The sequence below is a fragment of the Pseudophryne corroboree genome, chromosome 6 (assembly GCF_028390025.1).
Source record: "Pseudophryne corroboree isolate aPseCor3 chromosome 6, aPseCor3.hap2, whole genome shotgun sequence".
Classification (NCBI taxonomy): domain Eukaryota; kingdom Metazoa; phylum Chordata; class Amphibia; order Anura; family Myobatrachidae; genus Pseudophryne; species Pseudophryne corroboree.
The window spans coordinates 771337755-771626112 of NC_086449.1; the positions used below are offsets into that span (position 1 = coordinate 771337755).

The 288358-nt window shown below is 47.7% G+C and overlaps 1 protein-coding gene across 4 annotated transcripts; it reads right to left on the minus strand.

Annotated features, from left to right (window-relative positions):
• Window positions 1-7379: 7379 nt before the first annotated feature.
• Window positions 7380-157731, minus strand: NDST1 (N-deacetylase and N-sulfotransferase 1). Of its 4 annotated transcripts, none has more exons than XM_063928653.1 (16): window positions 157337-157731; window positions 66764-67565; window positions 55270-55752; window positions 55088-55175; window positions 54045-54199; window positions 52180-52365; window positions 49412-49540; window positions 48164-48346; window positions 34487-34583; window positions 32348-32471; window positions 30125-30299; window positions 29356-29526; window positions 27186-27295; window positions 26291-26341; window positions 25972-26074; window positions 7380-7814 (listed from the first exon to the last, which is right to left on the minus strand). In XM_063928653.1, exons 2-16 carry the CDS (start codon window positions 67274-67276, stop codon window positions 7695-7697), a joined length of 2688 nt encoding a protein of 895 aa, XP_063784723.1. In that variant the 5' UTR covers window positions 67277-67565; window positions 157337-157731; the 3' UTR covers window positions 7380-7694. The 4 variants fall into 4 exon arrangements, with proteins under 4 accessions (XP_063784723.1, XP_063784722.1, XP_063784724.1 ...); XM_063928652.1 differs by lacking the exon at window positions 157337-157731 and adding an exon at window positions 143879-144052; XM_063928654.1 differs by lacking the exon at window positions 157337-157731 and adding an exon at window positions 135956-135979.
• Window positions 157732-288358: the final 130627 nt, after the last annotated feature.

Consider the following 288358-nt stretch of genomic DNA (forward strand, 5'->3'; position numbering starts at 1 on the left):
AACCTGAGGTATTTCTAGGTGTATCCACTAACTACATAGATAAGGAGACACTGGTTCAAAGCAGCAGAAACCACACTATTGCTGAGTGTCCAATGCCGCTACAGAGTATTATAAGTTAACAGCCTTTATTTATAAACATGTATTCTTCATTTCTAAGACACTTGAGAGCAGATTTTCTAAATGGGAACATTCCCACGTGAACTAAATACACATTTGTTACCTTTGATTTGCGCAAGACAATAAATTTAGTACAACAAGCCAATACAAAATGGCCGTCCTTGCTACTCGTGTCAAAGATTTTGCAGGAGCAGACAGCTTTAGACCTCGTTTATCTTGACATGACAAACGTAATTTGGTAGAAGTGAAATGCAGAGGAAGCACATAGGAACAGGCTGTATGTAGTGACTGGTACATAAGCAATAAAAAGGTAGATTTGGTCAAAAATACTTCTACTTTACACATGGACAGTGAAATGTAGCGCGATCTGGTGCATGGAAAGGCAGCTCACGATCACAGCTTGCATAATACAGTACTATTGTCAGTCACTACACACTAATTTATAAAGTCACTCAAGGCATAGGTTTAAATTGGATATATTACGTGTTAAGCAAAGTTTCAATTTTGTCCGACACCAGCCAGGATAACTACGACCAAATCAAGCTGTTAGTACTTTTCACATCACAGACTTTAAAATGAAAAAAACTAACTAGTAACATCCTCACATTAGTAATCGGAAAAAAACTAACTAGAAACATCCTTACATTATTAAAAAGAAAAAAGCTAACTAGTAACATCCTCACGTTCGTAAAAATAAAAAAACTAAGCCTCACATTCGTAAAAAAAAACAAAAAAACACTAACAGCTTCAAAGGAAAAAACTAATAGGCCCTACACACTGGGCGATATTACTGAAAGATATGAACAATCTCATTAATGAATGAGATACCGTTCATATCTTTCAGTGTGGAGGCACCAGCGATGAACGATGCGCGGCCCCACACTCGTTCATAGTTGGTGCTCCGTTGCTTGTTCATGCAGGCCAACATGGACAATCTCGTCCATATTTGCATGCACTGCTATGGAGCCGGGTGACCGGGGGAGTGATGAAACGTCACTCCCCCCGTCACCTCCCCCCCCCCCCCCCCTTCGGGTCGCCCATCTGCCATATTGTATTAGTAAAAAGGAAAAAACTAACTTGTAACAGACTCACATTAATAAAAAGAAAAAAAAAAAGACCAACATGAAAAGAGCATGTGTGTTTGGTTTTGTGGCACAAGTAAAAAGCATTAAGAAAAAAAATAATAATAAAAACCACCAGTTGTGGAAGGCGTTAACAAGAAGTGTGTTTGCTAGAGCATATATACGTACTGTGTTATCTTAAACCAATCTCTACCTCTCTACATCCATATTCTCTTGCCATATAGATCGTTAGCTTAATGATTTAGTTTAAGAGACTTTAAAGAAACTAAAGTAAAACAAAATCACTATGCAATTTGTACTCCCTGAAATAAGAAGTTTGAGAAAATTGCGACTTGGGTAAATAATTAAGTTTCAAATTAATAGTGCTGTATGGTGTTCTATACTAACAACTAGTCGTTCCATTTCTAACCTGAATCTGGCTGGTTGCTATGGGTTATAGTTTGGGGCAATGAAAGGGGTGAGTAGTGTAGGGGTACTAATTACACGGGTCCGGCCTTTATCAGAGGGGCAAGCTGTAGAGGAGAAATGTCAGATTCTAGCTATCATTTTATAAAACGTACATGTCAAACTATTTTTAAACATGGACCGCATAGTAAAGAGACAAACACCAATGGTTCCATGTTTTGTCAAGGCACTTTTTTGGAGTGCCTTGTTGCATGCAATTTGGCCACCCATGTGTGCAGGGTGGTAGAATTGGTCATCTTAGAGCAGGCATGTGCAAACTGCGGCCCTCCAGCTGTTGAGAAACTCCACATCCCAGCATGACCTGACACAGCTTTAGCATTCTCTGAAAGCAAAACTGTGTCAGGGCATGCTGGGATATGTAGTTTCACAACAGCTGGAGGGCCACAGTTTTGGACATGCCTGTCTTAGAGGGTCGGAGAATGATATTCTGGAGAAGTTACCCAGAGCCAACCAATCAGCTTCGGTCATTTATCTAGCATAGTTTTTGAAATGCCAGTAGCTGATTGGTTGATTTGAAAGATAAAAGTTAACTGAAATGTTATAAGGCAATAAGAAAATATATATATTAGACATAGAGCACATTTTGACGCTAAAAAGCTTCATGGGTTGTGGAGACATTTTTTGGGGGGGAAGCACTGGGTATGAATTCTCTTTGTGTTGTACAGCGGAGACCTGTGGAGCTCAGCTACAGTAAATGTAGACAGCGGCACAGAAAATCTATAACACAGGTAAGACCACATAACGCATTAAAGGTTCACAAAACTGTAATAATGAGAGAGGGGAGAGGGGGATGGTTGATCAGTGGGTCTGGTTCAAAACAACCAAACCTAGATAAGGCAATATATTTTGCACATTGCTTGTACAAACAGATTTACTTTTTTTTTTTTTTTTTATATAAAAACACAAAAGGTCTATTTACTAAGCTTTGGATGGAGATAAAAGTACCAGCCAACCAGCTCCTGTTTTTCAAACTCAGCCTGTGACATGGCAGTTAGGAGCTGATATTCTGGTACTTTGGGTCAGATTTATTAAGCCTGGAGAAGTGATAAAGCAGTGATAAGTGCAAGGTCATAATGCACCAGCCAATCAGCTCCAATATGTAAATTTACAGTTAGCAGCTGATTGCCTGGTGCGATATCACCTTGCACTTATCACTGCTTTATCACTTCTCCAGGCTTAATACATCTGCCCCTTTATCTACATCCAACACTCCAATGTTTGTCAAGTCAGCCACACGCTACGCCATAACCGTGCAGACCAAACGACAGGTCTGAACAATTACACTACTCAACAGCCATTTTGCACCGGACATATATATCAATTACCACGTTCTGTAATTGTGTGTAGAATCCAAATACACCATCAGACGTTTGATATCACGTAAGGTTTTTGAGATATTTTTTTAAAATTGAATTTCTGTGTTTATGGGACAGCAGAGACACTAAAAATCACTATTGCAAAGAAGAGGCCAGAGAGAGAAACCCATGTTGCTGGAGAGAAAAACGTCAATTGCGCAGCATAAAATCATTTTACTTCCGCATCACAGTAAGTTGGGCCTTAATGAAGAATTTTGTGAAATCTCTGAATACAGAAGGCCAGGCTCTCCGTTATCTGAAGTCAAGTTTCCGAAGTTAAGCGAAGCACAGCTAAAAGCAGGCCCCAAATAAGGAAACTGTTTACAGATTAAATAGCCAACACTAAAGTGACGGAAATGGAGTCTGCTGCTTGGTCCTCCTTCATGGCTGCTGTGCGAGGATTCTAGGGAACAGAAGAGGCCAAATACGTGTCCATCAGGAATTAACTATTGGACAACTACAAGAATATGGGTTGAAGGTGGTCACTTACGATTCACATTTTATATTCCCATCTAGAATTCCCCCGACAACCTGGGTAGTGTAAGTGAGGCACAGGGGGAACATTGTCACCAAGACATACTGACAATGGGGCATCGCTGGAACCCTGCACTGATGGGGGACTACTGCTGGTTCCTTTGTAGAGAGAGTCCAATGAGACGGAATGGGTTTGTTGGGTCGACACTATTTAGGTTGACACTCATTAGGTCAACCACTATTGGTCGACAGGCACAAAGGTCAACATGGTCGGCAGGTCAACATGGAGAAGGTCAACATGAGAAAAAGTCAACATGTTTTTTTTTATAGTTTTTATAGCTTTTTTGGTGTCGCTTTCTTCGTAAAGTGACTGGGCACTCCAATTAGTGCACCGTGTCCCCTCGCATGGCTCGCCATGCTTTGGGCAAGGTTACTGTTCCCAATCGTAGTCCACGCGGATCGTAAAGTATGAAAAAGTTCAAAATAAATAAATTATTGTGAAAAACTCATGTCGACCTAATGCCCATTTTTACCTTTTCCAGGTGTCGACCAATAGTGGTCAACCTAATGACTGTCAGCCTAAGTAAGGTCGACCTAAGGACCGTATCCCCAATGAGACACTGTACAAACGCAAAGCACCAACATCCTATTTCCCTAAAGTGACTTTATATTTTATTTTTTTATTAACAATTACAGCAAATTTGGATTTTTAAGAGTTTCCGAAGGTTACGTTCTGCATTTTAAGCATTTCTGTAGTTTTATTAGTATTTTAGAAATGAATATAATGAGAATATTTCAATTCTGTAGAAATTGATTGAAATTTGCACTTATCTTACTTTTTTGGATTTGGCGGTTACCGCTTTTGTTGAGTGTATCTAATAAATGTGACAATGATAGAGAACATCTGTTTTTTTCCCCACTGAATTCAGGATCCCTGAATTAGGCGAAAATGCATATTCACACGCCAGGTGCAGAGAATGTTGTACAACGTGTTCAGTAGTGTTGTCGTTCAGTGTATAACCAGGACTGTTCACTTTGGTTTTCAAACCCATCTGATCCACCCAACCGCCCTCAGCCAACTATAAATTGGGTGCACACCTGAACGATCCAGCGATCTTGTGGCGGCCCAATACGATGTAACGACGCAATGTGCACAATACACACTGAACGATCCGCCATACGATGGCACGGTGTATCGTAACAATATCGATGTTGGCGAAATGACTCCTATATCGCATCGTCCCATCTGATGTAAATCACAATTCATCAAACGGTGAATTGGGTGGAATTGGGGGTACACAATGGTTAGTGCATCCATCACAGATCCAGGATTGGCCAATATATTGTGTTGTGTGTAGCCTGCTATATGCTGTGAGTGGAGATCGCCTCCATAGCTTGTGCAGCGTATGGAGTAACGCCCCTTTGGTGGAAGACACTGCCACCCTCTTCCCGGTCAGCTGCTCTGTAGTGCAGTGTATGGCCAGCTTATCTCTATACTTTTTTTCTTTTATATTCTAGAATTGATTTTTGTTTTCAACTTTATTCTTCAGCATCTCTTATATTAGGTAGTGACAAAGGAAAAGGTCTGATCTGGAACAAGTCACATTTCAAGATGTTCTCAAGGAGACCAACAACCACACAAGAACAGGAACTTCAGAAGATGCAAAAGACAAACAAGAGTGGGACAGGCCATGATTGTACCATCTTTTTACATTAGACAATTGTGTTCACGCAGAGGGGAGTTTGGCAAACGTTATTGCCCTCTGTCACTCTCCAAACCCTTTCACCGATGATCTCCTTGAAAATGGTTGGCCATTAATAGGAGTATTATTGCTTAAGTGCGACTAAGTAGAAGGGGGAAATGATTACAATTAGCGTTAACCAGACTTTGCCACAATGTACCAGTTTTAGCGTTCCTTCATCCCTCGTCGCCACTAGCATTACAAAACGCTGCAGCTGCAAAGTGCCGGAGGGGACGGCCTCTTCGGAATTGTGCTGGGGCTTAATCCGTTAGCAGAAATTTAGTGTTATCCTAACTTGGCCTGCCGGTCAAGATTCAGGACTTTATCTCTTGTGTTACTAAAACAAATCATTTCAGATTAAATGGTCACCTCTAGAGGAACCTGCTAGATTTAGTCTAATTGCAAGCTCCCCCAGTCCCTTTTAGCTAGAACAAAGGCAAACACAAATTCTCAAAGCTACCCATTAAAAATAAAACCCCTGAAAAATGTATATCGATAAAATGCAAAATGTTGAGTATCAATTTTGAGGTTTAATTGTTCTTAAATGGTGCAGTTCCCTTCATCATAAATTAATTATATAGCGCCTTTCTCCCCAATAGGACTCCAGGAATTTTACCTGCTTTGCAAAGGGTGAGCTGGCCCCTTTGGAGCTCTCCATTGTATTATAGAAACATAGAGTTTGACGGCAGATAAGAACCACTTGGCCCATCTAGTCTGCCCCTTTTTTATTTTATCCTTTAGGCAATCTCAACCCTTTTTTAACCTTAATTCTTTGTAAGGATATGCATATGCCTATTATGGGTCTCTTGCGTTAGTCCCTGCTCCACTGGAGCTTAGAAGTTCTCGATCAACTGGGGACAATTTTTGTCAGAGGGGAATAAACCTGCTAGTATGTTTTGGATTTTGTGGCAGGATGCCGGAGCAACAGAAGGAAACCCATGTAACTATGGGGAGAACATACAGACTTCACACACATAGGTCTGTCGCCGGGAATCGAACTCATGAGCCCAGTGCTGAGAGGTAGCAATGCTGGCCGTTGTGCTACCGTACTGCCCAATATGATAGAACACATTTATTACACTAGATTCATTTATATCTTCTTAGGACTCATCATAACCAGAATTACAAAATAAAATAAAAAATGAAAAAAAAATGGGTTAAAAAGTTGTCAAATTTAAGTTAAATGAAAAACAAAACCCATACACTGTAAAATTTCATGACAGCATCATCATCGGTTCCATAACATTCATTATTAAATGACCTACAGGATGAAACCTGAAAAGCTTATGTGACTGAGCCTGTATTCAAATTACGTCTGCACATACAGAAAACGGGGAACTGCACCTTTAAAATCGTTTGCATCTCTCGTTAGTGTTTGTCTGGCTACAGGACCGGCATAGTGATAGGACAGTCAATAGTAATGGGCTTTATAGGGAGTATAGAGCAGATTCAGGCAAACATTCAGAATCCAGCTATAACAGCAGAAAATAAAGGCATCCTAGCCATCTACTGTCAACCACCATTCTTGCCTTAAAGGCTTGCAAACTTTAATGAAAGAGTGACTTTCGTCACAGAATCCCTGATATTTATTGCTACAGTGTACACTATTCAGATTTCCATAATGGCAGTCAAAAAACGGATATCCTGGTTCTTCAGTTACTTCTACTTTCCAAGAGCAATGCTAAACGGGCAGATGGTTCTGCGTAATCTCCTTCAACCTTGGGCAGACCCTAAAAGCTTTTTTAAAAAGCTCCAGCGCCTGCATTAATAATGGTTCCACAGAAGGCATGTTAAATCGGTAAATAACTCAATACACTGGTAGCACCATACTGTACACTAAATACAAAGGTTCTGAGGCTTTGTTAACCAGTGAAACGTGTTGTCCAGTATTTAACCTCAGAACTCCAAGTACCATCTTGGAAATGGCTGCAGTCTCTCTTTGGGAAGACCAGGAAATATTCTTGAAATACATGGTATTTCTTAGCTTTGTGGCACTTCCGTCTATTGCAGACCAGGGTTTCCCCCCCCCCCGCCAGCTCACATTGTCCAGACTTGCATGAATTTGTTGTTGAGGACCTTTTTTTTTTTTTTCACACATCTCCAAAATTCACATATTGCCCATTTCATTCCAAACCATCGGGGGCTTATTTCATAATACTTTATAAGTGGTTTAGTCCAAGTACAACAGTCAGACAAATGCACAAGACCCTGCAGCGAATCCTACGCAAAATAAACCAGGCCTCTAAAACAGGCCATTCTGGATGCACATAAATGACTGTGAGATGCCTTCAGGAGTAAAGGGGCCTTTAGATGTATTTATCGTGGGGAGTCTTTCCATCGAAGTGACCGAACATCACTTGCCAAGTGGGTAGGCCGTAGCTCCTCGATGCCACCTCTACTTGGTCAAAACTGGAAACCTCTTAAGACCTTCTCCTCTTCCCAAAAGCAGCGACCAACAGCTACCTGGTATTCTGCAGCTCCTCTCTAAGCCAGGTGGGTAGCGTTTGGCCCATCTTGTACAGAAGCTTGGAGAGCTCGACGTTATGGTCCCTATAATAGTCTGTCAAGAAAGATCGGGACTGCGAAGATAAAGAGAAGTATACCAGAAAGTTATTTTTAGCATTTAATTAGTGTCTGAAACTTAAAAATAAAAAAATAAAATAAAAACGCAGCCACTCCATTCACTAGGAACAGTTTAAATTACCGCTATGCAATTATTTGAGTATATCAATAAAATACTAAAATAGACTAATAGTTCTTGGGATCAGTCCAGAATGTTCATCTGACTTATTAACATCAAAATGACCCTAACTCCCGATAACTTAAAAGGTAAAAAAAATAAGAATTTACTCACCGGTAATTCTATTTCTCGTAGTCCGTAGTGGATGCTGGGAACTCCGTAAGGACCATGGGGAATAGCGGGCTCTGAAGGAGGCTGGGCACTCTAGAAAGATTTAGGACTACCTGGTGTGCACTGGCTCCTCCCACTATGACCCTCCTCCAAGCCTCAGTTAGGACACCGTGCCCGGACGAGCAGACATAATAAGGAAGGATTTAGAATCCCGGGTAAGACTCTTACCAGCCACACCAATCACACCGTACAACTCGTGATACTATATCCAGTTTGACAGTATGAAAAACAACTGAGCCTCTCAACAGATGGCTCAACAATAACCCTTTAGTTAACAATAACTATTTACAAGTATTGCAGACAATCCGCACTTGGGATGGGCGCCCAGCATCCACTACGGACTACGAGAAATAGAATTACCGGTGAGTAAATTCTTATTTTCTCTAACGTACTAGTGGATGCTGGGAACTCCGTAAGGACCATGGGGATTATACCAAAGCTCCCAAACGGGCGGGAGAGTGCGGATGACTCTGTAGCACCGAATGAGAGAACTCCAGGTCCTCCTCAGCCAGGGTATCAAATTTGTAGAATTTTGCAAATGTGTTTGCCCCTGACCAAGTAGCTGCTCGGCAAAGTTGTAAAGCCGAGACGCCTCGGGCAGCCGCCCAAGATGAGCCCACCTTCCTTGTGGAATGGGCATTTACAGATTTTGGCTGTGGCATGCCTGCCACAGAATGTGCAAGCTGAATTGTACTACAAATCCAGCGAGCAATAGACTGCTTAGAAGCAGGAGCACCCAGCTTGTTGGGTGCATACAGGATAAACAGCGAGTCAGATTTTCTGACTCCAGCCGTCCTGGAAACATATTTTCAGGGCCCTGACAACGTCTAGCAACTTGGAGTCCTCCAAATCCTTAGTAGCCGCAGGCACCACAATAGGCTGGTTCAGGTGAAACGCTGACACCACCTTAGGGAGAAACTGGGGACGAGTCCTCAATTCTGCCCTATCCATATGGAAAATCAGATAAGGGCTTTTACATGATAAAGCCGCCAATTCTGACACTCGCCTGGCTGAAGCCAAGGCCAATAACATGACCACTTTCCACGTGAGATATTTCAGATCCACGGTTTTTAGTGGCTCAAACCAATGTGATTTTAAGAAACTCAACATCACGTTGAGATCCCAAGGTGCCACATGAGGCACAAATGGGGGCTGAATATGCAGCACTCCTTTCACAAATGTCTGAACTTCAGGTACTGAAGCTAGTTCTTTTTGAAAGAAAATCGACAGAGCCGAGATCTGTATTTTAATGGAGCCTAGTTTTAGGCCCATATTCACTCCTGCTTGCAGGAAATGCAGAAATCGACCTAGTTGAAATTCCTCTGTTGGGGCCTTTTTGGCCTCGCACCATGCAACATATTTCCGCCATATGCGGTGATAATGCTTTGCCGTAACATCTTTCCTGGCCTTAATAAGCGTAGGAATGACTTCTTCCGGAATACCCTTTTCCTTTAGGATCCGGTGTTCAACCGCCATGCCGTCAAACGCAGCCGCGGTAAGTCTTGGAACAGACAGGGCCCCTGTTGTAGCAGGTCCTGTCTGAGCGGTAGAGGCCACGGGTCCTCTGAGAGCATCTCTTGAAGTTCCGGGTACCACGCTCGTCTTGGCCAATCCGGAACCACGAGAATGGTGTTTACTCCTCGCTTTCTTATTATTCTCAATACCTTTGGTATGAGAGGCAGAGGGGGGAACACATAAACCGACTGGTACACCCACGGTGTCACTAGAGCGTCCACAGCTATCGCCTGAGGGTCCCTTGACCTGGCGCAATATCTTTTTAACTTTTTGTTGAGGCGGGACGCCATCATGTCCACCTGTGGTTTTTCCCAACGGTTTACCAGCATCTGGAAGACTTCTGGATGAAGTCCCCACTCTCCCGGGTGGAGGTCGTGTCTGCTGAGGAAGTCTGCTTCCCAGTTGTCCACTCCCGGAATGAACACTGCTGACAGTGCTAGTACATGATTCTCCGCCCATCGGAGAATTCTTGTGGCTTCCGCCATCGCCATCCTGCTTCTTGTGCCGCCCTGTCGATTTACATGGGCGACTGCCGTGATGTTGTCTGACTGGATCAGCACCGGCTGGTGTAGGAGCAGGGATTTTGCTTGACTTAGGGCATTGTAGATGGCCCTTAGTTCCAGAATATTTATGTGAAGGGAAGTTACCTGACTCGACCATAGTCCTTGGAAGTTTCTTCCCTGTGTGACTGCCCCCCAGCCTCGAAGGCTGGCATCCGTGGTCACCAGGACCCAGTCCTGTATGCCGAACCTGCGGCCCTCTAGAAGATGGGCACTCTGCAGCCACCACAGTAGCGACACCCTGGTTCTTGGAGACAGGGTTATCAAGCGATGCATCTGAAGATGCGATCCGGACCACTGGTCCAACAGGTCCCACTGAAAGATTCTGGCATGTAACCTGCCGAAGGGAATTGCTTCGTAAGAAGCCACCATCTTTCCCAGGACCCGCGTGCAGCGATGCACTGATACCTGTTTTGGTTTCAGGAGGTCTCTGACTAGAGATGACAACTCCCTGGCTTTCTCCTCCGGGAGAAACACTTTTTTCTGGACTGTATCCAGAATCATACCCAGGAACAGTAGTCGTGTCGTCGGAACCAGCTGTGACTTTGGGATATTCAGAATCCAGCCGTGCTGGTGCAGCACCTCCTGAGATAGTGCTACTCCCACCAACAACTGCTCCTTGGACCTCGCTTTTATTAGGAGATCGTCCAGGTACGGGATAATTAAAACTCCCTTTTTTCGAAGGAGTATCATCATTTCCGCCATCACCTTGGTAAATACCCTCGGTGTCGTGGACAGTCCAAACGACAGCGTCTGGAATTGGTAATGGCAATCCTGTACCACAAATCTGAGGTACTCCTGGTGAGGATGGTAAATGGGGACATGCAAGTAAGCATCCTTGATGTCCAGGGATACCATGTAATCCCCCTCGTCCAGGCTCGCAATAACCGCCCTGAGCGATTCCATCTTGAACTTGAATTTTTTTATGTATGTGTTCAAGGATTTCAAATTTAAAATGGGTCTCACGGAACCGTCCGGTTTCGGTACCACAAATAGTGTGGAATAGTAACCCCGGCCTTGTTGAAGTAGGGGTACCTTGATTATCACCTGCTGGGAATACAGCTTGTGAATTGCCGCTAGCACCGCCTCCCTGTCTGAGGGAGCAATCGGCAAGGCAGATTTTAGGAACCGGTGGGGTGGAGACGCCTCGAATTCCAGTTTGTACCCCTGAGATACTATTTGAAGGATCCAGGGATCCACCTGTGAGCGAGCCCACTGATCGCTGAAATTCTTGAGGCGGCCCCCCACGTACCTGGCTCCGCCTGTGGAGCCCCACCGTCATGCGGCGGACTTGGAAGAAGAAGCGGGGGAGGACTTTTGCTCCTGGGAACCTGCTGTTTGTTGCAGTCTTTTTCCCCTACCTCTGCCTCTGGACAGAAAGGACCCGCCTTTTCCACGCCTGTTTTTCTGGGTCCGAAAGGACTGAACCTGATAAAACGGCGCCTTCTTAGGCTGTGAGGGGACATGGGGTAAAAATGCTGACTTCCCAGACGTTGCTGTGGAAACTAGGTCCGAGAGACCATCCCCAAATAATTCCTCACCCTTATATGGTAACACTTCCATGTGTTTTTTTGAATCTGCATCTCCTGTCCACTGGCGAGTCCATAAGCCTCTCCTAGCAGAAATGGACAATGCACTTACTTTAGATGCCAATCGGCAGATTTCCCTTTGTGCATCTCTCATATATAAGACTGAGTCTTTTATATGGTCTATGGTTAACAGGATCGTGTCTGTCTAATGTGTCAATATTTTCTGACAGTTTATCTGACCACGCAGCGGCAGCACTGCACATCCAAGCTGACGCAATAGCTGGCCTAAGTATAATGCCTGTGTGTGTATATACAGACTTCAGGATCGCCTCCTGCTTTCTATCAGCAGGTTCCTTGAGGGCGGCCGTATCCGGAGACGGTAGTGCCACCTTTTTAGACAAACGTGTGAGCGCTTTATCCACTCTAGGGGGTGTTTCCCAACGTGACCTATCCTCTGGCGGGAAAGGGAACGCCATTAGTACCTTCTTAGGAATTACCAATTTTTTATCAGGGAAAGCCCACGCTTCTTCACACACTTCATTTAATTCATCTGATGGGGGAAAAACTACGGGTAGTTTTTTCTCTCCAAACATAATACCCTTTTTAGTGGTACCAGTAGTTATATCAGAAATGTTTAACACCTCTTTCATTGCCTCAATCATACAGTGAATGGCCTTAGTGGGCATCAGGTTTGACTCATTGTCGTCGACACTGGTGTCAGTATCCGTGTCGACATCTGGGTCTGCTTGAGGTAGCGGGCGTTTTAGAGCCCCGGACGACCCATGCGACGCCTGGGCAGGCACGAGCTGAGAAGTCGGCTGTCCCACATTTGGCATGTCGTCGATTTTCTTATATAAGGAGTCTATACGTGCACTCATTACTTTCCATAAGCCCATCCACTCAGGTGTCTGCCCCGCAGGGGGTGACATCCCTTCTAAAGGCATCTGCTCCGCCTCCACATCATTATCCTCATCAAACATGTCGACACAGCCGTACCGACACACCGCACACACACAAGGAATGCTCCGAATGAGGACAGGACCCACAAAAGCCCTTTGGGGGGACAGAGTGAGAGTATGCCAGCACACACCAGAGCGCTATATAATGCAGGCACTAACTAAGTTATGTCCCCTATAGCTGCTTTTTATATATGTATTGCGCCCAAATTTAGTGCCCCCCCTCTCTGTTTTTACCCTGTTCTGAAGTGTAGACTGCAGGGGAGAGCCAGGGAGCTTCCTTCCAGCGGATCTGTGAAGGAGAAATGGCGCCAGTGTGTCTGAGGGAGATAGCTCCGCCCCTTTTCCGCGGCCTATTCTCCCACTTTTTTCTGGATTCTGGCAGGGGAATTTACCACATATATAGCCTCTAGGGCTATATATTGTGGTATTTTTGCCAGCCAAGGTGTTTTTATTGCAGCTCAGGGCGCCCATCCCCCCCCAAGCGCCCTGCACCCTCAGTGACCGGAGTGTGAAGTGTGCATGAGGAGCAATGGCGCACAGCTGCAGTGCTGTGCGCTACCTTGATGTCTTCTGCCGCCGATTTTCCGGACCTCTTCTTGCTTCTGGCTCTGTAAGGGGGACGGCGGCGCGGCTCCGGGACCGAACACCAAGGACTGGGCCTGCGGTCGATCCCTCTGGAGCTAATGGTGTCCAGTAGCCTAAGAAGCCCAATCCGGCTGCAAGCAGGCGAGTTCGCTTCTTCTCCCCTTAGTCCCTCGCTGCAGTGAGCCTGTTGCCAGCAGGTCTCACTGAAAATAAAAAACCTAAAATTATACTTTCTTTCTAAGGGCTCAGGAGAGCCCCTAGTGTGCATCCAACCTCGGCCGGGCACGAAATCTAATTGAGGCTTGGAGGAGGGTCATAGTGGGAGGAGCCAGTGCACACCAGGTAGTCCTAAATCTTTCTAGAGTGCCCAGCCTCCTTCGGAGCCCGCTATTCCCCATGGTCCTTACGGAGTTCCCAGCATCCACTAGGACGTTAGAGAAATAAAATGTCAAACTGCATTTGACCAAATCAGAAGTCTATATGGAAAATACGTAGTAAATGCTAATGGAGCAAGTATACCCAAAACCTATATACTGTATGGTCAGTATTTTGTACTTCTACATCTCTAAAACATTAATTATTGTACTTGTGTCAATTCCAGGAACGTATAACATCAGATAGTGTAAAATATTTGTTACTTACAATAAAGGAAATACCACGGGGGGGGGGGCTCTAGATGTGTTGACAAAGATGTAGAGTGCATGATTGAAACATACCTACTGTATGCTAAATAGATATTTTCCACCTTTGTGATCAGGGATTCTGACAGAGGTTACGGGCTTGGGTACTGAGTGGGAGTGGTCAAATATTGGAACGCATAGCCACACCCCGTGAAAATATGTCAAAACTGTTTTACTGACCCAGAAGGCGCTGGTGGCCGCGCAGGGGGACGATGGGCCTAATTCCGACCTTATCGCTACTGTGCGTTTCACACAGCAGCCGATCAGGTCTGAACTGCGCCAGCGCCGCAGTGCACAAGCGCATGCCAGACAGCCGATAGTGATCTCAGCCCAGCGATCGCCTCTGCCTGATTGACAGGCAGAGGCGTGCGCTGGGCGGGAGGGGTCGGGCTGGCAGCTTTGGGCTGCCATTTTAGGGACGTGGTCCGGGCAACGCATGCGTACCTGGGCTGCGCAGGGGGTGGGCCGCGGTGGGTGCGTGACGTCACACGCAGCCGCTTTGACCCAGACAGCGACGGGTATCTCCCTGCCAGCGCGCAGGAGCTGCACTGGTAGGGAGCTACTCTTCAGGTACAAAAGCATCGCCGGCGCGGGCCTGACATGCGGGGCAGACTGGCCCTGTGCTGGGCGTCCCCCCCCGAATGTCAGGGTGGCTGATCAAGTCTGAAGTAGGCCCAAGGTCCCTCTTAGCCAGAACCACCTCCCCCCTGGTTTGGAGTCTCATCCATTAAATAATAGGATTTTAATACCTACCGGTAAATCCTTTTCTCGTAGTCCATAAGTGATATTGGGGGAAACTAGTATGATGGGGTATAGACAGGGTCCAAAGGAGCAAGTGCACTTTAAATTTTCTTTACCGGGTGCGATGGCTCCTCCCCTCTATGCCCCCTCCCATAGGCAGTTATAGGTTAAAAAAAAAGTGCCCGAAGGAGAAAGGACATATATGAGAGAAGTAATATGATAATAAAAAGTGGTGAGATTTATACACCAGCACACCACAAACATATAACAACCAGCATCGCCTGGTAATAACAACAGCAACAGCTGAACAGGTAACTAGAGAACAAGCGGAAAAGTCCACGCACTGAGGCGGGTGCCCAATATCCCTTATGGACTACGAGAAAAGGATTTACCAGTAGGTATTAAAATCCTATTTTCTCTAGCATCCATAAGGGATATAGGTGGAAACTAGTACGATGGAAACATCCCAAAGCTTCCAGAATGGGCGGGAACATGCGGAGACTGCTGCAGCACTGCCTGCCCAAACTGGGTATCCTCTTTGGCCAGGGTATCAAACTTGTAGAACTTCACAAAGGCGTTCTTCCCCAACCAGGTAGCAGCTCAGCATAGTTGCAAGGCCGAGACTCCACGGACAGCCGCCCAGGAAGAGCCCACTGATCTTGCAGAGTGGGCCTTCAGAGACTTAGGAACAGGTAAGGCTGCCGACACACAGGCCTGTTGGAGAGTAAGCCGAATCCAACGAGCAGTGGACTGCTTTGAAGCAGGGCAACCCTTTTTCTGCGCATCATCGAGCACGAACAAGGAATCCGTCTTTCTGACCCGAGCCGTGCGCTTGACATAAATCTTCAAGGCACACACAGCATCCAATGCCTCCGGAGGAGCAGAAGTGTCAGAACTGGACGGAATTACAATAGGTTGATTCAGGTGAAACGCGGAGACAACCTTCGGCAGGAACTGCTGTCTACTCTGGAGCTCCGCTCTGTCCTCATAAAAGACCAAGTACGGACTTTTACACGATAAGGTCCCCAATTCCGAGACACGTCGAGCAGAAGCCAGGGCCAGTAACATCACAGTCTTCCACGTGAGGTACTTGTCTTCTACCATCATCAGAGGTTCAAACCAGGAGGACTATAGAAATTTCAACACTACATCCAAATCCCACGGCGCCGTAGGCGGCACAAAGGGAGGCTGTATGTGGAGTACCCCTTGCAAGAAGGTCTGAACTTCCGGCAACACTGCCAATTTCTTCTGAAAGAAAATTGAGAGAGCTGAAATCTGGACCTTAATGGAACCCAGCCGTAAGCCCTTATCCACACCAGCCTGCAAGAAACATCCCATGCGAAACTCTGCAGGCAGATACGTGTGCACCAAGAGACATATCTCCTCCCGATATGATGACAGTGTTTTGACGTCACAGGTTTCCTGGCCTGAACCATGGTTACAATAACCTTCTTGGAAAGGCCCTTGTAAACTAGGATGTTCCGCTCAACCTCCATGCCGTCAACAAAGTCGCTTTAAGTCCGGGTAGACGAACTGTCCTTGTTGAAGATCGCTTCTTAGTGGTAGAGGCCAAGGGTCTTTGACGGACATGTCCAGAAGATCGGCGTACCACGCCCTCTGAGGCCAATCTGGGGGTAATCAGAATTGCCAGGACACCCTGATTCCTGATCCGCTTCAGCACCCTTGGGAGCCATGGGATTGGAGGAAACCGGTAAACCAGCCGGTATGGCCAAGGCGACGCCAGAGTGTCCACTGCCCTCGCCTGAGGGTCCCTAATCCGTGAGCAATACCAGGGAAGTTTCTTGTTGAGACGAGAAGCCATCATGTCTGTTTGTGGGCAACCCCACCGGTCGATGATCTGCTAGAACACCAGATGGTGGAGACCCCACTCCCCCGGGTGGAGATCGTGACGACTCAGGAAGTCCGCCTCCCAGTTGTCCACACCCGGAATGAAGATTGCTGACATGGCTCTTGCATTTCTTTCCGCCCAGAGGAGTATCTTTGACACCTCTTGCATGCAGGCTTTGCTTTTTGTCCCTCCTTGTCTATTGATATACGTGACCGCTGTGGCGTTGTCCCACTGTACCTGGATCACGTGAACCTTGAGCAGAGGAGACGCTTGAAGCAGAGCATTGTAGATCGCCCGAAGTTCCAGAATGTTGTTTGGAAGGAGGCTTTCGTGGGATGACCACCTGCCCTGGAACTGCGCTCCTTGGGTGACAGCTCCCCATCCTCGCATCTATCGTGAAGAGGGTTCAATTCTGAATTCTGAAACTCCTGCCCTCCAGGAGATTGGAGGACTGAAGCCACCACAGGAGGGAAATCCTGGCCTGAGGTGACAGACGAATTATCCGGTGCATCTGGAGATGTGATCCCAACCACTTGCTCAGGAGATCCAATTGAAATGTTCTGGCATGGAACCTGCCATATTGGATCGTCTCGTATGAGGCGACCATTTTTCCCAACAATCTGATGCAGAGATGAATGGAAATTTGAGGAGGTCGGAGCACCATGTGGACCATCTTCTGAAGTGTTCTTGCCTTGTCCTCTGGTAGAAACACCTTCTGTGCCACAGTATCCAGCAACATCCCCAGGAACAGGAGCCTCTGAGTTGGCTCCAGGTGGGACTTCTGTAAGTTGAGGATCCACCCATGGTCGGACAGAAGACAGATGGTGCGGTCTATATGGAGCAACAAAAGTTCCCTGGATTTTGCCTTTATCAGGAGATCGTCTAGATAAGGCACCACATTTACCGCAGTTACACCTGATGAGGAGACCAAATCGGAATGTGGAGATAGGCGTCCTTGATATCCAAGGAGACCATAAATTCCTGGTCTTCCAGGCCCGCAATTACTGCACGCAGGGATTCCATCTTGAACACCTTTAAATAAGGATTTAATGCTTTCAGATTCAGAGTGGGTCTGACCGAACCGTCTGGCTTTGGCACCACAAACAGATTTGAGTAAAACCCCTTTCCGCACTGTGGTAGCGGTACTGGAACAATGACGTGGGATCAGACCAATTTTTGGATAGCCATTTTTGGATAGCCTGTTGTAACGTAACTTGCATATCCTCCAAAGCTTTAGTGGAAGCAAAACCTGTGGATGGTTCATGAGGACTGGTACTTGCTGGTTTCCTGGACTTATGGTATCTCTAGCCGCTTTGGAGGCACCTCTGGCCTTTGATCGAAATGTGCGAGACCGAAAGGACTGGACAGACGGTCCCGGATAGGAACGTCTCGCCGGCGGGGCCCCAGAGGGGAGAAACGTGGATTTCCCGGCAGTAACCTTGGAAATCAAGGCATCTAGCTCAACCCCAAAAAGCCATTCCCCAGAGAAGGGGAGGGATTCCACATTACGTTTGGATTCTGCGTCCGCAATCCAATGATGCAACAAGGCCCTGCGCGCCGCCATGGCCGACGTCCGAGCATTGATGTTCCCCATCTCCTTGAGGGAATTACAGAGGATACGAGTAGTGTCCTGAATGTGTTTCAGGAGGGGAACATGGTAACTAAGGGCATATCCCCCGATATGGCCCCCCTGAATTTGCAAGGCCCAAGAATGAATGGCATGGGTCATCCAGCAACCCGCAATGACCGGTCTTTGGGAAACGCCGGCTGCAGTGTATATGGATTTTAAGGTAGTCTCTATCGTTCTATCACCAGGATCCTTCATAGTAAAGGAGTCCGGGGCAGGCAGCACTGCCTTCTTAGACAGGCGAGAGACTGAGACATCCACCCCAGGGGGTTTCTCCCAAAATTTTCTACCTTGAGGAGCAAATGGGAAAGTGCGCAAAAACATTTTGGACACTTGGAATTTTTTTGTCTGGATTCTTCCAGGCCTGTTTAAATAAGTCATCTAACTCTGGAGAATCAGGGAAAGTGACATTGGGCTTCTTTTGTACAAAGAAAAAAGACTGCTGTGAAGAAGCGTCCTCTAGAGGGAGTTGCAATACATCCCTTATAGCCAAAATGAGGGGTTCAATACCCTGAGTAGAATCGGGGTCCCCACTAAAACGGGATCCGGGTCATCCCCATCATCCCGGACATCATCTGTATCAGAAAGCAGAGCAGGTAAACCACACTTCTGGGGACCTGCATGAGAGAAGGGGGGCGGTGCATCAACCCTAGCAGCTAAATCCGCAACAGCTTGTTGCAGTAGCTGAGTTTTCTGCACATTAGCAGTGACCTGGGATGACATATCTGACATCATAGTTTTAAGAGACCCTAACCAGTGGGGCTCTGTACCCTGTCCCCCAGCCCCTTCACTAATTTGTGAAGATTGACTACATTGCTCACAGGAAACAGAGTCATTATATAAGGGAGAGAATCTAGTGCGACAGACACTGCACAGCTTGTGAGTATAACCAAGCGCTATGTGCAGTAGGTGTAAATGAAAATATGTAAAGAAAACAAAAACAAAAATAATGATAAATTAAATAAAAATAAAAGATAAAAATAAATATAAAAATAAGAATAAATCTAAAATTAATTTTTTTTTAAAATAGACAATTGAGTAGAGCTAAAAGTAGAAGTAAAAGTGGAAATGCAATACAGAAGTTATAAAAACAATAGTTGTAAAAATAATTGGTGTTTACAGCCCCTTTTTCAGGTGTTTGTTTGAAGCTTCCAGACATTGGGTAAGTAAAGTTCTTTTGGGCAAAAACTGTCCCTAGCTTACCCTATCTCCTGACGCGGTCCAGTTACCGCTCTCGGCGCTGAAAGATTTAGACCGGAAGTGCGGGCGTCCGCTTCCGGTGACATCAGACACTGGCGGCGGTGGGACTGTCTCCTTCTTCTGTATCTGCTCCCACGATAACCAACGCGTTTCGATTCCTATTTGGATTCTTTGTCAAGGACAAAACGCCCCTCAGGACCGTGGTCCTGCAGTGGGGAAGCGGCTCTGCACCTCGCAAGGCCAGTGACCCCCCTAACTCCTACGGCACAGTTATGCTGTTGCCCAGACAGCATACCGAAAAAAATAAAAGACTGAAATTAAATTGAAGAAAAGACTCTGCAGCTGCAGAGATGTGCATCCTCTCCTGAGGGCCCTTTTTTCTAAACTGCCTGTGGGAGGGGGCATAGAGATGAGGAGCCAGCACACCCAGTGCTTTGGACCCCGTCTATACCCCATCGTACTAGTTTCCCCCCATATCCCTTATGGATGCTAGAGAAAATAAGATTTTACTTACCGATAAATCTATTTCTCGGAGTCCGTAGTGGATGCTGGGGTTCCTGAAAGGACCATGGGGAATAGCGGCTCCGCAGGAGACAGGGCACAAAAAGTAAAGCTTTTCCAGATCAGGTGGTGTGCACTGGCTCCTCCCCCTATGACCCTCCTCCAGACTCCAGTTAGGTACTGTGCCCGGACGAGCGTACACAATAAGGGAGGATTTTGAATCCCGGGTAAGACTCATACCAGCCACACCAATCACACCGTACAACTTGTGATCTAAACCCAGTTAACAGTATGATAACAGCGGAGCCTCTGAAAGATGGCTTCCTTCAACAATAACCCGAATTAGTTAACAATAACTATGTACAATTATTGCAGATAATCCGCACTTGGGATGGGCGCCCAGCATCCACTACGGACTCCGAGAAATAGATTTATCGGTAAGTAAAATCTTATTTTCTCTATCGTCCTAGTGGATGCTGGGGTTCCTGAAAGGACCATGGGGATTATACCAAAGCTCCCAAACGGGCGGGAGAGTGCGGATGACTCTGCAGCACCGAATGAGAGAACTCCAGGTCCTCCTTAGCCAGAGTATCAAATTTGTAAAATTTTACAAACGTGTTCTCCCCTGACCACGTAGCTGCTCGGCAAAGTTGTAATGCCGAGACCCCTCGGGCAGCCGCCCAAGATGAGCCCACCTTCCTTGTGGAGTGGGCCTTTACAGATTTAGGCTGTGGCAGGCCTGCCACAGAATGTGCAAGTTGGATTGTGCTACAGATCCAACGAGCAATCGTCTGCTTAGACGCAGGAGCACCCATCTTGTTGGGTGCATACAATATAAACAACGAGTCAGATTTTCTGACTCCAGCTGTCCTTGCAATATATATTTTTAATGCTCTGACAACGTCCAGTAACTTGGAGTCCTCCAAGTCACTTGTAGCCGCGCAGGCACTACAATAGGCTGGTTCAGATGAAATGCTGACACCACCTTAGGGAGAAAATGCGGACGAGTCCGCAGTTCTGCCCTGTCCGAATGGAAAATCAGATATGGGCTTTTGTAAGATAAAGCTGCCAGTTCTGACACTCTCCTGGCCGAAGCCAGGGCTAGAAGCATGGTCACTTTCCATGTGAGATATTTCAAATCCACCTTCTTTAGTGGTTCAAACCAATGAGATTTTAGAAAGTCCAAAACCACATTGAGATCCCACGGTGCCACTGGAGGCACCACAGGAGGCTGTATATGTAGCACTCCCTTAACAAAGGTCTGGACTTCAGGGACTGAAGCCAATTCTTTTTGAAAGAAAATCGACAGGGCCGAAATTTGAACCTTAATAGATCCCAATTTGAGACCCATAGACAATCCTGATTGCAGGAAATGTAGGAATCGACCCAGTTGAAATTCCTCCGTCGGAGCACTCCGATCTTCGCACCACGCAACATATTTTCGCCAAATTCGGTGATAATGTTGCACGGTTACTTCCTTCCTTGCTTTAATCAAAGTAGGAATGACTTCTTCCGGCATGCCTTTTTCCTTTAGGATCCGGCGTTCAACCGCCATGCCGTCAAACGCAGCCGCGGTAAGTCTTGAAACAGACAGGGACCCTGCTGAAGCAAGTCCCTCCTTAGAGGTAGAGGCCACGGATCTTCCGTGATCATCTCTTGAAGTTCCGGGTACCAAGTCCTTCTTGGCCAATCCGGAACCACTAGTATCGTCCTTACGCCTCTTTGCCGTATAATTCTCAATACTTTTGGTATGAGAGGCAGAGGAGGAAACACATACACCGACTGGTACACCCAAGGCGTTACCAGCGCGTCCACAGCTATTGCCTGCGGATCTCTTGACCTGGCGCAATACCTGTCCAGTTTTTTGTTGAGGCGAGACGCCATCATGTCCACCATTGGTCTTTCCCAACGGGTTACCAGCAAGTGGAAGACTTCTGGATGAAGTCCCCACTCTCCCGGGTGAAGATCGTGTCTGCTGAGGAAGTCTGCTTCCCAGTTGTCCACTCCCGGGATGAATACTGCTGACAGTGCTATCACATGATTCTCTGCCCAGCGAAGAATCCTTGCAGCTTCTGCCATTGCACTCCTGCTTCTTGTGCCGCCCTGTCTGTTCACATGGGCGACTGCCGTGATGTTGTCCGACTGGATCAACACCGGTTTTCCCTGAAGCAGAGGTTCTGCCTGGCTTAGAGCATTGTATATTGCTCTTAGTTCCAGAATGTTTATGTGAAGAGACGTTTCCAGGCTCGTCCATACTCCCTGGAAGTTTCTTCCTTGTGTGACTGCTCCCCAGCCTCTCAGGCTGGCGTCCGTGGTCACCAGGATCCAATCCTGTATGCCGAATCTGCGGCCCTCCAATAGATGAGCACTCTGCAACCACCACAGAAGAGACACCCTTGTCCTTGGAGACAGGGTTATCCGCAGGTGCATCTGAAGATGCGACCCTGACCATTTGTCCAACAGATCCCTTTGGAAAATTCTTGCGTGGAAACTGCCGAATGGAATTGCTTCGTAAGAAGCCACCATTTTTCCCAGGACTCTTGTGCATTGATGTACAGACACCTTTCCTGGTTTTAGGAGGTTCCTGACAAGCTCGGATAACTCCTTGGCTTTTTCCTCCGGGAGAAAAACCTTTTTCTGAACCGTGTCCAGAATCATCCCTAGGAACAGCAGACGAGTTGTCGGCATTAACTGGGATTTTGGAATATTCAGAATCCACCCGTGCTGTTTTAGCACTTCTTGCGACAGTGCTAATCCCATCTCTAGCTGTTCTCTGGACCTTGCCCTTATTAGGAGATCGTCCAAGTATGGGATAATTAATATGCCTTTTCTTCGAAGAAGAATCATCATCTCGGCCATTACCTTTGTAAAGACCCGAGGTGCCGTGGACAATCCGAACGGCAGCGTCTGAAACTGATAGTGACAGTTTTGTACAACGAACCTGAGGTACCCCTGGTGTGAGGGGTAAATTGGAACGTGGAGATACGCATCCTTGATGTCCAAGGATACCATAAAGTCCCCCTCTTCCAGGTTCGCTATCACTGCTCTGAGTGACTCCATCTTGAACTTGAACTTCTTTATGTACAGGTTCAAGGACTTCAGATTTAGAATAGGCCTTACCGAGCCATCCGGCTTCGGTACCACAAAAAGAGTGGAATAATACCCCTTCCCTTGTTGTAGAAGAGGTACCTTGACTATCACCTGCTGAGAGTACAGCTTGTGAATGGCTTCCAAAACCGTCTCCCTTTCGGAGGGGGACGTTGGTAAAGCAGACTTCAGGAAACGGCGAGGTGGATCTGTCTCTAATTCCAACCTGTACCCCTGAGATATTATCTGCAGGATCCAGGGATCTACCTGCGAGTGAGCCCACTGCGCGCTGTAATTTTTGAGACGACCACCCACCGTCCCCGAGTCCGCTTGAGAAGCCCCAGCGTCATGCTGAGGCTTTTGTAGAAGCCGGGGAAGGCTTCTGTTCCTGGGAAGGAGCTGCCTGTTGCTGTCTCTTCCCTCGACCTCTGCCTCGTGGCAGATATGAATAGCCCTTTGCTCTCTTATTTTTAAAGGAACGAAAGGGCTGCGGTTGAAAAGTCGGTGCCTTTTTCTGTTGGGGAGTGACTTGAGGTAGAAAGGTGGATTTCCCGGCTGTAGCCGTGGCCACCAAATCTGATAGACCGACTCCAAATAACTCCTCCCCTTTATACGGCAAAACTTCCATATGTCGTTTTGAATCCGCATCGCCTGTCCACTGTCGCGTCCATAAAGCTCTTCTGGCCGAAATGGACATAGCACTTACCCGTGATGCCAGTGTGCAGATATCCCTCTGTGCATCACGCATATAAAGAAATGCATCCTTTATTTGTTCTAACGACAGTAAAATATTGTCCCTGTCCAGGGTATCAATATTTTCAATCAGGGACTCTGACCAAACTACCCCAGCACTGCACATCCAGGCAGTCGCTATAGCTGGTCGTAGTATAACACCTGCATGTGTGTATATACTTTTTTGGATATTTTCCATCCTCCTATCTGATGGATCTTTAAGTGCGGCCGTCTCAGGAGAGGGTAACGCCACTTGTTTAGATAAGCGTGTTAGCGCCTTGTCCACCCTAGGAGGTGTTTCCCAGCGCTCCCTAACCTCTGTCGGGAAAGGGTATAATGCCAATAATTTCTTTGAAATTATCAGCTTTTTATCAGGGGCAACCCACGCTTCATTACACACGTCATTTAATTCTTCTGATTCAGGAAAAACTATAGGTAGTTTTTTCACACCCCACATAATACCCTGTTTAGTGGTACCTGTAGTATCAGCTAAATGTAACGCCTCCTTCATTGCCAAAATCATATAATGTGTGGCCCTACTGGAAAATACGGTTGATTCGTCACCGTCACCACTGGAGTCAGTGCCTGTGTCTGGGTCTGTGTCGACCGACTGAGGCAAAGGGCGTTTCACAGCCCCTGACGGTGTTTGAGTCGCCTGGACAGGCACTAATTGATTGTCCGGCCGTCTCATGTCGTCAAACGACTGCTTTAGCGTGTTGACACTATCCCGTAGTTCCATAAATAAAGGCATCCATTCTGGTGTCGACTCCCTAGGGGGTGACATCCTCATATTTGGCAATTGCTCCGCCTCCACACCAATATCGTCCTCATATATGTCGACACACACGTACCGACACACAGCAGACACACAGGGAATGCTCCTAACGAAGACAGGACCCACTAGCCCTTTGGGGAGACAGAGGGAGAGTTTGCCAGCACACACCAAAAGCGCTATATATAACAGGGATAGCCTTATAATAAGTGCTCCCTTATAGCTGCTTTATATATATCAAAATATCGCCATAAATTTGCCCCCCCTCTCTGTTTTACCCTGTTTCTGTAGTGCAGTGCAGGGGAGAGACCTGGGAGCCGTCCTGACCAGCGGAGCTGTGAGAGGAAATGGCGCCGTGTGCTGAGGAGATAGGCCCCGCCCCTTTTCCGGCGGGCTCGTCTCCCGCTATTTAGTGAATCCAGGCAGGGGTTAAATATCTCCATATAGCCTCTGGGGGCTATATGTGAGGTATTTTTAGCCTTTATATAGGTTACATTTGCCTCCCAGGGCGCCCCCCCCCCAGCGCCCTGCACCCTCAGTGACTGCGTGTGAAGTGTGCTGAGAGGAAAATGGCGCACAGCTGCAGTGCTGTGCGCTACCTTTAGAAGACTGCAGGAGTCTTCAGCCGCCGATTCTGGACCTCTTCTGACTTCAGCATCTGCAAGGGGGCCGGCGGCGCGGCTCCGGTGACCATCCAGGCTGTACCTGTGATCGTCCCTCTGGAGCTGATGTCCAGTAGCCAAGAAGCCAATCCATCCTGCACGCAGGTGAGTTCACTTCTTCTCCCCTCAGTCCCTCGTTGCAGTGATCCTGTTGCCAGCAGGACTCACTGTAAAATAAAAAACCTAAGCTAAACTTTTTCTAAGCAGCTCTTTAGGAGAGCCACCTAGATTGCACCCTTCTCGGCCGGGCACAAAAATCTAACTGGAGTCTGGAGGAGGGTCATAGGGGGAGGAGCCAGTGCACACCACCTGATCTGGAAAAGCTTTACTTTTTGTGCCCTGTCTCCTGCGGAGCCGCTATTCCCCATGGTCCTTTCAGGAACCCCAGCATCCACTAGGACGATAGAGAAATAGTCATTTAACTTAGTAGATTACGAGTAACGCACAGTCCTGTGCAATCATTGTATAGACATTTTAGTTTTCCATATTTTTGCAAGAGATTTGTTCCAATAACAAGTTTGAGATATTACAAGAATTTAGGAACGAGAGAGGGGGGGGGGGGGGCAAAAGAAAAATGGTGTCTCCTCTCGTTGCTTGTCCCAAAACATACAATAAGAAAAAACACGTTGATTATAATTTTTTAAAAAGACTCCTGGCTAACAATATACATATATAGATAATATAAATATAAAAAATCTTTGCGTCTGGCACTTTCGAAGCTCTGATACGGCTTCCCCTCTGACTTTTAGCATATGCAGTACTGTACATTTCCTATGTCTTTATATAGAAAAATGCACCATAATATATCTTTGTGTTTTAAACTTACATCCAAATCCATGTCCGGGTATTTTCTCCCTTTGCTCTTCCCCAGGCATTTAGTCTTCCCACCATCCTGAAGTTGGCACCAAAATCCTTTCTTGGCATCGAAACTGGCAGCAGAGAAACACATAAAACAAGAATTGGCCTTTTCTGGTGTTATGGACTTGCGATAATTGCACTAATTATCTATCTATATTGCCATCTTAAAGGAAAAAAAAATTATGTGGAGGACGACAAAAAAATTGTAAAAACTATTGTATGTAGCAATTAACAGTGTGAAAAAAAAAAAAAAAAAAAAAAAGGCTTATGCCAACATAGCAACATACCAGCAGAGCCTTGGATTCTGCCAGTTTATTTGCCCAAATTCCTTCCAAACACTTATGTGTAGGCGACAGGTACAAATTAATGAGAGAAGTGGAGGAAATAAACAATAAAGAACAATTTGTCATGGATTGCTCACCAGTACAAGTATTTAAAGTAAACCTTTATGCGGTGATCTAAAGTGGGTAATTACAAACAAAATATGGTATTATAAATGTTGCTTTTATTGCCCATCTCAAAGATAAAGTTGGTAAGGTAATACATACAATTTGCCAGTGGTTTGGATGCCGGTTCACATGACCGAAAGCGGAATCTCAACATTGAAGATGCAGACATTGGAGGGGGTAAATGTTTCTAACCCCCTCCCCCCCCCCATCCATTGCCCTAACCCTTAGGGGGGTGTCGGCTATGGCTAGCCCTCCCAGCTCACTCTAGTGCCGCCTAACGCTCCCCAAAGGCCCTAACCCTAAGCTTGAACCCCAATACTCCCCTTTGCAATGTCGGCTGTCAGTGATCCGTCGCCAGTCGCTTGAGTGGTGTCGGGATTCTGGTGTCGGTCACATGACCGCGGGTATCCCGACATCCGGGATGCTGAAAACATCCCGTGGCAAGAGCCGTCCTTTTTTTAACACTGCTAGATTAGCTGCTTAATCTGTCCCCTTCTTACCAGGTGCACAGGGTAGCTGTGATAACGTAGGGTATATAAACAGACAAAGGGTTCTATTTACTAAGCCTTGGATGAAGATAAAGTAGACAGAGATAAAGTGCCAGCCAATCAGCTCCTAACTGCCATGTTACAGGCGGGGTTTAAAAAAATTACAGTTAGGAGCTGATTGGCTGGTACTTTATCTCCTTCCAAGGCTTAGTAAATAGACCCCACAGATCCATACGGATACTCACGCCAGAGTTTTATGGTAGTCCATAACATTCCCGACTCCTAAGAACTTCTGCACAGATTCCATTACGTTGGCAGGCTCAGTGCGCAATAACTTGCCATCTAAAACCAGCATCTAGAAGTAAATAACAACAAGTTAATTACACCATATGCAATGCTATTATCTATTTCTTTTCACTTCCTTAGTTAGTTTATGCGCCTAAAAATTACGGAGTCCACGATTTAATTAGTCTCTCGCGGTTAAAGGGCTTGCTAACTGTACTTGGACTCCGGAACAAAGCACTCTGTGGCAGCCATTACAGTCTGAGAAATTTAACTGAGCAAAATGAGTGGGAATCCTGGGCTGCCGTAAAGTATTCAGAAGAAAAGGAATTAACAGTAATTATAAATCACTGGTTTCCCCTTACCAAATTTTTCTGAAGTCAAAACTAGCTTCATGTTGGTACTTTTTAAGATAAGACCTTTACAAATCCATTCCGCAAACTAAACATCATTATTAAAATTTGGAATGGTGGCCTTAGTTGGGTTTATGTAAGATTGAAACCATGCAATAAGTCTTCCAAAGCCGGTAAATACTATCTTTGCTCGATAGAGTGTGTTCATTACGGACTCTAATACTTCTTTATCCCTGAGCAGTTCCTGCTCAATGTTCATGCCAGTAATAATTACACCTGGGCACCAACTTGGACATCTGGAAAACATGCACTGGATCCTGCAGTAATAGATCTGGAAGAACCGGTAGATAGAGGCCATGGTATCTCATACGGCATCTATCAAGCCACTGGGAACAATGGATGCCAGACTCAAATAAGAAAAATGACCATCAACACTACACTACGTTCTCTTTTTGGATATTTCGCTGCAAGTGAGAAAGGGGTGGGAACAGAGGGAAGGCCCAGGCCAGTTGAAGTCGCCATGGTACGGACAATGCACCTGTCTGTTTTTGGAATCTTGGTACTTTGGCATACTGGTTTGTTGCCATGATGCCCATTTGCGGAAGCCAAATCTTTCTATCAGTAGCTGAATAGTTTACAGATGTAGGGACCAATCTTCTAGAAACACTTGACTCCGGTTTAGGTAATCTGCTAATTCGTTCCCCTTTCCTGTGACATGGGACCAATTAGAAGGTAAGACCAGCCTAACTACGTTTAGACACCAAACATATATCCCATCTGGTGGGGTTTCTTTCTATACACCTCTATCTACTTAACGTAACCAGCTATAGGGGGTCATTCAGAGTTGATCGCTCGCTGACGTTTTTTGCAGCGCAGCGATCAGGTTACTACTGCGCAATGCTCAGGTGCGTCGTACAGGTACAAAGCGGATCGTTGATGGCTGATGGATTTAACGAAGAATCCATTCGCACAGCCAATCGCATGGAGATTGACAGGAAGAAGGCGTTTGTGGGTGGCAACTGACCGTTTTCAAGGAGTGTTTGGAAAAACACAGGCGTGTCCAGGCGTTTGCAGGGCGGGTGTGTGACGTCAATTCTGGGACCAAATAGACTGAAGTGATCGCAAGGGCTGAGTAAGTCCAGAGCTATTCAGAAACTGCAAAATACTTTTTCGTCCCGCTCGGCTGCTCACGCGTTCACACACTTGCAAAGCGAAAATACACTCCCCCTGTGGGCGGCGACTATGCGTTTGCATGGCTGCTAAAAGTAGCTAACGAGCGATCAACTCAGAATGACCCCCATAGTCCACTGTAAAAGCTGCCGTGGAGCAATGAAGGGGAAATCTAATTAGTGTTGTATTCACCACACGCACCTCGTTGTCATTAGCCTTTAGGCTGGCTCTTGCAGTGCTCTTATCAGGCTGTAGATGACGCACACCACGAGACGAGTAGACTAGCCAGGAGAACTCTGGGAACACTTGCCACATACTGAGGAATAGTCTATAGAACCGGAGGGATGGAAATGCAGCCTTGTCTTTAGGACAGTCCATCTTTGTACTCCATGATCTAGACCGTTATACCGCCATCTTTCTGCCACATTCATCACTGTCTGTGCTAGTAAGTAAAACGCCCCAATACTGTAGCATGTGCTTTTCATAAAGTTTTTTTTTTTGGTGCGGATTTTATTTTAGTTCTGTATTTAACTCCACTTTATAGGATGCCTTTATTGGGTAGAAATGTCACCTCCAACTGTGATTGTAGCAATACGTGAGCGACACTCACCTGGTTAGCGTGAAAGTGGTTCAGCCAGCGTTCGATGTGCGTGGAATACCATCCTGGGACAAGGCACCTGTTCTGTAGGGCTCTTAACTTTGGAGAGGTTTCAGGCCCGGCTGTTATGACTTCTTGGAAAGTGTATTTCAGAGCCACAGGATCATCATGGGCTCTCTGGTGCTAGGAACATAATGGAAACCAAAAAGGTCAGGTCACAGATTGTTAATACGTTCTTTATCCAGTGCCCAGCATAAAGGGAAAAGGAGGCCCCACCTGAAGCTTCCTGTGAAGGAAGCCCTATGGTCCACAAACAAGTTCCTCATGAGGATAAATGACAGGTTTTTGAAGCACAGAAAGCTCCAGTCTATAAATGTGCTAGGCTATGTACTGTGGAAGACTATATGAAAATCAGTCTATATTTAGTTATATCTACTGAGCAATCTGAGGATAAACAGGATCATGTATAAATAATTAAGACGTCTCTTAATATACCAGCTTCAGGTGCCCAACCGGCCTGAAGATCCTCAATAGGGTTCTAGAAATAATATACTTTGACACATTCATAGCCAAGAGTTTTCATTAGAGAAATACAACTCAAAATAGAGCAAGAATCCGTTTAATCCCATAAAAGGGGCTTCTCAGAGACCAAAATAGCTGACCATAATGGACACACAACATCAAGGTTAAAGAAAGGGGACTTTGTGCATTTATTAATGTAACAAGACGGTGCCGACATTCACCCAAAACAGAACACTTCCAAGTAAAAGGAGTCAATTACCTGGTACCAGGAGAAAGCGCGGTCGGCGGGGTTAATGAGAATGGTAATGAGTTTGGCTTTGGGCAGAAGCGCAGCCACTCGCTGGGGAACTACTTCTGAATCAAAGTAATTAGCGCTCTTCTCAAAGTAAAAGTCTGAGGTGGTGTTGGAGGGAATAGGGAAATACTCCATGTACCTAGAAAACGTGGCAGAAAGGAACATATTCAAATACAAGTACTGGTGCCACGTACAGCAATAGGCTTATCACGGACCACACCGGCCTTCCCCCTGAACATCTGACTGGCACAAACATCACCTGTTCCAGCACAAAATGAATTCCCTGGTGTATTCGTACCACTGCACACTGCTTCATACTGGGGCTAGCAATGGATATGTACACATTTTATACAGTAGAACTTGAAAACTATCTTTAGGGCAAACACATGATTTTTATGGACATCATTACACACTCTTTACAGAGGTGTCCTCTTACATATTTGCTCCGTGCGCTACAAGTCGCGTTACACATGACGCGTGAGTGCCGTATGACTCGGTAGCATCCTTTCTTTGTGGGGGGTTTTCGCAAAAATGTTCTTGAGGGGTATTCGATTGAAGTCGGAAACTGCCATCTTGTCGGAAAGACGGCAGTTTCCGACTTATTTTGGTCGGAAGGGGTTCTGACCTATTCAATGGGGCTTAATTTTTTCAGAAAAGTTTGGAATTCCTGACTTGTCGGAAAACACGTGGATTGGCGGATTAGCCGCGGATCCACGTACTTTTGTTGGTTTTGGTTCCGTTTCCGACAATGTCAATCCGACTTTTGGGGCAGTGCCGCTCCAGCTCCACGCTGTGTGTGTGTGTGTGTAGTAACCGAGGGTGGAAGTAGTAGGTGGGAGGGAGACCGGGGCGGTGGTATAGGTAGGAGGCTGACTGGTATCGGAGCAGGCCATGGCTGGTGCCGGCGGCATGGGAGGGGTGTCGGGGGAAGAGAGGGCCTCTGTCGTCACCAGAGTGACAGCTCTCCCTTAGGGAGTGGTAGAAGGCGGCAGGTACGGCCCAGGCACACTGACTGACGGCAGTTCATTGAATACTGCTTTGTTGGAAAGGATTCTACTGATTAAAATGATATGCAGCATGCCTATATTCTGTGTATGTGGCACGTCCCTGGTATGTGGCTGCGACTGTATTTGCATACAAAATGCTATGCTACAGTGTTTTCCTGGAAACGACTGTAACGTGGCATTTTGTATGCAGATAGAGCTGCTATTACACACAGAATATAGGCATGCCGCATATCATTTTAATCAGCAGAAGCTGCTTGTGTGTCCTATTACATTACTGTGTGTCTAAGACGTATTTATGCGGGAAAAAGCAAAAAAAGCTGCTCGTCGCTACAGAGTCCCGCCACTGCATGGCTCGACATCGAAGGCTGTTTAGTGTGTCTGCAGCAAGAATGTGAGAGGACATATCGGTACCTCAGTGTTTCCCAACTCCAGTTCTCAGGGACCCCTAGCAGTGCATGTTTTCCAGATCTCCAGGTTGGTGCCCATGTGATTCTTTCCTGGTTCACACATTTTAAAAGATCAAAAAGGTGGAGCTAATTATTTCACTTGTGATACTGATCTGGAAAACATGCACTGTTAGGGTCCATGAGGACTGGATTTGCACAACATTGCTTTTGCCCAATGACACATCCAATTGGTAATATATGACCTATATATATGATGCATATATGATATATGATGATTATAATAAAACACAAAAGTATTGTATAAAGGAAACCATGCGGCCCTCCAGCTGCTGTGAAACCACACATCCCAGCATGCCCAGCCAGTTTTAGCTTGCCCTATTAGCCCAACTGTGGCAGGCCATGCTAGGATGTGTAGTCCGACAACAGCTGGAGGACTGCATGTTTAATATCCCTGATAGAACGTTTCCATTAAGAGTAGAGATGAGCGGGTTCGGTTTTACTCGGATTTACTCGGTTCTCAAAACGGCATCTTATTGGCTCACGGGTGTCACGTGTTTTGGATAGCCAATAGAAAAAATCTGGATAAAACCGAACTGGCGTTAATTCTGGTGTTAAATCCGAACCCGCTCATCTCTAATTAAGAGACTATGGCACCACCTGCTGGTAACATGCAATGATGCAAATATTTGCATCTGGGAGGTTCCATGGCACCTGTAGTTCCTCTGTAAATATGCAATCTATGTTTTGTTGCATGACACTGAAACACAACATACCAGTCGATCCCTTTGTGGTAGTTTTGGCCATTGAAGAACTGGATCTCCTCGAAGGTCTCAGAGCTTGGGAAATTGCTGCTCAGGTCTGGGTGCATCCCTAGGAAGAGGTACAACGCAGTGGTTCCTGGAGGAAACAGGACAACGTCATGACATTACTCTGTGCAACGTGCATTAAAGGTCCAGCAAACCTGAAACGCAAGATACATTGCACAAAGAATCTACTTATAATAGTTGATCATATGTAAGGGTTCCCACATATTGATAGGACATGTGAAATGTGTCATAGTGTATTTCCATTGGCTGTAATGTTGAACAGAAGTGAATATTCCGTGGTCAGCCTTTTTCTACAAAGAGGGGCTACGGCTCCAGTCACTGGGTTTACAGACAGGAAGTCTGTCACGTATAGGAGACAAATACTACAAATAGCCAAAGTTCCGAAAGGCTCATAAATATATATTTTTAGTAAATGCTGAGCGGCTCTCTCATAAAACTGTACTTTTTGCTTAGCGGCCATTTAAAATGAATTGTAACAAGCATTCCGCTGGTCTTGTCACTCCAGAACCCTTACTCATCTTTAGCAAGTTCACACTCAAAAATTAACCATCTGTCGATATAAATACATATATACATATATATATAAGAGCGAAATGCTTCAGCTTTCTACTGTGTCATGAAGAATATTTATTAACAGTTACTTACAGAAGTGCACATATTACACAGCGCTTTGCAAAGATTGTAAGCTCCATTGATGTGACTGAAGCAATCTATGGGGCAGATGTATGAAGCCTGGAGAAGTGATAAACCAGTGATAAAGTGGAAGGTGATAACGCACCAGCCAATCATTACGGGTTTGAAAAATGACAGTTAGGAGCTGATTGGCTGGTGCGTTATCACCTTCCACTTATCCCTGCTTTATTACTTCTCCAGACTTAATACATCTGACCCCTATTCCCTACCACAGGAAAATACTCACAAGGGTTAATTTTTTTCTGTGTCAGATGCCAGTGAACTACCAGTCATGGATTATGGGTCTGATTCAGACCTGGGCCCAGTTCTGAAGCAGACGCAACTGACAGAGGGTATCTTTCTGCTCATGTGTGTCACCTTTGTTTTTGGGGTGTGCCGAAGCCAGCGACTACGTCAGTGGATGCAGATTCTCTAGCCCCGGTAGCTTAGCTGTGCAGGCATTCTGCGCTCAACGGCCCACCTGATGGTTGCGATGTGCTGCATCTTTGGATTCAGGCAGCGGATCTGGGAAGCCGGCAGTGCGTGCATATTTACAGAATGGTCAGATCAGCTGCTGCGTCGTCAGAATGAGGCCCTATGCTAACACGGGGTAAACGTACAAACTCCACACAGACCGGATCCATGACTCCAGTGCTGTGAGTCAGAGGTGCTGACCACTGTGCTGCCTCAATGCACAAAGAATACATGGTGCACCAGTAACGTGTACTTACATTATTGGGTGGGCTGCATAAACTATCTACTGTGCAACATATCATGAGGTGGAAAGTCCTGCTACAGATCCATGGACTGGCCCTGCCTGTGTATATAAGCAGGATACATCTACAGTAGCTGTACTTTCATGGCGGAAAGCACCAAAATCAACCTAGGTGCAGAGAATATGTACAGCTCTGCCTTAGTACACTCCTAATAGCCTGGGCCTGAAATGCTCTGCAATCCATTTCAGCGCTCACCCCTCCATCCAACCCTGAGACCGTCACATCTTGTTTACTGCAGCTGATGCTCTGTCCGCACTACCCAGCAGCTGTGCCATATGTGCGTGCCCAGGCTACCAGCTTCATATTCACCACGCTATACTAAGGCCAAGCCAGATCTCACAATTTGCTTTTCCCACACTTATTCCACCCACCTACTGACATCCTGCACTAATCCTTGGCTCCCGCTGTGCATACACCACATCCTGCTTTAATCTCAATTTATTTCCCCCCTTTTCATACTCTGTAGCAAACAGTAATCCTTCCTGCCCCTTTGCTGCACAGCACCGGCTAATAATCCCATCTCCCACGAGATACATATAACATCCTATACTGGGAGGTGTTACGTGCTCACACATAACACCACAGTGTCACCCCTGCGCATGCAAGTCGTTAGTGGCTGCTGGGGACTGGCAGATACCTGTTTTCTGAGGTCCGATTATAAGCAGCTTGGGGAATCGGTCACAGGTTTTCTCCTTAGACCAAATGTCTTTGTGACGCTTATCCTCACATGGATCCTGCAAAGCAAGTACAAATACAAGGGTAAAAAAAAAAAACTGCACAGAAACATATTGTAATGTCTGAGTAGAAGGGGATAGAGTTTGACCAGATTTAGGGAATCGCTAACTAGCAAACATGAAAATATTTTGTGATCTAATCTTTATACTGGGGGAGAGATGAATGAATTTGCTTGGCACGCAACCCCCTGCTCTTCTCACAGGGGCTGCGGTCTGCTGCGGCCTTGGCTACTATTCAATTTCCACTCGTTTGTAGCAGCCAGTCGGATGAATAAATGGAAAACCCCCAAATGGATTATTAAAACCAAACTGGAATGTACTGGGAGAATAGATTTCCAGTTCACTTCAAGTAGTAAGGAAGCTTCTAGAGCAGTGGTTCTCAAACTCGGTCCTCAGGTCCACACGGTTCACGTTTTCCATGTCACCCAGCAACTGTCATATTTTAAAAATCTACAGGTGACCTGCAAAGCATGAACCGTGTGGGGTCCTGAGGACCGAGTTTGAGAACCTGTGTTCTAGAGTATATCTGAAGGTACGTGAAGGGGAGCTTGGGTAAAATAAAAGTGAAGGAGCAAAGACCAGGACTCTTTCTGAAGACGAACAAAAATGTGAGCTGCAGCATAAAAATGGATGGGCCAATTTACTAAGCTTTGGAGAGAGATAAAGTGGACGGAGATAATTTACCAATCAGCTCCTAACTGTCAAGTTACTGTCTGGGTTTGAAAAATGACAGTTAGGAGCTGGTTAGCTGGTACTTTATCACCATGCAATTTATCACTTTTCAAGGCTTAGTACATCAGCCTGTAACATGGTAGTTAGGAGCCGATTGCCTGTTACTTTATCTCTCTCCACTTTATCACTCTCCAAGCGCTGGGGATCAGTTTAACAGGGTTGCACCTTTCTCAAAAACCACAGCAGAAGCCATCTCAATCAACAATTAATATTCTGTAGTGTGGCCTTAGGCTTACTGGATATGGCTGTAATCTTTCAGGTGGCTTACTCCCAAGCCTCTATCAGCACAAAGTATTTCAGGAGAGACATGTGCAGAGGATGCGGTCAGCAGTGAGCGCTAGCTTGTTACAGAGTAATATGTCAGCAAAGAAAGACTGTCTCTTGGTTGGCGCACCAAGAGACAATCTTTCTTTGTTTTATGTTACTGTCTACTTTATGGTCTATGGCAGCACCCCCAATGTATAATTGTAAATTTAAATACAATACATAGGAAAAGTGGGGAATCTATATGACTGGTGCAGAAGATATCCCCCTCTTTCCCTTTTTCCCTATTCATTAAGAGTAATAGGTCATAAATCTGAGGACGGGAATGGAGGTAAGTAATACCACTTTCACACTGCCCATGCCGGATCCCACCCGGGAATTGGAAATGGGTCCTTCCTGGGTGGGATCCGGCATTGGCCGCTGCTGCTGGCTTCCCCAACCCGGCAATATGCCGGGCGGGTTGCCATAGCAGCGGGGGGCGGAGCCGGCGCTGGGCAATGAGATTATCTCCGCGCCACCTCTCCCTGCTGTGGTAAACGGGTCCCATCGACCCGGGAGCCCGTTTACGCAGCCACTGACCCGGTATTCAACCCGGGTATTACACTGCTTTATTCCCGATTTGAATTGCCGGGTCAGGCGACCCGGGATTTCGGCTATGCCCCTTTCACACCGCACGCTGAGCCTGGTCGATACCGGGGTATTTGTGCGGTGTGAAAATAAGATTTTAAACCTACCGGTAAATCTATTTCTCCTAGTCCGTAGAGGATGCTGGGGACTCCGTAAGGACCATGGGGTATAGACGGGCTCCGCAGGAGATAGGGCACCTAAAAAGAACTTTGACTATGGGTGTGCACTGGCTCCTCCCTCTATGCCCCTCCTCCAGACCTCAGTTAGAGAACTGTGCCCAGAGGAGATGGACAATACAAGGCAGGATTTAGCAATCCAAGGGCAAGATTCATACCAGCCCACACCAATCATACCATGTAACCTGGAACATACATAACCAGTTAACAGTATGAACAAACGACAGTAACGGTCCAAGACCGATGTCAACTGTAACATAACCCTTATGTAAGCAACAACTATATACAAGTCTTGCAGAGTTTCCGCACTAGGACGGGCGCCCAGCATCCTCTACGGACTAGGAGAAATAGATTTACCGGTAGGTTTAAAATCTTATTTTCTCTCTTGCGTCCTAGAGAATGCTGGGGACTCCGTAAGGACCATGGGGTTTATACCAAAGCATCCAATCGGGCGGGAGAGTGCATATGACTCTGCAGCACCGACTGAGCAAACGCTAGGTCCTCATCAGCCAGGGTATCAAACTTGTAGAATTTAGCAAAAGTGTTTGACCCCGACCAAGTCGCCTCTCGGCAAAGTTGTAATGCCGAGACGCCTCGGCAGCCGCCCAAGAAGAGCCCACCTTCCTAGTGGAATGGGCCTTAACCGAATTTGTTACCGGCAATCCAGCCGAAGAGTGAGCCTGCTGAATCGTATTACAGATCCAGCGAGCAATAGTCTGCTTCGAAGCAGGAGCGCCAATCTTATTGGCCGCATACAGGACAAACAGCCTCTGTTTTCCTAATTCTAGCCGTCCTGGCTACATACATTTTTAAGGCCCTGACTACGTCCAGGGATCTGGAATCCTCCAGGTCACTTGTAGCCACAGGCACCACAATAGGTTGATTCATATGGAATGAAGAAACCACTTTAGGCAAAAATTGCAGACGTGTCCTCAATTCAGCTCGATCCACATGAAAAATCAAGTAGGGGCTCTTGTGTGACAAAGCCGCCAATTCTGACACTCGCCTTGCTGATGCTAAGGCCAACAACATGACCACCTTCCAGGTAAGAAATTTCAACTCAACCTTGTTAAGCGGTTCAAACCAGTGTGACTTTAGGAACTGCAACACCACGTTCAGGTCCCATGGTGCCACTGGAGGCACAAAAGGGGGCTGGATGTGCAGCACTCCCTTTACAAACGTCTGGACTTCTGGAAGAGAAGCCAATTCCTTCTGAAAGAAAATCGAGAGGGCCGAAATCTGTACCTTAACCGAGCCTAATTTCAGGCCCATATCCACTCCTGTCTGTAGGAAGTGGAGAAGACGACCCAGATGAAAATCTTCCGTAGGTGCATTCTTGGTCTCACACCAAGACACATACTTTTGCCAGATACGGTGATAATGTTTTACCGTCACCTCCTTCCTAGCCTTTATTAAAGTAGGGATGACCTCTTCCGGAATCCCCTTTTTCGCTAGGATTCGGCGTTCAACCGCCATGCCGTCAAACGTAACCGCGGTAAGTCTTGAAATACACAGGGCCCCTGTTGCAACAGGTCTTCCCTCAGAGGAAGAGGCCAGGGATCTCCTGTGAGCATCTCTTGTAGATCCGAGTACCAGGCCCTTTCAAGGCCAGTCTGGGACAACGAGTATCGTCTGTACTCTTCTTCGTCTTATGATCCTCAACACTTTTGTGATGAGAGGAAGAGGAGGAAACACGTAGACCGATTTGAACACCCACGGTGTTACCAGAGCGTCTACTGCTACTGCCTGAGGGTCCTGAGACCTGGTGCAATACCTCCGAAGTATTTTGTCGAGGCGTGACGCCATCATGTCTATTTAAGGAGTTCCCCAAAGACGTGTTACGTCTGCAAAGACTTCTTGATGAAGTCCCCACTCTCCTGGATGGAGATCGTGTCTGCTGAGGAAGTCTGCTTCCCAGTTGTCCACTCCCGGAATGAAGACAGCCGACAGAGCGCTTACATGATTTTCCGCCCAGCGAAGGATCCTTGTGGCTTCCGCCACCGCGACTCTGCTTCTTGTCCCGCCTTGGCAGTTCACATGAGCCACTGCTGTGATATTGTCTGATTGAATCAGAACCGGTAGGTTTCGAAGAAAACTCTCCGCTTGTCGAAGGCCGTTGTAAATGGCCCTGAGTTCCAACACATTGATGTGTAGACAGGACTCCTGGTTTGACCAAAGACCCTGAATTTTTTTTCCGTGTGACCGCTCCCCATCCTCGGAGGCTCGCGTCCGTGGTAACCAGGATCCAATCCTGAATTCCGAACCTGCGACCCTCCAGGAGGTGAGCACTTTGCAACCACCACAGGAGGGACACTCTGGTCCCTGGGGACAGAGTTATTTTCCGATGTAAGTGCAGATGGGACCCGGACCACTGGTCCCATTGAAAAGTCCTTGCATGGAACCTTCCGAAGGGAATGGCCTCGTAGGCCGCCACCATTTTCCCCAGAACTCAAGTGCATTGGTGAACTGACACCCTTTTCGGTTTTAGCAGGTCTCTGACCATGTTCTGGATGTCTTGGGCTTTCTCTATTGGGAGGAAGACCTTCATTTGTTCCGTATCCAGTATCATACCTAGGAACGGTAGTCGAGTTGTCGGAATCAACTGTGACTTCGGTAGATTTAGAATCCAACCGTGTTGCTGGAGCACTCTCAGAGAGAGCGCCACACTGCTCAGCAATTTCTCCCTTGATCTCGCTTTTATCAGGAGATCGTCCAAGTATGGGATAATTGTGACTCCATGCTTGCGCAGGACCACCATCATTTCCGCCATTATCTTGGTGAAAATCCTCGGGGCCGTGGAGAGTCCAAACGGCAACGTCTGAAATTGGTAATGACAATCCTGTACAGCGAATCTCAGGTATTCCTGATGGGGGGCATATATGGGGACATGAAGGTACGCATCCTTTATGTCCAGAGACACCATAAACTCCCCCTCCTCCATGTTGGCTATTATCGCTCTGAGAGATTCCATTTTGAATTTGAATCTTTTTATGTACAGGTTTAGGGATTTCAGATTCAAAATAGGTCTGACCGAACCGTCCGGTTTCGGGACCACAAATAGGGTTGAGTAGTAATCTCTTCCCTGCTGGTGCAGGGGAACCTTGATTATCACTTGCTGTATACACAGCGTTTGAATTGCAGCTAACACTATATCCCTTTCCGATGTGGAAGCTGGTAGGGCCGATTTGAAAAATCGGCGCGGGGGCACCTCCTCGAATTCCAATTTGTAACCCTGGGAAACTATTTCCAACACCCAGGGATTCAGGTCCGAACTGACCCAGGCCTGACTGAAAAGTCGAAGACGTGCCCCCACCGGTGCGGACTCCCTCAGGGGAGCCCCAGCGTCATGCTGTGGGTTTTGGAGCAGCCGGGGAGGACTTTTGTTCCTGGGCACCTGCCGAAGCAGGTGCTCTCTTGCCTCTGCCCTTACCTCTGGCGAGGAAAGAGGATCCCCGACCTCTTTTGGACTTGTGCGACCGAAATGACTGCATTTGATAGGGTGTTACTTTCTTTTGCTGTTGGGGAATATATGGTAAAAAAAATAAGAATTTACTTACCGATAATTCTATTTCTCATAGTCCGTAGTGGATGCTGGGACTTCCGTAAGGACCATGGGGAATAGCGGCTCCGCAGGAGACTGGGCACAAAAGAAAAAGCTTTAGACTAGCTGGTGTGCACTGGCTCCTCCCCCTATGACCCTCCTCCAAGCCTCAGTTAGGATACTGTGCCCGGACGAGCGTACACAATAAGGAAGGATTTTGAATCCCGGGTAAGACTCATACCAGCCACACCAATCACACTGTACAACCTGTGATCTGAACCCAGTTAACAGTATGATAAACGTAGGAGCCTCTGAAAAGATGGCTCACAACAACAAACAACCCGATTTTTTTGTAACAATAACTATATACAAGTATTGCAGACAATCCGCACTTGGGATGGGCGCCCAGCATCCACTACGGACTATGAGAAATAGAATTATCGGTAAGTAAATTCTTATTTTCTCTGACGTCCTAGTGGATGCTGGGACTTCCGTAAGGACCATGGGGATTATACCAAAGCTCCCAAACGGGCGGGAGAGTGCGGATGACTCTGCAGCACCGAAAGAGAACTCCAGGTCCTCCTCAGCCAGGGTATCGAATTTGTAAAATTTTGCAAACGTGTTTGCCCCTGATCAAGTAGCTGCTCGGCAAAGTTGTAAAGCCGAGACCCCTCGGGCAGCCGCCCAAGATGAGCCCACTTTTCTTGTGGAATGGGCTTTAACAGATTTTGGCTGTGGCAGTCCTGCCACAGAATGTGCAAGCTGAATTGTACTACAAATCCAACGAGCAATCGTCTGCTTAGAAGCAGGAGCACCCAGCTTGTTGGGTGCATACAGGATAAACAGCGAGTCAGATTTTCTGACTCCAGCCGTCCTGGAAACATATTTTCAGGGCCCTGACTACGTCCAACAACTTGGAGTCCTCCAAGTCCCTAGTAGCCGCAGGCACCACAATAGGTTGGTTCATGTGAAACGCTGAAACCACCTTAGGGAGAAATTGAGGACGAGTCCTCAATTCTGCCCTGTCTGAATGAAAAATTAGGTAAGGGCTTTTATATGACAAAGCCGCCATTTCTGAGACATGCCTGGCTGACGCCAGAGCTAACAGCATGACCACCTTCCATGTGAGATATTTTAATTCTACAGTGGTGAGTGGTTCAAACCAATGTGATTTTAGGAACCCTAAAACTACATTGAGATCCCAAGGTGCCACTGGTGGCACAAAAGGAGGCTGTATATGCAGTACCCCCTTGACAAACGTCTGAACTTCAGGCACTGAAGCCAGTTCTTTCTGGAAGAAGATCGACAGGGCCGAAATTTGAACCTTAATGGATCCTAATTTTAGGCCCATAGACAGTCCTGCTTGCAGGAAATGCAGGAAACGACCCAGTTGAAATTCCTCTGTGGGGGCCTTCTTGGCCTCACACCACGCAACATATTTTCGCCAAATGCGGTGATAATGTTTCGCGGTTACATCCTTCCTGGCTTTGATCAGGGTAGGGATGACTTCATCTGGAATGCCTTTTTCCATCAGGATCCGGCGTTCAACCGCCATGCCGTCAAACGCAGCCGCGGTAAGTCTTGGAACAGACAAGGTCCCTGCTGGAGCAGGTCCTTTCTTAGAGGTAGAGGCCACGGGTCCTCCGTGAGCATCTCTTGCAGTTCCGGGTACCAAGTTCTTCTTGGCCAATCCGGAGCCACGAGTATAGTTCTTACTCCTCTCCTTCTTATGATTCTCAGTACTTTGGGTATGAGAGGCAGAGGAGGGAACACATACACCGACTGGTACACCCACGGTGTTACCAGAGCGTCCACCGCTATTGCCTGAGGGTCCCTTGACCTGGCGCAATATCTGTCCAGTTTTTTGTTGAGACGGGACGCCATCATGTCCACCTTTGGTTTTTCCCAACGGTTTACAATCACTTGAAAGACTTCTGGGTGAAGTCCCCACTCCCCCGGGTGGAGGTCGTGTCTGCTGAGGAAGTCTGCTTCCCAGTTGTCCACTCCCGGAATGAACACTGCTGACAGTGCCACCACATGATTTTCCGCCCAGCGAAGAATCCTTGCAGCTTCTGCCATTGCCCTCCTGCTTCTTGTGCCGCCCTGTCTGTTGACGTGGGCGACTGCCGTGATGTTGTCCGATTGGATCAATACCGACTGACCCTGAAGCAGAGGCCTTGCTTGACTTAGGGCATTGTAAATGGCCCTTAGTTCCAGGATATTTATGTGAAGAGACGTTTCCATGCTTGACCACAAGCCCTGGAAATTTCTTCCCTGTGTGACTGCTCCCCAGCCTCTCAGGCTGGCATCGGTGGTCACCAGCATCCAATCCTGAATGCCGAATCTGCGGCCCTCTAGAAGATGAGCACTCTGTAACCACCACAGGAGAGACACTCTTTTCCTTGGAGATAGGGTTATCCGCTGATGCATCTGAAGATGCGATCCGGACCATTTGTCCAGCAGATCCCACTGAAAAGTTCTTGCATGGAATCTTCCGAATGGAATCGCTTCGTAAGAAGCCACCATTTTTCCCAGGACTCTCGTGCATTGATGCACTGACACTTGGCCTGGTTTTAGGAGTTTCCTGACTAGCTCGGATAACTCCCTGGCCGCCTCCTCCGGGAGAAACACCTTTTTCTGGACTGTGTCCAGAATCATCCCCAGGAACAGTAGACGTGTTGTTGGAATCAGCTGTGATTTTGGGATATTTAGGATCCACCCGTGCTGACGTAGCACTACCTGAGATAGTGCTACTCCGACCTCTAACTGTTCCCTGGACCTTGCCCTTATCAGGAGATCGTCCAAGTAAGGGATAATTAAGACGCCTTTTCTTCGAAGAAGAATCATCATTTCGGCCATTACCTTGGTAAAGACCCGTGGTGCCGTGGACAATCCAAACGGCAGCGTCTGAAACTGATAATGACAGTTTTGTACCACAAACCTGAGGTACCCTTGGTGAGAAGGGTAGATTGGGACATGGAGATAAGCATCTTTGATGTCTAGAGATACCATATAGTCCCCTTCTTCCAGGTTCGCTATCACTGCTCTGAGTGACTCCATCTTGAATTTGAACCTTTTTATGTAAGTGTTCAAGGATTTCAGATTTAAAATTGGTCTCACCGAGCCGTCCGGCTTCGGTACCACAAACAGCGTGGAATAATACCCCTTTCCCTGTTGTAGGAGGGGTACCTTGATTATCACCTGCTGGGAATACAGCTTGTGAATAGCTTCCACTACCGCCTCCCTGTCGGAGGGAGACGTTGGTAGAGCAGACTTCAGGAACCGGCGAGGGGGAGACGTCTCGAATTCCAATTTGTACCCCTGTGATACTACCTGCAGGATCCAGGGGTCCACTTGCGAGTGAGCCCACTGCGCGCTGAAATTCTTGAGACGGCCCCCCACCGTGCCTGAGTCCGCTTGTAGAGCCCCAGCGTCATGCTGAAGACTTGGCAGAAGCGGGGGAGGGCTTCTGATCCTGGGAAGAGGCAGCCTGGTGCAGTCTTTTTCCCCTTCCTCTGCCCCGGGGCAGAAATGAGTGGCCTTTTGCCCGCTTGCCCTTATGGGGACGAAAGGACTGAGTTTGAAAAGACTGTCTTTTTCTGCTGAGAGGTGACCTGGGGTAAAAAGGTGGATTTTCCAGCCGTTGCCGTGGCCACCAGGTCCGATAGACCGACCCCAAATAACTCCTCCCCTTTATACGGCAATATGTCGTTTGGAATCCGCATCACCTGACCACTGTCGCGTCCATAACGCTCTTCTGGCAGAAATGGACATCGCACTCACTCTAGATGCCAGGGTGCAAATATCCCTCTGTGCATCTCGCATATATAGTAATGCATCCTTTAAATGCTCTATAGTTAATAATATACTGTCCCTATCCAGGGTATCAATATTTTCAGTCAGGGAATCCGACCAAGCCACTCCAGCGCTGCACATCCAGGCTGAGGCGATTGCTGGTCGCAGTATAACACCAGTATGTGTGTATATACCTTTTAGGATATTTTCCAGCCTTCTATCAGCTGGTTCCTTGAGGGCGGCCGTATCGGGAGACGGTAACGCCACTTGTTTTGATAAGCGTGTGAGCGCCTTATCTACCCTAGGAGGTGTTTCCCAACGTGCCCTAACCTCTGGCGGGAAAGGGTATAGTGCCAATAATTTATTAGAAATCAGCAGTTTTTTATCGGGGGAAAACCACGCTTTATCACACACCTCATTTAATTCATCTGATTCAGGAAAAACTACTGGTAGTTTTTTCACACCCCACATAATACCCTTTTTTGTGGTACTTGTAGTGTCAGAAATATTCAATGCCTCCTTCATTGCCGTGATCATGTAACGTGTGGCCCTACTGGACATTACGTTGGTCTCCTCACCGTCGACACTGGATTCAGTATCCGTGTCTGGGTCTGTGTCGACCATCTGAGGTAACGGGCGTTTTAGCGCCCCTGACGGTGTCTGAGACGCCTGAACAGGCACTAATTGATTTGCCGGCTGTCTCATGTCGTCAACAGTTTTTTGCAAAGTGCTGACATTGTCACGTAATTCTTTAAATACGACCATCCAGTCAGGTGTCGACTCCCTAGGGGGTGACATCACTAACACAGGCAATTGCTCTGCTTCCACATAATTTTCCTCCTCATACATGTCGACACAATCGTACCGACACCCAGCACACACACAGGGAATGCTCTGAAAGAGGACAGGACCCCACGAGCCCTTTGGGGAGACAGAGGGAGAGTTTGCCAGCACACACCAGAGCGCTATATATATACAGGGATAACCTTATGTAAGTGTTTCTCCCTTTATAGCTGCTGTTTTATATTAGCTGCCAATAGTGCCCCCCCTCTCTTGTTTTACCCTGATTCTTGTAGCAGGACTGCAGGGGAGAGTCAGGGAGCCGTCCTTCCAGCGGAGCTGTGAAAGAAAATGGCGCTTGTGTGCTGAGGAGAAAGGCTCCGCCCCCTTCACGGCGGCCTTTTCTCCCGCTTTTTTCAGGAAAACTGGCAGGGGTTAAATGCATCCATATAGCCCAGGAGCTATATGTGATGCATTTCTTTAGCCATATAAGGTTTTTATAGTGTTTTATTGCGTCTCAGGGCGCTCCCCCCCAGCGCCCTGCACCCTCAGTGACCGGAGTGTGAAGTGTGCTGAGAGCAATGGCGCACAGCTGCAGTGCTGTGCGCTACCTTATCTGAAGACAGGAACGTCTTCTGCCGCCGATTTCTCCGGACCTCTTCGCTCTTCTGGCTCTGTAAGGGGGCCGGCGGCGCGGCTCCGGGACCCATCCAGGCTGAACCTGTGATCGTCCCTCTGGAGCTAATGTCCAGTAGCCAAGAAGCCCAATCCACTCTGCATGCAGGTGAGTTCGCTTCTTCTCCCCTTAGTCCCACGATGCAGTGAGCCTGTTGCCAGCAGGTCTCACTGAAAATAAAAAACCTATTTAAACTTTTACTCTAAGCAGCTCAGGAGAGCTACCTAGCATGCACCCTTCTCGGCCGGGCACAAAAATCTAACTGAGGCTTGGAGGAGGGTCATAGGGGGAGGAGCCAGTGCACACCAGCTAGTCTAAAGCTTTTACTTTTGTGCCCAGTCTCCTGCGGAGCCGCTATTCCCCATGGTCCTTACGGAAGTCCCAGCATCCACTAGGACGTCAGAGAAATTTGATTTACCTGCTGTAGCTGTGGAAACCAGGTCCGTCAGCCCATCCCCAAACAATACATCACCCTTATAGGGTAGTACTTCCATATGTTTTATGGAATCCGCATCACCCGTCCATTGGCGAGTCCATAAGGATCTTCTCGCTGAGATAGACATGGCATTGGCCCTAGAAGCTAGCAATCCAATGTCCCTTTCAGCATCCCTCATGAATAAGACTGCGTCTTTAATATGGTCTAGAGTTAAGAATATAGTATCCTTATCCATATTATCAAATTGATCTGTCAGCTCATCTGTCCAAGCTGCAATTGCGCTACACACCCATGCCGACGCAATTGTCGGTCTTAGCACAGCACCCGTATGAGAATAAATACACTTTAAAGGTAGTTTCTTGCCTGCGATCTGCAGGGTCCTTAAGGGCCGCTGTGTCAGGAGACGGTAGCGCCACTTTCTTGGACAAGCGCGTCAGGGCCTTGTCCACAGTGGGGGGTGATTCCCAAATCTCCCTGTCCTGCTTAGGGAAGGGGTATGCCATATAAATTCTTTTGGGGATCTGCGGTCTCTTACTCGGAGTCTCCCAAGCTTTTCCAAAGAAATCATTCAATTCATGAGATGTGGGAAAGTTAATAATCTGTTTCTTTTCCTTAAACATGTGTACCCTTGTGTCGGGGACCGAGGGTTCATCCTCAATATGCAACACATCCCTTATTGCCACAATCATACACTGAATGGTTTTAGTCACCCTAGGGTGCAATTTTACTTCGTCGTAGTCGACACTGGAATCAGAATCCGTGTCGGTTGTAGTGTCTTGTGTTAAGGGACGCTTTTGAGACCCCGACGGGCCCTGTGAGTCGGTCCAATCCGAGGATTGACCCCCTGATGTCCCCCCTAATTCAGCCTTATCAAGCCGTTTATGTAAAGATGCCACACTTGCATTCAACATATGCCACATGTCCATCCAATCCGGAGTCGGCACAACCGACGGGGACACACCACTCATTTGCTCCACCTCCTCCTTGGAGAAGCCTTCCGCCTCAGACATGTCAACACACACGTACCGACACCCCACACACACAGGGATTAACCTATAAGGGGACAAAACCCCAACTAGGCCCTAAGGAGAGACAGAGAGAGAGTATGCCAGCACACACCAGCGCTTAAAAACACTGGAAAAAATATGACCAGATAGCACTTTTCTATATATAATATGCCAATTCCCACTCACTGCGTCGCTAATGTGCCCCCCTCCTCTTTTTTCCAGCCTGTGAAGTTCAGCAGGGGAGAGACCAGGGAGCCAGCGTTTTCCTCATGCAGCTTCTGTGGAGAAAATGGCGCTGGTTAGTGCTGAGGATCAAGCCCCGCCCACCCGACGGCGGGCTTCGGTCCCAGTGATTTTTCAATAAAAATGGCGGGGGATCATAGATTTACTGCCTCTGCAGCCTAATCAATCTGCATTTGCCCAAATGTGAGGTTTATTGCTGCCCAGGGCGCCCCCCCCTGCGCCCTGCACCCTTCAGTGCTGCTCTGTGTGTGTGTGACTGGGAGCAATGGCGCGCAGCTTACCGCTGCGCGCCTTACCTCATGAAGATCTGATGTCTTCTGCCGCCTAAGATGTTTCTGCCTTCTCATCCGGCTTCTATCTTCGGCATCTGTGAGGAGGACGGCGGCACGGCTCCGGGACGAACCCCAGGTGAGACCTGTGTTCCGACTCCCTCTGGAGCTAATGGTGTCCAGTAGCCTTAGAAGCAGTGCCCAACTTGACAAGCCAGCTCTGCTTCTCTCTCCTCGGTCCCACGATGCAGGGAGCTTGTTGCCAACAGGACTCCCTGAAAATAAAAAACCTAACAAAATTCTTCTTCAACAAAAAACTCTGGAGAGCTCTCTGCAGTGCACCCATTCTCCTCTGGGCACAAGATCTAACTGAGGTCTGGAGGAGGGGCATAGAGGGAGGAGCCAGTGCACACCCATAGTCAAAGTTCTTTTTAGGTGCCCTATCTCCTGCGGAGCCCGTCTATACCCCATGGTCCTTACGGAGTCCCCAGCATCCTCTAGGACGTAAGAGAAAGGGGTATAAGAAGTCACACAGAAGGGGCAGATGTACTAAGCCTGGAGAAGTGATAAAGAAGTGATAAGTGGAAGGTGATAACGCACCAGCCAATCATTATGGGTCTGAAAAATGACAGAAGCTGATTGGCTGGTGCGTTATCACCTTCAACTTATCACTGCTTTATCACTTCTGCAGGCTTAACACATCTGCCCCAGAGTTAGATAGTAGGATCAGCCAGGCCCTAGTCAGCACAGAGCAATGATATGATGCTACGTTTACAATGATGCATACAGAAACTGGCATCGCTAATGTTTTTACTTTATTTTATTTCTGTACTTTATAACAGTGACTATTAAATAATTAGGGAGGCGATTTATCAAAGCTTGGAGAATGATTAAGTGGAGAGAGAGAGATAAACCAATCAGCTCCTAACTGCCATGTTACAGGCAGCGTTTCAAATATAAAAATGACAAGAGCTGTTTAATCACTCTCCAAGATTCCCCCTCCCCAAATCCTAGGATTCCTGGGTTTTCCGTACCTGCCACAAGGGGTCCTTCTCCTCTGGGAAGATCTGGAAATATTTGTGGGCCAGCTGCACAGGGGGCAGAGTCTGCAGCTTGAGGTTCGTCCAGGCGTTGAGAAACTGCACTAAGTGCTTGAAAGTGTACAGTCCCAGACGATCGTTGCCGTAGTTCGATAAGTGGGTCATGAAAATGCTGATCTGAAATTAAACAAACAATAAAGGATTGTAACAGCATGCCAAGAAAAGAAGCGAAACTAAATAACACACAAATAAAAAAAGAGATGTTCTAAAACCCCAAATCTGTGCACAGACATATTTGCAGAACTGTCAAACAATCCCATTCATAAAGATAGACATTTATCAGTCTTCCAATCAGCCAGAAGCATTATAACATTTTACAAGTAGCAATACTGCCCATGGAGATTATTCTGATAAACGGGCAAAAGATATATACTCAGATTGGTCAGGGGAAAAAAATTACAACAGCAGTTTTTATTATCTTTTTAGCACGTCAATTAAGGTGGAATTACGGAACATATTTCAATGTACTTTTATTTAATAAGTTGAGTGTGAGGAAAAACCCAGCAAAGATATTTATCACGGAGAGAGCCTTCTGTCAGACCATTCCGGCACCAAATTAATATCGCCCCCAAAAAGTCCTTCACCTTGAAAACACACCAGTAAACATGACACCAGTATTTTCTCAAGGTCGGCAATGAGCCAGCAAGATCATTCCTGAAGCCTTTGTCCCTAATGACTGTTAAAACAACTTCCAGGAAATCAAGAGCAGGCCTTCGTTATCCAACGGAAATAAAGCGGAGCATTTTCCAGCAGCACAAGCCATCAGCGTACTGCAACGCATTTATCCTATGAAGAAACCCTCGGAAACAATTACTGCTTCATTAAATATTGATAGTGCATTACACAGAGTTTCTTTTAGAGTGTACAACAACCTGGCAGTTTATCGATGTGATTGACTGGAACAATCTCAATAAAACCACCCGAGATCCGCAGCCTCATATAGTCCCATTATTATCTGAGGTTTTGCAGGAGGCTCAGTAAAGGAAGGAAGAGGGGGGGTGGGGGGAGAGTCAGGTCGCAGCACTCGATCACATTCTGAACACAAATAAGTGTACGGGGACAAGGTTGAACACTACAAACGATGTCACGAGGGGTTATAAATGCACGCAGAAGATATACAGCGCAGCTGGCGGCGGGATCCCATGCCCACACAGAGACACCGTTATTTTGTTTTTAACTCACTGGGTTTAGAAGTACTGTGAGAAAAAGCTCGCCGCCATTAATAATTTTGTCCAGTTCCACAGGACCCCCGGGATACTCGTTATAGAATATGGTGTGCGTGAAGAGGCCGCAGGTCTGCCGAGGAAGGACCTGTGAAAAAGAAAACAGTTTGGTAAAAGATGATGAAATAAAATTATTCCATTGGCAGCTCATCTACACATAAGCGACTTGACGGGTCTAGAAAGTTCAGGTTACTGAGGAAAATGGGCCATTTTGCAGGATCGCTTTTAAAAGGGGGTACAATTTCACCTCGAGTTCAGATGTAACATTTAGACATTTATAGCGGAAAGCTGGATGGATATAACATTGAACAAGAGGTCTCTGATTATTAGGTTTAATTGTTTCAGCTGCATTTTTGTCTTTTACTGTAATATGCTGCAAACTGTATGGACAGTACTTTGTGCTCTCATTAATTATATGATAGGACTAACTATAAACCTTGGTTTCTAGAAACAGAAAGCGGATTGGAGCTGTCTAAGGCGCCCCTGGCTGCTGAGTGATGTATGAAAACAGAGAGAACACCACTCTCTAAACAAATAACCAATGGTACAAAATAAATGTTTTTTGCTCAGTTACATATATAAATATGAACTCTTTATGGACTCATTATGAAATAAATTCTGGATGGAATACTCAGGACCAGTTGAAGGAATGATGGGCTCAAGTTTTTTGCTGTATTTATTAATTTTTCTTGAAAGCCCTATATATCATATATATGTTGAATTATTGTTTAACTAATATATAGATGAATGTATATAAATATTCTGATCCAATGTGAAGGGGTTGAAAAGCCTTTCTGAATGATCCTCTGAAATGTTAATGCGTTCCACTTCACGTTTCTGGAGTGGAACGCATGAGGGTCCGCTCACTGTGAAAGGATTGTATCACGTGAGCATTGAGTGAAACGCATATGCGTTCCAGCGGCCGGCACTTCCGCTCCCGCTAGGGAGCGTGATGGAATTGAATAGTTCCAGCGTCCGGACACTTCCGCCGGAACCTGGATGGAATTGTGCGTTCCATGGTGCGTTCCACGACGGGATACTTCCGGTTCCACCGTGGGGTTTAACGCACAATTAAGGCTATTAGCAAGCTAAAAATGTTTTTCCTTAGGATGAATTAGACTCAGAGTGGATTTATGTACACTCTGGGTTGATGTTAAAACGATTGAATCATTTTAAAGGACATAAAGAGGGCTAATTCAACCCGTGACCTCACTTCCTGTATTAGGTAGATGTTTGGTATAAATTCCAGCACATGGCTCCCAGTCTGCATGCCTTGATAAAGATCTCCTGGAGAGATCGAAACGCGTTGGTTGCAGACAGGAGCTGACCATTTTTTATGTACTGCCTGGTCTCCCCTTTTGGATTCTAGACTCTGGAAGCCTTGAACTAGTGGGACATTCCGGAATCCGACTTGTCAAGTGTTTGGATACCAGCAGCCTGTTTCCCTGTGTGAGACCATGCAACATTGCTCCTTGTAATTTTATATGTTTTATGGACATTTTTGTATTCCCTCTTTGTTAACCAGTTTGGGATACATCTTTTATGGAATAAATTCATTGGACTTTTCATCCACTGTTTGGTTTTTTCCTGGATGTTGAAAGAAACCTTTACATGCTTACGAAAATCAACTGAATTGTGAGTTGGGGTACGCTGTCATCTCTTGTCACTTCAGAAAGAAACCTTTGTGTTTTATATATCATCATCTGCTGTGAGTTGGGGTACGCCCGCTAGACAGTTTTTCTTGGGGATCTAATACATCCGTTTAAAGATACCTTTTTATGTTTGAAAAAACATCTTGCCTGTGAGTTGGGGTATGATTACCTGAATTTAACCACCTAACTGAAAGGAAAGTTTTTAAAGCTATGGTGAAGGATTTGCACTATTCCCTAACTTCAGAACCTACCACTCGGGTGCAACACCACCTATCATAGACATACTACACTATTGTATTGTTATATCCTTTTACATGTACCATCTGCATTGAGAGTGGAAACCATCAACTGGGAAGTAGAAAGAACTATCCTCTACGGGATTTTCCATACCTAAGGGAAGTTTTCCATTTGTTTTGGCGCTTGATGTTATATGTTGACATTTATTTTGTACCATTATAAACCTTGGTTGTCCGAGCCCAGCGGCTACAGGAACAAGTCCAGCCAGATACATCGCTAAGTAACCCTCTACATCCCAAACTAAATTGACAGCGAGTTGATAAATCCACGTACATTTCAGGACCATGGTCTAATTTGTCCAAACGCACCGGAACCAAGTTTAAGCAAATACGTCTCTACAGTTCCCAGGATAGAACCACTTCAGACATGATTAGGGTATTATAAACATAAACAAATAAGACATGGAGGGAATCGGGAAAAAAAAATTAAATTGATGAACAACTTTTTAAGGCTGGTTACACGCGTTCATACAGCCAACAAACGATACATCGGCAGGACCATCGGTTTGTGTTTACAGATGATAGGTGTGAGCGACGTTGGCCAAGTGTGTACCAGTCTTACACATAACAATTCCAAACACTGTTGACATCTAAGGGTAGATTTAGTTAACCACAAGCTTGCACTGTGCACATTGCAGGTAATTATAAACACGCAAGGTCACCCTGCCTGGATAAGCCACGTAAGGTGCACAAATTAACAATGGGACCTTGACACGAATTGAATCTGCCCCTAAAGTGCATTTTCTAAAGAATTCAGGCAAATAAAGTTTAGAATTTACCATAATTCCACTATGGATGAATCCTCTTCGGAAGCGTGCAGGTTTCAGGTGGGGGTACTCCTCAGTGCTTGTAATCTTTATCCCCCAAATTTGCTTCCACGCTTCGTAGAGTTGCACATGGATGGGATAAACTCCAGAGTGGTGAGGGGCCACAGCATACCCCATATCTGTAGGTATACCATGCTCCTAAATCACGACCAAGAAATTGTATTTATGTTAGAGAAAGTAACCATGACAGACTGATATAGGACTCCTTAAAGGATCATCAAGCTAATACACACGATATACAATGAAACAGAGGGGAGACCTAAAAAAAGAATAATAATAAAATAAAAATGTAAAAAATTAAATTCTATTTACCCAGGATATGGATGGAAAGTGAAATCAATATGCTAATTTCAGTGTTCTGTAAAACTCAACCAATCACCCCAAACCCACGGCAGCTCAATAGTGTAAGACGTAGCTATAAAAGAAGAGTGCAGCGGCTCTCAAAAATAGCATACTAGTCAGCCTCATTAGCATACTAGTCAGGCTCATTAGCATACTAGTCAGCCAACCTACCAGAACCTCTCCCAGCCAAAAGGGATGTTTATTCTACAAGTCACAGAAGTCTTTTAAAAAGGAACATATGTTGCTTACACATAGAATGGTGCAGACTTTATAAGCCAAAACAAGGCAATGTAGCCTATCAAATGATTAGGAACCACTAACATAACATGGGAATAGCTAGAAATACATTCCCGTTGAGATCCAACAAATGTTATTGGAGGCCAGCAATTTTCCTTTAGCACCTGCTGATGTAGCCCAAAGAATTAAATGGTAAATGCAGCACAATTGAAATCAGTGGTTCCTGACAATCTGCTGTATGTAGCTTTTATTCGCGGGCCAAAGTATTATAGGAAGGGATATAAATGGATAAACTGCATCCTTAGATTTGTAATGAGCACTGAAAACAAATACAAACTGACTGCACTGAACACCATTATTTGAAGCACCAGTTCAAAAATACATTCCGTAACTTTTTTTTTTAAATTTAAAGCAAGCAAAGGCTTCTATTCCCAGATTTCAATACACACGCTGATCCGTATCACTTTCACAGCCGACGCTGGGCAAGGTCTCTGTGATGATTCTCTAAAGGCATCCAGACGGCTCAGAGTGTGATAAAAGCTACGAAAACATGCTACTGCACAAAAGGCTAGACTCTGCCCATTAAGAAGTGTAAAGTAAGCAAAGCATACTCTGCTGTAACACATTTCAGCTATTAGAACAGCAGGTATTGCTCATGTGGGATGGACTGTAAGAGAAATGACAGCATGCGGTGAGCAACTTGCAGTTTACACTTGAGCAGAAAATAGTAAAATGCTTCTGCTGACCTACATTGCTGGAAGCATATGAAGACAATCACAAGTAAACATGATAAGCAGAGAAATACACGTAGGGGGAGATATGTCAAACAGTGAAATTAATGTAGAAGTGGACTAGTGGAGAATTTGCTCAACATTCTACCTATCATTTTATAGAATGTACTTCATAAATTCTACCTCAAAGCTGATCGGTTCCTATGGGCAACTTCTACACTTGTCTACCTCTCCACGCTTTTCATTGCTTGACACATACCCACCCCCCCCATAAAACAAAACACTATGGGGGAGCTGCATCAAACCTTAGAAAGAGGAGGAGGAGGTTGCCCATCGCAACCAATAAGCTTTTAGCTATCATTCATCTAGCAAAGTCCATACAATGACAAATAGAAGCTGATTGAATGATAGGTAACTTCTCCACTTGATCTCCAAGGTTTGATACATCTCCCCCTATATGACAGACGTTACAGTAATCATCTGCTGTAATGAAATCTATGAACTCACCATAGCAAACTTCCGATTCAGGGCCATCTGCTCGGCCAGCACGGACTGGTTGTGGAACAGGTGAGGCTGCATGTGACTCCACATATGGGGGAACCACCAGAACTGCTTGACGTAAGAAAGCAAGAGGTCATCTCCTTCGTCCTCCGCGTCCGTACCTGGCCCCACAAGTAAGAGCGAATGCAGAATGAAATCTGTGGCGTCTCATGACTGACAAGAAAACTAACACTTTTGTGCAATTCACAGAGATGAAAGCGGCATTTACTCAATTTTTCGGACAGTTTTTTTTTTTTGGCCTTCAATTTTTGGAGAAAAGGGCTTTTAGATGACTACAAAAATATTTGGCCCATTACTCTGGACAGATAAAGAGCAAAGCTGTCATGACGCATTCGAGTCACACTAAGTCATTGAACCTTCCGTATTGAGGACCGGTCAGTGCCGTAAGCGGTCAGCTGCAGCTAGTAAAACCCAAATAGCAAATGATTGGGGTTGCATTTAGAGGCGTCATCCGTGCAGTAGCTACAACTAGAACGCGTGTTATAATAGGGATCACTGCAAGAATCCGCAGCACCTGGAATGCAGTATGTACTATATTTAGTGTGTTCAACATAAGCAAGGATAGAAGACGCATTTACCATAGAGATAAAGGATTTTTACAAAAATAGACGTTCCAGCTGTGTACCGTATTATTTTAGCTACCAAGGAGGAGATTTATCAAGCGTTGGAAAGAAAGTGTAGAGAGATAAAGTGCCAACCAATTAGCTCCTACTTGTCATTTTACAGGCTGTGTTTCAAAAATGAGCTAGGAGCCGATTGGTCGGTACTGTATCGCTCTTTAAGCTTTGATAAATCTAACCTAAGTGATTTTTTTTTATTATAGAAACTAAACTGACACCCTCAGTGCCCAAAGACGTGCATTCATGTATGTGGGGACAGTTTATCTCCCCAGAATCCCGCCTCCCCCCCCCCCCCCCCCCACAATAAAAACTCAAGCAAATGTCCTCATTCCATAGAATAACAAATTTATTTATAGTCGCCTCCCTCACCTGTGTGGAAGAACTTTCCAGAAAAGCCGAGGTTAAAGGTGAAATTAGGGATGTGCGCTCTCAACTCGTTCTGGGTGTCAAACAGTGCCTGGAACAAAATGGCGGCAGTCACGTAAGGATACAAAACACACGCTACAAAATGGAGTCCCGTCATTGCACCAGCATTTATTAACCACTCTTACCTTCACATCTTCTACTTTCATGCGAGTCCCCTCCTTGCCAACAAATATATCGTCGATGTCCACGAGCACATAGCGATTGAGCGGAAGGGACAGCCGCTTCCCGGTCAGGAAGGACACAGCGTCCACAAACACTAGCTTGTGAAGCCAAAAGTTCAGGTTGTTGCCAAAAAGGACCCTCGGGATGCCATCGTGTAGGCCCAGATCCTGTACCACAGTGGTGTGCAGTGCCGCGTCCACGCTGAGGTGAGGTATAGTCTCTGCTGACTTGGTCTTGGCAAGGAGAACTGGCTCATAGGTGGAATGGTTGGACTGGAAGACCGTCCAGTCTTCACCCGGTAGATCACCCTTTTCCACCTGGTTTGGTTTGGTGATGTACAGAAGGGGGGATTTAGGACTGATGCTGCAGTCTTTGAGTCCTAGATTGGAGTGGAGGAAAAGGGGGAATCCTTTGAGCTGAGCGCTCAGCAGACTGTTCTCGTTGGCCTGTAGTGGAAAGAAACACAAGTTACAGATATTTTGCCGCAGTTATTGGCTGAAAAAGATACACTGTGGGGGAAGATGTATCAAGGCTTGGATTGGGTAAACTGAAGGAGTTACCCGAACCAATCAGATAGGTCTATTCATGAAGCAATGAGAAGAGAAGATTAGTGAGCCAGTGGAGAAGTTGCCCATAGCAACCAATCAGCATTGAAGAAACATTTAGAATTTGCATACCATAAAATTATACAGAGCAGCTGATTGGTTGCCATGGGCAACTACTCCACTGGCTCACTTCTCCACTCTTTTCACTGCTTCATGAATAGACCCCTTACTGTCATTTATCTAGCACAGTCTATAACACGGGAGTTGTTTTGGGCAACCAATCTATTTTCATCTGTCCCCAAGGCTTGACGTATCTCCCGCTCCATAACACACGGTCAGAATGCCAACAGCTAAGCATCCTGAGTGATGTGTACTTTGTAGTAGAAGCCTACATTACATACCTAGAAGGTAATTCTAAACCTATATAAAATCTTTTACGCCCCATTCCCCTGGTCTTAAGCCCAGTCCTATTCTGACTATTCCAGCATATTAGCACTGTTTACACTGGAGATCCCGCTAATGACCACATACTCAGCGCTTCACCAGAGATATTCACACCTGTTCCTAGAGGGGACAAAGCAAATTCTTGGCTCAGGGGACAAAGAGCGTTGTTACAGTATGCGGCTTACCGACACACCGAGCAATGGGGCAGATGATGGATATTTAACACTTTGGAAAACATCACACACACACACATCAAAGGATTAAGCGCACATGACGTGTACGGGACAGGATTTATAATGAGATTCTCATCAGCTTTAGCAGCGAAGATGAATAATGTTGTGCGGAGAAAGACCTTTCATCATGGGGGTAAAAAGCGAATAAAGAAAATAAATAAAGTCAGTGGTATTGGGAAGCTGGGTGACATTTCATTAAACAGGTGAGGGGGAAGAAGTATCTATTAAAGGGGCAGATGTATTAAGCCTGGAGAAGTGATAAAGCAGTGATAAGTGGAAGATAATGCACCAGCCAATCAGATCCTAACTGTAAATTTACATATAGGAGCTGATTGGCTGGTGCATTGCCACCTTGCACTTATCACTGCTTTATCATTGCTCTATTACTTCTTCAGGTTTCATACATCTGAGTTCTGTTAGCACTAGATAAATCTGCGATAGCAGAGGTGGTAAATGCTCATTGTGGCGTTCCCTCTGTCACACTGGCAAATCTTAAGTCAGGATCTGTGAGACATTAAGAACAAGGTGTAATCTAATGGACATCCAGCCGGCACTAAGTTCTTAAAATGCTGATGGCACTATTTTATAGTGTATTGATCTAAACAAGGCTGATGCGCCCTAGTGCACAGTGCAGCAAAGGGACAGAAGAGGACCAAATTAATGTACCAACGCGTTTCGTTGCTGTATGATTATGGCGTTAATTCCACTACTTTGGGACTATCACTGGTCCAATCTTTACAACGTCCTTACCTTACACTTAACATTTAATTCTTGTTTTTATAGTTTCAGTTCCCAAACAAAAGGTCAAAAGGATTATTAGGAACAGTTTTATAAGACGGCTTTAAAGGTCGTGGTATCCAAAGCTATATGGACTGAGAACACATCAAGCTTTACTTTGGAAATAGCACAAAGCTGCTCCCTTAATAGAACTGTGTCCCTTAGAACGACATAAACAGACGTAGAACCCAAATAGAAAACTTGCATGATGATATAAAGACATACCTGCAAAGCACAGAACATTACATTAAGACAAAACAATGCTTTTAGTAAATGTCACGGGATATTAAAGGAACCAAAAAATGAACGGCATCTGAAGGTGGACAGCATTGCAAGACAAACTTATAATCACATTGATTACCTCAGTTATTTACCGTTCGTTCTGATAATGGGCCGCAATATAGTAGACAAAAATGTGATTGAGATAGGACAAAAACAACAGAGACAGGAAGGCCGTTCCCCCCTCCGCCCCCGTCGCAAATAATGGTATCCAGTTTGGAGGCCACCAAGTCATGCGGAAAGACAGTAACTTACATAATATTTATGGACTTCAAACATAAAGTCTATTTATTTTTCCAGCCACAGGATCACAACGAAACGTTGAGCAAACAGGTGGCCAATGAAATGTCTGCCAGGATCAGGTTACAGGGGAAACCTGCTGACATAGGCAGTCCTCATATGTCGTGCAACATAAAATTATTATCGTTACCATAAAGTCTTACATGTGGCTACACAGACAGGAACAGCTCACATATTAACTTTACGCAGTCACGGCTGCACAGCTGTATGTGCTAAAGCAGACGTATGCCGGGAATGGAGCTCTGAGAGGGCCTGGTGTAGTTGGATGCACTAAAAATGACTTACTCGGAAAACAACATATGTTGCCGGGATTTTATAGTCCAATAAAACAATCGCTCTCCTCAGAGGCTCCTCATGCAAAAGCCCTTTTCTGCTTCATTGTTCTTATATTCTCTTATATGCAGGCTGCTACGACCAATGTACGGCTGAGATAAGATTTAATTTTACCTGGACGTAGTGCTGTACCTCATTTTGTACAGGGCACAGTGGAACCAGGCCATGTTGTGTGCTGATCCACTCTGAGAAAGTCACCTTTTAACTCACCAGAAACTACAGTATGTATATCTGAGGCACAGAGCGTATGCAGCCAATCACGAAACGGCTTCAAGTATGGGAATATACACACATACGCGCGCGCACACACACACACACACACACACACACACACACACACACACACACACACACACACACAGTGGGGTGCAGCAACATAAAAAATGCAGCCAAACCTCCGACAAGCTTAGTTTACAGAGATTTGGCCACTGTGGAAGTTCTGCACCAAGCCATACTTGCCTACCTGACCCTCTCCATGAGGGAGAAAATGCTCTGTTCCTGGACTTTCCTGGTAATGTATGACTGCCATCACCTGTGGTGAGCTAGTTAATTGATAAGAAAGGTGTTTCACCACATGTGATGGCAATCATACATTACCAGGAAAGTCCAGGAACAAAGCATTTTCTCCCTCATGGAGAGGGTCAGGTAGGCAAGTATGCACCAAGCTCTGGAATGAGATACATTCCGGTGCTGGCATGAGGTTGGCAATGGCATCTGTAGATGGTATTACCCTATAGAAGCCTATGACTTATTTCAGTCTTTCCCACCCACCCATGAGAAAGTGATCCACTCAGATCTCATCCAGTATCCCTCGCAGCACTCGAAGCATGCACAGACGGACACCCGGGTCCTAAACCCGGAAGTCCCCACACCTCAAAGGACAGCTCTCATTGAGCTGTCCTTTGCTACAGTATTCATGCATGTGGCGTTAGTAAATGCAGATATGCATGCGATACATCATGCATCCGGCCCGACTGTAGGTTATACATCGGTCAGTGCGTGCCCAGCTTATGAGCGGATATTTGAACTTTGGTGAGCAAGCAAAGAGCAGCTCCTATACAACCTAATATTTACAGCTATGCAAAATGATTCATCTCCTTTTGTCACATATGCACAGATAACCACAAACCTTCGTTATCTACAAGGCATCATTTAATGTTGCAAGTTTTTCTGCAATGACTAAATGGAAGTAAAAAAAAAAAAGTCCCAAAAAGACAATAATTCCCGTTGAAGATAAATGGTCTGAAAAGGGCCATGTGTTGCTCAGCAGACTGGGAGGGGATCTCCGTGAACAGAAAGACATCAGTTGAAATAAGATGTCCATTAAGACCCCCAGTTGTAGAACAATGCCCCATTTATGGCTCCGTCAACGGATTAAGGCCACTCAGCTGGACTAAAGTAAGATCTTAGTCGGCAGCACAGAAAGCAGAGAGAATGAATTGGCCTTAAAAGCCGGAAACCAAAGCAGCGTCTTTAGAAACTGAATTTCCACAGATTTTGGGAGACCAGGTCATCAGTCCTAATGCTACAACATTCAGGCTACCGGGCCTATTTATCAATTTGCTGGACGTGTTGCTGCACCTGTGTAAACTTAGGCCACGCATGCGCACCGCAAGAGCCGAAGGGATTTAAACGTTTACGTGCATCTACAATGGAGGGGCGCCTGCGCACGACCCATTTGGCGCATATGCAGAACAGGTCCTGGATGTTCGCATACAGCGACCACTAAGCTGTAGCCTGATTGGCAGGCTGCAGCAATTTGGGGGTGGAGAGTGGGCACAGCTGGGCAGTGTTCCGAAAATGAGGCGTCAGACCAGTTTCCTGGGAGTGGCGAGGGCAGGGTCTGCGTCTTCCAACCAAGACTTTCTGGCCACAGCTACTGAGCTGCGAGAGCCAATCTGCGCAACCTCAGTGTCGCTTTGATGGCCAATAGTCAGCCAGCAGCGATGTGATATGAATCAGGCCCAGAGAATTTTATGTTTAAGAACTTGATAACCAGCACTCCGGGGAATAGCCAGAACTTTGTGGCCCGACAGCAATGGCACCCCTTGCACCATACTTGCCTACCCTCCCAGAATGGCCAGGAGGCTCCCGAAAAGCGGGTGGCCCTCCCGCCCCCCCCGGAATGGTGGGCAAGCCTACCGCTTTCCGTGCTACCCCTCCACGACCCTCCTCGGCCTCCCGCAGCAGAGAACAAGTGGGCGGTCCGATGACGCGATTCAGCTATACAGCGCCTTTTCTCGGCACTGCATAGCGGGGGGCAGAGTCACGATGACGTGATCATGATGCCACGCCCCCGTACTGTCCACTACCCTGTTGGCCACACCCCCAGAACGCCCATCCTGCTGCCGGCCACACCCCGATTCACCTACAACGCTGCCTCCTCCCGGAGGAGGAGGCAGCAAAGTAGGTAAGTATGCCTTGCACCCACTATAGCTACGAATATGCCTGCACTTATCACAATGTGTTCTGCATTACTGAAAGTAACGAAGAAGAGGCCATGCGATGGCACCTGGGTTATAGGCGTAGTAAAAATAAGAATTTACTTACCGATAATTCTATTTCTCGTAGTCCGTAGTGGATGCTGGGAACTCCGTAAGGACCATGGGGAATAGCGGCTCCGCAGGAGACTGGGCACAAAAGTAAAGCTTTAGGACTACCTGGTGTGCACTGGCTCCTCCCCCTATGACCCTCCTCCAAGCCTCAGTTAGGATACTGTGCCCGGACGAGCGTACACAATAAGGAAGGATTTTGAATCCCGGGTAAGACTCATACCAGCCACACCAATCACACTGTACAACCTGTGATCTGAACCCAGTTAACAGCATGATAACAGAGGAGCCTCTGAAAAGATGGCTCACAACAATAATAACCCGATTTTTGTAACAATAACTATGTACAAGTATTGCAGACAATCCGCACTTGGGATGGGCGCCCAGCATCCACTACGGACTACGAGAAATAGAATTATCGGTAAGTAAATTCTTATTTTCTCTAACGTCCTAGTGGATGCTGGGAACTCCGTAAGGACCATGGGGATTATACCAAAGCTCCCAAACGGGCGGGAGAGTGCGGATGACTCTGCAGCACCGAATGAGAGAACTCCAGGTCCTCCTCAGCCAGGGTATCAAATTTGTAGAATTTAGCAAACGTGTTTGCCCCTGACCAAGTAGCTGCTCGGCAAAGTTGTAAAGCCGAGACCCCTCGGGCAGCCGCCCAAGATGAGCCCACCTTCCTTGTGGAATGGGCTTTTACAGATTTTGGCTGTGGCAGGCCTGCCACAGAATGTGCAAGCTGAATTGTACTACAAATCCAACGAGCAATAGTCTGCTTAGAAGCAGGAGCACCCAGCTTGTTGGGTGCATACAGGATAAACAGCGAGTCAGATTTTCTGACTCCAGCCGTCCTGGAAACATATTTTCAGGGCCCTGACTACGTCCAGCAACTTGGAGTCCTCCAAGTCCCTAGTAGCCGCAGGTACCACAATAGGCTGGTTCAAGTGAAACGCTGAAACCACCTTAGGGAGAAATTGAGGACGAGTCCTCAATTCTGCCCTGTCCGTATGAAAAATTAGGTAAGGGCTTTTATAGGATAAAGCCGCCAATTTAAATTTAAAGCCGAGACACGACTGGCTGAAGCCAGGGCCAACAGCATTACCACTTTCCATGTGAAATATTTTAAGTCCACAGTGGTGAGTGGTTCAAACCAATGTGATTTTAGGAACCCCAAAACTACATTGAGATCCCAAGGTGCCACTGGAGGCACAAAAGGAGGCTGTATATGCAGTACCCCCTTGACAAACGTCTGAACTTCAGGAACTGAAGCCAGTTCTTTCTGGAAGAAAATCGACAGGGCCGAAATTTGAACCTTAATGGACCCTAATTTTAGGCCCATAGACAGTCCTGTTTGCAGGAAATGACCCAGTTGAAATTCTTCTGTAGGGGCCTTCCTGGCCTCGCACCACGCAACATATTTACGCCAAATACGGTGATAATGCTGTACGGTTACATCCTTCCTGGCTTCATCCGGAATGCCTTTTTCCTTCAGGATCCGGCGTTCAACCGCCATGCCGTCAAACGCAGCCGCGGTAAGTCTTGGAACAGACAGGGTCCCTGCTGGAGCAGGTCCTTTCTTAGAGGTAGAGGCCACGGGTCCTCTGTGAGCATCTCTTGAAGTTCCGGGTACCAAGTCCTTCTTGGCCAATCCGGAGCCACGAGTATAGTCCTTACTCCTCTCCTTCTTATGATTCTCAGTACCTTGGGTATGAGAGGCAGAGGAGGGAACACATACACTGACTGGTACACCCACGGTGTTACCAGAGCGTCCACAGCTATTCCCTGAGGGTCCCTTGACCTGGCGCAATACCTGTCTAGTTTTTTGTTGAGGCGGGACGCCATCATGTCCACCTTTGCTTTTCCCCAACGGTTCACAATCATGTGGAAGACTTCTGGGTGAAGTCCCCACTCTCCCGGGTGGAGGTCGTGTTTGCTGAGGAAGTCTGCTTCCCAGTTGTCCACTCCCGGAATGAACACTGCTGACAGTGCTATCACATGATTTTCCGCCCAGCGAAGAATCCTTGCAACTTCTGCCATTGCCCTCCTGCTTCTTGTGCCGCCCTGTCTGTTTACGTGGGCGACTGCCGTGATGTTGTCTGACTGGATCAGCACCGGCTGACCTTGAAGCAGAGGTCTTGCTAGGCTTAGAGCATTGTAGATGGCCCTTAGCTCCAGGATATTTATGTGAAGTGATGTCTCCAGGCTTGACCACAAGCCCTGGAAATTTCTTCCCTGTGTGACTGCTCCCCAGCCTCTCAGGCTGGCATCCGTGGTCACCAGGACCCAGTCCTGAATGCCGAATCTGCGGCCCTCTAGAAGATGAGCACTCTGCAACCACCACAGGAGAAACACCCTTGTCCTTGGTGACAAGATTATCCACTGATGCATCTGAAGATGCGACCCGGACCATTTGTCTAGCAGATCCCACTGGAAGGTTCTTGCGTGGAATCTGCCGAATGGGATTGCTTCGTAAGAAGCCACCATCTTACCCAGGACCCTTGTGCATTGATGCACTGAGACTTGGCCTGGTTTTAGGAGATTTCTGACTAGTTCGGATAACTCCCTGGCTTTCTCCTCCGGGAGAAACACCTTTTTCTGGACTGTGTCCAGGATCATCCCTAGGAATAGAAGTCGTGTCGTCGGGATCAGCTGCGATTTTGGAATATTGAGAATCCAACCGTGCTGGCGCAGCACTATCTGAGATAGTGCTACTCCGACTTCCAACTGTTCCCTGGATCTTGCCCTTATCAGGAGATCGTCCAAGTAAGGGATAACTAAAACTCCCTTCCTTCGAAGGAGTATCATCATTTCGGCCATTACCTTGGTAAAGACCCGGGGTGCCGTGGACAATCCAAACGGCAGCGTCTGAAACTGATAGTGACAGTTCTGTACCACAAACCTGAGGTACCCTTGGTGAGAAGGGTAAATTGGGACATGTAGGTAAGCATCTTTGATGTCCAGAGACACCATATAGTCCCCTTCTTCCAGGTTTGCAATCACTGCTCTGAGTGACTCCATCTTGAATTTGAACCTTTGTATGTAAGTGTTCAAGGATTTTAGGTTTAAAATTGGTCTCACCGAGCCGTCCGGCTTCGGTACCACAAATAGTGTGGAATAGTACCCCTTTCCCTGTTGTAGGAGGGGTACCTTGATTATCACCTGCTGGGAATATAGCTTGTGAATGGCTTCCAATACTGCCTCCCTGTCTGAGGGAGACGTCGGTAAAGCAGACTTTAGAAAACGGCGAGGGGGAGACGTCTCGAATTCCAATTTGTACCCCTGAGATACCACCTGAAGGATCCAGGGGTCCACTTGCGAGTGGGCCCACTGCGCACTGAACTTCTTGAGACGGGCCCCCACCGTGCCTGAGTCCGCTTGTAAAGACCCAGCGTCATGCTGAGGACTTTGCGGAGGCGGGAGAGGGCTTTTGTTCCTGGGAACTGGCTGTTTGTTGCAGCCTTTTTCCTCTCCCTCTGCCACGGGGCAGAAATGAGGCGCCTTTTGCCCGCTTGCCCTTATGGGGCCGAAAGGACTGCACCTGATAATACGGCGTCTTCTTAGGTTGAGAAGCTACCTGGGGTAAAAATTTGGATTTTCCAGCAGTTGCCGTGGCTACCAGGTCTGATAGACCTACCCCAAATAACTCCTCCCCCTTATAAGGCAATACTTCCATGTGCCTTTTAGAATCCGCATCACCTGACCACTGCCGCGTCCATAAACCTCTTCTTGCAGAAATGGACAGCGCGCTAACTCTTGATGCCAGTCGGCAAATATCCCTCTGTGCATCACGCATATATAGAAATGCATCCTTCAAATGCTCTATAGTCAGTAATATACTGTCCCTATCTAGGGTATCAATATTTTCAGTCAGGGAATCCGACCACGCCAGGCCCGCACTGCACATCCAGGCTGAGGCGATTGCTGGTCGCAGTATAACACCCGTGTGAGAGTATATACATTTTAGGATATTCTCCAGCTTTCTATCGGCAGGTTCCTTTAGGGCGGCCGTATCAGGAGAGGGTAGTGCTACCTGTTTAGACAAGCGTGTGAGCGCTTTATCCACCCTAGGGGGTGTTTCCCAACGTGCCCTATCCTCTGGCGGGAAAGGGTACGATGCCAATAACCTTTTAGGAATTATCAGTTTTTTATCGGGGGAAACCCACGCCTCATCACACACTTCATTTAATTCCTCGGATACAGGAAAAATTACAGGCAGTTTTTTCTCACCAAACATAATACCCTTTTTAGTGGTACTTGTATTATCAGAGATATGCAATACATTTTTCATTGCTTCAATCATGTAACGTGTGGCCCTAGTGGAAGTCACGTTTGTCTCCTCATCATCGACACTGGAGTCAGTATCCGTGTCTGTGTCTTGAGGTAACGGGCGTTTTAAAGCCCTTGATGGCGTTTGAGACCCCTGGACAGGCACAAGCTGAGTAGCCGGCTGTCTCATGTCGTCAACTGTCTGTCGTAAAGAGCTGACACTGTCACGCAATTCCTTCCATAAGCTCATCCACTCAGGTGTCGACTCCCTAGGGGGTGACAACTCTATAATAGGCAATTGCTCCGCCTCCATCTCATTTTCCTCCTCAAACATGTCGACACAATCGTACCGACACACCGCACACACACAGGGAATGCTCTGATAGAGGACAGGACCCCACTAGCCCTTTGGGGAGACAGAGGGAGAGTATGCCAGCACACACCAGAGCCCTATATATAGACAGGAATACCACTATAAAATGTGCTTTTCCCTTTATAGCTGCTGTTAGTATCAAAACTGCGCCAAATTAGTGCCCCCCTCTCTTTTTTACCCTTTTCTGTAGTGCAGGACTGCAGGGGAGAGTCAGGGAGACGTCCTTCCAGCGGAGCTGTGATGGAAAATGGCGCCCGTGTGCTGAGGAGATAGGCTCCGCCCCCTTCTCGGCGGCCTTTTCTCCCGCTTTTTGGCGAGTTCTGGCAGGGGTTAAAATACATCCATATAGCCCTGGGGGTTATATGTGGTGTATTTATGCCAGCCAAGGTGTTTACATTGCTGCTCAGGGCGCCCCCCCCAGCGCCCTGCACCCTCAGTGACCGAAGTGTGCCTGAGTAACAATGGCGCACAGCTGCAGTGCTGTGCGCTACCTTGTTGAAGACTGATGTCTTCTGCCGCCGATTTTTCCGGACCTCTTCTTGCTTCTGGCTCTGTAAGGGGGCCGGCGGCGCGGCTCTGGGACCGAGCTCCGAGGCTGGGCCTGTGTTCGGTCCCTCTGGAGCTAATGGTGTCCAGTAGCCTAAGAAGCCCAATCCACTCTGCACGCAGGTGAGTTCGCTTCTTCTCCCCTTAGTCCCTCGATGCAGTGAGCCTGTTGCCAGCAGGTCTCACTGAAAATAAAAAACCTAAAACTAAACTTTCACTAAGCAGCTCAGGAGAGCCCCTAGTGTGCACCCTTCTCGGCCGGGCACAAAAATCTAACTGAGGCTTGGAGGAGGGTCATAGGGGGAGGAGCCAGTGCACACCAGGTAGTCCTAAAGCTTTACTTTTGTGCCCAGTCTCCTGCGGAGCCGCTATTCCCCATGGTCCTTACGGAGTTCCCAGCATCCACTAGGACGTCAGAGAAAAGCTGTTTCACTTAATTCAGTAATAAACATTTGGAAGCTGCTTTTCTGCATGATTAACAGGCCAAATAGGTGTGATACATAGAAACCCTAAGGGGGTATTTATCAAAGCCTGGACAGTGATAAACTGGAGAGATAAAGAACCAACCAATCAGCTCCTCATTGTCATGTTACAGGCTGTGTTTGAAAAGTGACAGTTGGGAGAAGATTGGTTGGTACTTTATCTCTCTCCATTTTTTCTCTCTCCAAGCTTTGAAAAATAGTCACCTAATAATTTATTGGAGCGACCTGTAAAATATACGGGCTGTAATGTGAAACAAGCACTCCGATGCTGCATAACAGTAGATGAAGCACACAGAACATAAAGCAATTCCATAATCGCCTTACCTTGAAGAAGCCAATGATCCCCACACCGTACTCCAAGCAGTACTTGTCCAGCAACTCTCTATTCCACGCGTCCAAGTTAACATATTTCAGAATGTTTTCATAGACAATGAGTGCAAATCTCCCTCTGTCCTTATCGGTGAGAGTAGGCATATCACCTTTGCCTGGAGCGATCTCTGTCCGGTATTTGAAACGGCTCGACTCCAATATAGCCACTATTTCCTGCCCAAGCTGGGAGTAGAGGCTCTCTACAAAGACTAGCACCAGTGGGTCAGTGCGGGAAGAGTCCACCGGTCTCATAGGCTTCAGCGGGAGCAAGCGTGAAGGACTAATCTTGGGCTCATCACAGTCCAGGGATTGCCCATCACTCCCGGAAGGCTCCAGTCCCCTTTTCAAGCCATACAGGTAATAAGCCGAGATGAAGACACTCAGAAGACAAAAGGCAAAGAGGAGCAAGAGAACCAGCTGTGGGCTTACTGGCCTCCCGAACCTGCGTGACTTCAGGGACAAGCTCATGGTCCTTGCACCTTCCTGGGAGGAGCGGTACAAGCACTCACAAACACAAGCCCACACACCTTGGTTATGTTGTAAGTACCCTTAACTCATCCTGTTCATGTCACCATGGCATGTCCATCGAAAGTCCAATCCTAGGATGAATCGGGTGCGGGAGGCTAGTCTTGGGAAACGTTCTCCGGCAGCGTTGGAGAGATGAAGTGCCGGAGGGAGGTCTAGGTGTAGGTAGCCGTCATACATCATTTGTGGAATCAGGACTGCAATGGTATGGGATATCGGGGACATTCATGTACTGTGGGGGAAAACAACAAAACGTTAATCATCAAAGATGGATAATAACTGCCCAGAGGTCAGTCACGTAACATTCACTACAAAGATAACTTCATAAGACACAATGCTATTGTAGAGCAGCCCTACTCCCCTATCTACCCACCATTCACCTAGTAACTATTCCGTATAGCTGCAATCTCATGTAGCAAGTACATAACACCCCAGCAGTGATGGATCATCAGTACACCACATCGCAGCGCAATTCCTAGGCATCCCCCCCCAACAAATTTAAGATTAGTGGCACAAATTGGAAGAAGCCAACCTTGGAAGAATTGGAAGAATGCAACCTTGAAAGGGAGTTGCAACAACCAATGACACAATTATCTTAATTTCATAAGAATGGAAAAATGAAGTTTCATAACAAAGTGACTCATATTTTCAAGTAGCGTTTCATATGCTAAAGCACCAGTATTTCATTATATGTACGTACAGTATTGCTTGCATACAATGCACATAAAATTATGGGGCGGATTCTGATTTAGGAGCAAAGTAGGAAAAACTTTGCACCTGGACACACCACACTGGAAGGGGTGCAAATACATGTATTTGTTTTACATGCAGGGTAAATACTGGCTGCTTTTGCATGTAGCCCACAAATGTTGACCAGCTTTATTTTTACACTGCCATTTAGATTTGAGCTAGGACACATCTCTCCCAAATCTCGTCACATTTTACATCTGCCCCACCTTGGTTTTGGTAGAGGTGCTAAGTTACTTGCTTTATCTTTACATTTCTCTTGAATCAGGCCCTGTGTGGAAGAGCTCTGGCTTCACTGGGGTTGTGACGGTGTTAAATGCCAGGACACTTCTGCCAAACCTATACTCCATCCTCACACTGGGCTTTGCATTCGCAGTCTGAGGTGCATGAAAATTCTAAACAGGCATTCAGGTACACTTATAAAATAATTACATAGGTCTACTTGATTTGCCAATTCTCTTCTCCCAGTTTTTTGATGCAGCTCTTAATACATTATTGTGCAATGCAACTGTTGATTTCTCAAATAAAACTATGAGAAAAACTATTAAAATTACAGTTGCAGCAAGTCCTCTGCTATATGTCCTGGGCTAGGCAGAAAGGAAGGATAATCTGTATGCTCCCTGGATACACTTTTTCTTGCTCCCTTCTAAAAGTTATCAGCAGGGCTACTGCATTGTGGGACAAGCAGTTAACTATTTTACAAACTTTAGAAAAGTATTATCACTCGCTAGAGCAGTTTTATCAAAACTAGAACCAAAGTATCTGGACTACCCTAGTCTCTCACACGTAGACCTGGTTGGTTTCTGTCAGGAGTAATGTCTTGTTATATGTTTCACAGGTCCTTTGTGGTGCCGAAGTCTAGAGCTCAAGGTGAACATACTGTATGAAACCCTTTGAGCATTGTGCTTCCAGAGCTAGACTTTAGTAGAGAGAGTTTACCATAGACAAAATGGCTAACGACAATACAAGTTGGTGGCAACTTGCCATTCATTTAATTTCTCATCAAAGGCATATACAGTAAACCGTTTGATATGCAGTCCCATCTGAATGATATTACAAACTGTTCTCTGACTAGAACAAATTAGAGATGGAAAACCCATTTTTGCACAGCTGATCAGTCATAGCTTCCGTATCAAAAATAAATACATAAAATAAAAAATAAGATTTTACTTACCGGTAAATCTATTTCTCGTAGTCCGTAGTGGATGCTGGGGACTCTGTAAGGACCATGGGGAATAGACAGGCTCCGCAGGAGACAGGGCACTTTAAGAAAGAATTTGGATACTGGTGTGCTCTGGCTCCTCCCTCTATGTCCCTCCTCCAGACCTCAGTTAAAGAAACTGCGCCCGGAAGAGCCGACAGTACAAGGAAAGGATTTTGGAATCCAGGGCAAGACTCATACCAGCCACACCAATCACACCGTATAACTTGTGATAAACTTACCAGTTAACAGTATGAACAACAACGGAGCATCAGATCAACCCTGATGCAACCAACATAACCCTTATTTAAGCAATAACTATATACAAGTATTGCAGAAGATGTCCGCACTTGGGACGGGCGCCCAGCATCCACTACGGACTACGAGAAATAGATTTACCGGTAAGTAAAATCTTATTTTCTCTTACGTCCTAGTGGATGCTGGGGACTCCGTAAGGACCATGGGGATTATACCAAAGCTCTCAAACGGGCGGGAGAGTGCGGATGACTCTGCAGCACCGAATGAGCAAACACAAGGTCCTCCTCAGCCAGGGTATCAAACTTGTAAAACTTTGCAAAAGTGTTCGAACCTGACCTAGTAGCCGCTCGGCAAAGCTGTAATGCCGAGACCCCTCGGGCAGCCGCCCAAGAAGAGCCCACCTTCCTTGTGGAGTGGGCTTTTACTGATTTTGGAAACGGCAATCCAGCTGCAGAATGAGCTTGCTGAATCGTGTTACAGATCCAGCGAGCAATAGTTTGCTTTGAAGCAGAAGCACCCAGCTTGTTGGGTGCAAACAGCGACTCCGTTTTCCTGACTCTAGCCGTTCTGGCTACATAAACCTTCAAAGCACTGACCACATCTAGTGACTCGGAATCCTCCAAGTCACGAGTAGCCACAGGCACCACAATAGGTTGGTTCATGTGAAAGGATGACACCACCTTTGGCAGAAATTGTGGACGGGTCCGCAATTCTGCCCTGTCCATATGGAAAACCAGATAGAGGCTTTTATGTGACAGAGCCGCTAATTCTGACACACGCCTAGCTGAAGCCAAGGCTAATAGCATGACCACCTTCCAGGTGAGAGATTTTAACTCCACGGTTTTGAGTGGCTCAAACCAGTGTGACTTCAGGAAACTCAGCACCACGTTAAGATCCCAAGGTGCCACTGGAGGCACAAAAGGAGGCTGAATATGCAGCACTCCCTTTACAAACGTCTGGACTTCAGGAAGAGAAGCCAGTTCCTTTTGAAAGAAAATGGATAGGGCCGAAATCTGGACCTTAATGGAACCCAATTTTAGGCCCAAAGTCACTCCCGACTGTAGGAAGTGAAGGAACCGGCCCAGCTGGAATTCCTCCGTAGGGGCCTTCCTGGCCTCACACCAAGCAACATATTTTTGCCATATACGGTGATAATGTTTAGCCGTCAATTCCTTCCTAGCCTTTATCAGCGTAGGAATAACCTCATCCGGAATGCCTTTTTCTGCTAGGATCCGGCGTTCAACCGCCATGCCGTCAAACGCAGCCGCGGTAAGTCTTGGAACAGACAGGGTCCCTGTTGCAACAAAACCAGTCTTAGAGGCAGAGGCCATGCGTCCTCTGTGAGCATTTCTTGCAGCTCTGGATACCAAGTCCTTCTTGGCCAATCCGGAACGAGTATTGTCCTCACTCCTCTTTTTCTTATGATTCTCAGCACCTTGGGTATGAGAGGAAGAGGAGGAAATACATAAACCGACTGGAACACCCACGGTGTCACTAGTGCGTCTACAGCTATCGCCTGAGGGTCTCTTGACCTGGCGCAATACCTCTGTAGCTTTTTGTTGAGGCGGGATGCCATCATGTCCACCTGTGGCAGTTCCCACCGACCTGCAATCTGCGCGAAGACTTCTTGATGAAGTCCCCTCTCTCCCGGGTGGAGGTCGTGCCTGCTGAGGAAGTCTGCTTCCCAGTTGTCCACTCCCGGAATGAACACTGCTGACAGTGCTCTTACGTGATTCTCCGCCCAGCTTAGAATTCTGGTGGCTTCCGCCATCGCCACCCTGCTCCTTGTGCCACCTTGGCGGTTTACATGAGCCACTGCGGTGATGTTGTCTGACTGGATCAGCACCGATAGGTCGCGAAGCAGGTTCTCCGCTTGACTTAGGGCGTTGTATATGGCCCTTAGTTCCAGGATATTGATGTGAAGGCAAGTCTCCAGACTTGACCACACCCCTTGGAAATTTCTTCCCTATGTGACTGCCCCCCACCCTCGGAGGCTTGCATCCGTGGTCACCAGGACCCAGTCCTGAATGCCGAATCTGCGGCCTTCGAGAAGGTGAGCACTCTGCAGCCACCACAGCAGAGACACCCTGGCCCTGGGGGATAAGGTGATCAGCCGATGCATCTGTAGATGTGATCCGGACCACTTGTCCAACAGATCCCATTGAAAGGTCCTCGCATGGAACCTGCCAAAGGGAATGGCCTCGTACGATGCCACCATCTTTCCCAAGACTCGCGTGCAGTGATGCACCGACACCTGTTTTGGTTTTAAGAGGTCTCTGACCAGTGTCATGAGTTCCTGAGCCTTCTCCGTCGGGAGAAAAACCTTCTTCTGGTCTGTGTCCAGAATCATGCCCAGGAAGGGCAGACGCGTCGTAGGAATCAGCTGCGACTTTGGAATATTCAGAATCCAGCCGTGCGGTTGTAACACTTCCCGAGAGCGTGCTACGCTGATCAGCAACTGCTCTCTGGACCTCGCCTTTATGAGGAGATCGTCCAAGTATGGGATAATTGTGACCCCTTGCTTTCGCAGGAGCACCATCATTTCCGCCATTACCTTGGTAAATATTCTCGGTGCCGTGGACAGACCAAACGGCAACGTCTGGAATTGGTAATGACAATCCTGTACCACAAATCTGAGGTACGCCTGATGAGGTGGATAAATGGGGACATGAAGGTATGCATCCTCTATGTCCAGAGACACCATAAAATCCCCCCCTTCCAGGCTTGCGATGACCGCTCTGAGCGATTCCATTTTGAACTTGAACCTTTTCAGGTATATGTTCAGGGATTTTAAATTCAATATCGGTCTGACCGAACCGAACCGTCCGGTTTCGGTACCACAAACATTTTCGAATAGTAACCCCTTCCCTGTTGAAGGAGGGGAACCTTTACCACCTGCTGAAGATACAATTTGTGAATTGCAGCTAACACTATTTCCCTCTCTAAGGGGGAAGCTGACAGGGCCGATTTGAGGTAACGGTGAGGGGGCATCTCTTCGAATTCCAGCTTGTATCCCTGAGACACAATCTCTATAGCCGAGGGATCCACCTGCGAGTGAACCCACTTGTGGCTGAAATTTCGGAGACGCGCCCCCACCGGGCCTAGCTCCGCCTGTGGAGCCCCAGCGTCATGCGGTGGATTTAGTGGAAGCCGGCAAGGACTTCTGTTGCTGGGAACTAGCTGTATTGTGCAGCTTCTTTCCTCTACCCCTGCCTCTGGCAAGAAAGGACGCTCCTCGGACTTTCTTGCCTTTTTGTGATCGAAAGGACTGCATTTGGTAATACGGTGCTTTCTTAGGTTGTGAGGGAACATATGGCAAAAAATTTGACTTTCCAGCCGTAGCTGTGGAGACCAGGTCCGAGAGACCGTCCCCAAACAATTCCTCACCCTTGTAAGGTAAAACCTCCATATGCCCTTTTGAGTCGGCATCGCCTGTCCATTGCCGAGTCCACAGGACCCTTCTGGCAGAAATCGACATTGCATTTATTCTAGAGCCCAGTAGGCTAATGTCTCTTTGAGCATCTCTCATATATAGGACAGCGTCTTTTATATGCCCCAGGGTTAGTAATATAGTATCCTTATCCAAGGTATCAAGTTCCTCAGATAAGGTATCTGTCCATGCTGCTACAGCACTACACATCCAGGCCGACGCAATCGCCGGCCTTAGTAAGGTACCTGAATGTGTATAAATGGACTTCAGGATACCCTCCTGCTTTCTATCAGCAGCATCCTTTAGGGTGGCCGTATCCTGTGACGGCAGGGCTACCTTCTTGGATAAGCGTGTTAGAGCTTTGTCCACCCTAGGGGAGGATTCCCAGCGTAGCCTGTCCGTTGGCGGGAAGGGATACGCCATAAGTATCCGTTTGGAAATCTGCAGTTTCCTATCTGGAGATTCCCAAGCCTCATGTGAAGGGGGAAAGGTCACCTCTTGCCTTTTTTCCCCATACATATAATCCCTCTTGTCAGGGACTGGGGTTTCCTCTGTGATGTGCAACACATCTTTCATTGCTATAATCATGTAACGGATGGCTTTAGCCATTTTAGGCTGTAACTTTGCCTCATCGCCATCGACACTGGAGTCAGAATCCGTGTCGATCTCTGTGTCAACAATTTGGGATAGTGGGCGCTTCTGAGACCCTGACGGCCTCTGCGACATAGGATCAGGCATGGGTTTAGACCCTGACTGTCCCAAGGCTTCAGCTTTATCCAACCTTTTATGCAAGGAATTAACATTATCATTTAAAACCTTCCACATATCCATCCAATCGGGTGTCGGCGGCGACCCCACATTCATTTGTTCCCGCTCTGTTTCCACATAGCCTTCCTCGTCAAACATGCCGACACAAGCGTACCGACACACCACACACACAGGGGATGCTCTATTTGAAGACAGTTCCCCCACAAGGCCTTTTGGAGAGACAGAGAGAGAGAGTATGCCACCACACACCCCAGCGCTATATGACCCAGGAATCACACAGTAACTTAGTGTTAACCCAGTAGCTGCTGTATATACTGTTTTTGCGCCAAATTTATGTGCCCCCCTCTCTTTTTACCCTCTTCTACCGTGATTCTGCAGGGGAGAGCCTGGGGAGCTTCCTCTCAGCGGAGCTGTGGAGAGAAAATGGCGCTGGTGAGTGCTGAGGAAGAAGCCCTGCCCCCGCAGCGGCGGGCTTCTGTCCCGCGTTTGTGTGTAAAATAATGGCGGGGGCTCATGCATAGATACAGTGCCCAACTGTATATATGCTGCTTTTTGCCAAGAGGTTCCTAATTGTTGCCCAGGGCGCCCCGCCCTGCACCCTACAGTGACCGGAGTGTGTGGGTTAGTGTGGGAGCAATGGCGCACAGCTGCAGTGCTGTGCGCTACCTCATATGAAGACTGGAGTCTTCTGCCGCCGATTTCGACGTCTTCTTGCTTCAGACACCGGCTTCTGTCTTCTGGCTCTGCGAGGGGGACGGCGGCGCGGCTCCGGGATCGGACGACCAAGGGTGCGATCCTGTGTACGATCCCTCTGGAGCTAATGGTGTCCAGTAGCCTAAGAAGCAGGACCTATCTTCGGTGAGTAGGGCTGCTTCTCTCCCCTCAGTCTCACGTAGCAGAGAGCCTGTTGCCAGCAGATCTCTCTGAAAATAAAAATAAAAAACTAACAAAATACTTTCTATTTAGCAAGCTCAGGAGAGCTCACTAAGTAGCACCCAGCTCGTCCGGGCACAGATTCAAACTGAGGTCTGGAGGAGGGACATAGAGGGAGGAGCCAGAGCACACCAGTATCCAAATTCTTTCTTAAAGTGCCCTGTCTCCTGCGGAGCCCGTCTATTCCCCATGGTCCTTACGGAGTCCCCAGCATCCACTGGGACGTTAGAGAAAATAAGAATTTACTTACCGATAATTCTATTTCTCGTAGTCCGTAGTGGATGCTGGGGACTCCGTCAGGACCATGGGGATTAGCGGCTCCGCAGGAGACAGGGCACAAAAGTAAAAGCTTTAGAACTAGGTGGTGTGCACTGGCTCCTCCCCCTATGACCCTCCTCCAAGCCTCAGTTAGGATACTGTGCCCGGACGAGCGTACACAATAAGGAAAGATTTTGAATCCCGGGTAAGACTCATACCAGCCACACCAATCACACTGTACAACTTGTGATCTGAACCCAGTTAACAGCATGATAACAGAGGAGCCTCTGAAAAGATGGCTCACAACAATAATAACCCGATTTTTGTAACAATAACTATGTACAAGTATTGCAGACAATCCGCACTTGGGATGGGCGCCCAGCATCCACTACGGACTACGAGAAATAGAATTATCGGTAAGTAAATTCTTATTTTCTCTGACGTCCTAAGTGGATGCTGGGGACTCCGTCAGGACCATGGGGATTATACCAAAGCTCCCAAACGGGCGGGAGAGTGCGGATGACTCTGCAGCACCAAATGAGAGAACTCCAGGTCCTCCTCAGCCAGGGTATCAAATTTGTAGAATTTTGCAAACGTGTTTGCCCCTGACCAAGTAGCAGCTCGGCAAAGTTGTAAAGCCGAGACCCCTCGGGCAGCCGCCCAAGATGAGCCCACCTTCCTTGTGGAATGGGCATTTACAGATTTTGGCTGTGGCAGGCCTGCCACAGAATGTGCAAGCTGAATTGTACTACAAATCCAACGAGCAATCGTCTGCTTAGAAGCAGGAGCACCCAGCTTGTTGGGTGCATACAGGATAAACAGCGAGTCAGTTTTCCTGACTCCAGCCGTCCTGGAAATATATATTTTTAGGGCCCTGACAACGTCTAGCAACTTGGAGTCCTCCAAGTCCCTAGTAGCCGCAGGCACCACAATAGGTTGGTTCAGGTGAAACGCTGACACCACCTTAGGGAGAAACTGGGGACGAGTCCGCAGTTCTGCCCTGTCCGAATGGAAAATCAGATATGGGCTTTTGTGAGACAAAGCCGCCAATTCTGACACTCGCCTGGCCGAGGCCAGGGCCAACAGCATGGTCACTTTCCATGTGAGATATTTCAAATCCACAGATTTGAGCGGTTCAAACCAATGTGATTTGAGGAATCCCAGAACTACGTTGAGATCCCACGGTGCCACTGGAGGCACAAAAGGGGGTTGTATATGCAGTACTCCCTTGACGAATGTCTGGACTTCAGGAACTGAAGCCAATTCTTTCTGGAAGAAAATCGACAGGGCCGAAATTTGAACCTTAATGGACCCCAATTTGAGGCCCATAGACACTCCTGTTTGCAGAAAATGCAGGAATCGACCGAGTTGAAATTCCTCCGCGGGGGCCTTCCAGGCCTCACACCACGCAACATATTTTCGCCAAATGCGGTGATAATGTTGTGCGGTCACCTCCTTCCTGGCTTTGACCAGGGTAGGTATGACCTCTTCCGGAATGCCTTTTTCCCTTAGGATCCGGCGTTCAACCACCATGCCGTCAAACGCAGCCGCGGTAAGTCTTGGAACAGACAGGGTCCTTGCTGAAGCAAGTCCCTTCTTAACGGCAGAGGCCATGGGTCCTCTGTGAGCATCTCTTGAAGTTCCGGGTACCAAGTCCTCCTTGGCCAATCTGGAGCCACGAGTATAGTTCTTACTCCTCTCCGTCTTATAATTCTCAGTACCTTGGGTATGAGAGGAAGAGGAGGGAACACATACACTGACTGGTACACCCACGGTGTTACCAGAGCGTCCACAGCTATTGCCTGAGGGTCCCTTGACCTGGCGCAATACCTGTCCAGTTTTTTGTTGAGGCGGGACGCCATCATGTCCACCTTTGGTTTTTCCCAATGGTTCACAATCATGTGGAAGACTTCCGGGTGGAGGTCGTGCCTGCTGAGGAAGTCTGCTTCCCAGTTGTCCACTCCCGGAATGAACACTGCTGACAGTGCTATCACATGATTTTCCGCCCAGCGAAGAATCCTTGCAGCTTCTGCCATTGCCCTCCTGCTTCTTGTGCCGCCCTGTCTGTTTACGTGGGCGACTGCCGTGATGTTGTCCGACTGGATCAGCACCGGCTGACCTTGAAGCAGAGGTCTTGCTAGGCATAGAGCATTGTAAATTGCCCTTAGCTCCAGTATATTTATGTGGAGAGAAGTCTCTAGACTTGACCACGTTCCCTGGAAATTTCTTCCCTGTGTGACTGCTCCCCAGCCTCTCAGGCTGGCATCCGTGGTCACCAGGATCCAATCCTGAATGCAGAATCTGCGGCCCTCTAGTAGATGAGCACTCTGCAGCCACCACAGAAGAGACACCCTTGTCCTCGGAGACAGGGTTATCCGCTGATGCAGCTGAAGATGCGATCCGGACCATTTGTCCAGCAGATCCCACTGAAAAGTTCTTGCGTGAAATCTGCCGAATGGAATCGCTTCGTAAGAAGCCACCATTTTTCCCAGGACCCTTGTGCAATGATGCACTGACACTTTTCCTGGTTTTAGGAGGTTCCTGACTAGCTCGGATAACTCCCTGGCTTTCTCCTCCGGGAGAAACACCTTTTTCTGGACTGTGTCCAGAATCATCCCTAGGAACAGCAGACGTGTCGTCGGGATCAGCTGCGATTTTGGAATATTTAGAATCCACCCGTGCTGTTGTAGCAGTACCCGAGATAGTGCTACTCCGACCTCTAACTGTTCCCTGGACTTTGCCCTTATCAGGAGATCGTCCAAGTAAGGGATAATTAAGACGCCTTTTCTTCGAAGAAGAATCATCATTTCGGCCATTACCTTGGTAAAGACCCGGGGTGCCGTGGACAATCCAAACGGCAGCGTCTGAAACTGATAATGACAGTTCTGTACTACGAACCTGAGGTACCCTTGGTGAGAAGGGCAAATTGGGACATGAAGGTAAGCATCCTTGATGTCCAGGGACACCATATAGTCCCCTTCTTCCAGGTTCGCTATCACTGCTCTGAGTGACTCCATCTTGAATTTGAACCTTGGTATGTAAGTGTTCAAAGATTTCAGATTTAGAATAGGTCTCACCGAGCCGTCTGGCTTCGGTACCACAAATAGTGTGGAATAATACCCCTTTCCCTGTTGTAGGAGGGGTACTTTGATTATCACCTGCTGGGAATACAGCTTGTGAATTGCTTCCAATACTGCCTCCCTGTCGGAGGGAGACGTTGGTAAAGCAGACTTCAGGAACCTGCGAGGGGGAGACGTCTCGAATTCCAATCTGTACCCCTGGGATACTACCTGTAGGATCCAGGGGTCCACTTGCGAGTGAGCCCACTGCGCGCTGAAACTCTTGAGACGACCCCCCACCGCACCTGAGTCCGCTTGTAAGGCCCCAGCGTCATGCTGAGGACTTGGCAGAAGCGGTGGAGGGCTTCTGTTCCTGGGAAGAGGCTGTCTGCTGCAGTCTTTTTCCCTTTCCTCTACCCCGGGGCAGATATGACTGGCCTTTTGCCCGCTTGCCCTTATGGGGACGAAAGGACTGAGGCTGAAAAGACTGTCTTTTTCTGCTGAGAGGTGAGTTGGGGTAAAAAGGTGGATTTTCCAGCTGTTGCCGTGGCCACCAGGTCCGAAAGACCGACCCCAAATAACTCCTCCCCTTTATACGGCAATACTTCCATGTGCCGTTTGGAATCCGCATCACCTGACCACTGTCGTGTCCATAAACATCTTCTGGCAGAAATGGACATCGCACTTACTCTTGATGCCAGGGTGCAAATATCCCTCTGTGCATCACGCATATATAGAAACGCATCTTTTAAACGCTCTATAGTCAATAAAATACTGTCCCTGTCAAGGGTATCAATATTTTCAGTCAGGGACTCCGACCACGCCACCCCAGCGCTGCACATCCAGGCTGAGGCAATCGCTGGTCGCAGTATAACACCAGTATGTGTGTATATACTTTTTAGGACATTTTCCAGCTTCCCATCAGCTGGCTCCTTGAGGGCGGCCGCATCAGGAGACGGTCCGGTAACGCCACTTGTTTTGATAAGCGTGTGAGTGTCTTATCCACCCTAGGGGGTGTTTCCCAACGCGCCCTAACTTCTGGCGGGAAAGGGTATAATGCCAATAATTTCTTAGATATCAGCAATTTTTTATCGGGGGAGACCCACGCATCATCACACACTTCATTTAATTCTTCTGATTCAGGAAAAACTACGGGTAGTTTTTTCACACCCCACATAATACCCTTTTTTGTGGTACTTGTAGTATCAGAAATATGCAAAGCCTCCTTCATTGCCGTGATCATGTAACGTGTGGCCCTACTGGAAAATACGTTTGTTTCTTCACCGTCGACACTGGAGTCAGTGTCCGTGTCTGTGTCGACCGACTGAGGTAATGGGCGCTTTAGAGCCCCTGACGGTGTTTGAGACGCCTGGACAGGCACTAACTGACTTGCCGGCTGTCTCATGTCGTCAACAGTTTTTTGTAAAGTGCTGACACTATCACGTAATTCCTTAAATAAGACCATCCAGTCAGGTGTAGACTCCCTAGGGGGTGACATCACTAATACAGGCAATTGCTCCGCCTCCACACCATTTTCCTCCTCATACATGTCGACACACGCGTACCGACACACAGCACACACACAGGGAATGCTCTGATAGAGGACAGGACCCCACTAGCCCTTTGGGGAGACAGAGGGAGAGTTTGCCAGCACACACCAGAGCGCTATATATGTATAGGGACAACCTTATAAATAAGTGTTTCTCCCTTATAGCTGCTATATATGTTTTTATATGCCAAATTAGTGCCCCCCCCTCTCTTTTTTACCCTGTTTCTGTAGTGCAGGACTGCAGGGGAGAGTCAGGGAGACGTCCTTCCAGCGGAGCTGTGAGGGAAAATGGCGCTTGTGTGCTGAGGAGATAGGCTCCGCCCCCTTCACGGCGGCCTTTCTCCCGCTTTTTATGAGGTAAAATGGCAGGGGTTAAATACATCCATATAGCCCAGCAGCTATATGTGATGTATTTTTTACCATAAATAGTGTTTTCATTGCGTCTCAGGGCGCCCCCCCCCAGCGCCCTGCACCCTCAGTGACCGGAGTGTGAAGTGTGCTGAGAGCAATGGCGCACAGCTGCAGTGCTGTGCGCTACCTTTCTTGAAGACAAGATGCCTTCTGCCGCCGATTTCTGGACCTCTTCACTCTTCTGGCTCTGTAAGGGGGCCGGCGGCGCGGCTCCGGGACCCATCCATGGCTGGGCCTGTGATCGTCCCTCTGGAGCTAATGTCCAGTAGCCAAGAAGCCCAATCCACTCTGCACGCAGGTGAGTTCGCTTCTTCTCCCCTTAGTCCCTCGATGCAGTGAGCCTGTTGCCAGCAGGACTCACTGAAAATAAAAAAACCTAAGTCTATACTTTTATTCTAAGCAGCTCAGGAGTGCTACCTAGATTGCACCCTTCTCGGCCGGGCACAAAAACCTAACTGAGGCTTGGAGGAGGGTCATAGGGGGAGGAGCCAGTGCACACCACCTAGTCCTAAAGCTTTTACTTTTGTGCCCTGTCTCCTGCGGAGCCGCTAATCCCCATGGTCCTGACGGAGTCCCCAGCATCCACTTAGGACGTCAGAGAAATTAACATTTGTCATTCAGACCAGTATTAAATGTAAAGGGCCCTACACACTGGCAGATCCACCGCCGAGCTGACCGGCGTCAGATACGGCAGACGGGCGACCCGGCGGCGGGGGGAGTGAAGTTTCTTCACTCCCCCCGTCGCCCGGCTCCATAGCAATGCATGCTAATATGGACAATCTCGTCCATATTGGCCTGCATGCATAAGCGTAGGGGCACCAATGATTAACGAGCGCGGGGCCGCGCATCGTTAATAGTTGGTGCCTACACACTGCACAATATGAACGAGTTCTCGTTCATTAATGAGCGAGAACGTTCATATCGTGCAGTGAGATCTGCCATTGTGTAGGGCCCTTAAGTGTGCAAAAAAACTTTTCAAAACCCATAAGATTCCGTGTGGAGAGTTTGCATGGCATTTTCTTTTTACTAAACCAGAATGGATTATGCATTAAAATAGATCTCCAGAGTGCTTTCCTTCCCATTTCCATACATCTATACAACAGTAGGTTACAATGTTATTGGAAAATGCTTTTATTCCAGCGTCCTGTCATGTTATTTTGCTTCTCAAACACCACCTTATATTTTACCTACTGGAACTCACCACATTTCTCCAACCATATGGAGTCTAGAGAGTGGTATACACAGACAATTTGCTAAAATCATACACCACAGGGACTTAACAGTATCTTTCATAATAGAATTGGTCTTTATTATAAACTGCTATAATAGGACAATCAAGAGAGCAGCGGCATCTACAGGCAAGATCCCTAAGGTTGAATCATGATAAAGCCCCCCTTCTTTCCAGTACATGCTTTTAATAATGGGACCTGACTCCTCCAAAGAAATGGGGAGCGATAGACAGTTTGGCTCTGACTTTCTTGCCAAAGCCAACAATTTCTCTCAATGATTTAGCGGCATTAACCGGGACAATGGTACACATTTTCTCTCTTACATGTTTTCTCTCCTATGCAGGAACTCACTAGCTCTCCTCAAGTTTTCTTAAATACCTGTCACTGCTAATCAAGCATATCTATCTTCCCATGTCGGATGGGAGATATCCAATTGGAATTCTCTGACAATTTCCAAATTACAGGCCCGCATTAGACCCTCTACTGATTTTAACGATAACATCAGATATGTCTCATCTGGGATAGGATAGAATTGTCACGGAAGAAAATAGCCTTTCTAAAAGTACCTTAGAACGTAGAGCTGGTAAATAACTGTTGAATCTCTTTAACCTCTCTAGACACACAATGCTCTAGTTCTGCTCTGGACAATATGACAGCTATGGGGTATATTCAATAACTGTCGGAAGCTGCCATCTTGTCGGAAAGACGGCAGCTTCCGACAGTTTTAGGTTGGAAGGGGTTCCGACCTATTCATTACGGCCCCGTTTTTTTCGGGCCAAACCCGACAGGTTTTAGCCCCGTTTCCGACAATCTCAATCAGACTTTAAAAAAAGTTGGATTGAGATGAGTGAGCTGAGAGCAGGAGACGGGGGAGCAGCGGGGAGAGCAGGAGCCCAGCGGCATCATCCACCCGGCTCCAGCAAGCGAGGTCCCGCTTGCTGGAGCTGAGTGGACGCTGCCATGAGCCTCCTGCTGTTACGCTGCTGCAGCCGCTGCTCCCCCATCTCCTCCTCACCTCCCCTCCGCTGCTCTCCCTCCCCCCCCCCAGCGCCGCAGACATCTCTCCTTCCCCCCAGCGCCGCAGACATCACCTCCTCCCGGCGCCGGAGACAGCTCCCTTCCCCCGGCACCCAGACAGCCCCCCCCCCCTGCTGACAGCAGCAGGACAGGACACCGGGAGCGGCCAAATCCGACAGTTGGATTTGGCAGCTCTTTTGAATAGGGGTTGTCGGGTCCATTGTGACAACTGCATGTCGGAATGGACCCGACTCTCATTGAATATACCCCATGTCCTACATAACAGAATAGAGAAAATCTTTTAATGTTCCTTTGCATGACAGATTTAGACATTTTGCAGGAGATCATAGAAAGAAACATAATTCTAAAACCAATAAACTTGCCTGGAAATATTATCTAACTTGCAGATTCCCTTTCCTCTCTTGGACTACTTTGATTTCCTTATTATCTATTATGGGGTATATGCAATTGCGGTCGAATTCCCGAAATTGTCGAATTTCGGGAATTTTTCGCCCCCCAAAAAAAAATCGTCAATGCAATTCAGTGCTTTCCGTCAAAAAAACGGACTTTCAAAATTCGACTTTTTTAAATTCGACTTTTGTCAAATTCGACTTTTCTGCAATGATACAACTGCTGCAATTCGACCAAAGTATATTCAATTCAAGTTTGGAAATTCGACAGCAGTGCTTTTAGACAGTAAATTCGTCATTTTCAATCCGCCACACTTTGGAGGGTGAAACCAATAAAAAAAATTTAAAACATGTTTTTTTTGGTGTTTTTTTTTTTGGTAATAGCATATCTATTTATATTAGAAGGGATTAGGTACTTGGTTTGTCTTTTTTGGAGGCACAAGTATTATTTTTATATTTTTAAAAATATATATATATATTTTTTTTTTTATATAGCTGGAACGGTAAAATCAAGGAAAAAAATGGCGTGGGGTCCCCCCTCCAAAGCATAACCAGCCTCGGGCTCTTCGAGCTGGTCCTGGTTCTAAAAATGCGGGGAAAAATTTGACAGGGGATCCCCCATATTTTTAAAACCAGCACCGGGCTCTGCGCCTGGTGCTGGTGCAAAAAAAACGGGGGACAAAAAGAGTAGGGGTCCCCCGTATTTTTTACACCAGCATCGGGCTCCACTAGCTGGACAGATAATGCCACAGCCGGGGGTCACTTTTATACAGTGCCCTGCGGCCATGGCATTAAATATCCAACTAGTCACCCCTGGCCGGGGTACCCTGGGGGAGTGGGGACCCCTTCAATCAAGGGCCCCCCCCCCAGCCACCCAAGGGCCAGGGGTGAAGCCCGAGGCTGTCCCCCCCCATCCAAGGGCTGCGGATGGGAGGCTGATAGCCTTGAGAAAAATGTCAGAATATTGTTTTTTCCAGTAGTACTACAAGTCCCAGCAAGCCTCCCCGCAAGCTGGTACTTGGAGAACCACAAGTACCAGCATGCGGGAGAAAAACGGGCCCGCTGGTACCTGTAGTACTACTGGAAAAAAAATACCCAAATAAAAACAGGACACACACACACCGTGAAAAGTACAACTTTATTACATACTGCCGACACACACATACTTACCTATGTTGACACGCCGACTGCCACAGTCTCCGACGATCCGAGGGTACCTGTGAAAAAATTATACTCACCTTCCAGCGTCCAGAGATAAATCCACGTCCAGAGTATAATCCAGGTACTTGGCAAAATAAAAAAACGCAAAAACCCGTGCCAGCGGACTGAAAGGGGTCCCATATTGACACGAGACCCCTTTCCCCGAATGCAGAGACCTCTCCGTGACAGCTGTCACTGAAAGGTCTCTTCAGCCAATCAGCGAGTGCAACGTCCTTGCACTCTGCTGATTGGCTCTGCGCGTCTGAGCTCAGACAGCGCATCGCAAAGCCTCTCCATTATATTCAATGGTGGGAACTTTGCGGCTAGCGGTGAGGTCACCCGCCGGTCAGCGGCTGACCGCGGGTAACCCCGCCGCTGACGGCAAAGTTCCCACCATTAAATATAATGGAGAGAGCTGTGCGATGCGCTGTCACAGCACAGACAGCGCACAGCCAATCAGGTGAGCGCCACGTAGTAGCGCTTCCTGATTGGCTGAAGGGACCTCAGTGACAGGAGTCACGTGGGGTCCCGGCACATTCGGGGAAAGGGGTCTCATGTGTCAATATGGGACCCCTTTCAGTCCGGCATGGTCGGGTATGCGGTTTGTTTTTTTTAACAAGTACGTGGATTATACTCTGGACGTGGATTTATCTCTGGACGCTGGAAGGTGAGTATAATTTTTTCACAGGTACCCTCGGATCGTCGGAGACTGTGGCAGTCGGCGTGTCAACATAGGTAAGTATGTGTGTGTCGGCAGTATGTAATAAAGATGTACTTGTCACGGTGTGTGTGTCCTGTTTTTATTTGGGTATTTTTTTTCCAGTAGTACTACAGGTACCAGCGGGCCCGTTTTTCTCCCGCATGCTGGTACTTGTGGTTCTCCAAGTACCAGCTTACGGGGGAGGCTTGCTGGGACTTGTAGTACTACTGGAAAAAACAATATTCTGACATTTTTCTCAAGGCTATCAGCCTCCCATCCGCAGCCCTTGGATGGGGGGGGGACAGCCTCGGGCTTCACCCCCTGGCCCTTGGGTGGCTGGGGACCCTTTTATTGAAGGGGTCCCCACTCCCCCAGGGTACCCCGGCCAGGGGTGACTAGTTGGATATTTAATGCCATGGCCGCAGGGCACTGTATAAAAGTGACCCCCGGCTGTGGCATTATCTGTCCAGCTAGTGGAGCCCGATGATGGTGTAAAAAATACGGGGGACCCCTACTCTTTTTGTCCCTCGTATTTTTTGCACCAGCACCAGGCGCAGAGCCCGGTGCTGGTTTTAAAAATACGGGGGATCCCCTGTCAATTTTCCCCCCCGCATTTTTAGAACCAGGACCAGCTCGAAGAGCCCGAGGCTGGCTATGCTTTGGAGGGGGGACCCCACGCCATTTTTTCCCGGGTTTTTCCCGTTTTTTTAATTCGCGGCAAAATCCGGCAAATCGGCCGTTTTTCGCCCGCGGGAATGTCGAATCCGTTTTTCATTGAATATGGTGAATTCCGGCAGCCACCTGCCGGAATTCACCTGTCGAATTGTGTCGAATAAAAAAAACGGCGATAATTTGCCGCGATTCGCCCGCAATTGCATATACCCCTATGTCTATTTCTAAGACACTGGCTTCCCTCTTAGCTTTAGCATTTGCAAATAAGGAGTTGAGCTTACCCTATTAGTTTTCTCAAAACCATTTCTCAACCCCAAAAGTGTACCAAATTATTCTCAAGGGTCATACCAAAACATCTCTTATGTAGAATTCTTAGTAGAATTAGAAAAAGTAAAGATGATAAAAGAACCAAACCATTACATTGTCTCCTGTTTATCTACTTAAGGTCTGTACAGATTAGACGATGTCGCTCTGTAAGCGACGTCGACTAATGTTTACCCTCCCGGGCTGGCTGGTCGGCGCCCGACCGTACACACTGAGCGATATGACCGCTCATATCGCTCAGTGACGTTACGCCTCCGCCAGCCCTGCATGCAGGTCGTGGACGACAGTCCAGATCCTGCATGCATGCACTGGTGACAGCGATGATCGTTGCCGATCCGCGGGGCCGCGCATCGGTCGTCGCTGGCGGCATACACACTTGCCGATAAAATGAGCGTCGTCGCTCAGGGCGGGGGGAAATGGGCAACGTCGCTCATTTTATCGGCAAGTGTGTATGGGCTATTACCCTGCTCTTACCCCACTTGTTACAATATACAGCAATTATTTATAAGTTTAGAAAACCTTTCTGTACAGCTAAACCCTTCACCCTTACAGGATATATTGTCACATGATAGTGTCTGGTATTGATATTTCTCAATTTAAAGGCCTCTCTTTACTGGGTGACACTGCTTCTGAAGCTGCTCCAAAGTCTTGCCACGTCAGGCTACCATGCACGCTGCAAGCTGGTCATCTGCACACGCATTGGCAAAATACTACGGAGACTGGTGATCAGGAGGTTTACCTCCTATACCCTCCAAATAGGGAAATTTACCTCACACACCGATATACCCTCAACGTCAATGGATATGACACTACTCGAAGGCCACTTTTGAGAGAAGTTACCAAAATGAAGGCACCTCAGAAGGTCTTCCCTTACAAATAATTATATACAAGGCTCAATTGTCATCAATGCGGTCATGTGCATAACACTATTGGAGACTTATGATGAAGAAAAGATTAAGGGGTATATGCAATTGCGGTCGAATTCCCGAAATTGTCGAAAAACGGGACTTTTTCGCCAAAAAAAAATAAAAATCGACAATGCAATTCAGTACTTTCCGTCAAAAAAATGGACTTTCAAAATTCGACTTTTTGAAATTCGACATTTGTCAAATTCGACTTTTCTGCAATGGTACAAATGCGGCAATTCGACAAAAGTATATTCAATTGAAGTTTGGAAATTCGACAACAGTGCTTTTAGACAGTAAATTCGTCATTTTCAATCCGCCACACTTTGGTGGGTGAATCTAATAAAAAAAAATTAAAACATGTTTTTTTTGTTGTTTTTTTTATTGGTAATAGCATATTTATTTATATTAGAAGGGATAAGGTACTTAGTTTGTCTTTTTGGGAGGCACAAGTATTATTTATATATTTTTAAAAATATTATTATTATTTTTTTATTTTTTTTAAATGGAATGGTAAAATCCCGAAAAAAAATGGCGTGGGGTCCCCCCTCCAAAGCATAACCAGCCTCGGGCTCTTCGAGCCGATCCTGGTTCTAAAAATCCGGGGGGAAAATGGACAGGGGATCCCCCGTATTTTTATAACCAGCACCAGGCTCTGCGCCTGGTGCAAAAAATACGGGGGACAAAAAGAGTAGGGGTCCCCCGTATTTTTTACACCAGCATCGGGCTCCACTAGCTGGACAGATAATGCCACAGCCGGGGGTCACTTTTATACAGCGCCCTGCGGCCGTGGCATTAAAATATCCAACTAGTCACCCCTGGCCGGGGTACCCTGGGGGAGTGGGGACCCCTTCAATCAAGGGGTCCCCCCCCCAGCCACCCAAGGGCCAAGGGTGAAGCCCGAGGCTGTCCCCCCCATCCAAGGGCTGCGGATGGGGGGCTGATAGCCTTGAGAAAATGACAAGAATATTGTTTTTTCTTGTAGTACTACAAGTCCCTGCAAGCCTCCCCGCAAGCTGGTACTTGGAGAACCACAAGTACCAGCATGCGGGAGAAAAACGGGCCCGCTGGTACCTGTAGTACTACTGGGAAAAAAATACCCAAATAAAAACAGGAGACACACACCTTGAGAGTAAAACTTTATTGCACACCTGCCGACACACACATACTTACCTATGTTGACCCGCCGACTGCCACGTCTCCTGATCCGACGATCCGGGGTACCTGTGAATAAAATTATACTCACCTCAATCCAGTGTCCAGATATAAATCCTCGTACTTGGCAAAACAAATAAACGAACACCCGACCAAGCCGGACTGAAAGGGGTCCCATGTTTACACATGGAACCCCTTTCCCCGAATGCAGAGACCCCCCCCCCGTGACTGCTGTCACAGAAAGGTCTCTTAAGCCAATCAGCGAGCGCAATGTCCTGGCACTCTGCTGATTGGCTGCACGTCTGAGCTGTCAGACAGCGCATCGCAAAGCCTCTCCATTATACTCAATGGTGGGAACTTTGCGTCAGCGGTGAGGTCACCCGCGGTCAGCGGCTGACCGCGGGTAACCCCACCGCTGACGGCAAAGTTCCCACCATTGAAAGTAATGGAGAGGCTTTGCGATGCGCTGTCTGAGGTCACACGCGCATACAGCCAATCAGGTGAGTGCAACGAAGTAGCGCTTCCTGATTGGCTGAAGGGACCTCTGTGACAGGAGTCACGTGGGGTCCCGGCATTCGGGGAAAGGGGTCCCATGTGAAAACATGGGACCCCTTTCAGTCCGCTGGTCCGGGTGTTCGTTTATTTGTTTTGCCAAGTACGAGGATTTATATCTGGACACTGGATTGAGGTGAGTATAATTTTATTCACAGGTACCCCGGATCAGGAGACGTGGCAGTCGGCGGGTCAACATAGGTAAGTATGTGTGTGTCGGCAGGTGTGCAATAAAGTTTTACTCTCAAGGTGTGTGTCTCCTGTTTTTATTTGGGTATTTTTTTCCCAGTAGTACTACAGGTACCAGTGGGCCCGTTTTTCTCCCGCATGCTGGTACTTGTGGTTCTCCAAGTACCAGCTTGCGGGGGAGGCTTGCTGGAACTTGTAGTACTACAGGAAAAAACAATATTCTTGTCATTTTCTCAAGGCTATCAGCCCCCCATCCGCAGCCCTTGGATGGGGGGGGGGACAGCCTCGGTCTTCACCCCTGGCCCTTGGGTGGCTGGGGGGGGGCCCTTGATTGAAGGGGTCCCCACTCCCCCAGGGTACCCCGGCCAGGGGTGACTAGTTGGATATTTAATGCCACGGCCGCAGGGCGCTGTATAAAAGTGACCCCCAGCTGTGGCATTATCTGTCCAGCTAGTGGAGCCCGATGCTGGTGTAAAAAATACGGGGGACCCCTACTCTTTTTGTCCCCCGTATTTTTTGCACCAGGCGCAGAGCCCGGTGCTGGTTTTAAAAATACGGGGGATCCCCTGTCCATTTTTCCCCCGGATTTTTAGAACCAGGACCAGCTCGAAGAGCCCGAGGCTGGTTATGCTTTGGAGGGGGGACCCCACGCAATTTTTTTCGTGTTTTTCCCCGTTTTTAACCCGTTTTTAAAAAATCGGAACAAAATCCGTCAAATCGGCCGTTTTTCGTCTGCGGGACTGTCGAATCCGTTTTTTATTGAATATGGTCAATTTCGGCACCCACTTGCCGAAATTAGACGGTCGAATTGTGTCGAATTAAAAAACGGACGAAAAATTGCCGCGATTCGCCGCTAATTGCATATACCCCTAGGTCTCTCAGAACAACCAACAGGTGTGTGGTAGTCTGCTGTTGCTAGGTGGCAATCCTCCCGACGAACAAACAGTAGTTTGCAGGAATCTATGACCTGCAAACTTCCTTTGTTCTAGGGCAGTTGTTCTCAAACTCGGTCCTCAGGACCCCACACAGTTCACGTTTTCCATGTCACCCGGCAGCTGCAATGTGTATCACCAACTGTCACATTTTAAAATCTACAGGTGACCTGCAAAACATGAACCGTGTGGGGTCCTGAGGACCGAGTTTGAGAACTTGTGTGAATCTAGGGAATAGGATTGCCAGCAAGCAACAGCCCCTATCCCACCCTCCCCCCAAAAAATTAGTCTATTATCTTTTCAGGCCCTCTGAGGGACATGAATATTACAGAGTCTGGCTACAGAGGACCCTATAAATTGAGAAGCCTCACTTTTTTCTGTTTGTTTACTTGCAAAACAAAGGTTTCTTTATAATATTGTTTTGTCATACATTTCTGGAAAACAAGACAAATATAGCTGAAAAAGTCCGTTCACACACAAGACTTTATTCTCTAGTTGTGTACACTTATTGTTATTCCAACTGCAATTGTCTAAAATTATAAGAAAGATGTTCTAACTTCAATTTCTTGTTCTGCTTATATATACAGTGCAAATATAACCAGAGTTAAAATAGTGAATATAATATATATATATATATATATATATATATATATATAAAATTTCTTCTCAGGGTTTGCCTTTCACAAGTCTCACCAGTGCTGTATGCCTAAATAAATGGTTCAATCAGTTCAGATCTAAAATGTGTGGGTATACCTCTCTCCTTTGTTCCAAAACACACAATATTCACCCTCAGGTGTTCTTGTTATTAGGATTGCTACCATTAAGCGTTGAAAAATCTGATTCAGTGAGTGTTAGCCCCGCCCAACTGATAGTGTGCATGTGACCTGTGCTGTGCAAGTGCAACTTCACTGTTAGTGTCGGCAGGTTAGTGATTTAAAAATGTCACTTCCCTGCCTTCCAGCGGAAAATCAGGATGCTTTCTACATAACCCACCAGCTGTTGCTAGGTGGCAATCCTATTCCCTAGAACAAAGGAAGTTTGCAGGTCATAGATTCCTGCAAACTACTGTAGCTTTTAATAACCAGCCTTGCTATATTTCAGTGTGTGTGTGCCCCACATCACCTTCTCTCCTCATTAACAAATACCCTTTTAGTTTTAGATTAGGCGAGCAGGATGCACACAATGCGGCCCGGCCGGAATTCCTAAACCCTCATTACTTCAGGCTCATTTGCATTCCAAAACTCCCTAAACAATTTCTTTTTTTCCAGCTCCTTTCTGCCTCCCAGTAACTCCACATGAATCAAAACCTGCCAGTGACAGGCAGTGAGAAGACTGCTATCTAGGTCATACAGCCTCTGGGGAGAAGCCTCCTCACTGTGTCTCCACACCTTGACAGGTTCTCCTCAGCGATATAATCTCTGGCTGCGGAGTGGTCAGGCACCCCAAAGCCATTCTAGACGACTGCCTGACGGGCTTCCCAGATACCCGGGATCCGAGACGTCTAATGCGCTTTGCAATGCACTCCAGAATTAGCATTCCGCAAGCACGGCTCCATACTGAACCATAATCCTCTGCTACACTGCCGATCGACCCCAACAAAATCCCACACACAGCTCTGCCAACGCAGGCCAGCCCCGAAGGTAGGCAACTAGTCCAGCGGTGTGGGGGAAGAGGCTGCAGATAGCTGTGCCAGCTCATTTATTTCCCCCCCATGCAGCAGCACTGCACATCCTACAACGAGGCACATCATCGGATATTGGCCACAGTGCTGATCGATGATCACAACACAACAACAAAGATCCCTCATAGTTTTCCAGCAGATGAGAGGTGACACCAGTAATTAACCTCTCGGGGGGTTGGGGGGGGCTTGCTCTCTGCAACGTGGGGAGCTGTGAAACACTCACTAAACAATTTACACGAGACAGAAGCAGGTCACAGTACACAGTATATTCTGCTCCTCCAGCAAGCTATGACTGTAAAGGCACCAGCCCTGATTAGTAATAGGTCGGGAAGGGGGGGAGGGTCCTCCATTTTGAAACCACTGAATATTTTTTTTCCCTCTGCTTTAAAAATATTCTTTGAAAAGCATGAGGACGGCGTTGAAATGGGACGTTACACTGAAATGTTCACACAAAATAAAAATAAGAGAATTAAACTTTTTTATACCAGCATGTCAGATGACGAAGCCAACCTACTACCATACCATTTCAATGGCAGATGCCGCAACAATCGCTTGTCATGGGTGTGACATTATAAATGCTCGCTAGCCCAATAGAAAATATTCAGAATTAAAAAAAAAGTCTTTCTAGAACAAGGAGTTTGCGAACGACAACAAACATTTATGTTCACAGGTATGTTGTGTCAATAAAATGGCAACTACAATAAAATCTGCCTGTACAAATCTTATGCTGATCAATAATAAGAATTTACTTACCGATAATTCTAATTCTCGTAGTCCGTAGTGGATGCTGGGGACTCCGTCAGGACCATGGGGAATAGCGGGCTCCGCAGGAGACAGGGCACATCTAAAAAGCTTTTTAGGTCACATGGTGTGTACTGGCTCCTCCCCCTATGACCCTCCTCCAAGCCTCAGTTAGGTACTGTGCCCGGACGAGCGTACACAATAAGGAAGGATCTTGAATCCCGGGTAAGACTCATACCAGCCACACCAATCACACCGTACAACTTGTGATCTGAACCCAGTTAACAGTATGATAACAAAACGAAGTAGCCTCCGAAAAGATGGCTCACAACAATAGTAATAACCCGATTTTTGTAACAATAACTATGTACAAGCATTGCAGACAATCCGCACTTGGGATGGGCGCCCAGCATCCACTACGGACTACGAGAAATAGAATTATCGGTAAGTAAATTCTTATTTTCTCTAACGTCCTAGTGGATGCTGGGGACTCCGTCAGGACCATGGGGATTATACCAAAGCTCCCAAACGGGCGGGAGAGTGCGGATGACTCTGCAGCACCGAATGAGAGAACTCCAGGTCCTCCTTAGCCAGAGTATCAAAATTTGTAAAATTTTACAAACGTGTTCTCCCCTGACCACGTAGCTGCTCGGCAAAGTTGTAATGCCGAGACTCCTCGGGCAGCCGCCCAGGATGAGCCCACCTTCCTTGTGGAATGGGCATCTACATATTTCGTCTGTGGCAGGCCTGCCACAGAATGTGCAAGCTGAATTGTACTACAAATCCAGCGTGCAATAGACTGCTTAGAAGCATGAGCACCCAGCTTGTTGGGTGTATACAGTATAAACAGCAAGTCAGACTTTCTGACTCCAGCCGTCCTAACTATATATATATATATATATATATATATATATATATTTTAGGGCCCTGACCACGTCTAGTAACTTGGAGTCCTCCAAGTCCCTAGTAGCCGCAGGCACCACAAGAGGTTGTTTCAGGTGAAAACGCTGACACCCCTTCATGAAGAAACTGGAGACGAGTCCCAGTTCTGTCCTGTTCAAATGGAAAATTTTAATATGGGCTTTTGTAAGACAAAGCCGCCCATTCTGACAATCGCCTGGCCGAGGCCAGGGCTAACAACATGGTCACTTCCCATGTGAGATATTTGTCAACAGCATGGTCACTTTCCATGTGAGATATTTCAAATCCACAGATTTGAGCGGTTCAAACCAATATGATTTTAAGAAATCCCAACACTATGTTGAGATCTCACGGTGCCCCTAGGGGCACAAAAAAGCTGTATATGCAATACATCCTTTACAATCTGGACTTCAGGAACAGAAGTCAATTCTTTCTGGAAGAAAATCTACAGGGCCGAAATTTAAATGTTAATGAACCCCAATTTGAGGTCCAAAACACTCCTGTTTTCAGGAAGTGTAGAAATCGACCTAGTTGAATTTCCGTCGTGGAGCCTTCCTGGCCTCACCCACGCAACATATTTTCACCACATGTGGTGATGACGTTGTGCGGTCACCTCCTTCCTGGCTTTGACCAGGGTAGGTATGACCTCTTATGGAATGCCTTTTCCCCTCAGGATCCGGCATTCAACCGCCATGCCGTCAAACGCAGCCGCGGTAAGTCTTGGAATAGACATGGTACTTGCTGAATCAAGTCCCTTCTTAGCTCCCCAGGCCCTTAGTCCTCTGTGAGCATTTCTTGAAGTTCCGGGTACCAAGTCCCTCTTGGCCAATCCGGAGCCACTAGTATAGTTCATACTCCTCTATGTCTTATAATTCTCAATACCCTGGTTATGAGAAACAGAGGAGGGAACACATACACAGACTGGTACACCCACAGTGTTACCAGAACATCCACAGCTATCGCCTGAAGGTCTCATGACCTGGCGGAATACCTGTCCCGTTTTTGTTCGGGCGGGACGCCATCATGTCCACCTTTGGTCTTTGCCAACGGTCCACAATCATGTTGAAAAACTTCCCTATGAAGTTTCCACTCTCCCGGGTGGAGGTCATGCCTGCTGAGGAAGTCTGCTTCCCAGTCGTCCACTCCCGGAAAGAACACTGCTGACAGTGCTATCACATGATTTTCCGCCTAGCGAAAAATCCTTGCAGTTTTCACTGCCCTCCTGCTTCTTGTGCCGCCCTTCTGTTTACGTGGGCGACTGCCGTGATGTTATCCCACTGGATCAATACCGGCTGACCTTGAAGCAGAGGTCTAGCTAAGTTTAGAGCATTATAAATTTGCTCTAAGCTTATTTATGCGGAGAGAATTCTCCAGACTTAATCACACTTCCCTGGAAATTTTTTCCCTGTGTGACTGTTCCCCAGCCTCTCAGGCTGGCCTCCGTGGTCACCGGCATCCAATCCTGAATGCCGAATCTGCGGCCCTCTAGAAGATGAGCACTCTGTAATCACCACAGGAGAGACACCCTTTTCCTTGGATATAGGGTTATCCGCTGATGCATCTGAGGATGCGATCCGGACCATTTGTCCAGCAGATCCCACTGAAGAGTTCTTGCGGGAAATCTGCCGAATGGAATTGCTTCGTAATAAGCCACCATTTTTACCAGGACTCTTGTGCAATGATGCACTGACACTTTTCCTGGTTTTAGGAGGATCCCGATTAGCTCGGATAACTCCCTGGTTTTCTCCACTGGGAGAAACACGTTTTTCTGGACTGTGTCCAGAATCTTCCCTAGGAACAGTAGACGTGTCGTCGGAAAAAGCTGCGATTTTGGAATATTTAGAATCCACTCGTGCTGTCGTAGAACTACTTAAGATAGTGCTACTCCGACCTCCAACTGTTCTCTGGACCTTGCCCTTATCAGGAAAGCGTCCATGTTTCTTTTAAGAAAAATCATCATTCCGGCCATTACCTTGGTAAAGACCCGGGGCGCCGTGGACCATCCAAACGGCAGCGTCTGAACTGATAGTGACAGTTCTGTACCAGGAACCTGAAGTACCCTTGGTGAGAAGGGCAAATTTGGACCTGTAGGTAAACGTCCCTGATATCCAGTGACATCATATCGTCCCCTTCTTCCTGGTTCGCTATCACTGCTCCGAGTGACTCCATCTTGATTTGAACGCTTGTATGTAAGTGTTCAAATATTTCAAGATCTCACCGAGCCGGTTGGCTTCAGTACCACAATATAGTGTGGAATACTACCCCCTTCCTTGTTGTAAGAAGGGTACTTTGATTATCACCTGCTGGGAATACAGCCTGTGAATTGTGTGAGGGGGAGACGTCTCGAATTTCCAATGTACACCTGGGATATTACATGTAGGATCCCGAAATTCCCTTGCGAGTGTTGCTGAAACTCTTGAGATGACCCCCTACCGCACCTGAGTCCGCTTGTACGGCCCCAGCGTTATGCTGCGGACTTGGCAGAAGCCGTGAGGAGCTTCTGTTCCTGGGAATGAGCTGCTTGCTGCAGTCTTCTTCCCTTTCCTCTCCCCCTGGGCAGATATGACTGGCCTTCGCCCGCCTGCCCGTATGGGGACGAAAGGACTGAGACTGAAAAGACTGTGTCCTTTTCTGCCAATATGTGACTCGGGGTAAAAAAAGGTGGATTTTTCAGCTGTTGCCATGGCCACCAGGTCCAATGGACCGCCCCTTTATACGGCAATACTTCCATATGCCGTCTGGAATCTGCCTCACCTGACCACTGTCGTGTCTTCGTCTGGCAGATATGTACATCACATTTACTCTTGATGCCAGAATGCAAATATGCCTCTGCGCATCACACATATATAGAAATGCATCCTTAAAATGCTCTATAGACAATAAAATCCTGTCCCTGTCAAGGGTATCAAAATTTTCAGTCAGGAAATCCGACCAAGCCCCCTCAGCGCTGCACATCCAGGCTGAGGCGATTGCTGGTCGTAGTATAACACCAGTATGTGTGTATATACTGTTATGATATTTTCCAGCTTCCTATCAGCTGGCTCCTTGAGGGCGGCCGTATCTGGAAACGGTAACGCCATGTTTTTTATAAGCGTGTGAGCGCCTTGTCCACCCTAAGGTGTGTTTTCCAACTCGCCCTTACTACTGGCGGGAAAAAGGGTATACCGCCCATAACTTTCTGTCGGAGGAACCCCACGTATCATCACACACTTCATTTAATTTATCTGATTCAGGCAAAACTACAAGTAGTTTATTCCCACCCTACAAAATACCCTTATTTGTGGTACTTGTGGTATCAGAAATACGTAACACCTCCTTCATTGCCCTTAACATGTAACTTGTGGCCCTAAAGGAAAAATACGTTTGTTTCTTCACCGTCGACACTGGGGTCAGTGTCCGTGTCAGTGTCTGTCGACCGACTGAGGTAAATGGGCGTTTTTACAAGCCCCTGACGGTGTCTGAGACGCCTGGACCGATACTAATTTGTCCGCCGGCTGTCTCATGTCGTCAACCGGCTTGCAGCGTGTTGACATTATCACGTAATTCCATAAGTAAGCCATCCATTCTGGTGTCGACTCCCTAGAGAGTGACATCACCATTACAGGCAATTTTCTCCGTCTCCTCACCAACATTTTCCTCATACATGTCGACACACACGTACCGACCTACAGCACACACATACAGGGAATGCTCTGATAGAGGACAGGACCCACTAGCCCTTTGGGGAGACAGAGGGAGAGTTTGCCAGCACACACCAAAAGCGCCATAATGTATATAACAACCCTAGAAGGTGTTGTTTCTATATATGGGCTCTTAATATATAATTATATCGCCAATTTATGCCCCCCTTCTCTTTAACCCTGTTTCTGTAGTGCAGGGGAGAGTGGGAGCCTTCCTCACCAGCGGAGCTGGTCAGGAAAATGGCGCTGAGTGCTGAGGAGAATAAGCTCCGCCCCTTTCACGGCGGGCTTTTCTCCCGGTTATTAGGAAAACTGGCCTGGGTTAAATACATACATATAGCCTTAATGGCTATATGTGATGTATTTATTTGCCTCTAAGGTAATCTATATTGCTGCCCAGGGCGCCCCCAGCAGCGCCCTGCACCCTCCGTGACCGAGATCAGTGAGCCGTGTAGCAACAATGGCGCACAGCTGCAGTGCTGTGCGCTACCTTCATGAAGACTGAGGAGTCTTCTGCCGCCTGTTTCCGGACCTCCGTTCTGCAGCGTCTGTAAGGGGGATCGGCGGCGCGGCTCCGGGACGAACCCCAGGCTGACCTGTGTTCCGACTCCCTCTGGAGCTCAGTGTCCAGTAGCCTAAGACTTCAATCCTCCTGCACGCAGGTGAGTTGCAAGTCTCTCCCCTAAGTCCCTCGTTGCAGTGATCCTGTCGCCAGCAGGAATCACTGATTAGAAACCTAAAAAAAAACTTTTCTAAACAGCTCTTTAAGAGAGCCACCTAGATTGCACCCTCTCGGACGGGCACAAAAACCTAACTGAGGCTTGGAGGAGGGTCATAGGGGGAGGAGCCAGTACACACCATGTGACCTAAAAAGCTTTTTAGATGTGCCCTGTCTCCTGCGGAGCCCGCTATTCCCCATGGTCCTGACGGAGTCCCCAGCATCCACTAGGACGTTAGAGAAAGAGGGGTTCTTATTACCAGTCCCATTTTAGGGCAGACGGCTGGACAAGATGTGGATGGCAGTACGGATGGTGTAATGGTGAGTATTACTGCCTCACAGCACTGAGGTCATGGGTTCGATTCCCAGCATGTCTCCATCTGTGTGGAGTTTGCATACTCTCCCTGTTCTTGTGTGGGTTTCCTCCGGGTACTCCCGTTTCATCCCACAATCCAAAAATGTACTGGTAGGTTAACTGGCTCTTAACAAAAATGAACCCGTGTGTGTGTGTGTGTGTGTGTGTGTGTGTGTGTGTGTGTGTGTGTGTGTGTGTGTGTGTACATGGGCAGACTAGATGGGTTAAGTGGTTCTTATCTGCAGTTACATTCTATGTTTCTATGTAAACTCAGAAGTAAAAATTAGAAACTTTTAAAGCTTCACAGAAAGTAACTCAAGAAAGATCCTGATCCTGGAATGAACGTAACGCTGATATTTACGGAGCTGATCGATCAGCTGAGGGAGCGTGTGTCACGGTCACATTGCACATGCGTCGAGGTACTTCTGTGATGCCGCGCGCAGTGAGGATTACTCTGTAAAGTGATTGAACGTCAGGGACTGTTTGGGAGCTGTTACGCAGAGCAGCGGCAAAAACGCATAAGTGGCGTCACTGGTTTTGGGACGTGTCTCAGCCTACAACTGGCCTCCCATACACAGAAAACATGGCGCCAGCATCTCCGTTCCCGCGGCCATCCTGCGTGACCATAGGCTTAATCAGATGTTCAATTATCAAAGGATCTGCGACCACCTCTGTGTTTGTACACAGTTGCTTGGATCTGCAAGCCTCCGGTTAGGCGTCCCAATACATTTCCAGACGACTGGCAGCATTACCATATATCGCTGAATCAGGTCCTATCTGTAAAACGGCCTGCAAATGTGTAGGCACCGATGACTTCTACACTAAGGGGTCCAGTTACAAAGCAGTGATCACCCCTTTCTCTGGATGTTTTCGCTAGAGAAAAGTGTTCTTGCCACTTCTTTCTTCTATAAGAGGGATGCTGCAGAGAAACGACACATTATTCTTGAGGTCCCTCTATTTTTGCAGTAACTGCGGCCCCATGGCCTGGCGTTGGGATTAAGGTGTCTGCTCAGTTCTGATCAAAAGATTCACTTTCCTGCACTGGGTAAAACTACCTTCTGATGGTGTTACCCAATAATCTTCAACAGCCTTGCAGGATCTACTCCAGGTAACGTCTCGACGCTGGACAAGCCTGAGCTACTTTCCAGGGCAGACATATCATGCATCGCCGAGCTATGTGGCGATATATAACCGTTCTTAACGCAGGGGCATAGTATACAGACCCCTAAGACTCCAAGGGCACCCAAATTAAAACTAAATGGATGCACTGGATGGGAATTGGTAATACGTTGCTAAGGAACTTGACAGGAGGCAGCTCAAAGATTGGTGGGGAAACCCAGGTTATCCGGATGTTTATATCTGAATTGACTGGGAATGAGGAGGTGATGGTGGTGGGTATTTACATTATCAATGTTTATTACAGCCGTAAACAAACGATTTCCTAAGAGCTGTGCCACACAGACGCAGATAACACAGGGACATTCCATAAAGGAGTGATACGCACAGTGGTATTCCAGCCTGGAAGATGTTGGAGAGGTTTTCTAATGTTATGTAGAAATACAGCGATGGAAGCTTGTTCAATGTAATGCACTGTAGTAACAGAAGTAGAGAATATAAATCGTTCATTCTGTATAATTGTATAGTATGCAAATTATAAATGTTACTTCAATGCTGATTGGTTGACATGGGCAACTTCTCCACTGGCTCACTTCTCCACTCTTTCACTGCTTAGAACATCTCCCCTTAAGGGGCAGGAATTGCCAGAGGGAGGGGGTTTTTCTTCCCCTCTCCGTGGACCAGAGATGATAATACATATCGGCCTTATGGCTTCCTGCTTCGCCTTGATGAAGGCCTCCATAGAACATCTGCCCCTATATTTTAAATCCTGAAGGTGATCAGGCTACATGCTCTGTATGGTCAAAAGTTGCAGCAATAACATGTCTTTTGCATATTAAATAAAACAAGCGATAAATACATTCTGATAAGCAAAACAATAGGCAAAATAAACATTTGCCATTTAGGGGATTATTCAGTAGCAAGTGCAAGTTGAGTCTGTTTTTGAGTTCAACTTTTTTTTTTTTTTTTTTTTTAACCTGGCCATCCGACATCTGTTTTTGAGACTGACTGCAACTAGGTAGGCCGAGACCGGGGCAGTAATAGGCGTGTAATCGCGGGGTGTGGGAGTGAATGCGACTGTAGAGGGTGTTCAGTCGTAAAGAAAGTACTTTAAGGGTGTGTAGCCTCAAGCTAAAACAAACATTATCCCACAAAAATAGGTCTTAAGCGTGCCTTCCTGAGGGTGTAAGTGTAAAGTTGATAGCGAGGACTGCAAAGCTGCTAACGGTGACTGCGCAAATGGGAAAGACCAATTCCAATACATGAAAACAGTAGGCGCAGAAAGACGCTTTACACAGTAAGGAACCCTTGTTCTTTACAAATAATAATTCATGCACAACTGGGGAAGGGGAAGCTGCACATTTCCAAGTGTTGAAAAGGGGTGTGGTTCATCAAATCGACAGTATCTAGGTCGACAATGTTTAGGTCGACCACTATAGGTCGACAGTCACTAGGTCAACATGGATGGAAGGTCGACAGGGTTTCTAGGTCGACATGTACTAGGTCGACAGGTCTAAAGGTCGACATGAGGATTTTTTTTTTTTTTTTTGGTGTCGTTTTCTTCGTAGAGTGACCGGGATCCCAAATTAGTGCACCGCTTCGCTCGCCATGCTTCGGGCATGGTGCCTTCGCTTGGCACAGATTACCGTTCCAATCGTAGTCCACGTGGATCGTTAAGTATGAAATAATTCAAAAAAAGAAAAAAAAATGTGAAAAACTCATGTCGACCTTTAGACCTGTCGACCTAGCACATGTCGACCTAGAAACCCTGTCGACCTTCCATCCATGTCGACATAGTGACTGTCGACCTATAGTGGGCGACCTAGATACTGTCGATCTTCAGACCGGATCCCGTTGAAAAGAGAGAGAGAGAAAAAAAAAAAAAGACATTCTATTTGCTTATGTGCCGTGTAGCAATTCAGGTGCTCCAAGCCACTTGGGTGCAGAGTCAACTCAACGTCAATATATTTCCACTGTGTGTTGGGTGGAAAGTCTATTTAGAAGACACTTTACACCACGATAAGCAAATGTTCTCAAGCAGCCACGAGAATAGCAATGCTTCTCTATCTAGCATTGCTAGAAAGCGGCTCTATGAACACCTGCACTATGGGTAAGCAGCGACGATTCACAGGGTGGGGTGTGGTGGGTGCAATTGCCATTTCAGCACTCCAAGAGCCTACACCCAACATAAGGGCACATGTACAGCATCAGAGTTCTTGAAGAGGTCTAGACAAAAGACAAAGAGCCCAGGTGGCATGGATGGTGATAAGGGAGGAACGAGGGACCTGCTCAGTCCAAGAGGAAGGGCGAACTGGGAAGAAGAGCAGTGATGTCATCAGTTCTCTGGAAAAGCTTTAAGGCAGGGGTGTGGAACCTTTGGCCATCCAGCTGTTGTTGAACTATACATACCAGCATGCTTTGCTACAGTTTTGCTATTTGGCCTTGCTAAAACTGTTGCAGGGCATGCTGGGATGTGTAGTTCAACAACAGCTGAAGGGCCGAAGGTTCCCCATCCCTGCTTTAAGGAATAATGCCCCCCTGCTGCACCACTGATTTCTGTAGACTCATGACTTATAGGTGCAATACAGAGTAGAGTGTACATTGTCCCATACATACACTCTTCTAAAGGATATTCTTTGTGATACATAGATGTTCTGAATGAATACTGCACTGGTGATATCACAACTCGCCAATTACAGATAGAACGCATATGTTATTGTAAGTTAATTACATTCTGGTATTCCGATCATAGCTGCACGGAATCTCCTCGCTCTTCTGTTTGGCGTATACGCGAAATACAAAGAGAGACAAAACTATTCTTATCAGGAGACGTGGCCAGACTCCACGGAACAGGATGTCTATAGAGACAGAACAAAGGTGTCTAGAACAAAGTGTGCTGGACTCGTCATACGATAGGCAGAAGGCTGGGATTCCAGGTGTAGGGTTTCTCCTCTGGGTTCAGCAATGGATGAATATACAGGTATCTAGTTATACCAAGTAAGGACCCCACCTCGCATTACAGGACATTTCCTGGTACTCCTATAACTCTAATAATCTTAAAATGCATTATATTGTGAAACATGGCTCATTCTAAATTTATTGCACTTTTATAAGCCGGTACAAATTACACAGGTAATAAAGTGAAACCCTTAAGGCATATTAATCAAGTCATGTTTAGGGGATATCCCCTGAAAATACCAGGTTTCGGGGGGAGGGTAACCAAAACATATTACTTATCCCCTATGGGGGACCACAGCAGATGTCAGAGATTTGCTGCGACCCCAGTCTTCGTTTATAGGTTTCGATGGGGGCTGCTTCAATGCCGAATTTACCAAGCTCCAGAATGCGCTTGGACCCGACGAGTTGGGGCTGCAAGACCGGCATTTGGGATCCAGGAGGTCAGCACACCGACCCGAGATCCCACCCGCAGAATGCTGGCAGGAGGGTGGGGCGAGGGCAACACAGCCCCTTGCGGGCTATGGGTGTCGTGGACACCCACGAGTGGGAATAGTCCCTGTTAGTCGGCATGTCAACTGTTGGGTATTTGATCGCTCGGGATCCCGGTGTCAACATGGTGACCACTGGGATCCTGAGCGATGGTCACATGACCGCATTTCTTCCCAACAGCCAACTCCATCTTTTGATGGCATTAGCCACTGTAATCAATCATGAACTACTTACCGCAGATATCTTTGGGAGAGGTTGGTTTTGCCTTTTAAATAATTGCCAATTTACCTCTACGGGATAAATCTATGGAATTGCACCAATTCCTGCAACTCACAGGCTATTTATTATATATTGGCCTATATGCTTTACAGGAGGAGATGTATCAAGCCTTTCAAGTTTCCCAGTATTCTCCATGAAAATCCAGTCAGTGACGGATTTAGGCAGGAATGTAATGAAGTCCAAGTTCGGCGGCCAAGCAGGATACCGGCCGAACTCCCTTTTTTTTTTTAAAGGGGCAATCCTGTACAAGGCTAAACCATTAGATTGCCCCTTTAAAAAAAAAAACCCTGATATTGTCTGGCATCCCGCACGGCCGCCAAACTCACGGTACTAGGCTCTGAGGTGAACTTGTGCTAGTGGCACTTTCCACGTGCGGCATTTATAATGAAAGCCCTTACCTCATTTATGAAGGCATTGTACTATGATCTATCACATGAAAAGCACAAACCCAGTGATATTTGAACATGTTTTTCTTGCACTTTCTATTCAGTCTTTGAGGGTTAATCCAGATTAGCACAGGGAAAAAAAATAATGCGCTAAGGTTTTGAAACCCGTCGGTGTGACCAGGCCTTGAAGTATTACTATTTTTAAACCGTTTTCATGAGGAAAACTTGAAAGAATGAAAAGAGCATTAAACATGGAAGGAGGTGAGTAAGTTCTTTGAAGATACAATTAGGGCAGTAGCCCAGGGCATCCTGGGTAGAACAGGAATATACATGCCGGAGTAATGTCTGTGAGGCGTATAAACTGCTGGAAAGTACAACAATATAATTTGCAGCTATATTATGGACCACAGTTGGTCTGTGGTGAGATTTTGCTACTCTGCATTAGTTACTTGAAATATGCTAGGAATTTTCACTTGGATCCAGAGTCCACGGGATCTATAAGGCCCCCCATATGTAAGCTAGTGAGCGCACTATCAGAACTATAATGGGTGAAAGATCAGTTGGAAATCACCAGATCTTGCACACACTAACCTACGAATATAAAACAATTGCGTTTACACACCAATGTAAACTTATGCTACAGTAAGTGGGAATACCCAGACACACCCATATAGCATCAGATGTTGATTGACTGACTTCCATACTAGTCAGAGTAACCTCGCAGTTCAGGTGATTCAAATATATCCGACTTGGCCGCTATCGGCACATGCGCACTGTGAAAAATAGCAGATGCAGCAACTGTTATTAGTGCTTTGACATTTAATTCACCACTCTCCAAATATAAAATGGTGGAATGTGCATCTGGCACTGGGTATACGGCCAAATTCAATTAGCCGCGAGGTCACTGTCATTTACAGCAATTGCCATTTTTGCCGCTTTTTTTGTCATGAAAATGGGCTTTTTGCGGGGATGCACACTCCGCGATTACCCTATTCAATTGCAAGTTCGCAAAAATGGAATTACCGTAACAATTGTTGCGGGTAAATCTGCCTGTACCCCCAAAAAAAGCTAAACAGATAACAATATAGAAGTTTATTATTAGTTATAATAAAAATATTTCTGGTACTTAAATTGGGTCAAATGGCTGATATATACACTTACAAAAAACTAATAAAAAAAATGAAAAACTTCTAAGTGCCTAATTAGTCATTCAGGGGGGTGTCACACAGGTTCTGAACCAAATCCCGACATTTTTAACTTAAAATAGGTATTTTTACCAACTTTTCACCTGCTCAGAGGTGGGGAATTGAAATTCGCTGTAAAATTACCACAAATCTGTTTTTGCGGTCAATTGAATAGACACTTTTTGAGATTCACAGTAAATTCACAGTTTATACTGTGAAAACGTTTTTCATGGCTAACTGAATTCGGCCCATAGAGTTAAAATCTGCACGAATAAAAACGTTCTCATACCTGTACAACATGTTGGAGGATATGGCTTCTTTCACTATCAACCAATAGAATGTTAGCTCAAGTGTACAGTTCATCATAACTTACCCACAGGTACCCACAGGCCATGTTCCTGACAGACAACGTACAAGGGCAAGTTCTGCAGAACAGAAGTTAAGTGGCAGCATCGCACTCCATGTTTGACGGTAAAGTTTTATCTGCTGTCTACCCACAGCGGGGGCAGCCATTTTGTGGACTGTACCAAAGTAGCCTAATCATTTACTAGGAATAAGCAACATCCTCAGAGCACAGTGCAAGATTGTGCTTCGTTGCAGAGCAGACCAAGGCAGCGTCTATTGCTTTTTCAACCTCTTAATTTTGAAATAAAAAATGTGTAGACTTTTCTCTGAGGAAGCGAGCAGACATGCGCACGAAACACATAGGTGAGGGGGTCTACTGGCAGCGACAGCGCGATTCATCTTCCTCTACCCATTCACGTCAAATACATAAATATTTAGCCAATAAAATCTTTGGAAAGAAAGACCTGCCAGACCTTCAGTCTATTGAATCAGGTAAAAAAAAAAAAAAAAGTACAGTGTCTTATAAAGGACTCGCACAGCTGCTCACTAGCGCCAATGTCTTCTTTGTTGCGTTTGATATATGTTCAACAGCATCAGGCTCTACATTATGTTCTTTCAACATACGTGGGAGAACCTATCCTAAGCCCTAGGATCTGCAAATTGGTTCTATTCTAATAATAATCATGTTATTCATAGCCTATAGCTCTCTTTCTCTAAAAGGACTCAAGGCGCTTAACAGATAATACAGTACAGAAAAGGTGGACATAATAAAGAGGTTTATCATGAAATACAGAGACCATTGAGATAACACAAAGGGTGTGGCAGCCATTTTGGCTCATCCGTTGCAAGAATTATTCATCCTACCCACAAAGGATCCAGGGAGGCAGCCATTTTTTTTGCTCTGCATATTCAGCAGCTACCTTCCCTTATAGTGTGGCACTGGCGCTCTCAATATTTAAAAACCATTTTGCGACATCACCGGTTCCAAGCAAATGTATAGGCACGATTTTCATAAATATCGCCAAGCCCGTAACACGCCCGACACCTATGGTTACGCTTTAAGGAATTGGGACTTTTGCCTCTAATCTTAAAAAGGACAGGTCTGGCATGAGCAGCCTATTTTAACCTTTTTCTCTTCTAATTTCACACTTCGATGTGGAAACTATCCCCTAGTCATTACTTTCGGAGATTCATGTAAAGTAATATTTGCAGGACTCATTAACAATAGCCATCATTGTCCGTTCTCTCATAATTTATATGTCTGCCTTGTATAGGCTTCCGAGTGAGAGAGAGATAGACTCTCGTTTAACTCTTTAACTTTGAGGCTGCTATCAAATCATTATAACAGGCCCTCTCATTTTTTATTTTTACGGTGAAGTGATTTCAAGCTATTTACCACTTTTAATTCCGCAGAAAGGCGCAGCACATCCTACAGCAATTAGTTCCAGGCCTTCGTCAAATGGAAAAGGCTCCGGTAACAATGCCTAAAGCAGATTATTTTTGTTATCACACAGCAGGCATTCTCAGTATTATTTTTTTCCTCCCTTTGCATGTCTTATCATAAAGACGACACACGGCTGGGTGCCTGCAATGTCTGGAAAAGTGTGGCTGCAGCAGGATTCCTAGACTGGGATGTGGGATACAGTAAGATCTGTGTTCCCCGCCCCCCCACTCAATTAAGGCGTGTGAACTGTGCGTGAACTTGTGCCTCGGGAATCAGGAAAATGCATTTCCAAACCTATATAGCAGATACGGTCTGAATAACACACAAGATACGCAACGCACAGAGGCAGATTTGAGGCTTTGAACTGACTTTACTAATAAACGTAAACGGCTAGTGCCAAACATCTGCGCAAAGCCAGCAGTCAAGCAAAACAGAGCGCTGTAGTGCCCAAAAATATACTGTTCACCTTTTCTGGGAGAGTACGGCACAGTGTGGCTTGTAACTGGCTATACACTGGCATTTGTGTGGTCACCCTGTAGGCCTCAAGGCTTTGAGGTAAATTCTTTAAACGAAGCAGACCGGAGTTTGGAAAAATAAGAATTTACTTACCGATAATTCTATTTCTCGTAGTCCGTAGTGGATGCTGGGGACTCCGTCAGGACCATGGGGAATAGCGGCTCCGCAGGAGACAGGGCACAAAAATAAAGCTTTAGGATCAGGTGGTGTGTACTGGTTCCTCCCCCTATGACCCTCCTCCAAGCCTCAGTTAGGATACTGTGCCCGGACGAGCGTACACAATAAGGAAGGATATTGAACCCCGGGTAAGACTCATACCAGCCACACCAATCACACCGTATAACTTGTGATCTGAACCCAGTTAACAGTATGACAAACGTAGGAGCCTCTGAACAGACGGCTCACAACAAATAACAACCCGATTTTTTTGTAACAATAACTATGTACAAGTATTGCAGACAATCCGCACTTGGGATGGGCGCCCAGCATCCACTACGGACTACGAGAAATAGAATTATCGGTAAGTAAATTCTTATTTTCTCTAACGTCCTAAGTGGATGCTGGGGACTCCGTCAGGACCATGGGGATTATACCAAAGCTCCCAAACGGGCGGGAGAGTGCGGATGACTCTGCAGCACCGAATGAGAGAACTCAAGGTCCTCCTCAGCCAGGGTATCAAATTTGTAGAATTTTGCAAACGTATTTGCCCCTGACCAAGTAGCAGCTCGGCAGAGTTGTAATGCCGAGACTCCCCGGGCAGCCGCCCAGGATGAGCCCACTTTCCTTGTGGAATGGGCCTTGACAGATTTAGGTTGTGGCAAGCCTGCCACAGAATGTGCAAGTTGAATTGTGCTACAAATCCAACGAGCAATCGTCTGCTTAGAAGCAGGAGCACCCATCTTGTTGGGTGCATACAATATAAGCAGTGAGTCAGACTTTCTGACTCCCGCCGTTCTTGAAATATATATATTTTCAATGCCCGGACCACGTCCAACAACTTGGAATCCTCCAACTCGTTAGTAGCCGCAGGCACCACAATAGGCTGGTTCAGGTGAAACGCTGACACCACCTTAGGCAGAAAATGAGGACGCGTCCGCAGTTCTGCCCTGTCCGTATGGAAAATCAGATATGGGCTCTTATATGATAAAGCCGCCAATTCTGATACTCTCCTGGCTGAAGCCAGGGCCAGTAGCATGGTTACTTTCCATGTTAGATACTTCAGCTCCACCGATTTGAGCGGCTCAAACCAATGGGATTTGAGAAAATCCAAGACTACATTAAGATCCCACGGTGCCACTGGGGGCACAACCGGGGGCTGTATATGTAGTACTCCTTTTACAAAGTCTGGACTTCAGGAACTGAAGCCAATTCTTTCTGGAAGAAAATCGACAGGGCCGAAATTTGAACCTTAATGGACCCCAATTTGAGGCCCATAGACAATCCTGTTTGCAGGAAATGTAGGAATCGACCCAGTTGAAATTCCTCCGTGGGGGCCTTCCTGGCCTCACACCACGCAACATATTTTCTCCAAATGCGGTGATAATGTTGTGCAGTCACCTCCTTCCTGGCTTTTACCAGTGTAGGAATGACCTCTTCCGGAATGCCTTTTTCCTTTAGAATTCGGCGTTCAACCGCCATGCCGTCAAACGCAGCCGCGGTAAGTCTTCGAATAGACACGGTCCCTGCTGAAGCAGGTCCCGTCTTAGAGGTAGAGGCCACGGATCCTCCGTGAGCATCTCTTGAAGTTCCGGGTACCAAGTTCTTCTTGGCCAATCCGGAGCCACTAGTATCGTTCTTACTCCCTTCTGCCGTATAATTCTCAGTACTTTTGGTATGAGAGGCAGAGGAGGGAACACATACACTGACTGGAACACCCACGGTGTTACCAGAGCGTCCACAGCTATTGCCTGAGGATCTCTTGACCTGGCGCAATACCTGTCCAGTTTTTTGTTGAGGCGGGACGCCATCATATCCACCATTGGTTTTTCCCAACGGTTCACAATCATGTGGAAGACTTCTGGATGAAGTCCCCACTCTCCCGGGTGTAGATCGTGTCTGCTGAGGAAGTCTGCTTCCCAGTTGTCCACTCCCGGAATGAATACTGCTGACAGTGCTATCACATGATCTTCCGCCCAGCGAAGAATCCTTGCAGCTTCTGCCATTGCTGTCCTGCTTCTTGTGCCGCCCTGTTTGTTTACGTGGGCGACTGCCGTGATGTTGTCCGACTGGATCAACACCGGCTGACCCTGAAGCAGGGGTTTTGCCAGACTTAGAGCATTGTAAATCGCTCTTAGCTCCAGTATATTTATGTGAAGAGACATCTTCAGGCTTGACCATACTCCCTGGAAGTTTCTTCCTTGTGTGACCGCTCCCCAGCCTCTCAGACTGGCATCCGTGGTCACCAGGACCCAGTCCTGTATGCCGAATCTGCGGCCCTCTAACAGATGAGCACTCTGCAACCACCACAGAAGAGACACCCTTGTCCGTGGCGATAAGGTTATCCGCTGATGCATCTGCAGATGCGATCCGGACCATTTGTCCAGCAGATCCCACTGAAAAGTTCGTGCGTGGAATCTGCCGAATGGAATCGCTTCGTAAGAAGCCACCATCTTTCCCAGGACTCTTGTGCATTGATGTACAGACACTGTCCCTGGTTTTAGGAGGTTCCTGACAAGTTCGGATAACTCCCTGGCTTTCTCCTCCGGAAGAAACACCTTTTTCTGAACCGTGTCCAGAATCATTCCCAGGAACAGCAGACGTGTTGTCGGGGTCAACTGAGATTTTGGAAAATTCAGAATCCACCCGTGTTGTTGCAGCACTACTTGGGTTAGTGCTACTCCGTCCTCCAGCTGTTCTCTGGACCTTGCCCTTATCAGGAGATCGTCCAAGTAAGGGATAATTAATACGCCTCTTCTTCGCAGAAGAATCATCATTTCGGCCATTACCTTGGTAAAGACCCGAGGTGCCGTGGACAATCCAAACGGCAGCGTCTGAAACTGATAATGACAGTTTTGCACCACGAACCTGAGGTACCCTTGATGTGAAGGGCAAATTGGAACATGCAGGTAAGCATTCTTTATGTCCAGGGACACCATAAAGTTCCCTTCTTCCAGATTCGCTATCACTGCTCTGAGTGACTCCATCTTGAACTTGAATTTTTGTATGTACAGGTTCAAAGATTTCAGATTTAGAATAGGTCTTACCGAGCCGTCCGGCTTCGGTACCACAAATAGCGTGGAGTAATACCCCTTTCCCTGTTGTAGGAGGGGTACCTTGACTATCACCTGCTGAGCAAACAGCTTGTGAATGGCTTCCAATACCGTCTCCCTGTCTGAGGGAGACGTTGGCAAAGCAGACTTTAGGAACCGGCGAGGGGGAGACTTCTCGAATTCCAACCTGTAACCCTGAGATACTACCTGCAGAATCCAGGGGTCCACCTGTGAGCAAGCCCACTGTGCGCTGAAATTCTTGAGCCGACCCCCCACCGTTCCTGAGTCCGCTTGTAAGGCCCCAGCGTCATGCTGAGGGCTTTGCAGAACCCTGGGAGGGCTTCTGTTCCTGGGCAGGGGCTGCTTGCTGCCCTCTCTTACCCCTTCCTCTGCCCCTAGGCAGATATGACTGTCCTTTTGTCCGCTTGTTCTTATAGGACCGAAAGGACTGCGGCTGAAAAGACGGTGTCTTTTTCTGTTGGGAGGGGGTCTGAGGTAAAAAGGTGGATTTTCCGGCAGTTGCCGTGGCCACCAGATCCGATAGACCGACGCCAAATAATTCCTCCCCTTTATACGGCAATACTTCCATATGTCGTTTGGAATCCGCATCACCTGACCACTGTCGCGTCCATAAACTCCTTCTGGCAGATATGGACATCGCATTTACTCTCGATGCCAGAGTGCAAATATCTCTCTGCGCATCTCGCATATAAAGGAAAGCATCCTTTAATTGCTCTATAGTCAATAAAATACTGTCCCTATCCAGGGTATCAATATTTTCAGTCAGGGAATCCAACCAGACGACCCCAGCACTGCACATCCAGGCTGAGGCGATGGCCGGTCGCAGTCTAACACCAGTATGTGTGTATATACTTTTTAGGGTAGTTTCCAGTCTCCTATCTGCTGGATCCTTGAGGGCGGCCGTATCCGGAGACGGTAACGCCACTTGTTTTGATAAGCGTGTGAGCGCCTTATCCACCCTAGGGGGTGTTTCCCAGCGCGCCCTAACCTCTGGCGGGAAAGGGTATAATGCTAATAACTTTTTTGAAATTAGCATTTTTCTATCTGGGTTAAACCACGCTTCATCACATACATCATTTAATTCCTCTGATTCAGGAAAAACTACAGGTAGTTTTTTCACCCCCCACATAATACCCCTTTTTGTGGTACTTGCAGCATCAGAGATATGCAAAGCCTCCTTCATTGCCGTGATCATATAACGTGTGGCCCTACTTGAAAATATGTTTGTTTCATCACCGTCGACACTAGATTCAGTGTCTGGGTCTGTGTCGACCGACTGAGGTAAAGGGCGCTTTACAGCCCCTGACGGTGTCTGAGACGCCTGGGCAGGTACTAACTGGTTTGCCGGCCGTCTCATGTCGTCAACTGATTTTTGTAATGTGCTGACATTATCACGTAATTCCATAAACAAAGCCATCCATTCCGGTGTCGACTCCCTGGGGGGTGACATCACCATTATCGGCAATTGCTCTGCCTCCACGCCAACATCGTCCTCATACATGTCGACACACACGTACCGACACACAGCAGACACACAGGGAATGCTCTTATCGAAGACAGGACCCCACTAGCCCTTTGGGGAGACAGAGGGAGAGTTTGCCAGCACACACCCAAGCGCTATAATATATATGGGAACAACCTTATATAAGTGTTGTTCCTTATAGCAGCTTAAATATATCCAGTATATCGCCAAAAAATGCCCCCCCTCTCTGTTTTACCCTGTTTCTGTAGTGCAGTGCAGGGGAGAGTCCTGGGAGCCTTCCTCACAGCGGAGCTGAGCAGGAAAATGGCGCTGTGTGGTGAGGAGAATAAGCCCCGCCCCCTATTTCGGCGGGCTTTCCTCCCGTGGATTTAGATAAGTGGCATGGGTTAAATACATACATATAGCCTTAATGGCTATATGTGATGTATTCTTTTGCCTTAAGGTAATAAAATATTGCTGCCCAGGGCGCCCCCAGCAGCGCCCTGCACCCTCCGTGACCGCTTGGTGTGAAGTGTGTGACAACAATGGCACACAGCTGCAGTGCTGTGCGCTACCTTCATGAAGACTGAAAAGCCTTCTGCCGCCTGTTTCCGGACCTTCAAACTTCAGCATCTGTAAGGGGGGTCGGCGGCGCGGCTCCGGGACGAACCCCAGGGCGAGACCTGTGTTCCGACTCCCTCTGGAGCTAATGGTGTCCAGTAGCCTAAGAATCCAATCCATCCTGCACGCAGGTGAGTTGAAATTCTCTCCCCTAAGTCCCTCGATGCAGTGAGCCTGTTGCCAGCAGGACTCACTGAAAATAAAAAACCTAAAAAACTTTTTCTAAGCAGCTCTTTAAGAGAGCCACCTAGATTGCACCCTGCTCGGACGGGCACAAAAACCTAACTGAGGCTTGGAGGAGGGTCATAGGGGGAGGAGCCAGTACACACCACCTGATCCTAAAGCTTTATTTTTGTGCCCTGTCTCCTGCGGAGCCGCTATTCCCCATGGTCCTGACGGAGTCCCCAGCATCCACTTAGGACGTTAGAGAAACCATGATACAGCGGCATCGCTCCAGAACCCGAGACATTGGGACCTAGATTTATTAAGCCTTGGAGAGTGATAAATGACACGGTGATAAAGTACCAGCCAATCAGCTCCGAACTGCCATGCTACAGGCTGTGTTTGAAAAATGACAGTTAGAAGCTGATTGGTTGGTACTTTATCACTGTGCCATTTAGCACTCTTCAAGGCTTAATAACTCTGGGCCTGGGAGTGGGTGTAGGGTCCCTGGACACAATGGTTTCCATTTTTAGAATACTTTGGGGTCAGTTCAGTTAGGGGCAAAGTGCCGTTCCAGAGCAGCACCCCACATCGGATTACATCGCCACTTTCCCCTCACAGTCCATAGAGGTGTACAGGAAAATCAACGTGCTAGAATGCACCGTAAGGGGCAAATATGTGCGCTGCCGTACATGTAGGTGATGTCCTGTGGAACACCAACGCTACTTGAGGTGACCCTTTTAGCTTGTTGTAATAATGGGGCAGATGCATTAACCAGGAGAAGGCATAAGGAAGTGATAAACCAGTGATAAATGCACCAGCCAATCAGCTCCAATATGCAAATTTACAGTTAGGCGCCAACTGCGTATATCACCTTACACTTATCACTGGTTTATCACTTCCTTATGCCTTCTTCAGGTTAATACATCTGCTTGACTGTTTTTAAATACCATCAACAAAAACCTAGAATGGAGAACACCACTTATGGCAGTGGGTAGGAGGCCTAGCGGAACATGAACAGCCATTAACATGGTTTTAAAAATAAGGGTACACTCTGTTACGAGTGTGAGAACAAACCTCTCAGGCTGATGATTCACTGCTTCATTGATTACAGATCTCAGCGTGTACAGATCTACTGTTCCCAGAAGTCTCGCACTGATCTCACTTTATAATAACATTGCTCAATTTACTTAGGTAGCTTGGCACAAGCTATAATTAAGACTACCGGTAATAATTTAATATGTAACTAGATATGCTGCAATATTACAGGACAATTAGGTTTGTTTAAAGCTGATGTGCAACATATTGCAGCGGACGGGCCACTAAAAATTGTAGATCCCGCTCAAGAATGAAATTTAGTGGTGAGCGGGATGGCCGGTAAATGCAGTTGAAATAGATGTAAAATTAGAAACCTTTCTGCATGAGATTTATAGAAACATACAATTTTGGTATCAATACATTGTCCTTCTGACTAAAACGGGTAAGTCTCCCTCGCAGCTAAAATGGGAAAGAGGTCTGTCTATAGTTCTCCGAGAGGAGGTGTGGGACAATATCTCCTTGATGTGTTTCAAGATTTCTAAATGTCTCCAACATTCCGAAATGTTTTATAAATTATGTCACAGGGCGTACTTCACTCCGCAGCGGCTTCATAGCATTTGGCCCTCGATTTCCCAACTATGCTGGAGAAATTGTGGACAGGTGGGCAATATTATTCATATTTTCTGGGAGTGCCCTCTCTTGGGGCCGCTGTGGACGGAAGTGTTCTCTCTTATGCGGGAGGTGTTGGGTGTGGAGGTGCCATTGAATCCCATGTTTGCTCTATTTCATTATTCATCATATGCCTTGCTGAATTGTGATAGATATGTGGCTGGTCATATCTTTATATCCACTAAGGCGGCAATCGGACAGCTGTGGAAATCGCAGTCAATACCCGCCATCCAAGCTATTATTAATAATACCCACAAGCACTTCTTATTTGAAACAGCAGGTGGTGTATATTCTATGTCGCTTCCCTCAGTGCAGAGGAACTGGTTGAAATGGAGGGAATTTCGGGAACGGCAGGGTCATACTATATTTGTCAATGATTCCACAGATTTGTCGCAATTACACTCCCCACATTCTGATACTACCTGATCGTATCAGTTATTTCACATCTACCCCATTTATTCCGATCCCTGACTATGCCGTTTCTATGAACACAAGTATTGTAGAGCAGTGCCTTTGTATGATCCCCCTTGTGTGTCACTGTCTTGTACCTTTTCTCATCTTCCTTTCCTATCTGCCCTTTTAGATGTTCTCTCTATTTTCTTCTGTCAAGTATTTTATCTGTTTGTTGCCAAGATTAGGAGTACACAATGGAAGAATTGAGCACTCTGCTCTAAATGTTATTGTATTTTGTAAAACTTCTGTCGTTCACTCAATTCTGTTACTTTTTTGTGGACATTTTATGTGAAATGTACTGTTATTCTTGGTTTTTTGTTTCTCTAAAAACTTTATAAAAACCATTATTCAAAAAAAAAAAAAAAAGATAGATACATACAATTTGACGGTAGATAAGAACCGATTGGTCCATATAGTCTGACCCATTTTACCCTTGGGTAACCTCCTCTCTATTTGATCCTTAGGGGTACATTTACTAAGCAGTGATAAGAGCAGAGAAGTGAGCCAGTGGAGAAGTTGCCCATGGCAACCAATCAGCGCTGAAGTAACATCTATCATTTGCATACTATAAAATGATACAGAGCTGCTGATTGGTTGATGGGGAAATTTCTCCACTGGCTCACTTCTCCGCTCTTATCACTGCTTAGTAAATGTCCCCCTTAGTTCTTTACAAGGACAGTCTTATGTCTATCCCAAGCATGTTTTAATTGCTCTACTGTCTTAGCACCTACCACCTCTGATGGGAGGCTATTCCACTTATCCACCACCCATTCTGTGAAGTCATTTTTCCTCAAGTTTCCTTTGAACCTAACTCCCCCTCCAGTCTCAGTGCATATCCTCGTGTTCTAAAACTTCTCTTCCTGCGAAGAATGTTTCCCTCCTGTAACTTGATAAAACCCTTGATGTATTTGAAAGTTTTTGTCATGTCCCCCCTTCCCCGTCTCTGCTCCAAACTATACATATTAAGATCTTTTATACCCCTTTCAGGCTGACAAAAATGTAATGGGTTACTGCACATGAACGCGCATCAACCCGGGAAATTGCTCAGCGTGAAAGGGTCCTGTAAGAATATCCTGGGACAAGCGTCCCGGCATTTCATCCCAGATCTCGACCAGGGTTGAATTCGGGATCGTCCCGGGATGCGGTGCAGTGTGAATGGGTATGCCGGGTCAAGGCGACCCGACACCCGTTCTCTGCATAGGAGGAGGCGGTGCTTGGAGATGATTATCTCCAAGCACAGCCTCCGGCAGTGTCAGCGGTGACATCACCAACCTGGCAATATGCCGGGTCGGGCCGCAAGTCTGAAGGGGTCTCAAGCCGGGTCGCACCTGCGAAGCACCCGCGTACACATTCCCGGGTGCGACCCGGCTATTGTCAGTCTGAAAGGGGAGTTGTTCCTGGTAAGTTCTGTGACGTAGGCTATACACCATCTTAGTTGCCCTTCTTTGTGTTTCTAATGTATTCATATCCTTCTGGAGATATGGCCTCCAGAACTGGACACAGTATTCTAGGTGAGGGCGTACCAATGACCTATACAGTGGCATTATTACTACTTTCTGCTGCCGATTCCTCTCCCTACGCAACCAAGCATCTGACTAGCCTTCCTCATAGCTTTGTTACGGTATCCGGTCTTTAGGTCAACAGTCATTAGGTTGACCACTACTATTGGTCGACAGGCATTAGGTCGACGTGGTGTCTAGGTCCACATGGTCACTAGGTCGACATGTACAAGGTCGACATGAGTTTTTCACAATTTTTTTTTAGTTTTTGACCTTTTTCATACTTAATCCACGTGGACTATGATTGGGAACGGTAACGTGCAGAGTGCAGCGATAGCAGAGCGAGGCACCTTGCCCAAAGCATGGCGAGCGAACACGGTGCACTAATTGGGGTTCCCCGTCACTTTACGAAGAAAACGACACAAAAAAAAAAAGTAAAAAAACAAAAACATGTCGACCTAGAGACTTTGTGGACCTAAATAAGTGTGGTCAACCCTATGAATCACACCCCTTTGTTACATTGCCTACCTGCCTTATGGCTTATCATATGTTTTATAATAAGCAATTTTGTTGATCATCTACCCTCAGAAAATTCCTGGATTTCAACGTCTGTTTTTTGAATTCTAAAATACATTTCTCCAGTTCTAATCATGACAATATAAATGGAAACTAACTACAATTTTTTGTAACTTAATTTTATATTTGCAATTTTTCCCCTTTAGGACATGCAGCGTCTACATATATTCCTTTATTACAGATATTGAGAACCAAATATTTTTTTAAATGACTCAGTCAAATCTCAAGTGTCATTGCTTGATCAGTACATTTTCCCACAGATCCCGTTTCTCACCAAGGGGGGTGGGGGGAATTCATTCAGCAAAATGACATTTTTATTTAGTGTATCTATATTACAATGTAAGTTGTTTAGTTTAAAGATAAAGGAGTCGCCAATCTCTCCAGAAATTTCAGAGCATGTAGCGGTGAAATATCTATATTAATATCTGTGAAAGATTTAATCTGCATGCAAAATGAAACCCATGGCATTTGGTTTATGGTTGACCACAGACTGTTCTGCAATCAGTGGTTATGAACCATTGACTAGAAACTATCGGTGTTTGAACTATTGCTAGTTAATCTTGGCACATGCGAAGATGGTGCCCATGCATGCATAGACTACTGCGGGAATTATCAGAGCCCCAACACCAATGTTCACCACCGATGGTGAAACTAGTGACCATCAGACCATCGATGGCTGCTAAAACCCAATCACATTGCAAGTTTAGACGTTTTGATCAAAACAGGAAAACTTTCCTCAATACTATATGCTGTGCTAGACACATTCTGCAACGATAAACACCAACAACAACGTTGTTCTTCTGGTATTTATATAGAGCAGGGGTGGCCAACCAGTCAGAGGCAAAGAGCCAGAAAAGATCCGTAGTAAAGGACAAGAACCACTATGATGCGCGCGCCGTGGGCGAGCGTCCAAAAATGGGGGTGTGGCCTAGTTTTCACAAAGCCACACCCCATTTTTGTGCACGCACCTTTCGGTATGACATTTGTAGGAGTATGACCTTGTGTCATAACTCCGTTTTTAGTCATGTTGTACAGTGCCACATACATATAATGCCCCAGTACAGTGCCACATACATATAAAAATGCCAATAAATGGGTGCCTCCACAGTGCCAGATACATATACCACCCTCCACAGTGCCAGATACACATATGTCCAAACAGTGACATAAATATATGCCCCCAGTGCCAGATACACATGCCCCCACAGAACCAGATACACATGCCCCCAGTGCCAGATACACATGTCCCCACAGTGTCAGATATGCCCCCAGTGCCAGATACACATGCCCCCACAGTGCCAGATATGCCGCCAGTGCCAGATACACATGTCCACACAGTGCCAGCTATACCCCCAGTGCCAGATACACATGTCCTAAGAGTGCCAGATATGCCCCCCCCAGTGCTAGCTACACGTCCTTACAGTGCCAGCTAAGCCCCCAGCGCAGATACACATGCCCCCACAGTGCCAGCTATGCCCCCAGCGCAGATACACATGCCCCCACAGTGCCAGCTATGCCCCCAGCGCAGATACACATGCCCCCAGCGCAGATACACATGCCCCCACAGTGCCAGCTATGCCCCCAGCGCAGATACACATGCCCCCACAGTGCCAGCTATGCCCCCAGCGCAGATACACATGCCCCCACAGTGCCAGCTATGCCCCCAGCGCAGATACACATGCCCCCACAGTGCCAGCTATGCCCCCAGCGCAGATACACATGCCCCCACAGTGCCAGCTATGCCCCCAGCGCAGATACACATGCCCCCACAGTGCCAGCTATGCCCCCAGCGCAGATACACATGCCCCCACAGTGCCAGCTATGCCCCCAGCGCAGATACACATGCCCCCACAGTGCCAGCTATGCCCCCAGCGCAGATACACATGCCCCCACAGTGCCAGCTATGCCCCCAGCGCAGATACACATGCCCCCACAGTGCCAGCTATGCCCCCAGCGCAGATACACATGCCCCCACAGTGCCAGCTATGCCCCCAGCGCAGATACACATGCCCCCACAGTGCCAGCTATGCTCCCAGCGCAGATACACATGCCCCCACAGTGCCAGCTATGCCCCCAGCGCAGATACACATGCCCCCACAGTGCCAGCTATGCCCCCAGCGCAGATACACATGCCCCCACAGTGCCAGCTATGCCCCCAGCGCAGATACACATGCCCCCACAGTGCCAGCTATGCCCCCAGCGCAGATACACATGCCCCCACAGTGCCAGCTATGCCCCCAGCGCAGATACACATGCCCCCAGCGCAGATACACATGCCCCCACAGTGCCAGCTATGCCCCCAGCGCAGATACACATGCCCCCACAGTGCCAGCTATGCCCCCAGCGCAGATACACATGCCCCCACAGTGCCAGCTATGCCCCCAGCGCAGATACACATGCCCCCACAGTGCCAGCTATGCCCCCAGCGCAGATACACATGCCCCCACAGTGCCAGCTATGCCCCCAGCGCAGATACACATGCCCCCACAGTGCCAGCTATGCCCCCAGCGCAGATACACATGCCCCCACAGTGCCAGCTATGCCCCCAGCGCAGATACACATGCCCCCACAGTGCCAGCTATGCCCCCAGCGCAGATACACATGCCCCCACAGTGCCAGCTATGCCCCCAGCGCAGATACACATGCCCCCACAGTGCCAGCTATGCCCCCAGCGCAGATACACATGCCCCCACAGTGCCAGCTATGCCCCCAGCGCAGATACACATGCCCCCACAGTGCCAGCTATGCCCCCAGCGCAGATACACATGCCCCCACAGTGCCAGCTATGCCCCCAGCGCAGATACACATGCCCCCACAGTGCCAGCTATGCCCCCAGCGCAGATACACATGCCCCCACAGTGCCAGCTATGCCCCCAGCGCAGATACACATGCCCCCACAGTGCCAGCTATGCCCCCAGCGCAGATACACATGCCCCCACAGTGCCAGCTATGCCCCCAGCGCAGATACACATGCCCCCACAGTGCCAGCTATGCCCCCAGCGCAGATACACATGCCCCCACAGTGCCAGCTATGCCCCCAGCGCAGATACACATGCCCCCACAGTGCCAGCTATGCCCCCAGCGCAGATACACATGCCCCCACAGTGCCAGCTATGCCCCCAGCGCAGATACACATGCCCCCACAGTGCCAGCTATGCCCCCAGCGCAGATACACATGCCCCCACAGTGCCAGCTATGCCCCCAGCGCAGATACACATGCCCCCACAGTGCCAGCTATGCCCCCAGCACAGATACACATGCCCCCACAGTGCCAGCTATGCCCCCAGCACAGATACACATGCCCCCAGCGCAGATACACATGCCCCCACAGTGCCAGCTATGCCCCCAGCGCAGATACACATGCCCCCACAGTGCCAGCTATGCCCCCAGCGCAGATACACATGCCCCCACAGTGCCAGCTATGCCCCCAGCGCAGATACACATGCCCCCACAGTGCCAGCTATGCCCCCAGCGCAGATACACATGCCCCCACAGTGCCAGCTATGCCCCCAGCGCAGATACACATGCCCCCACAGTGCCAGCTATGCCCCCAGCGCAGATACACATGCCCCCACAGTGCCAGCTATGCCCCCAGCACAGATACACATGCCCCCACAGTGCCAGCTATGCCCCCAGCGCAGATACACATGCCCCCACAGTGCCAGCTATGCCCCCAGCGCAGATACACATGCCCCCACAGTGCCAGCTATGCCCCCAGCACAGATACACATGCCCCCACAGTGCCAGCTATGCCCCCAGCACAGATACACATGCCCCCACAGTGCCAGCTATGCCCCCAGCGCAGATACACATGCCCCCACAGTGCCAGCTATGCCCCCAGCACAGATACACATGCCCCCACAGTGCCAGCTATGCCCCCAGCACAGATACACATGCCCCCACAGTGCCAGCTATGCCCCCAGCGCAGATACACATGCCCCCACAGTGCCAGCTATGCCCCCAGCGCAGATACACATGCCCCCACAGTGCCAGCTATGCCCCCAGCGCAGATACACATGCCCCCACAGTGCCAGCTATGCCCCCAGCGCAGATACACATGCCCCCACAGTGCCAGCTATGCCCCCAGCGCAGATACACATGCCCCCACAGTGCAGGTATATGTCCCCACAGTGGCTCCCCCCACTCCCCCCCCCCAAGTGCTGCTTACCGTGCTGCTGCGGTTAGGGGAGGTGAGGAGAGCGTGCGCCTCTTCTGTTCCTCTGACTCCGGCGGCAGTGTATATCTTCAATTCAGTGCCGGGCCGTGAGCCAATCAGAGCTCGCGATCCGGCAGCCAATCAGGAGCCTTAGCTGCGGCGATGTCTAGCTTCAATTCGGTGCCGGACCATGAGCCAATCAGAGCTCGCGGTCCGGCACCGAATTGAAGCTAGACATCGCCGCAGGAGTCAGGGCAGGAGAGGCGTGCGCTGCGCTCTCCTCACATGCTGCTGAGAGCCCTTTGAAGCGGCAGCGCAGCGGTGGCCGGGAGCGGATCGAGCCGCATGCGGAGGATGAAAGAGCCACATGCGGCTCGAGAGCCGCGGGTTGGCCACCCCTGATATAGAGCTTTATACAGCTGTGCAGCTGCCCCCCCCTTTTCTTTTCTTTTTACACTCCTAATAAACGTCATTGTTTTTACGAATTCACCAAGCAGACCCAAAATGAATCCAATAATGCAGAAGAAATACATTTTCAGCAACACAGGGGCAGATTTATTAAGCCTGGTGAAGTGATAAAGTGGAAGGTGATAAAGCACCAGCCAATCAGCTCCTGTCATTTTTCTAACCCAGCCTGTGACATGGCAGGTAGGAGCTGATTGGCTGGTGCTTTATCACCTTCCACTTTATCACTTCACCAGGCTTAATACATCTGCCCCTCAATTCTATGACTAAACTGCATGCACGAGCTTCCTTTCATGTATGACTACAGGCTGATGATAATAATAATAATAATAATAAATTTTATTTATATAGCGCTCTTTCTCCAAACACGACTCAAGGCGCTTTACAGACATCAAAACAAACATAATACAGAAGAATAATACAGCAATACACAGGCCACACAGACTTAAAGATGAAAACCTAGAATGCATAGAGTAATCATAATGCAGGATTGGTGTAGGCATTTTGGGTAATAACTTCCATGGGCTGTGTATTCCACCCTCACAGGGTACCAGGTGCGTCAGCCATCTTGGGCGCACTGCGTAGGATTACCCTGGGTGGAATAATCTACCCCTAGAAGAGATGACACAAAATGGGGGGTGATTGCAGCATCCTAACGTTCAGAGTAGGGTACCAACAAAACTATCAGGTCCATGTATTTTCATCCCATCCACAAGCGTACCAGATGAGGCAGCCATGTTTGGCGCACTACGGAGGTTACACTGGGAGGTGAGCCATACAAGGGCCCAATGCATACATGGGAAAACGGGCACTTGTGTAGTCGGTAGGGGTATCACATTGCTATACTTTGTCATCGGGGAACCCGCGCCTTTCACTCTGAGGGCCTGACTCAGATAGAGGCTGCTGCATCTGCTCTAGTGCCCGTTGCCGGATTTGCGGGCATGATAATATAGAGATTCAGCCTTCCATTCGTGAACTAGCTTAGGCCAGAATGTGCAAGCAATGAGATGCCCATTTTCTGACTTTGTGGGCAGTAGTACCTCAGGTGGTTCCAGACAGTCCACTATCAGCACACCATTGCGGCCAGCAATGTCACTTAAGCCTGTCTACGGCAGTCAGTATCTCCATCTATATATGACCTTTGCTGAAGCCATGTGTCTGAGAACGCAGTCCGCTTGCAGTGACACACCACAAACCTGCCATAAAAACGCCCAGATGTCAGACTTTTTGCGCTCCCTTAATGCAGTATATGCAGTTAGCATCCACCTCCAGCTCAAGCCCTGTGTGTGACTTCCCACCGGTCCCCAGTTTCCCTCCTCACACCATGAAAGTAGCACCAAGGTCTCATACAGGCCCCTCCTCACTAACCCAATCCCACCACGGTCGCCAATCTAATGATCTGATTGGTCACAGGTTACTCTATCCCCACCCACTTCAGCTTTGCAGATATAGCATCCCTGACAGGCTTCGTATGCACACATAACACAAGCAAGCCCCCCTAACTCAATACATGTGAGACTAAGATAGATCTCAGCCCACACAGAATATTCTTTTATCAGTAGCCTGAAAAAGAAAAAAATAAATAAACGTCGACAACTCCCTCTGTGCTAATCTATGGTATCCATGCTGTATTTGCTGCCCCTCCTGCTGCTGACTGATGATTAAACCGTTTGGACTGGGAATGCCAAGACAGCGCATTCCCTGCAGCCAGAGTGATATTCCCCTATTATTAATTCCAGCATCACCAACTTCCTGAGCTTATACACATGGGGTGCTGAGGTAATGACAAGCCGGCTCTGGCTGACTTCATCCGCTCTGTGTTCCGTTCACTGGAAACTTCCTCATAAACATTCATTCCAGTTCACATTGCCATTACAAGGAGAGATTACGGGCGGGGGGGGAATACAAGAGTAATAATACAAAAGGGATCAGTATAAAATACCTACAATCAAAATCCCAACAACAATTGTCCAGCGGTCAAAAACCCGACAAGGTCAAAATCCCGACATTTAAAATGTCGACAGGTCAAAAAGTCGACACACGGTTTTCATAGTTTGTGTGTGTATGTCGACGTAGGTTGATATGGACACTGTATAAGTGTACCGCGTCACCTCACATGGCTCGCGGGCACTATTATATTCCCCCTCCAGTTTCACTGGGATGACAAATAAGTATGAACAAGTTGGTTTCGATAAAAAAATAAAAAACATGAAAACTCATGTCGAGTTTTTGACCTGTCGTCATTTTAAATGTCGGTATTTTGACCTTGTCGGTATTTTAAATGTCATTATTTTGACCATGTCTGGATCTTGACCGTCGGTCAATGGTTGTCGGGATTTTGATTGTAGGTAAATTGACCGCATCCCAAACAAAAATCCCCACCATAATACAAGGGCACAAACAAAATAGTCACACAGGTTCCGTCACATTGGGCCTAATCCAGAGCAGATCGCAGATGTACAAAAAAAAGCACATCTACGATCAAAATCTCTGACATGCAGGGGGGACACCCAGCACAGGGCTAGTCCACCCCACATGCCAGGCCCTCCCCCGCAGACGTGCAAAAGCATCGCACAGCGGCAAAGCTTTCGCACCTGCCGAGCAGCTGTGAAGGCAGGCGGCTACCCGCCATGTTTTTGGGTGCAGCGGCTGCATGTGACGTCACGCAACCACCGCGGCTCGCCCCTCAAACGGTCTGGACACGCCGGCTGCTGCGTACGCGCACACAGCACAGGGCTTCAGCCTGCAACCACTGTTGTAGAAGCGTCCAGGTCTGAATTAGGCCCAGTGCCCACTGCGGAACACCCTGCTGCTTTCTGCAGGCGCTACTGTGAGACGGTGGGGGTAGGGGGTGTATGCCCTGTATGTGCAAGAGTACCCAGACACCCCCTAGAGGCAGAAACTAATTTTAAAGGTGCCATTATACGGTAAGACTAAAAGGTGCCCATACACGCTGCAATTTTGGATCCAATTGGCCTATAGTTGCAGTGCACGGGCCCAAAAGGAATACAGATTTCCCATTAATACGGGAGTCATATTAATACTTTGACTCCTATTAGGAGAAAAGTGTATTATTATTATTATTATTATTATTATTATTATTATTATGGAATTGGTTTCGCTCAGATGCAGACTGGGCTACTAATGGTGCTTAGTGGATCTGGAGGAACCTCCCAGGTCTGATTACATCGATGTTCGGATCAGCAGTATCCAGTCCTAACCTTTATGCTGCTCATAGACTGCAGGACTGTGCAGACTATTGGAAGGAACGGACGAGGGACGCAGAGATGGGCCGATAATCGCCGTTCTCCGTACACTGCGTGAAGTATGTGCATGAGCTGCACTTCACAGTATACAATCGTCTGAACGACGGTCGGGACAATTTGACATGTTTGCTAATCAACCATCCCGTCCACTTTTAAGCCATTTCCGTGCGGTGACAGATGATCACTCATGTCCACACACTGGGGGTCATTCCGAGTTGAACGCTAGCTGCATTTGTTCGCAGCGATCAGGATAAAAATCGGCAGTTCTGCGCATGCGTATGCGGCGTACGGGCACAACGAATGATGTAGATTTGCACAGGGTCTAGCGATGCATTTCAGTCGCACTGGTTGCCGCAGAGTGATTGACATGAAGTGGGCGTTTCTGGGTGGCAACTGACCATTTTAAGGGAGTGTTTGGGAAAACGCAGGCGTGCCCGAAAAAACGCAGGCGGGTCTGGGCGAACGCTGGATGGGTGTGTGACGTCAAATCCGAAACTGAATAGGCTGAAGTGATCGCAAGCGCTGAGTAGGTTTTGAGCTACTCTGAAACTACACAAACATTTTTTGCAGGCGCTCTGCGATACATTCGTTCGCACTTCTGCTAAGCTAAAATTCACTCCCAGTGGGCGGCGGCATAGCGTTTGCAAGGCTGCTAAAATAAGAATTTACTTACCGATAATTCTATTTCTCGTAGTCCGTAGTGGATGCTGGGGACTCCGTCAGGACCATGGGGATTAGCGGCTCCGCAGGAGACAGGGCACAAAAGTAAAAGCTTTAGGATCAGGTGGTGTGCACTGGCTCCTCCCCCTATGACCCTCCTCCAAGCCTCAGTTAGGATACTGTGCCCGGACGAGCGTACAAAATAAGGAAGGATTTTGAATCCCGGGTAAGACTCATACCAGCCACACCAATCACACTGTACAACCTGTGATCTGAACCCAGTTAACAGCATGATAACAGCGGAGCCTCTGAAAAGATGGCTCACAACAATAATAACCCGATTTTTGTAACAATAACTATGTACAAGTATTTGCAGACAATCCGCACTTGGGATGGGCGCCCAGCATCCACTACGGACTACGAGAAATAGAATTATCGGTAAGTAAATTCTTATTTTCTCTGACGTCCTAAGTGGATGCTGGGGACTCCGTCAGGACCATGGGGATTATACCAAAGCTCCCAAACGGGCGGGAGAGTGCGGATGACTCTGCAGCACCGAATGAGAGAACTCCAGGTCCTCCTCAGTCAGGGTGTGCCCCTGACCAAGTATCAGCTCGGCAAAGTTGTAAAGCCGAGACCCCTCGGGCAGCCGCCCAAGATGAGCCCACCTTCCTTGTGGAATGGGCATTTACATATTTTGGCTGTGGCAGGCCTGCCACAGAATGTGCAAGCTGAATTGTACTACACATCCAACTAGCAATCGTCTGCTTAGAAGCAAGAGCACCCAGTTTGTTGGGTGCATACAGGATAACAGCAAGTCAGTTTTCCTGACTCCAGCCGTCCTGGAAACTATATTTTCAGGGCCCTGACAACATCTAGCAACTTGGAGTCCTCCAAGTCCCTAGTAGCCGCAGGTACCACAATAAGCTGGTTCAGGTGAAACACTGACACCACCTTAGGGAGAAACTGGGGATGAGTCCGCAGCTCTGTCCTGTCCGAATGGACAATCAGATATGGGCTTTTTTGAGACAAACGCCGCCAATTCTGACACTCGCCTGGCCGAGGCCAGGGCCAACAGCATGGTCACTTTCCCTGTGAGATATTTCAAATCCACAGATTTGAGCGGTTTAAACCAATGTGATTTTAGGAATCCCAGAACTACGTTGAGATCCCACAGTGCCACTGGAGGCACAAAAAGGGGGTTGTATATGCAGTACTCCCTTGACAAACTTCTGGACTTCAGGAACTGAAGCCAATTCTTTCTGGAAGAAAATCGACAGGGCCGAAATTTGAACCTTAATGGACCCCAATTTGAGGCCCATAGACACTCCTGTTGCAGGAAATGCAGGAAACGACCGAGTTGAAATTTCTTCATGGGGCCTTCCTGGCCTCACACCACGCAACATATTTTCGCCACATGTGGTGATAATGTTGTGCGGTCACCTCCTTCCTGGCTTTGACCAGGGTAGGAATGACCTCTTCCGGAATGCCTTTTTCCCTTAGGATCCGGCGTTCAACCGCCATGCCGTCAAACGCAGCCGCGGTAAGTCTTGGAACAGACATGGTACTTGCTGAAGCAAGTCCCTTCTTAGCGGCAGAGGCCATGAGTCCTCTGTGAGCATCTCTTGAAGTTCCGGGTACCAAGTCCTTCTTGGCCAATCCGGAGCCACGAGTATAGTTCTTACTCCTCTACGTCTTATAATTCTCAATACCTTGGGTATGAGAAGCAGAGGAGGGAAGACATACACCGACTGGTACACCCACGGTGTTACCAGAACGTCCACAGCTATTGCCTGAGGGTCTTTTGACCTGGCGCAATACTTGTCCAGTTTTTTGTTCAGGCGGGACGCCATCATGTCCACCTTTGGTCTTTTCCAACGGTTCACAATCATGTGGAAGACTTCCCGATGAAGTCCCCACTCTCCCGGGTGGAGGTTGTGCCTGCTGAGGAAGTCTGCTTCCCAGTTGTCCACTCCCGGAATGAACACTGCTGACAGTGCTATCACATGATTTTCCGCCCAGCGAAAAATCCTTGCAGTTTCTGCCATTGCCCTCCTGCTTCTTGTGCCGCCCTGTCTGTTTACGTGGGCGACTGCCGTGATGTTGTCCCACTGGATCAATACCGGCTGACCTTGAAGCAGAGGTCTTGCTAAGCTTAGAGCATTGTAAATTGCCCTTAGCTCCAGTATATTTATGTGGAGAAAAATCTCCAGACTTGATCACACTCCCTGGAAATTTTTTCCCTGTGTGACTGCTCCCCAGCCTCTCAGGCTGGCCTCCGTGGTCACCAGCATCCAATCCTGAATGCCGAATCTGCGGCCCTCTAGAAGATGAGCACTCTGTAACCACCACAGGAGAGACACCCTTGTCCTTGGAGATAGGGTTATCCGCTGATGCATCTGAAAATGCGATCCGGACCATTTGTCCAGCAGATCCCACTGAAAAGTTCTTGCGTGGAATCTGCCGAATGGAATCGCTTCGTAATAAGCCACCATTTTTCCCAGGACTCTTGTGCAATGATGCACTGACACTTTTCCTGGTTTTAGGAGGTTCCTGACTAGCTCGGATAACTCCCTGGCTTTCTCCTCCGGGAGAAACACCTTTTTCTGGACTGTGTCCAGAACCATCCCTAGGAACAGCAGACGTGTCGTCGGAAACGGCTGCGATTTTGGATATTTAGAATCCACCCGTGCTGTCGTAGAACTACTTGAGATAGTGCTACTCCGACTTCCAACTGTTCTCTGGACCTTGCCCTTATCAGGAGATCGTCCAAGTAAGGGATAATTAAGACGCCTTTTCTTTGAAGAAGAATCATCATTTCGGCCATTACTTTGGTAAAGACCCGGTGTGCCGTGGACAATCCAAACGGCAGCGTCTGAAACTGATAGTGACAGTTCCGTACCACGAACCTGAGGTACCCTTGGTGAGAAGGGCAATTTGGGACATGGAGGTAAGCATCCTTGATGTCCAGGGACACCATATAGTCCCCTTCTTCCTGGTTCGCTATCACTGCTCTGAGTGACTCCATCTTGATTTGAACCTTTGTATGTAAGTGTTCAAAGATTTCCCATTTAGAATAGGTCTCACCGAGCCGTCTGGCTTCAGTACCACAATATAGTGTGGAATAATACCCCTTTCCTTGTTGTAGGATGGGTACTTTGATTATCACCTGCTGGGAATACAGCTTGTGAATTGTTTCCAATACTGCCTCCCTGTCGGAGGAAGACGTTGGTAAAGCAGACATCAGGAGCCTGCGAGGGGGAGACGTCTCGAATTTCCAGTCTGTACCCCTGGGATACTACTTGTAGGATCCAGGGGTCCACTTGCGAGTGAGCCCACTACGCGCTGAAACTCTTGAGACGACCCCCCACCGCACTTGAGTCCGCTTGTACGGCCCCTGCGTCATGCTGAGGACTTGGCAGAAGCGGTGGAGGGCTTCTGTTCCTGGGAATGGGCTGCCTGCTGCAGTCTTCTTCCCTTTCCTCTATCCCTGGGCAGATATGACTGGCCTTTTGCCCGCTTGCCCTTATGGGGACGAAAGGACTGAGGCTGAAAAGACGGTGTCTTTTTCTGCTGAGATGTGACTTGGGGTAAAAAAGGTGGATTTTCCAGCTGTTGCCGAGGCCACCAGGTCCGATGGACCGACCCCAAATAACTCCTCCCCTTTATACGGCAATACTTCCATGTGCCGTTTGGAATCTGCATCACCTGACCACTGTCGTGTCCATAAACATCTTCTGGCAGATATGGACATCGCACTTACTCTTGATGCCAGAGTGCAAATATCCCTCTGTGCATCTCGCATATATAGAAATGCATCCTTTAAATGCTCTATAGTCAATAAAATACTGTCCCTGTCAAGGGTATCAATATTTTCAGTCAGGGAATCCGACCAAGCCACCCCAGCGCTGCACATCCAGGCTGAGGCGATCGCTGGTCGCAGTATAACACCAGTATGTGTGTATATACCTTTTTAGGATATTTTCCAGCCTCTCAGCTGGCTCCTTGAGGGCGGCCCTATCTGAAGACGGTACCGCCACTTGATTTGATAAGCGTGTGAGCGCCTTATCCACCCTAAAGGGTGTTTCCCAACGCGCCCTAACTTCTGGCGGGAAAGGGTATACCGCCAATAATTTTCTATCGGGGGAAACCCACGCATCATCACACACTTCATTTAATTTATCTGATTCAGGAAAAACTACAGGTAGTTTTTTCACACCCCACATAATACCCTTCTTGTGGTACTTGTAGTATCAGAAATATGTAACACCTCCTTCATTGCCCTTAACATGTAACGTGTGGCCCTAAAGGAAAATACGTTTGTTTCTTCACCGTCGACACTGGAGTCAGTGTCCGTGTCTGTGTCGACCGACTGAGGTAAATGAGCGTTTTACAGCCCCTGACGGTGTTTGAGACGCCTGGACAGGTACTAATTTGTTCCTTAAATAAGCCATCCATTCCGGTGTCGACTCCCTAGAGAGTGACATCACCATTTCAGGCAATTGCTCCGCCTCCTCACCAACATCGTCCTCATACATGTCGACACACACGTACCGACACACAGCACACACACAGGGAATGCTCTGATAGAGGACAGGACCCCACTAGCCCTTTGGGGAGACAGAGGGAGAGTTTGCCAGCACACACCAAAAACGCTATAATTATACAGGGACAACCTTTATATAAGTGTTTTTCCCTTATAGCATTTTAATATATATATACATATCGCCAAATAAGTGCCCCCCCTCTCTGTTTTAACCCTGTTTCTGTAGTGCAGTGCAGGGGAGAGCCTGGGAGCCTTCCCACCAGCATTTCTGTGAGGGAAAATGGCGCTGTGTGCTGAGGAGAATAGGCCCCGCCCCCTTTTCGGCGGGCTTCTTCTCCCGTTTTTCTGAGACCTGGCAGGGGTTAAATACATCCATATAGCCCCCAGGGGCTATATGTGATGTATTTTTAGCCAGAATAAGGTACTATCATTGCTGCCCAGGGCGCCCCCCCCAGCGCCCTGCACCCTCAGTGACCGCTGCTATGAAGTGTGCTGACAACAATGGCGCACAGCTGCAGTGCTGTGCGCTACCTTATGAAGACTGAAGAGTCTTCTGCCGCCGTTTCTGGACCTCTTCACTTTTCGGCATCTGCAAGGGGGTCGGCGGCGCGGCTCCGGGACGAACCCCAGGGTGAGACCTGTGTTCAGACTCCCTCTGGAGCTAATGGTGTCCAGTAGCCTAAGAAGCCAATCCATCCTGCACGCAGGTGAGTTCACTTCTCTCCCCTAAGTCCCTCGTAGCAGTGAGCCTGTTGCCAGCAGGACTCACTGAAAATAAAAAACCTAACAAACTTTTACTCTAAGCAGCTCTTTAGGAGAGCCACCTAGATTGCACCCTTCTCGGCCGGGCACAAAAATCTAACTGAGGCTTGGAGGAGGGTCATAGGGGGAGGAGCCAGTGCACACCACCTGATCCTAAAGCTTTTACTTTTGTGCCCTGTCTCCTGCGGAGCCGCTAATCCCCATGGTCCTGACGGAGTCCCCAGCATCCACTTAGGACGTCAGAGAAAAACTGCTAGCGAGCGATCAACTCAGAATGACCCCCACTAAGCGATAATCACTCAGAGCGGTCGTTTAATAATCGACTGACCTGAAGGATTATCAGTCAGTATATGGCCAGTTTCAGCAAGTTTAGACTGCACAGTGGTTAGCATCGCTTCCTCACAGCGTTGGGGCCTGGTTATCGATATTTTGCCTTCATGTAGGTTTCATCAAAACAGACCAAAAATAATAATAATAAAATGTACAATTCAGGACTTAAAAGACCATAGCGTCTGCGATCTATCGACGCCATCCTGCGATAAACAAGATGACTATGAGACAGAGCCGAAACATTCCGCATCAAACTCGGGACTACACAGGGAAGGTTTCAGGGTAACAAATTATAATCCCAATAGGACTGTAAACGTTCTATTCCACAATCATACGACTTGCTCCCCCAAGGGGCCATAAAAACCTATATAACGTTCATTTGCTTTATGTGTTTGTGGTTATTCTTCCATAGCTTTCAAGTCTTTGCAATAACGTTATACATAGAGCGCTGCCACATAATCGCTACTTACTATTGTGACTTTTGCTTTCTCCCAGGATGCTGGTATTATCAAGTAACATGTCCATTATATATTATTACGGTCACCACACAACAGTCATGAATGAGGACAGCCACTCCCAATCATGTAGAACATTCTAGTGGATAGTAAGATAGACGCGCCTCACATGACACCATTCAAGTAAAAAAATAAATAAACCTGGAATCTGAAACGGCGCTCAGTGGATTTAGCAATAATACCCGGCAGATCAGCGCTTATAGCCCAGCCTGTTAGATAGAACACGATGCACCGTCTCACTACGCAGGTTATGATACCTGGATACTCTGACTGGGGAATAGCCTATTTGTGGAGCTGGTGTTTATCGGCCAATCTCTCTGGATACCTGGAAAGATTACCACTGTCCCCACGGGAAGGAGTCTGGGAGATAGTTTGCAGATGCTCAAAGCTAGAAGATCATTTTCCCTCCTGCTGTGAGCACCAGACAGGGGATGAACCTTCCTCAGCTATTAACTCACAAAAACCTTCACAATTAGTGTAACAGACAAAACGGAGGGTATTGCATTATATTGGTCTTGTAACTGCCTTTATTAATGTTTATGCTGCACTGGGAGAAGAAAGATTATTATTATTATTATTATTATCATCCTTTTCTTATATGGCGCCACAAGGTATCCGCAGCGCCCAATTACAGAGTACGTAAATGAATAATTAAAAACAGGAAAATAGTGACTTACAGTTAAACACAATGTAGGACAAGTACAGGGTAAATAAACATACAGTAGCTACGTCAGCAGACGACGCTGGATTTGGTGCCGACGAAGATGGTTTAAGTAAGAACAGGATAAGCACATGAGGGGAGAGGGCCCTGCTCGTGAGAGTGACACCTTGGTTGGCAGAGTTGAATGCACATAATCCGTAATCGCTCCGTATTGCGTGCATAGAGCTAAATGCAAGATTTGTACACGTGACCTAACCAACCCTATCCGAATGCTTGGTTGCTAGTACCTATCACCATTAATGTGCACTTGCACTACCTCTATTCATGGTGCAAATGATCTGTAAAATAGTGAATTTTGCCTACAACGTCCAGGGTGTGCGACCTCCACACAACATACATTACCTGCCCCACCAACTCACCCCCAGGACATACACTATCAGACTCACCCACACCTCCATCCCACAGAATGGATATACACTACCAGCCCAACCAAACCTCGCTCCCCTAGAATACATTACCATCAAACCCACACTCCAGCCATAAACCACCAACAGTACGGATGGTGTAATGGTTAGTATTACTGCCTCACAGCACTGTGGTCATTGGTTCGATTCCCACCATGTGTGGAGTTTGTATATTCTCCCCGTACTTGCGTGGGTTTCCCCCGGGCACTCTGGTTTCCTCCCACAATCCAAAAATGTACTGGTAGATTAACTGGCTCCAAACAAAATGAACCCTAGTGAATATGTGTGTGTCTGTACATGTGATAGGGAATATAGATTGTAAGCTCCACTGGGGCCGGGACTGATGTGAATGGCCAAATATTCTCTGTAAAGCGCTGCGGAATGTGTGCGCATATAAATAACGGATAATAAATAAATAATAATAAATAACCCCCCACCCTGGAAAAACACTACCTGCTGTTGCACTTTGAGACATTCGCTCTGTGGACTAAACAATATCAGAGTGTAAGTGGACAGTTCTTAGGAAATCAGTGACACGCAGTGATTTCCCTTACAATAGAATGAAATCAGATTACCATGGCAAACAACTGTGTGGTTTCATAGTAGTTTGGTTGTTTACTATGGTACTTTAAAACATTTTCATGAGGGATTGCCAAATTGGCGGGTAATTGCTGGACTGCACGGTAATAAATATCACTTTGCGCAAACAAAATGACTGATTCAATTGTGTGTAGGCGACAGGCACACTTACAGGTTACAAGGACCAGTAGATATTACAGGACTTTACCCGGGCTTCACCCACTCTGTGGAATGCCCTCCCACGCACAACAAGACTCTCCTCTAGTCTCCAAACCTTTAAACGTTCCCTGAAAACTCATCTCTTCAGACAAGCCTACCAAATTCCTGACCCACACACATAACCTTCAATGCTTCCCTATCCAGTTACATCCCCTCTGCACAGTCCCCATAACCTCACATTTTGTCTTCCAACATTGCTGGGTGATCATATCATATACAACCCACTAAGAACCTAGCAATCTGGTGGACCATTATGTAACAGGTTGTATCTATCCTTGTGTATCAATGCCTATTTCCCTATAGATTGTAAGCTTGCGAGCAGGGCCTTCCTACCTCTGTCTGTCTGTCTTTGCCCAGTTTTGTTCTATAACTGTTGTTCTAATTGTAAAGCGCAACGGAATATGCTGCGCTATATAAGAAACTGCTAATGAATAAATAAATAAATAAATAAATAAATAGATATCACTAGAGGTTATTACTTACTTACATAGCACCAAGATATTGCACTGTCTCTCAGAGAGGGGATTCGGTACTTTACATCAGTCTCTTCCACCAACGAACCACACAGTTCTCTATCAATTCACCAAAAATCAAGCCTAGTGTTTACATCTAGCAATGCTAACCATCACGCAACCACGCTGCCCAAATAAAGGTCTGTGCAGCTTTGCAGGAGATGTATCAAACTTTCTAAAGAGGGCAAGTAGAAAAGTTAAAAAGGTAAGTGTATATGGACTTACTGATCGTCACATAGGGCAGCGGTCAGCCTAGTATGTACCCAGAATTAGCGATTGCTGTACTCTGTGCTCAGCTGTTATCATGCACAAATGTCTAAGCCTACGTTCCCCTCAGATGACCAAAGCCTACTGCAACTGGAGTTATATTTACTAAAAATCGATTTGGGTCGATTTTTGGACAATGTTTGGTCGATTTTGTATTCCGGGGTCTGAATCACACATTTACTAACAGAAGATTTTTGACATCCTTTAAAAAAAAAAAAAAAAAAAAAGTATGTCAAAAATAATATATTAGTAAATGTGGGATTTAGGGATATATTTACTAAAGATTGATCTTGGTTGATTTTTGATCGATTCTGTAACTCAGGGTCTAAAATCCACATTTACTAACAAATGATTTTTGCCATTTTTTTTTTTTTTAAAGGATGTCAAAAATCATCTGTTAGTAAAATGTGCGATTTAGACCCCGAAACACAAAATCGATCAACAATCGACCAATGAAAAAATCGTCTTTTAATAAATATACCCCCCAGCGTCTGCACAGCAGTGAAACTACTGCAGAATACCTTCCGATGTCACATAGCTGGGCACATATAAAAACTTAGGGGGACATTTACTAAGCAGTGATAAAAGTGGAGAAGTGAGCCAGTGGAGAAGTTGCCCATGGCAACCAATCAGCACTGAAGTAACAGCTATAATTTGCATACTATAAAATTATACAGAGCTGCTGATTGGTTAATGGGGCAAATTCTCCACTGGCTCACTTCTCCGCTCTTATCACTGCTTCGTAAATGTCCCCCTTAGGGTGGTATTGTATTAGTTGCGGTGGGTTACAGCAGCTAAAGAATTCCACCAGGGTGATCCAATTAGCCACGTAAGCAGGAACTTATCTGGGATTGGGCTTTGCATGCTTCAGTCAAGCGAAGCAGAATCCTCGATAACCAGTCCGAGGAGACCGGTTATCCATAGCCAGATTAAGGGGGGGATGCTAGGCATACTGTACCCCGGGCCCCTCTCTGTCAGGGGGCCCCACAGCCAGAGCACACTGACATCGCTCCCTGTTATGCAGCAGCAGAACCAGACAGCCAGAATGTAAGCAACAGCAGTATCAGATTTCATGAACTATCAACGGAGCTTCCCAACCAGAGGGGAGATAGGAGGGTGGAGATAGCTGCAAGTGGGATCACTGTGGTGTCTGTGTGGCAGATTTATTAAGCCTGGAGAAGTGATAAAGCAGTGATAAGTGCAATGTGATAACGTACCAGCCAATCAGCTCCAATATGTAAATTGAGAGTTAGGAGCTGATCGGCTGGTGCGTTATCACCTTGCACTTATCACTTCTCCAGGCTTAATACATCTACCCCTGAGTCCTGTGTAACTTGTTATCTAATGAGGGTCTAGACACACATACAGAGTCCTCCTGAGTCCTATCCCAGTGTGTAATTAGTACAGAGGCTGCTGCTATTCTTGCATGTGACAAGATAAATTCTAGATTTTATTTTTCTATGTGTATTTTCAGGTTGTTTAAGTTGCCATTGTTCCACTACAAGAACATTTTATAAAATAGTTGTCTTTCAATCAGGTGGCACTATAAACAGTACCCAGGCATTATTAAAGTATCAGTTTAAAGCGAATATACACCATTGGGCTAAATTTAATATACACAATCCATACATACCAACATGACCCATTCTAGTAGGGACAAAATGCTCTTTACCTGGATTTCCTTCTTAAGTTATGATTGCAATCACCTGTGTTGAAACATCCTCATCAATTAAATAGTTCAACACAGGTGACTACAATCACATATTAAAGGGGGATATCCAATTAGCCCCGTTTTTTTACCGGGGCTAATTGTCCCGCCGGGGGCTATCTAATTAGCCCCGATAAGCCGACGCGTGCCGCGGCTCATCAGGGATTTTGTCTCACCTGCCTCTGGCAGGTGAAGCAAAATCCCCGAAAATGGGTCTGTTTCACCCGAAAACACACAGGTTTCACTGAACCTGTGTGTGTTCGGGAGAAAGGGTTTTTTTTTTGTTTTGTTTTTTACAGGCGATCTATCTGGATAGCCTGTCAAATAAATAAATAAATAAATAAATCGGTGAAACATCGGAAAAAAATCTGATAAACGACCGATAACGGACATTTTTCGGACCCGATGTTTTAATGGGGATAATTGGATATCCCCCTAAGAGGGAAGTCCTTGAAAGACCATTTTGTCCCTCCTCAAATGGGTCATGTTGGGAGGTATGCACAATTTTATATACAGACCCCCCCCCCCCCCCACACACACACTTCCACTGGGGCCCCCCTTTCCAAAGTTCCCCGGGGAACCCCCAAGTCTTAATCCGGCCCTGCAGTTATCGGGCAGTAACACGTGTCCGCGATCTTATCTCGGATCCCATGTTATCGGCTGATAACGGGTGATTTACCACACGGTAAAAATGTGCTGTAATTGGAAAGCCCGTTCGGTAAAACATAGCATTTAATAGGATACCGCACTCAGTTTTGTGTCAGTGACAATAATTTATTACTGTGCAGAGAACAGGGGATAAGTTACCTAAACAGCCAAGGGGACAGCCAAGGTGCCCAAAGTCGGCTTGATTTAGCACAATTATTAAGGTGTATATTTTATGATTTTATAGATCTAAAGCCTTCTAGCGTTTGATGTATTGTGTCTCTATTAGATGATTTTTCCTAGCGCCTATCCCTCCATTTCGATAAAACAGTGTTTATCATGATTTAATAGCAGTCTCTCGGGATGACAAGCGTTGAGAGCTGTAATTTAATACCATTTTCAAACTACAGTAATCTTCGGCAACAGCACAGCAATTAATTCTCACCTCTGTTTGTAGACGGGGGTCTATGAGACACGGAATCTAGATTAACATTTTCAAAGTTATTAGATGCAGCGCCAATAGCAGGGAACGCCAGCGGCCCGTAACGAAGGGTCAGCAACCCACAACCGGTCATTTCCCGATTTCTAACATCTACAGAACAGCCAGGAAAAGTTTTTAATAGTTACCGTCATTTTATATAAATATTTTCATTTGATTATCTTCCTGCGGCACCAAAAACATAACAAATAAATAGATATAAATAACAAATAATGGTTATTTTCAAAATAAAAATAAACAAAAAGTATCTATGTGGGTAGTTATACATTGTACATACCATATGTAACAATAGAAGATACCAAAGTTATAGGTCCTTTCTTTATTATTTAAAAAAAAACTACACACTTGCCGATAACGATGATCGATCGTTCAAAAATTAACGATAAATCGTTCATATCGGTCAGTGTGTATGCATCAGCGATGAACGATGCGCGGCCCCGCAATCGTTCATCTATCCTTGTTTATACATGCAAGTCAATTTGAACGATATAGATGTATGTACTCTCATATTGTCCAAATTGACCATCGATATCGTCCAATGTGTAGGCAAAAATCACTGGCGGCAAAATCAACCATCGATCATATTGTTGGTCGATAAAATCGGTAACATCGCCCAGTGTGTAGGGCCCTTAACATTTTAATCAAGCTCAAACCCCAGTTTACTTTTGCTGTACAAGACATGCATGGTAGACAGTGTAATAGAAGGACCATGCTGCAATTAACCACTATTGTGGCTAAACTTTTAACCTCAACTTATATGCAATCTAGAAGGATGGTGATTTCAACTAAGTACTCTATAAACATTTCTCGAGTCCTAAGGCTATTAACTAGCAGCGTATTTGCCAATGCTGGCCGACTAGATAAGGGAGAAGGTTTAGTAAACTCCTTGAAAACGCAGCTAATTCTGCAAATAACCTGTAGCTGCCGTAAACTCTGCCCAATAAATTCCATGATTAAAATGCACCTGCCCCAGGCCGCCAGTTAATGAATGCTGCCCTGAATGGAACAGATTCCACAGCAAAGGTATTGCTCTATTTAAATAACTCACCTTGTGCATCCAACTGGTGACTGAGATATCCGCACAGACAATGCACGGCTACCTCACTCTCCCAAAGGAGACACAGGACTTCTTGTCTATTATGCTATATAATAGCCTCTGCAAATGACACACAAAGCTGGAGGAATTGTTAGTCACGTCACTGCTGGACCAGTAATGCTTTGCAAAAGGAAAAGGATTTAAATGCCATAATTGCCTCCGGGATGCAAAAGCATTACATTTCACAGAGTGCATTGCTAAACACTGCCCCACTCTCCTAAGGTCTGCGCTGAGTGGGGATGTCACTGCACAGTGTACCAGTCTGACTGCAGCGCAGATCATCCTTTCTTTAAACAGAGCAAATATTCGGCGGCACCGAACACTTGAGACTCGGAACGAAGTGTGAGCCAGGCGTCGTAAATGCGATTGAAAAGCTGTTAGTAGGAAATCTAAAATTGCAAACTTACAGCATGACTAGTGTAGCATCAACAAATGGTGAATACATTTCACTGTCCCCCTCAATAAAACATATGGGCACTCCCCAGTTCTGTATTCAATAAGGGGAGAAGCATCTAACTATTTAAAGAATGAAAAAGTTTCCTATGCAACCAATCAGCTTTATCCTATCATTTTCTAGAATGTGCTTGATAAATGCTTCTTCAAACTGGATTGGTTGCTATGGGCTCCACTCTCCACTGGTACACATCTCCACTTTTCACACTACTTGGTACATCTCCCCCATAAGGAGAAGCCATATTGCTATCTTCAATGGTTGCAATAGTAAGCACATTATAAACTAATAGGATATTTTAGAAATAACCATAGGTAAAATTATATATATATATATATATATATATATATATATATATATACACACACACACACATTTTCCAGCAGCAGAGAAACAGAGTATGCCCACTTAGAGACTAGCATCACATAAGACCCCTATAAGACTACAACACCGGATAACTAACCTATTTAAATTGATAGGATCATTATCTGGCACGGTGGAACCGGTGGCTGGGAGATAACTGCTGACAACCTGTTTGTGTTGTCATCCCCCAACCAAAGTAATAGGCCGTAGTGAAGCTGGAAACCATCGGACTGACTGTATCTCGCCCTGTTTCGTCACTCACATGTGCGGACAGTTTAAATGATAACTCTGTGCAGACTTCTCTTTATAAGTCACTGGGATGCACCACGGTGGGGCCACCTTAACAGAAAGGGTTTTTTTCAGAATTGCATTTTTATTGAGTATATGCAAAAGTTAATTATGGGGGTACAGGAAAAAAGAATGGGGGACAAAAAGGGGGTGGGGAGCAAAAATACAAGGGCGGGGGGCAAGGGAGACGGGTCATCCACAGGCATCAAACAAACAAACCAGAAATTACAACTGTATAGATCAAGCATCCGCATCAGACATTTAAACTGAAAGGGGGGGGCCACCGTGGAGTAGAATGAGGGGGAAGGGGGCACCCTTACTCTGTGATACATACGTGACATGAGAGTCACTTCATAGTGATAGAAAAGGGAGGACTGTAGAGTAAGGAACCTTGTTAGTCTCCACCTCAAAAGTAGGGGTCAATTCTATTCAGCAACAGTTGAATAGCGCCGGGAGTTAGCTCTCGGCACTATTCAATACAGCGCCAAGTGACACCAATTGTCGAGAGGAATCCGACAAAAGTGCTGCCACGCGGCCGGCGCGAGGCTGATTCTGTCGGGAATCAGCATCGGGGCGAGGAGTTAAGTCGGAGAATGCCTGTTCTCCTGACAATTCAACCTGTTAAGTTGGCGAGAACGGGCCTTCGCCGACTTAACATGAGCTGAATTGAATAGCGACGGGAGCCAACTCCCGGCGCTATTCAACTGTCGCTGAATAGAACTGGCCCCTTAAATTGAGTTTTGGAAATAACTGGAGGGAAGGAGATCTCCAGTGCTGGGCTATAGTGACCCTTCCGTTGCAGATATTGTAATGTGACCTAGGACATAATGGGCAGATTTAGGAACAGCGGTGGGATACCAATGTAAAGAGGGGTCCAGGAATTAGGTGACACCTAAAACATCCTGTATATGGGCAAACAGGCCAAAAAGGGTGTAAAACAGGGCAGTCTCAAAGAACATGGAAAATGGTCCCGTCAGAATGGCAGAGACAGCAGCAGAATTTGGAAGCCACAGGCCATATCTTAAGCAATTTACTTACAGGGAGTCAGATACAATCTACTGAAGAGTTTAACATGCATTTGGGTATGATTGGTGCACTTAGATAAGGAGAGAGAAGATGAATAGCTTCCCACTGTTTAAGGGTGAAGTTATGTTGAAGGTCAGTCTCCCAGTTAAGCTGGGCAGAAGACTCATCCACAGGAGGAGGATCTAGTCAATCTGCCTAAAACAGTACCCGGAACCTGATTAGTAAGTATAATGGTCAGTAAGGGAGTGGGGTTACTTTTTTTTTATTTATATGTATTTTTTAAGTTTCTTCTAACACTTAAAAACCAAAGGGGGATATTTATGAGAGAGAGAGAGAGAGAGAGAGAGAGAGAGAGAGAGAGAGCGAGAGAGAGAGCGAGAGAGAGAGCGAGAGAGAGAGCGAGAGAGAGAGCGAGAGAGAGAGCGAGAGAGAGAGCGAGAGAGAGAGCGAGAGAGAGAGAGAGAGAGAGAGAGAGAGAGAGAGAGAGAGAGAGAGAGAGAGAGACAAAGTACCAACCAATCAGCTCCTCAATGTCAAAGGTTGGTTGGTACTTAATCTCTCTCAGAGATTTGATAAATCTCCCACTAACACCTTGTTGACGCTCATTACAGGACTCAGCATTGTCATTTTAATGTGAATTATGCTACCACAAGCACACATTTAGGTTTCTATATTAACACTAGTTACCAGCCCATCACCATGACGGAACAACATAACAGCAATGTCAGTGCCAGCGGCTGAACGAAGCAACACTTGAATTGCTCTGCCAGGCGCCATCTAGTGGCCGCTAGCATGCAAAATACCTGAATTCCCCCCATAAAGGTGAGGAGCAGCGTTAGCCATTTATTATATAGGATGTTTCCAGCTGGACTTCATTAAAAGTAAAAACACATTACACTAGCAATCTAGAAAGTCTATCCAAATACAAAACAAATGAATACAAACAATTTGATATAAAATTTCCTCCTGGATAAAGCACACTAAACAACTATGGGGTCTATTCATGAAGCAGTGAAAAGTGTGGAGAAGTGAGCCAGTGGAGAAGTTGCCCATGGCAACCAATCAGCATTGAAGTAACATTTATAATTTGTATAATATACAAATTGTATGGAGCGGCTGATTGGTTGCCATGGGCAACTTCTCCACAGGCTCACTTCTCCGCTCTTAATCACTGCTTCATGAATAGATCACTACGCCTCTAAATGACCAATCCGACAAGTAGATAGGCTATGTACGAGGCTAATCAATCATAATGTCAAAATAAGGCTTCTATTATTTGTTTCTAAAGCAGAAAATGTGAAAGTTTCTTGGCCTGGCGCCTCTTGTTTTTAGACCCCAAAGACCGTACACATGAAAGCGCCCAAAATCCTGAACAGGGACAATCCAGGTGACTATAGACCTGGAAGCTTTTCTGATTTGGCCACAGACATGTGCATAAAAAATCAGACCGGTGACCTGTCACAGCGTTTCACAGATGACCATGCACACGGGGCCCGACTATGGTTGTCTTCCAATGGGATTTCCGAGACGTCAGTAAACCCTTATGGAGACACAATGTAGTCTATGCACGGTACAAATTAGATTTGTTCAGTTGTCTCCTAAACATCACATAATTTTAACATGTCAAAGTTCAAAGCCCAGACCAAAACCATTTTTGCTCACACGAAAAAGAGATTAAAACATTTAGCACATAAGTGCGCTACCTTTATAGTGTATGGTAGGTATCGCACACTTCAGACCTGATTCAATTCTCGGTGATGAGCAGCTGAACATCACCGTCAAATAAATCACTGCTTTTCCTGCATGCTTTTATAAAGTGTGAAGGAAAATCAGTGAAGATGAATGGTCATACATGGCCAGTGTCGGACTGGAGTATGAAGGGCCCACCGGGGGTATGCAGTGGTAGGGGCCCATGATTAGGGGTGTGGCCAGCCTCCAAAGGGGGTGTGGCCAGCCACCACAGAGGTTTGGTTAACCATTATAGAGTACCTGGTCTGGACTCCTTGATAATTTATATAGTACTTAATGCTAGTGCATGCATGATAATGTGCCAGATTAATGACAGCAATGTACTGTAGAGAATACATCATAATCCTGTGCAGTATAAGGTAACATATGTATAATATATAATTCAATTGCACAGTCTAGAACCTGATCCCTAGAGGAGGAGGGCCCCCCAGGCCGTGGGGCCTACCGGTGGTTTCCCCTGTACCCCTGTGGGCCAGTCCGAGCCTGTACATGGCAATCCGCAACTGTTTCCAAGGCACTAAGGCAGGGATGGGGAACCTTCGGCCCTCCAGCTGTTGTTGAACTACGCATCCCAGCATACCCTGCAACAGTTTTAGCATGGCCAAATAGCAAAACAGTAGCAAGGTATGCTGGTATGTGTAGTTCAACAACAGCTGGAGCTTCCCCATCCCTGCACTAAGGGCTTGTCATCTGGAAACAACTCCCCCCCCTCCACACATACACAGGGCATATGTACTAATCCTTGGAGGGTGGTTAAGTGTAGAGAGATAAAATTGCCAACCAATCAGCTCCTGCCACTTTTCAATCAGTGGGGCAGATGTGTTAACCTGGAGAAGGCATAAGGAAGTGATAAACCAATGATATGTGCAAGGTGATAAAGGCACCAGCCAATCAGATCCTAACTGTTAATTTTCATATTGGAGCTGATTGGCTGGTGTCTGTATCACCTTGCACTTATCACTGGTTTATCACTTCCTTATGCCTTCTCCAGGTTAATACATCTGCCCCATAGCTTGTAATATGGCAGTTAGCAGCAGATTGGCTGGTACTTTATCTCTCCCCAAGGCTTAGTACATCCCCCCCATAAAGTATAGACACCCAAATTACTGAACATATAGTTTTACTCGCAGATACCCATTAACACACTTTCACAAACAATGATTATGAGGAGAACGATCAAAGCTTGGGGAGATATTAAGTGGAGAGAGATAAAGTAACAGCCAATCAGCACCAAACTGCCATGTCACAGACACTGCTTTCAAAATGACAATTAGGAACTGATTGGTTGGTACTTTAACACCATCCACTTTCTCTCTCTCTCCAAGGCTTAATATATAGACCTCTTACTCTCTCCACGCTTTGATAAATCTGCCCCAATAATACATCACATATACACTTAACTTGCAAACAATGACATATGGTCTTTTGGAAGCCATCACTACTGGAATTCAGAAGCTGCACACATGGACACCGTCCTATACAAAGACACGAGTGTCATAATATATCTTAAGCCGTTAACGACTTGTTGAAGGTTCTCCCATCACAGACTGCAGGGAATGTAAAGCACACTGCACACCTACACCCCACCATATATGACCAATGGGACGGAATGCACATTTAATTCATTAACCATGAAGTTTACAGCCACCGAATGTTCCAACACAATGGAGCAGAGAATATAAACATTTCATCTGCGTCGACGGTGTTGTAATAAAATGCGACTCTAACGTCCACGCTTACCTTTCATTCTATAGGTGAAGGCAGGACAATGATGAATGACAGTGATGCTCTGGATCAGACATTGGGGTCGATTCTATTCGGCAACTTAAGAATAGCGCCGGGAATTAGCTCCCGACACTATTCAATTCAGCTGCTAGTGACCCGCAATTGTCGGGAATTCTTCTCTCATCCCCGGGGGATGAGAGAAGAAACCCGACAAAAGTGCTGCCTCGCGGCCGACGCAAGGCTGATTCTGTCGGGAATCAGCCTCGCGCCGGGGAGTTAAGTCGGAGAATGCCCGTTCTCCCGACAAAACTACCTGTTAAGTCGGCGAGAACGGGACATCGCCGACTTAACTGGAGCTGAATTGAATAGCGTCGGGAGCTAATTCCCGGCGCTATTCTTAAGTTGCCGAATAGAATCGACCCCAATGAGAACACATTTCCTCGACTAGCTATAGGGGCGACTTAGTGCTAGAAATCTGGGCAACTTATAGTAACGACGATGATTGTACATTGCTATAGCACAAAAGATCAACAATGACAGCATGGCCCGGGCATGGAATCCTGCAATAACTATGCCAACATGTGCCATAACGCCAACAGCTGTGCCAAAGACTCTTGCCCTAAGTTTCCAAGTTGCCAGCACTGCCCCATAAATCATCCTCCCAATCCCAGGGCCCAGTCTCCTCTGACTCCCAGGCAGGCAGTGCTCCAGGAGCATCCCCCATCACAGCTCATCTCTCCAGCCTGCAGCTACAACTTTATCCCCAGGATGTGGCCTAATACCCCCCCCTCCTCCTGCTGCTTCACCTGCCCAGTCATATCACGACACAGACACACAACTGCTGCTAGCACACGTGGACCTCCCTTTCCCATCCAACACTGCTGCGACATGTGCCAGACATACATGATTATATATGGCACAGGCGTCTGTGCTGCGACATCAGCACCTCAGCAGGGATCTGTCGCGATATGCAGCACTGCTACAGGGTGCAATGCTGGATGCAGGCACTGCACACTGTATACACAGGCATGCATTTATGGTCAGTGATTTATATAGCACCAGCATATTCCGTTGCACTTTACAGTTGGATTGCAATGCCTGCTTATGTCCTCACTGTGCATTAGGCAAGAGACAGTCCTACATGTATGCCCACCCTGTAGCCCCCACTTACCTGCTGTGGCCATGGCTGCTGGGGTGCACTGACCGTCTGGGCCCGTACCCCGGCCTGTCTGTGCTCCCTCTCCCTCCCCTGCCCGGTCCCTGTGCAGGCAGGGAGAAGCCTGCTTCTCAGGCTGCAACAAGGAGAGAGAGAGGGAGGGAGGGAGGGAGAGAGGGAAAGGGGGAGGAGGAGAGACTGTGGGGAGGGGGAGGTTAGCAAACCCTTCACAAAGGCTGATTCACATTAACTCATGGAGTGCTGCAGGGGTAGGGGGGCACACACCTTGCTGGCAGGCAAGAGGTTAAAGCAGGGTACTATGAAGCATGTCTGTGGCTTTATGTGTCCTGTCAGCGCTCTCTCTGTACCTGTCACCAAGTGTGCGTCTCTGGTATCTCTGTGGTATTTGCCTGGCCTCAGTGCCTGCCCTTATCTTTATATACCCTTCCACAGCTCTGCATAAAATATACAATGTTTAGCTTTGTGTCTGTGGTTATGCCTGCCGCATGTTATATGGAATAAGCCTGTCTATCTTTCCCTCCACACATATGGTAAAAGATGACCCATTTGTCACAATGGGCGGAATGTACTAAGCATCGCATCTGTAATGCGGTATGTACAGCCACTTACCACCTCCTTACTAATGGCATATGTACTTAAGGACTGCTCTCACGATAATAATAATAATTTTATTTATATAGCGCTCTTTCTCCAATAGGACTCAAGGCGCTTAACAGATACATAGCATAATATAGTACAGAAAATAATATAGATAAGAGTTGTCCTTTGCGAACACAGGTTTAGGACCCGGGAGCCCTTCTGCGTATGCGCAGAGCAACGCGGCGGCCATGGGAGGTGCTGGGAGGGATCGAATTGGATCCCTCTCAGGGGGATTACAAAGAGAAGCCCATAGGCTTTTATTGGGTAGCGCCACCCAAAAATGGTGTTACCCATCGGGTCCAAGTACTGGAATGTATTGCTTGGGAATGCACAGTTTTTGCTTTCGTACATCCTGCCCTATGTGCTTAAGGTCTGCTTATACAACGGTCAGCACAGTGGGGCTGATACAGACAGACATCGGCTGTAATTGCTCCTTCATTGTGAGCCTGTTTCACACGCACTGGCAATGTTTGACGCAGCTGGGCGATTTGTATTTAGTACTCTTGCGTCCACATAGTTGCAATTTGATGCGCATGGGGGATTCATGTATCGAGTAGTGAAAAGAGTGGAGAAGTGGACTTGTGAAGAAGTTGCCTATAGCAACCAATCAGGTTTGAGGATACATTTATCACATTCTATAAAATTAAAAGTAGATGCTAATTGGTTGCTATGGGCAACCTCACTCTTTTCACTGCTTGATACATCAAGCCCATGGTCTCAGAAATGTGTTGAAAACACTAGTGGGCGTTCTTGGGCGGTGACAGTGAGGTGGCTTAGCGCAGGCACAGAAATGGTCTGTCAGTGCCCAAATGCACATATTATTCACCCATATGCAGAGGTGGACGAACGTCTGTGTCTGGTCCGTCCCTGTCCGTCTGCTTGGTACAAAAGATGCTCCTAAAAACTGTCATACAGTTAAGGTGGGTACACACTGGAAAGATATATCTGCAGATCAATTGATCTGCAGATATATCTATGGACAGATCGGGCAGTGTGCTGTGCATACACACTGCCCGATCCATCGGGGACTGACGTCATGAACTACACGCCCGCCCAGTTCAGCTGTCAATCACCACCGGCCGCCGCAGCATGTGTACGTGCCGTACACACACAGTGACGCGCCAATATATCGGTAGATATATTGGCCGTCGGCTGAGCTGCAGGGCCAACGCGACAGAGTTCACACAACAGAGTTCACAGACGTATCGGCCATACACACTGGGGGTCATTCCGAGTTGTTCGCTCGGTATTTTTCTTCGCATCGCAGCGATTTTCCGCTAACTGCGCATGCGCAATGTTCGCACTGCGACTGCGTCAAGTAAATTTGCTATGCAGTTAGGTATTTTACTCACGGCATTACGAGGTTTTTTCTTCGTTCTGGTGATCGTAATGTGATTGACAGGAAGTGGGTGTTTCTGGGCGGAAACTGGCCGTTTTATGGGAGTGTGTGAAAAAACGCTACCGTTTCTGGGAAAAACGCGGGAGTGGCTGGAGAAACGGAGGAGTGTCTGGGCGAACGCTGGGTGTATTTGTGACGTCAAACCAGGAACGACAAGCACTGAACTGATCGCAGATGCCGAGTAAGTTTGAAGCTACTCAGAAACTGCTAAGAAGTGTCTATTCGCTATTTTGCTAATCTTTCGTTAGCAATTTTGATAAGCTAAGATTCACTCCCAGTAGGCGGCGGCTTAGCGTGTGCAAAGCTGCTAAAAGCAGCTTGCGAGCGAACAACTCGGAATGACCCCCACTGGCCGATGGACCCGCGATATATCGGCCGTTCAAGAGAACGGCCGATATATCGGCCAGTGTGTACGGGCCTTTAGGCATGCGCAGCACTCTGTGGACACGCCCTCACTGACCTTTGTCTATGGGGGAGATCTACTAAGCCTTGAAAAGTGATACATTTCACAGTAATAAAGTACTAACCAACCAGCTCCTAACTGTCACTTTTCAAACCCAGCCTGTGACAAAAAATTTTGCAAGATCCGCTCCTCAAAAAGACTCGCGTTCAACTCTGCCTCATCCTCAATGGATCTGTCTCAATGTAGAGAGATGTAGATTTGGGAGAGTTGTGCACAGCCTAGCTCAAATTTAAGATGCTGGGTAATAAGAAAGTTATTCAGCATGTGTGGCCTACACGCAAAAGCAGCCAGTAGTTACCCTGCATGCAAAAAATCTTTTCATGATAAATGTATTTGCACCCCTTGCATTGCTACATGTTTTGTTCTAGATTTCTGCTTTGCTTCCACCTTAGAGTCACCTACAATGTGTGTATAGATAGTTACATAGATTTTTTTGCAACAATGGTTTACATACAAAAAATGTTATGTATGAAGCTTTCTCTTTATATTATTATACCTTTTAACCACCCATATTTCAGTGGGACAGCCCATTGTCCCACCCACAGGGCACAGTTGGGGTCATTCCAACCCGTTCACACGCAGCGGTTCTTCGCTGCGGTGCGAACGGGTCAGAACTGCGCATGCACGGTGCCCGCAATGCGCACACGCGTCGCCGAGCGACAGCTGTCGCCGGGTAACGACCACAAGAAGATTGACAGCAGGGAGGCGTTCCGGGGCGGCTACTCACCGTTTTCCAGGGGTGGAGATCCAAACGCAGGCATGTCCAGGCGTTTGGAGGGCGGATGTCTGACGTCTGATCCGTCGCACAGGGTAAGTAGGTCTGACCCTGATCTTGTTTTGCAGGAAACTTTTTTAGCATAGCAGGGCTGCACAAGCGATGGCAGCCCTGCTGTGCTAAAATACACTCCCCCATAGGCGGCGTCAAGTTGATCGCACGAGCAGCAAAAAGTTGCTACGTGCGATCAACTCGGAATGAGGGCCCGTGTCCCGCTGGTTGGGGGGAGCACTTGATCACCGTGTCGGGGGAAGGTTGGGGGAGCACTTGATCACCGGCGCTCCTCTGCAAAGCCTACAAAAGCTAAAGTTATAAATATACCTGAGAAATTTGACAGTTTTACACATTATTCATTAGTGTTTTTGTGGCTGTGAGCTGGGACACGGTTTATGATCCTCATCAGGCTGTGAGACAAGGGTGTCTTTGGTGCTCAAACTCCGCTGAATGCTTTACAAGGCTATAACTCATTGTGCTGTTTGTATGGAATTGTGTTTTTAATTAAAAGTACACTAACAGGTAAACAGTAGTGACTTGTTTTACACCGCTAAGAAATATTTTTGAACATAATGCTTGCTGGGTTTATATTACAACCCCATAATACTCCCACTGGCCTCTCTATTTGTGATTTATATTACACCACATTTCCCGTGCTGTATAACGCAACAATTGGCTCTTATTGTTCTACTGCGGTCTTACAAAAGAATTCTAGACTGATGTCACATACTATGCATCTTTCCTTTGTGAATGAGTCCTGTTACACTTACGAGTAACTTACCCACTGGAACCAGCAAAGTGGGAGGAGCTAATTCAAAAGTTAGGGGTTTGATTCAGTTAGGTGGCGCTGTGCCGTACATTGCGCAGTTCTGGAGCAGCACATCAGGTGACCCCTACACTACGGGTGCCCAGAAAAAACCCCAGCAGTGAAGTGGTTACCGTAATGGGCAAATATGTGTGCGGCTATATATTGCGTCGATGTACGTCGGCGCTTCACCCTAACTGAATTTAGTCTTAGTGTTTTTGGAATAACGTTTACCAATGTTAAAACATATAGGTATTAGGGGAGTACTATTGCATTCATGTCTGCTAACTTAGTAACACTGGGGCTGGATCGAAGTTGAATGTGTCGGCTTTTGGAGTGTTTTTTTTTTGTATTTTCATGCTCCGTGAGGACAATGCAGTGCACATACATTTCAGTCAAATCTCCACTTGCATCTGAAGCGGCAAACCTGGGCTGTAACATGGCGTCACCCAGTGGCATCACTACAGGGGGTGCGGGACACACACACACACACACACACACCAAAATACCGGCTCCTCAGTGACAGGAGCCGGGTGCTGCACTGTAACATGACGTGCAGCACTCGGCTCCTGTCACAGTGTAGGAGACAGCACTGCAGACAAGACAGTCACTGGGACCCCCTGAGTGACGAAAATGAGGATTGGACAGTTAAGCCACACCCCTTTCATACAATCCACTCCCTCTGACTAGGACACGCCCAATGTTATGGCATCACTGCATGGGTATTGTTCAAAGATTGTGTGCTGATGGAACAGCGTTGTCTGGGAGCTGAAATACGAAAGCTTTTAAATGTTCTGTATATTTTGCACCAGTGACGTGAGGTGAGGTTAATGGCTGGGGAGACACACATGGAATGGGTCTGAATGCTGAGAGACTGTCAGACCTCCTACTCACTGTAGCTCTCCCCTCACTACACTAATCACAGTGTCCATTAAGTCTCCTACCTGCATCCCTGTGTCTACTCATGCTGCTGCTGACTGAGCACTGACCACAGTGCACTTCCTGGTCATATGACTCATCCAAGTGTCCATCAGTGCACAAGGCATACCCCCAAACTCAGAGGCATGCCACTATTACATACCTCCCAATTGTCTCGATTTTCGCGGGACAGTCCCGTTTTTTGGGGACTGTCCCACCAGTGGGCCGCAGTGTCCCGTGGTTGTGGGGGGGGAGGGGGCAGTTGGGAGGCTAGGGTCACTCACAGCTCTGCTTAGCAGGGCAGCGGTGAATAGATGCTGTGCGCATGCGCACAGCGTCTATTCACTGGAGACAGAGAGAGAGGGGGCATGCCAGCAGCTCATAGAGCGCTGGACACAGAGCCAGCCATAGGCATAGGCAAATTAGGCAATTGCCTAGGGCATTTTATATGCCTAGGGGCATCAGCAGCTTCTGCTGATTAAAATGATATGCCTATATTCTGTGTGTAGCATTTCATATGCAGATACAGCCACAGTCTCACACAGTATATAGGCATGCTGCATATCATTTTAATCAGCAGAAGCTGCTTGTGCATCCTAGCCACATAGCAATGCAAATAAGATGCATTTTCATTAAAAAAAATGTGCCCGACGTTCGCATTGAGGCAAGATTTATGAGGACACATCTGTATCTAAGCAGAGGCAGAGGTCACAGTGTTAATGGCAGTGTGAGTTCTGTGTGCATGTGAGTGGGTTGGTTGTGCAGTAGTGTGTAAGGAGCATTATGTGTGTCATGTAAAAATGCAGTAATAATGGCCCTCATTCCGAGTTGATCGGTCGCAATGCGAATTTAGCAGAATTACACACGCTAAGCCTACGCCTACTGGGAGTGTATCTTAGCTTCTTAAAATTGCGACCGATGTAATCGCAATATTGCGATTACAAACTACTTTGCAGTTTCTGAGTAACTTCAACCTTACTCTGCCTGTGCGATCAGTTCAGTGCTTGTCGTTCCTGGTTTGACGTCACAAACACACCCAGCGTTCGCTCAGACACTCCCCCGTTTCTCCAGCCACTTCTGCGTTTTTTCCGGAAACGGTAGCGTTTTCATCCCATAAAACGCCGTGTTTCCGCCCAGTAACACCCATTTCCTGTCAATCACATTACGATCGCCGGAGCGATGAAAAAGCCGTGAGTAAAAATACTATCTTCATTGTTAAATTACTTGGCGCAGTCGCAGTGCGAATATTGCGCATGCGTACTAAGCGGATTTTCATTGCGATGCGATGAAAAATACAGAGCGAACGACTCGGAATGAGGGCCCATGTGCAACATATGTGTAAGGGGCACTATGTGTGTCATTATGTGTATAAGGGCATTAATAATGTGCGGCAAATGTGTAAGGGACATTGGCTCTCATTCCGAGTTGTTCGCTCGCTAGCTGCTTTTAGCAGCATTGCACACGCTAAGCCGCCGTCCTCTGGGAGTGTATTTTAGCTTAGCAGAATTGCGAACGAAAGATTAGCAGAATTGCGAATAGAAATTTCTTAGCAGTTTCTGAGTAGCTCGAGACTTACTCCTACACTGCGATCAGTTCAGTCAGTTTCGTTCCTGGTTTGACGTCACAAACACACCCAGCGTTCACCCAGACACTCCCCCGTTTCTCCAGCCACTCCCGCGTTTTTCCCTGAAACGCCTGCGTTTTTCCGCACACTCCCATAAAACGGCCAGTTTCCGCCCAGAAACACCCACTTCCTGTCAATCACACTCCGATCACCAGAACGATGAAAAATCTTTGTTAGGCCGTGAGTAAAATACCAAACTTTTGTGCTAATTTACTTGGCACAGGCGCACTGCGAACGTTGCGCATGCGCAGTTTGCGACTAATCGATCCGTTGCGAAAAAAACTAACGAGCGAACAACTCGGAATGACCCCCCTTATGTGTTAAAGGGCATTAATAAAGGTTGTCATAATGTGTAAGGCACATTATGTTTATAAGCACATTAATAATGTGTCTCATATGTGTTAGGGGCATTACTGTGTGGCATTATGTGTATAAGGTGCTCTACTACTGTATGTGGCGTTGCATATAGAAAGGGCACTATTGTGTCTAATGTGAATAGGGAGCAATTCAGTGTGATGTAATGTGAATAAGTGGCTCTACTGTGAAAAGTAACACATATAAGGTAAAGTGATACTACTGTGGGATGTAATATGAATTATGGAAACTATCGCATGATCAAATGTGAATAAAGTGCAGTACTGTGTGGCGTAATTGGAATTGGGGTTACTATTGTGTGGCCATGCCCCTTGCCAGCAAAAACATACCCCTTTTTGGGCTGTGCGCCAAATGTGCGAACTGTTCCTATTTAAAATATAGGGGGTACAAACACCAAAATAAGGACTGCTATGGATGAGGGGTGATGGTGCTGGGAAAGAAGTGCAAGGTCAGAGGCGGAACCAGCGGTGGCGATAGGGGGCACCAGCCAAAATCTTGCCTAGGGCATCATATTGGTTAGGGCCGGCTCTGGCTGGACATGCCCCCTCAGTGGCAAAAATGGTGGCGTGGCTCACGGTCGCAAGAACTCCCATGAAGCCACACACCCTTTTCACCTTTTCGAGGTTGGGCGCGGCTTCGCCGTGCAAAAGTCCCAAATCCCATTCCATCAATGTTGGGAGGTATGCTATCAGCTCCCTTTTTGTGCAGCATTACTGCCTCGTTTTTATATAAAATCTCTGGAGTTTGAAAGGGAGAATGACAGGGGAGGCTCTGCAATAAAGGGGTGTGGCCACACAATAGTACACCCAATTCAGATTACATCACACAGTAGCGTTACAGCCAATCAACGCTCCTGTCTCACATTGTAACAGACATGGGCAAAGAAGTGCTAGATCTAGGATTGGTACTTTGCCTAGTTGGTGTAATGGAAATACCAGTCCTGCTGTTCACGTAGTGCGGGAGCAATTAGGGCTGTCTTACGTTCATCTCCACGTCAGTCTCACTGTAGTTAAGTGAAATGCAATTAGCAGAACACCTAAACATATCAACTAATAAGCAATGTGTGGAGAACAGCAGAACTGTCTGTGACAGATCCAAAGAAGTGATATTACACGACGCAACCATTCATAAATCAAACACCTTACACATCAAGAAGAAAATGGTTTTCTTTAGAAGCTTCGATATAATTGAACAAATGGATCATTGCATATCACCCACATAGGGTTTAATCGTCTTCAGTATCAGGGAGTCTTCTTTGCAACTAGATCTTGAACAGATATAGCATATAGTGCAATAACCTTTTTCTTAAAAACATATATTTATTAAACATTTGCGCTCACATCGATAAAAACAAATGAAACATATCACCAAATTGGATAATCCCCATTGGAAGCACCATATGGTCCAAAGTGGCACAGATATTCCAAGCCAAAGGTTCCTCCACAGTCCCGGAAACTAAGGAAGGTGATATCAAATCCTTATGGACACTGATGGTACTGCCGTTGGTGGATGCAGAAGTGAAAAGTCCCCAAAGCTTAAACGCGTTTTCGGACACAGTTGTCCTTCATCAGAAGCATAGGAGACTTGCCTAAAACTTCCCCCTTTATACCCAGTGTCATCAAGATCTAAATTTCAGTGACAGAGGTGTAACTTCTCATAAATGCACTCTTTAAGTTCCGTTTTTGTTTTTTTGTGTCGTTCATAGTGGCATACCGCCATGTCTGCTATTGTTAGACTTTGTGTTGTGGTTGGGGTTTAATAAGGGAGACGCTTGAGCAGGACAGACATAATTCCACATATTGGTGCAGATGGGTGCAAGGTGTGCTGTGCACACAGGCCCGTGGGTCCATGGGGGCTCACACCACACACCCTGCACCCATATATTATACTTACTCCTCCGGTATCCCACAGCCCTGCTCTGCAGACACAAATCACTTGCAAAATGTCCGCCATGCGCACTGGAGATATCACAGAGAACAAGACGCAGGCGCCATGTTCCCGGAGACCTGTGCATGCAGTTATATCTCGGAGCCCCACTCCTCCCTATTGAATAGAGCGCCTGACTGCCAAGATGGACCCGTTTGGATTCCTCCACCCATGACAGCCCGCTCTATGCTAGGTCAGCTATGCCGCTAATTACCTGCGTGTGTTAGGGATAACAGGGACAGCTGCTTTTTGGAGCAGCAATCCCCGCACAGAAGCAATGCTGAATTACTCCAGTAATTAAGTATCCATCACTGCAGCTTGCGTCAAATTGTATATTTACTTATCGGACGCCAATAGGCCCCTGATAATGAATAGGCCTTTTTGAAACATGAATATATTTGTAAGCAGAGGCAGAACTCTGGGAGGCAACGGAGTCATCTGCCGCCGGGCTCCTGCTCTGAAGGGGGGCACCTCTCCTCCCATTCTGTGACACCATTGAATTAAGTTAATTGATAGCTGTTGCTGTCTTTTCAGTGGCCACCTTTATCACTGGTCCCTGCACCTTACAAATCAGTTAAATCACACCCTTTTAATTAAACTGTAGGTACACATTTTACAAGTACATACCCAGGATTAGAAACCACAACCTATTACATTGGAAGCAGACACCTTACTGATGCAAGCGGTTTGCTCCTGTCTAGGAAATAAGAGAATTTTAACTATATGAAGATACTTCTCTGACAATTACACGTAACTTCATATAGGGGGTAATTCCAAGTTGATCGCAGCAGGATTTTTGATAGCAATTGGGCAAAACCACAGGTGTGCAGGTGTGGTAGATATAACATGTGCAGAAAGAGTTAGATTTGGGTGGGTTATTTTATTTCTGTGCAGGGTAAATACTGGCTGCTTTATTTTTACACTGCAAATTAGATTGCAGATTGAACACACCCCACCCAATTCTAACTCTCTCTGCACATGTTATATCTGCCTCCCCTGCAGTGCACATGGTTTTGCCCAATTGCTAACAAAAATCCTGCTGCGATCAACTTGGAATTACCCCCATAGTTAGTATTCTCATGCTTCTTCTACAGGCACAAAGAGCTCCATCAATATAGTGTCTGCTGTCAGTGTAACAGGTCATGGGTTCTAATCCTGGGTATGACTGCTAAGAAATGTGTGATTTAAAATAAAAGACAATTAAATGTATAAATACAGTATATAATTTTTTTTCAGAACACTCCGTATACACACACGCACACACACGCACACACACACACACACACACACACACACACACACACACACACACACACACACACACACACACACACATTTTTATCTTCATATAGGAAATAGGGGGGCACCAATATTTATCTTGCCTCCAGGCAACTGTGACGAACTTACGCCACTGTTTGTAAGTTGTTGTGATAAAACATATAAAGCATGTTGTTGTTGTTTTGTTTTTTTATTGCTCTGGGCCAGCTGTAGATGTCTAACGTGTACTTCAGGGTCTCTTAAACTGTGGTATGTGTGCAGCCATGTGTTTACAGGCGTTTATACGGAATACTTTACACTGTGAAAGAATAACAGTTTACAGTATGAGGGGTACATTTACTAAAACTTCTAAACCAGAGAATTGTTGATGTTGCCCTTATAGCAACCAATCAGACACTGTCCATTATTTTCTAAAAGGCAATAGAGATTTGATATGGGCAACATCACCAACTCTGTTTTAGAAGTTTTAGTAAATTTACCCGTGAGTAAAGAATAACATGTACAGATGAAGCCATCGCATACGTGATCTCCCGGCGTGACTAGGTGATCTGTCCACCTAGCCCCGCCGGAGTGCACAGAGACGCTCTCCCATTCTAGTGAATGAGGCACGTCTCCGTCACGGACGCGCGCGCACCCAGGACGGAGACGCTCTCCCATTCTAGTGAATGGGACAGATAGAGCCACGATTAGCGTGGCTCCATCGGTATACAGAGAGAATAAGAGAGGCCATTTAGTGAGCATTTACAGCAATTGCTACGTACTCTGTACAGATTTATCAGTGAGAGACAAACTTGTTTGGACAAGTTGTCTCTTCCTGCACTCAGAATGGAAGCAGTGATAGAAATCGTAATTACTGTCTACACAGATAGCAATGATGTGCGTTGCTCAGTATGTTTAAATGTTCAAACAAGGACAAAACACTATGAGGCATATTTATCAATATTATGATTTTTGCCCCGTTAAATATGATTTCATATTGCTGCGTATTGCGCCAGTAAGAAATAATAAAAATCTAGAACTTACTGCTGCATGCACCTGACCTCGTTGTCATACTTGTTTTGCTCCTTGACTGTTGCCTGCCCTGACCTTAGACTGATTCTTGTATTCAGCTTTTGATTGCTGCCTGCCCTGACCAAAGCCTTTTGAATGGACTTTGTTTGATCCCAATTTCTGCCATCACTGTATACTGTGCTTTAATAATAATCATAATTTCTATGGGCTACCTATCATTTGACGCCCCTTGCCCATCTCAACTACTCCGCAATACCCAGAGTTGATAATATCTGTCTGTTAAGACCATGAGGTCATCCACGTACCTTTCAGCTCACAGCGTTCTGCGGGAAATGCAGATGGCAATAGGTGACGAGTTTGTGAAGCGGTTCTATCTTTTCAGCAGGTGTTGCCTTAACAGTCATGTGACGTTTACAGAATTAATTATATTTCCACCGGCCAATAGTAGTTTCCAACCTGATATCTCTATCACTGTTGAGAACTCTGCAATCACCCCTACCCCACAAGCTCGCTGCCTAGGTGTCATTCTTGACTCTGAACTGTCCTTTGTTACCCACATTCAATCTGTCTCAAGATCATGTTACATACATCTAAGAAACATATCAAAATACGCCCTTATCTTACACAAGACACAGCAAAAACTCTAATCCATGCTCTCATTATCTCCCGCATTGATTATTGTAATAGTCGGGGTCTGGGGGGGAAATACCGCACTGGTCTACAAATTTAACAAATAAATATAATAACCAAAATAGACTGATATAAAGAAAACCTTAATTTCTTATTTCTAATTTGGTGGTGCACCCTGAGTCAATAGTAACTAGAAACAACAAGGAAGAAAAAAGAGACTCTTTTGTGGGCGCACTCTTGTCTTAAATTAACGTATGAAACGATCAGAACAATCTTCTAAAAATTAACTTTTATTAATACAATAGTAAAATATTCAGTGGTCAAAACAGCATCAAGATAATATTCAAACTTAACAGCAGTAATTGAGCTGATATTGGAAAGTATAGTGCAGTACTACAGTAAATAGTAATTAAATGCCGAAAATCGCATGATAAACATTCGCTGCCGATGTCCCAGGTATAGAAAAGTGTATTAGCCCAATCAATAAACGTATCAAATAAGGCACATAAGTGCGCTAGCTAAATGCTAGTGTAATTGAGGTGCCTGATGATGTAATATACCCAGCTATCGTAGGAAAAGACAGGAAAAAAGGTGTATGGAATGAGATAACAGTGTGAATCTGCTGTCAGTGTTAGACTCTGAGCGTAATAAGCCAATCTCTTCTCTACTAAACTGAGTATTCTTCAAGGGTCGCCCACTTGAGTACTGACCCAGCCCTACACTGATTAGCTTCCAAGATCGGACGGTTTTTGGGCGTTACCAGTGTGGTATGATAGTAGAGACAACAGGAGAATCCGATGCTACTGGAATCACTGATGAGAGTTCACGAACTACATAGTAATAAGGAGTGTTGGAGATAAGATGCATCTGCTGCCAGTGTTAGACAGGGATTGACCCTGAATCAGTGGTGAGAGTCCATGAAAAAATAGAGAGAGAAATGAAACAGACGAAAGCAAAAGGGACTTCTAGGTGCCTATTAGAAAAAAATCCCTCGAATCCAATAGCCGAAAAGGAAACTAATGTCTGGAATGGTCCGAGACGATTCGTTCTGGGGCTAGATATAGAGTTCAGCAAATATTGAACATTCATCTACGCCATACATTAACAAGGGAAAAAATGTATTTATCTTGGTAAAGCACTAGAGTACAGTCTACTAGAAGCCTGTGATATTGTGTGCTGAGAGATTGCAACACTTATGATACTTGTGTAGCATGAGCTGCTAATATTTAAACATTGTAGCAGATATAAAGAATGTCACTGGAGAACTGGTATCAACAGATATAAATGAATAGGAAAATAAATATCTGATTGGTTATATATATCCTAGATTCACAAGTAAACAGGTGAGTGTGCACAGACAACAGATTTCCTTATTACAGTTGTAATAAGTACATAAAGCACGTATTATTAAATGTTGAATACATGAACATGTATGGAAGAACAAGAGTTATTTAAGGAACGCTGACAAAACAGTTGCATAGGTGCTGATGATATATGTAAAAGATTAAATTACAGTATAATGACTGGATCGGCAGTATGATAATGTGAAAGAAAAAGGGGGGGAGGGGGGGTCAGGAGGGGGGAGAGAAAGATGGCAATGAGACACTGATATTACCGTGGCAAGGTGTAAGAGCTGCTGACCGGTAAAAAGCAGTTATATTTCCCGTGGTAACCGGTCCGTGGGTACGGTGAAGTTGCCTCGGACACTGAGACACTGTCCATGCAGGGCCGTGCGTGGTCGCCCGGCAAGGTGCAGGCCCTGACGAGCTTGTTTGCAGGCGTCTGTAGTATTGTCCGTGAGCCCGGACGGGCGCCGGAGTCCCGTGAGGAAAGGAAGTCAGTCCAGGAAGAGGTCACCTGCAAACGGAGCCGAGGAGGCGTCGGACAGCAATGGGTGTGTGACGCCGGGAGCGGAGATGCTGGGTTTGAAGGTATGTCGGGCAACGGAAACACCGAGGACGGCAGTCGAAAGGAGGAATGGGAAGACGCATTTCACCCGTAACCGGGCTTGATCACTTCCTGTCTCGGGCTATTGAACCCTGCTGATATAAATACTGGCTGGGCAGACGGATGTCCAATCAAGGAGTTGATATGTCACTGCACAGCTGAATCCTTGGTTATAACGAAGCCAGAGTCGGACTTAGCAGGGGAGCCCAGGTTGTTAAAAAGGTCATGCAAAAAGAAAAAATAAATGAATGAAAATAAAGATGAACACATGAATGAATGAAAAATATATGTATCTAAAACCAAATTTAAAACACAGCCAAATTTGCTAAACAGAGGATCTAAGAAAACATATATGACTAGAGGTACATCCATAATGGAGGAAAGCATAATAGAGGAAAGCCTGTACGTTTGAACATTATGATAAAATGTTCCTTGATTTGAACGGTGCTTTATTAGACCTAGGCAATAGTTAATAGGTAAGAGGATAAATAACCACCGATATCCAAAAGGTATTACAAAAGATAATGCATCTACAGATTAGGTGGAAATTCATGGACATGTATAACATGCAGATAAACCAATGAGGTATACGGGCATGCTATAGTATAGGGGATGGAGGGCTAATATTATTATCAATATAGTAATGGTTGCGTAAGGTGACTGTAAATGAAAAGTAATTAGAGGAAGCACATATGAATAATAAAATATATATAAAAATATATATATATGTATAAAAAAATATTTTTTTCTTTTTTTTCTTTTTCTTATAATAGATGAAGTTACGGTGATGGGCAGTGATTATTCCATTTATAGGGGCTAAATTATCCCCTGTCTATGAAAAAGAAGTCTGTAGTACTGCACTACACTTTCCAATATCAGCTCAATTACTGCTGTTAAGTTTGAATATTATCTTGATGCTGTTTTGACCACTGAATATTTTACTATTGTATTAATAAAAGTTAATTTTTAGAAGATTGTTCTGATCGTTTCATATGTTAATTTAAGACAAGAGTGCGCCCACAAAAGAGTCTCTTTTTTCTTCCTTGTTGTTTCTAGTTACTATTGACTCAGGGTGCACCACCAAATTAGAAATAAGAAATTAAGGTTTTCTTTATATCAGTCTATTTTGGTTATTATATTTATTTGTTAAATTTGTAGACCAGTGCGGTATTTCCCCCCCAGACCCTAATATATTTTGCTGAGTGTTATCCCAGCTTCTCATACCTTGCACGGTCCTTGATATTCCTCCATCCTATTAGTTCTATTACTTCTTTCAGTGGCTCAATGGTTTATATTTTTGTGCGTACTCTTTAAATTTGATTTTAATTATCCTTCACAGCCCTATTTGCATACTATGTCTACATTTTCATTAAAGACAGAACTTACCTCGAAACGTAGAAACTTAGAGGAATTGGACATTTTTTCTGATACTTTTCAGAACACAGGCACTCCCAAAGATTGGAGGTCCGATCTTTCAAAATTACAAAAAATCTTACAAAGAAGGATTAGGCTTACATGGGATATCACCACCCTAGAGAATTATCACAAGACCAAGATCTACCCCAGAGGATTGCGACCCCGAGTCTTCCCCTCCTTCCCGCTGGCAACAGAGAATTTAAAGGCCGAATGGGAAACCACCCTACTAAAATGTTCCCATGAACTCACTTTGATACTCATTAAACATGATAGCTTGGTATTAGATCAAGTTGAGAAGAGCATTGAGGAACTGGGTAAAACCCTTGAGACCTGGGAAAAGGACCCCACCTTTCAAGGTACCTTTGACAAATATAAGAAGGACCTTGACACATATGAATCATCGATCATTGAGCGCAAACGGAACAAGTTCCAGAGAGACAGAAACGATTTCTCCCAAGGGAATATCTTCCGTTGGAACTCCCAATTCCAAAGAGGCCGAGGAGGACCCTTAAGAGAGGATAACAGTTCTTCCGAAATTGAATCTTCATATAGTGAAGATTCCTCCACAGAGCATTTGGAAGGGGGGTCACAGATTTCCAAACGATATAACAGCGAGGATCCTTTTTTAGGCAAAGGCCAGCGCCCCAAAGGCAGAAACAAATACAGAGGAAGACAAGACGAGGGGGGACGAAACACCGACAGAAATCATCGGGACTGGGACGCCCTAAGGACCTCCCACTACCCCATTCGGAACACCAGAAAACGCTAGCGTCGGACAAATTGCAAATCATAAACCTTAGTACCCGTACTCTTACAAAAGATCAGACAGAAGTCCTGAGTAAAGGGCTATCTTTCTCTCCCACATTGCCATTTAATAGGTTTATGTGGGAGAAGGATTTGAGACTCTTTGGTCGCAAATTATTATTAAAGAAATTCTTTGCGAAAACTAACAACGATGTGACTGATTTATCTTTATCGATGGATACAAGATCTATCACCAATACATTTCAATCTGAAGAACCATCTACCTCCACGTTGCTGGGTACATCCTTATCAGAGGAGGAATTGTTAGCAGTACAAGCTTTGGAAGATCTTTATTTGGAATCTCCATCAAACATGTCATCTGTACAAGGAACCAGGCCAACATGCAGAGCCAAGTCCACCTTCTTCCCTCCAGATACTAACAGCCCAGAGATAAAAATCTATATGGACCTAGTATCTAGAGATTTTGATGAAATCCATACCAACTCTAAGAAGAAGTGCCTCACCAAGAATCTCAAATTTAGGGAAAGACAAGCCCTAAAGGAAATCAGAGCATGGAATGATGTTGTCATTAAACCCTCGGACAAAGGGGGCAATATTGTCCTATGGCCCACCACGATGTACGAAGCAGAAGCACGCAGACAACTTTTAGACACAGCATGCTACTTGAAATTACCACTTAATCCAACAGACAAATTTCACAAACAATACATGCACATGATCGAAGAAGCCCTTGCAGTTGGAACCATCACACAACAAGAGGCCAAATATCTCACTGTCTCTAATCCTAGAGTCCCCACATTTTATCTTTTACCAAAGGTACACAAGAACCTGCGGAAACCACCTGGGAGACCAATTGTTTCAGGCAATGGGGGACTTTTGGAAGTACCCAGTAAATTCTTAGATTTACATCTCCGGGAACACGTTTTGACACTACCGTCCTATTTGAAAGACACGTCAGATCTCCTACGGAAACTACATGATGTCGGCGTAGATGGGGAATGTATCTTGGTCACCCTTGATGTGGAAGCATTATATAGCAGCATCTCCCACCAGCAAGGAGTCCAAGCTACAAAATTCTTCCTAGACATGAAAGAAAAAAAACAGTTTAACGACTTTCTTTGTGAAATGCTTACTTTCGTCCTTAATAAAAATTACTTCACATTCGGTGACCAATTTTTTCAGCAAATAAGGGGAACAGCGATGGGAGCGGCATGCGCCCCCACGTATGCCAACCTTTTTCTTGGGTGGTGGGAGCAGACAGTAGTATTTAGTGATGACAATCAGGAGTACACTCAACATATCCTGCACTGGCTCAGATTCATAGACGACATCTTTGTGATCTGGGACAGTAGTGAACAACTTCTACTCGATTTCATTAATCTGCTAAATAACAACAAACTCAATATCTTTCTGACTCACACACTGAGCAAAGAAAAAGTATCATTTTTGGACCTTAACATTTATAAAACGGATAATGGCACACTGGCCACGGAGCTCTTCCGCAAAGATACAGCCACCAATAGTATCCTATATCAGACCAGCTCTCATTTTCCGCCTACCATCGAGAATATTCCGAAAGGGGAATTTCTTAGACTTAGACGCAATTGTACCGAAAATTCTGTGTACAAACAAAAAAGTCTAGAACTGGCAACACGACTACAAGCTTGAGGATATAGTAAGCGTGCACTCAAAAGAGCACAAAACTCCGTTCTTAAAAACAATAGGGAGACTTTGATTTTCCAAAACCAACCCAAGGACAAAAGTGGGGATTCTCAGATTCGCTTTGTGGGCACTTTCTGTCCAGAATGGCGACAAGTAAAAGATGCAATTCAGAAACACCTACCAGTTTTACACCTGGATGCAGACTTATCGCCGCTTCTAGATTCTACTCTTCAAATTAGCTGGAGGAGATCCAGCAACATGAAGGACATGCTAGTCCAGAGTCATTTCACACGAGAGGCTACCAGATCCAGAAATGTTACTGGATCTTTCCCATGTGGACGTTGTAAAGCGTGCCCTCAGATCCAGATAACAGACCAAGTCACAGACAAATGGGGACGGGACATTCCCCTGAAACACTTCTTCAATTGTGATACACAAGGCCTGGTCTACTGTCTGGTCTGCAGCTGTAATCAACGGTATGTCGGTATGACCACAAGAAAATTCAAAACGCGAATTTTAGAACATATGGGAACCATCAGAAATGCCTCATCAGACCTGCTCAAGGGCAAAAAACTAACATCTGTAGCAAGACATTTTCATGCACAACATCCAGATTCCCCTTGTGAGATACGTGCATTCGGTCTGGATAGAGTTCACTTAGGCATACGGGGAGGTGATTTGAACAAGGAACTCATCAAAAAAGAAAGTGAATGGACGTTCAGGCTAGGAGGATTAAAACCCGGGGGCCTGAACGAGTACATCAACTATAGTGCCTTTTTGTAAAAAACAATGTGATTTGTCTTTTTCACGCAACAATCTAATTCTTTCCAACTCCCTTATGGAGTCATCATAGATCACCACCCCTGTTTAGAAATTACTTTGTTTCCCCCTTTTTTTCCCTTTCCTTTCTCTTATTTTTCTCTCTCACACATCCTTCTTACACTTCAGTCTGCCATACCTTACACACCCATTATTCACTATACATCTCATGCACCCTCTCCCCCCTTTTTTCTTCTCATATCGCATTATCATCTAGTATCTCACCTTTCTGTCACTTCTAACCAACGCACCTTTTTCTTTCCTCCTCCACACGTCTCTCTTATTTATTAGTCTTTCACCCGGTCAATATCGGATACACCTATGATCCATTAATATAGCCTACACACCTTTCCTATTTTTTCCTTCTAGATTGCAGCATTTAATAACCTGTTCACATTTTCAACAACTTCTTATCTCAATAATTTTCTACACTGAGGCTATGTTTAATACTTCCACTACACCACCTCTCTTTCTTCTTTTCACTCATTTTCATCTTTGATTACTTTATATAATTTTTACATCATAATTATTTCCTCTCTCACCTCACTAGTATTTTAAACCTGCAATTTCTTCTCAGCACTAAGCACTCCAGTTTCTCTCTCACCATTTATTTCGTAACTATTTTCCTTAGGCTTCTTTTTCATAGACAGGGGATAATTTAGCCCCTATAAATGGAATAATCACTGCCCATCACCGTAACTTCATCTATTATAAGAAAAAGAAAAAAAAGAAAAAAATATTTTTTTTATACATATATATATATTTTTATATATATTTTATTATTCATATGTGCTTCCTCTAATTACTTTTCATTTACAGTCACCTTACGCAACCATTACTATATTGATAATAATATTAGCCCTCCATCCCCTATACTATAGCATGCCCGTATACCTCATTGGTTTATCTGCATGTTATACATGTCCATGAATTTCCACCTAATCTGTAGATGCATTATCTTTTGTAATACCTTTTGGATATCGGTGGTTATTTATCCTCTTACCTATTAACTATTGCCTAGGTCTAATAAAGCACCGTTCAAATCAAGGAACATTTTATCATAATGTTCAAACGTACAGGCTTTCCTCTATTATGCTTTCCTCCATTATGGATGTACCTCTAGTCATATATGTTTTCTTAGATCCTCTGTTTAGCAAATTTGGCTGTGTTTTAAATTTGGTTTTAGATACATATATTTTTCATTCATTCATGTGTTCATCATTATTTTCATTCATTTATTTTTTCTTTTTGCATGACCTTTTTAACAACCTGGGCTCCCCTGCTAAGTCCGACTCTGGCTTCGTTATAACCAAGGATTCAGCTGTGCAGTGACATATCAACTCCTTGATTGGACATCCGTCTGCCCAGCCAGTATTTATATCAGCAGGGTTCAATAGCCCGAGACAGGAAGTGATCAAGCCCGGTTACGGGTGAAACGCGTCTTCCCATTCCTCCTTTCGACTGCCGTCCTCTGTGTTTCCGTTGCCCGACATACCTTCAAACCCAGCATCTCCGCTCCCGGCGTCACACACCCATTGCTGTCCGACGCCTCCTCGGCTCCGTTTGCAGGTGACCTCTTCCTGGACTGACTTCCTTTCCTCACGGGACTCCGGCGCCCGTCCGGGATCACGGACAATACGGCAGACGCCTGCAAACAAGCTCGTCAGGGCCTGCACCTTGCCGGGCGACCACGCACGGCCCTGCATGGACAGTGTCTCAGTGTCCGAGGCAACTTCACCGTACCCACGGACCGGTTACCACGGGAAATATAACTGCTTTTTACCGGTCAGCAGCTCTTACACCTTGCCACGGTAATATCAGTGTCTCATTGCCATCTTTCTCTCCCCCCTCCTCACCCCCCTCCCCCCCTTTTTCTTTCACATTATCATACTGCCGATCCAGTCATTATACTGTAATTTAATCTTTTACATATATCATCAGCACCTATGCAACTGTTTTGTCAGCGTTCCTTAAATAACTCTTGTTCTTCCATACATGTTCATGTATTCAACATTTAATAATACGTGCTTTATGTACTTATTACAACTGTAATAATAAGGAAATCTGTTGTCTGTGCACACTCACCTGTTTACTTGTTCACTTGTGAATCTAGGATATATATAACCATTCAGATATTTATTTTCCTATTCATTTATATCTGTTGATACCAGTTCTCCAGTGACATTCTTTATATCTGCTACAATGTTTAAATATTAGCAGCTCATGCTACACAAGTATCATAAGTGTTGCAATCTCTCAGCACACAATATCACAGGCTTCTAGTAGACTGTACTCTAGTGCTTTACCAAGATAAATAATTTTTTTCCCTTGTTAATGTATGGCGTAGATGAATGTTCAATATTTGCTGAACTCTATATCTAGCCCCAGAACGAATCGTCTCGGACCATTCCAGACATTAGTTTCCTTTTCGGCTATTGGATTCGAGGGATTTTTTTCTAATAGGCACCTAGAAGTCCCTTCTTGCTTTCATCTGTTTCATTCTTTCTCTATTTTTTGATGGACTCACCACTGATTCAGGGTCAATCCCTGTCTAACACTGGCAGCAGATCCATCTTATCTCCAACACTCCTTATTACTATGTAGTTCGTGAACTCTCATCAGTGATTCCAGTAGCATCGGATTCTCCTGTTGTCTCTACTATCATACCACACTGGTAACGCCCAAAAACCGTCCGATCTTGGAAGCTAATCAGTGTAGGGCTGGGCCAGTACTCAAGTGGGCGACCCTTGAAGAATACTCAGTTTAGTAGAGAAGAGATTGGCTTTTCTCTAACGTCCTAGTGGATGCTGGGGACTCCGTCAGGACCATGGGGAATAGCGGCTCCGCAGGAGACAGGGCACAAAAGTAAAAGCTTTAGGATCAGGTGGTGTGCACTGGCTCCTCCCCCTATGACCCTCCTCCAAGCCTCAGTTAGATTTTTGTGCCCGGCCGAGAAGGGTGCAATTCTAGGTGACTCTCCTAAAGAGCTGCTTAGAGTAAAAGTTTTGTTAGGTTTTTTATTTTCAGTGAGTCCTGCTGGCAACAGGCTCACTGCATCGAGGGACTTAGGGGAGAGAAGTGAACTCACCTGCGTGCAGGATGGATTGGCTTCTTAGGCTACTGGACACCATTAGCTCCAGAGGGAGTCGGAACACAGGTCTCACCCTGGGGTTCGTCCCGGAGCCGCGCCGCCGACCCCCTTGCAGATGCCGAAAAATGAAGAGGTCCAGAAACCGGCGGCAGAAGACTTTTCAGTCTTCATAAGGTAGCGCACAGCACTGCAGCTGTGCGCCATTGTTGTCAGCACACTTCATAACAGCGGTCACTGAGGGTGCAGGGTGCTGGGGGGGGCGCCCTGGGCAGCAATGATAGTACCTTATTCTGGCTAAAAATACATCACATATAGCCCCTGGGGGCTATATGGATGTATTTAACCCCTGCCAGGTCTCAGAAAAACGGGAGAAGAAGCCCGCCGAAAAGGGGGCGGGGCCTATTCTCCTCAGCACACAGCGCCATTTTCCCTCACAGAAATGCTGGTGGGAAGGCTCCCAGGCTCTCCCCTGCACTGCACTACAGAAACAGGGTTAAAACAGAGAGGGGGGGCACTGATTTGGCGATATGACTACATATATTAAAATGCTATAAGGGAAAAGCACTTATATAAAGGTGGTCCCTGTATAATTATAGCGTTTTTGGTGTGTGCTGGCAAACTCTCCCTCTTTCTCCCCAAAGGGCTAGTGGGTCCTGTCCTCTATCAGAGCATTCCCTGTGTGTGTGCTGTGTGTCGGTACGTGTGTGTCGACATGTATGAGGACGATGTTGGGAGGCGGAGCAAATTGCCTGTAATGGTGATGTCACTCTCTAGGGAGTCGACACCGGAATAGATGGCTTATTTAAGGAATTACGTGATAATGTCAACACGCTGCAAGTCGGTTGACGACATGAGACGGCCGGCAAACATATTAGTATCTGTCCAGGCGTCTAAAACACCGTCAGGGACGTTATAATGCCCATTTTACCTCAGTCGGTCGACACAGACACGGACACTGACTCCAGTGTCGACGGTGAAGAAACAAACGTATTTTCCTTTAGGGCCACACGTTACTTGTTAAGGGCAATGAAGGAGGTGTTACATATTTCTGATACTACAAGTACCACAAAAAAGGGTATTATGTGGGGTGTGGAAAAACTACCTATAGTTTTTCCTGAATCAGATAAATTAAATGAAGTGTGTGATGAGGCGCGGGGTTCCCCCGATAGAAAATTATTGGCGGTATACCCTTTCCCGCCAGAAGTTAGGGCGCGTTAGGAAACACCCCTTAGGGTGGATAAGGCGCTCACACGCTTATCAAAACAAGTGGCGGTACCGTCTCCAGATACGGCCGCCCTCAAGGAGCCAGCTGATAGGAGGCTGGAAAATATCCTAAAAAGTATATACACACATACTGGTGTTATACTGCGACCAGCGATCGCCTCAGCCTGGATGTGCAGCGCGGGGGTGGCTTGGTCGGATTCCCTGACTGAAAATATTGATACCCTTGACAGGGACAGTATTTTATTTACTATAGAGCATTTAAAGAATGCATTTCTATATATGCGAGATGCACAGAGGGATATTTGCACTCTGGCATCAAGAGTAAGTGCGATGTCCATATCTGCCAAAAGATGTTTATGGACACGACAGTGGTCAGGTGATGCAGATTCCAAACGGCACAAAGATGTATTGCCGTATAAAGGGGAGGAGTTATTTGGGGTCGGTCCATCGGACCTGGTGGCCACGGCAACTGCTGGGAAATCCACCGTTTTTACCCTAAGTCACATCTATGCAGAAAAAGACACCGTCTTTTCAGCCTCAGTCCTTTCGTCCCCATAAGCATATCTGCCCAGGGATAGAGGAAAGGGAAGAAGACTGCAGCAGGCAGCCCATTCCCAGGAACAGAAGCCTTCCACCGCTTCTGCCAAGTTCTCAGCATGACGCTGGAGCCGTACAGGACCCCTGGATCCTACAAGTAGTATCCCAGGGGTACAGATTGGAAAGTCGAGACGTTTCCCCTCGCAGGTTCCTGAAGTCTGCTTTACCAACGTCTCCCTCCGACAGGGAGGCAGTATTGGAAACAATTCACAAGCTGTATTCCCAGCAGGTGATAATCAAAGTACCCCTCCTACAACAAGGAAAGGGGTATTATTCCACACTATATTGTGGTACTGAAACCAGAAGGCTCGGTGAGACCTATTCTAAATCTGAAATATTTGAACACTTACAAAGGTTCAAATCAAGATGGAGTCACTCAGAGCAGTGATAGCAAACCAGGTAGAAGGGGACTATATGGTGTCCCGGGACATCAGGGATGCTTACCTCCATGTCCCAATTTGCCCTTCTCACCAAGGGTATCTCAGGTTCGTGGTACAGAACTGTCACTATCAGTTTCAGACGCTGCCGTTTGGATTGTCCACGGCACTCCGGGTCTTTACCAAGGTAATGCCCGAAATGATGATTCTTCTTCGAAGAAAATGGGCGACCTCCTGATAAGAGCAAGGTCCAGAGAACAGTTGGAGGTCGGAGTAGCACTATCTCAAGTAGTTCTACGACAGCACGGGTGGATTCTAAATATTCCAAAACCGCAGTTGTTTCCGACGACACGTCTGCTGTTCCTAGGGATGATTCTGGACACAGTCCAGAAAAAGGTGTTTCTCCCGGAGGAGAAAGCCAGGGAGTTATCCGAGCTAGTCAGGAACCTCCTAAAACCAGGAAAAGTGTCAGTGCATCATTGCACAAGAGTCCTGGGAAAAATGGTGGCTTATTACGAAGCGATTCCATTCGGCAGATTCCACGCAAGAACTTTTCAGTGGGATCTGCTGGACAAATGGTCCGGATCGCATCTTCAGATGCATCAGCGGATAACCCTATCTCCAAGGACAAGGGTGTCTCTCCTGTGGTGGTTACAGAGTGCTCATCTTCTAGAGGGCCACAGATTCGGCATTCAGGATTGGATGCTGGTGACCACGGAGGCCAGCCTGAGAGGCTGGGGAGCAGTCACACAGGGAAAAAATTTCCAGGGAGTGTGATCAAGTCTGGAGACTTTTCTCCACATAAATATACTGGAGCTAAGGGCAATTTATAATGCTCTAAGCTTAGCAAGACCTCTGCTTCAAGGTCAGCCGGTATTGATCCAGTGGGACAACATCACGGCAGTCGCCCACGTAAACAGACAGGGCGGCACAAGAAGCAGGAGGGCAATGGCAAAAACTGCAAGGATTTTTCGCTGGGCGGAAAATCATGTGATAGCACTGTCAGCAGTGTTCATTCCGGGAGTGGACAACTGGGAAGCAGACTTCCTCAGCAGGCACGACCTCCACCCGGGAGAGTGAGGACTTCATCGGGAAGTTTTCCACATGATTGTGAACCGTTGGGAAAGACCAAAGGTGTACAGGATGGCGTCCCGCCTGAACAAAAAACTGGACAGGTATTGCGCCAGGTCAAGAGACTTTCAGGCAATAGCTGTGGACGTTCTGGTAACACCGTGGGCGTACCAGTCGGTGTATGTGTTTCCTCCTCTGCTTCTCATACCCAAGGTATTGAGAATTATAAGACGTAGAGGAGTAAGAACTATACTCGTGGCTCCGGATTGGCCAAGAAGGACTTGGTACCCGGAACTTCAAGAGATACTCACAGAGGACTCATGACCTCTGCCGCTAAGAAGGGACTTGCTTCAGCACGTACCATGTCTGTTCCAAGACTTACCGCGGCTGCGTTTGACGGCATGGCGGTTGAACGCCGGATCCTAAGGGAAAAAGGCATTCCGGAAGAGGTCATTCCTACCCTGGTCAAAGCCAGGAAGGACGTGACCGCACAACATTATCACCACATGTGGCGAAAATATGTTGCGTGGTGTGAGGCCAGGAAAGCTCCACGAAGAAATTTCAACTCGGTCGATTCCTGCATTTCCTGCAAACAGGAGTGTCTATGGGCCTCAGATTGGGGTCCATTAAGATTCAAATTTCGGCCCTGTCGATTTTCTTCCAGAAAGAATTGGCTTCAGTTCCTGAAGTCCAGAAGTTTGTCAAGGGAGTACTGCATATACAACCCCCTTTTGTGCCTCCAGTGGCACTGTGGGATCTCAACGTAGTGCTGGGATTCCTCAAATCACATTGGTTTAAACCGCTCAAATCTGTGGATTTGAAATATCTCACATGGAAAGTGACCATGATGTTGGCCCTGGCCTCGGCCAGGCGAGTGTCAGAATTGGCGGCTTTGTCTCACAAAAGCCCATATCTGATTGTCCATTCGGACAGGGCAGAGCTGCGGACTCGTCCCCAGTTTCTCCCTAAGGTGGGGTCAGCGTTTCACCTGAACCAGCTTATTGTGGTACCTGCGGCTACTAGGGACTTGGAGGACTCCAAGTTGCTAGATGTTGTCAGGGCCCTGAAAATATCGGTTTCCAGGACGGCTGGAGTCAGGAAAACTGACTTGCTGTTATCCTGTATGCACTCAACAAACTGGGTGCTCTTGCTTCTAAGCAGACGATTGCTAGTTGGATGTGTAGTACAATTCAGCTTGCACATTCTGTGGCAGGCCTGCCACAGCCAAAATATGTAAATGCCCATTCCACAAGGAAGGTGGGCTCATCCTGGGCGGCTGCCCGAGGGGTCTCGGCATTACAACTCTGCCGAGCAGCTACGTGGTCGGGGGGAGAACACGTTTGTAAAATTCTACAAATTTGATACCCTGGCTAAAGAGGACCTGGAGTTCTCTCATTCGGTGCTGCAGAGTCATCCGCACTCTCCCGCCCGTTTGGGAGCTTTGGTATAATCCCCATGGTCCTGACGGAGTCCCCAGCATCCACTAGGACGTTAGAGAAAATAAGATTTTACTTACCGATAAATCTATTTCTCGTAGTCCGTAGTGGATGCTGGGCGCCCATCCCAAGTGCGGATTGTCTGCAATACTTGTACATAGTTATTGGTACAAAAATCGGGTTATTATTGTTGTGAGCCATCTTTTCAGAGGCTCCGCTGTTATCATGCTGTTAACTGGGTTCAGATCACAGGTTGTACAGTGTGATTGGTGTGGCTGGTATGAGTCTTACCCGGGATTCAAAATCCTTCCTTATTGTGTACGCTCGTCCGGGCACAGTATCCTAACTGAGGCTTGGAGGAGGGTCATAGGGGGAGGAGCCAGTGCACACCACCTGATCCTAAAGCTTTTACTTTTGTGCCCTGTCTCCTGCGGAGCCGCTATTCCCCATGGTCCTGACGGAGTCCCCAGCATCCACTACGGACTACGAGAAATAGATTTATCGGTAAGTAAAATCTTATTATTACGCTCAGAGTCTAACACTGACAGCAGATTCACACTGTTATCTCATTTCATACACCTTTTTTCCTGTCTTTTCCTACGATAGCTGGGTATATTACATCATCAGGCACCTCAATTACACTAGCATTTAGCTAGCGCACTTATGTGCCTTATTTGATACGTTTATTGATTGGGCTAATACACTTTTCTATACCTGGGACATCGGCAGCGAATGTTTATCATGCGATTTTCGGCATTTAATTACTATTTACTGTAGTACTGCACTATACTTTCCAATATCAGCTCAATTACTGCTGTTAAGTTTGAATATTATCTTGATGCTGTTTTGACCACTGAATATTTTACTATTGTATTAATAAAAGTTAATTTTTAGAAGATTGTTCTGATCGTTTCATACGTTAATTTAAGACAAGAGTGCGCCCACAAAAGAGTCTCTTTTTTCTTCCTTGTTGTTTATTGTAATAGTCTCCTGACCGGTCTTCCCAAACATAGGCTCTCACCACTACAATCCATTTTGAATGCAGCTGCGAGGCTAATCTTCCTTGCCAGACGTTCATCGTCTGCAGATCCGCTCTGTCAGTCCCTCCATTGGTTACCGGTATTCTACCGTATTAAATATAAAATACTTTTACTCACATACAAGGCTATTAACCAAACTGCACCAACATACATCTCTTCACTCATCTCAAAATATCTCCCTACCCGACCTCTCCGCTCTGCACAAGATCTACGTCTCTCATCCACACGCATTACTTGTTCACACTCAAAATTACAGGACTTTATCCGGGCTCCACCCACTCTGTGGAATGCCCTCCCACGCACAGTAAGACTCGCCTCTAGTCTCCAAACCTTTAAATGTTCCCTGAAAACTCACCTCTTCAGACAAGCCTATCAAATTCCAGACCCACCCACATAACCTTCAGTGCTTCCCTATCTAATTACATCCTCTGTAGAATATTCATAACATCACATATCTTGTCTTTCTTTAGTCTCACACCCTCCTGACACTTGGATAACTTTGTAGGGTATCATCATACAACCCATTAAGAACCTAGCAATCTGGTGGACCATTATGCAATAGGTAGCATCTATCCTTGTGTATCTATGCCTATTTCCCTATAGATTGTAAGCTTGCGAGCAGGGCCTTCCTACCTCTATGTCTGTCTGTTTTTACCCAGTTTTGTTCTATTACTGTTGTTCTAATTGTAAAGCGCAACGGAATATGCTGCGCTATATAAGAAACTGTTAATAAATAAATAAATAAATAAACTTTTATAAAGTGTGCGCATTCAGATTTTCCCACTATTTTGCACTCATAGGCACACTTGCAGTTTGCAGAGGCAACTCCACACAGCAGAAAAGGGTGGACCATTTAATAATTTGATAATGCTGATTTATCCTTAGGAATGAAAATTATACCTTAAACACACCTTAAATACACTTTACCATGGAGCCGCTGCGGCCGCTGTACTTAATACACACTCTACGTACTTTGTACGCTATTAGTGTACAAAGTCCCGTACTGTGCACGGACTTAGCGTACAAACGCTGCGCTGACGGTACAAAGTACTCACAGCGCGTACACACCCAGAGATACACTTTAAACCTTTTACAGCAATGCAATGCAATGATAATACACTTTAAACCTTAGCAGGGCAATGAAGACACGACACCAGATTGTAATTAAACCGCTGGGTTCCGAAACCACAGCGTATTATTGCTGAAAGGGGGTTACAATACAAATAATACAATACAATATAACAGAGTAAATGGCTACATTCAATGGTACATATGTGAGTGGATTCGCTTGCGCTACCCGGTCCGGTCCTCCGTCATCTGATAGATAACGTTGTGAGTCTTGTGTCTGACCAGGCCTGCAGCAGGCTCTCTTTATACAATTCATCCAAAAAGCAATACAATAGATACTGTAATCTCTTTGTCCATTGGACACAGGGATGCACATTTACAGTACAGGAGAGGTCATAGGTCAGTTTGAATAGGTAGGCGATGTCTGTTCCAACTGCTCTTGTGGGTGGTCTCGTCTGGATTCCCGCTGCATACATAATGTACAGTAAATACAGTTTATATCTATATTCTGCTCCTGCACATAACTATCCGCAGGAACATGCGATCTTCCTCAAACCAACACCAGAATGTTACCCTTAAAATACCCTTTAGCTGGATACCAAACACCACCTTATAACCTTGTTCTGTCCCCTCCTATTCTGTAAAGGTGAATCCCTTTGTTATGAAACCATTTAAACTGCTGTTACTTTCTGATGTGGTGCAGGGAGGCTATGTGTACATTGCGCACTATTTGGATTAAATATGTAATGTGTTTTGATAGACTTCCATGCGTTCACAAACTCTACCGTAAATACCCATACCACGCGCTAATGCGCAGGACCGCGGGAGCGACCATACGCAAATTGCGAATATGTGCACGCACAGCAGAACAAGTACACGCGCGGAGGCCATCTGTGTGTAGTTTGTACGTGATGTGTGTACTGCAATATTTTTCGACTTTGACAGTCCACCCTTTGGCAGTCACCAATAACTGCCACTATCTAATCACTAAACAGTAAAATATCTACACAATATCTACAGAAGTTTGGATGGTCGGGGGAGAGTGGTAGGTAGGAAATGTATGACCTAGTGGGATAGTAAAAAGCATGTATGTATGAATCCATGTCTGAGGGGCATGTATCATCGTGCCGTATATGTTCTAAATAAGCTTCGAGGTATTGCGAAGTATACATTAAATCCTTCTCATCCTGTATCAAGGGTCTGTAAATGGGCCAACAAACACTACCGAGCTCTTTTCGGCTTCTTGTTAAAACAAATGGGGTGCACATTTAGTTGATGATACATGGAGGGGGAAACATATGTGAGTGCTAGTATATGTGGATATCACCTGTCGACTATGTGTGCTATTAACTGGAGGTTGCAGAGATGAAGATAAGACACATATCTAAAATACATTCATATAAACATTTTGGGTAGGACAGATGTCTTTTCCGGATGGAAGTATCTGGGCAGAGGGGGAAACAAAAGAAAAACGGGTGAAAGAAACAGGCCATGAAATTCATTTGCAATCCTTATCATAACACTGTCTCTATGGATGGGTCATAAATTAAGTCTGCTGCTATAACAGCGCCCTCGCTCCTTAGACTCATCAACTTTGTGCCGTGCTTGCGCCGCATCAGAATTCGAACACACCTAAATATCAAACCAATAATTATGACGACTCCCAGGATACAAAGGAGAAACTTTCTACACTCATAATAACATTTTGAGCCCACTCTCCTAAACCTGAGAACCAATTTCGTGGGTTCAACCATGAGACCTAGCCGGTCAGTTCATTACTCACAGTCGCCAAGGTAAGGTTGTGTTTCCTCCTGAACTCCCACTTCAACTGCAAGATATCGTCCATCTTTTGATCGATAATATCCGTTGGGTCGTCAGTGCTGTTTGTAATATAAGTACAGCACTTCACACCATATTGAGTTGCCAGAGTAACACAGTACCCACCTGTCACGGCTGTGATATAATTTAGGACCATCCTGTGCTGAATCAGTTCCTTCTTGTAAGCTTGTAACTCCCTTCCCGTATACCTGAAGGTGTAATCATACATCTCAGTGATATTATCTATCAAGTTCGCTAGCGCATGGATATACCTATAATTTATAATTCCTCTGGCGATGTCTAATGCGAGAAGGAATTGAATCCCGGTGGATTCGTGATCAAATCAGAGGTTGCGTGCTCTGTCCTATCTATGAGGTGTCTCTTGACGATGTGTTCATAGTGAGTATGAGTATAAGGAGCCTGAGCACTACGGTGAACGTCTTTCATCTTATCATGGGTTATGGTCATGACCTCTGGCAGTACTCTCCCAACATAACACAATCCCTCTGAGCTCGGGGCAAGCCACTTGTACGCCTTCCTCCCACACATGAAATAGGCATCATCTGGGAGAACATAGGGGACAAAATATGACATCACCATATTACAAACTTTCCAAGTAAAGAAACCCATCCCTAGTTCTCCCATCTGCTCAGTACAAGTATCGGGCTGGATGATATGAGCACAATACCCTGGCGATACTTTTCCAACCCACATGGTCTTGCTTCCACGAGTATACCTATACCGGAAATACCTCCCACTGTTGGCTATTTGGCGTACAAGTTCAGAGTCTATGGGTATCCTATCAGCTCTGTGTGAAAAGGTCATTGTCTGGTTATTCCACGTCACTTCCCAATTTCCTGGTTTTTGGTAATTGGAAATATTAAAACATAATAAGGATCTGTCTACATGATACTGGTGGAGCTTCAAGCTAGGGGGCCTAGAGATATTGAATTTCTTGTCCACCGGTCTCCCACCCCGTAATTCGAGTACCTCATCTATTGCTAACGGGTATGGTACTAATCCTGACTTGCTCTGACCTTGAGGTACCTGTGAGCACACCCAGCATTCTGTCTGGTTTAAGACCTTACCCACTAGTGAGTGGTAATCACTCAACGGATGACGGTCCATGTCGATATTAAGGTTGGACTGACATCTCTGGATGCACCCATCCTCAACTATATTCTCACAATTCCTACAAATACAATATTCATCAGACAATAACCCCTCACAGTGCCTTCGAGCTCCCTGACTACAAGAGCGCTTACTGATGCCAGCCTTTACCAAAATGATGTGCTGATCCTGAGATCCTACAAATTCATACTTGCCATCAGAACCCATTCCAGATCCCTGCTCGACCTCTCTGGGACCCTCACCAAAACAAACTGTCCTTATCAAAACCATAATTACTAACAGAACCCGGAACGCATTCTCTTGTGATCGATCCATTTCGTTAAGGGAAAGGAGGAAAATAAGGAGAAAAGAAAGAAAAAATGCAGGGGGAGGTGAAAAAAGTAAGTGGTACGACAACCGTTCTAGCTCTTGTTTCTATCTGTGCTCAGATGCCCTTCAACAGTCCTGCCTCTCAACTTTCCCGGAACAGACACTCCAGTGATATGAGATTCTCTACACTCTGCTCTTTGTCACGAGTTCTCTCCGGGTCAGCGACCTTCTTGCAGTGGGACGAGTGGACCCAAGTCTCTCTTTCGGCGACCTTCAATGCTGTTGTGCTGGTTAACAAGACTTGATATGGTCCTTCCCACCTGTCTATGAGGCAACCTGAGCGTAAGAAATTTCGAATCATCACATAATCCCCAGGTTCAATGTCATGACAATTACTGTTCGGCAGGTCAGGAATCACCAGATTTAAATTTCTTTGTTGATTTCTCAGCTGCTGGCTCATCCCAACCAAATATTTCACAGTCACTTCATTATTACATTTCAAATCATCCTGGGGGTCTATCATTACATGAGGTTGTCGACCAAAAAGAATTTCAAAGGGTGATAGGTTAAGGGGAGACCTGGGAGTGGTTCTGATGCTGTACAACACTAGTGGCAAAGCTTCTGGCCACGACAATCCAGTTTCAACCATTAATTTGCTCAGCTTGTTTTTAATAGTGCTATTCACTCTCTCCACCTTTGCACTCGCCTGTGGATGGTACGGAGTATGCAGCTTGCTATTAATTCCCATCAGCTTGCACATGACCTGAAAGACTTCACCTGTAAAATTGGTACCCCTATCACTTTCAATTATTCTAGGGATACCATATCTACACACAAATTCCTGCACAGTTTTCTTTGCAGTGAACGTAGCAGTATTTGTGGCAGCAGTGAACGTTTCTACCCAGTTATAAAATACGTCAATACAAACTAACACATATTTTAAATTCCTACAGGGTGGTAACTGTATGAAATAGATTTGTATTACCTGAAAAGGTCCGTCTGTCGGAGGGATATGGGATGGCTCTGTTGGTATTGACTTTCCAATATTCTTCCTCAAGCAAGTAAAACATGTCATTGCTCTCTTACCTGCATGAGAAGAGAATCCTGGCGCACACCAGTAGGCTCTCACCAGCTTACACATACCCTCTTTACCCAGATGAGTCAGACCGTGTGCCACCTCAGCTAAGCTTGGAAGATATGCTCTGGGGGCCACTGGCTTACCTTGTCCACCTGTCCACAGTCCCGAGGATTCCTGGCCATATCCCTTTGACCTCCAGACTGCCTTTTCCTGTAATGAACACAAATCTTGCATTTCAATTAATTGTTGTGTGTTGATCGTGTTAAATGTCATCAGTGGTGTGATGTTCATTTGTATAGGGGTGCTGGCAGCTGATTTAGCAGCTTCATCTGCCCGGTTGTTACCAAGTGAAATTGGGTCTTGGTTGTAAGTATGTGCTTTGCACTTGATAATAACAGCCACTCTGTCTGGTTCCTGTATCGCTGTTAGAAGTCTTTTTATGTGGGACACATGCGCTACAGGTGTGCCAGCTGCCGTCATGAAATTTCTGAGGCGCCATAGGGCCCCGAAATCATGCACCACTCCAAAGGCATACCTAGAATCTGTGTATATATTAGCTGACTTACCCTTGGCCAATTCACATGCTCTGGTTAGGGCGACCAACTCAGCAACTTGTGCTGAGTGTGGTGGGCCCAGGGGTTCAGCTTCTATGATACCTCTGTCGTCTACAACTGCATATCCAGTACACAGGTCTCCCGAGTCCGTTTGTCTGTGGCAACTTCCGTCAGTGTAGAAGGTAAAGTCTACCCCTTCCAGTGGGCTGTCACTGATGTCAGGTCTCGCTGTGAAAGTCTGATTCAGGTATTCCACACAATCATGCGTATCAGTGTCTGCACTAAATCCTCCTTCACCATCATTCTCATCCTCCACCCTTTGTGCCTGTCCAGGCACACTTGGCAAGTAATTTGCAGGATTTAGTGAGCTGCATCTCTTAATGGTGATGTTTACAGGGGCCATCAGTGATAATTCCCACTTTGTAAACCGAGCAGATGAGACATGTCTGGTTTGGGCGGAGTTCTGTAAGGCTGATACTGCATGAGGTGCATGGATGGTCAGGTTGTGTCATAACACTACGTCCTCGCTTTTACTTACTAGCAAAGCTATCGCTGCAACACTTCGCAAGCATGTGGGGAGAGACCGCGCTACGGTGTCCAACTGTGCACTGTAGTAAGCTACCGGCCTGCTGGCATCACCATGTCTCTGGGTTAAAACTCCTGCTGCGCACCCTGCACTTTCTGTACCGTATAATTCAAAGGGCTTCCCATAATCTGGCATACCTAATGCAGGTGCCTGTGATAGGCACTGTTTGAGTCTCTCAAAGGCCAGTTCGGACTCATCTGTGTGTGAGACCCGTTCTGGTTTGCTTGAAGAGACCATTCTTTGCAAAGGTAAAGCCAGTATAGAGAACCCTGGAATCCAGTTTCGGCAGTACCCACACATTCCAAGGAAAGTGCGGATCTGTTGCTGCGTTTGTGGCAGGGTCATGTCGCGAATCGCCTGTATTTTATCAGCGGTGAGGTGTCTAAGTCCTTGAGTCAAGTAATGTCCCAAATATTTTACCCTGGCCTGGCACAACTGCATCTTATCCTTTGAAACCTTGTGTCCCGTTTGGGAAAGATGAAACAGAAGCTGTTTCGTGTCTTTCAAGGACGATTCGAGTGAGTCGGAACACAACAATAAGTCATCGACATACTGTATTAGCACTGATCCACTCTCAGGTTGAAAGGATTGTAAACAGTCATGCAAGGCCTGGGAGAAAATACTCGGGCTGTCAATTAAACCTTGGGGACGACGAGTCCAGGTGTACTGTACTCCCCTGTATGTAAAAGCAAAAAGATATTGGCTGTCAGGGTGTAGAGGGACAGAAAAGAAGGCAGAACAGAGGTCGATGACAGCTGGATTGGGCACTACGGGGAATTGGCTCTCAACTATCTTGTTTATCCCCCTTAGATCCTGCACTAGCCTGTAACCCCTCCCCCACTCTTTTTCACAGGGAAGATGGGACTATTGGCAGTGCTGGACGTCCTGACTAGGATGCCCTGTTGTAGCAACCGCTCTATGACGGGGTACACTCCTAATTCTACCTCTGGCTTCAGAGGATACTGAGGGATTTTTGGAGCTATCCTACCATCTTTTACTTGCACTACTACTGGAGCTACATTTGCCATCAATCCAGTGTCTTGTCTATCTTTGGTCCAAAGGGAACCCGGTATTTGTGAGATCATTTCCTCTACCTTTGATGGACACTTGTCTATAACAGTAGAATGCGACATTAGCCTTTGAGGGGTGTCTAATATATCCTGTACTTCTTGAGCGTGGTTCCCAGGTATATCCAAGAAGACACCCTCAGGAGTACAGTATATGACACACTGCATTTTACACAATAAATCTCTCCCGAGTAGATTAGTCGGAGCCGATGCAGCCAACAGGAAAGAATGTTTGGTTTGCAAGGGCCCTATCGTAATCTCTGCCGGTCTACTCAAAGGGTATTGTTGCACAGTTCCTGTTACTCCCATTGCCGAAATTGTTTTACCCGTGGTTTTTATACCTACTGTTGAATTTAACACTGACCTGGCTGCCCCTGTATCTACGAGAAAAGGTAATGGTACACCAGCTACATCAACCGTGACCTCAGGTTCATTACCAAGGCTAGCAATTAACTTCACTGGCTGCAGACTACAGGTGTGGCCCAATCCCTATTGGTGTTGAGACCCTCCCGCAGCGCATTGACAGCTACAATATGTGAGGGGAGTAGCTGTGAGTTTTCGGAGGCCTGCCAGTCTCTCTTTGGTGGGTACCTCCTTGTTTCCCCTGCATGTGGCTCATAACCTCTCCTATATGGTCCCTGATCCCAATTATGTGAATTGTAGTGAGGTCCGTATTCTGGTCTAGGGGGTCGGTTTACGTTATGTGTACTTCTATTCCTACAATCCTGGGCAAAATGTCCTTCCATTTTACAAGCGTAGCATACTCTAGGTCTGTTCCAATCAGCAGGGGTCTGGGTTTTCAGCTGATGGGGTTTTGCTGTAAGGGCCTGTATACTTACCGTCATCAGCTTTTGCCCCTGTGACTCCCTGTGCTTACTGATATTCCTATCATGCTCGACAGCGGACTCTCTCAATGCAGCCACCGAGATACCTCTCCAGTTTGGTAGAGAGGTCTGTACCCTTGTTCTCAGTGCCTCCTTCAACCCGTCCATTAATACTGAAACAGCTACCTCCCTGTGATGTACATTGTCTATAATGTCCTCGATCCCAGTGTATCTAGCCATTTCCTGCAGTGCTCTATGGAAATATTCGGATGCCGTTTCACCTTCCTTTTGTCTTATGGAAAAGATTTTATTTCATTTGACAACAGTAGGGAAATATACTAGAGATGAGCGGGTTCGGTTTCTCTGAATCCGAACCCGCCAGAACTTCATGTTTTTTTTCACGGGTCCGAGCGACTCGGATCTTCCCGCCTTGCTCGGTTAACCCGAGCGCGCCCGAACGTCATCATGACGCTGTCGGATTCTCGCGAGGCTCGGATTCTATCGCGAGACTCGGATTCTATATAAGGAGCCGCGCGTCGCCGCCATTTTCACACGTGCATTGAGATTGATAGGGAGAGGACGTGGCTGGCGTCCTCTCCGTTTAGAATTAGAATAGATTAGAGAGACACTTGATTTACTAATTTTGGGGAGCATTAGGAGTACTCAGTAGTGTACAGTGCAGAGTTTTGCTGATAGTGACCAGTGACCACCACTTTTATTTATAATCCGTTCTCTGCCTGAAAAAAGCGATACACAGCACACAGTGACTCAGTCACATACCATATCTGTGTGCACTGCTCAGGCTCAGGCCAGTGTGCTGCATCATCTATATATATTATATATCTGTCTGACTGCTCAGCTCACACAGCTTATAATTGTGGGGGAGACTGGGGAGCACTACTGCAGTGCCAGTTATAGGTTATAGCAGGAGCCAGGAGTACATAATATTATATTAAAATTAAACAGTGCACACTTTTGCTGCAGGAGTGCCACTGCCAGTGTGACTAGTGACCAGTGACCTGACCACCAGTATATAATATTAGTAGTATACTATCTCTTTATCAACCAGTCTATATTAGCAGCAGACACAGTACAGTGCGGTAGTTCACGGCTGTGGCTACCTCTGTGTCGGCACTCGGCAGCCCGTCCATAATTGTATATACCAGTGACCTAACCGTGGTTTTTTTTTCTTTCTTTATACATACATACTAGTTACGAGTATACTATCTCTTTATCAACCAGTCTATATATTAGCAGCAGACACAGTACAGTGCGGTAGTTCACGGCTGTGGCTACCTCTGTGTCGGCACTCGGCAGCCCGTCCATAATTGTATATACCACCTAACCGTGTTTTTTTTTTCTTTCTTTATACATACATACATACTAGTTACGAGTATACTATCTCTTTATCAACCAGTCTATATATTAGCAGCAGACACAGTACAGTGCGGTAGTTCACGGCTGTGGCTACCTCTGTGTCGGCACTCGGCAGCCCGTCCATAATTGTATATACCACCTAACCGTGGTTTTTTTTTCTTTCTTTATACATACATACTAGTTACGAGTATACTATCTCTTTATCAACCAGTCTATATATTAGCAGCAGACACAGTACAGTGCGGTAGTTCACGGCTGTGGCTACCTCTGTGTCGGCACTCGGCAGCCCGTCCATAATTGTATATACCACCTAACCGTGGTTTTTTTTTCTTTCTTTATACATACATACTAGTTACGAGTATACTATCTCTTTATCAACCAGTCTATATATTAGCAGCAGACACAGTACAGTGCGGTAGTTCACGGCTGTGGCTACCTCTGTGTCGGCACTCGGCAGCCCGTCCATAATTGTATATACCACCTAACCGTGGTTTTTTTTTCTTTCTTTATACATACATACTAGTTACGAGTATACTATCTCTTTATCAACCAGTCTATATATTAGCAGCAGACACAGTACAGTGCGGTAGTTCACGGCTGTGGCTACCTCTGTGTCGGCACTCGGCAGCCCGTCCATAATTGTATATACCACCTAACCGTGGTTTTTTTTCTTTCTTTATACATACATACTAGTTACGAGTATACTATCTCTTTATCAACCAGTCTATATATTAGCAGCAGACACAGTACACTGCGGTAGTTCACGGCTGTGGCTACCTCTGTGTCGGCACTCGGCAGCCCGTCCATAATTGTATATACCACCTAACCGTGGTTTTTTTTTCTTTCTTTATACATACATACTAGTTACGAGTATACTATCTCTTTATCAACCAGTCTATATATTAGCAGCAGACACAGTACAGTGCGGTAGTTCACGGCTGTGGCTACCTCTGTGTCGGCACTCGGCAGCCCGTCCATAATTGTATATACCACCTAACCGTGGTTTTTTTTTCTTTCTTTATACATACATACTAGTTACGAGTATACTATCTCTTTATCAACCAGTCTATATATTAGCAGCAGACACAGTACAGTGCGGTAGTTCACGGCTGTGGCTACCTCTGTGTCGGCACTCGGCAGCCCGTCCATAATTGTATATACCACCTAACCGTGTTTTTTTTTTCTTTCTTTATACATACATACTAGTTACGAGTATACTATCTCTTTATCAACCAGTCTATATATTAGCAGCAGACACAGTACAGTGCGGTAGTTCACGGCTGTGGCTACCTCTGTGTCGGCACTCGGCAGCCCGTCCATAATTGTATATACCACCTAACCGTGGTTTTTTTTTCTTTCTTTATACATACATACTAGTTACGAGTATACTATCTCTTTATCAACCAGTCTATATATTAGCAGCAGACACAGTACAGTGCGGTAGTTCACGGCTGTGGCTACCTCTGTGTCGGCACTCGGCAGCCCGTCCATATTTGTATACTAGTATCCAATCCATCCATCTCCATTGTTTACCTGAGGTGCCTTTTAGTTGTGCCTATTAAAATATGGAGAACAAAAATGTTGAGGTTCCAAAATTAGGGAAAGATCAAGATCCACTTCCACCTCGTGCTGAAGCTGCTGCCACTAGTCATGGCCGAGACGATGAAATGCCAGCAACGTCGTCTGCCAAGGCCGATGCCCAATGGCATAGTACAGAGCATGTCAAAACCAAAACACCAAATATCAGTAAAAAAAGGACTCCAAAACCTAAAATAAAATTGTCGGAGGAGAAGCGTAAACTTGCCAATATGCCATTTACCACACGGAGTGGCAAGGAACGGCTGAGGCCCTGGCCTATGTTCATGGCTAGTGGTTCAGCTTCACATGAGGATGGAAGCACTCAGCCTCTCGCTAGAAAACTGAAAAGACTCAAGCTGGCAAAAGCACCGCAAAGAACTGTGCGTTCTTTGAAATCCCAAATCCACAAGGAGAGTCCAATTGTGTCGGTTGCGATGCCTGACCTTCCCAACACTGGACGTGAAGAGCATGCGCCTTCCACCATTTGCACGCCCCCTGCAAGTGCTGGAAGGAGCACCCGCAGTCCAGTTCCTGATAGTCAGATTGAAGATGTCAGTGTTGAAGTACACCAGGATGAGGAGGATATGGGTGTTGCTGGCGCTGGGGAGGAAATTGACCAGGAGGATTCTGATGGTGAGGTGGTTTGTTTAAGTCAGGCACCCGGGGAGACACCTGTTGTCCGTGGGAGGAATATGGCCGTTGACATGCCAGGTGAAAATACCAAAAAAATCAGCTCTTCGGTGTGGAGGTATTTCACCAGAAATGCGGACAACAGGTGTCAAGCCGTGTGTTCCCTTTGTCAAGCTGTAATAAGTAGGGGTAAGGACGTTAACCACCTCGGAACATCCTCCCTTATACGTCACCTGCAGCGCATTCATAATAAGTCAGTGACAAGTTCAAAAACTTTGGGTGACAGCGGAAGCAGTCCACTGACCAGTAAATCCCTTCCTCTTGTAACCAAGCTCACGCAAACCACCCCACCAACTCCCTCAGTGTCAATTTCCTCCTTCCCCAGGAATGCCAATAGTCCTGCAGGCCATGTCACTGGCAAGTCTGACGAGTCCTCTCCTGCCTGGGATTCCTCCGATGCATCCTTGCGTGTAACGCCTACTGCTGCTGGCGCTGCTGTTGTTGCCGCTGGGAGTCGATGGTCATCCCAGAGGGGAAGTCGTAAGCCCACTTGTACTACTTCCAGTAAGCAATTGACTGTTCAACAGTCCTTTGCGAGGAAGATGAAATATCACAGCAGTCATCCTACTGCAAAGCGGATAACTGAGTCCTTGACAACTATGTTGGTGTTAGACGTGCGTCCGGTATCCGCCGTTAGTTCACAGGGAACTAGACAATTTATTGAGGCAGTGTGCCCCCGTTACCAAATACCATCTAGGTTCCACTTCTCTAGGCAGGCGATACCGAGAATGTACACGGACGTCAGAAAAAGACTCACCAGTCTCCTAAAAAATGCAGTTGTACCCAATGTCCACTTAACCACGGACATGTGGACAAGTGGAGCAGGGCAGGGTCAGGACTATATGACTGTGACAGCCCACTGGGTAGATGTATGGACTCCCGCCGCAAGAACAGCAGCGGCGGCACCAGTAGCAGCATCTCGCAAACGCCAACTCTTTCCTAGGCAGGCTACGCTTTGTATCACCGCTTTCCAGAATACGCACACAGCTGAAAACCTCTTACGGCAACTGAGGAAGATCATCGCGGAATGGCTTACCCCAATTGGACTCTCCTGTGGATTTGTGGCATCGGACAACGCCAGCAATATTGTGTGTGCATTAAATCTGGGCCAATTCCAGCACGTCCCATGTTTTGCACATACCTTGAATTTGGTGGTGCAGAATTTTTTAAAAAACGACAGGGGCGTGCAAGAGATGCTGTCGGTGGCCAGAAGAATTGCGGGACACTTTCGGCGTACAGGCACCACGTACAGAAAACTGGAGCACCACCAAAAACTACTGAACCTGCCCTGCCATCATCTGAAGCAAGAAGTGGTAACGAGGTGGAATTCAACCCTCTATATGCTTCAGAGGTTGGAGGAGCAGCAAAAGGCCATTCAAGCCTATACAATTGAGCACGATATAGTAGGTGGAATGCACCTGTCTCAAGTGCAGTGGAGAATGATTTCAACGTTGTGCAAGGTTCTGATGCCCTTTGAACTTGCCACACGTGAAGTCAGTTCAGACACTGCCAGCCTGAGTCAGGTCATTCCCCTCATCAGGCTTTTGCAGAAGAAGCTGGAGGCATTGAAGGAGGAGCTAACACGGAGCGATTCCGCTAGGCATGTGGGACTTGTGGATGCAGCCCTTAATTCGCTTAACAAGGATTCACGGGTGGTCAATCTGTTGAAATCAGAGCACTACATTTTGGCCACCGTGCTCGATCCTAGATTTAAAGCCTACCTTGGATCTCTCTTTCCGGCAGACACAGGTCTGCTGGGGTTGAAAGACCTGCTGGTGACAAAATTGTCAAGTCAAGCGGAACGCGACCTGTCAACATCTCCTCCTTCACATTCTCCCGCAACTGGGGGTGCGAGGAAAAGGCTCAGAATTCCGAGCCCACCCGCTGGCGGTGATGCAGGGCAGTCTGGAGCGACTGCTGATGCTGACATCTGGTCCGGACTGAAGGACCTGACAACGATTACGGACATGTCGTCTACTGTCACTGCATATGATTCTCTCAACATTGATAGAATGGTGGAGGATTATATGAGTGACCGCATCCAAGTAGGCACGTCACACAGTCCGTACTTATACTGGCAGGAAAAAGAGGCAATTTGGAGGCCCTTGCACAAACTGGCTTTATTCTACCTAAGTTGCCCTCCCACAAGTGTGTACTCCGAAAGAGTGTTTAGTGCCGCCGCTCACCTTGTCAGCAATCGGCGTACGAGGTTACATCCAGAAAATGTGGAGAAGATGATGTTCATTAAAATGAATTATAATCAATTCCTCCGCGGAGACATTGACCAGCAGCAATTGCCTCCACAAAGTACACAGGGAGCTGAGATGGTGGATTCCAGTGGGGACGAATTGATAATCTGTGAGGAGGGGGATGTACACGGTGATATATCGGAGGGTGAAGATGAGGTGGACATCTTGCCTCTGTAGAGCCAGTTTGTGCAAGGAGAGATTAATTGCTTCTTTTTTGGGGGGGGTCCAAACCAACCCGTCATATCAGTCACAGTCGTGTGGCAGACCCTGTCACTGAAATGATGGGTTGGTTAAAGTGTGCATGTCCTGTTTTGTTTATACAACATAAGGGTGGGTGGGAGGGCCCAAGGACAATTCCATCTTGCACCTCTTTTTTCTTTTCTTTTTCTTTGCATCATGTGCTGATTGGGGAGGGTTTTTTGGAAGGGACATCCTGCGTGACACTGCAGTGCCACTCCTAGATGGGCCCGGTGTTTGTGTCGGCCACTAGGGTCGCTAATCTTACTCACACAGTCAGCTACCTCATTGCGCCTCTTTTTTTCTTTGCGTCATGTGCTGTTTGGGGAGGGTTTTTTGGAAGGGACATCCTGCGTGACACTGCAGTGCCACTCTTAGATGGGCCCGGTGTTTGTGTCGGCCACTAGGGTCGCTAATCTTACTCACACAGTCAGCTACCTCATTGCGCCTCTTTTTTTCTTTGCGTCATGTGCTGTTTGGGGAGGGTTTTTTGGAAGGGACATCCTGCGTGACACTGCAGTGCCACTCCTAGATGGGCCCGGTGTTTGTGTCGGCCACTAGGGTCGCTAATCTTACTCACACAGTCAGCTACCTCATTGCGCCTCTTTTTTTCTTTGCGTCATGTGCTGTTTGGGGAGGGTTTTTTGGAAGGGACATCCTGCGTGACACTGCAGTGCCACTCCTAGATGTGCCCGGTGTTTGTGTCGGCCACTAGGGTCGCTAATCTTACTCACACAGCTACCTCATTGCGCCTCTTTTTTTCTTTGCGTCATGTGCTGTTTGGGGAGGGTTTTTTGGAAGGGCCATCCTGCGTGACACTGCAGTGCCACTCCTAGATGGGCCCGGTGTTTGTGTCGGCCACTAGGGTCGCTAATCTTACTCACACAGCTACCTCATTGCGCCTCTTTTTTTCTTTGCGTCATGTGCTGTTTGGGGAGGGTTTTTTGGAAGGGACATCCTGCGTGACACTGCAGTGCCACTCCTAGATGGGCCCGGTGTTTGTGTCGGCCACTAGGGTCGCTAATCTTACTCACACAGTCAGCTACCTCATTGCGCCTCTTTTTTTCTTTGCGTCATGTGCTGTTTGGGGAGGGTTTTTTGGAAGGGCCATCCTGCGTGACACTGCAGTGACACTCCTAGATGGGCCCGGTGTTTGTGTCGGCCACTAGGGTCGCTAATCTTACTCACACAGCTACCTCATTGCGCCTCTTTTTTTCTTTGCGTCATGTGCTGTTTGGGGAGGGTTTTTTGGAAGGGCCATCCTGCGTGACACTGCAGTGCCACTCCTAGATGGGCCCGGTGTTTGTGTCGGCCACTAGGGTCGCTAATCTTACGCACACAGCTACCTCATTGCGCCTCTTTTTTTCTTTGCGTCATGTGCTGTTTGGGGAGGGTTTTTTGGAAGGGACATCCTGCGTGACACTGCAGTGCCACTCCTAGATGGGCCCGGTGTTTGTGTCGGCCACTAGGGTCGCTTATCTTACTCACACAGCGACCTCGGTGCAAATTTTAGGACTAAAAATAATATTGTGAGGTGTGAGGTATTCAGAATAGACTGAAAATGAGTGTAAATTATGGTTTTTGAGGTTAATAATACTTTGGGATCAAAATGACCCCCAAATTCTATGATTTAAGCTGTTTTTTAGTGTTTTTGGAAAAAAACACCCGAATCCAAAACACACCCGAATCCGACAAAAAAAATTCGGTGAGGTTTTGCCAAAACGCGTTCGAACCCAAAACACGGCCGCGGAACCGAACCCAAAACCAAAACACAAAACCCGAAAAATTTCAGGCGCTCATCTCTAAAATATACTCCTAATTGCAGATTGATTTGCCGTACATTCTCCTGACTGTATTCATCAGTGAGAGGTACTTCTGCGTCTAACTTACAATCGGTTATGAATTTCACGGGGTCAATATTGGAAGGTAAACATACCCGTAGCACTGTTCGCCAATCTTTGTTCGTGGGTTCGTTGGCATTACCTAACTCTTTAATGAACCTCTGGCATGCGACTAGATCTTTTCTGGGATCGGGGAATTCTGACATAATTGACCTTAACTCTGCCCGGGACCAAGGACAATGCATGGCAATGTTCCTGATGGGAGTGACTCCCTGAGCGTCAATCTTCCTATTGGGGACTGCAATCACCCTGACAGGATTTAATTCAATTACATCATTCTGGTTTGATTCTACAATGTGTGGTGCTATTGTCTCTGCATAATGTATGGTACCATACTTACCTGTGGACACGACCTCACTTATCCCTCCACTAGGGGGCCTGACTACTGTTCTTGTTGGTTGGGCCGTGCCCACCTGAGTGTCTTGTATGGTGGCTGCTAGAGAGAGTGCTGATATCGTGCTGGGCTCATCTTCCTGCTCGCAGTCCTGGGGAAATTTTAAAATGGGATACAACTTGCAAGGGTTAGCATTAGTACATTTATCAATCACATTCCTATCCTGTACCAATGCATCATTGCTTGTAGCCACTTTCTCCCCCACAATATATGGTGGTGGTGGTGCGGTCGCCATTGCTTTCCCGCTAGGTTTGAACCTGCTGTGCGAGCTAATACCCTTTGCATATCCCCCTCCTGTTGCCATAAATTTAAACAGTCTGTATGTTTAATCCTTTGTTTCTTGGATTTTATCAGATATATCCTTAACCTTAAGTTCTGTAATACCTCTGGTTCAAAGCTGCCCACCCTAGGGAATGGTACCCTATCCTTGTTAGTCATACGTGCCCACTCATTGCATAAAACTTCTGTGTGTGAACCATATTTTTCACACATGATAAACCTTGCTGAGCCTTTTGGCCACAATTCTGCCTGAACCCTGTCTAAACGTCTCTTACTTGAGCAACTGGCTCCCATATTTGTGGGTCTTTTCTAATAACTTTAAAAAATTCCCACAAACACCAAAATACTCAATATAAGTAGACGGTGGAAGTATACCCGAGCGCCTTCCACTCGCTCTCGCTGGCCAGTACAACGATACACTGTTGGTAGCGGATCGCAATGTACCCAACTTAGGGCTCCTATCAGACCTTACACCGTAATTTCTTTCGGTGGAAGTTCTGTTTGGAATATTTTCCTGAGAGAGGCAGCGAAAAATTCCTTTTCGGTATCTTTCAACTGGAATTGTTTGTAGGGTGATAAACAGAGAAATTAGATAACTATCTTTCACCCTTTCCAGTGAAGCCCACCAGGGAGATTTCCCGACGTTGTCAAAGAAAAACCCCTTTCGTCTATGCAATCACGTCTACGTATGCTCTCCCACAGCGCATATGACACAATGGTATCACGTTGTGCTCTGCAGAACATATGGATATGCGATGCAATAGCACAGCCTATAGATACTAGCTATCTATATGCCCTACAATTGCTGTAGACCACTTTAGCCTAGACCACTCCAGACCACTTTAGACCACTTCAGTTGTATGGGATACCACTTCAGACCACTTCAGTTCCTAATAACGCAGGGTAGCGAACCCTACGCCACCGGGCCTCTACTAACCCGGCGTTACCACTTCAGATCACTTCAGTTCTTGGGTTCAGTATCCACTCACTCCTGCATTCGCTCACTCAAATACAGTTTATTTTTTTCTGTACAGAAAATTTGGATTCATTCAAGTTGGCAGCTTTACCCCCAGAGGCAATTGAAAAAAAATAAAAAATATTATTACTAAATTTTGCTTTTATACTTAAATTTTTTTAGAAACCGGGTAGTTTTGTGCTATTGTAGCGTGGCTACTGTCCCACCTTTAAAGTAAACGAACTATTGTGTAATTTGTACTTAGCGACTGAACTTCTTACGCAATTTGCGTAAACACGCTACCGTGCGTGTCGCTTACGCCGCATGTGCAGTTCCGTACTGTGTCCGAGACACGTGTACAAAACCGTACGTCCGTAATAGCACAAATCATACAATTCTATAAATGTGAGCAATAAAACTACTATTGCCCACTAAACACAATCCACACTTGTCCCGTTTTAACCCTCTTACTACTGGGCCAGAAATGCGTTTTGTGCTTTTACTCTTACTTTCTTAAATACTTATTTTATTTTTAACTATATAGCAACAAATATCTCCGGTTTCACACAGGTCTAAATGAATCTAGCAATTTGAATGTTATGGCAACAATGTGAGAGAGTATGCAAAGTATGGGTGCCGTGTATGCTTTTGGCGCCAAAAAAAAATTCACAGATTTTAAATAGCTTTTTTCCTGTTTACCTTACGAGTTCTACCAGCATCTCTACAAACCATACAGAGCAGACGCCATCTAATCAGCAATCAAGTAGGGTTTTCAGTGCATCCATCGACCAAGAAAAGGATACGTAGGATAACTTTCTGTCCACCCTTTGCTGATAGATTAAGTCTGCTGTGACCTGTTAGGTAGTAAGTATGTGGAAAACCGGAGGAGCCCCCAATTGATAATGCTGATTTATCCTTAGGAATGAAAGTTATACCTTAAACACACCTTAAATACACTTTACCATGGAGCCGCTGCGGCCGCTGTACTTAATACACACTCTACATACTTTGTACGCTATTAGTGTACAAAGTCCCGTACTGTGCACGGACTTAGCATACAAACGCCGCGCTGACGGTACAAAGTACTCACAGCGCGTACACACCCAGAGATACACTTTAAACCTTTTACAGCAATGCAATGCAATGATAATACACTTTAAACCTTAGCAGGGCAATGAAGACATGACACCAGATTGTAATTAAACCGCTGGGTTCCGAAACCACAGCGTATTATTGCTGAAAGGGGGTTACAATACAAATAATACAATACAATATAACAGAGTAAATGGCTACATTCAATGGTACATACGTGAGTGGATTCGCTTGCGCTACCCGGTCCGGTCCTCCGTCATCTGATAGATAACGTTGTGAGTCTTGTGTCTGACCAGGCCTGCAGCAGGCTCTCTTTATACAATTTATCCAAAAAGCAATACAATAGATACTGTAATCTCTTTGTCTATTGGACACAGGGATGGTCATTTACAGTACAGGAGAGGTCATAGGTCGGTTTGAATAGGTAGGCGATGTCTGTTCCAACTGCTCTTGTGGGTGGTCTCCTCTGGATTCCCGCCGCATACATAATGTACAGTAAATACAGTTTATATCTATATTCTGCTCCTGCACATAACTATCCACAGGAACATGCAATCTTCCTCAAACCAACACCGGAATGTTACCCTTAAAATACCCTTTAGCTGGATACCAAACACCACCTTATAACCTTGTTCTGTCCCCTCCTATTCTGTAAAGGTGAATCCCTTTGTTCTGATACCATTTAAACTGTTGTAACTTGCTGATGTGGTGCAGGGAGACTATGTGTACATCGTGCACTATTTGGATTAAATATGTAATGGGTTTTGATAGACTTCCATGTGTTCACAAACTCTACCGTAAATACCCATAGCACGCGCTAATGCGCAGGACCGCGGGAGCGACCATACGCAAATTGCGAATATGTGCACGCACAGCAGAACAAGTACACGTGCGGAGGCCATCTGTGTGTAGTTTGTACGTGATGTGTGTACTGCAATATTTTTCGACTTTGACAAAGTGCATGAGTACAAGACAAATATATTCTAGGCTGGGCTTATAGGGCCTAATTCAGACCTGATCATAGATGTGCTAAATTAAGCACATCTACGATCAGCTTCCCTTACATGCAGGGGGACACCCAACACAGGGCTAGTCCGCTCCGCATGTCAGGCCCGACCCCGCCGCACAAGTACAAAAGCATCGCACAGCGGCAACGCTTTTGTACTTGAAGAGTAGATCCTACCAGCGCAGCTCCTGCGCCCTGGCGGGGAGTGACTCGTCGCTGTCCGGGTTGCAGCGGCTGCGTGTGACATCACGCAGCCGCCGTGGCCCGCCCCCCCCCTCCCGGTTCGGGCATGCCTGCGTTGCCCGTGCCGCGCCCCTAATACGGCGGCCAAACGCAGCTGGCCCGCCCCTCCCGTCTCTGCCTGTCAATCAGGCAGAGGCGATTGCAGGGCTGAGACGGTCGTCGGCGGCGCATGCACAGTTCAGACCTGATCAGGTCTGAATTAGGCCCAAAGTGAGCTTTACAAAAGATGTCCTCAGGCTGAGTGCAAAGTAAACTTACAGTTTAATATATTTAACATATGAAGAATCACATTTGGAATAATCATTTTAATAAAATAAAATATTAAATATAGGTACATTAAATAAGTGCACTCAGCTATTCTGGACAGTAAATTACAGCTGCGGTAATGTTTTTCCTTTGTTTCCATTTACACTCCTTTTTTCTATTTTTTTTTTCAATTCCCACATCTAATCGTGTCTTCCTAGATAAATATAATTTCTCATATTTCATTGTCTGATTCGTCCTTTTCTTCCTACACCAGGGGAAAAAAAGGATAAACAAAATTCTATTTCCTCCTTTTCCGGAGCTGCACCCTATTTCTGCAGGGTACACAAAAAAAATTAGCAGTGAATAAAAACATTTCTGCAGTTTTCAGTGTGCATGACAGTTGTTCAAGATGCTGTTGGTAGAACTGATGAAATTCTCACCTATCATTGAATTTGTAGAGCTGTAAATACAACTGAAAAGGAGGTTATGGTGACGGTAGCTGCCGATATTGGGGGTCATTCCGAGTTGTTCGCTCGCAAGTGAATTTTAGCAGATTTGCTCATGCTAAGCCGCCGCCTACTGGGAGTGAATCTTAGCATCTTAAAATTGCGAACGATGTATTTGCAATATTGCGATTACACACCTCGTAGCAGTTTCTGAGTAGCTTCAGACTTACTCGGCATCTGCGATCAGTTCAGTGCTTGTCGTTCCTGGTTTGACGTCACAAACACTCCCAGCGTTCGCCCAGACACTCCTCCGTTTCTCCGGCCACTCCTGCGTTTTTTCCGGAAACGGTAGCGTTTTTTCCCACACGCCCATAAAACGGCCTGTTTCCGCCCAGTAACACCCATTTCCTGTCAATCACATTACGATCGCCAGAACGATGAAAAAGCCGTGAGTAAAATTACTAAGTGCATAGCAAATTTACTTGGCGCAGTCGCAGTGCGGACATTGCGCATGCGCATTAAGCGGAAAATCGCTGCGATGCGAAGATTTTTACCGAGCGAACAACTCGGAATGAGGGCCAATGTATTCGCAATATTGCGATTACACACCTCGTAGCAGTTTCTGAGTAGCTTCAGACTTACTCGGCATCTGCGATCATTTCACTGCTTGTCGTTCCTGGTTTGACGTCACAAACACACCCAGCGTTCGCCCAGACACTCCCCCGTTTCTCCAGCCACTCCTGCGTTTTTTCCCTGAAACGGTAGCGTTTTTTCCCACGCGCCCATAAAACGGCCTGTTTCCGCCCAGTAACACCCATTTCCTGTCAATCACATTACGATCGCCAGAACGATGAAAATGCCGTGAGTAAAATTCCTAAGTGCATAGCAAATTTACTTGGCGCAGTCGCAATGCGGACATTGCGCATGCGCATTAAGCGGAAAATCGCTGCGATGCGAAGATTTTTACCGAGCGAACAACTCGGAATGACCCCCATTGTTTGATTCTTAATTTCCAGGGTCCAAAATTTTGAAAATTAATTTTTATTTATTTCCAGTAATTTATATAGCGCACACATACTCCGCAGCGCTTTACAGAGAATATTTGGCCATTCACATCAGTCCCTGCCCCAGTGGAGCTTACAATCTATATCCCTACCACATGCACACCACACATTCACGCTAGGGTTAATCTTGTTGGGATCTAATTAACCTACCAGTATATTTTTGGATTGTGGGAGTACCCAGAGGAAACCCATGCAAGTACGGGGAGAATATACAAACTCCACACAGTTAGGGTCATGGTAGGAATCAAACCCATGTGCTATGAGGCAGTAATGCTAGTAACCAATAAACCATCCATACTGCTCCAATGTGTTTTTATCCCAAATATTGTGGTTTACGTAATACTGTACGGTTTCCCAGAACCAGTGCGACCCCATTGACTAAAGGGCACCATACACTAGACCGATAATGCCCGATTTCAGCCCAATTCGGGCATTCGGCCCGATATATTGGGTGAAATCTGGCATTTTTCGGTGTGCTTTTCCCCGATCCGATCCAATGCGCGTTCCCGTGAGCATCGGATCGGATCCCCCTAGATCCGACATATCACGAGTGCTGCACTCGTGATATGTCGGATCCCGCAGTAATGGATAGGAAAGTAAAAGACACATCGTATGCAAAAAAAACTGCATACGATATATCTAATACTATCCTACCAACGGGGAGGCTGCCGGGAGGTTGGAGGAAATCTTATACGACATGGCGGACCGTCATGTCGTACAAGTGTATGGGGCCCTTACGCCTGTAGATTTAATAGGCACTACCAGTATGGTTTTGCTTTTTAAATCATTGCCGTTTTCAATCTACAGGTGTAATGGCAGAGATTGTGCTGGTTAGTGAAAGTTGCACCCTATTACATATACCTCATTGTCTCCGTCTTTCCTTTAAACGGTAACAAATTATTTTGTGTTCCTTTCAATCTGTTTGCTGCAGTGACTGCAACGTGCCTCCCAACTCCTTGGCAGATCAGGACTATGCCATCCCGATTGTGACCGTGGGACAGAGCCCTCAAATAGGGACTGTCCTGCTGAAATCAGGCAGATTGGGAGGTATCGTATTGGGGGTAATTCAGAGTTAATCGCAGCAGCAAATGTGTTAGCAGATGGGCAAAACCATGGCCCTCATTCCGAGTTGATCACTCGCTAGCTCAGGGGTGGGCAATTATTTCAGCTGGGGGGCCGCTTAACACTTCCAGCGAATATTCGAGGGCCACACACAAAATACTCAAAAAGAGTCCCCTTTTTACACATTACGGCAGACAGCGTGCCCTTTTTTTTTTTACACATTACGGCAGATAGCGTCCCCCTTTTTACACATTACGGAAGACAGCGTCCCCCTTTTTACACATTACAGCAGACAGCGCCCCCGTTTTTACACATTACGGCAGACATCGTCCCCCTTCGTACACATTACGGCAGACATCGTCCCCCTTTTTACACATTACGGCAGACATCGTCCCCCTTTTTACACATTACGGGCCGGCAGACAGTGCCCCCGTTTTTACACATTACGGCAGACAACGTCCCCCTTTTTACACATTACGGCAGACATCGTCCCCCTTTTTACACATTACGGCAGACATCGTCCCCCTTTTTACACATTACGGCGGACATCGTCCCCCGTTTTTACACATTACAGCAGACATCGTCCCCGTTTTTACACATTACGGCAGACATCGTCCCCCTTTTTACACATTACGGCGGACATCGTCCCCCTTTTTACACATTACGGCAGACATCGTCCCCCTTTTTACACATTACGGCAGACATCGTCCCCCTATTTACACATTACGGCAGACATCTTCCCCCTTTTTACACATTACGGCAGACATCGTCCCCCTTTTTACACATTACGGCAGACAGCGTCCCACTTTTTTACATATCATGGCAGACAGTCCCTTCCCCTAAACCCATATTGCAGATTTTAACTCCGCGGCCTCCCCACCCCTAAACCTATATGGCAGCTGAAGCGCTGATCCAGGGGCTGGCTGGACAGGGGGTTTACCTGTTTGTCACAGTGGCAGACGATCCCCACTGTCCGATGATCCGCGCTGCTGCTGACGCCTGGAGTCGCTGCTGATGTGGCCTCTCCTGCTCCCGCTCGCTGGCCACCGCTTCTTCTCCTGACTCAGCCGCCGCTCCTGCTCACTGCAGTGCCCGCCCCCCGTGCCGCCCAGCGCGCGCATGGTAACAGAGGAAATCCCGTTCAGCTGACCCTGTGACGTGACCGGGATTTCCTCAGCGGCGCCGCGTCTGAGAGCAGTGCAATGACAAGCGGCCTGTCGGGCCGCTTGTCATTGCACTCTGGTGGGGCACAGCGGGCCAGGCACGAGATGCGGCCCGCGGGCCGCATGTTGCCCACCCCTACGCTAGCTGCTTTTAGCAGCATTGCACACGCTAGGCCGCCGCCCTCTGGGAGTGTATCTTAGCTTAGCAGAATAGCGAACGAAAGATTAGCAGAACTGCTCGAAATTCTTTTCCTGCAGTTTCTGAGTAGCTACAGACCTACTCCTAGATTGCGATCAGCTCAGTCCGTTTAGTTCCTGGTTTGACGTCACAAACACGTCCTGCGTTCAGCCAGCCACTCCCCCGTTTCTCCAGACACTCCTGCGTTTTAGCCAGACACTCCTGCGTTTTAGCCTGACACGTCTGCGTTTTTTAGCACACTCCCGGAAAACGCTCAGTTACCACCCAGAAACGCCCCATTCCTGTCAATCACACACCGATCAGCAGAGCGACTGAAAAGCGTCACTCGCCCCTGTGTAAAATTGCTTAGTTTTTTTGTGAAAGTACTTGGCGCATGCGCCCTGCGGCCCACACGCATGCGCAGAACAGCCGGTTTTTAGCCTGATCGCTATGCTGCAAAATACAGCAGCGAGCAATCAACTCGGAATGAGGGCCTATGTGCACTGCAGGGGATGCACATATAACGTGCAGAGAGAGTTAGATTTGGGTGGGTTATTTTGTTTCTGTGCAGGGTAAATACTGGCTGCTTTATTTTTACACTGCAATTTAGATTTCAGTTTGAACACACTCCACCCAAATCTAACTCTCTCTGCACATGTTATATCTGCCCCCCCCCCCCCCCCCCCGCAGTGCACATGGTTTTGCCCATTAGCTAACAGATTTGCTGTTGCGATCAACTCTGAATTAGGTCCAATGGGGGTAATTCAGAGTTGATCGCAGCAGCAAATTTGTTAGCAGTTGGGCAAAACCATGGGGGTCATTCCGAGTTTATCGCACGTAGCAACTTTTTGCTGCTCGTGCGATCAACCTGACGCCACCTATGGGGGAGTGTATTTTAGCATAGTAGGGCTGCGATCGCTTGTGCAGCCCTGCTATGCTAAAAAAAGTTTCACGTAAAACAAGACCAGTCCTAGACTCACCATTTGCAACAGATCCAGCGATGCAGGCCCCGGATTTGACGTCAGACATCCGCCCTCAAAACGCTTGGACATGCCTGCGTTCGCTGGACCACTCCCGGAAAACGGTCAGTTGACGCCTCGACACGCCTTCCTCCTGTCCATATTCTTGCGGTGGCCGCTGTGATCGCTTTTCTCGTTCCCAGCGTCGTAGCCCTGTGACCCAACGACACGCCATGCATGCGCAGTTCCGACCCGATCACACCGCTGCGACGAAGTGCAGCGTGCGATCGGGTCGGAATGACCCCCCATGTGCACTGCAGGTGGGACAGATGTAACATGTGCAGAGAGAGTTAGATTTGGGTGGGGTGTTTTCAAACTGAAGTCTAAATTGCAGTGTAAAAATAAAGCAGCCAGTATTTACCCTACACGGAAACAAAATAACCCACCCAAATCTAACTCTCTCTGCACATGTTATATCTGCCCCCCCTGCAGTGCACATGGGCCCTCATTCCGAGTTGTTCGCTCGTTCTTTTTCATCGCATCGCAGTGAAAATCCGCTTAGTACGCATGCGCAAAGTTCGCACTGCGACTGCGCCAAGTAACTTTACTATGAAGAAAGTATTTTTACTCACGGCTTTTTCTTCGCTCCGGCGATCGTAATGTGATTGACAGGAAATGGGTGTTACTGGGCGGAAACACGGCGTTTCAGGGGCGTGTGGCTGAAAACGCTACCGTTTCCGGAAAAAACGCAGGAGTGGCCGGAGAAACGGTGGGAGTGCCTGGGCGAACGCTGGGTGTGTTTGTGACGTCAACCAGGAACGACAAGCACTGAACTGATCGCACAGGCAGAGTAAGTCTGAAGCTACTCTGAAACTGCTAAGTAGTTAGTAATCGCAATATTGCGAATACATCGGTCGCAATTTTAAGAAGCTAAGATTCACTCCCAGTAGGCGGCGGCTTAGCGTGTGTAACTCTGCTAAATTCGCCTTGCGACCGATCAACTCGGAATGAGGGCCATGGTTTTGCCCAACTGCTAACAAATTTGCTGCTGCGATCAACTCTGAATTACCCCCATTTTCACCTTTAAAAGTAGGAGCTACTGACTTCCTTCCATAGGCCCTCATTCCGAGTTGTTCGCTCGCTAGCTACTTTTAGCAGAAATGCAAACACAAAGCCGCCGCCCTTTGGGAGTGTATCTTAGCATAGCAGAATTGCTAACGAAAGATTAGCAATTCTGCTATTAAGTATTTTCTTGCAGTTTCTGAGTAGCTCCAGACCTACTCCTAGATTGCGATCACCTCAGTCCGTTTAGTTCCTGGTTTGACGTCACAAACACGCCCTGCGTCCGGCCAGCCACTCCCCCGTTTCTCCAGCCACTCCTGCGTTTTTACCTGGCATGCCTGCGTTTTTTAGCACACTCCCTGAAAACGGCCAGTTTCCGCCCAGAAACACCCACTTCCTGTCAATCACACTACAATCAGCAGAGCGATTGAAAAGCTTTGTTCGCCCGTGAGTAAAATAGCATAGTTTTGTGTAAAATTGCTTAGCGCGTGCACCCTGCTGTGCATACGCATGCACAGAACTGCCGGATTTTAGCCTATTAGCAATTCTGCTAAAAATAGCAGCGAGCGAACAACTCGGAATGACTCCCCTTGTCCCATCCTCATACCAGCGGTATCACCAGCATTACCGCACACCAGACACACAAATCACGGTTTTATGGGCCTTCATTGCTGTGCTGGGAGCGCACAGATGTTTCCACTCTGCAAAATGAATTGATGTGTGCACCAGCGCTGAGGTGATGGTGATTGGGCATCCTCTGATACGTCTAACGAGACGCCTTTTGCATCTTTCCGTGGCCCTGGCTGCACATTTTCATTTGCTCTAAACCAGCAAACATACTTATTTACCAGCATTTTGAAAATACACAAAATGAAACCAAAACATTAAGGGCCAGATTTGAGTCGCACACAGCAGCGTCTATTGGCGCTCACCCATACATGACTTTGGGGGACATTTACTAAGCAGTGATAAGAGCGGAGAAGTGAGTCTGTGAAGAAGTTGCCCCATCAACCAATCAGCTGCTCTGTATCATTTTATAGTATGAAAATTATAGATGTTACTTCAGTGCTGATTGGTTGCCATGGTCAACTTCTCTACAGGTTCACTTCTCCTCTCTTATCACTGCTTAGTAAATGTCCCCCTTTATACAAATACCGCTGCACACGCCTTACCTCATGTACATCTGCACGGCTGAATCTGCAAACACTGAGATGCCCACTTATAGGCTGAGAATTGGTCATTGAGGAAATAGATAGGTTAGCTGCCCGCTAACAGTGACTGCTCAGAGGTAGTTGGCGCAGGGCCAGGAGCGTTTTAAGAGAGGAGGAGGCCCGTGTGCAGCCTTCTGCACATGTTTTACTTACCTCTCTGGAGGCCCCCGGCGGTGCCATTCTTCCCCGCAGTATCCGGACTCCAGGTCGACAACAAAAAGGTCGACACACCTTAGGTCGACGCCAATTGGTCGACACACCTCAGGTCGACATAGACAAAAGGTCGACATGGACAAAAGGTCGACATGAACAATGTCGACATGGAAAAAGGTCGACATGAGTTTTTCACAATTTTTTCTTTTTTGGAACCTTTTCATACTTAACGATCCACGTAGACTACGATTGGAACGGTAATCTGTGCCGAGCGAAGCGAAGGCACCATGCCCGAAGCATGGCGAGCGAAGCGAGCCATGCGAGGGGACGCGGTGCACTAATTGGGGTTCCCGGTCACTCTACGAAGAAAACGACACCAAAAAAACATAAAAAACTCACGTCGACCTTTTTCCATGTCGACCTTGTTCCTGTCGACCTTTTGTCCATGTCGACCTAAGGTGTGTCGACCAATTGGCGGCGACCTAAGGTGTGTCGACCTTTTTGTTGTCGACCTGGAGTTCCAGACCCCTTCCCCGCAGCGGCAATAAGAGTCTGAGCACAGACTCTATTGCGCATGCGCAAACCTCCGGGAACACGTCGTGGCAGCCATTTTCCTGAAGATTTTCCTAATGCGCATTCGCGAAGCTCCGGAAAAATGGCCGCTGTGCCATCTTTCCGGAGTTTTCAGCAAGCGCAATAGAGTTTGTTCCCCCTAGTGTTCAAACTCTATTGCGCTGCCGAGAAGGAATGGCTCCGACGGGGGACTCCAGAGAGGTAAGTATTAAACAAATGGGTGCAGTGTGTGTGGGCCCCCCTGGACACCGGGGGCCCGTGTGCCCCGCACACACTGCACCCTTTATAGATACGCCAATGCGCAGGGCACATTTTGTTGAATCAGTCAGTCAGGGTGTTTTTCATCATTATCATTTATAGGCCCCCACAGATCCTGTAGCGTCGGGCAGTCTTACAGACAGGGTTGAACTGGCCCACCGGGGAACATGGGAAACCACCGGTGGGCCCCACTGCCTCTGGGCCCTCCTCCTCTAGGGATCAGGTTCCAGACTGTATCTAGTGCACTTGAATTGCGCATTATACTTATGTTACATTTAACTTTTAATATGGTTTAATATGGTTTATTATACATTTACCAAGGGGAACAGAACATGTACTCTGTAATGGTTAGCCAAACCTCTATGGTGGCTGGCCACGCCCCAGTGGAGTCTGGCCACACCCTTAACCATGGGCCCCTACAACAGCATTCCCCCTGTGGGCCCTTCAGAGCCGGCCCTAGCCAATATGATGCCCTAGGCAAGATTTTGGCTGGTTCCCCCTAGCACCACCGCTGGTTCCGCCTCTGACCTTGCACCTCTTTCCCAGCACCATCACCCCTCACCCATAGCAGTCCTTATTTTGGTGTTTGTACCTCCTATATTTTAAATAGGAACAGTTCGCACATTTGGCGCAAAGCCCAAAAAGGGGTGTGTTTTTGCTGGCAAGGGGCATGGCCACACAATAGTATCCCCAATTCAAATTGCGCCACACAGTACTACAACTTTATTCACATTTCATCATGCGATAATGTCCATAATTCATATTACATCCCACAGTAGTATCACTTTACCTTATAAACCTTACTCTTCACAGTAGATCCCTTATTCATATTACATCACACTGAATTGCTCCTTATTCACATTACACCACAGCCTATTGCTCTTTATTCACATTAGACGACACAGTAGTGCCCTTTCTATACGCAACGCCACATAGTAGAGCACCTTATACACATAATGCCACACAGTAATACCCCTTACACATATGAGACACATTAATGTCCTTATAAACATAATGCGCCTTACACATTATGACAACCTTTATTAATGCCCTTTTACACATAAGGGGGGTCATTCCGAGTTGTTCGCTCGTTATTTTTTTCTTGCAACGGAGCGATTAGTCGCTAATGTGCATGCGCAATGTCCGCAGTGCGACTGCGCCAAGTAAATTTGCTATGCAGTTAGGTATTTTACTCATGGCATTACGAGGTTTTTTCTTCGTTCTGGTGATCGTTGTGTGATTGACAGGAAGTGGGTGTTTCTGGGCGGAAACTGGCCGTTTTATGGGAGTGTGTGAAAAAACGCTACCGTTTCTGGGAAAAACGGGGGAGTGGCTGGAGAAACGGAGGAGTGTCTGGGCGAACGCTGGGTGTGTTTGTGACGTCAAACCAGGAACGACAAGCACTGAACTGATCGCACTGGCAGAGTAAGTCTCGAGCTACTCAGAAACTGCACATAGAAGTCTTTTCGCAATATTGCGAATCTTTCGTTCGCAATTTTGATAAGCTAAGATTCACTCCCAGTAGGCGGCGGCTTAGCATGTGCAAAGCTGCTAAAAGCAGCTTGCGAGCGAACAACTCGGAATGAGGGCCAATGTTCCTTACACATATGCCGCACATCATTAATGCCCTTATACAGATAATGACACACATAGTGCCTCCTACACATTTGCTGCACATTATTAGTGCCCCTATACACATAATGACACACATACAGTAGTACCCTGTTACACATATGCCGCACATTTTTAATGCCCTTATACACATAATGACACACAGTGCCCTTTACACATATGTTGCACATTATTAATGCATTTTTACATGACACACATAATGCTCCTTACACATATTCTGAACACTAATGCACAACCAACCCACTCACATGCACACAGCACTCACACTGCCACTAACACTGTGACCTCTGCCTCTGCTTGGATACAGATGTGTCTTCACAAATCTTGCATCAATGCTAACGTCTGGCACCTTTTTCTTTTCTTTTTTAATGAAAATGCATCTTATTTGCATTGCTATGTGGCTAGGATGCACAAGCAGCTTCTGCTGATTAAACTGATATGCAGCATGCCTATATACGGTGTGAGACTGTGGCTGTATCTGCATATGAAATGCTACATACAGAATATAGGCATGCCGCATATCATTTTAATCAGCAGAAGCTGCTGATGCCCCTAGGCATATCAAATGCCCTAGGCAATTGCCTAGTTTGCCTATGCCTATGGCCGGCTCTGGGGCCCTTTATGTCCCAGTCCGACACTGCTTACAGATATCATATACAAGAAAGAAATAAACATAACATGAATACAGTAAACATTATAGCATATATTTCATACTGAACCCGAACAGAAGTTAGCGTAGTAACAGATAGTCGAGAGCTACAGTAGCAATGACAGCTGGAACGGATACAGGGGGTAAATCCAAGTTGATCGCAGCAGGATTTTTTTTAGCAGTTGGGCAAAACCATGTGCACTGCAGGGGAGGCAGATATAACATGTGCAGAGAGAGTTAGATTTGGGTGGGTTATTTTATTTCTGTGCAGGGTAAATACTGGCTACTTTATTTTTACACTGCAAATTAGATTGCAGATTGAACACACCCCACCCAAATCTAACTCTCTCTGCACGTTATATCTGCCTCCCCTGCAGTGCACATGGTTTTGCCCAACTGCTAAAAAAAATCCTGCTGCGATCAACTTGGAATTACCCCCATAGACACAAGTTCCGTGCGAGTGGCTGAGCAATCAGCAGAAGATTCATCATAACATTAGATGTCAGGGTCGCAGGAGGTAGACAGACACGAGACATACGGTAGCGAAGATCTTGCCCATAAGAGCTTATAATCATTGTTGTATATGTTGCTACTAATGATTTATATACCAGTGTAGGAACACTGCAGAAAGCTTTTTGTCTGTTAGGAAGTGAGCTCCGGCAAAGTGTCCACAAGGGTACATGTGATAACCTGTTTTATGGCATTTTGGACAAAAAAGGGGCTATTACTGCGTCTCGAAAATGTATTTAAAAGCTGATCGTGGACAAAACAGAGATTTTGCCATTGGCGCGATACGGTGGCAAAACGTTGTGGGCAAGGACATAGCCAGAACTTTGTGGGCCCTACAGCAACATTTTGAAGGGTCCCCTGACCCAGTGCTTCTGGTGAGACACCTCTCCGTAGCAGCTATTAATGTTATGCCCCATTGTAGTTGCCTAGTTCACGTAAGGTGACATTGTTGGGCTGCCAGTACACATTATGCCACACAGTACCCCCAATCCACATTATGACATAGTGCCCCGTTTATATTGTGCTAAATTACAGTGCCCCAAGTTATATTATGCCCCACTATAGTGCCTCCGCTTCATACTGTGCCACATTACAGTGCACCCAGTTCATAATATGCCACATACAATGCCCCAGTTCAAATTATGTAACATTATTTATAATGCCCTCCAGTTCATTTAATACCGCGTGACAATGAGCAGGTCCAGTAGCATACCTGGAAACATTATAGGCCCCAAGGCAAAAATTTGTAAGGACCTCTATGTACCACTCAATGGGGAAAATGTATATAACACATGTAACTGTGACAGGGAAAGTGGGCCCCTCTCAGCTCTGGGCCCCATAGCAGCTGCATTCCGTACAGTGCCAAATACAGGATTTCTAGAGGGGGATTTCCAAATGCAGTCCACAATCTCCCACTCTGCCGAACATTGGAGCAAGTGCAGGAGTCTGGGGGAGCGGTAGTTGAACCTAGTAACGACCCTAGATATTAATGTAAACATTGATCTTTTTATTCACTAGATCAGGGCATATCAGCACTTTGAACACTGAAGACCCCTGCTGCCTTTGAAATTCTGCGCTGTTCAAGCGCTGGAGCCGGCAGCCAATCAGGAGCAGCCATGTGGCCGCTCCTGATTGGCTGTCGATCCACGGCAGATTTCAAATGGTGGCGCCGCGGTCATAGGGACCGAAGGCCATCTACACACCGCCGCTGGCCCGGGCCTTCTCTTCACCTCCACCACCGCCCACGTCCTCCTTCGCACTGCCACTGCCGCCCACATCCTCCTCTGCACCACCGCTGTCCAGGGCCTTCTCCTCACCACCACCACCCAGGGCCTTCTCCTGGTCACCGCCGCCGGCTACAGCCTCTACACCGCCGCCGACCACAGCCCCCTCCGCTGCTCATTATGTACTGTTACCCTGCTTCCCTATGTCTCTCTGTCACTCTTTCTGTCCCTCTGTCACTCTCCCTGTCACTCTCACTTTCCCTGTCCCTGCTGTCACTCTGTCTGTCCGTGCTGTCACTCTGTCTGTCACTGCTGTCACTCTCTCTGTCCCTGCTGTCACTCTGTCTGTCCCTGCTGTCACTCTCCCTGTCCCTGCTGTCACTCTCTCTGTCACTGTCCCTGCTGTCACTCTCCCTGTCCCTACTGTCACTGTCTCAGTCCCTGCTGTCACTCTCCCTGTCACTCTCTCTGTCCGTCCCTGCTGTCACTCTCCCAGTCCCTATGCCCCTGCTGTCCCTCTCCCTGTCCCTGAATTTTGGCTTACTGTGTGGCATAATGTGAATTTGGCTCATACTGTTTGGCTTAATGTGAATTTTGGCTCATACTGTTTTGCATAATGTGAATTTCGGCTCATACTGTTTGGCTTAATGTGAATTTTGGCTCTTACAGTGTGGCATAATGTGAATTTTGGATCATACTGTATGGCATAATGTGAATTTGGATCATACTGGCATAATGTGAATTTCGTCTCATACTGTGTGATATAATGTGAATTTTGGCTCATACTGTGTTGCATAATTTTAATTTTGGCTCATACTATGTTGCATAATGTGAATTGTATATCATACTGTGTGGCATATTGTGAATTCTGGCTCATTCTGTATGGCGTAATGTGAATTTTGGCTCATTCCATGGGAATTTTGGATCATTCAGTGTGGCATAATGTGTAAGGGGCACCAGTACTAGATAGTGTAAGGGGTCCTTCTACTGTGGTGCATAATGTTTATAAGGGATATATGGTGTGATACACTACATTAAAGGGCACGCCCCCATTTGAGTGACCACATCCCCCTTTTCCGGAGTGACCAGCTGCGCTGGTAGGGAGCTACTCCTCCGGTACAAAAGCATCGCCGCCGTGCGGTGCTTTTGTACCGGTGCGGGGGAGACAGAGCCAGACATGCGGGGCGGTCTAGCCCTGTGCTGGGCGTCCCCCCACATGACTGTGAAACTGATCATAGATGTGCTAAATTTAGCACATCTACGATCAGGTCTGAATTACCCCCTTGGTAATAGAAGCTGCTACCACTGGGCATGTGCGGCAGCTCTGCTCTGTCTTTTAAACTGCATGATGTGGTGGCAGCTCTAGTAATTGAATTATATACAATTATTATTATTGTCGTAATTTGGGCCACTTGTCAAGCGAAGGGGGTTTCCAGGCAACTGGAAAATTTGCCCCTCCCCCTGCGTTTGCCTATGCACTACACCTATGGTAGCTACGTCCTTGGTTGTGGGATACTGAGTTTTTCCTAACTTGTCCCTTTACACATAGTGCCATCTGAGTATGTCACTATGTGTTACCAGTCCTGCTGGTGTGGTGTGCTAAAGGCCCAGGATGAGGATTCACATGATCATGCGCAGCAGGTCCACCCACCAGTAGCCATACTCTATTGCATAGCACTAGGTTGATGCGATACAGCCAGTGCAGAGGGGAGAGTTACCCGTAACACTGCTCCGGCATCTTTCATTATAGTACCTCTCAGTGCTAACACATCTGGCATTACTGCATTAAGCGGAGATACAAATTGTGACTTAGCGCTGAAAGAAGTGTCAGATTAATACATTCAGTGTCCGTCAAAAAAGTTTTGCTTGTTTAAAAGCCAAAGGACAGCTGAATGCTAAGCGTGGCGCAGTTTAACACTTGGTGAAATGGTGAAAATAGTTTGTGTTTGTCAGTGATGACAGCTGAATTTGGGAGAATAAGACATTGTACTACACAGACTGCATCCCGGTATTAGGGAACAGAGGAACGAGGAGTTCAGATGTTTCATTAGTGGTTATTTAAACTAGTTAAGGCGGGAAGGGGGTGGTAAAAAGAGACTGTAATCCCCTCTGATGAAAAGTATGCTGGTAATTAGTGGCAGGTTGCAGAGAAGCAATCTCCTATATAATAGCCCAGATCTGTGATCTTGTGATTCATTTGCTAACGCTGGGCGGAGTCACAACAGTGGGCGGAGTTAGTCAAATGAGTCACAGATCTGGCCAAATCTATAGGACACTAGGAGCAGCTGCAGAAGCAGATAGTATGGACATGGCACAGGCAGGGTGCATACCTCCCAGCTTTCACACACACACACACACACACACACACACACACACACACACACACACACATGGCGAAAAGGGGGCGTGGCTTCGCGGGAGGGCCCCGTTTTCGTCAGTGAGGGGGCATGCCCAGCGCTCTGTGAGCTGCTGGCATGCCCCCAGGGGCTGATTATGAGTCCGGGGGGCACAGGGTACTTGAGACAGGGGAGCCCTATCTCATTGCTGTGCATGCTGTGGGTTGAGGGCGTGGCCTAATCGCGGGGCGCGAGGCCACGCCCCGTTATGCAAATTCCGGGATTTTTTTTTTTTTTTTTTATGGAATTTTGGCCCCTCAGCTAGAGGTAAATCCAGAGGAGGTGGTCGCTCCCCCTACACACCCGCACAGGCAGAAGAAAGCAGGGAGACTGCTGCCTCCCTGCAACACCACAGACCTGCCAATACGCAGCAGCGTGTGCTGACTGTAGCACAATGCTGCCACTGTTGCTGGCAGGACGGGGGAGCTTCTGAGCTGGGACAGAGCTACTCCAGCCGGGGGGGCCCCTAAAACTGTGGGGCCAACGGTACGTACCGCTTGCCCCCCCCCCCTTAATCCGGCTCTGCTGCTGGAACCCCCCCTTAATCCGTACCCCCTGATGCCCCCTCTCCCTCTGTCTCCACTATTCACCGCTGCTCTACTAAGCAGAACAGCGAGTACAGGAGCTTTCCAACTGCCCCCCCCCCACCGCAGGACACTGCGACCCGCGGGTGGGACAGCGGGACAGACCCCAAAAAATGGGACTGTCCCGCAAAAATTGGGACATTTGTGAGGTATGGGGGTGTGTGAGGGGGTATGCCATACTTGACCCCCACATCAGCATACTCAGCAGGGTCTCTCTGGCGGGGAGGAGCGTCACATTCTGGCACACTCCACGCTTCTTAGCTGTAGTTTTGTGGGTCACCAGCCGCTGTGCACTTTCCGTACTGCCTCTGTTATCTCCAGCCCCTGCGACCCCACCGCTAGCTGCAGCGCTGCCACCCGCAGTGAGTTGCGCCCAGCTCCTTCACACACTTTAGCCGGCGGGTAGCGCTGCAGAAGTCCGTGCTGCTTGCAGGCTCTGACCCCCTCCTCCCTCCAGCATCAGCGTCTCCTGGGAGCTAACCAGTCACTCCCAGTCTCCCCTTACCATAGTGCCCAGCAGCCGTGAGGTCCGCGCCACGTGCATGCTATGACCCCCTCCTCCCTCCAGCCGCAGCATCTCCTGGGGGCTAACCAGTCACTCCCAGTCTCACCTTACCACAGTGCCCGGCAGCTGCGCGAGGTCTGCGGTGTGTGACTGAAGAGGGGGGGAGTGATGCGGACGGGCAGAGGAAGCAGGAATACAGCCTAAGAGAGTCAGCCATGCCAAGTCTCCACCAGCAGCAGATGCCAACAGGTTGGAGTGGAACAGCAGCAGCCAGCAGCAGTGACTCCGGTAAGACACATCTGTCTGTCACCACTGTTCTGTCCCTAATACCAATCTCTCCCGTGCCCTGTGTTCTGTCATGTTCCTGTCACCCCTGGCCTTGACCTGCCACCCTTATCCTGGCCCTTTCACCCTTATCCTGGCCCTTTCACCCTTATCCTGGCCCTGTCACCCTTATGCTGGCCCTGCTACCCCTATCCTGGCCCTGTCACCCCTGTGCTTGCCCTGTCAACCCTATACTGGCCCTGTCACCCCTGTCCTGGTCCTGCCGCCCCTACACTGACCCTGTCACCCCTATCCTGTCCCTGTAATTTCTGTCCTGGCCCCGTCGCCCATGTCCTGGCCCCGTCGCCCATGTCCTGGCCCCGTCACCCCTGTCCTGGCCCCGTCACCCCTGTTCTGACCCTGTCACCCCTGTTCTGACCCTGTCACCCCTGTCCTGGCCCAGTCAACCCTGTTCTGACCCTGTCACCCCTGTCCTGGCCCTGTTACTGCATACCCTCCAACTACCTTTTTGGCAGGTACAGTACCCGCAGCACCTCCAGACCTCTCCCCAATGCACCACACCTCCGCACCTTCCCCTCCACCACATGCGGCACTCCACCCCTCCCCCACATGCTGTGCCTCCAGACCCCCTACACCACCCGCGGCTCCCACTCCTCCGCCCCTTCACCACCCCCAGCAATCTCCAGGCCCCCTCCACCATTCACCCCCCTTATATGTCTCCCCCACACCTGCCCCCCTCCACCCGCAGCATCTGCAGACACCCTCCTCCATCCGCGGTCCCCCCCTCACCCACCCCTCCCCCACCAATGGCACCCCCGCACCTGCCCCACCACCACCTGCAGCACCTCCGGACCTCCTTCCCCATCTGCCGCAACACCCGTACCTGCCCCTCCCCTACCCAAGGCGCCTGCGGACCCCTACCCCACCAGTGGCACTCCCGCCCCTTCCCATCCCACAGCACCTCCGGAACCCTTCACCCATCTGCAACATCCCCACACCTGCCCCTCCCCCACCCATGGCACCCCTGCCCCTCCCCCACCTGCAGTGCCTCCGGACCCCTCCCCCATCTGCATCCCCAACTCCTCTGCCCCTCCCCCACCCGCAGCACCTCCCAACCCTTCCCCATCCGGGCCCCCCCCCCCCCCACTTCCGCCCCCCCCTCCATCCGCAGCATCTACAGACACCATCCGCAGTACCCCCCGCACCCGCTACATTCTGTACATTGTGGCCTGCAGGTGCTGTTCACGCCGTTGCAAGGGACTGCGCCTCCTTCACCATCGCACACCCTTTCATTGTGCAATATTTAACCACTAACAAAGGAATGCAGGTGATACTCCATATAACACAAATATTGAAACCCAGAAAGGCATGCAAGGGTTAAGGGGGCGTAGCCCCTTGCGACGGTGTGAAGAGCGCCCGTAGGGCGCGATGAAGCACCTAGTGTGGTTATAAATGCTGTGTGTACAGCTTCCTGGACTGGAATAAATCACGACAAGGGGATAGCTTAGATCTCGCAGCTATTACTTAGTCATGGTACACTGATAACCATGACTGAGGCATAGTTATTTCTGCTAATACCCTGCTTAGAAAAGACAGAGTAGGAGAAAGACAGATGAGTTTACTTTATGTATAAGGAATGAGATATCACCGATGTTAATACAGGGTTACTGCACATAGGACTGACAACATTTGGGTAAGACAAAAAAAATAAAATAAATTGTTGCTCCCAATGTTTTTTTACCCCAGCACACTGCAATAAGCCAGTAAAACGCCATTATTCTATCTGTAAATAAATGCAGCGTAAGCGGATTCACTCATTTGCATTAAATGATAAGCCACTCTGCACGTCAAGGCACTTCTGCTAAGGAGATGCGGTCAATTTACCTACAATCAAAATCCCGACAGTCAAAATCCCGACATTTAAAATGTTGACAGGTGAAAAAGTCAACAAGGGTTTTTAATGATTTTTTCATTGAAACCGACTTCTTCATACTTTACCATCCCAGTGGACCTGGAGGGGGGGATATAATAGTGCCTGAAGCATGGCGAGCGCAGCGAGCCATGTGAGGGGACGCGGTCCACTTATACGGTGTCCATGTCCACCTTTGTCGACATACACACACACACTTTTTGGTAAAAACTTGTGTCGACTTTTTAACCTTTCGACATTTTAAATGTTGGTATATTGACCTTGTCTGTATTTTAAATGTCGGTATTTTGACCTTGTTGGGATTTTGACCGTCGGTCAATTGTGTCGGTATTTTGACCGTTGGTATTTTGATTCAAGGTATTTCATACTAAACCCCTGCTACATGTGAGCTTAGCTCTGGTCAAGGAGAGCACCTACATTGGACCATACGGTTCATACAGCAGCAGCAGTAACACACGGATTGGTGGATGGCACTGGTGATCCACCAACCAGAGCTCAGGCATACTGCTGTCTTATTCAATATTTTATATAATAATTCTCTAAGTTCTGTCCCGTCTTCTACATGCATGTGCAGTGGGAGTCAGGGTGCGCCCCATCCCACCAACCGTTACCATTGGTAGGGAGACAGGGCAGACCTAGCCGGAGAGGAGGAGCCGCTGGGACGTTAAGAGGTAATTATGCAATGTGTGTGCATGTGAAAGGGGGGGGCAGGTACTACTTATCAGTCTGGCTGGAGGGTCCCAGGTCAGTAGCACTTCAGGCAGGGAGAGAAAGGGAGCAGCAGTCTCCCTCTCCAGCCCAGCTCACCATGCAGTGTGCTGTGCAACCGATGGTTCAAGAGGGGAAATGATCACACTAATAGCCCCTCCCCCTTCCTGCCATGATCATGCCTCCCCTATTTTTGACACCCCCCCAGTACCTGTGCCCCTTGTTTCTCTGAAAGGCCCTGTGCATGGATGTGCATGGGGGTGTATATGGTAATTCACGTGGGAAAGTAGAATACAGACTGAATAGGGAATTCTAGCTTAAGAAGGTAAGCAGCAGTGTAGACAAATAGGAGAATACGTGGTTGTTTAGGAAATCATTGTCATAATTCACCTGGCTCAGCCCTAGATATACTGTATGTAAATAGTCTATTTGTCCAAGCCGTCTTTCTTCTTTTATTTATGGTTTTGATTTATTTCAAAACATTCTTGCATTCAGAATCTCCCGTCTCTCTGGCCCTCACTGGAAGCGGGCGAGCAGCGCAGGCGGAGGCTGAAGAATGCGACAGGTGTCTTTGGTGTCACATAAAAGCAGTTTCTTTTCACTTCGTTTTACTTTTGAAGTTTTAGCTTTTAAGTCCAATCAATGGCGCACAATGACTGGGAACCTGAGAGCTGCACCTGTGGCGTCCTTCAGAGGGAAAGGTAATGTACTAATGTTTGCTTATGGGAAGGTAACAGCCCTGGCCTTTACAGATAGGAATCAAAACATACGTTTGTCTGCGGAGTCGTGGTTGCGATAATATGCAAATGCTAATTTCATCCTTCCGCGGGTGCAGAATTGCAGATACCTGTGCCGGAATGTGCAAGTACTGAGGTAGCTGCTTTCTGCGCCCCTCTGCGCAGTAGCACCATCAGTGGTTCTAGACAGTCCACCATTGGTGCACTATCGTGTCCACCATCTCTGATGCCAGCAACTCCATACGCAGCAACGCTTTTATGTGTATAATCAGTGAAACACATATTTTCAGAACAATTTGCGCATGCACAGTAGCAAATAATCGCTTAACTGCACAAACATCAGCATTGCACTCAGCTAGCGGCCACCTCTGAGGACAGCCATATTACATGAAGAGGTGCCAAGAGGGGAAGGAGAGGGGGGGACCGGGTTCTGATTTCCAGAGCCCAGGACTGTCGAGGGACCCGGGACCCCTCTGCAGTGTTTTGTTTGTTGGCAGTGTGCAATTGACCAGTCCCTCCCCCTCAGTACCCTGGCCCTGTGGCTATCACAATGGCCCTGATTAAAAGTTATTATCTGAGCTGCATAAAGTCATAACCAACAATATTACAGAGATAATCATTGCAAGATGACATTGTTGGGTAGCACTGCTAAAGGTGGCTGTATTTTGATAGGTCGGTTTGGTCATCCCAGCCATACATAGCCAGATTAAAGTGCAGGGCATACTGTACCCCGGGCCCCCCTCTGTCAGGTGGCCCCCTTGCCAGAACACACTGACATCACTAGCTCTCCCTCTTGTGAAGCAGCAGAACCAGGCAGCCAGAATGTGATCAGGACAGTATGCAGTGCAGGCAGAGACACAGGAGTATTAGGTTTCATGAGCTACCAACCGAGCTTCCCGACCAGAGTAGAGATAGGAGGTGGGAGAGATCTATATTTTCCTATGTGTATTTTAAGGTTGTTTAAGTTGTCTTTGTCCCACTACAAGAAAACTTTATAAAATAGTTGTCTCTCAATTAGGTGGAGCTATAAACACTACCCAGGCATTATTAAACTATTAGTTTAATAATCTAATATACACCATTGGTTTAAATTTAATATACACAATCCATACCTCTCAACATGACCCATTCCAGGAGAAACAAAATGCCCTCTACTTGGACTTTCAGCTTAATTTTTTATTGCAATCAACTCTGTTGAAATACCTTTCATATCAATTAAATAGTTCAATACAAGTGACACCAATCATATATTAAGAGGGAAGTCCAGGTAGAGAGCAGGTTGTTCCTCCTGGAATGGGTCACATAGGGAGGTATGCACAATGTTATATACACCCCCCTTCCCCTAGGCCCCCCTGTTTCAAGTGCCTCGGACTCACCCACCCCCATGTCTTAATCCAGCCCTGCAGCCATACGAACCATTCGTAATGTTGTGAGTGGGCTTTCCTTGACCAATCAAAGTCTAATCCCACTGGACTGCGTTTCATTGGGAATTAATTAAAACCAAGTTAAATGATGAAACATCCTAAAACACCTGCTCTGTTACAGCTGGCGAACGCACAAGGACTATGTATACATGGGAACCTAAGACTCTGCACCAAGACATGACAGCGAATTAAAAATTTCAAAAATGGATGGATTCTGGAGAGCTGCAGAAGTGTGTCTTTACTAGCTGCAGTCGTACTGAACAATGGCTGCAGAGGCACTTCCTGTATAACAAAACACTTTCTGTATAACAAGTGGATGGCTATGATGTAACTTCAGCCCCTGCACCTACAGCATACTGCACATTGGGTGGTCTTCAGTATGCCGGCGGTCGGGCTCCCGGCGACCAGCATACTGGCGCCGGGAGCCCGACAGCCGGCATACCGACACTTATTCTCCCTCGTGGGGGTCCACGACCCCCCTGGAGGGAGCGCACCGTGCCCGTAGCGTGGCGAGCGCAGCGAGCCCGCAAGGGGCTCATTTGCGCTCGCCACACTGTCGGTAAGCCGGCGGTCGGGCTCCCGGCGCCGGTATGCTGGTCGCCGGGAGCCCAACCGCCGGCATATCGTAGTGAACCCTGCACATCTACAGGTGAATTGAATAACAATAGAGTGAATGGAAACAATAGACAGAGTGAATACACAGTCCACACTCACACGCTATTTACTGATGGATTTCAGTAGGCATATAATATTACTCTGGAATAATCCAAGTGGCCTAGGTTTGCAGAGCAAGTTAGTGTAAGTACATCTAACTGGGGGTGGGGGGTCAGTATGCAATCAGCTAATCACAAAAGGCTATATAGCGCTGAAGATCAGCAAACATCATTCTTAAGGGGGGTACTCACGGAGCGATATTCTAAGCAATCTGACTAGATTGCTTAGAATTTGAGCATTATCGCTCTGTGTGTACCCCCTTTAGCGATAGCGATGCGCAGCCCCGCGCATCACTATCGCTGGTGCTAGATTGGCCATTCTAGCGGGTCACTCACTTCACCCGCTGGGTGAAATGAGCGCCCCCCCCCCCCCCCGTCTCCCCCCCGCACGCTCAGCACAGATCACGCTGTGCTGAGCGGCAGGAGAGATGTGTGCTGAGCGGTTCGCTCAGCACACATCTCTCCCGCATCGGCCTGTCTATATGTGCCTTTACAACAGCTTTAGCATCCACAACAACAGATATGCCTAAAGGGCCCCATACACTAGAACAGGGGTGGGGAACCTTTTTTCTACCAAGAGCCTTTTGGATATTTATAAAATCCTTCAGGGGCCATCAAAAAAATGATCAACTTAAAAATTAGCCTGCCCCCAGTAGATATGCACTCAGTAGTTATGCCCCAGTAGATATGCCCCCAGTAGTTATGCCCCCAGTCAGTAGTTATGCCCACAGTAGATATACCCCCAGTCATTTGTTATGCCCCATTAGATATGCCCCCAGTCACTTGTTATGCCCCATTAGATATGCCCCCAGTCACTTGTTATGCCCCATTAGATATGCCCCAGTCAGTTGTTATGCCCCATTAAATATGCCCCATTTGATTTGCCCCCTAGTAGCGCCGCTTACACACATACATTAAAAGAAAAAAAACCACAATATTCACCAGCCCCGCTCCTGCTTCCAGACCTTCGCCCTCTGCCTGGCCGCCCGCCCGCCCGCTCCTCAGAACTATGGGAGAGATGTCATGACATCTCTCCCATAGCACCGCACAGCCGCACACGCACACTGCCAGAGCCGGAAGCCGGAGCTCAGGCATGAGCTCCTGCCTCCAGCTGCTGCTGAGGAGAAGAAGCCGTGTGCCCGCTAGTAAAAAATTCTCAGTGGGTGCCTGGCATCTCCCTCCATTAGGTGAGCCTGTCTGGGCTGGATCAAGTGGCTCTGTGGGTCTTATACGGCCCACGGACCTGAGGTTCCCCACCCCTGCACTAGAACGATATGTCTGAGGCTGAAGTCGGAGGCGATTTCCCTTGAACTCTCCCAGGAGCTTCCCGGGAGTGGTTCCATGCGATTCCATATGATTTGGTACATTTTGCATGTGATATATTGTATGCGACCCCAGCCATTCCTGCGGGAACCGATATATCACGAGTGCAGCACTAACGATCTAGGGGAGCCGATCCGACGCTCACGGGAACGCTCATCGAATCGGATCGGAAACACATCCAAAATGCCCGATTTCACGCGATATATCGTCCTGAATGCCCGAAATTGGATAAAATCGGGCATTATCGTTCTAGTGTATGGGGCCCTTAAGGTTCAGCTGCATGACTTTTATCAAATTAGGAAATGGAGTCAAAGTGAAAATGTTCCCGGAGCTTGAGAAAATCATGATCCGATGGGGAAATATGAAAGTGGGGACTCTGGTACAGATGGGTTCACCGACCTGCCCTAAATTCTGCTATAAATATGGAATGTCAGACCTTCAGACTACGTACATACTTTAGAATTTTACAAAGTGGTCTTTGATAGACAAGAAACTGTAAAACGCAGAACAATCCCGATCAGCAGGCCTCAGTCACCTTACGGGGAATCAGCAGTACTTTTATACATCAGTCATGCTGGACGTTCGCATCGGGTGGAATGATTCTCCCTCTGTTGTGTGTCTAGAATGTAGGTCAAGGCTGCATAATGTCACTTTATAACTGCATGAAGGTGCTATATGAACAGCCATACGTTTCATGCTGCAGCAGGAAATCAGTTCCCTCCACTAATACGGTACATTGTTCTCCAAAACAATTACGTTAAAGTATAAAAGTCGAATTTACACAGTCAGATCTCCTGTTTAGCCAAGCACTTTAAAGTGAAACTACTTTGGCTTGCTGGAGATAACTAAGGGGGAGATTAATCAAAGCTTGGAGAGAGATAAAGCACACCTCCCAACTGTCCCGATTTTCAGTCCTGTTTTTCTGTAACTGTCCTGTCGTCCCATCCGCGGGCAGCAGTGCCCTGCAATGGCAGTTGCAGGGGGAATAGACGCTGAGGATGTGATTGGGTCATCATGGCCCCACCCCCATTACACAATGCCATTATTGCCAGCATTGTGAAGTGGGTGGGGCCATGAAGACTTGATTCGGCTTGAACCGCATCATCTGCCAACCAGACCACCTACTTTTATCGTGTAAGTGGGCAGCTGCGTGGGGGTGGCAGCTGGCCCAGGAGACTTGACCACTTTTCCAGGTGGCCGGGAGTGCCACCCAATTTAAGGGAGCATTCCAGGAGGGTAGGTAAGTATGAATTATGTTACTGGAAGAGTTAATACTTCCACATATTCCATTCTGATTCATTTTGTGTGGTAGGGTTGAACATTGACCATTGATGGTTTTGAACCATCGGGTAGAAACCATCATGGCACAACCATTGATAGGTTGTTTGTTTGGGGATATGCGCAGTTGGTGCCAGTGCATTTGCAAGCCGCAGCTGTGATTCTCCATCGGGCTCAGCCATCAATATTTTACCAGCAGTGGCTGGCCATCAAATGCGAAAACACTCATCATCGACATCAGACCATCAAAGATTGCTAAACCATTTATGGTCGATGGTCAACCCTGGAGACGGCATTACTGGGGCTATTTATCAAGCTCTATAAAGCTTCATTTTCAGAGCTTGTCTTTGTTAGCTAACGCCATCTGAATATGGCGTTAACCCTCTTACCTTAATGGGGGAAGCCTGCCCAGAATGTCACGGCTCGGAGCCATAAACTGACTTACCTATTAGGGCACCAGGACCACCATTCTCGCATAGGTCCACGGCTGATCTGGGAATTCAGCTGCCGTGTCCTTTACGTCGCTAACAACCGTCATGGACCCCATGTGTCATCCTCCCTGACAGTTTGCATGCTCGTGGGCTCTCGGCATGTTGACGTAGTGCCCCCTAGTGTTGGGTGCGTGGCACTACAGTCGAGCCATCTGATTAGTGACATCAGCTTGGCGCCATGACTTGATTGCACAGATTATTTAAACTCACTCTGTGCACCGTACCGGAGCCAGAGCATCAAACCTTCTGTGCTCTAGAATTTATACTATTTTCATTCTGATCTCCATGTACAGCTTGTCTTCCGTTCTGAACCTATGCCTGTGACCCTGACCCCTGATTTATCAAACCTTCTAAAGATGATAGACATCATTTATCTAGTACATTCTATACAATGAAATTTAGAATCTGATTGGTTGCTAGTTGCTACAGGCAACATCACCAGTAGCCAGGCATTTAAAGACCTTCAGTAGATGCAGGGTTGGACTGGCCCGCAGGGGTACAGGGGAAACCACCGGTGGACCTTACTGCCTGGGGGCCCACCCCCTCCTCTAGGGATCAGGTTCCAGACTGTGCTGTTACTAATCTAGTACATTATCTTGCATGCACTACAGTATTTACTGTATATATTTATCTAGGGGACCAACACTTGCAAAATGGTTAGGCAAGCCAATGTGGTGGCTGGGCACACCCCCTCTAGAGACTGGCCACACCCCTAAACATGGGGCCCTACCACTGCATTCCCCGGTGGGCCCTACATGCCACAGTCCGACACTGAGTAGATGTCATATGATGTCACATGGGTTTCAGGTTGTTAGTAGCTCTGATAACAGTGAATACTTTGCGGCTAGTTATGATAAACATTGACATGAATCATTGCTATCATCACTTAATAAATTGCTACCTACACATTTTTATACAGCTGTTGCTTTCTTGTTTATTTAACAAGCAGTGTGGAGTCAGCCTGTAGGAGTTATATTGCATAACAGTTGAGTGTGATTCATCCCTAGCTCAATGGAAGTCTTGCATATTGCTTTACCAAATGATGACAACGATTTGCTGCTTTAGGAAGAAAGGGTTAATGGTAACTCAGTCTTTCCTGTATGGTTAGCAGGCAAGGCTCCTGCCCCAGCCTGCTATAGAATTCCACGCATTCCACGTAGCTGAGATTTAAAATGCACCGCTCCCCTCGTGTTGCCCCCGGAGGCTGAAATGGGCTCTCAAGACATAGAGGGGGCACCGAAATATGGCAGCTGGCAATATATGCTGTAAATTAAATCCACTGTGATTCCGAATCACCATAGGTACATAAAATGAGTATATGACCATAGCCTTAAACATTAATATATTATTGTAATAGGTTTATATTACATGAATGCATTATGCGCCGGGCAAGCTGGTCAGGGCATGTAATTATAAGGAGAGACAAGCAGCCCACAAGCCTTTTCTCTGATGCCCACCTCCTTCAGGCAATGACACACCACCTTCACCAGTTCTTGCTTGTGCAAAGCAGGCGGGCCAGCATCTTGTGCTAATCAGCCAGGGTGCGTGATGCTGGGATATGATGTCATAGCCCAGAACTACATTCTCTGCCCATTACCAACATGGAGGCACAGGAGCCAACTGGACTATGACATCCTAACTCAGCACCATGCTCCCTGCCCATTACCAACATGGAGAAGCTGCAAACAACTGGACAGTGACATCATAGACCAGCACCACACTCCCTGGCCAAAGTAGTGGCTGGGCTATAAATGCAGCTAGGGGCACCAAGAAAAATATTGAACCCCGATACTTAAGGAAGCATGGACTCAGCATTTTTGGGTGTTGTGTTTACACCTCATTGTGAATAATGCCAGGGCCCAGGGAGTAGCGATGGGCCCGGGTACTGGGGATGGATGCAATGGACAACCCAGGGAGATATGGCTATGTCCTCTAATAATAACTAAAAAAAAAACAAAACAGTAAGCAAGGGGGAAATTTGCCCTCCTCACAGCCCTACAAAGGGGGGCAATGGCCCCATGGCAGCTGACCCGGGCCCTAACCAGACCACTCCAACGAGCCTAGGTCTGGGTAAGTAGTATCCACCTTCCCCCCTCTCTACACTTCTGAATATTGCCCCATGTGGGGTTTCATGGTCAAATCAACTTGAGGGTATGGCACACCAATTGGAAGGCCCGGGTATTTTGGAACAATTCCCCCCCCTCCCCCCTTAATGTCTTTTATTTTATTTAATCCTCTTTCATTTGACTACAGTCTATTACAAAAAGAATTTGTATTCGCTCCGACCCAGGTCAGTAGTCCAGTCTAGCCTGCAGCTCACTTCACACAAGAGGGTGTGAAGTTATCCTCTCCGAAATAGTTAACTCTGTAAAGAAGTTCAGACTGACACGTATCCCTATCTGTATCCAATGGGTACTTCCAAGGAGATGAGGCGTCTGACATAAATATAGGACATACAAACACTGATTCATCCTGCACTGAAGGTTTCCGGAGACTTAGGGGAAAAAAATCACTTCCAAACATGAAATAGGAGAATAAGTATTTTTGGTGCTGTGTAAAGATAATGGCATTTCACCCCAGGACACAAACGAGGCTTCTTTATACGTGAAAAGAGCCTATCTCACCATGCTAATAAATAGCTAGCCTGGGGCCGGAGTGAAGCAATGGAAAGAAGATCTTCAAAAGGCCAAGATGGATTGCAAAGAGGGGGATAAGTCAAAGCTGGAGGGAGTGCATGTAACGTAGAAGTGAAGACAGGCCGAGGGTGTCCGTCTTTGTTTCTGCTGCTGTATTAAGTTTATAATGACCTGAATAGAGCCCTATTAGCAGACGAAACGACTTGCTAAAAAGTCTCCCACCCTCCTTGTTTCATGGTATAGTTTTACCCACTGTTCCAGAAAGACCTGCAACTGTTCTATAAAACAGACCTGCAACTATTCTATAAAAACAGAACCACTGAAATCTTTGTATCATTGTATTTTTTATACTTGCACATAGGGCCATACTAGATTCAGAAAACGTGATTTAGGGGGAAAAAATCCTCTGAAAAGCAGCAACGGTAAAAAGTACATTGAAACAGCAGCTACAGCAGAACAGTTTTTTTTCTCTTATACATGTCTCCCTTTTTTTGGCTTTTTGGTTTGTATGAAGATCAGGGAGTAATTTTACTAAGAGTCGATTTTGCTTTTCAGGCGATTTTCTGTCGACTTTGAAAATCGTGTATTTACTATATAGGCGAAATCGACTTGAAAAATAATGTAATCCGACTTCAGTCATAAACAGACTATTGGACAAACCATCTGTACTTTAACATTGACTTCTATACAAATCTCTTATTTACTAACAGTCGGTTTAAAAAGCGACTCAAAATTGACCTCAAATCACTAATCTTTATAGGAACAGGTCTGTTTACACTTCTAAAACATGTAACTGATTGAAACCTCATTATGATGCTTAAAAAAGTAGAGATGACAGCGGATATGCCAATGTTTTTGTAATTGACCGATTATCGGTAAATTGCGCAGGTTTATGATTCAGACTGCGACAAAGTCTAATATGTGATGTCACTTGCAGCCCCTACCTTCATGCAAAGTGATTGACGGTCAGGCATCATTTGTGGGTGTTGTGGGGTGCTGTGCCTGCGAATCCATACTCAAACAGCGATTTGCCCCCGTGTTGAAGAATGGTGCCAGGTTCCACCACCCCAAACGCCGCGGCGCAACATGTCAGTAATGCTGCACCTAACGGGGCTGCTAGAGACATCACAAGACCTATTCTGCACATGTGCAGACCCCCAAACATAATGGGCCAAATGTAATAGAGTGAGAGTTTCAGAAAGTGAGAGATTTGGTAAGGTTTTTCATTATTTTTTAAAGTGGCAATCATTTACACTGCAAAACCAAGTTGATCTTGCTGTCTAAAAGATTGCCACTTAAAAAAACAAACTGCAAAACCTTACCAAATCCCTCACTTTCTGAAACTCATTCTATTACATTTGGCCCTGTATTTGTACTTAAACCATCGGGTTTGTGTAGAAATATGAGCCAGGTCCTGTGTGCGCAGTTGCTGTGCTCTTGCAATGGCTCCGCTAAACGTCTCTGTACTTTTCAGGACTGTTGGGTTTTTTTTGCACAATTTCGAACATCCTCAATGTGCACAATAGCAGCCGCGATCACCGTAGCATCCATCAATGAATTAACCATTGCGATGACCCAGGACCCATTATGCACATGCGGGTCCTGCGCAGGCATTCCACCATCGGTGATGTACACATATCATCGCAGGTGTCCCACCATTGGAGATGTACGCAACCATTGCAGATGCCCCACCATCAGTGATGTACACAAATCATCGGAGATGTACGTAAGCCATCGCAGGTGCCCCACCATTGGAGATGTACGCAACCATTGCAGATGCCCCACCATCAGTGATGTACACAAATCATCGCAGATGCCCCACCATCGGAGATGTATGCAAGCCATCACAGACGCCCCACCCTCGGAGATGCACACAAACCATCGCAGATGCCCCACCATTGGAGATGTACGCAACCATCGCAGACGCCCCACCATTGGAGATGCACACAAACCATCACAGGTGCCCCACCATTGGAGATGTACGCAAGCCATCGCAGATGCCCCACCATCGGAGGTGCACACAAACCATTGCAGATGCCTCACCATCGAAGATGTACACAAACCATCGTAGATGGCCCACCATCGGAAATGTATGCAAATCATCGCAGATGACCCATCATCGGAGATGCACAGAAGCCATCGTAGACGCCCCACCATTGGAGATGCACAAAAACCATCGCAGATGCCCCACCATCAGAGATGTACGCAAACCATCGCTGGTGCCCCACCATTGGAGATGTACGCAACCATCGCAGAAGCCCCACCATTGGAGATGCACACAAACCATCACAGGTGCCCCACCATCGGAGATGTACGTAAACCATCGCAGAGGACCCACCATCGGAGCTGTACGCAAACCATCGCAGACACCCCACCATTGGAGATGTAAGCAAATCATTGCAGATATCCCACCATCAGAGATATACACAAACCATCGCAGATGCCCCACCATTGGAGATGTATGCAAACCATCGCAGACGGCCAACCATCGGAGATGTATGCAGACCATACTTACCTACTTTCTGGCAGCTCTCTCCGGGAGAGAGCTGCCAGGACGGCTCAATGGAGGGGCTGGGCTGGAAAATGACGAGGGAAGGGGGCGGGAAGGAGGCGGAATGGGGCGTGGCGGAGGAGGGACAGAGGCGGAACGAGGGCGGGGTTACAGAGTTACACCGTTAAACCACGCCCCCCGCTCTGTAATGCCGCTATAACCGGCATTTTACAGCAGGGGGCGTGACTATGATGATGTGATTCAACTAGAATCACGTCATCTACTGTCTGGACCGCCCACTTTACTCTCAAAGTGGGCGGCCGGGCAGGGGGTAACTTAAAAACCGGGAGACTTGCCTGCTCTTCCGTGGGGCTGGGAGGGTCACCCGATTTTCGGGAGCCTCCCGGCCATTCCGGGAGAGTAGGCAAGTATGATGCAGACCATCACAGATATTCCCCTCCATCAGAGATGTACATAAACCAATGCAAATGCCACACCATCGGAGATGTACGCGAACCATCGCAAATGCCAAACCATTGGAGATGTAGGCAGCATCTTACAAGTGATATGATTTGCCTAATAAAAAATCAGCAAGAAGTGGTAGGTGGTTTTGAATGGAACTTACAAAAACTGACTGATTTTAGGCTTAAAAGAAAATCGGTCAACATCGATATCGGGTTAAGAAAAATATATGTTGACTTTTAGTAAATACGGAATTTGGTTCCTGAAACACCCTGTCAATGTTGATCAATTTTAAATCGAACTAAAAGTTAATCTTTAGTAAATTTACCTCCTGGGCTGGATGTAGGCGTACCAGACAGAGGATAGCGTAGACAGAGGTTGGCGTACCAGACAGAGGATGGCGTAGACAGAGGTTGGCGTACCAGACAGAGGATGGCGTAGACAGAGGTTGGCGTACCAGACAGAGGATGGCGTAGACAGAGGTTGGCGTACCAGACAGAGGATAGCGTAGACAGAGGTTGGCGTACCAGACAGAGGATGGCGTAGACAGAGGTTGGCGTACCAGACAGAGGATGGCGTACCAGACAGAGGATGGCGTAGACAGAGGATGGCGTACCAGACAGAGGACGGCGTACCAGACAGAGGATGGCGTAGACAGAGGTTGGCGTACCAGACAGAGGACAGCGTACCAGACAGAGGATAGCGTAGACAGAGGTTGGCGTACCAGACAGAGGATGGCGTAGACAGAGGATGGCGTAGACAGAGGATGGCGTACCAGACAGATGATAGCGTAGACAGAGGTTGGCGTACCAGACAGAGGATGGCGTACCAGACAGAGGATGGCGTACCAGACAGAGGATGGCGTAGACAGAGGATGGCGTACCAGACAGAGAACGGCGTACCAGACAGAGGATGGCGTAGACAGAGGATGGCGTACCAGACAGATGATAGCGTAGACAGAGGTTGGCGTACCAGACAGAGGATGGCGTAGACAGAGGTTTGCGTACCAGACAGAGGATGGCGTACCAGACAGAGGACGGCGTACCAGACAGAGGATGGCGTAGACAGAGGTTGGCGTACCAGACAGAGGACAGCGTACCAGACAGAGGATAGCGTAGACAGAGGTTGGCGTACCAGACAGAGGATTGCGTAGACAGAGGATGGCGTAGACAGAGGATGGCGTACCAGACAGATGATAGCGTAGACAGAGGTTGGCGTAACAGACAGAGGATGGCGTAGACAGAGGTTGGCGTACCAGACAGAGGATGGCGTAGACAGAGGATGGCGTACCAGACAGAGGACGGTGTACCAGACAGAGGATGGCGTAGACAGAGGTTGGCGTACCAGACAGAGGACGGCGTACCAGACAGAGGACGGCGTACCAGACAGAGGATGGCGTAGACAGAGGATGGCGTAGACAGAGGTTGGCGTACCAGACAGAGGACGGCGTACCAGACAGAGGACGGCGTACCAGACAGAGGACAGCGTACCAGACAGAGGATAGCGTAGACAGAGGTTGGCGTACCAGACAGAGGATGGCGTAGACAGAGGATGGCGTAGACAGAGGATGGCGTACCAGACAGATGATAGCGTAGACAGAGGTTGGCGTACCAGACAGAGGATGGCGTAGACAGAGGTTGGCGTACCAGACAGAGGATGGCGTACCAGACAGAGGATGGCATAGACAGAGGATGGCGTACCAGACAGAGGACGGTGTACCAGACAGAGGATGGCGTAGAAAGAGGATGGCGTAGACAGAGGTTGGCGTACCAGACAGAGGATGGCGTACCAGACAGAGGACGGCGTACCAGACAGAGGATGGCGTAGACAGAGGATAGCGTAGACAGAGGATGGCGTACCAGACAGAGGACGGTGTACCAGACAGAGGATGGCGTAGACAGAGGATGGCGTAGACAGAGGTTGGCGTACCAGACAGAGGATGGCGTACCAGACAGAGGACGGCGTACCAGACAGAGGACGGCGTACCAGACAGAGGATGGCGTAGACAGAGAATGGCGTAGACAGAGGTTGGCGTACCAGACAGAGGATGGCGTACCAGACAGAGGATGGCGTACCAGACAGAGGACGGTGTACCAGACAGAGGATAGCGTAGACAGAGGTTGGCGTACCAGACAGAGGGTGGCGTAGACAGAGGATGGCGTAGACAGAGGATGGCGTAGACAGAGGTTGGCGTACCAGACAGAGGATGGCGTACCAGACAGAGGACGGCGTACCAGACAGAGGATAGCGTAGACAGAGGATGGCGTAGACAGAGGTTGGCGTACCAGACAGAGGATGGCGTACCAGACAGAGGACGGCGTACCAGACAGAGGATAGCGTAGACAGAGGTTGGCATACCAGACAGAGGATTGCGTAGACAGAGGATGGCGTAGACAGAGGATGGCGTACCAGACAGATGATAGCGTAGACAGAGGTTTGCGTAACAGACAGAGGATGGCGTAGACAGAGGTTGGCGTACCAGACAGAGGATGGCGTAGACAGAGGATGGCGTACCAGACAGAGGACGGTGTACCAGACAGAGGATGGCGTAGACAGAGGTTGGCGTACCAGACAGAGGATGGCGTACCAGACAGAGGACGGCGTACCAGACAGAGGACGGCGTACCAGACAGAGGACGGCGTACCAGACAGAGGATGGCGTAGACAGAGGATGGCGTAGACAGAGGACAGCGTACCAGACAGAGGACGGCGTACCAGACAGAGGACGGCGTACCAGACAGAGGATAGCGTAGACAGAGGATGGCGTAGACAGAGGTTGGCGTACCAGACAGAGGATGGCGTAGACAGAGGATGGCGTAGACAGAGGATGGCGTACCAGACAGATGATAGCGTAGACAGAGGTTGGCGTACCAGACAGAGGATGGCGTAGACAGAGGTTGGCGTACCAGACAGAGGATGGCGTACCAGACAGAGGATGGCATAGACAGAGGATGGCGTACCAGACAGAGGACGGTGTACCAGACAGAGGATGGCGTAGAAAGAGGATGGCGTAGACAGAGGTTGGCGTACCAGACAGAGGATGGCGTACCAGACAGAGGACGGCGTACCAGACAGAGGATGGCGTAGACAGAGGATAGCGTAGACAGAGGATGGCGTACCAGACAGAGGACGGTGTACCAGACAGAGGATGGCGTAGACAGAGGATGGCGTAGACAGAGGTTGGCGTACCAGACAGAGGATGGCGTACCAGACAGAGGACGGCGTACCAGACAGAGGACGGCGTACCAGACAGAGGATGGCGTAGACAGAGGATGGCGTAGACAGAGGTTGGCGTACCAGACAGAGGATGGCGTACCAGACAGAGGATGGCGTACCAGACAGAGGACGGCGTACCAGACAGAGGATAGCGTAGACAGAGGTTGGCGTACCAGACAGAGGGTGGCGTAGACAGAGGATGGCGTAGACAGAGGATGGCGTAGACAGAGGTTGGCGTACCAGACAGAGGATGGCGTACCAGACAGAGGACGGCGTACCAGACAGAGGATAGCGTAGACAGAGGATGGCGTAGACAGAGGTTGGCGTACCAGACAGAGGATGGCGTACCAGACAGAGGACGGCGTACCAGACAGAGGATAGCGTAGACAGAGGTTGGAGTACCAGACAGAGGATGGCGTAGACAGAGGATGGCGTAGACAGAGGTTTGCGTACCAGACAGAGGATGGCGTAGACAGAGGTTGGCGTACCAGACAGAGGATGGCGTACCAGACAGAGGACGGCGTACCAGACAGAGGACGGCGTACCAGACAGAGGATGGTGTAGACAGAGGATGGCGTAGACAGAGGTTGGCGTACCAGACAGAGGATGGCGTACCAGACAGAGGATGGCGTACCAGACAGAGGACGGCGTACCAGACAGAGGTTGGCGTACCAGACAGAGGATGGCGTAGACAGAGGATGGCGTAGACAGAGGTTGGCGTACCAGACAGAGGATGGCGTACCAGACAGAGGACGGCGTACCAGACAGAGGATAGCGTAGACAGAGGATGGCGTAGACAGAGGTTGGCGTACCAGACAGAGGATGGCGTACCAGACAGAGGACGGCGTACCAGACAGAGGATGGCGTAGACAGAGGATGGCGTAGACAGAGGTTGGCGTACCAGACAGAGGATGGCGTAGACAGAGGTTGGCGTACCAGACAGAGGTTGGCGTACCAGACAGAGGATGGCGTAGACAGAGGATGGCGTAGACAGAGGATGGCGTAGACAGAGGTTGGCGTACCAGACAGAGGATGGCGTACCAGACAGAGGACGGCGTACCAGACAGAGGATAGCGTAGACAGAGGTTGGCGTAGACAGAGGTTGGCGTACCAGACAGAGGATGGCGTACCAGACAGAGGACGGCGTACCAGACAGAGGATAGCGTAGACAGAGGATGGCGTAGACAGAGGTTGCGTACCAGACAGAGGATGGCGTACCAGACAGAGGACGGCGTACCAGACAGAGGATGGCGTAGACAGAGGATGGCGTACCAGACTGAGGACGGTGTACCAGACAGAGGATGGCGTAGACAGAGGATGGCGTAGACAGAGGTTGGCGTACCAAACAGAGGATGGCGTACCAGACAGAGGATGGCGTAGACAGAGGATTGCGTAGACAGAGGTTGGCGTACCAGACAGAGGATGGCGTACCAGACAGAGGACGGCGTACCAGACAGAGGACGGCGTACCAGACAGAGGATGGCGTAGACAGAGGATGGCGTACCAGACAGAGGACGGTGTACCAGACAGAGGATGGCGTAGACAGAGGATGGCGTAGACAGAGGATAGCGTAGACAGAGGATGGCGTACCAGACAGAGGACGGTGTACCAGACAGAGGATGGCGTAGACAGAGGATGGCGTAGACAGAGGTTGGCGTACCAGACAGAGGATGGCGTACCAGACAGAGGACGGCGTACCAGACAGAGGACGGCGTAGACAGAGGATGGCGTAGACAGAGGTTGGCGTACCAGACAGAGGATGGCGTACCAGACAGAGGATGGCGTACCAGACAGAGGACGGCGTACCAGACAGAGGACGGCGTACCATACAGAGGATAGCGTAGACAGAGGTTGGCGTACCAGACAGAGGATGGCGTACCAGACAGAGGACGGCGTACCAGACAGAGGACGGCGTACCAGACAGAGGATGGCGTAGACAGAGGATGGCGTAGACAGAGGTTGGCGTACCAGACAGAGGATGGCGTACCAGACAGAGGACGGCGTACCAGACAGAGGATAGCGTAGACAGAGGTTGGCGTACCAGACAGAGGATGGCGTACCAGACAGAGGACGGCGTACCAGACAGAGGACGGCGTACCAGACAGAGGATGGCGTAGACAGAGGATGGCGTAGACAGAGGTTGGCGTACCAGACAGAGGATGGCGTACCAGACAGAGGATGGCGTACCAGACAGAGGACGGCGTACCAGACAGAGGATAGCGTAGACAGAGGTTGGCGTACCAGACAGAGGATGGCGTAGACAGAGGATGGCGTAGACAGAGGATGGCGTAGACAGAGGTTGGCGTACCAGACAGAGGATGGCGTACCAGACAGAGGACGGCGTACCAGACAGAGGATAGCGTAGACAGAGGATGGCGTAGACAGAGGTTGGCGTACCAGACAGAGGATGGCGTACCAGACAGAGGACGGCGTACCAGACAGAGGATAGCGTAGACAGAGGTTGGAGTACCAGACAGAGGATGGCGTAGACAGAGGATGGCGTAGACAGAGGTTAGCGTACCAGACAGAGGATGGCGTAGACAGAGGTTGGCGTACCAGACAGAGGATGGCGTACCAGACAGAGGACGGCGTACCAGACAGAGGACGGCGTACCAGACAGAGGATGGCGTAGACAGAGGATGGCGTAGACAGAGGTTGGCGTACCAGACAGAGGATGGCGTACCAGACAGAGGACGGCGTACCAGACAGAGGATAGCGTAGACAGAGGTTGGCGTACCAGACAGAGGATGGCGTAGACAGAGGATGGCGTAGACAGAGGATGGCGTAGACAGAGGATGGCGTACCAGACAGAGGATGGCGTACCAGACAGAGGACGGCGTACCAGACAGAGGATAGCGTAGACAGAGGATGGCGTAGACAGAGGTTGGCGTACCAGACAGAGGATGGCGTACCAGACAGAGGACGGCGTACCAGACAGAGGATAGCGTAGACAGAGGTTGGCGTACCAGACAGAGGATGGCGTAGACAGAGGATGGCGTAGACAGAGGTTGGCGTACCAGACAGAGGATGGCGTAGACAGAGGTTGGCGTACCAGACAGAGGTTGGCGTACCAGACAGAGGATGGCGTAGACAGAGGATGGCGTAGACAGAGGATGGCGTAGACAGAGGTTGGCGTACCAGACAGAGGACGGCGTACCAGACAGAGGATAGCGTAGACAGAGGATGGCGTAGACAGAGGTTGGCGTACCAGACAGAGGATGGCGTGCCAGACAGAGGACGGCGTACCAGACAGAGGATAGCGTAGACAGAGGATGGCGTAGACAGAGGTTGGCGTACCAGACAGAGGATGGCGTACCAGACAGAGGACGGCGTACCAGACAGAGGACGGCGTACCAGACAGAGGATGGCGTAGACAGAGGATGGCGTACCAGACTGAGGACGGTGTACCAGACAGAGGATGGCGCAGACAGAGGATGGCGTAGACAGAGGTTGGCGTACCAAACAGAGGATGGCGTACCAGACAGAGGATGGCGTAGACAGAGGATGGCGCAGACAGAGGTTGGCGTACCAGACAGAGGATGGCGTACCAGACAGAGGACGGCGTACCAGACAGAGGATGGCGTACCAGACAGAGGATGGCGTAGACAGAGGATGGCGTACCAGACAGAGGACGGTGTACCAGACAGAGGATGGCGTAGACAGAGGATGGCGTAGACAGAGGATAGCGTAGACAGAGGATGGCGTACCAGACAGAGGACGGTGTACCAGACAAAGGATGGCGTAGACAGAGGATGGCGTAGACAGAGGTTGGCGTACCAGACAGAGGATGGCGTACCAGACAGAGGACGGCGTACCAGACAGAGGACGGCGTAGACAGAGGATGGCGTAGACAGAGGTTGGCGTACCAGACAGAGGATGGCGTACCAGACAGAGGATGGCGTACCAGACAGAGGATGGCGTACCAGACAGAGGACGGCGTACCAGACAGAGGATAGCGTAGACAGAGGTTGGCGTACCAGACAGAGGATGGCGTAGACAGAGGATGGCGTAGACAGAGGTTGGCGTACCAGACAGAGGATGGCGTACCAGACAGAGGACGGCGTACCAGACAGAGGATAGCGTAGACAGAGGATGGCGTAGACAGAGGTTGGCGTACCAGACAGAGGATGGCGTACCAGACAGAGGATGGCGTACCAGACAGAGGATGGCGTAGACAGAGGATGGCGTAGACAGAGGTTGGCGTACCAGACAGAGGATGGCGTAGACAGAGGTTGGCGTACCAGACAGAGGTTGGCGTACCAGACAGAGGATGGCGTAGACAGAGGATGGCGTACCAGACAGAGGATGGCGTACCAGACAGAGGATGGCGTAGACAGAGGATGGCGTACCAGACAGAGGATGGCATGCCAGACAGAGGATGATCGCCAGAACCCTAACTAGGGTGATGCAATCACTGCTACTTCCCAGGGCACCTCTGATAGTTGTATTTGACTTACAGTCTGCCCCATACAGCTTGGGGAGCCACCCGAGAGCGGCCTGGTTTCCCCTCTTCACGATCTGGGCTATACAGAGGAGTGCCGGGCCTGGTACTGGGGATGGGGTGTGGTGGGGAGGCGTGACCTAAATAGAGGATATGTCTATAGGAGTCCTGCCACCTATCCGTGCTGATGATCACAGTCTCATACTGCCTCTAATTAACAGCCAGCTGTACATTTATTCTGAGTCACTGCTGTCTGGGGATTAAAGGCAGCTCACACCCAGTGTACCTGGCACTGTCAGAGTCTGCCTGCCCAAGTGCCAAACTGAGGAAAGCACAATGGGTGGGGGCCCCTGTCACAGACAGAGCAGAGGCCGCTGTGTTCCTGCCCCCACCAAGGTACATGCCCCCTGTGCTCAACACCCTGCAGGACATTGTGCGTGTACCCGTCACCCACTGCCTCTCTCTGTTACTCTCTGCCTCCTCCTTGCCTTCCGTTGTCACCATCTGCCTCTCTATGTTAACCTCTGCCTCCCCTGTCTTACACTGTCACCCTCTGCCTTCTCCTGTCACCTATTGCTGTGTGGCATATTGTGAACCTGGGCTGGGGTGGAGGAAGGGGGACCCAAATTATATTTTTTGCATCTGGGCCCACCACTCACAAGTTCCGCCACTGCTGACAGCCCTGTATGAAATCCCTCTCACCTCCTAGTGGTGATATGGGGAGAGAGGGGGGTTTGGGCTACAAGTAAATTGTTTGTGCAAAACCCTTAGGAAACATGAAAACTTTTGAAGTCAATTGATAAATAGCTTTGAACGCTCATTATTCTGGTGACCTCATCCCACAGAACTGACAGAGAGAAATGATTATACAGTGCTGTTAATGGACGACAAAGCTAATTACTACTGTCTGCACCAGATCCTCTTTTATATGGATAACAAGCAATATTACAGACTTTCAGAACAAGAAAGGGAATTGAACGCCAATTGTCCTGCACCATATTCAGCTATCAGAGCTATGAGTGATAAAGTGATTTATAAGCACCTTGTCATTCAGTCACTGTACATCCTCCTTTATTTTACACACAGATTCCTCAATTATGTCATGCTTGGGACTCAAGCCCAGAATCTCTCACACATTGCAGTCAGACAACTTCCACATGGAGCTATTTGCACCTGCATACTGAAGCTGTACAGTATATGCAGGAGTCTACCTGTCCTGTCTCCCAAGCAACAGCAGAACATTGCACACTAACCATACCTCCCAACTTTTGTCCCTTTGGAAGAGGGACATGCCGCGCCAAAGGCGTGGCCGCGGGCAAAAAGGGGGTGGAGTTTCGAGCAGAGGGGTGGGGCCTCTTGGTAAGGGGGTGCTGCCTATTGCCGCGACACCCGTTTTCGTCATTTTAGGTGAGTGTCCAGCGCTCCATGAGCTGCTGGACAGCCCCCGGCTCTCCTCCTTGTGCTGATAGATCTATTCAGTGTGATACTATAAATTGGAGGGTTCTGCGCACTGATACCCCTTTCACATCGCACAAATAACCCGGTACCGACACGGCATATTGCCGTGTCGAACCGGGTCAGTGTGCGATGTGAAAGCACACTGGGCGATTTAGCGGGTCGCCTGACCCGGTAAATCAACCCGGTAAAAAAGAAGGGTTTTACCCGGGTTGATTACCGGGTCAGGTGCGGTGTTAATGGGAGCCGTGTCGATGCGACACGGTTCCCATTCACAAGATAGGGAGAGGCGGCGCTGGAGATGAGCTCATCTCCCGACGCCGCCTCCACCCCCGCCCCTGCTGCTGCTGCGGCCTCCGTTGTCATGGCAACCGACCCGGTATATTGCCGGGTCGGGAAGCCTGCAACGGAGCGCAAATGCCGGATCCCACCCGGTAAGTACACGTTTGTCTTACCGGGTAGGACCCGGCATTTGCGGTGTGAATGCAGCATTTGTGTCTTTATTCTATAGCTAGCCGGGGTGTGCTGCTCGTTCTGGTGGGTGTTCCAACCCACCTATATGTAAATGGAGAAGCTTAGTGGATATACCACAATAGAACTGCGCTCAACCCCTAAGGTGTGTGTGTTTAACTAACGGTCTGTTCATACATTGGGCCAGATGTACTAAGCCTGAAAAGTGATAAATATCACAGTGATAAAGCACCAGCCAATCGGCTCCTAACTGTCATTTTTCAAACACAGCCTGTAACATGGCAGTTAGGAGCCGATTGGCTGGTGCTTTATCACTGTGATATTTATCACTTTTCAGGCTTAGTACATCTCCCCCATTATCCTTTATTACATCTGATGTGCATTCGTTAGTGTCACAACTGAGGGCCTGAGCTGACGGGAGGTAGCCTCAGTTGTAGGGGCTGAGATGTAACGGAACCTGGGAGGTTGTATCAGACCCCTAGACATGTAAGTAACATGTAGAATAACTGCCCGAAGGCGTGACCACGACAACCAGGATAAAAGTCAATGATGTTTATTATGACAAACTCCGTAACACGGCAGCAGTAAAAGGAAACATAAAAGTCAACAGAGGATAAATACAATTCCTGGGTACTACAGGGTGGCAAGGGCCACAGGCACTGGTAGTGTGAGACAGTTCTTATAATCTTCTAGTTGGAAAGTCCTTACCAGGCCTGACTGTAGCAATGGAGAGAACCCAGGATCGTACCAGCTGATGTTCCAGGAAAGGCTGGGCTGCTGAAGGTAAAACGGCTGCTGTGGATACTGGCTGGAACCAGACTGTTGTTGGAACGGAGTGGATACTGGCTGGAACCAGTTAAATAATAAACGAACTTGAGAGCGATGAAATAATAATGAAGTTTGGAGTTTGAGAGCGGTGAAATAATAATACCGGTGGAGAGTGGTAAACTGCAGAAAAGGACACCGGCCCTTTAAGAGAAGCTATACACTGCTGGAAGCTGGGCTGGAAGCAGGTGATTGTTTTAGCTGGAAACAGGTGAGTCCAGAATGGATCGGAGAGTCAGGCTACACCGCAGATGGAATGCTGGTGCGGGTCTCTATAGCAGAAGTCTGGAGACAGGAGCTGGAACCTGGAAGACAACCACAGGAGAGAGACAAACTGGAACTAGGTTAGACAACCAAAGCACTGACGCCTTCCTTGCTCAGGCACAGCATACTTATACCTGCAGCAAGGAAGGGGTTGGCTAGGCAATTATGCAAATCAACAATACAGACAGCAGATTGGTGGAAATAATCAGATGACAAAATCCAAGATGGCTGCGCCCATGCAGACACTTGGAGGGAAGTTTGGTTTGTAATCCATGTGAGAATTGAAACAGTAATGGCGACGCCGGCCACAGGAGACAGGAGACGCCAGACTGACAAGCGCACATTTAACCACGCGGGCACAGCGGAGGCCGCGGCTGATGAAATCACCACTCTGACATTCTGCATGTGGAAACTCAGGAACAGCGGGATTCGGTCCTGGAACGCTGAGCCAGCCTTAGGAGGCATCTGAAGGGTAAGTAATGGCGTCCAGATACCCGGATCGTGACAGCACCCCCCCCTTTAGGAGTGGCCCCAGGACACTTCTTAGGCTTTAAAGGAAACTTTGCGTGGAAATTTCGGACCAAGGCAGGAGCATGGACGTCTGAGGCATTGGTCCAAGAGCGTTCTTCAGGACCATAGCCCTTCCAGTCAATGAGGTATTGTAACTGACCGTAACGGAAACGTGAGTCCAAAATCTTGGCCACCTCGTACTCGACTCCCCGTTGAGTCTGAACTTTGGGAGCTGGAGGAAGTGCGGAATGAAACCGATTCAGGATCAGCGGTTTCAACAAAGAAACATGAAATGTCCTGGGTATTTTCAAGAAGGATGGTAACTGTAACCTGTAGGCAACAGGATTGATGACTTGTTCAATCTTGAAGGGTCCGATATAGCGAGGTGCAAATTTCATGCTGGGAACTCTCAACCTCAAATTCTTCGTGGACAGCCACACACGATCACCCACCTTGAGAGCAGGAACCGCTCTACGCTTCCTATCGGCAAACTTCTTATACCTGAATGAGGCTTTAAGCAGGGCTGCGCGGACGTTCCTCCAGTTATTTGAAAACTGACGCAAGGTGACATCCACTGCTGGAACAGAAGTTGCGGGAAGCGGTTGGAATTCTGGGACTTTAGGGTGGAATCCATAATTAATGAAGAATGGTGTAGAAGAAGATGAGGAATGGTATTGATTGTTGTGGCTGAACTCGGCCCAAGGAAGGAGTTGAACCCAGTCATCTTGAGAGGAAGACACATATATACGGAGGAAGGCCTCCAAGTCCTGATTCACCCTCTCGGTTTGACCATTGGTCTGAGGATGGTAAGCCGTGGAAAACTTTAACTTGACTTGGAGGGCTTGACACAAACTTCGCCAAAATTTGGCTACAAATTGTACTCCACGATCCGAGATGATCTCTTCAGGAAGACCGTGAAGTCGGAAGATCTCTTGTATAAACACTTGAGCCAACTTGGAAGCTGACGGAAGACCGGTGAGAGGGATGAAATGTGCCATCTTGGTGAACCGGTCAACTACCACCCAGATGGTATTAAACTTGTTGCAGATAGGTAGATCGGAAACAAAGTCCATCGACAAATGGGTCCAAGGTCGACAGGGAACAGATAATGGAACCAGTTGCCCCGCAGGCGAATGGCGGGAGACTTTGTGTTGGGCACACTTTGGGCAGGAGGCAATAAATTCCATAACGTCCTTCTTCAGAGTTGGCCACCAGTAGGACCTAGAAATAAATTCAAGGGTTTTCTGAATGCCTGTATGTCCAGAAAAACGGGAAGCATGGGCCCAATGCATGAGCTTCTTCCTTAGAACTGGCTTAACAAAACTTTTCCCTGGTGGAGGCGTAGAGTCCATCCCTACCGTGGAGAATGCCAACGGATTAATAATAGGATGCTTGTCTGCAGACTCGGACTCATTTTCTTGCTCCCATGAGCGGGAAAGGGCATCGGCCTTACGATTCTGAGAACCCGGACAGAACTGGAGTTTAAAGTCAAACCTAGAGAAGAAAAGTGCCCATCTGGCCTGACGAGGATTCAGACATTGTGCGCCTTTGAGATATAAAAGATTTTTGTGGTCGGTAAGTATGGTGATTGAGTGGGAAGCTCCCTCCAACAGGTATCTCCACTCCTCCAGAGCGAGCTTGATGGCTAGCAACTCCTGATCGCCAATGGCATAGTTGCGCTCAGCTGGGGAGAACTTCCGGGAGAAGAAACTGCAAGGATGTAGATGTCCATCTTTGGCCCTCTGGGATAACACTGCTCCTACTCCAACGGAGGAGGCATCTACCTCTAAGATAAAAGGAGAGTCGGTGTCGGGCTGTTTCAGAACTGGTGCAGAGATGAACCGTTGCTTCAGAAGGTGAAAGGCCTGTGTAGCTTCCTCGGACCACTTGGACGGATTAGCACCTTTCTTGGTTAATGCAGTGATAGGCGCCACGATGGTGGAAAAGTCTCGTATAAATTTTCTATAATAATTGGCGAACCCTAAGAACCTCTGGACCCCTTTGAGGCTTAAGGGTATAGGCCAATTCTGGATTGCTTGGAGTTTCTCAGGATCCATCTCTAGTCCGGAACCGGACACAATGTAACCTAGAAACGGAATGGTTTTAACTTCAAACACACACTTCTCCAATTTACAATAGAGGTGATTGACACGGAGACGGGAAAGAACCTCTTTTACCCAGAAACGATGATCTTCGAGATTATTAGCAAAGATGAGGATGTCGTCTAGATAAACCACGACATGGCGGTACAAGATGTCCCTGAAAATCTCATTCACGAAGTGCTGGAAGACTGCTGGAGCGTTGCTCAATCCGAAGGGCATGACGAGGTACTCATAATGTCCGTCACGGGTGTTAAAGGCGGTCTTCCACTCGTCACCCTCACGGATTCGGATGAGATTGTAGGCACCCCTCAAGTCCAGCTTTGTGAAAATAGTTGCACCACTAACTCTATCAAAGAGCTCGGTAATCAGGGGTAAAGGGTATCGGTTCTTGACGGTAATGTCGTTCAGACCTCTGTAGTCGATGCACGGACGCAGACCACCGTCTTTCTTCTTAACGAAGAAGAAGCCTGCGCCGGCTGGAGAAGAAGATGGTCGGATGAAACCCTTTGCCAGGTTCTCTTTGATGTACTCTTCCATGGAGTGTGTCTCAGGCAGAGACAACGGATAAGTTCGGCCTCGCGGTGGAACCTTCCCTGGAATGAGGTCGATTGGGCAGTCCCATTCTCTATGAGGAGGAAGGATATCAGCAGAGGCTTTACTGAACACGTCCGTGAAGTCTTGATATGGAGGAGGCGGAACATCAGATGACCTGGGGAAGGAAGAACAAACAGGAAGAACTTTGGCTAAACAAGTCTCAGCACAGGAGGGACCCCATGCCAGTATTTGCGTAGTCGTCCAGTCAATTGATGGGTTGTGGAGACGGAGCCATGGAAGGCCTAAAACCACTGGATGTGTGGCTCTTGGAATCACTAAAAAAGAAATATACTCAGAATGAAGAACTCCCACTCTCAGACGAACTGGAAGAGTCCTTAAGGAAATGACTGCGTCAAAAATCTTGCTGCCATCCACGGCAGTCAAAGAGATGGACGAGGACAGTCTCTCGGTGGGTAGGGACCACCGTTTAACATAAGCTTCGGTTATGAAATTCCCAGCTGCTCCGGAATCAAGGAGGGCAATGACGTTCCTGTAACGTTGAGCAATTTGGAGCGACACTGGGAGGTTACAGTCATGAGGAGATGGAGAGGAGATCATTACTCCTAGCCGGCCCTCTCCTTGGCGAGCTAGGATCTGGAGTTTCCCGGACGTTTGGGACAGGCATTGATAGTGTGCGACGGAGCTGCACAGTAGAGACAGAGAGACTCAGAGAGACGTCTTCGGCGCTCAGCGGGAGATAGACGGGAATGACTAATTTGCATAGGCTCATCCTTGGATGGAGATGGTTGACGAGGAGGAGGAGCAGAAGATTTAGGAGTAGATGATCTTCCTCGCTCGGTTGCTCTCTCTCTGAAACGTAGATCAACCTTCGTGCAAAGAGAAATTAGCTCATCCAACTTAGAGGGCAAGTCTCTGGTAGCTAACTCATCCTTGATGCGTTCTGATAAGCCATGCCAGAATGCAGCATACAGGGCCTCGTCGTTCCATGCCAGTTCGGATGCCAGGATTTTAAACTGTATAAGATACTGTCCCACAGTACGTGTTCCCTGGCGTAAACGGAGAATCTCAGATGAAGCAGATGTTATCCGACCTGGCTCGTCGAAGATGCGCCTGAATGTAGCTACAAAGTCAGTATAGGAGGATAGCAGGGGATCAGACTTCTCCCATAAAGGTGATGCCCAGTCAAGGGCTGAGCCACTGAGAAGGGAGATGATATAGGCAATTTTGGTACGGTCACTGAAGAAATTGCCAGGTAGAAGCTCAAAGTGGATTTCACATTGATTGAGAAATCCCCTGCAGAACCTTGGAGATCCATCAAATTTTGCTGGCGTTGGAAGATGAAGATGTGGACTGGAAATGGGTAAGGTGGGTGGGGTTACAGCTGGTGTTACTGTAGTGGACGCACCGGACGTGCCAGGTCCACGGAGTGTCGTTTGAATCCCATCCAGCCGTGTAGAGAGATCCTGGAGACAGCGGATGATGTGGCCCTGTGCAGCCTCCTGATGTTCAAGTCGGGCTGCCAGTTCTTGCATCGGCCTGGCCGCTTGATCCTGGTCTCCGGCTGGATTCATTAGGTCAGTGCTTACTGTCACAACTGAGGGCCTGAGCTGACGGGAGGTAGCCTCAGTTGTAGGGGCTGAGATGTAACGGAACCTGGGAGGTTGTATCAGACCCCTAGACATGTAAGTAACATGTAGAATAACTGCCCGAAGGCGTGACCACGACAACCAGGATAAAAGTCAATGATGTTTATTATGACAAACTCCGTAACACGGCAGCAGTAAAAGGAAACATAAAAGTCAACAGAGGATAAATACAATTCCTGGGTACTACAGGGTGGCAAGGGCCACAGGCACTGGTAGTGTGAGACAGTTCTTATAATCTTCTAGTTGGAAAGTCCTTACCAGGCCTGACTGTAGCAATGGAGAGAACCCAGGATCGTACCAGCTGATGTTCCAGGAAAGGCTGGGCTGCTGAAGGTAAAACGGCTGCTGTGGATACTGGCTGGAACCAGACTGTTGTTGGAACGGAGTGGATACTGGCTGGAACCAGTTAAATAATAAACGAACTTGAGAGCGATGAAATAATAATGAAGTTTGGAGTTTGAGAGCGGTGAAATAATAATACCGGTGGAGAGTGGTAAACTGCAGAAAAGGACACCGGCCCTTTAAGAGAAGCTATACACTGCTGGAAGCTGGGCTGGAAGCAGGTGATTGTTTTAGCTGGAAACAGGTGAGTCCAGAATGGATCGGAGAGTCAGGCTACACCGCAGATGGAATGCTGGTGCGGGTCTCTATAGCAGAAGTCTGGAGACAGGAGCTGGAACCTGGAAGACAACCACAGGAGAGAGACAAACTGGAACTAGGTTAGACAACCAAAGCACTGACGCCTTCCTTGCTCAGGCACAGCATACTTATACCTGCAGCAAGGAAGGGGTTGGCTAGGCAATTATGCAAATCAACAATACAGACAGCAGATTGGTGGAAATAATCAGATGACAAAATCCAAGATGGCTGCGCCCATGCAGACACTTGGAGGGAAGTTTGGTTTGTAATCCATGTGAGAATTGAAACAGTAATGGCGACGCCGGCCACAGGAGACGCCAGACTGACAAGCGCACATTTAACCACGCGGGCACAGCGGAGGCCGCGGCTGATGAAATCACCACTCTGACATTCTGCATGTGGAAACTCAGGAACAGCGGGATTCGGTCCTGGAACGCTGAGCCAGCCTTAGGAGGCATCTGAAGGGTAAGTAATGGCGTCCAGATACCCGGATCGTGACAGTTAGCTAAACACACACACCTTAGGGGTTGAGCGCAGTTCTATTGTGGTATATCCACTAAGCTTCTCCATCTATTCAGTGTGATCACCGGCTGCTTTTCAAAGCAGAACAGCGGTGATCACAGGATCTCCCAACTGCCCCCCACCCCACCCGCGGGACACTGCGACCCGCGGGAGGGACGGCGGGACAGTGTCCAATTAGCGGGACTTTCCCGCTGAAATCGGGACAGTTGGGAGGTATGCTAACACAAGGGCCCGCTGTGTGTCAGTGAACAAGAAGCAGTTCACAGGTGAGATTATCAGCAGGCCCCCTTCTGAGCCTGAGCCTGGTACATTAGTACCAGCTGCAGCCCCCTGGTGGCGGCCCTTGGTGCTAGTTATTCATTAATTGGGGAAATTCTATTCCAAAGATCAATGGAATGGGATGTACTGAAATGGGTGTTTTCATAAATATTAAGTATCTTTTGTATGCATGGGCATAACAATAGTGGACGCATGGGGTGCCATTGCCATGGGCAGTGGCGCAAGTAGAAAAAATGTCTTATAGGTACTGTGTGCGCCAAAAAATGGGTGTGTTAAATATGTCACATGGGGCGGGGCCTATGAAAATGGGGGCCTGATACACATATGGGGGGGGGGGCAGATACACATATGACCCCAATAGTGCCAGATACACGTTGCCCCACAGTGCCAGATATACATTGCCCACAGTGCCAGATATACATTGCCCCACAGTGCCAGATATACAGATGTACTCGCCGTACCCACCCACTTGCACCACTGGCCATGGGGCCCAGAGGCTTAGGGGGGCCTGGACCCAGGTTATGAAGTTGCATATCAATTGTCCGGATTTGCTTACTAAGCAATTGGATCTGATCCATTGCCCAGCCTGGATAATGTGACATTACATTTTGTGAGAGGTGTGTATAGTTGATGTTATAATTTTAAGGGGGCACTGTAATGTGGCACAATATGAACTGTAGGGCACTGTAATATGTCATAATCTGATCTGCTAATTGTAATGCGGAGGGCACTAAAATGTTACATAATAAGAACTGCGGCACTGTAATTAGAGATGAGCGGGTTCGGTTTCTCTGAAACCGAACCCGCACGAACTTCATGTTTTTTTTACGGGTCCGAGCAGACTCGGATCCTCCCGCCTTGCTCGGTTAACCCGAGCGCGCCCGAACGTCATCATGACGCTGTCGGATTCTCGCGAGACTCGGATTCTATATAAGGAGCCGCGCGTCGCCGCCATTTTCACACGTGCATTGAGATTGATAGGGAGAGGACGTGGCTGGCGTCCTCTCCATTAGAAATTAGATTAGAAGAGAGAGAGAGATTGTGCAGAGTCAGACAGAGTTTACCACAGTGACCAGTGCAGTTGTTGTTAGTTAACTTTTATTTATTTTAATATAATATATCCGTTCTCTGCTATATCCGTTCTCTGCCTGAAAAAAAACGATACACAGCAGCAGCCAGTCACACAGTGTGACTCAGTCTGTGTGCACTCAGCTCAGCCCAGTGTGCTGCACATCAATGTATAAAAGGCAAAGCTTATAATAATTGTGGGGGAGACTGGGGAGCACTGCAGGTTGTTATAGCAGGAGCCCCCAGGAGTACATAATATTATATTAATTTAAAATTAAACAGTGCACACTTTTGCTGCAGGAGTGCCACTGCCAGTGTGACTAGTGGTGACCAGTGCCTGACCACCAGTATAGTAGTATATTGTTGTATGTATTGTATACTATCTCTTTATCAACCAGTCTATATTAGCAGCAGACACAGTACAGTGCGGTAGTTCACGGCTGTGGCTACCTCTGTGTCGGCAGTCGGAACTCGGCAGGCAGTCCGTCCATCCATAATTGTATTACAATATATACCACCTAACCGTGGTATTTTTTTTTCTTTCTTTATACCGTCGTCATAGTGTCATACTAGTTGTTACGAGTATACTACTATCTCTTTATCAACCAGTGTACAGTGCGGTAGTTCACGGCTGTGGCTACCTCTGTGTCGGCAGGCAGTCCGTCCATCCATAATTGTATTATTATTATAATATATACCACCTAACCGTGGTTTTTTTTTCATTCTTTATACCGTCATAGTGTCATACTAGTTGTTACGAGTATACTACTATCTCTTTATCAACCAGTGTACAGTGCGGTAGTTCACGGCTGTGGCTACCTCTGTGTTGGCAGTCGGCAGGCAGTCCGTCCATCCATAATTGTATTATTATTATAATATATACCACCTAACCGTGGTTTTTTTTTCATTCTTTATACCGTCGTCATAGTGTCATACTAGTTGTTACGAGTATACTACTATCTCTTTATCAACCAGTGTACAGTGCGGTAGTTCACGGCTGTGGCTACCTCTGTGTCGGCAGTCGGCAGGCAGTCCGTCCATCCATAATTGTATTATTATTATAATATATACCACCTAACTGTGGTATTTTTTTTTCTTTCTTTATACCGTCGTCATAGTGTCATACTAGTTGTTACGAGTATACTACTATCTCTTTATCAACCAGTGTACAGTGCGGTAGTTCACGGCTGTGGCTACCTCTGTGTCGGCACTCGGCAGGCAGTCCGTCCATCCATAATTGTATTATTATTATAATATATACCACCTAACCGTGGTTTTTTTTTCATTCTTTATACCGTCGTCATAGTGTCATACTAGTTGTTACGAGTATACTACTATCTCTTTATCAACCAGTGTACAGTGCGGTAGTTCACGGCTGTGGCTACCTCTGTGTCGGCAGTCGGCAGGCAGTCCGTCCATCCATAATTGTATTATTATTATAATATATACCACCTAACCGTGGTTTTTTTATACCACCTAACCGTGGCAGTCCGTCCATAATTGTATACTAGTATCCAATCCATCCATCTCCATTGTTTACCTGAGGTGCCTTTTAGTTCTGCCTATAAAATATGGAGAACAAAAAAGTTGAGGTTCCAAAATTAGGGAAAGATCAAGATCCACTTCCACCTCGTGCTGAAGCTGCTGCCACTAGTCATGGCCGAGACGATGAAATGCCAGCAACGTCGTCTGCCAAGGCCGATGCCCAATGTCATAGTACAGAGCATGTCAAATCCAAAACACCAAATATCAGAAAAAAAAGGACTCCAAAACCTAAAATAAAATTGTCGGAGGAGAAGCGTAAACTTGCCAATATGCCATTTACCACACGGAGTGGCAAGGAACGGCTGAGGCCCTGGCCTATGTTCATGGCTAGTGGTTCAGCTTCACATGAGGATGGAAGCACTCAGCCTCTCGCTAGAAAACTGAAAAGACTCAAGCTGGCAAAAGCACCGCAAAGAACTGTGCGTTCTTTGAAATCCCAAATCCACAAGGAGAGTCCAATTGTGTCGTTTGCGATGCCTGACCTTCCCAACACTGGACGTGAAGAGCATGCGCCTTCCACTATTTGCATGCCCCCTGCAAGTGCTGGAAGGAGCACCCGCAGTCCAGTTCCTGATAGTCAGATTGAAGATGTCAGTGTTGAAGTACACCAGGATGAGGAGGATATGGGTGTTGCTGGCGCTGGGGAGGAAATTGACCAGGAGGATTCTGATGGTGAGGTGGTTTGTTTAAGTCAGGCACCCGGGGAGACACCTGTTGTCCGTGGGAGGAATATGGCCGTTGACATGCCAGGTGAAAATACCAAAAAAATCAGCTCTTCGGTGTGGAGGTATTTCACCAGAAATGCGGACAACAGGTGTCAAGCCGTGTGTTCCCTTTGTCAAGCTGTAATAAGTAGGGGTAAGGACGTTAACCACCTCGGAACATCCTCCCTTATACGTCACCTGCAGCGCATTCATAATAAGTCAGTGACAAGTTCAAAAACTTTGGGTGACAGCGGAAGCAGTCCACTGACCAGTAAATCCCTTCCTCTTGTAACCAAGCTCACGCAAACCACCCCACCAACTCCCTCAGTGTCAATTTCCTCCTTCCCCAGGAATGCCAATAGTCCTGCAGGCCATGTCACTGGCAAGTCTGACGAGTCCTCTCCTGCCTGTGATTCCTCCGATGCATCCTTGCGTGTAACGCCTACTGCTGCTGGCGCTGCTGTTGTTGCCGCTGGGAGTCGATGGTCATCCCAGAGGGGAAGTCGTAAGCCCACTTGTACTACTTCCAGTAAGCAATTGACTGTTCAACAGTCCTTTGCGAGGAAGATGAAATATCACAGCAGTCATCCTACTGCAAAGCGGATAACTGAGTCCTTGACAACTATGTTGGTGTTAGACGTGCGTCCGGTATCCGCCGTTAGTTCACAGGGAACTAGACAATTTATTGAGGCAGTGTGCCCCCGTTACCAAATACCATCTAGGTTCCACTTCTCTAGGCAGGCGATACCGAGAATGTACACGGACGTCAGAAAAAGACTCACCAGTGTCCTAAAAAATGCAGTTGTACCCAATGTCCACTTAACCACGGACATGTGGACAAGTGGAGCAGGGCAGGGTCAGGACTATATGACTGTGACAGCCCACTGGGTAGATGTATGGACTCCCGCCGCAAGAACAGCAGCGGCGGCACCAGTAGCAGCATCTCGCAAACGCCAACTCTTTCCTAGGCAGGCTACGCTTTGTATCACCGCTTTCCAGAATACGCACACAGCTGAAAACCTCTTACGGCAACTGAGGAAGATCATCGCGGAATGGCTTACCCCAATTGGACTCTCCTGTGGATTTGTGGCATCGGACAACGCCAGCAATATTGTGTGTGCATTAAATATGGGCAAATTCCAGCACGTCCCATGTTTTGCACATACCTTGAATTTGGTGGTGCAGAATTTTTTAAAAAACGACAGGGGCGTGCAAGAGATGCTGTCGGTGGCCAGAAAAATTGCGGGACACTTTCGGCGTACAGGCACCACGTACAGAAGACTGGAGCACCACCAAAAACTACTGAACCTGCCCTGCCATCATCTGAAGCAAGAAGTGGTAACGAGGTGGAATTCAACCCTCTATATGCTTCAGAGGTTGGAGGAGCAGCAAAAGGCCATTCAAGCCTATACAATTGAGCACGATATAGGAGATGGAATGCACCTGTCTCAAGTGCAGTGGAGAATGATTTCAACGTTGTGCAAGGTTCTGATGCCCTTTGAACTTGCCACACGTGAAGTCAGTTCAGACACTGCCAGCCTGAGTCAGGTCATTCCCCTCATCAGGCTTTTGCAGAAGAAGCTGGAGGCATTGAAGAAGGAGCTAACACGGAGCGATTCCGCTAGGCATGTGGGACTTGTGGATGCAGCCCTTAATTCGCTTAACAAGGATTCACGGGTGGTCAATCTGTTGAAATCAGAGCACTACATTTTGGCCACCGTGCTCGATCCTAGATTTAAAGCCTACCTTGGATCTCTCTTTCCGGCAGACACAGGTCTGCTGGGGTTGAAAGACCTGCTGGTGACAAAATTGTCAAGTCAAGCGGAACGCGACCTGTCAACATCTCCTCCTTCACATTCTCCCGCAACTGGGGGTGCGAGGAAAAGGCTCAGAATTCCGAGCCCACCCGCTGGCGGTGATGCAGGGCAGTCTGGAGCGACTGCTGATGCTGACATCTGGTCCGGACTGAAGGACCTGACAACGATTACGGACATGTCGTCTACTGTCACTGCATATGATTCTCTCAACATTGATAGAATGGTGGAGGATTATATGAGTGACCGCATCCAAGTAGGCACGTCACACAGTCCGTACTTATACTGGCAGGAAAAAGAGGCAATTTGGAGGCCCTTGCACAAACTGGCTTTATTCTACCTAAGTTGCCCTCCCACAAGTGTGTACTCCGAAAGAGTGTTTAGTGCCGCCGCTCACCTTGTCAGCAATCGGCGTACGAGGTTACATCCAGAAAATGTGGAGAAGATGATGTTCATTAAAATGAATTATAATCAATTCCTCCGCGGAGACATTGACCAGCAGCAATTGCCTCCACAAAGTACACAGGGAGCTGAGATGGTGGATTCCAGTGGGGACGAATTGATAATCTGTGAGGAGGGGGATGTACACGGTGATATATCGGAGGGTGAAGATGAGGTGGACATCTTGCCTCTGTAGAGCCAGTTTGTGCAAGGAGAGATTAATTGCTTCTTTTTTGGGGGGGGTCCAAACCAACCCGTCATATCAGTCACAGTCGTGTGGCAGACCCTGTCACTGAAATGATGGGTTGGTTAAAGTGTGCATGTCCTGTTTTGTTTATACAACATAAGGGTGGGTGGGAGGGCCCAAGGATAATTCCATCTTGCACCTCTTTTTTCTTTTCTTTTTCTTTGCATCATGTGCTGATTGGGGAGGGTTTTTTGGAAGGGACATCCTGCGTGACACTGCAGTGCCACTCCTAGATGGGCCCGGTGTTTGTGTCGGCCACTAGGGTCGCTTATCTTTCTCACACAGTCAGCTACCTCATTGCGCCTCTTTTTTTCTTTGCGTCATGTGCTGTTTGGGGAGGGTTTTTTGGAAGGGACATCCTGCGTGACACTGCAGTGCCACTCCTAGATGGGCCCGGTGTTTGTGTCGGCCACTAGGGTCGCTTATCTTACTCACACAGCGACCTCGGTGCAAATTTTAGGACTAAAAATAATATTGTGAGGTGTGATGTGTTCAGAATAGGCTGAAAATGAGTGTAAATTATGTTTTTTGAGGTTAATAATACTTTGGGATCAAAATTACCCCCAAATTCTATGATTTAAGCTGTTTTTTAGGGTTTTTTGAAAAAAACACCCGAATCCAAAACACACCCGAATCCGACAAAAAAAATTCGGTGAGGTTTTGCCAAAACGCGGTCGAACCCAAAACACGGCCGCGGAACCGAACCCAAAACCAAAACACAAAACCCGAAAAATTTCAGGCGCTCATCTCTAACTGTAATGTGGCACACTATGAAACGGAGGCACTATAGTGTGGCATAATATGAACTGGGACACTAATGTGGCATTCTTTTACCTGAAGGGCACTCTAATGTGGTAGAGTATGAACAGGGGGCACAGCAATGTGGCATAATATGAACTGGGGACACTATGTCATAAAGGGCGGGATGTACTAAGCGGAAAATGCGGTAAACTCCCTGTTTACCGCATTTTCCTGATGTACTAACCCCCGGCCGGCAGGACAGCGCCGAGCTGGCGTACGTCCATAGAAGCCTATGGGCTTCTCTCCGCGACGCTGTGTGAGGGATCCGATCGGATCCCTCCCAGCATGCCCTGCGGCCGCCCCCGTCACCCCGCGCATGCGCAGACTGACTCCTGGGGCCGAATCCCGGAAGTCAGGCTGCCGCTGCGCATCGCGGAGGATAGCTCTTATCTGAAGAGCTGTCCTCCGCAATGCTGATCGCATATGTTAGTACATATGCAATCAGCATTGTGGCGCAGGGCGATGATGGGCGGCGATGTACATTAGTACATCCCGCCCTCAGTGAATTGAGGATACTTTGTGGCATAACGTGTACTGACAGCCCTACAATGTGACTACATGTAAACTAGGGAACTGCGATGGTTCATAAAATAAACTAGGCCACTTTCGTGGGCCATAACATTAACAACTGCTGCGGAGAGGTGTCTCTCAGGAAGCATTGGGACAGGGGCCCCTTCATTATGTTGCTATGGGTCCCACAAAGTTCTGGTTACGCCCCTGCTTGTGTGTACAATGGGGGTAATTCCAAGTTGATCGCAGCAGGATTTTTGATAGCAATTGGGCAAAACCATGTGCACTGCAGGGGAGGCAGATATAACATGTGCAGAAAGAGTTAGATTTGGGTGGGTTATTTTATTTCTGTGCAGGGTAAATACTGGCTGCTTTATTTTTACACTGCAATTTAGATTGCAGATTGAACTCACCACACCCAAATCTAACTCTCTCTGCACATGTTATATCTGCCTCCCCTGCAGTGCACATGGTTTTGCCCAATTGCTAACAAAGTTCCTGCTGCGATCAACTTGGAATTACCCCCAATATCTTATTTCCTATTGCCACGATAAGTGGCGATAAGAAATTATAATTATCAGGGCTAAAACTTGATAATTAATAAATATGTCCCTTAATCACGAGATGGCGCCAGATCATGGATTTCTCCCTCTATTACATATACCCCTAAGTTTGACTTTGGGCTCAAGCTCTGATACTTTGTTGTTTGTTATAACATCGCTGGTAGACTTGGATTTCCGACAACAAATTCCGTCTTTCCACCACTGGCGTTTCTATAATGGGTGCAATGGGTGCGGCGCACCCATTTTAATACTTACCTTTCCGGAGTCCAACGCTGGGAGCTGCAATCGCAGCGAAAATGGCCGCCAAAATGGCCGCCACGCATGCGCGGTAGCCAGATTGGTCTCCGGATCATGGCGGGCACCATGTATCCGGAGACCTGCGCATGCGCAGTAGACTCCGGCACAATGCCGGAGTCTACAGCGCCGTACAGAAGAGGGGGCCCACCCGGAGGTGCACACGGGCCCCCTCCTCTATAGAAACGCCCCTGCTTTCCGCACAATACAATCTGGGCATAGGGAACAACTTAGTAGAAGCCTAAAACCCTGACCTCAATTTCTCCTTTATTCAGTCTTGAGGTCCAAAGTAATCGATCTTTCCACCTCTCCAATGACAGTGGAAATTGGCCAATTTGTGTCCGGAAGTTGGACACAAGAGTCATGGAAGATTAATGCCTTCTCATTGCTCTCAATCCACCTCCAGGGTCTTGATTTGTTTCATTCCCTCCACAAGTTTACAAAATACTAGACTTGGTTGATAATTTAGCCAATGGCTATGTACCTAATTTGGACAGGAAAAGTCTGATATCGTATTCTTCAGCTCTTTCGTGTAAATGTGGAGAGAGATAAAGTGGAGAAAGATAAAGGGGTCTATTTACTAACAGGAGATAAGGGGGCAACTGGTAAATGTAGAGAAAATCCCTTTACATACCGCTTATCGAATTGTACTATGGGATTTTCTCTGACTGCTGTCTGCTATCGTAAAGTGAAGGCCAGGATATTGCACTGCACCTGGGTCTTTCAGTGCTGCCATAGGCACCTACGGCGGAGCTAAGTGTCCCAGGTGTAACTAGCAGGAGGGGTCACTTACCATCAGCTGTCTTCTCCAGTGGCGGCATAACGGGATGGGGACAGGGCTGTCAGGGGCAAAGGGATATTAGCTGTTACCGCCGAGGGTCACTCTCCTCGTCGGGGTACTTTTAGTAACTTTAGAAGAAAGACTAGTGCTCGACCTAATATGCTGATAGTGACAGCCGCAGTGACAGTAATGCAGAATTTGCAGTAAATATACTTGACCATACGTAACACAGTTATGGTGCAGTAGTCTCAGGTCATGAATATAGGGAAAGTTTCAGGTCCTTGGTGTTAGAGGATTTGGAATATTCCGTTTGGTTTGTGCAAATGCTGGAGTGCAGCGTTCCGCTTCTCCGGCTATAAATCTTTGTCCCCGGATACCAATGGGTTGCGTGAGCTAGCCAGGTAAGAAGGGGAGTGGGTGCAGGCCTGGGTGGGGAGAGTTGTGGCCCTGGACTTGTTCCCAGGTGCGTTGGTGAGGGCTCTCAGGGGTTTGTCTTGCGAGAGGTACCCTGAGGCCTATAGTGGGGCACAGCCTGGGGAGGTGATGTCCCGGTTTTGGCTCTTTTTCTCCATTCTACAAGGACTCACCTCCTCCCTCCCAATGTGCAGCTACACTCACCTTCTGTCCCTGGGAGCTGGCAACTTCCTTCTGGTCACCGGGTTTGTGCTGACTACCCAGCACCAGCCCTGACTACCCAACACCAGCCCTGACTACCCAACACCAGCCCTGATTACCCAGCAGCAGCACTGACTACCCAGCACCAGACCTGACTACCCAACACCAGCCCTGACTACCCAACACCAGCCCTGACTACCCAACACCAGCCCTGATTACCCAGCAGCAGCACTGACTACCCAGCACCAGACCTGACTACCCAACACCAGCCCTGACTACCCAACACCAGCCCTGATTACCCAGCAGCAGCACTGACTACCCAGCACCAGCCCTGACTACCCAACACCAGCCCTGACTACCCAACACCAGCCCTGATTACCCAGCAGCAGCACTGACTACCCAGCACCAGACCTGACTACCCAACACCAGCCCTGATTACCCAGCAGCAGCACTGACTACCCAGCACCAGACCTGACAACCCAACACCAGCCCTGACTGCCCAACAGCAGCCTTGACAATCCAGCACCAGACCTGACAACCCAGCAGGGCTGCCATTAGAAATTGTGAGGCCCGAGACTGACAAAATAGACAGGGCCTCTCCATCCGGAAAAAAAAAAGATTCTGATGCATTGCTCCACCCCTATGTGAAAGCTGATGCACAGGTAAGGCTCATTTTAAGAAGTCCTCCCTCCGCAACAGTCCACTGTTGTTTTATAGCATAGTGCAGCTCTTCAAGTATTAGTGGTATGAGCCAGGGGTTGGCCCCACTCTCTGTAAGTGCCCGGGACACCAGTCCCCACAGTCCCCCCCTGATGGCTGACCTGCAACGCAGCACCAATCCTGGCAACCCAACACCAGCCCTGATATGGTAAACTATCCTAGTAAACTGACAAGCCACATTCTCATGTATGTCATTTGACCGTCATAAATTTTATTAGGGTCAAATAACATACATGAGAGTGCGGCCTGTCAGTGCACTAGGATAGTTTACCCTATTAAATAAAAGTGTGTAGCCGCCATATTTCACAACATTTCAGATTGACCACACCCCGATCGCCCAAACCACAGCCCCATCTCTCCGTGGCACACCCAGGTCCTCATAAGGCCAGACACATTTTTTTATCAGGTCATCTTTTGGCCTCTGGAAATCAGAACAGTTCCGCAAAAATCAGACCCCAGGTACAATACAAGAGCGCAACCATTCAGGGTGTTTAAATATAGAATGTTTCTCTGATCCGTTATCAGTTTCTTTGTAAACTTTTTAATGATATATAAATTTAGATTTGTTTTATGTGGTTTTGTTGGTTTCATTTGCACTTCCTATAGGGATTTAAAAATGTACAATTACTATAAATGTTACGCAGAGCGCTCAAGGCCACCCAGATTTGGCAGCTCTGCCAGGGTTATTTTTACTGCTTCCTGAATAATTTATATTTAATAGAGCAGTGGTTATTAAGCACCCCATAACTGTATCAGACTATGCAAGCTTGCTCTAGTTCCCCCCTTGTGAGACACACAGAGAGGCATTACCAGCTCTCAGGAGGAGGTTTCCGGGGATGTGGGCTAAAGCATTAAAAAGTTTGGAAATAACTCCGGTCAGCGAAAAACATTTATATTTTTGTTTACTTGATGAATTAGTTTTTTTTACTTTGTTGATTTCAAAAAGAATCATTAACCACTTAACTGACAATTTTCTTTTTCAAAAATGAACACCTAATAATTGTGGATTTTTGTAAATATCATTTAATTTATCAAAATGTAAAAATAAATTCTAGAAATATTTTAGTAAAAAATATCCCTAGGGGTGTCCTCCACCCCCACCATTGTTCATAGGTACCCATTGTAATATCACGCCCCACTCTGCTGGTGCAATTGATCCCCCAGTGGCAGTTGAACCCGCACTGGCATTACCCCCCACACCCCCATTGGTAGCAGATCCCCCAGAGTCATTACTCACCAAGCCCTTCCTCCTGTAGTGACAATGAACACCCTTGGATCGCTAATCAAAACCCCCACCCCGTGACTATTGACCCAACAGATGACTATAGATTCCCACACCCCCACTGGCAATTGAACCCCCTTTGGTCACTAACCGAATCCCCCACCCTCGTGACCATTGACCCCACAGATGACTTTAGATTTCCCCCCACCTACCAGTGGTAATGAACCCCCTTTGGTCACTAACCGAATCCCCCACCATCGTGACCATTGACCCCACAGATGACTTTAGATTTCCACCCCCCAGTGCAATTAACACCCTAAGCCACTAACCAAACCCCCCCCACCACCGCGACTATTGACCCCACAGATCACTATAGATATCCACCCCCTCAGTGGCAATTGACCCCTTGAGTCACTAACCGAACCCCCCACCACCGCAGCTATTGACCCCACAGATGACTATAGATTCCCCCCACCCACCAGTGGCAATAAACCCCCTTGAGTCACTAACTAAACGCCCCACCCCTGGGACTATTAACCCCTCAGATGACCATAGATTCCCCTCCTCCATGCACTGTGTGCACTTACCTTCCTACACCTAGGTCTTGGTGGGAATTGGGATAAAAAAGTGGGAGTGACCCTTTTAAAAAGTGATAGTTGGGAGGTTTTGATAACTATGAGGTACTTGTGTAGTGTGAGATTTCTGTCAGAAGATAGACGTGTTATGACAACAGTGGTAATTTCACCACTGGGAGTACCACTGTTTAATGATTTTATTTCTCCTATATTGAGTTTCTTCCATTTCCCTTTTCTTGCAGTCTTCTAGAGCTGAAGTAATGTCTGCTGACTTCTGTAAGGTTGCTGGGAATGTGTGTCATTTCCTCTCAGAGGGAGTAATGCTTTTCTATGGAATTTCAATAAAATTCTTATCATATAATGAATGTAAATGTAATACAATTAAAATGTAGCGGGGCGGGTACCCGTGAAATAAATATATAGGGGAAAACTGCAATTCACCTTCCTTTTAATTTAGTAGAGAAACTGAAATTATTCAAACCGGTTAATTCAAATTGACACTTGGATTTGCCCTTAAATGCGTTTTACATTGGGGATTTTTGGACTAGTTCATTTTAGGTTCAACTGTCACGGGGAAATTTCTGAGTGATAAGTTCTAAAAGTGATTTTTTTTAACGTTTTCTTCTGTTCAAGTTCCATGACCACTCAGGGAGGGCACTGAGCATTACAGATCCGCACATTCCCGAGCAAGGAAGGGGGTAGGGGAGGGGGGTCTCCTTTGTGCAGCCATTTTCCTATTGGGTTCTCGATTATACGCATTATTTTTTTTTACTTCAATAATTTTTTATTGAGATTTTAAAGTTTGTAAAAATACAAATACAAAACAAACTGAAAATGCTGTAGCAAGTGCAGGTATACGTGGCAGAATATAGAATATACAACAAAAATTGCAAATCAAGAGGACACATGACAAACGATTCAGTATAAATAGATTGTCTCCCCATACCAAAGTACGCAGAGGCCCACAGGCGCCATATGAGCCCATACATACTATCCACAGAATAAAATGGGGAGTACCTAGTCCCAAACACGTCACCATAAACACACATCATTGTTAAGTATAATCCAATAGGATATAAAACGTCTGCCAAATAGCCACAAAAAAAATAAAACAAAACCCACAAAAACAAACCACCCCTGTAACCCCCCACCCTGTATAGCCTACCCCCAACCCAGGTATACTTGGATCCCTAAACCCCCATCCCCCTCTCTAACTACGCTAACTAGCAAACCCCCCCCCCCACACTTATTCCAAAAGGATAATAGGACTCGAAACTAATAGGAGCAATAAACTAATGACCTTAAGCTAGGCTAAGTCCGGCTCTCCTACAGAAGGATACAGCGTTCCTCCCATATAGCATACTAAGCAGTATATAAACGTATTGCATAGATAGGAGAAGATTCAACCATATAAAAAAATAAATAAAAATTATACAGGTAATAGAGATATACAAATAATAAAACAAAAATACTGGTAACAAAGATGAGAATCAATCCGGCCAGGCCTCCATCACGTGCCATATCACAGTATCAGTCTCGTCTCTGGTTATCCAAAGACAGACACATCGGGGCACAAAGTACTTAAAGGATAAGTCCAGGAACCTCCCGCCAGCGCAGGGATGTCCCGAAAGGTATTTGAGGCATGGGAGTAACTGATCTGGAAATATCACCACCGGCAGCGAAGATGTAGAACGGATCTTCAAAAAGCCCATAATGGAGTCTTGACACCCACGGACTAAGGCAATATCCATAACAGTTGGAATCACATCCCTCAGGAAGGAGAAATCCAGAAACTGACGGGACACCATGAGCGCAGACCACAGTGACAGAATGCAGAGGTACAGCTACCACATCTCCGAGCTTCGTAAGGAGCCTCTGCGTAGAGGCAAGGATTGCTTGAAGGGTTTGCTGCACAGAATTAGCCATCGGTAAGTTGTAAATTCAAGCCAAACAGGAGGCCCGTGGCAAGATGGCGGCGGCTAGCACACCACCAGAGCCCACCAATAGACCTACAGCGGGAGCCACCAGCCAGATGACCACAGCAGCAGGGCATAACAAGGAGACACAGCCGCAGCAGAAGTATTGTCACGCTGGAAAGACCGCATCCATCACCCAAAAGGCGTGGGAGCAGACAGGGGATCCGTGCTGCAGCCGAAGAGGACAGCAACAAGATGGCGGCAGCCCGCGCCCAGCATGCCCCAAACACAGCAGCAGACAGGCGTATGTCGAGGAGAAGCCACTTGCAGGGGTTACACACGATCCTGGAGAACACAGCCGGGAGACAACCAAGAGGCAGCACTCAGGTATGTATAATGTCCCAGAACAGCCGCAGGAGCTGCAGACGAGACACCAAGCCGCAGTGTGAGAAGGCCCGGCTGCAGAGATCTCTGTAAAACTGACAAAAGGCACCACGCAGGATCCTTCCCCGGAGCTCCTGGTGATCAGCAGACAATACACCACTGCAGAACCGAATCCAGGGGAGAAACAGCTACAAAAACAGGATATATTCAAGGATATGAGCGGGAGAGCCGGCAAAAGTTCCCTTTACCTAGCTACCCCAGGCCACGCCCCTCTCTCTCTTCCTTCGATTATACGCATTATTAAAGAACACGCCATAACCCTCGCTAGTGGGCTTATGAGCTCCGTTCAGTGGGGATCATTCCGAGTTGACCGCTCACTAGCAGTTTTTAGCAGCCGTGCAAACGCTATGCCGCCGGCCACTGGGAGTGTATTTTAGCTTCGCAGAAGTGCGAACGATTGCATCGCAGAACGGCTACAAAAAAATATTGTGCAGTTTCTGAGTAGCTTCAGACCTACTCAGCGCTTGCGATCACTTCAGACCATTCAGTTCCGGATTTGACATCACAAACACGCCCTGCGTTCGCCCAGCCATGCCTGCATTTCTCCTGGCATGCCTGCATTTTTTCGAGCACTCCCTGAGTCAGTTGACACCCAGAAACGCCCACTTCATGTCAATCACTCTGCGGCGGCCATTGCGACTGAAAAGCTTCGCTAGACCTTGTGTGAAAATACATCGGCCGTTGTGAAAGTATGTTGCGCATGCGCAGAAGTGCCCTTTTTTTACTTAATCGCAGCGCAGCAAACATTTTCAGATAGCGATCAACTCGGAATGACCCCCAGTATGTAGTAAAACTGCGCAAGCTTAGCTTGCTGCTTCTTGTGACTGTGTAGCTTACACCCAGTAACGCAGAGGGGGGAGCGGGTACTCTTTACCTGGGCCTGTTGTAGACGTAGACAGCGGTTGCTGTGCGCTGCGCTGTAGAGAGAGGCAGCTGCAGAGGCAGTGTCCTCTCTCCCCCCGCATGATGTGTGTGGGGAGGGGGGGGGGGGGAGGTGAGCAGTCCCTTAAAAAAATAGCATAGAAATATAGAAATAACTTCTTATGCACCTCAGCCATGGTCTAAACCTGGGAGCAATCCGTGCAATCGCTCCTCCCCCCCTGCAGGCAGTCAGCAGCAGCAGACTCCCTGGACCTACTGCAGCCAAGGACACAGCAGCGTGGGCTGGGAAAAGACAGCTGCTGCCGGTGATAGGTAAACGGTGGGGGGTGTCACGTGTTGGGCCCCTTCAAGGAGCCCGGGCCCAGCTAATTAGCATCCACTACCCCCCCCCCCCCCCCCCCCTCTCAGAGCCACTTCTGAAAGGTACGTTATGTTATATACTGGAGGTATGTTCACTAGGTCACAGTGATACTAAATGAAATATGTCGCCACTATTGAATGCTGTTGTTAAATGGAGTAAGATGAGGAAAAATTTGAAGTAAAATCATGATCATTGCAGCTTTTGATTGGTCAAACCACTCACACCGTACAGGTCTTGATGATGACAGGACACGTTCATGGCTGTTTTGGAAAAGGGGTGCTGCCAAACCAGGGCCGAAACTAGGATTTTTGTCACCCGGGGCAAGGTAGTCATTTGACACCCCCCCCCCCAAAAAAAAAAAAAAAAAAGATTTTTCATTTTTACAATAAATAAATAAAAAAATAAAAAAACTAAACATTTTAAAATAAATAAATAAATGAATAATATAATATATCATATATATATATATATATATATATATATATATATATATATCTTTCAGAACTTTTTTACCTGAAAAATTGCCTTTTCTAACATAAATTTCATATCCAGGAAAAAGTGTCCCCATTTTACACAGTACGACAGGCAAGTGTCCCCATTTTACACATTGCGGCAGACAGGTGACCCCATTTTACACATTGCGGCAGACAGGTGTCCCCATTTTACACATTGCGGCAGGAAAAAGTGTCCCCATTTTACACATTGCGGCAGGCACGTGTCCCCATTTTACACAGTACGCTGGCAAGTGTCCCCATTTTACACATTGCGGCAGACACGTGTCCCCATTTTACACAGTACGACAGGCAAGTGTCCCCATTTTACACATTGCGGCAGACAGGTGACCCCATTTTACACATTGCGGCAGACAGGTGTCCCCATTTTACACATTGCGGCAGGAAAAAGTGTCCCCATTTTACACATTGCGGCAGGCACGTGTCCCCATTTTACAAAGTACGACAGGCAAGTGTCCCCATTTTACACATTGCGGCAGGAAAAAGTGTCCCCATTTTACACATTGCGGCAGGAAAAAGTGTCCCCATTTTACACATTGCGGCAGGAAAAAGTGTCCCCATCTTACACATTGCGGCAGACAGGTCCCCATTTTACACATTCCGGCAGGTGGTGGGGAGAGAGAGAGAGAGAGAGAGAGAGAGGGAGGGAGAGGGGCTGACTTACATTTGAAGCGGTTCTCGCCGCTCTTCAGCCGCCTCTCCCTCCTCGTCCGCGCGGCTCCCCCTTCTCCCTCCTCCCGAGTGCCCAGCTCGGGGGGCGGGGTTTCGTGGAATGACGCGTTTGCGTCGTGACGTCACGACGCAATCGTGTCATTCCGCGAAACCCCGCCCCCCCGAGCTGGGCACTCGGGAGGAGGGGGTTTCAAAGTACAAAGAAGTGCCGCGGCGGGTGCCCCGTGCGGTTGCACGGCTCGCCCGCCGCAAGAAACGGCACTGGCGCATAGGGAGAGGGTGTTAGGGGGTCTCGGCGCCCCCTCCAATCCGGCGCCCAGGTCGCCTGCCCCCCTAGCCCCCCCCCTAGTTTCGGCCCTGGCCAAACCCCTGTTGGGCATGTTACTGACCTGATGAGCATATAGTAAAAAAAACAAAATGTTTTATGTTGTGGAGACACCTCCCAACCCACCAAACACCTTGATCGCGAGACTGCAGGACAGGCCGGCAAAGGTGGGATTGTCCTGCAATAAGCACGACAGTTGGGAGGTATGCTCACACCCCAATTCTGTAGCCATTTAAAAGTGGTGGACCGCTGTAGGTGGTAATGCAGTTTTAAATTCCGGCATTGTACAGTATTCAAAAAATAAAAATGAATCCAAGCAGCTAATATTATCGTGTCCAATTTGCAGTCTGTGCTCATTGTTTGCATGGAAAACTATCAAAATTACTGCACAACGTAATAATTTATGCTCGAAAAATGTCCTTGCTTGAATTTAGCTCAAATTTTGAAGTCTACGCGAAGCATACTTGCCCGAGTCTCCCAGAAGTTGTCGGAGACTCCACATTTGTTTTGGGTAGTCCCTCAGACCCCCCGCAAGAGTAGGCTGATCTCCCGCATCCCTGCTGTTTCTTAGTGAAGAGGACATGATGGGGAGATAATCACCGGAATCATGGTGCCTTATTGAGAGGGCAATTTGCAGAATTTAACCCCACCCCCGTATGTAGACTCACAAATCGCAGCATTTTTTCCATGGTGCGGGACAGCCAGGCTCAACTCTAAAGTGGGATTCAGTCACTATACCGGCAATTGGGATGCCAGCAGTCGGAAATGCCGATGTCGGAATCCCGACACTGGTCAGAAGTCCAGCGCTGGAACTCGACTGCCGACATTATGATCGTAAGTATGCCAGACCAGGTTAGGGTCAGGCTGTGGGGGTTAGGTTTAGGCTGTTGGGGGATGTTTAGGGATAAGCTGGGTGGGGGGAGGGAAGGTTAGGGTTAGGCTACAGGGAGGTGGGGTTAGGGTTAGGCACCACCTGGAGGGATAGGGTTGGGCTGAGGCGGAAGGAGGGTTAGATTTAGGCTGCGGGGAGGAAGGGTCAAGGTTAGGCACCACCGGAGAAGGTTAGGGTTAGGCTTCGAAGAGGGGTAGGGTTAAGGTGCTGGGAGGAAAGGGAAGGGCAAAAGGGGTAGGGGGTTTGTGTTAGTATACTTACCGAACAGGTGTCGGGATACTGCGCGTTGGGATGCCACTGTCGGTATTCTAAGTGCCAGAATCCCAATACCAATCCTCCCGAAGTGCCCAGCAGTATCTCCTCTCTGGGCTTCTCCCGTAGAGAAGACAGAAAAATGTGGCAAATCTGACTGAAAGTTCAAGAAGTTATCAGGATTTTTCAAACTTTCGTCAATTCAAGAAACCACTTTATAACAATTTTGAGCGCGTCTAATCCTGGGTACTCTTCTGAGATATATTCAGTAGAAAAGGAATGGTAATGGCCATGGGTCATTCTCCCAGTTTCCTTCAAGTTAAATTTCAGTCGGGTCAACAACCTAATTCCGTCTCCATTTGCTGAAGGAGCACAATATGTTATACTGTGGGAGATGAGTCACGCCTATCACACTGAGAGCGATAGATTGCAGTATGGTGACGTCACACACAGGCAGAATGTAAGATGAATGCACAATGTAAGCAGTTCAGTGATGACCCAAACAAGACTGCACTACAGATGTAACAGTCACTGCAGTCAGGGGGGCCACACACTTTATGGTTGGGGGGCAAGATATCATTTCATTTTGGCATCTCTATATCGCTGAATGTCTCCCCCTCAGGGTCAGTTGGACTTACCTGCCACACCACCTACCTGATGACAGAGAAATCTATCTCATATACATACACACACACATTTATGTAAAAAACAGCATAGAGAACACTATGGGGAATGCAGCAAATAGTGTATCAGAAGAAAAATCCAAAAATAAGTGTCCCATTTACTGTTTATTGAGGGTTAGGCTCGATAAAAACAATTTCTTATTGCCGCTATTTGGGCAATAAGAATTTAATTTCCGCCAAGATGTATTAAAAATCACATCCGATAGGAGCCCATCCCAGCAATGTGTAAGCTACAGTGATCGCATCAGGGATCACTTTACTTTATGCTGGGGACCTACTGTGCATGCGTGGTCATTAGACGGTGCATGCACCAGTGGCTGTTACTAGGGAGGGACCCAGATAATCCCTCTCCCAGTAAATGATGTAATATGTAGCCCATAGACTACAATGGCTACCGCCATTGCTATTGCGATTGGAAACGGAAAGCGCAGCAAATATATGTGAACCATTGTAATACTTTGTGGGGATACTTATTCCTTTAGGAATTAATGGAGTGATCGCCAGCTGAGAATAGTCGCAGCCTGGCCCGCCATGCAGCAAGCCATGTTGAAGCATGCTGCATCACAGCAAAGATGAGCAAGGCTACATCTCTATTTGGTTGTGGTTTATGCTGTAATGTTGGTATTGAATGTAGTGTGTCTTGCATGCTTTGACCACGGTTGCTGAGGGGATGGAGCAGTGCTGAAAGTAGGGTGGTACGGAGTACCATTATGAAATTTGGTGGTGGTACGCAGTACCATCAGCCCTCCACTGGGGCATAATTTAAAAGGGGCATTTTTGTGTGTGGGACATAAAATGGTGTCAGTGGCATAACTGTGTGTGGTATAATATGTAATAGGCATTACGTTGTGTGGCATAATGTGTAATGGGCATTTCGGTGTGTGTCATAATGTGTAATAAGCATTACGTTGTGTGGCATAATGTGTAATGGGCATAACGGTGTTTGGCATAATGTGTAAGGGGCATTACGGTGTGTGGTATAATGTGGCCATGCCCCTATTGTCATGTAGCCACTCCCCTAGTTTTGTGTGACCACGCCCTCTCATGACACATGACCACACCCATTTTTACTATCAGTACCACTAAGACCAAAAATTCTACTTGTACCACTGGGATGGAGGTAATACTTTCCTGGGCCCAGACCAGGTGGAGAGGCCACTCCTCCCTGATTTGGCTATGCCCACCAGTACCAGGCCTGTTGGAGCTCTTGACAGCCCTGGTTTTGGCATTGCACATGCTCCAGAACAGAGCACACACAAGGTGTTGAATGGGGTGTGTTTCAGAGTTTTTATACGGCGCTACAGTGGTAGATCCAGACCTTTTAGGGCCTAATTCAGATCTGATCGCAGCAGCAAATTTGTTAGTAAATGGGCAAAACCATGTGCACTGCAGGTGGGGAAGATATAACATGTGCAGAGAGAGTTAGATTTGGGTGGGGTGTGTTGAAACTGAAACCTAAACTGCAGTGTAGAAATAAAGCAGCCAGTATTTATCCTGCACAGAAACAATATAACCCACCCAAATCTAACTCTCTCTGCAAATGTTATATCTGCCCCCCGCCCCTCCTGCAGTCCAACATGGTTTTGCCCATTTGCTAACAAATTTGCTGCTGCGATCAGATCTGAATTAGGCCCTTTGGGGGTCACTACGACCCATTCGCACACTGCAACTTTTTGCAGCCGTGCAAACGGGTCGAAACTGCATCTGCGCGCGGTCGTCACCAGGCAGCGACGTGGGAGCCGAAGAAAGCGTTCGCAGCGGCCAACGCAAGAAGATTGATAGGACGAAGGCAGACCTGGCCGGCAACTCACCGTTTCTGAGGAATGTCCGGAAAAATGCAGGCGTGGTGGGCCATTGAAGAGGAGGGTTCCTGACGTCAGGTCAATGCCTGATCATCGCAACGGGTGAGTGACTCCAAAGCTATACAGAGACTGCACAAACTTTTTGTTTGTGCAGCTCTCTGCACAACCGATTGCAGCCCTGCACAGCCCTAACCACCCTCCCCTGTAGGCAGCGATTACCTGGTCGCAGCAGTGCTAAAAATAGCCTGCGTGCAACCAGGTCGGAATGACCCCCTTTATCTGTTGGATCTTACCTGCCTGACTTTCCCTGGTTGTTCTTTGATGGTTGATATCAGGGCCGGATTAAGGTCTGTGGGGGCCCCAGGACAAAACACTTGTAGGGGCCCCTAGTAGTAATAAATTAATATATCTGAAAAAATTAAATTTATATATATATATATATATATATATATATACACACATATTTATAAGTATCTATAGAAATGGTATGGGGACTGCAGGACCAGAGAAAGTTATATCATCCCCACCTCCCCATCCACTAACCATTGCTGCGTCCCCTTGCGGATTGCTGGAGAGCGGCGCAGAGCAGGCTGTGTGTGAGAGGGCAAACTTGCCGAGAACGGAGCCGCTGTGTGGAGGATGTCCGGGCACGGGCAGTGCGTGGACTGCTGGCGGCTGCTGAAGGAGGGGACCACAAGTGCCGGGAAAGTTGAGAGGAGACGGAGATGCGGCGCCTGGGTTCCAGAGGCAGATTGAGGCGGGGTATGCTAGCTGTCACAATACCTCATCTGGCTGTCAGTGGTCAATTGTGCGGGGGGCCCTAATATGTTGGGGCCCCGGGACGACTGCCCCTGCTATGATCCGGCACTGGTTGTTAGGTTACCAGTCCCACTCTCCAATGCCTGGGAGTGGCTTCACAGCACCACGATTCCTGCACATGCCATCTGCCTCATTGAGAAGTCGGCATGTGTGGATACATACCTCCTAACTTTAGAAAGTTGGGAGGAGGGTTGGTTCTATATCGGAGGGGCTGAAGGGACCTTGTGACGTATTGAGGGGAGGAGCTACGTCACCAGGGGGAGGAGCTACGGGCGAACAGGGTACCCGAAAAGTACCCTCGCGGGCTCGCTTCGCTCGCCACGCTTCGGGCACGGTGGCTCGCTCCGCTCCGCTCCGCTCACCACCTAATTACTAAAGGTAATAGTTGGTGGCGTGGATAGTAGAGGAACTATCCCGCTGGCCTAGCTCCTCCCCCTTGCGTCGTAACTCCTCCCCCTTACGGAAAAGGTCCCTTAGCCCACTTGATTCTAGCATCTACCTTGGGAGGAGGGACACAGAAGTGTGCCTCCAAAAATAAGGGTAGTGGCCTCGTGGGTAGGGGGCGTGGCCTCATTGAAGTGCTGCAATCGCGGGTCATGCCCCTGTTCGCGTCGCAGTGGGGGCATGCCCAGTGCTCTGTAAGCAGCTGGCATGCCCCCCCCCTCCCGTCCCTCCCTCCCAGTTGGGGCAGTTGGGAGACCCTCTCTCACCGCTGCTCTGCAAAGCAAGCAGAGCAGCAAGTAAGAGAGGGTCTCCCAACTGCCCCCCCCCCAACCCCACCGAGGGGCACTGCGACTCACACAGGGCCGGTTCAGGGGCTTTTTGCGCCCCGGGCGGCAATAGGAGCATGGCTTCATACAGGGGGTGTGGTCAGTTACGCCCCCCTGTACAGTAGTAGCACCGCTGAAATTATGTGCGGTGCGCGATGACGTTATTGCGCACCGCACAGCAAAGGTCCTCTCCACGAAGCGGCAGCGGGACAGAGCGGGCAGCGGGGGGCACAGCAGCAGCGGATCTTGCCATGGTGCGGCGCCCTCTGGATGGCGCCGGCGCCCTCCGGAAGGCGGCGCCCCGGGCAAAAGTCCTGCTTGCCCGTGGCAAGATCCGCTACTGGACCCACAGGTGGGACAGCAGGACAGTCCCAGAAAAACGGGACTGTTCCCGCCAAAATGGGGACAGTTGAGAGGTTGGTAGATATACATTAATCACTTGCTCTTTACCTAACATAAACAACAGTAGTGAGTTCCCTAACGCAGGTCTGTCAGGAGCATGACAACAGTTACAGAAATATGAAGAACTGAGAGTTAGCCGAGTCCATGAGGACTTACATAGTATTCTGGCAAGTGATAAAATGGCTGTTATCATGTTTTGAAGATTAATCCTCCCGTCTGCCAAAGTGATGTCTCTTTTTATGATTTCCTCTGGGGGATTTCCTGTCTGATCTTAACAAGTTAATTTGACATTTTAAAGGCAGAGTGAGTTGAGTGAGTTTTTGCAGGGGAGTTGTGCTCACAAGAACCGTGGAAGCTTTCATCTCCCCGCACTTCCCGCACCCTGGCAACTGTGCCGAGCGATTAGCAGACTAAACAGCAAAATTGGATTTAAGTGCTTTTGCCTTTAATTTTTATTTTATTGCACGTGCTTTAAAATGTTATGAGAAAAATGAAACAAAAGACTGAAAATACAGAATTTTCTTTTTTTTATTATTATTATTATTATTATTATTATTTTAGATTTTGCTGTGTGACTCCACATTTGCTGCAGAGGATTCTGGGATGGAACCCCTGAGTTCCGCTGCTGTAGTTATGGGCCACATTTCCATCGGCTGCTGTTAGTGATATCTGAGCAATGCAATTAATAGGAAAAAGATCTTAACTGATAAGTATGGATCTGTTAATCTTTCTTTTAATTGTATAATTTTAATTAAATGTGATGGGCTGGCTGTGCAACATTGCCTAAATATTAAGCAGCACAAAGCAATATCAATTTATTAGTTTTACAATTATTCTTAAGGTGTATTGGACAGGGTCGGTTCTTGGCCTTCTAGCGCCCCGGACAGCCAAATAGGGGCGTGGCTTCATACAGGGGGTGTGGTCAGTTACGCCCCCTGTACAGTAGTAGCGCCGCTGAAATGATGTGCGGTGTGCGATGACGTCATCGCGCACCGCACAGCAAAGGTCCTCTCCACGAAGGGAAACTAGACGCTACGGTTCTAGTTTCCTTCACAGCGGGGGGCAGAGGCAGTGGCAGCTGGACAGAGCCGGCAGCGGGGGGCACGGCAGCAGCGGATCTTGCCATGGTGCGGCACCCTCCGGAAGGCGCTGGCGCCCTCCGGAAAGGCGGCGCCCCGGGCAAAAGTCCTGCTTGCCCGTGGCAAGATCCGCTACTGGTATTGGATAAGGTCTGACATTGTTTTTATTTCTCAACGTCAACTCCTGCACATCAGAGATGTCCTCAATTTTAAAGTGAGAGGGGTACAATAAACAGAACAGTCTAGAGATTTTTGGGCCCCAGTAATAGGTGGTAAGACCAAGTGTATGTATAGGCAGTGGTGCAAGTAGAATTTTTTTCTTAGTGGTACTGATAGTAAAAATGGGCGTGGTCACGTGTCATGAGGGGGCGTGGTCACACAAAACTAGGGGAGTAGCTACATGACAATAGGGGCATGGCCACATTATGCCACACACTGTAATGCCCCTTACGCATTATGCCAAACACCATAATGCCCATTACACATTATGCCACACACCATAATGCTTATTACACATTATGTCACACACCTTAACGCCCATTACACATTATCCCAGACACCGTAACACCCATTACACATTATGCCACACACCGTAATGCTTATTACACATTATGCCACACACCATAATACCCATTACACATTATGCCACACACCGTAATGACCATTACACATTATGCCACACACTGTAATACCTTACATATTATACCACACACCATAATGCTTATTACATATTATACCACACACAGTTATGCCACTGACACCATTTTACAAAAATGCCCATTATAAATTATGCCCCAGCGGTGGGCTGGTACTGCACCACCATATTTCTTAATGGTACTCCCTACCACTCCGTACCTCCCTACTTTCAGCACTGTGTATAGATGAATACCGGGGACCCCTGCAAGAAGCGTAGCATCTGGACTTAGCCACACCCCCTCTCAGCAACCCTGACAACAACCCTAGCAGTAGCTAAGTGAGCTGATGTGTTTGTTGTAAACAAATGTCCTCTGGTGTGGGTGCTAAAATGCTGGTACAGTAGGTGGTCAGTCCAGGCTCTGCCCTCCACTCTTCTCTACCCACTTCCATCCATGAATTCTTCTCTCCCTCCTATCTTTTCCTCTTCGTTATTTCCTACTTTTGGACATGTGAACAATGTGATGTATTTGAGGACATTGGTGGTGTTTGTAACTACTAAGAAGCAGTGGTGGTGTTTTTAACTACTAGGAAGCAGTGGTGGTGTTGGAACTACTATATGAAGCACTAGTGTTTGTAACTACTAGGAAACAGTGGTGCTTGGAACTACTATGAAGCAGTGGTAGTCAGGGCCGCCATCAAGGGAGTGCCCTGTGTACAGTTGTCTCGGGCCCGGCCACTCTGACAGAGTGGAGGGCTCGGGCTGCACACACAGCCAGCCGTGGCCATTCCCGGTGTTGGCCGCCACTGGTGACACTGACCGTGGCTGGCCGGCTGCCCCTTCATATCCCGCCAGCCCGCCGCTGATCACAGCAAGCTGCTGCTTGTTGTTCTTTTTAATAAAGTTTATTTTATTCGGATGTGATGCAGCGTGACGTCATGACATCACGCCGCGTCGGATGAAGAGGAGCTGCGAAGCTAGGGACAGGAGCAGGCCGGCAGCAACAGACAGCGTGGGAGAGAGAGCAAAGAGGACGGATTTGTAAAGGTAAGTAATGTTGTATGTCTCTGTCTGACTGTGACTGTGTGTTTTGTGAGAAGGGGGCCCAGGGGCTGTTAGGACATGTGTACCTGGCACTGGGGGCATATCTGGCAGGCACTGAGGGGGCATTTCTGTATCTTGCAATGGGGGCATATCTGGCACTGAGGACATATATGTATCTGGCCCGGGGGACATATCTGCCACTGGGGCATATCTGGAAGGCACTGTGGGGGCATTTATGTATCTGGCACTGGGGACATATATGTATCTGGCACTGGGGGGCATATCTGGAACTGGGGGCATATCTGGAAGGCACTGTGGGGGCATTTCTGTATCTGGCACTGGGGGCATATATGTATCTGGCACTGGGGGGCATATCTGGCAGGCACTGTGCAGGCATTTCTTTATCTGGAACTGGGGGCATATCTGGCAGGCACTGTGGGGGCATTTCTGTATGTGGCACTGGGGGCATATCTGGCACTAGGGTTTATTTAATGAGGGTGGTTAGGTATCTGCCTAAAGAGTCTACCTTGACGTGGTGGCAGCCCTGATCATTTTTGGCCAAAATATTTGCCTAAAATATTTTTTGTAAAAGCGGGGGGAATGCCCTGCCTATTTTGTCAGTCCCGGGCCCCACAATTTCTGGTGGCAGCCCTGGTGGTGGTGTTTGTAGCTGCAAGGAAGCAGTAGTTATGTTTGTATATACTAGAAAGATCGGCCACCCCCCAGTACTAGGGGGGTTATTTGTGGGGTGGCCATGCCTCATCTATTGCCCTTGGTAGAAGCTGTGCAGATTTCCTATTGACACTTGAAGATTAGACGTATTCTCTATCTATAGTCAGAATGTTCTGACAACTCTACAATTAGTTACTCATATATATCTCGTGCTCTGTTAAACTCTTAAAAATCAATGTGTTTTGCAGCCACCAGTTACCACCACAGCCCAGGGCTCATAGACATTCCAGGAGGCCACTTCAATCATCTACAGAGAAAGTGCTCCAAGCACCAGAATTTCAAGGAACAAGCTCACCCCCACCCCCCAATGAAAAGAAAGATTCATACAAAGATAATACGGCCCAGAGCTTGTAAGCAAGGAGTACCGTATAAGAAAGTCACTGAAACAGAGAGAAAATGGCTACTTGCCTACAATCATAAAGAGAAGAACCAGAAGATGACATCCTTTTCAATGTGCAATCCTACATCCACTCCAAACCCCTAAAGTACATCCTCAGGAAACACTACAAGATGAAAAGTTCAAAGACACACTTCAGAGCGGACCAAAAGCTCTGTACACGAAAGGGAGAAAGCTGAAGAGCATCCGGACATCCTGCTACATCCAACAGAAGCATAAACTATAATTCACGGCTTGGAGAAAGCAGCCACTACTGCAACAGAGGTATGTAGTCAAAACGTCAACAATCAGAATGTCAACATTAAAATTATGTCTAAGTCAGGAGAGACTTGGAACACATCTTCTCACCATAGAGGATCAATTCAGACAGCGAGTGGAGGAGCTTAAGGTCCAGAGGTCGTACCAATGTCGCAGAATCTACATGGGGAGACAGTGTGCGGAGTGCTCTCCCCACCAACACAACTTCCATAGCAGCAACACAGACTGCTCCCTAGGCACTCCTGTTGAAAACTGGTTAATGCCCAGTCAACCTGCCTACTTAGTATGTGGCCAGCCAATCAGAAGCGGCCTCTCATGGATTACTATGGCCTGTTAGTGATCCTGGAAGGTGACCAGTTATCACACATTGATGCTATCGATTCTATGGATGTCAATAGGATCATTATCGGGCACTGGTGTCATTTTCATGCAATGCATGCTGTTATTTATTTTGGGGCCAATTGACAGGTTATGGCTATCATTAAACATGGATCAGACATTAAATACTCCTGCACTATACTAGCAGTCTACTGCTAGTATAGTAGCAGGCATATGGGTAGTAGACTTGGTAAAATACAGACAAAATACTAAATTGGGCGCAAGTTGATACTATATATATATATACTAGGTGCTTCATCGCGCCCTACGGGCGCTCTTCACACCGTCGCAAGGGGCTACGCCCCCTTAACCCTTGCATGCCTTTCTGGGGTTTAATATTTGTATTATATGGAGTATTACCTGCATTCCTTTGTTAGTGGTTAAATATTGCACAATGAAAGGGCGTGCGATGGTGAAGGAGGCACAGCCCCTTGCGACGGCGTGAACAGCACCTGCAGGGCACGATGTACAGAATGTAGCGGGTGCGGGGGGGACTGCGGATGGTGTATGTAGATGCTGCGGGTGGAGGGGGGGGCAGAAGTGGGGGGGGGCCGGATGGGGAAGGTTCGGGAGGTACTGCGGGTGGGGGAGAGGCAGAGGAGTGGGGGATGCAGATGGGGGAGGGGTCCGGAGGCACTGCAGGTGGGGGAGGGGCAGGGGTGCCACAGGTGGGAGAGGGGCAGGTGTGGGGATGCTGTGGATGGGTGAAGGGTTCCGGAGGTGCTGTGGGATGGGAAGGGATGGGAGTCCCGGGGGTGGGGTAGGGGACCGCAGGCACCATGGGTAGGGTAGGGGCAGGTACGGGTGGTGCGGTGGATGGGAAAGGAGGTCCGGAGGTGCTGCAGGTGGTGGAGGGGCAGGTGCGGAAGTGCCATTGGTGGGGGAGGGGGGGACCGCGGATGGAGGAGGGTGTCTGCAGATGCTGTGGGTGGAGGGGGGCAGGTGTGGGGGGGAGACATATAAGGGGGGTGAATGGTGGAGGGGGCCTGGAGGTGCTGTGGGTGGTGAAGGGGCGGAGGAGTGGGAGCCGCGGGTGGTGTAGGGGGTCTGGAGGCACAGCATGTGGGGGAGGGGTGGAGTGCCGCATGTGGTGGAGGGGAAGGTGCGGAGGTGTGGTGCATTGGGGAGAGGTCTGGAGGCGCTGCGGGTACTGTACATGCCATAAAAGGTAGTTGGAGGGTAAGCAGTAACAGGGCCAGGACAGGGGTGACAGCATCAGAACAGGGTTGACGGGGCCAGGACAGGGGTGACAGGGTCAGAACAGGGGTGACGGGGCCAGGACAGGGGCGACGGGGCCAGAACAGAAATGACAGGGACAGGATAGGGGTGACAGGGCCAGGGTAGGGGCGGCAGGACCAGGACAGGGGTGACGGGGCCAGTATAGGGTTGACAGGGCAAGCACAGGGGTGACAGGGCCAGGATAGGGGTAACAGGGCCAGGATAAGGGTGACAGGGCCAGGATAAGGGTGAAAGGGCCAGGATAAGGGTGACAGGGCCAGGATAAGGGTGAAAGGGCCAGGATAAGGGTGGCAGGGCAAGGCCAGGGGTGACAGGGACATGACAGAACACAGGGCACGGGAGAGATTGGTATTAGGGACAAAACAGTGGTGACAGACAGATGTGTCTTACCGGAGTCACTGCTGCTGGCTGCTGCTGTTCCACTCCAACCTGTTGGGATCTGCTGCTGCTGGAGACTTGGCATGGTTATTCTCTCAGGCTGGAGTCCTGCTTCCTCTGCCCGTCCGCATCCCTCCCCCCCTCCTCAGTCACACACTGCAGACCTCGCGCAGCTGCCGGGCACTGTGGTAAGGTGAGACTGGAAATGACTGGTTAGCCCCCAGGAGATGCTGCGGCTGGAGGGAGGAGGGGGTCATAGCATGCAGCTTGGATTTCTGCAGCGCTACCCGCCAGCTAAAGTGTGTGAATGAGCTGGGCGCACCTCACTGCGGGTGGCAGCACTGCAGCTAGCGGTGGGGTTGCCGGGGCTGGAGATAACAGAGGCAGTACGGAACCTGCACAGCGGCAGGTGCCCCACAAAACTGCAGCTAAGAAGCGTGGAGTGTGCTAGAAAGTGACGCTCCTCCGCGCCAGAGAGACCCTGCTGAGTATGCCGATGTGGGGGGTCAAGCACACAGTGAGCCGGTGCCCGTCTGTCTGTATGACATACCCCTCACCCACCCCCATACCTCCCAAATGTCCAGATTTTCGCGGGACAGTCCCATTTTTTGGGGTCTGTCCCGCTGTCCCACCCGCGGGTCGCAGTGTCCCGCGGTGGGGGGGGGGGGGGCAGTTGGAAAGCTCCTGTACTCGTTGTTCTGCTTAGCAGAGCAGCAGAGCAGCGGTGAATAGTGGAGACAGAGGGAGAGGGGGCATCAGGGGGTACGGATTAAGGGGGGGTTCCAGCAGCAGAGCCGGATTAGGGAGGGGGGGGGCAGGGGGTACGTACCGTTGGCCCCACAGTTTTAGGGGGCCCCCCGGCTCGAGTAGCTCTGTCCCATCTCAGAAGCTCCCCCGTCCTACCAGCAACAGCGGCAGCATTGTGCTACAGTCAGCACACGCTGCTGTGTATTGGCAGGTCTGTGGTGTTACAGGGAGGCAGCAGTCTCCCTGCTTTGTTCTGCCTGTGCGGGTGTGTAGGGGGGAGCGACCACCCCCTCTGGATTTAGCCCTAGCTGAGGGGCCAAAATCCCATTTAAAAAATAAAAATAAAAATCGGAATTTGCATAAGGGGGCGTGGCCGCGCGGGCCGCGATTAGGCCACGCCCCTAACCCCACAGCAGGCACAGCAATGAGATAGGGCTCCACTGTCTCAAGTGCCCTGGGCCCCCCGGACTCATAATCAGCTCCTGGGGGCATGCCAGCAGCTCACAGAGCGCTGGGCATGCCCCCTCACTGACGAAAACGGGGCCCTCCCGTGAAGCCACGCCCCCTTTTCGCTGTGTGTGTGTGTGTGTGTGTGTGTGTGTGTCTGTGTCCCTCCTTCTGCCTGAAGACAGCTCCTGCAGAAAGCTGGGAGGTATGCACCCCTGCCTGTGCCATGCCCATACTATCTGCTTCTGCTCCTAGTCTCCTGTAGATTTGGCCAGATCTGTGACTCATTTGACTAACTCCGCCCAGTCTTGTGACTCCGCCCAGCGTTAGCAAATGAATCACAAAGTCACAGAATAGGGCTATTATAGTATTATATAGGAGATATATATGCAGAATGATATAGAGGCGGCGCTCCTGGACTCAGTATAGGGAGAAAAGTAACGTGCTTTACTTCAATTTTTCGGGGTACTCTCCCCCGTCATCAGGACACACAGGACACACGTATTGATAGTACTGAAGTCTTTTTGTTCTGTATCAAAATGAGGTTACATTTAAAAGCCAATTAAAATGCAAATAGCAAAGCAATGGCGTATCTATAATACAGTTATACTGTCTTCTCAACAGCCTCCAGGGTTCCATGTGGCCCTGCAGCCAGAAATCACAGGGTGATTTGCGTATGTACAGTAGAGAAGTCTCCAGGAGCAATGCACAGGGCGCCATGTTTCCGGAGACCTGCGCATGAGCCTACTGCACTACCAGAGAGGAGGGGGCCGCACAGAGCCTGCATACCGGCCCTCTCCTTTCTTAAATCACCCTTGCAACAAAGGTATATAGGGCCTGATTTAGGAATGGACGCAATAGCACAGTAGCTGTGTATTTAAATGCAGTTACTCTGCTATAATTTGTTAATGCTGCAGAAGGTGTCTTGTGCAAATAGACTCCTCCTACATGCTTGTGCCATCCACTGCTGCATCTGAAGACGCAACATCACATCATTTGCGTGAACATTGGTTATCCAAGTAACTGTCAGGTTAATAGCAAAAAAGGGGGAGGAGCTCCCGCACCAGTTGGAAAAATAGTCATGTAAATATTTGAGAGAATTACCAACATTCGACAAATAGGTACTGAGGTCAGATTCCTGGATGTGACGTATCGTCGGCTCTGACTCTATGGAACTCGCTTCCCCGCACAGTATGAGAGGACCCCACTCTAGAATCCTTCAATAACAGACTCAAGACTCTCATGTTTACTCAGCATTTCCATAATTGTCCCTTTAGTATCCCCATGCTCTCTGCATTTTCTGAAAAGCTTTTCTGTACTCCATTGTTTCTGTATTATGTTCATTTTGTAAAGTGCCCGGAGTCCTATTGATGAAAGAACGCACTATAAATGAAATTATTATTATACTATTATTATTATTATGATTATCATTAATAATAAAAACAAGGAAAAAAAGAAGATTCCTTTTGTGGCACACTCTTAAGAAAGGATAATAGTTAAAGTAAAGTAATAAAATATCTTTTATTTAGTATACATTAAAATAAAATCCCATATCCCTGTTTGTGTGTGTGTGTTTTCAACGTTTAACCTATCTCATATTGGCACAGATGTATCAACTTGGAGAAGGCATAAGGAAGTGATAAACCAGTGATAAATGCACCAGCCAATCAGCTCCAATATGTAAATTAACAGTTAGGAGCTGATTGGCTGGTGCATTTATCACCTTGCGCTTATCACTGGATTATTACTTTTTTATGCCGTCTCCAGGCTAATACATCTGCCCCAGTATCCTTTGGTGTAATACATTGGGCCAGATGTAATGACGCCCAATTTCGGCGGCCAGGCGTGATGCCGGCCGGACTCAGATGTTTTTTTAAAGGTTTTTTTAAAGTTGGGTTTTTTTTTACAAACCATGGTTTTGCCTTGTAAGTGTTTGCCCCTTTAAAAAAAAATGTCCCGCACGGCCGATGTACTCGGGTATCGTTACATCTGGCCCATTTACTTTATTCGGGATAGAGATATAAAAAGTTCACAAATGGTTTAGAGTAAAAGTGTCAGTACTAGATCCAGCACATAATGGTGCAGATGTATTAACCTGGAGAAGGGATAAAGACGGGATAAAGCAGTGATAAGTGCAAGGTGATAACGTACCAGCCAATCAGCTCCAATATGTAAATTTACAGTTAGGAGCTGATTGGCTTGTGCGTTATCAACTTGCACTTATCACTGCTTTATAACTTCTCCAAGCTTAATACATCGCCTCAATATATCCTATGAATAGGATGATAAGTGGTCCACCAATGGACTGGGGTGAAAAGAATGGAAAAAAAAAATAGTACAGTCTATCCTAACAATAGGACAGTAATGCAGGGTTGGTATTCCTGAGTGGTGTTTGCCTCTGGAAACACTGGAAACAAAGGGGTAAATTTACTATTTAAGATGGGATGTTGTCCATAGTAACCAATCAGATTCTACTTCTCATTTATCTAGTACCTTCTAGAAGATAATACCTGGAATCTGATTGGTTGCTATGGGCAACATCCCATATTAAATAGAACTCCCATCGTAGTAAATTTACCCCAAAGAATATACATTTGAAGGATAAACAGACACTCAGAGATGGTGATTTGCCACAGTTACAGAATATCCACAATATTGTGAGAGGTGCGGTGCGGGGGCCTGCGAGTGCGTGTGGTGGTGCCTGCTGCCGTGCAGGTGTAGACGCGGTACTCACCAGGCGCCGCTCTCTCTCACCTTCAGGTACCGGAACCTTCAACGGACCTGGAATTCTTCAGTCGGATCCGGACACGGCGATTCCCTCTCGGAGCTGACCGACGACCTAGCTGAGGAGAGAAGGGTTTACATTAAAGGGGGTATCGACCCTTCTTCCGCTGGAACAGGGGATACCCCAGGGGTGGCTGCGACCTTCACCGGCTGGGTGAATGGTCATCACCGGCACAAAGCCTCAGCTACCCAGCTTTCACACACTCGCGCTTTCGCACGTAGTGTGATGAAAGGGATTCTCACGTCCGTGAGCAATCCTAACTCCGGCGCTCGGGGACAAACAAGGGACAGACGTACACGGATGCTACTCACCGTCACAAGTCTTGCACTCCGATCTTCTCCACTTACAGGTCCCTGTAAGGAGGCAAAGAGAAACAGCCGTGCAGGGCCTAACTCTGACCTAGTGTCACACCCTATACTATCTACAACAGCGGAGCCCTCAAACTAGCTCTGTGGGTGTGGTGCAACACAACTATGCACAACTTACACAACACATACACTTTGCCCTGCACGGTAACAACATATAACACACTATCGGAGTTACAACATAAAACGGTGCTGTCCCTTTATCTACCCGACCCAGAACACCCAGTAGTGGGGACCGCACAGCTCACCCACCTACCGTACTCTCAGGGTGGCCTGAGCCTAGCGCCCAGTACCACCTTTACTCACCTCAGGGAAACACTGCTTCGCTGGGCCTAGCGCCCCCTAACTGCCCACAGGCCGGAGGCCTGACTTTGCCCACGGGCCTAGCGCCCGCCTACTTGCCGCCCGTTGGGTGACCTGGGCCTTGTGCCCAGGGTCACCTTATCGTATCCCTGATTTGGCCACAAATACCCTAGGGCCTAACGCCCTCTATTAGCCACAGGCCTAGTGCCTAGATTGTTCCCCGGGCCTAGTGCCCGCCTAACTGGTGCCGCATGAGTGGGGTGGCTTGGGCCTAATGCCCAAACCACCTCATCAAATATTGGGGGCCCAAACTCCTAACTGCGCCCAGGCCTAGCGCCTGAATTGTGTCCTCGGGCCTAATGCCCGTCCCTGGTGGTCGAGGGAGGAAAAGGGGAGGGGGAGGATAGCCTCACTGAGGCCTTACCTAACCTGGGGGCCTCCACCGTCTTCTGCCGCTGACCCGTCCTGGCCAGCGGCGCCTCCGTCTCTTCCCTGCGTCCAGCCGCCGCTGGACATCTTCTTTCTGCAGGCCGACGTCTTCTGGCCTCTTCCGCGGCCTCAGGACCTCCTCTCCCCGCGGTCGTCGTCTTCTCCTCGGCGCCGGATCCTCTTCTGCGCTCCGGCGCGCCGACGACCTCCTCCGCTGCTCCCGGCCGTGTCTTCTCTTCAGCCACGCGATCCTCTTCTTCCCGCTCCTGCGCGCGGGCTCCTCCTCTTCGCCGCTCTTCGGCGCGGCCTCCTTTACGAACGGCTCCCGCCCGGCGTCTGACGTCAGACGCCGGGGGCGGGGCCTATGACGCGGCGAGCGCCGATTGGCTCGCCGCGTCACTCTCCGATTGGCTGCCGCTCCGGGAGCCGCGATTGGCTCCCGGAGGGCGCCAAGATTTAAATGCCCCCGCAGTCTCTGGTCCGGTGCAGGGAAAAAGGTAATCCCTGCACCGGACACCCGCCGCCACGCACCAAGCGCTGGGGACAGACAAGCTGCCCCAGCGCTGTCCCCAGCTAGGGACGGCAACATGGATGTGCCCACAGGGCACATCCTTACAATATCACCATACTAGTGTCGCAATTGGCTGGGATGGCATAGTTTGGAAAAAATCCTAAAAGTGGGTCAAGGTTACTCAGGATGGACTGGTTGTTCAGGCTTCAGGGACCAGTAAATCACACGTTCCTCAGCACTCCCAGAAAACGGGGCCGTCACACCCACATTTCCCGGGAACGCTGCCTGCCAATCAGGTTGCAGCTTAGGGGGCACACCACTTGCAACAATGCAGGACGCGTTCTGCACATGCGCAGTCCTCCCACCATTGTAGTTGTACGCAAACCATCGGGCTTGCCGCTTGCATGCAGCTTTGAATCAGACCCCTAATTTGATACAGTTAAGAGATGTTGCAGCAGAAAAAAGCAACAAATACCGTCACACAGCCAGGCACAGATGAGGTCTATGCGAGGACATAGATTAATCTGTTCAGTAAGAAGCCATCCAAAGAGCAATTTACTGGAAAAGACTTATCATTTGTTCCCACCCGTTGTACTGATATCACCACAAATAACTGACGCCTTTCAATTATGTCTCAAGTCTAAATTGCAAGCGTTTTTTTTTTCTTGCAGACTTTGGATCAGAATCAATTCCTGTTACTACCGAGAACTCTTAAGTTAATGACACAGAGTGTAACACAGTGGGAAGATGGAGCAATAGGTACAGTAACTATGACAAGTCGCTGTAAGAGCCATCTGTTTCATTCCTAAATATAATATCAGCACTCGGGAATCTGTTTTGCACAACAACTTATTTTAGAAGTACATAAATTATATGCATGAAACCCCCACACTTCTGATTTAGCTTTTAATCAATGTCACTGTTATTAAATGTACAGGCAAAGGCAGAATTCTTGAAATGAAGGACACATCCTGGGCGGCTGGGGGATCATAGACGATGGAGGGGGCATGGCTATACCCCCTTGTGCAGGGCCGAAACTATGATTTTCGTTACCCGGGGTGCTTGCCCCCTTCGCCCCCCCTAGTTGCAGCCCTGCTTAGTAGTATACATTACTAGGCCCTACACCGCCATGGAGCACTGGGGGCATTGGTTGTGGCATCCAGGGGGCCGTGGGTAATCTATATCTATCCCTTCAACACCCCTGGATGGTTTAGTATGAAATACCTACAACCAAAATCCAGACAGTCAAAATACCGACAATAATTGACCGATGCACAAAATCCCGATATTTAAAATACAGACATTTAAAATACAGACATTTTTTAAAAATGTGTATGTCGACATAGGTCCACGTGGACACCGTATAAGAGTACCAAGTCCCCTTGCATAGCTCGCGTGCTTCGGGCAAGATTATATTCCCCCTCCAGGTCCACTGGGATGGTAAAGTATGAACAAGTCACATTCAATGACAAAAACCATGAAAAACTCACGTCGACTTTTTGACCTGTCGAAACTTTAAATGTTGGTATTTTGACCTTGTCTGTATTTTAAATGTCGGTATTTTGACCTTGTCAGGATTCTGACCGTTGGGCAAATGTTGTCCCTATTTTAACCGTCAGGATTTTGATTGCAGGTAAATTGACCTCATCCCCCGCGGATATATCTTAAACTATTATTTCTTACACACAAGGCTAGAACAGCAACCGACAGCGAAGACAACCGCCGCAGAGACGCTCTGGAGCACCCTTAGAACCAAGGCCAAGTTAAGCTTTGTAGGGGCCCCAGGGCAATTTACTAGTGGGGGCTCCTATCACTGAAATAGTCAATAAGATATGAGGCGATGTTATTAAAATGTATAGTGTAAATACGCCCAGCACCACAAATTGTTTTAAGCACGCTGAAGTACCCCCAGTACACATATGCCACAATGACCACCCCTCCCCCACCAGCTGGTGATTATGTTGCTAGATGTAGTGTACCCTGGGCGACTGCCTCGACCGCCCTGTTGTTAATCCGGCTCTGTTTAGAATGCCGGATTAACTTGTGAAGCCCGTAGAGCTGTCCAGAGGGGTGTAGTATGAGTGGCCGGCAGCCGAGATCCCGACCGCCGGCATACCGTCAGCTGAGCGAGCGCTAATGAGCCCCTTGCGGGCTTGCTGCGCTCGCCACGCTATTTATTCTCCCTCCAGCTGGGTCGTGGACCCCCAAGAGGGAATATATGTGTCGGCATACCGGCAGTCGGGATTCCGGCGCCGGTATGCTGGTTGCCGGGATCCCTGCCGGGGCATACTGGAGACCACCCATCCAGAGTATGCTACAATTATTTCCCCTACTCAACATCAGTTACACAACCAAAGGATCTAGCGCCTTATTCAGGTTTGTCTGGGTGCGGTGTATTCAAACTGAAATCTAAATTGCAGTGTAGAAATAAAGCAGCCAGTGTTTACCCTGCACAGAAACAATATAACCCACCCAAATCTAACTCTCTCTGCACATGTTACATCTGCCCCCCCCCCCCCCCCGCACTGCACATGGGGGTTCATTCTGAGTTGATCGCTCACTTTTTGCAGCTCTGCGATGCCTATGGGGGAGTGTTGTTGCAGCCGATGGCACAAAAACTTTTTTTTTTTTGCAGTTTCTGAGTAGGTCTGGACTTACTCAGCCGCTGCGATCACTTCAGTCTTTTTGGTCCCGGAATTGAAGTCAGACACCCGCCCTGCAAATGCTTAGACACGCCTGCGTTTTTGCAAACACTCCCAGAAAACGGTCAGTTGACACCCACAAACGCCCTCTTCCTGTCAATCTCCTTGTGATCGGCTGTGCGAATGGATTCTTCGTTAAATCCATCACCCAACACTCTTTGTACCCGTACGACGCGCCTGCGCTTTGTGGTGCATACGCATGCACAGTTTTGCCGAGATTTAACCTGATCACTGCGCTGCAAAAAGATGCTAACGAGCGATCAACTCGGAATGACCCCGCTGGTGTTGCCCATTAGTGTGCTTTTTTTGGTTTGCCAACAAACCTGAATAACCCCCTTATTCTGTCAAATTTGTGGATGCAATAAAATGAACAGTAATTGCCTCCAATGCTGGGTTACCAACATCAGTAAATTTACTGACATTGAGTCTGTAGTATTCAGTGGTGCAAGTAGAAAAAATGTCTTATAGGTACTGTGTGCGCGCGCAGAAGGCGCACGCCCCAAAAAATAGGTGTGGCCAAATGCCACATGGGGGTGGACAATGAAAATGGGGGGGTGCTACGCATATGGGGAGGCCAGATACACATATGACCTCAATAGTGCCAGATACACGTTGCCCCACAGTGCAGATATACATTGCCCCACAGTGCCAGATATACATTGCCTCACTGTGCCAGATATACATTGCCCCACTGTGCCAGATACACAAATGCCCCCATTGTGCCAGATACACAAATGCCCCCACTGTGCCAGATACACAAATGCCCCCACTGTGCCAGATACACATTGCCCCACTGTGCCAGATATACATTGCCCCACTGTGCCAGATATACATTGCCTCACTGTGCCAGATATACATTGCCCCACTGTGCCAGATATACATTGCCCCACAGTGCCAGATATACATTGCCCCACTGTGCCAGATATACATTGCCCCCACTGTGCCAGATATATACAGTACATTGCCCCACTGTGCCAGATATACAGTACATTGCCCCACTGTGCCAGATATACATTGCCCCACTGTGCCAGATATACATTGCCTCACTGTGCCAGATATACATTGCCCCACTGTGCCAGATATACATTGCCCCACAGTGCCAGATATACATTGCCCCACTGTGCCAGATATACATTGCCCCACTGTGCCACATATACAGTACATTGCCCCACTGTGCCAGATATACATTGCCCCACTGTGCCAGATATACATTGCCCCACTGTGCCAGATATACATTGCCTCACTGTGCCAGATATACATTGCCCCACTGTGCCAGATATACATTGCCCCACAGTGCCAGATATACATTGCCCCACTGTGCCAGATATACATTGCCCCACTGTGCCAGATATACAGTACATTGCCCCACTGTGCCAGATATACATTGCCCCACTGTGCCAGATATACATTGCCCCACTCTGTTGCTGCTATGTGAGGGAAGGAGAGCGCAGCGCCTCTCCTGCCCCTCAATGCTCCAGAAGTCCAGTGAGGTCTCTAGCGGCGGGTATCTCAAATGAGACGCCGGTTCGTTAGCCAATTAGAGCTTGCAGACTGGCAGCCAATCAGGAGCTGCGGCTGCCGGTCCGCAAGCTCTGATTGGCTAGCAAACCGGTGCCTTATTGAGACTGACCCCGCTGACGCTGTTGGAGAGTGAGACGGTGAGACCGGGCATCACAGAGAATTGAGGGACAGGAGAGGTGCTGCGCTCTCCTCCCCTCACACAGAAGCCAGTGGGATGCAGTATGGTGGACGGCCAGGCGGTATGGCGTACCGGCTGGGAATTTCTTACGGATATCTGTACTGCCCCGTACCGCCATATTTGCAGCGCTGGTAGTATTAGATGCATCTGTCAGTGAAAAATGTAAACAATTGTCACAGTTAAAGCTGAACCTAATTCTACCATCGTCCACTAGATGTCGCTACAATCTTAGCTGAACAGTAAATTGCATTTTGGAATCTTTTTGAGTATAGTCATAGGTTGTACTGACCATAGGACATCTGTTATTTCCCACTGTAAAAATATTTTTCTGATGTACTCTGCCAGACACACTAATAAATGCAGTACTGTCAAAGAGGTGAATCTGCAGACATCCAATTAGAAGCAACTAGTTAGTACTGGCAATCGTCATAATCCTCACCAGTGCATATTGTCGCAGCACTCCTGAAATACAAATGCCTCCGGACAGGTATACAATATGCCATGTGCCTGTGTTTAGGTCTCCATTGGTCTGGTCAGCACTACATGAGAATGTCCTTACAGTACCTGGCCCATGCTTGCTTATCCCTCACCTCCTCTTCCTGTACCTACCACCCATGATTTTGAGAAAGGTCTCCCTGATCCTGGGATAATAGTAAAGTTTCCCACAACTGGTCCACTACAGTACTGCTGAGAAGTGGACGGGGCATGAAGATGTGATTTGAAGCCCAGGGAATTGCAGCATTATCTCAGAAGGGCGGGACCAAACTGGTGCTATTATTGGTGCCACATCCCCTTCCTTCTCCGCTTCCCTCCCCCTCCCAGATCCACAGGAGGATCAGTGGGAAAGTTTACCATTTCCCCATTATGTCTTTCCAACCACAAGAAATAACCCATACTGCATATGGATGCTAGCATGACCTTTCTGGTGCACGTGTGCAATGTATATTTTGCACAAATAAAACCGATATACATGATTGCAAGCTTGTGAGCAGGGCCCTCTCACCTCTTTGTGGGCCTGATTCTGAGTCGGAAGCAGATGTGGCTTAGCGAACTTTGTTACTTTCCTGGAATGTCCACTAAATCAGCACTACCTGAGGAAGCAGACAGATGCTGGGAAACACTGCCTGAGGAGGCCGGCAGGTACTGGGAAATGCTACGTGAGGAAGCTGCCAGGTGCTGGGAAATGCTGCTAGGAAATGCAGCCTGAGGAAGCGGCCAGGTGTCGGGAAACGCTGCCTGAGGAAGTAGCCAGGTGCTGGGAAATGCTGCTGGGAAATGCTGCCTGAGGAAGCGGCCAGGTGACAGGAAACGCTGCCTGAGGAAGCTGCCAGCTGCCGGGAATACTGCCTGAGTAAGCAGCTAGGTGCTCGGAAACTCTGCCTGAGGAAGTAACCAGGTGCCGGGAAACTCTGCCTGAGGAAGCAGCCAAGTGCCAGGAAACTCTGCCTGAGGAAGCAGCCAGGTGCCGGGAAACATGGCCTGAGGGAGAGGCCAGGTGTCCCGGGAAACACTGCCTGAGGAAGAGGCCAGGTGTCCCGGGAAACACTGCCTGAGGAAGCAGCCAGGTGCCGGGAAACACTGCCTGAGGGAGAGGCCAGGTGTTCCGGGAAACACTGCCTGAGGAAGAGGCCAGGTGTCCCGGGAAACACTGCCTGAGGAAGCAGCCAGGTGCCAGGAAATGCTGCATCAGGAAATGGCCAGGTGATGGGAAACGCTACCTGAGGAAGTGGCTAGGTGATGGGAAACGTTGTCTGAGGAAGCGGCCAGGTGCCGGGAAGCGCACCCTAAGAAAGCGTCCATATGCGGGGAAACGCCACAAGAGGAAAATGCTGCATGAAGAAGCAGCCAGATGCCGGGAAATGCTGCGTGAAGAGGTGGCTAGGTGCCGTGAAATGCTGCGTGAAGAGGTGGCCAGGTGCTGGGAAATGCTGCGTGAAGAGGTGGCCAGGTGCTGGGAAATGCTGCATGAAGAGGTGGCCAGGTGCCGTGAAATGCTGCGTGAAGAGGTGGCTAGGTGCCGTGAAATGCTGCGTGAAGAGGTGGCCAGGTGCTGGGAAATGCTGCGTGAAGAGGTGGCCAGGTGCTGGGAAATGCTGCATGAAGAGGTGGCCAGGTGCCGTGAAATGCTGCGTGAAGAGGTGGCCAGGTGCTGGGAAATGCTGCGTGAAGAGGTGGCCAGGTGCTGGGAAATGCTGCGTGAAGAGGTGGCCAGGTGCTGGGAAATGCTGCGTGAAGAGGTGGCCAGGCGCTGGGAAATGCTGCGTGAAGAGGTGGCCAGGTGCCGGGAAATGCTGCGTGAAGAGGTGGCCAGGTGCTGGGAAATGCTGCGTGAAGAGGTGGCTAGGTGCTGTGAAATGCTGCGTGAAAAGGTGGCCAGGTGCTGGGAAATGCTGAATGAAGAGGTGCTGGGAAATGCTGCGTGAAGAGGTGACCAGGTGCCGGGAAATGCTGCGTGAAGAGGTGGCCAGGTGCCGGGAAATGCTGCGTGAAGAGGTGGCCAGGTGCTGGGAAATGCTGCGTGAAGAGGTGGCCAGGTGCTGGGAAATGCTGCGTGAAGAGGTGGCCAGGTGCCGGGAAATGCTGCGTGAAGAGGTGGCCAGGTGCTGGGAAATGCTGCGTGAAGGGGTGCTGGGAAATGCTGCGTGAAGAGGTGGCCAGGTGCCGGGAAATTCTGCGTGAAGAGGTGGCCAGGTGCTGGGAAATGCTGCGTGAAGAGGTGGCCAGGTGCTGGGAAATGCTGCGTGAAGATGTGGCCAGGTGCTGGGAAATGCTGCGTGAAGAAGTGGCCAGGTGCTGGGAAATGCTGTGTGAAGAGGTGGCCAGGTGCTGGGAAATGCTGCGTGAAGAGGTGGCCAGGTGCTGGGAAATGCTGCATGAAGAGGTGGCCAGGTGCCGTGAAATGCTGCGTGAAGAGGTGGCTAGCTGCTGTGAAATGCTGCGTGAAGAGGTGGCCAGGTGCTGGGAAATGCTGCGTGAAGAGGTGGCCAGGCGCCGGGAAATGCTGCGTGAAGAGGTGGCCAGGTGCTGGGAAATGCTGCGTGAAGAGGTGGCCAGGCGCCGGGAAATGCTGCGTGAAGAGGTGGCAAGGTGCTGGGAAATGCTGCGTGAAGAGGTGGCTAGGTGCTGTGAAATGCTGCGTGAAAAGGTGGCCAGTTGCTGGGAAATGCTGCGTGAAGAGGTGGCCAGTTGCTGGGAAATGCTGCGTGAAGAGGTGGCTAGGTGCTGTGAAATGCTGCGTGAAGAGGTGGCTAGGTGCTGTGAAATGCTGCGTGAAGAGGTGGCCAGTTGCTGGGAAATGCTGCGTGAAGAGGTGGCTAGGTGCTGTGAAATGCTGCGTGAAGAGGTGGTCAGGTGCTGTGAAATGCTGCGTGAAGAGGTGGCCAGTTGCTGGGAAATGCTGCGTGAAGAGGTGGCTAGGTGCTGTGAAATGCTGCGTGAAGAGGTGGCCAGGTGCTGGCAAATGCTGCGTGAAGAGGTGGCTAGGTGCTGGGAAATGCTGCGTGAAGAGGTGGCCAGGTGATGAGAAACGCTACCTGAGGAAGTGGCTAGGTGCCGGGAAACGCACCCTAAGAAAGCGTCCATATGCGGGGAAACGCTACCAGAGGGAAATGCTGCATGAAGAAGCAGCCAGATGCCGGGAAATCAGAGCCGGCCATAGGCATAGGCAAACTAGGCAATTGCCTAGGGCATTTGATATGCCTAGGGGCATCAGCAGCTTCTGCTGATTAAAATGATATGCGGCATGCCTATATTCTGTATGTAGCATTTCATATGCAGATACAGCCAGTCTCACACAGTATATAGGCATGCTGCATATCAGTTTAATCAGCAGAAGCTGCTTGTGCATCCTATCCACATAGCAATGCAAATAAGATGCATTTTCATTAAAAAAAGGTGCCCGACGTTAGCATTGATGCAAGATTTGTGAGGACACATCTGTATCCAAGCAGAGGCAGAGGTCACAGTGTTAGTGGAAGTGTGAGTGCTGTGTGCATGTGAGTGGGTTGGTTGTGCAGTAGTGTTCGGAATATGTGTAAGGAGTATTATGTGTGTCATTTAAAAATGCATTAATAATGTGCAACATATGTGTAAAGGGCCACTATGTGTGTCATTATGTGTATAAGGGCATTAATAATGTGCGGCATTTGTGTAACAGGGTACTACTGTATGTGTGTCATTATGTGTATAGGGGCACTAATAATGTGCAGCAAATGTGTAGGGGGCACTAGGTATGTCATTATGTGTATAAGGGCATTAATAATGTGCGCCATATGTGTAAGGTACATTATGTGTAAAAGGGCATTAATAAAGGTTGTCATAATGTGTAAGGTGCATTATGTTTATAAGGACATTAATGTGTCTCATATGTGTAAGGGGCATTACTGTGTGGAATTGTGTATAAATGCATTACTAATGTGGGGCATTATGTGTATAAGGTGCTCTACTATGTGGCGTTGCATATAGAAAGGGCACTACTGTGTCGTCTAATGTGAATAAAGAGCAATAAGGTGTGGTGTAATGTGAATAAGGAGCAATTCAGTGTGACGTAATGTGAATAAGGGGCTCTACTGTGAGGAGTAACGTTTATAAGGTAAAGTGATACTACTGTGGGATGTAATATGAATTATGGACACTATCGCAAAATAAAATGTGAATAAAGTTGCGTAATTGGAATTGGGGTTACTATTGTGTGGCCATGCCCCGTCCCAGCAAGAAGATTCCCCTTTTTGTGCTGTGCCTCAAATGTGCGAACTGTTCCTATTTAAAATATAGGGGGTACAAGGACTGCTATGGGTGAGGGGTGATGGTGCTGGGAAAGAGGTGCAAGGTCAGAGGCAGAACCAGCGGTGGTGCTAGGGGGCACCAGCCAAAATCTTGCCTAGGGCATCATATTGGTTAGGGCCGGCTCTGCGGGAAATGCTGCGTGAAGAGGTGGCCAGGTGCTGGGAAATGCTGCGTGAAGAGGTGGCCAAGTGCTGGGAAATGCTGCGTGAAGAGGTGGCCAGGTGCTGGGAAATGCTGCGTGAAGAGGTGGCCAGGTGCTGGGAAATGCTGCGTGAAGAGGTGGCAAGGTGCTGGGAAATGCTGTGTGAAGAGGTGGCCAGGTGCTGGGAAATGCTGCGTGAAGAGGTGGCCAGGTGCTGGGAAATGCTGCGTGAAGAGGTGCCAGGTGCTGGGAAATGCTGCGTGAAGAGGTGGCCAGGTGCTGGGAAATGCTGCGTGAAGAGGTGGCCAGTTGCTGGGAAATGCTGCGTGAAGAGGTGGCCAGGTGCTGGGACATGCTGCGTGAAGAGGTGGCCAGGTGCTGGGATATGCTGCGTGAAGAGGTGGCCAGGTGCTGGGAAATGCTGCGTGAAGAGGTGGCCAGGTGCTGGGAAATGCTGCGTGAAGAGGTGGCCAGGTGCTGGGAAATGCTGCGTGAAGAGGTGGCCAGGTGCTGGGAAATGCTGCGTGAAGAGGTGCTGGGAAATGCTGCGTGAAGAGGTGGCCAGGTGCTGGGAGATGCTGCGTGAAGAGGTGGCCAGGTGCTTGGAAATGCTGCGTGAAGAGGTGGCCAGGTGCTGGGAAATGCTGCGTGAAGAGGTGGCCAGGTGATGAGAAATGCTGCGTGAAGAGGTGCTGGGAAATGCTGCGTGAAGAGGTGGCCAGGTGCTGGGAAATGCTGCGTGAAGAGGTGGCCAGGTGCTGGGAAATGCTGCGTGAAGAGGTGGCCAGGTGCTGGGAAATGCTGCGTGAAGAGGTGCTGGGAAATGCTGCGTGAAGAGGTGGCCAGGTGCTGGGAAATGCTGCGTGAAGAGGTGGCCAGGTGCTGGGAAATGCTGCGTGAAGAGGTGGCCAGTTGCTGGGAAATGCTGCGTGAAGAGGTGGCCAGTTGCTGGGAAATGCTGCGTGAAGAGGTGGCCAGGTGCTGGGAAATGCTGCGTGAAGAGGTGGCCAGGTGCTGGGAAATGCTGCGTGAAGAGGTGGCCAGGTGCTGGGAAATGCTGCGTGAAGAGGTGGCCAGGTGCCGGGAAATGCTGCGTGAAGAGGTGGCCAGGTGCCGGGAAATGCTGCGTGAAGAGGTGCCGGGAAATGCTGCGTGAAGAGGTGGCCAGGTGCCGGGAAATGCTGCGTGAAGAGGTGGCCAGGTGCCGGGAAATGCTGCGTGAAGAGGTGCTGGGAAATGCTGCGTGAAGAGGTGGCTAGGTGCTGGGAAATGCTGCGTGAAGAGGTGGCTAGGTGCTGGGAAATGCTGCGTGAAGAGGTGGCCAGGTGCCGGGAAATGCTGCGTGAAGAGGTGACCAGGTGCTGGGAGATGCTGCGTGAAGAGGTGGCCAGGTGCTGGGAAATGCTACGTGAAGAGGTGGCCAGGTGCTGGGAAATGCTGCGTGAAGAGATGGCTAGGTGCTGGGAAATGCTGCGTGAAGAGGTGGCCAGGTGCTGGGAAATGCTGCGTGAAGAGGTGGCCAGGTGCTGGGAAATGCTGCGTGAAGAGGTGGCCAGGTGCTGGGAAATGCTGCGTGAAGAGGTGGCCAGGTGCCGGGAAATGCTGCGTGAAGAGGTGGCCAGGTGCTGGGAAATGCTGCGTGAAGAGGTGGCCAGGTGCTGGGAAATGCTGCGTGAAGAGGTGGCCAGGTGCCGGGAAATGCTGCGTGAAGAGGTGGCCAGGTGCTGGGAAATGCTGCGTGAAGAGGTGGCCAGGTGCTGGGAAATGCTGCGTGAAGAGGTGGCCAGGTGCTGGGAAATGCTGCGTGAAGAGGTGGCCAGGTGCTGGGAAATGCTGCGTGAAGAGGTGGCCAGGCGCTGGGAAATGCTGCGTGAAGAGGTGGCCAGGCGCAGGGAAATGCTGCGTGAAGAGGTGGCCAGGCGCTGGGAAATGCTGCGTGAAGAGGTGGCCAGGTGCTGGGAAATGCTGCGTGAAGAGGTGGCCAGGTGCTGGGAAATGCTGCGTGAAGAGGTGGCTAGGTGCCGGGAAATGCTGCGTGAAGAGGTGGCCAGGTGCTGGGAAATGCTGCGTGAAGAGGTGGCCAGGTGCTGGGAAATGCTGCGTGAAGAGGTGGCCAGGTGCTGGGAAATGCTGCGTGAAGAGGTGGCCAGGTGCTGGGAAATGCTGCGTGAAGAGATGGCCAGGCGCTGGGAAATGCTGCGTGAAGAGGTGGCCAGGCGCTGGGAAATGCTGCGTGAAGAGGTGGCCAGGCGCTGGGAAATGCTGCGTGAAGAGGTGGGCAGGTGCTGGGAAATGCTGCGTGAAGAGGTGGCCAGGCGCTGGGAAATGCTGCGTGAAGAGGTGGCCAGGCGCTGGGAAATGCTGCGTGAAGAGGTGGCCAGGCGCTGGGAAATGCTGCGTGAAGAGGTGGGCAGGTGCTGGGAAATGCTGCGTGAAGAGGTGGCCAGGTGCTGGGAAATGCATTGCAGTTTTAAGTAAGAATTTCATTTTTCTTTTATGCTTTATTTTTGTGCCTGATTTTTAACTTGTAATACTGTGTTTTTAAATTCTTTTAAAATTCTGTATTCTTTATTTTTTTTTCTAACCGTTGCTGTCTACCATAGTGAAAACAAATGTGTTATTTTAAATGTAATTTATCCATGACAATAGCATACCTCCCAACATTTGAAGTCCACAAAGAGGGACTTCTGTGCGTGCCTGAAAAGGGGTGTGGCCTATGGAAAAGAGGTGTAGCTTCGCGGCAGTCCTGTAATCGACATTCATGCCCCCGTTGTTGTCAGTGAGGGGGCATGCCTAGCGCTCTGTGAGCTGCTGGCATGCCCCCCGGTCCCCCTGTCTCCAGAGCAGCAGTGACAGGAGCCTGCCAACTGCCTCCCCCCCCCCCCCCTCACCATGGGACACTGCGGCCCGGGGGTGGGACAGCGGGGCAGTCCCACAAAATGGGACTGTCCCGCAAAAATCGTGAGGCGTGCAATAGTGAGTTGTATAATGATGCTATTAATGATGCTATTAATCTATTGGTTATCAATTTTTGTTGGGTTATCTATTTGCCAATTGCAGCCCAGTTTTCATGTTTGTGTAAGAGGGGCTTAAACACTGATATCTTAAGTACTGACATTACTATAACAGTCCTATATTGCTTGTCTCCCATTATGGAGAGTAAGGGACTAGTTTTACTGTCCATAACAGAAGTATCACAGGGGGACATTTACTAAGCAGTGATAAGAGTGGAGAAGTGAACCAGTGGAGAAGTTGCCCATGGCAACCAATCAGCACTTACGTAACATTTATAATTTGCATACTTTATAATGATACAGAGCTGCTGATTGGTTGATGGGGCAACTTCTCCACTGGCTCACTTCTCCGCTCTTATCACTGCTTAGTAAATGTCCCCCTTAAGATCTGATCTGTATAATTTTGACATTTTATACTTCAAACAAAATATACCAGAAAATGTTATGTACTTTTTCTAACGGAACAGCCTGCAGTCTTGAAACATCCCATTAAAATTGGTGGATACAAAGCACCTCAATATGATTCCCTTATTTATTTGCAGGGTGGTATTATCCTGTATGCACCAACTAAAAATATCTACAGTATATAGCAGTGATTACCAAACAGGGTGCTATAGGGCACTTGCAGAGGAGCCATAGGTTGGTCATGGTCCAGGATCAAATCAAATTTATTTATGGTCCATGTGATAAGCAAAACCAATCATAAATATGTAGACAAAAACAAGCATAATACTGGCTACCACCACATAACTGAACCCAAGGATGACAGGTTCGCACAAATTATCCAATTTAATAATTTCTTCTCTGAATAAGAAACTTTTGGCCTAGGGGTGCTGTGAAACCCCCCCACTGGTACTCTACTGTGCCGTGATTCAAGATAGTCTAGGGTATTCAATTATCCGCAAATTCGCTGCAATTTTTGCCGCGAAAACGCTCCATTTTTCGACCTATTTAATTCCAAACGGGTTTCACGTGAAAATTCTTGTGGTGAAAAGTGCAGGTGAAAATGGGGAAATCAGCCTGTACCCCAAAAAATGCTAAACTAACAGAAAAACAGAAGAGAAGTGTATTAGAGATCACATTAGAGAGTTTTTGGGGACTTAAATTGTGTGAAATGGCTGTTATATGCATTTTTTTAAAAATGCAAAAAATTATAGAAAGCAAGTTTTTTTGAGCAAAATAAATGCTCTCATTAAATTTGGGGTACATGAAAATGGGTATAAGTATATATTTGGGTCATTTTAGGGTACTTAAAAAAAAAGTGGAAACAGACCGATTACTCCCATCTGCAAGCCTAAAAACACCTGTCCCACTCATAAAGCACCCCAATATACCTGTCCCATACCTTGAACCCCAATTTCCATCACTTTGTACTTTTTCACCCCAAAAAATGACATGTCATTATTGGCCAATTAAAAATAATTAAAAACTTCAACGTGCCTAATTAGTAATTAATGGGGGTGTCCCAGGAGTTCTGTACCATATCCAAACATTTTTACCTTAAAATAGTGACTTTTCACAACTTTTCACCTGCTCAGAGTTAGGTGAAGTGAAATTAGTGAAAAAATTATCACCAATAAATTTTCCCGGAAAATTGAATAGGCTGTAATTACGTTTCACGGGAAAAGTCTGGTTTTTCACGCGAAAACTGGACTTTTCGCGCAAAAAGTCAGTTATCGGCGCTGCTAATTGAATATCACCCAGTGTGTGAACCACTGGTATTACTGTATTTAACTATAGATATTCTTTGCTGCAGTACTGTATATGCCCTACAGATGGCACCAAACATCTTCCAAACAAAACCAAGTGGTAATATATAACCTGCACTGTATTTTTCTTTTGTGTGTCATTCCTGCAAATGTGTTCTGCATCACTGTAACTGTTTTATGTCTCACACTCGCTGTCTGTATTTCTGCAGTTAGTGCTAAAAATAAATACCAAAATATATTACTGCTATAATCCCACAAGTAGGCATACCTAAGTAGTGCAGTAAACCGGAAGTAATCAGCAGGGCCGGTTCTAGCCCTTGAGGCGCCCCGGGTGGAAAATAGGGGCGTGGCTTCATACAGGGGCGTGGTCAGTTACAGCCCCTGTAGAGTTGTGCCCACAGTAGCGCCATTTGTGCCCCCAGTAGCGCCGCTTAAAAAAAAAGGATACTTACAATCCCCGCTCCTGAGTCCCGGCCGTTGCAGACCTCCGCCGCCGCCACCGCTCCTCTCCTCGGATCTATGGGAGAGACGTCATGACGTCTCTCCCATAGCACAGCATAGACACTTGAGGTCAATCATGACTCCTAGCGTCTGTGCCAGTCCCACAATGCTGTGCGGTGCGCGATGACGTCATCGCGCACCGCACAGCAAAGGTCCTCTCCACGAAGGGAAACTAGACGGATAGCGTCTAGTTCCCTTCACTGCGGGGGGACCAGCTGGGGACACAGCGGGCAGCGGGGGGGGCACAGTGGCGGATCTTGCCATGCTTGCCCGTGGCAAAATCCGCTACTGGTAATCAGAATATATCTAAATGTTGGCATTTAATATGGCAACATATTAACCTCTTGTTAATATGGCAGCAAACAAAAGTAAACGATATTGTGAATTTCTGATTGAACCACCTCCAATCTGTACTGTACATGTGTGGACTGTGAATGAATATATGCAGCATATAATTGGAAATATGTGGTATACGGTTTCTCCTTTCAGCTTATCAATATAATACCCCTTTCCCACCTGAGTACCGGGTCCGATCCGGGATGTTTAACCCGGCTACAACCCGTGTCGGCC

Bases quoted from the DNA above. Each gene is read 5' to 3' on its own strand.
- NDST1 (XM_063928653.1), bottom strand. From the start codon at position 67,276: ATGAGCTTGTCCCTGAAGTCACGCAGGTTCGGGAGGCCAGTAAGCCCA. The intron at 29,527-30,124 runs GTAATTGACTCC...TTATGTTCCTAG, and splicing joins GCGCTTTCTCCTGGTACCAG to CACCAGAGAGCCCATGATGA. The intron at 7,815-25,971 runs GTAAGTTTAAAA...TTATCTTCGCAG, and splicing joins ACCCGGACATGGATTTGGAT to TCCCGATCTTTCTTGACAGA.